The 243,793-nt window shown below is 54.6% G+C and overlaps 9 protein-coding genes and 3 long non-coding RNA genes across 24 annotated transcripts; 7 read left to right on the top strand and 5 right to left on the bottom strand.

Moving 5' to 3' along the window:
• Positions 1 to 692: 692 nt before the first annotated feature.
• On the bottom strand, positions 693 to 41,001 carry THAP4 (THAP domain containing 4). 5 transcript variants are annotated; one of them, XM_082689653.1, is made up of 6 exons: positions 40,513 to 41,001; positions 37,309 to 38,477; positions 17,575 to 17,734; positions 16,388 to 16,497; positions 15,458 to 15,561; positions 693 to 938 (listed from the first exon to the last, which is right to left on the bottom strand). In XM_082689653.1, exons 1-6 carry the CDS (start codon positions 40,887 to 40,889, stop codon positions 819 to 821), a joined length of 2,040 nt encoding a protein of 679 aa, XP_082545779.1. In that variant the 5' UTR covers positions 40,890 to 41,001; the 3' UTR covers positions 693 to 818. The 5 variants fall into 5 exon arrangements, with proteins under 5 accessions (XP_082545779.1, XP_082545780.1, XP_082545783.1 ...); XM_082689654.1 differs by lacking the exon at positions 40,513 to 41,001 and adding an exon at positions 40,029 to 40,169; XM_082689657.1 differs by lacking the exons at positions 37,309 to 38,477; positions 40,513 to 41,001 and adding exons at positions 24,827 to 25,042; positions 26,455 to 26,703.
• LOC309843819 lies at positions 32,715 to 34,306 on the bottom strand. The gene is made up of 3 exons (XR_014300356.1): positions 34,181 to 34,306; positions 32,969 to 33,039; positions 32,715 to 32,864 (listed from the first exon to the last, which is right to left on the bottom strand). It is a non-coding gene; the product is annotated as an uncharacterized lncRNA (long non-coding RNA).
• Positions 41,002 to 41,126: 125 nt separating the features above from the next.
• On the top strand, positions 41,127 to 63,093 carry ATG4B (autophagy related 4B cysteine peptidase). The gene is made up of 13 exons (XM_082689664.1): positions 41,127 to 41,255; positions 49,316 to 49,417; positions 49,550 to 49,621; positions 51,434 to 51,532; positions 51,901 to 52,002; positions 52,623 to 52,695; positions 56,128 to 56,207; positions 57,348 to 57,541; positions 58,077 to 58,155; positions 58,434 to 58,579; positions 59,820 to 59,876; positions 60,268 to 60,361; positions 61,391 to 63,093. The coding sequence occupies exons 1-13, from the start codon at positions 41,246 to 41,248 to the stop codon at positions 61,462 to 61,464; spliced, it is 1,182 nt and encodes a 393-aa protein (XP_082545790.1). The 5' UTR covers positions 41,127 to 41,245; the 3' UTR covers positions 61,465 to 63,093.
• A 2,050-nt stretch (positions 63,094 to 65,143) lies between these two features.
• On the bottom strand, positions 65,144 to 77,753 carry DTYMK (deoxythymidylate kinase). Its single transcript, XM_082689668.1, has 5 exons — positions 77,559 to 77,753; positions 77,010 to 77,118; positions 72,264 to 72,354; positions 70,163 to 70,360; positions 65,144 to 65,542 (listed from the first exon to the last, which is right to left on the bottom strand). Exons 1-5 carry the CDS (start codon positions 77,686 to 77,688, stop codon positions 65,432 to 65,434), a joined length of 639 nt encoding a protein of 212 aa, XP_082545794.1. The 5' UTR covers positions 77,689 to 77,753; the 3' UTR covers positions 65,144 to 65,431.
• A 6,722-nt stretch (positions 77,754 to 84,475) lies between these two features.
• On the top strand, positions 84,476 to 106,773 carry ING5 (inhibitor of growth family member 5). 3 transcript variants are annotated; one of them, XM_082689667.1, is made up of 8 exons: positions 84,476 to 84,672; positions 86,913 to 86,984; positions 89,630 to 89,796; positions 91,248 to 91,359; positions 91,528 to 91,621; positions 101,294 to 101,429; positions 101,591 to 101,652; positions 103,474 to 106,773. In XM_082689667.1, the coding sequence occupies exons 1-8, from the start codon at positions 84,636 to 84,638 to the stop codon at positions 103,514 to 103,516; spliced, it is 723 nt and encodes a 240-aa protein (XP_082545793.1). In that variant the 5' UTR covers positions 84,476 to 84,635; the 3' UTR covers positions 103,517 to 106,773. The 3 variants fall into 3 exon arrangements, with proteins under 3 accessions (XP_082545793.1, XP_082545791.1, XP_082545792.1); XM_082689665.1 differs by having other exon boundaries at positions 84,555 to 84,672; positions 91,531 to 91,621; XM_082689666.1 differs by lacking the exon at positions 84,476 to 84,672 and adding an exon at positions 85,150 to 86,686.
• Positions 106,774 to 109,083: 2,310 nt separating this feature from the next.
• Positions 109,084 to 130,413, top strand: D2HGDH (D-2-hydroxyglutarate dehydrogenase). Of its 4 annotated transcripts, none has more exons than XM_082689659.1 (10): positions 109,084 to 109,143; positions 109,929 to 110,297; positions 115,656 to 115,713; positions 116,331 to 116,470; positions 117,258 to 117,451; positions 118,059 to 118,227; positions 120,248 to 120,391; positions 123,245 to 123,387; positions 124,800 to 124,965; positions 129,293 to 130,413. In XM_082689659.1, the coding sequence occupies exons 2-10, from the start codon at positions 109,940 to 109,942 to the stop codon at positions 129,550 to 129,552; spliced, it is 1,632 nt and encodes a 543-aa protein (XP_082545785.1). In that variant the 5' UTR covers positions 109,084 to 109,143; positions 109,929 to 109,939; the 3' UTR covers positions 129,553 to 130,413. The 4 variants fall into 4 exon arrangements, with proteins under 4 accessions (XP_082545785.1, XP_082545787.1, XP_082545784.1 ...); XM_082689661.1 differs by having other exon boundaries at positions 109,086 to 109,143; positions 110,104 to 110,297; XM_082689658.1 differs by lacking the exon at positions 109,084 to 109,143 and having other exon boundaries at positions 109,146 to 110,297.
• Positions 130,414 to 136,148: 5,735 nt separating this feature from the next.
• GAL3ST2 (galactose-3-O-sulfotransferase 2) lies at positions 136,149 to 155,328 on the top strand. 3 transcript variants are annotated; one of them, XM_082690103.1, is made up of 4 exons: positions 136,149 to 136,359; positions 149,859 to 149,942; positions 151,098 to 151,362; positions 151,947 to 155,328. In XM_082690103.1, the coding sequence occupies exons 1-4, from the start codon at positions 136,331 to 136,333 to the stop codon at positions 152,763 to 152,765; spliced, it is 1,197 nt and encodes a 398-aa protein (XP_082546229.1). In that variant the 5' UTR covers positions 136,149 to 136,330; the 3' UTR covers positions 152,766 to 155,328. The 3 variants fall into 3 exon arrangements, with proteins under 3 accessions (XP_082546229.1, XP_082546230.1, XP_082546228.1); XM_082690104.1 differs by lacking the exon at positions 136,149 to 136,359 and adding an exon at positions 136,984 to 137,064; XM_082690102.1 differs by lacking the exon at positions 136,149 to 136,359 and adding an exon at positions 144,466 to 144,547.
• A 2,249-nt stretch (positions 155,329 to 157,577) lies between these two features.
• Positions 157,578 to 166,766, top strand: NEU4 (neuraminidase 4). The gene is made up of 4 exons (XM_082690249.1): positions 157,578 to 157,649; positions 160,268 to 160,471; positions 160,579 to 160,834; positions 161,943 to 166,766. The coding sequence occupies exons 2-4, from the start codon at positions 160,271 to 160,273 to the stop codon at positions 162,923 to 162,925; spliced, it is 1,440 nt and encodes a 479-aa protein (XP_082546375.1). The 5' UTR covers positions 157,578 to 157,649; positions 160,268 to 160,270; the 3' UTR covers positions 162,926 to 166,766.
• A 935-nt stretch (positions 166,767 to 167,701) lies between these two features.
• Positions 167,702 to 178,957, bottom strand: PDCD1 (programmed cell death 1). Of its 2 annotated transcripts, none has more exons than XM_082689441.1 (5): positions 178,807 to 178,957; positions 170,724 to 171,083; positions 170,073 to 170,234; positions 169,036 to 169,070; positions 167,702 to 168,822 (listed from the first exon to the last, which is right to left on the bottom strand). In XM_082689441.1, exons 1-5 carry the CDS (start codon positions 178,880 to 178,882, stop codon positions 168,589 to 168,591), a joined length of 867 nt encoding a protein of 288 aa, XP_082545567.1. In that variant the 5' UTR covers positions 178,883 to 178,957; the 3' UTR covers positions 167,702 to 168,588. The 2 variants fall into 2 exon arrangements, with proteins under 2 accessions (XP_082545567.1, XP_082545566.1); XM_082689440.1 differs by having other exon boundaries at positions 167,702 to 168,819.
• A 7,673-nt stretch (positions 178,958 to 186,630) lies between these two features.
• Positions 186,631 to 190,427, top strand: RTP5 (receptor transporter protein 5 (putative)). The gene is made up of 2 exons (XM_082690948.1): positions 186,631 to 186,831; positions 188,649 to 190,427. Exons 1-2 carry the CDS (start codon positions 186,680 to 186,682, stop codon positions 190,114 to 190,116), a joined length of 1,620 nt encoding a protein of 539 aa, XP_082547074.1. The 5' UTR covers positions 186,631 to 186,679; the 3' UTR covers positions 190,117 to 190,427.
• A 7,795-nt stretch (positions 190,428 to 198,222) lies between these two features.
• Positions 198,223 to 203,213, bottom strand: LOC309843855. The gene is made up of 3 exons (XR_014300377.1): positions 203,077 to 203,213; positions 200,179 to 200,327; positions 198,223 to 198,487 (listed from the first exon to the last, which is right to left on the bottom strand). It is a non-coding gene; the product is annotated as an uncharacterized lncRNA (long non-coding RNA).
• Positions 203,214 to 218,672: 15,459 nt separating this feature from the next.
• On the top strand, positions 218,673 to 225,963 carry LOC309843856. The gene is made up of 3 exons (XR_014300378.1): positions 218,673 to 218,767; positions 221,133 to 221,483; positions 225,266 to 225,963. It is a non-coding gene; the product is annotated as an uncharacterized lncRNA (long non-coding RNA).
• Positions 225,964 to 243,793: the final 17,830 nt, after the last annotated feature.

Below are 243,793 nucleotides of genomic sequence, written 5' to 3'. Positions count from 1 at the left end.
GCCACTGATGCCTTGGGACCCCGAGCCCCGAAGGTGGGGGGTGAGGGCTGCAGCTGCTGTCACCGGTCCTGATGTCCCCAGGGCCAAGCACCACCTCCCCCAGCACAGCGCCCCAAGCTCCTGGCAGGGCTTTAGAGATGATGGTGTACGAGGAAGAAGAAAACGGCTTGGTTTTGTTTTCCCAGGCATACTGCAGCAGTCAGGGATAAATGCCCAGAATCTGTTTAAAAATATGCCCACCAAAAGAAGGGAGAAGAAAGGAAGCCGGTGGTGGGAAACAGTGGGGTGACGGACACATGGGGCTCAAGTGTGTTTGGGAGATGTCACAGTAAACACAGGAATGAAAGCAGCATCCTGCTCCACAGTTAAGATGTGTGCAAGGACACCGAGCTCACACCATCCTGGGGCCTCAGACACCCTTCATCTGTGTGGACGTGGCCCCGAGACCCTGTTAGCTTCAAAAACAGTGAAGTGACTGTGACCCTATTTGTCCTACGTTTGTCATCAGCTTATTATTGGCTCCTCCAGGAATACTTACAAATATTTTAGGTCTTGCCAAAACCGCCGGCAGAAGAAAGGGGAAAAAAAAAATCCTTAATTTTTTAGGGAAACAACTGGAAAACAAGTTACTCACCAGCTGATGAAAGAAATGCACAGTCTACACAAGTGATAATATTCAAAATGCTCAGTCATAAAAATAAAGGCCTTTTATTTGGTTTTTCTACGCTGTTACAGGAACCTGTGGCAGCACTCTGGGGCCCACGAGGCCTGCGGCCACACCCGCACGGGCTGTGAGCATCTACGGAGAAGCCCAAGGGTCACGGGGTCACCTTCTTGTAGGTGATGTGAAGATGCTGAGTCATGGGCTGGGTAGTGGTTGCCATGGAGACCGTCTGTTCAAGTTTGCCTTCAGAATTCAGCCTGAATTTTCGGGTTATCTGAGCAGAACAAATAGAAACACCTTAGTTTTACCTTCCAAAGGCGGTCCTGCTGTGGGCCAAGGGCTCTGTTCAGGCTGCAACATGCCTCCCAGCTGTCAGAAGCCCGTGGGCTGCATGGTGTCCCTGCTGGTGGGTGACAGACATGCAGCCCACAGCCCGGGGTCTTACAGGGTGTGCCAAGATCAAGGGGTCCTGACCTCTGGCCCTTTCCTCTGGCCCTCAGCTGTCCCCAGAAGACCAACAGGCATGCTTGGTCTTGTCTCAGCTCATTCAGAAGCCAGCCACTTTTTCCTTTTGGACAAAAGCTGACCTTCCACTACCTTCTGGCTTTACCCTCTTCCCTTTCATGCTAATAACGTGAACTGATGTCACCCGTGTTCTCGGAAAACTCAGTGTGAGTGCCTTTGGAACCATTAATTTATCAGAACTAAGTATGGTAGCCGATGAGAAAGTCCTGTCCTCCTGGAATGTTGAAGGGACTGCTGAGACACAACACACAGCCTCCATCCTCCCCGTGACCTGGAGCACGACAGGGCCAGAATGTATGAAACAGGCCACAGCCAACCACTTTGTAACTGACCATCTGGTACAGAAAAACCAGAAAAGCCACATTTCAGAAAGTCCATTTAAAGATACAAGGGAGCCAGCCCAGAAGGGAGGACAAAGGCCCTGGAGAGAAGAGAGTGTCGAGACCCCACTGGGAGTGACCATTCCCCTGAGGAATGCGCCTGCCTTGAGGGGACAGCGGTGGGAACAGGAGGCTGGGGAGCCAGGCCAGCGCTCTGATTCCTGGCACGCTTTGGAATGTGTGCCCACCGAGAAGGAGAGTCCATGGAAACGCCCCAGACTTTGGGCTGGGACCCAAAAGGCTGCACTCTAGGAGGGAGAGTTAATCAGAAGCGGACAGGCAAAGCTGGCTTCCAAAGAGCTCAGCCTCCAACAGTCCAAGTCTGCCCTCCGGGGATGGACAGCCAGCAGCATGAGGACAGCTCCGCGGTAGGAGATGGCATTACACAGAGCCTTGCGGTACCTACAGTTTTCACACGTGGTGCTTAGGATTCAAGAAGAGAAAAACACAGAAAAAGCTGACTTAGCAAGGGAGGTAAGAGCACAAGTGCCCGAGCAGATGCCCTGAGGCAGGCACGCCAACAACAGAGTGCTTAGGAGCAGGCATGGAGCTTTTCAGCAGAGGACTGGATCCGCCAGGAGGAGTAAAATGGGAAGTCTATAACTGCAAAGTGGAATCAGCGGAACAGACCCTGCCCAGAAAGTCCGTAGAAAGACCTGGCTGCAGCGGGAAGAGGATGGACGGGAGCCACGACGGGAGCGAAGAGACCCGGTGGAGCCCTGAAGTCCTGACATGCACACATGCATGCACTGGGGACCCCAGGGGATGGGAAGGAGCCAAATGTGAAGGGATTACAGCCAGCTCTCTGAGGCTGACAAAACATAGAGCAAGCCACAGACGCAAATTACAACCTAGCAAGACACCGGACAGATAGACACCTAGGGGCACAGGGGAGGGCAGCGTGTCCAGGGACCAATTGCCACATGGGCTTTGGGCTTTCCCAGAGAAGCACGGCAGCTGGAGACGACGGGATGGCCTCTCAAAGTCATTACCATCACCACCACCCAAACCATTCTCAGTGCACTGAAAATACTCTTCAAAAATGAAGGCAAAATAGGGGCACTGCGGGGGGGTGGGGGTTCAGTCCACTGAGCATCTGCCTTCAGCTCAGGTCATGATCCCAGGGTCCTGGGATCGAGCCCTGCATCAGGCTCCCTGCTCAGAGGGGAGTCTGCTTCCCCTTCTGCCTCTGGCCCTCCCCTCATCATGTGCACATGTGCCCCCCCCCCCACCCATAAATAAAATCTTGGAAAAAAAAAAAGAAGGCAAAATAAAGACATTTCTAGGCCAAAAAACTCCACAGCAGATCTACCAGCAGCAGGAGGCCCCAGCCCCTGGAAGAAAATACTGGAGGAACTTCTCAGGTTTTCAGAGGAGAGGCCATGCAGCAGCAGAGAGAAGCAGGGGCAGCCGAAGCCCGTGGCCAACCACGCAAGCCCAGTGTGCACCGTGGAAGCCTGCGAGTCGGGAACCTGAGGCAGCGGCATGTGTGTGAAGGGAACTGGCCTGTGTCAGGCACACGGATGGGCACAAGAAATGCCTGAAATCTTAGTGATGTTTCTGAAAATACGTCCCCTCACCGCACCTTCAAAATCAGAACGCTGGGGTAGCACACACCGTGTTTCTTACTTCAGAAATCCAAGTGTCTGTTTTTGACCGGAGAGTGTCTCCTGCGATGGGAGCCAGGTAAGCCCAGGTTCTGATGGAGCTCCTGGGCTCCTTTCCAGCCCGAGGTTCCCTTCTAAAGCACGGACACTTTTGTTCTCTAGAAAGAGTTTACCCATGTTTTCAAGTAGGAGAAAAGATTTCCAAGTGTTGGGGCGCCTGGGTGGCTCAGTGGGTTAAGCCTCTGCCTTCGGCTCAAGTCATGGTCTTAGGGTCCTGGGATCGAGCCCCGCATCGTGCTCTCTGCCAGCAGGGAGCCTGCTTCTCCTTTCTCTCTGCCTGCCTCTCTGCCTACTTGAGATCTCTCTCTCTGTGTCAAATAAATAAATAAAATCTTAAAAAAGAAAAAAGGGATTTCCAAGTGTTGTCTGTGACGAAATCTCTGACTTAATGCGAAAATGACATTAAACATTTGTGTTTACTTGTAAGAAGGAAAAAGTTTCATTTTGTTGTCATTAGGAAAAACAGTGTAGTGTAAGACAAAAAAGCAAAAAGAATACTGATAAACGAACCCCCCCCACAAAACCCCATGACTGGAGCAGACATGGCCAGGGGAATACACCTGGAGTCCTTGTCCTATGTCTTCGTGACTCCGTGTCCTGAGCACCACTAGCAGTGGCAGCCGCCGGGCGGTGCCAGACACACGGCCCCAGGCGCAGCACGTGGAACCAACACCCTAGCGCTGGTGTGGCCCAGGCACCAGGTGTGACTGTTGTGGGCTGAGAAGGGCCATCCCTAGGTCCCTGCACTGGAGCAGGGTCTGGAGCAGCCCGAGCACCAGGTTATGTCAGACACCCATTAACGCAGACCGCATTTGTCATTGGCAGGAATCACTGAAGGACAGCAGGGGAGGGACAACACCCGCGCCAGTAGGCAGGAAGACAAAAGGGTACAAGAGGGCAGGAAGGGGGATAGCAGGACACCCAGAACCAGAGAGACAGAAGGACACTTTGTCTGCCAGGGAAGCAATCTCACGCTGTTTTAGCATATTTATTTTTCAAAGATTTTATTTATTTATTTGAGAAAGAGAGCATGTAGGAGCAGGGAAGAGTGGCAGAGGGAGAAGCAGACTCCCCGCTGAGTAGAGAGCCCGATGTGGGGCTCGATCCCAGGACCCTGAGATCATGACCTGAGTTGAAGGCAGAGACTTAACCCAATGAGTCACTCAGGCCCCATATTAGTGTCTTTAATTCTACATTACTTTTTCTGGAATTTTGTTTAGAAATAAAGGGAATCCCTTCCAGAGGAAACGAGGTGGTGTAGAGATACGCCCCACCTATGCACACATACACAGTGTCTTTTCTAGGGCAGGGCTCGCCAACCCTCACAGCTCACGGGCTGCAAACGGCTGTGCCCTTGCCTCTGTCATGGGGACACGGTGCTCTTACAGCACCCTCACTTGAGTGCCCACAAAAGACCACGCACATGGAACACAGACGGGCCAAGAGGGACGCCTGTGCAGGGACATGCAGGGGAGGGGGCCGTGGGGGCCAAGGAGAAGAGTGAGGTCACTGCTTGTCTCCTCAAGCTTGATGGGTGCTGAGGCTGACAGTCCCCTCGTGAAAACACCGACACCTGAGCATGGCTGACCTGCTCCCAATGGCTCTGTGCCATCAGTGCGGTAGGGCTCCTGGTGACACCCACGGGCCCCACATACCGCACACACTGCACAACGATCCAGGCGGGGGTCCCCCAGCCCTTCCCTGGGAACCCTGTCCCGGCCACCTTGCTTCCGGATCAGCAGCAGGGCGACAAGCAGCAGCCGAGCATGAGAAGGGAGACAGGACTGGGGTGCGTGCCATGACCACCAGGTCCTAGGGGAGAGCAGAGCGAGGGGCCGCCCATGCCCACTGTCCTAGGAGCACACTCATGGGGCGCTGTTCAGGTTGGAGACATCCCAGTCATGGAGCATGGCCTCCAGAGTGCCACCACCCCCACCAGAGAGATGACAGCCTGCCGTCACGGCAGTACAGTTGGCTCCACAGACAGCAAAGGCACGGCCACGCACAGGCCCCCGGGGAGTCAATGGGTGGGTTCTTTTGGGTTTGCAGTCCCGCAGAGGACGTTTTCTGCCCCATCTACCTCTTCCCGTGGAAGTCGCTAGGACTGAATATGGATACAGGCTGTACATGCCTGGTAAGCTCACTCCTAAGAATTCTGTGGACATTCTGAGTCAGCCGCCACAGCTAAGGTGTCATCCTGACCAAGGCCTGTCTGGTCCAAATGCATCCCAGCTTAAGGGGGAGGGAGCTGGGGGCAACCGCTCGCCTCCACAGCTTCGAAGTGGAGCTTGTTTAGGCTATTGGGAGATCATAGGCCACGCACCCACATTGCTCGAGTGCCTGGTTCCTGCTCATGAAGCCGGATCAAGGGGTCCCTTGGCCTTGGAAGGTTCAGAAAGAGTCCATGTCAGTAAATACAACTGCTTATTTAAGCCAAGTGTGCTCCCACTCCCTAGACTGCTCCAGCTCCACAGGAACAGAACCGTGGAGGGAAGTGTGACATGAGAATTTCTCTGTGTTTTAATGCTTTTCAAGGCATTTCCCCCCTCTTGTTTCCTTCAGTAGGGAAAAGGTGAAAAGGAACCTCCGGAGGAAGATGGCTATGACTGTCTTTAGAACCTAAAACAAAGACATCAGGAAGCCACAGCAGCTAATATGCCCCCTGTAGAGCAAGCTTGGATGTGGAGGCAGGAGGGGCCCCACCCAACGGGCTGGGAATCCCAGTGTGCTAACAGCACCCCACGTCTTTACAGAAGTGATGGCTCGCTGCCAGCAGACACAGCGAGGATCAGAGCAGGTACACGCTGCCCATAAGACACACAGATTCTTCCCCCACCCCTGCTTTCCTGAGATGTGACCGGCACACAACGAGATGCTTAGACACGCATGTGTACGGCATTGGCCGACACCCCCATCACCTCACTGCTACCCTTCACGTGTGAAGTGTGGGAGCTCTTAAGATCTACTCTCCGAGCAAATTTCACACGACATGGTATGAACGGCAGACAGCGTGCTGTCTGGTGGCTCCCTATGACTCACCCCTCTTACAGCCCGATGTCTGTGGCCTCTCACCTATAGCCTGCCATCCCTCTGCCTCCCGGCAACACCACTGAAATCTGTTGTTTTTTTAATAAGTCCACATATAAATGAAACCATGCAGTATTTCTCTTTTTCTACCCGACTTATTTTACTTAATGTAACCCACTCAGGGATTCATGTCGCAATTCTTTTAACGACTGAATGACGTTCCTTGTGTGCATGTATGCATATGCATACATATGCGTGGACACACATCTCCGTGTTCTTGAACAGGCAAAGGGAGCTCACCCACAGGGGGCCTGGGGCCAGAATTTTGTTTCATAGCTATGGACACACAGCATTGCCACGACTATAACCAAGGGCCCCTCCCTGGCGACAAGGAAAGGTTAGTGATGTGGGAAAAGGGGAGGCAATGGAGAGGAAACTGGAAGAGGGATCATTTTGAGAAAAACCATAAAGACAGAAGAAAAATTCACGTATTAGCTTAATAACAAACTGGAGACAGAAGAAACAATTGGTGAATTTGGAAACAGGTCAATAAAAACATCCAAATTGGGGGTCTCTGGGCAGCTCAGTCAGTGGAACATGTGACTCTTGATCTCGGGGTTGTGAGTTCAAGCCCCATGATGGGTGCAGAGATTAAAAATAAAATCTTTAAAGTATCTGAACTGACTAATATGGAAAACACAGACTGAAGAAGAATGAGCAGAGTCTCAGGGACATGTGGGACAGCATTAAATAGACTGAAATCTATTTAGTAGCAGTTCTGATGGGAAGATTAAGAATGGAGCAGAAAAATGTTGAGAAACAATGGGAGAAAATCCCCAAATATGACAAAAAACACCATCTTACAGATCGAAGAATTTCAGGAGACCTATAAAGGATAAATACAAGGAAAGCACACCCAGTAAAAGGGTGTAAAAGAAAGAAACCCACAGTGAAAGTAAAGTAAAAAAAAAAAAGTCTCAAAAATGACTAGAGAAAGGATGCCTGGGTGGCTCAGCTGGTTAAGTGTCTGCCTTTGACTCAGATCATGATCTCAGGGTCTTAGGATGGAGCCCCACACTGGGCTCTCTGCTCAGCAGGGAGCCTGCTTCTCCCTCTCCCTCTTCCCTCACTTGTGCTCTGTCTCTCAAAATAGATAAATGAAATCTTCAAAAAAAAAAAAATTAAATAAAGGACTAGAGAAAAAAGATAAACCATGTACAGGGCATGAAGAATTTAGGCTGACTTTCAACCAACACAATTAAGGTCAGAAGACAATGGAATGAAATGATTCCTTTTAAAAAGTACACCTGTTGGGGCACCTGGGTGGCTCAGTGGGTTAAAGCCTCTGCCTTCAGCTCAGGTCATGGTCTCAGGGTCCTGGGATCAAGCCCCACATTGGGCTCTCTGCTCAGCGGGGAGCCTGCTTCCTCCTCTCTCTCTGCCTGCCTCTCTGCTTACTTGTGATCTCTCTCTGTCAGAATAAATAAATAAAATTAAAAAAAAAAAAAAAAGAAAAAAAAATAAGCCTGTTGACCCAGAAGTTTATTTATGGTAAAAAATATCCTGCAAAACTGGGAGTGAAAGAGGATTCCGTGAAGAACTCCAGTCCCTGGAGCTGGTCTCCACACTGGATGCAACTGTGCTGGCCTGTGCTGCGGCAGGAGACAGCTCTGTGGTGTTGCAAGAGTAGCCTGTGGGGCCAGGGTTGGCAGCAAGTGCCTGACCTCGAACACAGAGGACCTCTCAGCCACGGGCACATCACCAGGGACCCAAAATAGGAAAAAAGAAATTCCCGAAGAACAAAGCTGAAGGACACATACCCCACCTGATTTCACAACTGTCTGGCCCTAGCATAAGAATGTCCTTATAAATCGATGGGACAGAAAAGAGAACCCAGAAATAAATAAACTCTCACAAATGCGGTGAAATGATTTTCAACAAAGCTGTCAAGAAGACTCAATGGGGAGAGGACAGTCTCTTCAACAAACAGTGCTGGGAAACTGGACATCTACCTGCAGAACCACCGAGTTGAATGCTCACCTATCACCACACACAAAAACTAATTCAAACACATTGTAATTCATGAACATTAAACACTTCCACGCATCAAAAGATATTAAAAGCAGAGTGAAAACGCAGCTTGCAAAACGAGAGAAAGGATCTGGGAATCACATATCTGATAAGGGATTCCAAGAGAATGGAGATGCCGGCTTCTGGGCACAAGCAGAGGACAGGCCACATTGGTGAGGCTGTGGGGGGACTGGGGTCCATACACCACTGGCAGGAATGCACAATACGTCAGCTGCTATAGGAAATGGTATGCTGGTGCCTCAAAAAATTAGTATGGAGTCACCTATGATCCAGCAAGTCCACTTCTGGGTACACACTCAGAAGGGCTGAGAGCAGTGTCTTGAAGAGATATCTGTAACCCACGTTAATGGCAGCATTATTCACAGCAGATAAAACATGGTGGCAACTCTGGCATCTAGTGACGGATGAATGAATGAGCAAAATGTTAATACACATGTGATAGACTACCATCCAGCATTATGAAGTAGGGAAATTCCATCATATTCTACAACATGGATGAGCGCTGAGGATATTAAGCTGAGTGAAAGAAGCCAATCACAAAAAGACTAGTGTGTGGTTCCACCAAGATGAGGTTCTTAGAGTAGTCAGTTCATAGACACAGAAAGCAAATGGCGGGGGTGTCTTAACCCACTGAGCCACCCAGGCACCCCATGGCGGGGGTGTCTTAAAACCAACCGTACTGGTAATATTTTTATTAAATGTAAGAGGACTAAACATTCCAATGAAAATATGGAGCTTTTTGACTAGACAAGAAAAGCAATACCATGGGAGATACACTCTGAATACACAGAGATAAATAAGTTGAACGTAAAAAGGTAGGAAAACAGATGTGCTGTATGAGCAAGCACTGGACAGCATGTGTGGTTCTGCTGTCATCAGACTTCAAGGTGCTTACAACAAGCTACCAAGAGGAACATTTCATAAATGTCATACAGACTGCCATATACACACCTGAGGACAGAGCTTCAGAGTCACAAAGCAAAAACAGACCCAAAGAAAGGAACAGAGATAGCCTCGATCACTGTTGGGAGATTTGAGCACAGCTCAGTTACCAGACAGAACCAGACCTCCCTCACCAAACCAGCAGTATAAAGGAAATCTGAATGACCTTATCCATCAACTTGACCTAAGTCCACTACACCGAACAGCTGTCAAATGCTTATGTATCTGGAGTGTGTGTGAGGCATTCACCAAGTTGTACTGCACCTGTGGCACAGAGTAACTCCGAGGGCATGTTCTCTCAGCTTTTACAGAATTGAATTAGAAACTATTAGCAATCGAATGTGCAGAAAAGCCTCAAATATTTGGAAAGTAAGTAACACACTTCTAAATGACCCAGTTTAAATAAGAAAGTCACCAAGGAAAGTATTTTGAGCTCGGAGGTACTAAGAGCACACCCCTCATTTCCGGGGGATGCAGCTGAAGCAGGGCTCAGTGGGAAATTCACAGTTTCAAGTGGTGCATCACAAACTAAAAATGGGCTAAATATCAGTGACTTAACTTTCCCATTTAAGAAACCAAAAAAGAGGAGATTAAGTGCAAGATAATTAGAATAAAAGAAATAATATGATGCAAAAATTCTTCAACTTGTGTATTTTAATAAAACATAAAACCAGCAATAACTAAATAACTAAAAATGACAAATTGTTTATCCATCATTAAGATTTATCTGAAGAATGTGGGGTCAGGTCAACCTCTGAAACCCGTTCCTATAACTCACCGCATGAACAGAATAGAGCATCTCAATGGTTACAGCAGAAGCACCTGTCGGAACTCAACACCCATTTGTAACTAAAAATATAAGAAAACGGAAGGTAGTAAAGGGCATCAGTGGAAACCCGACAGCGACCATCACAGCCAGTGGTGAAAGACAGCGGCTTCCCGTGAACAGAGAATGGGGCCTGGCGTCTACTCCCACCGCCTGTACCGAACATTATGCAGGCTGCCCTTCCCATGTCCTAGCGCAGAAGAAAGAAATCGCATCGAGACTGGAAAGTGACCCTGTAACAGCAGATGACAGGATGTATAGAAAACCCCAAAAAAACTATTTAAAAAATGAGTAAAATAAAGAAGTGAATTTAAGAAAGTTACATGATACAAAATCGATGTGTAACAGTCAAATATATTTCTATATACTAACAACAAGTAATTGGGAAAAAGAAGAAATCACTTATAATAGCATTCCCAAACGCCAGAGTACCCAGGCATAAATTTTGCAAAATCCATATGAGATTGTACACTAAAAACTCTAACACAAGTTGGGGTGGGGGAGTCTACATAAACGGAGAGGTTTACATGGTACTGGATCAGGAGAGTCACTACACTGAAGATGGTACTTCCCAAATTCATCTAGAAATTCATGAAATCCTAAAAAATTCTTCTACAAGTTGACAAGAGGATTCTAAACCTCATACAAAAAATGTGAAGGGTCTTTGGGTAGCCAAAATAATTTTGTAAAGAAGAAAAAAAAGTTAGACAACCAAAATGATCTGATTTCAAACATTACTATAAAGAGATAGTACTCCAGATTGCGGGGCCTCAGTGTACACGGAAACTCAGAGATCACCTGGGTGGAAGAGAGTCCAAAACGGACCCACGTGAGTGCACCTCACTGCGGGATGAAGGAATGAGTCTTTTCAACAAATGGTATTGGAACAATGGAATATCTATCCAGGGGAAAAAAAAAAAGGAAGAATCTTGACCCCTAATTCATACCACAGAAAAACATAAATCCCAAAATTTTAGACTTTAAAGCAAAAGGGAAAACTGACAATTCTTGGAGAAAATGCGGGTTAAAAATCTCTGTGGCCTGGGTTAGGCAAAAGAATTTAAGACAGGGCACAAAACGCACAGAGTATAAAAGAAAAAGCTAGTAACAGAACATGAAAAGTCAGGGATGCCTCGGTGGTTCAGCTGGTTAAGGGTTTGCCTTCGGCTCAGCTCGTGATCTCAGGGTCCTAGGATCGAGCCCCGTGTCAGACTCCCTGCTTGGCGGGGAACCTGCTTCTACCTCTCCCTCTGCCCTTCCCCCAAGCTTGCTCTTGTGCTCTGTCTCATTCTCTCTCAAATAAATAAAATCTTTAAAAAACAACAACAAAAAAAGAGAACATGAAAAGTCAAACATTTTGTCAAAAGCTGGGTGCACATGCCCCTGATGAAGGACTTCTTTTCAGAACACCTAACTCTCAGAACTCAGCAGGAAGACCAACAACCCACTGGAAAGAGGAGGATCTGAATGCTTGCTTCAGAAAATAAGAAATATATGGCAAATAAGCACCACAGAAAGAGGGCCAACATCATCAGTCATCTGGGAGACATGTTTAACTGCGTGAAACGCCCCTGTGCAGCCACCAGGACAGCAGATACTCAAGGACCAACGCGGCAGAGGGGGCAGAGGGGGACGGGGTGGCAGGGACACCTGACCAGGCCTGGCGCGCCCCACGTGACTGCATGCAGTCCCAGTCCTAGGTCCTCAGCCGAGAGACACAAGAACACACGTCTACACCAAGATGTCCACACACACGCTCAAAGCAGCTTGATTCCCAACAGCCCAGACCTGGAAACAAGCCAGTCAGTGTCCATCAACAGAGGGAGACAGATGCAACTGGGACCCTGTCCCCAACTTGTGTCTGTAGTAGGGAACACTACAGACCGCTAATGACCGCTGACTGCAAGAGCAACAAGTCTCACCAACGCTACCCTGAATTAAGGGAGTAAATAGTACATGGCTCTGTTTGCAGTGAGTCCTGGAGATGCAAATCTAGTCGGTAGTGACGGAGTCTACCCTGGCTTGGGGAGGTGGCCAGGGGCTGCTAGGAGCCCCGTTGGGGGGCTCTCTCTGGGAGACGGGCATTCTCATCTTGACGGGGGCACGTTCCAAGGTTGTCCACCCGAGCTGCATGCATTAACTCTATATAAGTCATACCCTCAGAGAGATGATTTTTTTTAAGTAAAAAAAAAAAAAAAAAAAAAAAATTCTAGTAATCCACAGTAATTAATGAGAACCGGCCCGGGTCAAGGGGACAAGCAGGGCACCTAGGACGGGGGTGGGGGAAGGGCAGGCTCTGCCAGCAGGGGCCGGGCAGCTGGCCACTCCACCACACAACTCAGTTCTGGGTGAATTAATGACCCGAAGGGGAGGCTTTAGGTCAAGCTGTTATGTTTCTAGGAAAAAATATATATCTGTTTGCAGGGAAACCTGCTTAAATAAGAAACACTAAAACAAATCCAGAAAGGAGAGCCTAGGAAATGGAACCACAAAATTAGGAACTTCTGTTTCGCAGAAGCAGCAAAGGAGTGAAAAGATACAAACTGGAAGGGTTATTGGCCACACAAGTAACTGTGAAGCTTACATCCAACTCCACGAAGAACGAGTGTCAGGAAGGACAGACACTGGACGCTGGTCAGAGGACCTGGACGGGGCCTCCCTAGAGGGGGGCAAGCAGGATACGATGGGATGCTGGCTGTGAGAGCAGCTTCAGCCGCAGGTCTCGGCCCCTCGGGATGTGGTGGGCACTAATGGGCATTGTTCCTGGAAGGCAGAAGCCTCTCTGATCCTCGGTATCAAAGAGTGGCATGGAACCGCTGTGTCTCGGGGCTGCCATAGGGCACCGCCGTGTGGACTGTGTAGGGTCCTCAGTGACCAAGCACCGAGAGCAGGGGAACAGAGATGGGGTAATGTCAGGCTTCAACAACAGATAGGCAGGGACACGGGGTTCTGTAGAAGCCAGGTCTTCTGACCACCAGCTGCTGGGAGGACAGACAGATGCTTCCAGCCCCTGCCTCCCTCCTTTCCAGGTTCTGTCCATGTTGATCCAGCAGGAAGGCCAACCCAGGTGCACCCGGCCAGCCGTTTGTCAGCTAGGTCACTGACTCCATGGGGTTTGGTTCCTCCCCTCACTGTGCCCTCATGGGCTTCACCTCACCCCCTCCCTCCTTTTACAGAGAGAGACTCTTGCGTTTAATTAACAAAGCCCAAAGTTAGTTCTCTAGCAAAAATAAACAAAATCTACCCCCCAATCCCTGATAAAGTAAGTAACTTCTGATAAGTATGAGCCAGAAAATGAGAAAACAGACATATAAAAGATCAGGAATATAAAGAGGACACAGAATGGCAGATACAGAGAAAGCAGTAAGTGTTACTTCTTCCTCAAACTCTGAGTTTCTTGGTGAAAGAGTGCTGCTCCTGGGAACTTCGACCCTGCAAGTGCCGGGAGGTCAGAGGGTGGTGAAGCAGGGAGGAGAGCACGGGCAGCCCACTGCATATTGGGCCCAGATACTTCCCTGCGGACATTTAGGAGGACCAGGCGATGTGGATGGGGCTCCCTCCTTGTCAGGGAACAGAAATAGCTGAAAAGCTCCCAGCTCACTCTATGAATAACCTGATACCAAAATCAGGACAAGGAGGAGTTATCTTCCAAAAGCAAACATGCCTCAACACTTAGAAGTTATTAATACAATTTACTGCATCAATAGCTTCAAGTGGAAAAAACACAGAATCCTCCCCAAAGAGGCTGCAAAAGCCTTTGATGAAACTCAAAACCCATTTCTGAATAGAATTCTTACCACAGTAGAAACAGGACATGCTTACCCGACAAGGGCTGCCTGCCAGCAGGCAGCCTCAGGCCAGTGCCTTGAGGGGTGAGTGCTCCACCCAGGCTGTGCCCGAGAACCAGGTACCAGATGTGACACTCAGCAGAGGTGCACGGAAGCCAGAGCACCCCCTCTCTGTTGACACAATCAGAAGATGGAAGGGAAGCCACGTGCCACTGATGCGGCCACGAAGACTAGAAAGCACTACAATGTTACCCCCAGCACGAAATGTCCGAGACTTGCATAATTAAATTATAAAGAAATAAACCTGATACCTACTGAAGGACCCCAAAGTAGGCCACCACCTGCCATCCACTGACTGGGACTCCCCCATCCTCAAAGTGATTCATGTGTTTATGTGATCCTGGTGTAAATGGTATGGACCCAACAAACTTGCAGGACAGGCTGTCTAGAAGAGGGATTGCTGAAGAATTAACCAAGAAAATGGAGTAAAGAATATCAGAAAGTTTCCCCAGATAGAAAGATAGGACCTAGAGCTACGGTAACCTAAGTTATTACATGACTTTAAATTACTGTTGGTGAAGAAGTAGATGAAAGAACAGACCCTCCTCCCCTATTAACGGGGATGGGCTTAAGACAGGTATGACTTTTCAGATCTGGGGGCTGCTGGTCACCCATCTGTACGTGGCATCATGTAAAAACCCATCCGGGAAGGACTAGGGTCTAAGAGTAAAAGGGAAAGATACAAGAGTGCAGGAAAACAGAAGACCAATTTTATCATGTGAGCAGAAATACCTTCTAGGGCCAGAACCCAAATCCAGACCGCATAAAGGAAAAAGACCACCAGAGAGAACAACAGAAAAGCTTGCAATTTGTGAGGGGAACACATCATAAACCAAACTCACATAAGCCACCCAATGGGGAAACATTTGCCCTGTAAACAGCCACAGTTTGAAGAAAGCTCCCATAAACCAGTAAGAAGACGACAGCCCATAAAAACACAGGCAATGATTTCGAACATCAATTGCATGGAGTCAGAAACAGATGGCCCCCAAGCATAGGAAATGCTCCTTTGTACCCATAAGTTCGGTTTCCAACACAAATGAACTACCATCTTTTATGGGTCACATTTAAAAGATCAGTGAGTCTGGAAATGCAGGTTGGAATGCTCCCGCAGCGCTGGTGGGAACAGTTGTCAAGAAAAGCAATTCAAAATGTACCTGTCCTCCGATCCAGCAATTCAACTGGGAGAAATTTCCCCAACAGATAAGGACTCAACTGGCAAAATGCACAGCCCAAACGTAAAAGGATGTCTGTGACAGAAAAACCACAGCCAACCTGAGAACCCCTAAGGGTCCACCTGCCAGGGACCCAAGGATCCTACCACGGCACGTCCCGACCTCGGCATGTGGGGAGTGACACGTGACAGTGCAGACAGGCCCCCGAGATCCAGTGGAAAGGTGGACTCCAGGCCAAGGGGTGATCTGAGACCCTGCTGAGGACGAGAAGTGTGTGGCAGAAGGAGGGAAGGGCTGCAGAGGCAGACTCACCTGCTCCACGTGGGGCTCCTTGGCGAAGGAGATCCTGGCAATGGAGTGGGACGTGATGCACAGCTCCTGCCCATTCACCTCGCCCTCTTCCACCTCCACGATGCCTGCAGGGGCCATCAGAGCTCAGAAGCCATCACGCTTGCTATGCCCACTGTTCCTACCACCCGCTCCTGAAACCAGGGCTTCAGCAGTTCTGAATGTGGAAGCCGGAGCCTTCCAGGCGTCAAGGGGGAAAAACTTGCAAATACTCTTATAGCCAGAGAAGAGGATCTACAGAGGGTCACCCTGTCGGGGGGATGGGGAGGTGCCCTGATGCCAGCCCTGCCCCATCACAGAGCCCAGGGAGCCTCCTCCATCTCCAGCTGCTGGCTGCCCCCTGACTTCTAGCTCGCCAATGCCCTGGGCAGGCCTACTCCAGGGTGGGCTGGGCTGGACTGTTCAGCCTCTAGGAAGTGAGACACACTAGAGCCAGGGAGCAAGGTAAAGGTCAAGTCGCTATGTTTTTACATACTTTCTAATTAATGAACCTGGGGAACTATCTCTTAGGGTGGGCTCCCACTGGGGACAGAATGGATTTGCAGACACAGAACTTCTGGCTGCACGGTGAGCCTCCTGGTTCTTGTTCACACCTGCGTGCGGAGGCTGAAAGAAGCTGTCGTGAGCCAGTGCCAGAGCAGCTCAGGAGCAAAGGGAAGCAGCCCCTCTCACCAGCACCTCCTGACAGCACTGTGGAGCCTATCCAAAGGCTGACACTTCCCACCCTGACAGGCACTTGAATGGCCTCCACAGGCGTGTCCACGAGCACGGACACCCCCAAAGGCCACTCTGAGAGCCAGAGGCAGATGCCGCCTCCCCCACCGGCTTCCCCTCTGCAGGCAGGCGCAGGGCATAGGCAGGGGAGGCCGGGGACGGCCACCGAGGGAGGGGTACCTGTGTTCTGGGCGCTGACGAAGGCCACCTTGTTGGTATCGGGCTTGAGGCGGATGAAGCCACACTCCCTGTGCATTGGTTTGCGCGTGTCCGGGTGGAAGGCGTTGAACCTGTGGGCAGCAGGTGAGGTGAAGCCCCGGGTATCAGATGTCCCCAGAAAGAGAGCCAGACTTTGTGGACACAGTTCTCGCACTTTATAAAGCCCCCCCACCCACCAAATATAAAATAATGCAGTTTGCTGGGGTGCCTGGGTGGCTCAGTAGGTTAAGTGATCGACTCTCGATCTCCACTCAGGTCTTGATCTCAGGGTTGGGAGTTTAAGCCCCACGATGGATGGAGAGAGGACTTAAATAAATAAGACTAAAAAAAAAAAAAAAGGAGTTTCTTGTTCATGTGGAAAACACAGAGATGCATAAAAGACACAGCCCAAGAGAGATGAGTGGGGCCCAGCCGCCAGGTGCCCCAGGACCTTTCACCAGACGAGGAGCAGCTCTCCCACATGCGCCTCCCTCTCTTGTTCATGTCTGCTGTCCCTCCGTGCTGTCCCAGTCACCACCATGACTGACCCTGACCCTGGGATGGGACCTTGGGACCTATAAGGTAAGTGGCCCGTACCCACAGGGCCCCCTCAAGGTTCTCGGTCCCAAGCACCCCACATGCCCAGTAAAATCCCAGCCTTATACTGGGCTTTGCCTCTTGTGAGCAATTCACAGGTAAGTAGCAGAACAGGAGCTGAGTCAGGATGCGGCTGGAGGGCCGCCGAGGAATTTCACTTTGCTGTGTAGTAAGGCTCTGAAAACAACCACTCTAATGGCCTCTCTGGGACCTCCAATTGCTTGGGACGATGTGGGGGGCAGGGGGGGCGGTTTAAAAGAAAGCCATGCCCTTTTATTTTCAGTAACATGGGGGTGACTGGTTTCCACTGGGGTTAAGTAAGCATGGAATGAGAAATTTAACTGAGCACAGGCACCTACTTTCGTGTTTGCATGAACAAGCCTGAGATTTTGTGGTCATCTTCAAAAACACGAGACACCCAGAAAGTACCATTTTCACCCCCCATGTGATCAGATTCAGGGCAGGAACAGGGGGGCCTTTCTGAAATACAACAAGGTTCCTTTGGCACCATCCCGCCTAACACCTCTTATCAGCCCGGAGCTGCTCTTGCGGGCGATCGGGCCTGCACTTACGAGAAGTTCAGCACAGGCTGGCCCACGTGGGAGATGTACACCTCCTCCAGGTACTGGAAAGGCTGCAGCGTTGGGAAGGTCCCGGCTCCCGGCGGGTCTGACAGCCAGGTACCCAGCATCCAGGACAGCGGCTCCACCACAGGGTTCATCGTGGGAGGCTCTGAGGACAGAAGGAAGAGGCAGTCAGTGGGCTGTAAGAGTGCCCTACTGAGCTCTGTGTGCAAGCGTGCCCTTGCAACCACGGCAAATCCTGCGTGACCATGAATATGCCGCCAGCCACCTGTTAGGAGGGGGAGAAAAAAGGCAAACAATTCGCAAAGGTCATCTTGCCACCTCCGACTCTTCGCAGGAAAGACAAGTGGGTCTGGGGGTAGAGCAGTGTCAAATCAAGCCAAAGGACGATGGGACCTGAGGCTGGCAACACGGCTACTGGTGAGAAAGGAGGTTTGCACCTCCAGCTTCTGAGCCCCAGGGGGCAACATGGGCCGCCAGGACAGGGAGGGTGGCCAAAAACCCGCTCCCTTCCCATCTAGCTAGCACCTCTGATCGCCTGTGAACAGCTGGGAAGTGAGGACAGCAACAGCTGAGATCTGTGCCATCAAACTCTTGTAATTAGACAAGACAAAGTTAAGTTGGTTACAATCTCTGGTGGAGATAAGCACTAAAAGCTTCAGAAGCAAAGGTCTGGGCTGTAGGACTCCACAGAGCCGCAGAGAGGTGCGGCCCCCTCCAGCCCCCCAGGGCACCTGTGTCCTGCTGAGCAAAGAGAGCAGTGCATCAGGAAATAAGGATGCTGAAATGGAACGTGCCTGAGGTGACAAGCAGAAAGGGACAAGCGGCTGTTGGGCATTTTGAGTCCTAAACTGGGAGGGCCGAGGACAGCTCCCTGAGATGTGTGTGGAGGTCACAGCAGGAGGGGTCCCATGAACTTAGGGGTCCCTGGAGAGTTCAGAGCGGGAGGTGCAGGGAGCAGGAGGGTAGCCTGGGCTCCACGTCACCGCTGGAAGCCGTGGAAAGTGCCAGATTTGGGGTCTGGTCTGCAGGCAGAGCGTGGGCTAACAGGTAGGATGTGGGGCAGGACAGCAAATGGTTCACTGCCAAGACAACAGAGAAGGCTAGAGGAGGTATGCTGGTGGTTTGGGCTGGAGGTCCTAATGGCCACACCCTCGGCTCTGACAGCTCACGTCCCATGGTTTGCAGAACAAACAGAAATAGTTGTTTTTCCACCAGCCGTGGCCTTTGAGTTGCTCTCTGATGGGTATACTTGTTGTGCTTGGGGTTGCACGGAGGAAAAGCCTGCCTGTGAGCTTGCCACTGGACTGGCCCGCCTGGCTGTCCTACCATCTGGGTACTCGTCAGTGGACGGTAGGCAGGGCGGTGTGCTTCCCTTCTGTGCTCTCCTTCCTGGGCAGGGCTGCTGAGTGGTACGCTTCCTCCGGGGCCAGCCTGCTGCCTGGAGAGCCTGTGATGGGGCTGCAGTGGCCTCCAGCTCTAGGAAAGAGCCCTCTGTGCCCCTTCTCCTGGGTCCGAGCTGCGGGACTCTGCACTCCTGTTCCTGCTCAGTGTCCACTCCCACCACCCTGCCCCATGGCTCCCATGGTGGCTTGTCAGGGGTGACCCCTTCAAAGGAAGGCAGTGGTGGGAAGGAGCCTAGCCCTGTCCTAGATGGTGCACCCTGTCCCCGGCCGGCCTCTTCCCACCACAGGTCCACAAGCAGCCCCTCCTCTGGGACATGGCCCCACTGGAAAGACCCTGAGGGCAGGAGCCCTGTCCTCCTTGAATCCGCTCTTCTGGACGACCCAGGGAGGGAGAGCTCCTCCACCATCGGGTGCGCGGGAGCACACACAGAGGATGAGACAGAGACAGAGACAGAGAAATCCCCAGACAGACAGACAGAGCTGGGTCTTGCTCTTACCTTCCCTCAAAGTCTCTCTGGGTCACTCTGTGGGAACACAACTGGGGAAGTGAGCATTATCATCTCTACCAGAAAATAGCAAAAAACTATTAACAGACCATTAAAAACCTCCCTCCTGAGCCTGAACTTTCCAGGAAGACAGGTCACAGCCCCCCGAATGTGTGTGAGGGCTGTGGTGGGTGGAGGTGGCCTGGGTAGGGGCCCTGGGACCCTGTCTGTGTGGACACGACAGGGAGTCATGTGTCGCTTGCTGAGGGGTGCTCAGTGGCTCTGTCACACTGTGCAGAGCATGGGATTTGGCCTGACAGAGGAACCGAGGCCTGGAACCCAGCACTGGGGGAGCGGTGAGCAAGCCAAGGGACACTGTGCCACCTGCCACTGCCAGGGCCCCAGGGAAGCCATGAGCATGTGTCTCAGCATGGAGTGAAGCAACCACCCCTGGGGAGAAAGGGCCCTGAGGAGAGAGGAACTAGGGAAGGCGGGCGCCCATGTGGGGCAGTTGGTAGAGCGTCCGACCCCTGATCTCCACTCGTCATCTCAGGGTTCCAGGGTTGGGGTGTGTTGGGCTCTGCGCTCGCAGATCATCTGCTTCTCTCCCTTTGCCTCTGTCCTTCCCCCAACTCATGTTTGTGCACCCTTTCTAAAATCAGTAAGTCTTAAAATAAATAGATGTAGCAATATTGATTTAAAAATGAAAGAACTACAGAAAGAAGCGGCCAGAAAGCACGAGCTGCAGAAGTCAGGAGAGAGCGCCCAGAGCTCCAGCACGTGGAGGCTGGAAGGGGCCTGCGAGACGGCGTGGGACTCCGGGCAGAACCACACCACAGAGAGGACAGGGGAAAAAATAAAGTGATGTGAGAAGGTCAAAAGGCCCTCGTGCCGGGGAGCATGCGCAATGTGCGGCCTGTGCTGGGACAGCAGCCACTCTCCCGAGTGTCTGAGCTCGGAGCCTGGACTGGCACTAGGCCTGCTGCAGGGCGTCCCGTTACCAGAGGACACACACCCACACAAGGACTGCTGCTCACAGCTGCAGGATGTGGATGATCGGCCATAAGAAGGAACGAGGCACTGATGCGAACTACCATGTAGAGGAGCTGAGGGAAAGGAGCCACACATTCAGGCCACACGCCATGGACTCCGGGCACCAGAGACATGAGAGCAGCACATCCACAGAGGCCGACGGCAGAGCATGGCTCCCCGCACAGTAGCGTCCTGCAGAAGCTTCCAGAGCCATACTCATAAGACACAGAGGGTTTTAGAGTCGCCACTACTTTGTCTGACAAACGCGCTATGACTTCACGGCCACACGCTGACATCGGATCTCACTGGTCCACCGAGACGTGGTTTAGGGGTAAGATACACGCTGGATTTCAAAAACTCAAGGCAAGAAAGAAGGACTTCAGACATCTTAATAACTTTTAGGAATTGATAATTACACGTTGAAAATATTTCAGACAATACTGGGTTAAATAAAATATACTAATATTTTTAAAGTTTTTATGTAGGGGCGCCTGGGTGGCTCAGTAGGTTAAGCCACCGCCTTCGGCTCAGGTCATGATCTCAGGGTCCTGGGATCCAGCCCCGCATCGGGCTCTCTGCTTAGCAGGGAGGCTGCTTCCTCCTCTCTCTCTGCCTGCCTCTCTGCCTGCTTGTGATCTCTCTCTGTCAAATAAATAAATAAAATCTTAAAAAAAAAAAATAAAGTTTTTATGTATTTATTTTTCAGTAACCCTACACCCAACCATGGGACTCGAACTCATGATCCCAAGATCAAGAGTCAGATGGTCCTCCAACTGAGCCAGGCAGATGCCCCAAGTTACACAGAATATATTATAAAAGTTATCTTCACCTGTTTTGCTTTACCTTTTTATTTTTAAAAGCAAGCTCTAGGTCCAACAGGAGGCTTAACCTCACGACTCTGAAATCAAGAGCTGCACGCTCCTCTGACTGAGCCAGCCAGGGTCGCCTCTACATTTTCAGTGTTGCTATTGCACAATTCTCAACTGGGTATGAGCTGGATGGCACCACAGTGGACAGTCTTAACACTAACACTCAGGGAACTCTGCTCCTGTGAATTCTGAGGACATTGCAGCTGGACAGCCTTATCCATGGGGAAGTGTCGGCAAAGTGATTCCCAGCAAGTTCTGAATGTGGTCCACAGGAGAACAAGTAGTGGTCACAGGTGGTGAACGGCCCGACCATGCAGGCACTGAAACTGCTGGAAGCAGGGAAGACAGGGAGGAGGCTGTAGGGCAGGCCCACGGTTTGCCACTGAGCAGCAATGTCATTGAGGCGGGCAAACCAAGGCACAGATCAAGTGGAAAGTTTTTATTCTAAAAGCAAAACACCACAGGCACAATATAAAACATAAGGCAGAACGAAGACCAAACACACCAGAAGTCACACATGAAAAGAAAAACCTTTTCAGACTGGATCACAAAGCAAGACCCTCAATTCTCACTGTGAGGCAGAAAGAAGAGTGATTCAGAAAGGCATTCCAGAGCCAGGCAAAGGTGGGCAGTAGGAGAGTAAACATCACAATCTCACTGGGAGGGATAATGAACTTCAGGCCAAAATGCATTAAACCGGACAACAGCTTTGTCAGGATGAATACCCCACCGTCAGTGAGCCCAGCGTGCCAGATGCCGCAGCAGCACTCACAGTCCAGGACCCACGGGACACACACAGATGCTCACAGAAAGCAGTGAAAGGGAGTCCAGCCTGCTCCGTGTCCAGGTGACCTCCACACCTCCAACAACGAGAAAGCTACATCTGGTCAGGGACACAGCACACAACACCTGAAAACTAGGGAGTACACCTTCTTTTCAAGTTCTTCTGGAATATTCATGAAAATGGGCCTTAGAAATGGTCAGAGAAAATCTGTAAGTTTCCAGAAACAGAAACAGAGTTCCTACTATGTTGTCTAATTAGAATGCAGTAAGGCTAGAAATTAAAACGCTATCTGATTTCCCTCAACAATGTTATGCCACAAAAGAGAAGCCAGACACAAACATGCATGTATTCTGATTCCATCTGCGTGAAATTCTAGAAAAGGATGAGGAGTGCCAGCAGCAATGGGAGGGGGATCGGGGTTCAGGGGGGCAGAAGAGAACCCTGGGGATTCTGGATGGGGGTGCGGTCCCACAGGTGTCTGCACCCATCTGAAGTCACGAGGGGAACACCTGAGGGCTGTTTCACTTACTTAAATTGTACCGCAATGAAAACACTCAGAGGCAAAACCAACATAAAACAAAATAAAATAAAACAAAACAAAGCCCGAAATGCTTGGACCTGTTTACTACGTTACTGCAACACAGGGCCAAGGGTGGTCAGGTGACAGCAGCCTAGCCTTCCAGGGCCTCTGGTCCATGCCAGCCAACTGCTGCCCACAGGTGGAGGGCCTTCTGTTGCAAATCTTCTGCTATTTTAAGAAAATCCAGAAATATTGATTTGGGGGGTTAAATATTCCAATGTCTAAAGGTGTAACAACAGGTTGCAGTGTGAGGTGTGAGGCATGGGTTAGCCGGTCAGCGGGGAGCGAGAGCACAGCAGTCCCACACCAGGGCCTGAATGTGCGGACACCCTCCCGACACCCCTCTAAGGGCCCAGGCCCTGAAGGCGATCCTTGGTGGACCCTGGGCCCTTCTGCCTTGGCCCTAATTCACTAGTAAGCGAGAGAGAAGACAGGAAAAGGTGTTCCAGGGAGGGTCCTGTGAAGGGACAGGGAACAGGGGACCACCACCTGGCTAACAAATGCAGACAAACAGAGCCTGGCCTGCAGCCTCTACCTCCTCAGCCTCTACCTCCGGGGCACTGGTACAGGGTCTCGGGACAGAAGAGCTGCCCACAGCGCTCCGCTAGCCTGGGTCAGGCCTGTTTGACTCTGCTGGGTGATGACATCCCCCGGTCACATCTGAGTGCAGATGCTGTGCTGTGGGGGGGGGTCAGGCAGGGGACACAAGGACAGCAGGGGAGGAACTGGGTGAGGTGGAATAGGGGGGCGGCCTGCCTGGGGTGGGAACAGAGGCTGGAAGCCCTGAGAACAGTTGCCAGAACCAGAACACAGGAAGAGGGGCTCAGGAGGTGATGTGGGTCAGGGAACGGGATGAGGAGAGAGTAGGGGGACAGGTGGGTTTCAGATGGAGTCAAGTCCAGCCATGGCTGGAGGAGGATAGGAGAGGGCAGAGGCCATCCCAGGACTGGTCAGAACCCCCGGAGGGGTGAGCTCCACATGGCCATGGCACCTGAACACGGAGTGGGAGGGTGTCCCCAGAAGAGCAGGAGGGAGAGATGGTTGAGGGCCTAACTTCTGCCTCTAACCAGGTCTGTCAAAACTAATCCCATCACCTCCACCATGGTAGGAAGGTGTGCATTGGTCATGTGGCACCTGCATAGGTGCGGCTGGCCAAGCCTCATGGGAGCACGACTCAGTGTCACACTGAGTCTGTCTGTCTGAGCCCACAGAGCCCCTGCGTGGTGGTCATACGACCAGAGGGATGCAGTAGTCACTAAGTGGCAGAATAAAAAATCCTCAAGTGACTCTCTGAAGTCAGAAGCACATTCTGAGCAGAAAAAGGAAGCACCTGCGTGGGGCTGCAGGTGCATGCTATTAAATCCACATCAGGACACACTCCCCTGGCAGCCTGGCTTTCCCCACCGGCACACACGCCCAGCATCCAACACCATTAAACCACGACGTGGCATCTGACTCTGCATTCAAGCTCTGATGGCTCCGAGGATCATGTCAAAGTGAACTCTCCTGGCTGTGTGTCATTTGCTCTAACTGTAAGGAAGGTCACCTGAATAAGGGGCGGCGGTAAACCCGCATGCCTTCCCCAGTGGCTCCCACACCGGCCAGCAATGGGCTGAGCCAGGTTGCTCTTCGGGGTTGGCTCCGCCCCCCTACCCCCCTGCAGGCCCTGCACCTGCACCACCGCCCACTGAGCTGTCTGCCACCATCTTTCCTCTGTTCAGTGAAGCCTTGCAGGGGAGAACCGACAAGTAATTCTGAGACCCACATGTCTGCTTCCAAGAGCCTACAGTGTATCTCAAAATTCATCCAACTAAATCCTTAGGACTTGTGTATTTTTCTCCACGTAAATCATACTTCACTAGAAAAATAAAAGTAAAACAAATAAAAAACATAAAAAATAAGGGATTTAAGCCTATTTGCCACTTTTAACCTCTTCAAGTAAACCGGACACTTTTATATGCATTTTTTTCTTACTGCTTTTTGCTTTTATTAACATCTCAACCAAAATGCAAAAACAAGAATTTAAATTTTCCAAGAAAATTAAATTTTCATTTTTTGGCCTAAGACAGCGAAAGCAGGCTTACCCATCAGTGATGGTGAGTTTTCTGAACTCCAGACACGGTCAAGGTTCTTCAAGGTTGTTTTCTGCCAATTGACGGAAAACGTCTGCACCTGGCTGTTAGCAGCTTGGCAGGAAGTGAATGCCAAAGTGAAGACGGCATTCTGGGAACTGTAGTTCTACCTTAGGACATGGCTCCTCAGAAACCCATGGGAGACCAGGGACCTGGAGGGGACTGACCCTGGGATGTGGGAGCAGATCTAGTCAGATCAGACCATGGTGGGACAGGCAGGGAGTGAGGAGCAGGTCTTCCGCTCTCTGCTGCTTCCCCTGGGGAACACAAAGGAAGCTGATCTGTGTCATGGGGAAGCAGGCAGAACCAGGCACGTAGCAAAAGCTGTTTCTGGAACAGTCCCTCTGGAAACTCCTGATGTGTCCCCTCTGTCTGTCTCCCAGGGGGCTGGTGGCCCACTTATCTTGGCTTTAAGAGCGAATGCTTGGAGACCTCTCTGTCTCCTGGCAAAGGTGCCAGCAGGCAGGTCCAGGATCCCAACGACAGGAAGGGAGCAAACACATTCACTGGGACAGACTGCTTCCCGGCACCTCCCACTGTCACATCGCTGTGTTAGTGACAACAGTTTCCGACATAACACAGAGAGCGCCCAGGCCAAGCAGACACTGTCCTTGCATGGGTGACCTGTTTATTTCCCACTTGCCTGGCACACCGGGGGAGGCTGTTCTGAAATGAGAGCAAGACCCTCACTTTATTTTCCATGAAATGGGAGGAGTGTGTGCACACAGAGAAAAAAAGAAATGACTGGAAGTAGACCATGTTTCTATAAAACACAAAAGACAGGAGACCCAATAATTTTAATTTGCAAAAATTATGGCTGATTACCTACTTAACTCAAAGGTCTCCACTGAAAAACTATTAGAAAGTGATTTTGATAGAATGATTAGTTATTAAAATTGGCAGCTTTCCTACACATTAATAATAACCAGATTTATAACAGGGGCAGGGGCTTCAAGGTTTAACTCTGAACTGTAAAGAGCTTAGAAGCCATAACTCCTGTCCTTACAAAAGGAAAAACAAAGAACAAACTGAAAATCAGTGACTTTGCTTGGACCCATTAGAGAAATGAGTCCCAGGTCTCCCAGAACTTGGAGGACGTGCTCCCCGGGAGCGGATGCAAGCTGATAGAGACCACAGATGGCAACCGGGCAGGAGGCTGGAGCTGAGCACAGGTGGACAAGCATGACAGATACTTTCCTGGAGGCCCCCCGCTTCCAGGGGTCTGACTTCCAGGAACCTAACCAGTTCTCACCATGAGAAGGCAAGAAAAAGGGGCACTGGGTGGCTCAGTCGTTAACCATTTGCCTTTGGCTCGGGTCATGATCCCAGGGTCCTGGGATTGAGCCCTGCATTGGTCTCTCTGCTCAGTGGGAACCCTCCTTCTCCCTCTGCCCACTCCCCCTGCCTATATTCCCTCTCTCGCTGTGTCTCTGTAAATAAATAAATAAAATCTTAAAAAAAGAAAAAAAACCAAGAAGAAAATCCCTTGTCTCTGCAGTGGGAGGGGAAGGAACAGTTCTGAACTAAAGTCAGAGCATTCTCCAAGAGGAAAGGAGGTTCCACATGGAAGATGATCTTACCTGACCTTTATTTACTTCAACTGGGGGCAGGACTTTCCCCACTAGCCCCTCCAGCCTTCCCTTCTCACTCCCCAAAGACTTGTGAAGGTCACAGCCCAGAAACACAGGCCACACAAGGATGAACCTCAACACTGATACTGCAGAGCGTCCCCTTCCCCCACACCACTCCTCAGGGCTCCCGCAGATAAAAGAAGATCAGAGCAGAAAAAGCTCCAGGTGCGCTTGCTGGGAAGGAGTCCTGAGACAAGCAGTAAAGGCTTAAGAGAAATCTGAAGCCACCTAGATTGCATTAGAGGTTAGACACGACCCAACTGCCAGGCAGGCCAACCTGATACCGCAAGCGAAAGGCCTGTTTAGCTCAGCTTCTATTACCTGTTACACCACGTCCACCTTTCAAAAAAACTACAAGCCATGCTAAAAGGCAAGGAAAAAAACGCAACCCGAACAGACAACATCAGAACCTTGACACAGATGAGGCAGTGGTTCTAAAATCCTCAGACCTGGAACTTAAACTGATTCATCTAAGGGTTCTAATGGAAAAAGCACACAACACACATGAACAGAGGGGCTCGGTAGGAGGAGAGGAGGCCAAGGAAGAAGCCAAAGGAAAGGCTGCACACCCAGAGCTGCAGCAACAGAAGTGAAGCTTGGGGTGCATGAGGTCAAAGACAGAGCCGGTGAACCTGAGGATATTCAGCAGAAACTCCCCCACTGAGATGCCAGGAGCAGCACACACAGAATACGGGAGGACTGGGGGACAATTACAAAAGGGATATGTATAGGGAATGGACACAACAGAAATAAAGTAGATGTGTGAAGTAACAGCAAGAAGTTTTCAGAATTAATGTCAGACAGCCAACCACAGATTCAGGAAGCCCAGACAACACCAAGCACAGTAAATACCAAAAAACCTACACCTACCAAAAAAAAAAAAGCTAAATAGGCCTTTCCCTTGAGGTATCAGGTTGGCCTGTTTGGCAGTTGGGTCATGTCTAACCTTTCATATTCAAACTGTCCAAAACCAAAGATGGAGAGTCTTGAAAGAAGCCAGAGGAAACAATTCTCACCCATAGAACAAAATGGGTAAGAATCACAGTGGGTGGGTCATGTAAGCAAACAGGAGTAGAATTCTATATCCAGTGAGACAGCCCTTCAAACACATAAGCTAACTGAGTGGAATTAAAAAGGAACTTTAAATTAGAAACAAGGGGCGCCTGGGTGGCTCAGTGGGTTAAGCCTCTGCCTTCGGCTCAGGTCATGGTCCCAGGGTCCTGGGATCGAGCCCCGCTTCGGGCTCTCTGCTCAGGAGGGAATCCGCTTCTCTCTCTCTCTGCCTGCCTCTCTGTCAAATAAATAAATAATTTAACAAATTTTTTTAAAAGATTTTAAGAACAAAAATTAAAAAGAGAGAAGAAAATAAACTGCCCTTCAAAAGTAAAGAACTGAAGACTTTTTAAAACAAAAACAGAGGGAATTACATGCCCTGTAAGAATTATTAGAGGTTCTTCAGGGAGGAGGACGTAGGACAGAAACCTGAATCTGCAGACAGGAGAGAGTGCTGGAGAAGGAATATGTGAAAGTGAAATAAAATTCTTCCTCTTTCTTCTTCTTTTTAAAAAGGATTTATTTATTTATTTGGGAGGGGAGAGCAGGGGCGGGAACAGGGGAACAGAGTCTGAAGCAGACTTTGCCCCAAGTGGAACCCAAGGCAGGCCTCGATCCCAGGACCCTGAAACCACGACCTGAGCTGAAACTGAGTCGCAACACCCAACCAGCTGCACCTGGCAGGTGCCCCCCTCTTACTCTTAACTGACCCAGCAGATAAATGTTTGTTCAGATTAATGATAGTGTGATTACAGCACATGGACAAAGCAAATTAATGACATCAATTTGAGGAGGGATGAGAGAGAGAAACTGGCGTGGACCTGGAGAAGCTGCAAATGACTCCACGGTACCCATGAACAAAGTTCCCGCAAGAAGTAAAGCCTACCTGCTAAGGAAGGGGGACCTCACGCGCAACGCTCAGTCAAAACCAGAGAAGGAGGGCAGAGACACAGAAGAAGCCAACAGGAAGTTGTTATGGACAGGATAGGTACTAGTCCAAGCTGAAGCAGGAACCACTTTAATGTGAGTGGTCCAAGTACACCAGTGAAAAGATGGAGACTGTCAGAGTAGACTGAAGAAAAAGACCAACTATATATCATCTAGAAGAAACACACTTCAAATATAAAGACATAGATCAAAAGCACAGAGACAGAGAAATATCTGTCCTACTAGCACAAATCAAGAGAGAGCTAGACGAGCTGTATTAACTTCAGACAAAGCAAACATTGAGACAAGAAAGATTATCAGTAGTAACAAGGATCGTAATGTAATTAATAACCAAGGTGTTAATGCTCCAAGAAGACGAGGGTCCGTGATGCCTGCATACGAGAGACAAAGACTGACAGAACTGTAACAAGAACAGACAAATCCACTGTAGGGCTGGAAACTTCAATGCTCCTCTGTCAGGAACTGGCAGATCCAGCAGCAGAAAATCAGGAAGGACTTGAACTCAACCGTATCATCCATCACTGGTCTATGAGCTGTTGTGATAGGTAACTTCTGTGTCCGTTTGAAGGGGCTAAGAGAGGCACTCAGAGCTGGTAAAACATTACTCCTGGGTGCATCTGTGAGGGAGTTTCCAGAAGCATGTGAATTGGTGAATGGATTAGAGAAAAGGCCCTCCCCTATGCGGGTGGGCACCGAAGGGAAGGCTGGAATAGAACAAAAGGGCAGAGGAAGGGTGAATTTGCTCTCTGGTTGAGCCGGGGTTCTTCTCAGTCCTAGGACATCAGCGCTCCCATCTTCAGACTCAGTCAGACTCAGATGGAGACTTATACCCCATCCACTCCCCCCGACAATGCTCAGGCCTTTCAAGAGGGACTAAATTATGCCCCCAGCTTTTCTGGCAGTCCCCATCCTGCCATTCATAATCATGGGGGCCAGTTCCTATAGTAAATCTCCTATCCTCTATGTGTGTGTATATAGAGAGACACAGATACCTACATAAACATATCTATCTAGCTACATCTACATCCTCCATCCTACTGGTTCTGTTTGTCTGGAGAATCCTAACAACTACTTCATCCAACAGTAGACACATGTTCTTCTCAAGCTCACATGGAACATTCACCACAACCATAAAACATATCTTCACAAATTTAACAGATTAGAAACCAAGCAAAGTCTATCTGGGACCACAAAAGAATTAAATTGGAAGAAAGTAACAGCAAGGTAGTAAAAAAATCACCAAACATTTGTAGATTAAATGAGATACTTCTAAATAATAGGTGGGTTGAGAAATAAAAAATTATTTGAACTAAACAGAATTAAAAATATACCTTATCAAATTTTGTAGGGTGTAGTAAAAGCAATGTTTAGAGGAAAATTTACAGCACTGAATGAGTATACTAGAAAAAATATCTAAAATCAACAATCTAAGTTTCCACCTTAGGAAAGTGGGAAGAGAAGAGCAATTAAGTTGAAAGCAAGCAGAAAAAAAAAAAAAAAAAAATTAGAATAGGAACCAATAAAACTGAAAACAAAGACAAACAGTAAAGTGAACATCAAAGATTTTTTTAAAAGATCAGTAACATTGATAAACGTCAAGTCCTGTTAACTAAGAATAGAGAAACAGGACAGAAAATACCAATACTATAAATAAAAAAGGGCCATCACTACAAATCTTGTGGACATTAGAGGGTCAGTCAGAGGGGAATACGAACAACTCTATGCCCACATATTTGATAACTTAGGTGAAATGGACCAATTCCTTGAAAGATATATACTACCAAAACTCACATAGAACTAATAATCTGAATTGGCCTATATCCCTCAAAGAAATTAAATAAATAATCTTCCAAAACAAAAAGCACCAGGTCTAGATGGGTTTATCAATGAACTATACCAAAGAATTAAGGAAGAAGTTCTACAATTCTCTACAATCTCTTATAGAAGGTAGAAGCAGAGGGAATATTTCCTAACTCATTCTATGAGATGCACAGTATTGTAACACCAAAACCAGACAAAGACATTATAGGAAAGGAAGCTACAAATATCTCTTATGAACACAGATGTAAAAATCCTTAACAAGCATTCAGCAAATTGAGTCCAAAAATGTAAGAAAGTGAATTATACACCATGACTGCGGGGTTTATTCCAGGTGTGCGAAGCTGGTTCAGCACTCTATAATCCATTAATGTAACTCTTCACACCAAAAGGCTAGAAGGTAAACCACATAATGACATCAGTAGATGCAGACAGACTGTTCGACAAAATCCAGTACCCATTCTTGATAAAAACTCTTGATAAACTAGGAATAAAAGGGAACTTCCTAATAAAGAGTATCATCAATAAAGCCTTACAGCTAACATCATACTCAATGGTGAGAAACTCAAAAGCTCTCCTGCTAAGATCAGCACCACTCATAGTCCACAATGTGCTGAAAAAATCCTACTTGATATAATAAAAAAGGAAATAAAAGGTTACAGGTTGGAACAGAAAAAATAAAACCATCTTTGTATCCAGATGACATGACTATCAACGTAGAAGAAAAAGCTCCTGGAATTAATGAGCAATGGCAGCAAGGCTGCAGAATACAAGGTTAACATATAGTTGTTCTCTCACACACCTGCAAGAAACAACTGGAATATGAAACTCTGATGAAAATAAAAGATCAAAATAAATGGACGTGTAGTCCACGTTGATGCACCAAAGGCTCAACACTGTTAAGATGTCAGTTCTTCCCTCGTTGGTTTATAGAGTCAACACAATCCCAACTTCAAAATCCCAGCAGGCCATTTCCTGGAAATCAACCAGCTGATTCCCAAGTTTATATGGAGAGCCAGAAGACCCAGGACAGCCAACACAACACTCATGAAAAAGAATAAAGTTGGAAAACTCACAATCCCGTATATTTCAAGACTTACCAAAAGCTACAAGCTACACTAACCAAGACAGCATGATCCTGACGAAACAGGAGCTACAGAGATCAGCACAATGGAGAGCCAGAAGGAGAGCCACACTAATTCATGCACCTCATTTTTGACCAGGGAGCAAAGGCAACTTGATGGAGAAAAAGTTAGTCTTCTCAACAAATAGTGCTGGAACTAGACACCAACATTAATATAAGTAAGTGGAAACACATTCTAGGTTTATAGAAACTTGACATTGTTCAAGGGTTGCTACTAAGCAAAGCAATGTATGGATTCGATGCAATCTCTATCAAAATCCCAATAACGTTGTTTGTAGAAATAGAAAAATCCATTGTAAGATTCACAAGGAACCTAAAGGGCCCCAGAACAGCTAAAACGTTCCCGAAGAACAAAACTAGAACACTCCTACTTCCGGATTTCACAGCTCACTACAAAAGCTACGGTAGTAAAAAGTGTGGTGTCAGCATAAAGACAGACATACGAAACAATGGAACAGAATACAGAGAACTGGAAATAAACCCTTGAATATGTATGGTCAACTGATTTTTGACAACGGAGCCATGACCATTTAACAGAGAAAGAATAACGTTTTCAACACATGGTGCTGGGATAACTGGGGATCCTATGTAACACCATGTATAAACATTTACTCAAAACAGATCAAGAACTTCACTAAGACCTAGAACAATAAAGCTCTTACAAGAAAACAGCACAAAAACTTCACAGCCACAGACTTGGCAATGATTCCTCAGGCACCACACTAAGGGCACAGGGAATACAAGAAAAAAACAGACAAACTCGACTTCATGAAAATTTTAAAAATTTGTACATCAAAAGGTACTACCCACAGAATAAAACGGTACCCCAGAGAACGGGAGAGATATTTACAAATTCTATTTCTGATCAGAGATTGATGTTTGCCGCAGAGAGAGAAGTCCTAAAACTCAGCAACGGGTACAGGAAGAACCCAACTCATAAATGGACAATTGAGACTTTTCTCCAACGACACACAAATAGCCAACAATGCATGAGAAGATGTTCACCATCACCAATAATTAGGGACACGCTCACCAGAACTGCAGTGAGACAGTGTGTCACACCCACAAGAATGGCTGGGATCAAGCGGACAGAAAACAGCTATTGTCAGTGAGGACGCAGATGGAGCCTGTGCTCTGCTGGGGGAACGTTAAGACGGTGCAGTCGGCATGGAAAATAGCATGGGGTTCTCAAAGGAATTAAACAGAATCACCACAGGATCCGGCAAGTCCACTTCTGGGTACTTACTCAGAACCACAGACAGTAAGGTCTGGAAGAGGTCTGCTCACAGCAGCACCGCTCATGATGGCAAAGATGCGGAGGCAGCCCACATCTGGCGCGAGATGAGTGAATGAGCATGATGTGGTCTGTTCACTTGAAGGAATACGCAGATTGAGCCTTAAAAAGGAAGCAGATTCTATAACACGCCACAATGTAAGGACATTATGCTAAGCGCAATAAGCCAGTGACAAAAGGACAAATACAAGGATGGTTCCTCTTACACGAGCCACTCAGAGTCGCCACTCAGAGTCGTCAGGATCAAGCAAAGAAAGCAGAATGGTAATGCCGAGGGCTGCAGGGAAGGGAGAGGACAGTCACCGCTTTACAGGTATCAAGTTTCAGACTGACCGCAGTTACAGGATGGACAGTGGCGACAGCTGCACAACCATCTATATGTACTTAATACCTCGGAGCTTGACACTAAAAAATGGCAATTTACGATGGTAAATTCTTTATGTTCTGTATATTCTAACTCAAAGTAAAAAAAAAAAAAAGGATAAAACAAAGAGCCATCGAGGCACAAAAAGACAGGAAACTTAAATATACACACATTGCTCAAGTGGAAGCAGACAATCTGAAAAAGCTGTCTGTCCACCCCACAGGGTCCATACAGGCCACGTATTCCACCTATAGGACATTCTGGAAAAGGCAAAACAACAGAAACACTAGAAAGACCAGTGGTGCCAGGGCTTAGAAGGGAGCACAGGGATTTTTAGGGTGACGGTAGATCCGTGAGGGTACTGAAGTTCCCCTTGTATCACAGTCCAAGCACAAGACAGTGCACTTTGACCTGCACGAAGGACTTCAGTCACAGCCACGTATCAGGGTTGGGTCCCAACGTGCAGGAAGTGAACCTCTGGGCTACCAGGTGGGCCAGCACAGGTGGTCAGGCAGCTTGGACAGAAACCGAGGCAGGAGGGGTGGACACCTCCCTGCAACACCCTGTGAGAAGAAGGCCAGTCAGCACCAGCTTTCTGGAGGGCAAACCTCTCTACCTAGAACCTGCAGGCCCCAGCCAAGCTGCCCTGTTGCACAGAATCTGTCCAAAGACAAAGGATCAGCTACAAATAAAGGGCTGAATAAACACGTGGACGGCTCCTTTGACAAAAAATCCCAAAAAGTTTCCTTCACTGACCACAAATTCATGATAGCACTGGGCACCACTAAGACAGAAGACACTTTGGGTCAGGAGTCCAGACAGCCCCCAGAGGCCATGCTCAGGAAGCAGCTCACCCTCCTCACCCCTCACACTGCCATTCCCCAACACCTCTTGCATCTTGTACCCCCACCCCCAGCGACCAGCCCCACCCTCCAAGGAGCATTGGGGCAGAGGTGCAGGTACACCCAGTCCACCAACCTCCTCCCCAGGCAACTTTGGGGGCCCCAGCACACTCCTTTTGGCTCTCAGGACTCCACCTCTCCATCCTACCCACCAAGCACAGCTGCTTGCTCATCTCCACCTCGCAGATAAAACTTGCCCCTGGAGGCATGTTCCTCTTGTTCCCCTTCGGTTACTGTACAGGGTCCAATCCTTCCTGGCTAAACCTCTTCACCAAAGTGCCTCACCCCTGCCCCGCCTTCACCAGCCCTGGACCGGGCAGGATTCCCACTGCTCCAACTAGAAAGTGATCACCAGTGACCCCATGTGGTTGAGGCCAGCCCTCTTTTCTCCTTCTGATCAGGGCTGGATCCAACCCCGCTGAGCAGCCCTCATCTCCTCTCCAGGCTGCCATGACCCCACATTCCCTCTTTCACTCTCTCCTCCTAAGCCCTCTCCCGCCACCCCTCCACAAATATGTCCTGCTCCTAAGCTGGGCTCTGGCCCCGTCTCCAGCTATAGCTTCTCCAGAAAACCTCATTCTGTCCATGGCTTTAAATGCCCAACCTCATCCTGACACCGCAAACACAACGAAACTTTAAAAGGACAGGTGTGGGCCTGGGGCATCAGCAACTAAGGAGCATCTCAAACTCAATCCTCTCAAAGTTTTACTGTGCTAGGAGTTCCAAAAATACCATTAGATACTCCCCGAGAAGAAGAAACATTTGGATACAATAAATGGTGATGAGCTAAGTAACAATCAGATGGGTCCTTACATCTCATTCCAGCTGATATGGGGAAGCTGGAACTGGGGAACCAAGATCACACACAGTCCCAGCCAGCAGAGTGCAGGGGAGGGGGTGGGGGGAGGGAGCACAGCAGCTGGTCAGGGTCAGCTCCAATGGTTACAGAGATGAGCCTCAGTGATCCTTAGTAAAACCTGACAAGACACCCACTAGAAGAGCAGAAAAGGAGACGAGAAAAACCTAACAAATTAAAAAAGTAAAACCATAGGCACAGATTCCAAATAATCAATAATCCCAGGTAAATGGATTCAAAGGCTCTATAAAAAACACAGACCCGCAGACCAAGTTAAAATACAGCTAACAAATAAAGGGCCATAAAGGAGTTCGGAAAATAAGGACATAAAGAAGTAACACTTCAATGGGGACAAAAAAGGGGTGCTCCATGCTAATAATGGTCAGGAACACCTGGGCATATATTGCAGGGCAGGGAGCTGGCCAGCAGACTCCATGCTCTCTGGCAGGGACCAAGGGACTCAGGAAGTCACGGCACAGATCTGTGGACGTGCAAGCTGGACCCAGGCTCAGAGGCACAGAAAACAACATGACCAACTACTGGGGCTGATACATTTCTACTCAAACCACAATGAACAGTCACAAAAACAATCTGAGTCTCAACCAGCACAAAATCCCAAGAGTGAGCCCCCAAAGCAGCTACCTTTATGTGACCAAATCACTGGGCCTTAAAGCAATAAAGTTTACAAGTAATCACAAAAAAGGGAGGGGGCCACAGGTGAAACAGGTGAGGGGATTAGAACACACTTATCTTGATGAGCTCGGAGTCTAGTCTCCGGTTGTTGAATCACTCTATTGTACACCTGAAACTAATACAACACTGCATGCTAATTATGCTGAAACTTAAAAAAGAATACGATTTTAAATAGAATATTTGAATCTGTCGGGAAAAAAAAACCCTACAAAAATTAGCTCCCCTTCCACAACCCATCCATCCACTTGAAAAACTTCCAAGCCCTTCTAAATCACTCAGTTAAAAAAGGGAGTAAGGACTGAACCGAATATTCAGAAACAAAAAGCAATGAGAGCAGCATGAGACAAATCCTCGTGGGGACCAGTGGGATGGAAGCAGCGAAACACCTTGGATGGCAGGTATCAGGAAACACAAGCTGCACACACAGAAGCTAAACGCATCCCTCCAGGGGCCAGAACAAGAGAGTTAAACCAGAAAGTAAAAGAAGCGAGGATTAATGAAGTGGAAACAGCAATGCGGCCTTGCTCGATGGAGCGAAGGGTTAGCTGTTTGGAAAGTCCTGTGACCGCGTCAGACCTGGGGAAGTCTGACCAAGAACAGAGGAAGGTACCAAAGTAGTATCCGCTATGAGAAACTATAAAAACAGCTTTAAAATGCTAGCAGACTAGTACCTCAGGGGTCCTCCACTGCAGGGGTCCTTCCCCCAGCGTGCATTACAGAAAAGCACAGGATGGGTCTCTTTTTTCGTTTTTTTTTGGTTGTGTTAAGAGTGGTTGCCCAGGGGTCCAGGAGGTCCTGAACATCCTGTCACACTGACAGCCTCCCACCCCCACCCCCGGAGTGTTCATTCTGTCGGGGAAAACAAATAGTGATCCAGATGAAGCGAACATAAGCTGGAAAACATCCTTCACGGACACACAGCAGGTAAAAGATACTATACTCAGAATGCAAAGAATATCTTAAAACCAATTTTTACAAGCACTAAGTAGTAAGAAGAAGAGCTGAAACAGAGCCAATAAACACACAATGGGTTGGTTAGATATGTACCCAACCCATCAGTATCAGTACAATGACATGTATGAAAAAGCACAGAAAATAAGTTACATAGGAAACTTTAAAAAAGACCAAAAGGTGGGAGGTGAGAAATGGCGACTCTCACCACTTCTTCGCCCATATACCCCTGTAGTACTTTAAGTTCTAGAACGAATATATTCTACTATAAGAGACACTTAAAATTTTAAGGAAATTATTAATGTTCAAAATGACGTAACTTCATGTATATTCACTAAAATACAAACAGAAAGAAACTCCCCGTGATTTTCAGACCCTCCTACCACTCTTCTGACAGCTGGCTCTGTCTACATTCTGCAATGGGACACTGACGGGGCTAGCGCTGGGGTGAGCGTGAGGCATGGAGTGGAAGTGGCCTTGCCGGTCCCCATGGGACACGGCGCAGCGAGGGGCTCTCACGGCGCAGCAAGGGGCTCTCCTGGTGGCCACGGAATGCCTCCCCTCTCACGGGCTGAACCCTCACGGCTCCAGATGCCCCTCAAGTGCCCCGGAGCAAAGGAAGCTTGCAACGGGGGCTCCCCCTCTACCAAATACAGTGACCAGCGGAGCCTCCTCCCGAGGCAGCCGGGCGCTTGCAACACACAGGAGTGCTCGGGAACCATGGGCCATGCAGCCCGCAACCCATCCCCATGTGTGGGCGCGCGAGGCTCTGGTACTAACCCCGGCTGAAGGGCAGCAGGCTGCTCAGGTAGGGGAAGCTCACTCTCCGCAGCTCGTCCAGCTTCTCCTGCAGCTTGCGCACCTGGCTGTCGGAGCGGCTAACCCTCTGGCGCAAGCTCTTCAGCTCGCCGTTCTTCTTCTCCACCTGCTCCCGCAGGCAGCACACCTGGCTCTTGTTCTGTCGGGAGGAGAAGCAGTAGGAGTGCAGCGAGTCGATGAGCTTGCAGGCGCCTGATGCTGACAGGATGACCTCGTTGATGGACATGGGGCTGGCGTCGCTGTGCTCGCTCTGGACAGCCTCCGCTGCTGGCTTCGGAGTGACGTCTGTCGGGGGGGCAGAGGGGCCCTGGGAGGGCTTCTGAGGCGTCGCGGTGAGTGATGAGCTCGGGGGGCTCTGGGCCAAGCCCTTGTCGGGCCCCAAGCTGCTCCCGCTGCAGCCAGGCTCCACGTCTCTCTTCAGCCTCTTTCGGTCAACAGGCTCTCGGGGCACAGACGCCCTCTCTCGAGTGTGCTTGGAGGAGAAACTGTAAGAATGCAGTGAGCCAATAAACTTGCAGGCCCCAGAACCTGGCGGGGTAAAGTCATCCACGGAAATGCCGCTCTTATCCACCAGACCACCATCAGGGGCGGTGGCGGTGCTCTCACCACTGGCCTCCACCGCAGACGTGTCTGCCTCTCCCTGACTGCCCGCCGCCGCCGCCACGCTGGCCAGACCATCGCCTGGAGCTCCTTCCGGGGCCTGCCGCGTGCGCTCCTGACTGGCGGCATCCTGGGAGGCCCTGGGGGCAGTCTCACCCTGCAGTGCAACTTGCTTTGCCTTTCGGGACCCTGGCTTGGCCATTGGGTTTTCCCCTAAGGACGATGATGAACCTGTAGCTCCTTTCCCGTCTGCCCCGCTCGCGTGTCCCCTCAGGCCCCCTGAGGACTTTCTGGTGACCTTTCTCCTCGTGCGGCCATGACCTCCGGTGCTCCTCTTCTTCTCGGGCAGGTGGAAAATGGAGGGCACCGCCGTGGGCTTGAGCAGGCGATGCTGATCCTCCAGCCTTTTGGAGAAGCTGTCTTTGGTGAAGTGTTCACTACAGAGGAAAGAATACTTAGTGGGGGTCCAGTTATCCCTCTGAACAGCTTTTAACCACTGGATCAAACGTTTTGAGTCCTTTAGGGGGAACCTGTAGGCAAAATGACAACAGAATTAGAAAAAAATATTTGCACGTCTCCTCCCAAATTTATCAACTATAAAGGCAAAACAAGTGTTTCTGTAAATACCCGATCCTGTATTGACTTCAGTCATTTAAAATGTTAGTAAAAATTTAAGGAACACCTACTTGGAAGTAAGCATGAGACAGAAAGATGACAGGCTCACTGCCCACCCTTAAGGCACTTAAAACTGGTAGGGCAGATAGAGGATGAAGGTAACCCCTCCCAGGCTTTGGTCAATGCCCGGTACGAGAGGTCACAAAGGATAGCACCCAACAACAGGAAAGCCTTCAGGAAGCCCTGGAAATAGCTGCTAGAAACACACAGCTGAACAACCTTCCTGGTGTGTCTCTGATGCAGGCTGGGTGCTAAGGCAGGGGTGGTTGGTTCCCCTGCTTAGAAGCCAGGCCTGGCCCTGGGCCGCAGAGGGGGAGCAAGGAAGCCAGAGCCTCTGTGCTTGAGCCCAGCCTGAGCCATGACTCAAGAAGCTGAGCTAAGAGGAGGTCAGACTCAAATGCTGTAGTCCCCCGTTCTTGCTACAGTCCCAGTGCCAGGAGGAAAACTGCTTTTTGAAAAAGCAACCAGCTCTTGGAAAGTACTGAATAGGATACTTAGTAATCACTTCTTCTCAATAAAGCAAGATCTCTTTAAAAAACGGGAAGGAAACTCTATGCAGGGGTGGGGTGGTTAGTCAGGAGGGCTATCTACTCACCTGAGGTCCTCTAACCCACCTGTGGCCACTGTGGACCAGAACCAGGACCCAGACAGATACTAACTCCCCAGAAAGCTCTGTGCAACATGACCTTCCACACTTCCTCAATGTTCTGGGAGCCCACTTCTCCAAGACCCCAATTCGCACATCCTTTGCCCCATGCCAGCAAAGACCATTGTGAACGCCAAGGACAGCCTTCTGTGCGGCGGTCTGCCTGGCTTTTGAAAGCAGTATCAAAACTTTACCGGACAAAGGCTCTGAAGGAAACTCAAGAAAGCACAGTGGCTGGCCTCCAAAACAATGTATTACCAGTTCCTTCGATAGATTGTAACAGTGTGAGAGAACAAACCACTGAGAATTTCCAATGAAGCTACAGGTAACATGCCAGTCCAGTCTCCAAAAGCTAACTCCCTGTAACCCACAACAGAAATGCCCTTGAGGAAGCTTTCCAGGCTTAACTCCTGAAGCCCTCAGGAAGGGAACCGGGACAGAGAAAGCAGAGCCCTCTCCCTGTCTTGGCGACCGAGCAAGAAGTGGCCAAGAGGGCCCCAGCAAGCGTCCGGCGGGCGGCGGAGGAGCCGGCCTCGCCCTGCCCCAGGCAGGATGTCCCCGGACGCCCCGCAGCGCGGCAGGGCCACTTCTCCCTGCGATGGCGAGGACCCTGCCGGTGGCAGAGCTCGTGGGAGCGCCTGTCCGTCCCGAGGTACAACCTGCGTTTGCTCAGCCACACTCCCGATGGCACAAATCAAGGCAGGCTCGCTCGCGATCAAAAGAGCACAAAAGTCACAGCAAATGCAAGAGGACAACTGACCCAAGAGCGTCTCCAGAACACACTGGAGACTGGTGGTACCAGCACGAATCAATGGAGCGCAGGGTGGCCGCGAGGTTGGGGGGAGAGGGCGGTGGTGGTGGCTGTACGGTGGGCGCCGGGGGGCCGAGGGATGGCCTCCGGGTGGTCTCCTAGTCGGCGTGGGGTGGGCGCCGGGGGTCGGAAGGATGAGGGGCTGGGGAGCGGGGGGCCGCCGGGAGCCGCGGAGTGGGGGCGCCGGCCGTCGTGGCCCGAGACGCCCGGCCCAGAGACGGCGGCCCGGGCCAAGGTCACACAGCGCCCGGCGCTGACTCACTCGCGGGACCAGCCCCCAGGCCCGGCGCACCGAGGCCCTCCCGCCTCGGGCCGGGCTGCGCGGCCTCAGTTTCCCCGCGGTGCCGGGCCGAGCCGGGCCGGGCCGGGCGGGGGCGTGGCCGGCGGGCCGCGCGGGCGGCGGGCCGGGCGGCGGCGGGCGGAGCCCGGTTACCTGTGGAAGGAGACGGCGCGCTTCTCCCCCTTGCCCTGCCGGTTGGAACAGTTCGCGGCCGCACAGCAGATCACCATCTCGGGCCTCAGGCCGCCGCGCCGCCGCCAGGCTCCGGCCCTCGCCTCGCCGCGCCGCGCCGCGAGCGGGACCGCCCCGAGGGGAGGGCGCGCGGCGACACGGCTGCGGGACGTGGGAGCCGGCCGCCGCGGCTCCCGTACGGCAAGATGGCGGCGCACGCCCTGCCACCCGGCCGTCCGGCCGCCCGGCCGGGACTCGGTGTGCCGGGGCTCCCCAGTACCCGGCTGGGCGCAGCCCGCAGCTCGCGGCGTCGGAGGTGGGCGGGGGCGGCTCGGGCCGGCGGCCCGGTACAGCGGCATGGCGCACTGGGCCGTCCGTACGGCAAGATGGCCGCGCCGGCGTCCGGGGCGCACGAAGGGTTAGCGTGCCCTCCCCGTGGCCCCACCGCCCGCCCGCGTCTGCCTTCGCAATCCCCACGGGTCGCTGTCGGGGTGCCCGGAGCTAACGGGCAGGCCGCCAGGGAGCCGGGCGCGCGGGCCCAGCCCTGGGCTTTGGGCCTCGCCGTACGCCAAGATGGCGGACGTGCACTTCCTCCCACACTTCCGGCCCCGCCCGCGCCCGCTAGGCCCGGATTGGCCCCGGCAGCGGCCCGTCGCGTCGCGCTGCGGAACCGTCGGAGCGACGCCGCTGTTCAGTCGGCGGCCGGAGAGGGAAGATGGACGCAGGTGAGGGCCCGAGCGGGCGCAGGGCTACCGGCGGGCGACGCCCTCCTGGCCCCTCTGCTGCCGGGGCCTTGCCCAGCGCGGCGTGGGTGCGGGCTGGGGCGCGGGGCGGAGCCGGCCCCGGCGCGGAGCGGGGCGGGGACGGCGTCCGTGGGAAGGCCGGCGCGGGTCTGACAGTGGGCTGTCTGCGTGTCTCGGCGCTTTTTCAGGGCCGCCCGCAGCGCCCGGGCGCCCGGCGACAAGCCCAAGGCTGGGGCGGACGAGCAGGGGCAGCGCGCTGTCCGAGACGGGCGGGGGGGTGCCGGGCGGAGCTAGCTCCAGAACCGGCGGCGGGAGAAGGCTGTGCCTGCCGCCAGCCCACGCCCCAAACGTTAAGGAATGGAAGCTCTTTAACTCTTTGGAAGTTACATCGGGAGCCTGATGGCGAGAAACGTGCTCCCAACACTCACAGAACACGCAGCTTTTTTGGAAATTTTTTACTTCAGTGACCAGTACATCATGCAAGCTTCTTTTTCGTGGTTGAAGAGAGAAACTGGATTCATGTCGTCATATCTTAACTTCTTGGGGTCCTGATGCGAAGTATGTGGCGGGTGGGAGGGCGTATGTGTGCGTGTGTGCCCGTGTACACGTGGGGATATGTGCATGTGTGGCTCTCTGGTCTGTCTCATTGTGCTTTTGTTCCAGCGGGGACATCCCTTACGTGTTGCCGGCAAACTGTTCTGGATCTTTGTTCAGTAGCCCTGAAAGTGTTGTGACACCGGCTCTCTCGTCCCCCACCAAGAGTGGGGACAGTTTTAGTCCTTTCATTCCTTGTAGGGAGTGATTTGCCTTCAAGCACCTTCCCGTCCCCCACCGCCACCTGATGTAATTCCACCTGTCATCCTGGATAGCTTTGTTTGCTTTGTCTTTCTTCTCAGGGCAGCGGCTACTTAAATTTGCCAAAATCTCAGTGTGGAAACTGGAATGCAGACGTGTATGGCCAGTATTTCAGTGACTTGTGGCATCTGGCTGGAGCAAACAGTAATCTTGACTCCCAGAGAAGCATGTTAACCAGATTGTGTTTTGTGAAGTTCATTTAAAAAAAAAGAAACCACAGAGTGTTTTGCTGTTTCCTGGGGAAATGGGATGGAGAAAGGAATAGAAATATTTATCTGTTTTCTTTGAAGTTATCACTGCTGGGATACTTCAGACTTCGTAGGAGAGACTTGGGTAAGATGGAAAACACAATTCTGTGTTGGTTATATTAGCTTAAAAAATGGAAATCATCATGTTGAAGTTGAAGTGTATTTCAGAGTAGGAAAAAAGTGTTTGCATTTGAAGGCCACTGTTGCTGCTGATGAAACATATGATCCTTGGAGGCTGTGATGGAGAAGTTTTCCTGACAGGATGCTCTACATCTTTTTAGGGTTCATTAATGGTGCAGCCTCCTCTGATCCTGGACTCCTTACAGACTCTGCCTTCTTTGACCAAGTCTTGGGCAGCTCCTAGTTGTTTTTATAGTGATCCATTCAATAAACTACATTTGTTATTGAATGAGAGGTTTGTCTTGGGCATTGTTCTAGACCCTGGGGCTAGAGAAGGGAACAAAATAGACAAAAACCCTGTGGTTCATGTGGGAGAGTGATGTGGGCCAAGCAAGAGGGAGTTTCAGTTATACCCGGAATAACCAGGAAAAAATCTCACTGCAGGCAGAAGTAAGTTTTGACCAAGACCCAAAAGCAGTGCAGGAGGAAGGGCAAGTTGGCCCTTGTGGCCAGGATGCAGCAGTTCGGGGTGAGAGAAGTAGGAGCTGAAGGCAAAGAGACAGATTTGGCCCAGTCATAGGGCCTGGTTGGGTCATAGTGAGGACTGGGGTGTTAATTTATTCTCAATGAGTTGGTGAGTCTTTGGACGGTTTTGAGTATAGCAGTAATGTGACTGGACCTATGTTTCACAGACTGGCTCTGGCTGCTCTGTCCAGAACATACTGCATGTCCTGCAGAGGGGCAAGGGCAGAAACAAGGAGCCCAGTTAGGAGGCTGTTGCAGTGAGGCAAGTGAGAGGCCATGGAAGCTTAGCTCAGGGTGGAGAGAGGAGGTTGACTTCTGGATGTATTTGAGGGTTGAGACGTCAGGATTGTGTATAGGCTGGAAGTGATGGGTTGAGGGGAGGCACGGAGAGGGAGGAGTTGAAGATGGTGCTGAGGTTTATGGCCTGAAGTGAGAACCTCTGGTGGGGAAGACTTTGGGGGTCTTACTTAGTGGGGGAGCTGTTGGTTTTGTATGAGCGGACTGTTGCTAGACATCTTTGTTGTGATGTCCAGGGAATCTTAGGGCCCACAGGCTGGAGCTGAGGGCGTCGGCCTGGACTTGAAGTGGAAGTGTGTGGAAAGCTGCTTTGGATGAGTCCCTGAGGGTCTGAGAGGAGGAGAAAAGAGAAGGGGCCCAGGAGGGGCACCCAGGGCTGCTGGCTGGCATAGACAGGTCCAGAAGGTGCAGATGGACGGCAGGCTGGTTGTGTTCTTCACCAAGCCCCCAGCACTGTGTGTGAGAACACACTCTGGGCTCAAGAGGCTGGTGGGTGCCCTTAGTTGAAACATGACTGTGCTGTCCATCCCTGAGGACAGAGCCATATCTCAAGCTTGCATCTCCAGGGTTTCAGCTGTGTCTGGCATATGGTTGGTAATCGAGGAAGCAGAACTTGAATTAATGTCACCTACGTGTTCCTGCACTACAAGTACTTCAGTTTAGAAAGGCTGTTAGTGTATAAGGTGGCAGTGGTGTGAAGGGGCTGCTGAGCCCTGCAGGGCAACAGTGTGCTCAGTGTGGTGTTCTGTGCAGTATGCAAGTGCAGTGTTTTCTAGGTCTCTGGTGTAGCTGACCTTCCGGGCGCTTTTCCTTTCTCTTCCTTACTTTTCATTCAGAACTGAACTGCCAACATCTTCATGAAAATTGTTTGGGATTTTAAAAAGTAACTACTTGAAAACCTGTTATTCTAAATTTAAACATTTTCCTTTTTTTTTTTTTTTTTAAAGATTTTATTTATTGGGACGCCTGGGTGGCTCTGTTGGTTGGACGACTGCCTTCGGCTCAGGTCATGATCCCAGAGTCCCGGGATCAAGTCCCGCATCCGGCTCCATGGGAGTCTGCTTCTCCCTCTGACCTCCTCGCTTGCTCTCTTTCACGGTCTCTCTCTCAAATAAATAAATAAAATCTTCAAAAAATTAAAAAAAAAAAAAAGATCTTATTTATTTAGTTGGTGGAGGAAGAAAGAGAGAGAGCAAGCAGGGGGAGCAGCAGGGAGAGGGAGACGCAGACTCCCTGCTGAACAGGGAGCCCAGTGCGGGCTGTATCCCAAGACCCAGGATCATGACCTGAGCGGAAGGCAGATGCTTAACCGACTGAGCCCCCCAGCGTCCCTATACATAAACATTTTCTAAAGGAAAGGCGAACCCTTCTTTTGATTTTATTTACGAAGCATTATCTCTCAGAAGCTATAGGTGGTTGAGGGAATATCTTTGAAAAGTGATGCTTTTTTCTGCCAGATTAATAATATTAAAATATTTGTTTCTAATGGAATTGCCATACTATTAAAGGGCTTTCTGCTTCTCTTGTGGGTGTGGTCAGAGACCTCTTGGAGGAAAATGTGGAAAATCAGGTGTCTGGGACCCAGGTGACCAAATGAGGGAGAGTGCCTCTGAAACAGCATCAGTTCTTACGTTGGCCAAAATCTGTCAGTCTTGCTTGTCCTCTGTGTCCTCTTAGTGGAAGTTAAAACCATTTCCTGGAGTCTGGAGACTGGCGTTATTTTTGAGATTTGATCTCATTTCACTCAGGAGTATGTAAACTGCACATATGATTTGATACCATGTGTGGTGATGATGAAGTTATTCTGAGTCCTAATTAATTTGGGGTGACCCTGTCTGGGAAGGATGCAGAATTTGCTGGCCTCCAGCCCCTGTGAAGCTTGTCAGTCTGAGCAGAGAGTTGGAGGTGAGTCTGAGACTCCTCTGTATTGGGCAATCTGTGCAGATGTAACTGATTGTGAAATTTAGTTTTAAAATAGGAAAGTACTAGTTTTTCTATTCAGCTGTTTTCTGACCTGGTGTTCTGTAATGTTTTTTGTTCTACACAAGTATTAATATGTGTTTTGACTAAATTAACACCGACAATAAGAGGGGCATTGTGTAGAGGGCAAGGGAGAGTTAGTTTCATTTTATAGATAACGAGGCTTGGAATACTAGGAAAAGGAGGATGAGGAAGTGCTGGAAACCATTGCTGGGTGCTGCACATGTGGCTGGAACCTGGCCCCGGCCTTGTGTTCCCGTCCCATGGGCAGAGCAGCAGCTGTGTCCCACCTTGTGGCAGGGGGACCAGGTCCGTGCACCCTACAGCTAGGAAGTGGGCTCTTCTGTCTCCAAAACCAAATCTTCATAGAACTGAAAACTGAGTGTCAGGAGTGAATGGTATTTTTGAGAGCACCATTGGGGAGTGCGGCCCAGAAGGTCCGGGAGCTCGGTGGTCTGGTCTAATGCAGGGGGCCTGCGCTGAGTGAGCAGCCTCTGTCCGCAGGAGCCCTGAGGGCATTGGGGCGGTGGCATTCATTCCAGGTGTCCTGTCCCCTGCTGCAGGCTGGGCTGGGCAGAGCCACTGAAGGCCAGTCAAGACTTTCTCCTGGTTGTACGGGGATGAGAAGTCCTTCACTTGCTTTCTTGGTTGGAACTGCTGCGGGTCCGTGGGACTCTGTGTGCTCATTTACCAGGGCAGAAACCTCAGGACATTGAGCTAGCTGGTGAGGTGTCGCTGATGGCTGGCTTCTGCTCCCGAAAGCCCAGGCTTGGGAGACAGGCTTGTTGGCTACATTCTGCTTTAGTGAGTTAGACCATGTATTTGGGTGAGTTTCCTGTGTGTGTCACACTGGGTGCCACACCTGTTACAGAACGCGGAGACTGGTCTTCCTTGCATATTGTGGCACCACGAACTTACCTATTCCAGTGACTCCCAGGGAACCCCACCCCAAAACATGCTTACTGTTGCCCAGCGTGGGGCAAAGCTTTTCACGTTTCATCACACTGTCTCTGAGGGAAACACAGCTATTCTCATCTTACCAGTGAGAAAACTGAGGCACAGTAAGGTCTCCACTAAGTGAGGGTCAGACTTCGGGCTGCCCACAGTGGGGACTGTGTTCAGTGGGTGTGATGGACATACACTCCACGCACAGCATCCCCGAGAACCAACAGGAACACAGTCCCTGTCTGAGGAAGTTGCCGGGCCATGGGGTAGCTGTGTCTGCAGCTAGTTCCAGAGACACACGGGACCTGCACCCAACAGAAGCAGGATTCAGGGGGAGCGGCTCTCACGAGCAGTCAGCTGGAGGGGCAGAGGTAGAAGGAGCAGTGATGTGAGGTGCTTGGGGGACATAGGGGCATGGGAGTCACCCACAGGTGACATATGTGTACCGTCACTTCGAGGTCCCTGCTACTCTAGTAAGAGCTGGGGTCACTTCCTGGTAGTTTGTTCCTTTGCTTGGAATGACAGTGTGTGTGTCTCCTTGCATGGTTTTGGCTGATGCGGTAAAGAATCTGAGGCCACACAACCCATAATTTGGTTAGCTGTTGTATAAAATTTGGTGATAAAGTGTTAACTTAATAGAACACCTCTTATTTTTTCCCTCTGAAGTTGGCTTGGTTGCCTATAAAGTTTGCTAGTAAACCTAAGAAGTACGCCTGCTTTGCATTTTGTTACCTCTCTACTTCAAAGGCGTCCCAGCTTTGATATGGGGCTGTGGTCCTTTGACAAGTGCTGTGCCCCTATGGCACAGAGCACACACGAGATACTCACCCACAGCACTTGGTAGCCTTCCAGGATTGGTAGCAATCTCTGCATCGTTCGTTTACAGTGGTGGCCTTCGAAGGGTCCTGGGCATCAGTAGGGCAGGAGAGTCAAGGTCGTTTGCATCCTTTTTCCTTGAGAGTAAATGTTTTGGTTTGAATCTACATATCAGTTAAAGCCCAGGGGTCCTATAAATAGAGAAGTAACAGAAACACCATTATGTGTGCAGGTACTTGAGATCATGGAACTTGAATTCACTCAAACGTAGCATTGATAATCATGGGCAGAAACAAGTAATCTTAGGTAGAAGGAGGGGGAGAGAAACCTGGACTCTGTTCCCAAGCATAGAGCAGTGTGCTTGGTGTTGAGGAAGCACAGGCAAGTTGGACACACTGAGCAGAGCCCCTGAGTGAAACTGGGTGGGTGACAGCTCCCAGCACCCACTGTCGTGCTCGGGCACCCTGGGCAGCACAGCTGGTTCTAGAAGCAACAGGACTGCCCTGACGCTGTCAGGTTTCAGGTGAAAAGAAGAAAAGGCGTAGCTGGATCTGGGCTCCTGACAACCAGAGAATTGTTGAAGTAGCAAATGCAGGATCTTTGATTTCTTTGGATGTCTTTGTTCATGGAGCATTGCTCACCCAACCCTGGGCCTGAGAATTAGCTGTGCGCCCAGTCTAGTCTTTCGGGTGCAGTAAAATTGTATGGCTTTGAACCTGCAGTTCTGTGTCCTCAGCATTAATGACCCAGGCTGACCTTGGCGCCCTTCTGTCTGCCAGCTTGGGTGTGCGCACCTCATGGGAAGGGTTTCATGGATACTCTGCAGCTGCACTAGGAGGGCATCCTGTTATTTTTTTCCCCCCATTTTATGAATAAGGACGTTTCTACACTGAGGGGTCAAGGGGCCCAAAGAACCTAGAAGCTGGCATTGCTTGAGCCAGGGTTGGACCTCACTGCAGGCATTAGGACCAGCACTGTGCCCCAGCACCCCCAAGGGTTATGCACAGCACAGAAGGACACACAGGGATGCTCACGCAGGGTATGTCAGGAGCACCCCGACAGGGTGTGGGAGTTACCGATGGCCTGGACATCTGTGCCGTGGGGTGCTGTGGGACCATCAGATGTTTGCTGGAGCTCTGTGTCTATGTGGACTGACCGTCATCGTTGAGAGAATAGAGACAAGGAAATCACAGGTATGGTATGGTTTCCTTCACCAATCTATGCAGAGACTTCTGGAAGGAGATTCCTTGCTAGGTATGAAGCTGCAGATGATTTTTTAAATAATTTTATTTTAGTCTTTGGGTTTTTGAAAATTAATACATCATTGTTACCAAAAGGTGGGGCTGTTGTCAAAAAAATAAATTCAGATGTGGGAGAAACTACTATAATTGATGTTCCAAAGTTCTCTGGGCAGTTTGCAGGTGAGGGCACTAGTGACTAGGTACCATTGAGGCTTGAGCGACAGCAGGTGAGAACTGTGTGTTTAGGGTTCTGTGAGGAGCAGTTGAAGAGTTGGGGGACCCAGGATACCCGGTGCCCCTTGCCTTGCAGGTGCTGGTCTGTGCTCTGCTGAGTCTGGAAACCGTGTAGAGAGGTTTTCCTCAGTCGGCTTCCAAGGACAGAGAGGGACACTGGGCCTCTCTGGCTTCTTAAATGAAACAGCACAGGATGAAATGGTGCACAGGTCCTGTGAGCACCTTCTTAGGAGGTGAGAGCTGGTGGCCATGCTCTTCTAGGAGCATCTTGAAGCAAAAACAGCTACAGGGAGTCTCAGGGACTTTGCAGAAGGGTGTGTTTGTTTCTGAGGGGTTGTGTCCCACCCAGGAATAGTACCTGTCCCTCCATGGCTGCTTGTCACCATCCCCAAGTTTGTGTTTCTTGCCCCGAAGTCCCTGCCTTCCCCTTGGTCTCTGGACACCTGCTCCAAGGGGACGCTGACTCCACCTTCTGTTCAGCTTGCACGCTGAGATGCAGTGATTACTTTTGTTCTGTAAGTTTAAGTTTAAAACTAGTACTGAAGTCAGGGGCTTCCTGCCCTGGGCCTGGCACCGTTGGCCTCGTCCTCGTGTCGGCTGGAAGGCGAGGCTCGGGGGCTGCTGCCCTGTTGCTTACAGTTGCTTTGTCTTTGGTGATTGTCACTGCCCTGCCGAGACACAGAGTTACATGGAGTCCTTTATGTGGAAATGCTGGAAATGATCTTTCATGTTGTTTTATGAAATGACAAAAATGGGATCAATGTGTGTTTGGTTTCAATAGCTACTCTGACCTACGACACTCTTCGATTTGCTGAGTTTGAAGATTTCCCGGAGACCTCAGAGCCTGTGTGGATACTGGGTAGAAAATACAGCATTTTCACAGGTATTAGCCATGTTGGAGCCCGTTGTGCTCTCATGTTGGGGGAATAAAATAATAGTTATCTGTTAACTTCCTGTATCATATGATCTACAAAGTTAAGGCTGTGTATCTTTTCTGCTTTTAAACAATCCCTAGAAAAGGATGAGATCTTGTCCGATGTGGCATCCAGACTTTGGTTTACATACAGGAAGAACTTCCCAGCCATTGGTAAGTATGCCATCGGCTACCACGCGTGCTCATAGATACAGGGTTTAAAAGTAGGACGGGTCGGACGCATAATGTTGCAGGATGCCCGGTCCTTGCCACTTAATCTCTGATGTCACGGCGACCCTAGTGACTTAAGCCAGCTGAGGTCTTGCCCCTTATGTGGCAGAGTTAGGATTTAAACCCAGGAATCCTGATTCTCCCGAGGGCAGGGATTTTTCTGACTATTGGTCCTAGTTTCTTACTGGGACCTCAGAGTCAGGATAATGAGTCACAAGTAGCATTTCAAAGTGAGAGCAGAATGGAGTGTGGAGTCGTGGGTTTCCACAGTGAGGCAGCGTGTGGCTTCAGGAGGCTTCGGTGTGTACGTTGGAACAGGGTCCTGGGTCATAGTTGTCACAGTGCGCTTCAGACTTTAGGCCCAGGGTATCTGGAGGCCACTGCTCCACGTCATCACCTTTTCTGCGGTGTCCCGCACTTAGTTGCATGGAGACCTGAAGGGCCGCTTGGATGTGCCTTGTCTTCACATTGCACTGATGTAAGTCCCATTCAGAGTCCTGGCCCTGGAGATGGACGGGGAGGGGCCCTAGCTCTCAGCCTAGCTTTGTCAGTTGGAGAACCTGAGACCAGAGGGTCGGCACCAGGAGGCTGCAGCTTCCAGGTGGCCTGTCTCCATCAGGCTCTGCCCAGAGATGCGAGCCTGGGTTCTCTGGAAGGGAGGGGCATGTGGTACGGCTGCAGGGTCGTGGTGGGGAGTGCTGTGGGGTAGGGAGACTAGACCAGTGCCACCACAGGCCACCTAACAATGGCATTTGTCTGCTTTGCTCCGGGATGCCATTCATGCCACAGGTGCTGTGCTCAGCCCTGGAGACAGGGAAGCACCTGGTCATGGAGGTGTGCTGGGCACTGGTGCGGGGACATCGCTGTCCTGCAGGTCACTGTCTGGATGCACAGAGCGGGGCCGGGCTTAGAGGAGCCTTGTAGTGTTTGGGAACGTCCTTGAGGAGCAAGGTGCCTGCCACTAAGGGCCCACATAGTCTCTCCTTCCCAGCCATGGGGAGATGGCTGGCAGGTATTGCTGGTGGGAACAGGAGTTGTTGCATGCCCCCAACTCTGCCCCTCGGGGCGTTTGTAGGAGGGGCTACCTCTGGTGGCACTGCAGGGAAGTATGGGGTCTGCTGGGGCTGCCGCTCCGAGGTCTGGCCCTGGCCTCTCTGCTCCCGCGCCGCCTCGCACCTCTCACCTCACTGGGCCTTTGGACATTGGGATGTCTCCTGTCGCACTGGGGCCAGTCTCAGAGTACCCGCAGAACTCTAGTGCCCAGGATGGGTATCCTCTGGGCCCTGGCAGGGGGCATGATGTGGCTGGGCTCCAGGGCGCGTGTGCTTGAAGTGCTGAGGGCTATTACTGGCCTGCCCAGGCTTGTGTTGCCGCCCTCTTGCACACAGGCCAAGCTCCCAGCAGATGCAGCTTGGCTCTTCCGGTGCGTGGAGAAAGGTTGTCCTTATTGAACTTGGACTTTCCTCGATTACTTGTGAGACTTAGTGTGTTCCATATGTTTTCCAGACAATCTAATTCTCTGTGACAGACTAACTGTTCATGTATTTTGCCACTTTCAAGGGGTTGGCAGGACGTGTCATTGCCCAATAAATGTGCACTTGGCATGATCAGGTTCTAAATGTCCTGTCCTCTGAGACGGAGCTGATGCGGCATAGGGCTGATCCCAGCATACTAGGACCAAGGCCTCTTGCCAGTGGACTCCTGAGCTTTTGGGCCATCTGACGGTGAGGGCTCTGTCTTTATTCACCATGACAGGGGGCACTGGCCCCACCTCGGACACAGGCTGGGGCTGCATGCTGCGCTGCGGACAGATGATCTTTGCCCAGGCCCTGGTGTGCCGCCATTTAGGCCGAGGTGAGTCACAGCCTGTTGGAAGCCAACAGGATTGGGGGCCTAGGTTACCCACTGCATGCAGACTAGCGTTCAGGGTTTTCTTGAGCGGCAACCCACAGGTTTTCATTGATTTTTAAAAAGTGACATTAAAGAATATCGATGAACATTCATGTTTTAGAAATGATCTTCATATCACTGAAACTGTTTTCTGTGCTGTATGGGTTTATCTTGATGGGTTAGCATGTATGCGTTTGGAAATCCTAGAGAATTTAGCTTTTAACTTTAGAAAGGTTCAGAAAAGGGTATCATCTGTGGCTTGAGTGTTTTAGAAATGTAAAGGCTTCTTTCTCCTCTTTTGGTAAAATTGAATTTCTGCATCTCTCCACTAGATTGGAGGTGGACCCAGCGGAAGAGGCAGTCTGATAGCTACTTCAATGTCCTCAACGCGTTCATCGACAGGAAGGATAGTTACTACTCCATTCACCAGATAGGTGGGAGATTGCTAAGTGCGTCAGGCCCTGCTACTTAGAGCAGGCCAAGTCATTGGTTTTCCCCGAGCGCTTCTCTGGTTTCGGGTGTGTGAGGCGTGAAGCTGTAGGTCCCTCTGGCTGTGGCCACCAGGGGCTGTGGCATGGGCCAGGCCAGCTCAGACCCGGGGCCTTGCCGTGGCATGGTTGGGGGGGTGCATGGCCACAGTGGGGTGCAGGCTGCTCATTGCAGCAGCAGTGCGGGTGGGACAGCATCTCCAGGGGTCATCCCTCTCTGAGCCCATCACTAAGTGTAAATGCTCCTTTGTTTTGAGCATCATGTCCTCACTTACAGAAGGAAGTAAAGATATAACTTTGATTCATTGAATTTCCTCTATCCTACTCCTTATTGAAGGGCTGGTATCTTGGCTTATAGTGAGGGATGACCCTTGAGGTGGCCTCTCTCCCTCTCGGAGAAAGTGTCCTGGAGTCTGTCAGGAGCACCTGCTGGAGGCGGGGAGGAGGCGTGCCAGTCCAGGCTTCCTGTGGAGTGTTCCTGCTGCTATGTGCTGCTGCCAAGATGGGCCTCTTTTAGGGGAGGGACGGGGGAGGCACATGTCACTAATCTCATCTGTTTCCTACAGCACAAATGGGAGTTGGCGAGGGCAAGTCCATCGGCCAGTGGTACGGGCCCAACACTGTTGCCCAGGTGCTCAAGTATGTGCCAAGTCCTATCCCTCCCATTTCCTTGGGGTGGCGTGAGCATGACCTGTGGATTCAAACTCTCCTGAGTCTGAGGGGTCTTTTATACTTCCCCTCATGGCCCTCCTGAGAGTCCTTGGAGGTGGTCATGTCCCGTGATGTTTCCTCATAGAGGAGTGTCATCATCCGGATAGTGCCTGCTGGATGGGGCCTCTGTGTCTGTTACATGGCTGGAGGTTGAAACTGGTCTGGAGTGACAGCAGTGCGGTGTGGGTGCTGTGGGCCTCGGCCTCTGTGCCGACCTTCTCCCCGCAGTGGACCCTGTGGCTTTCCTTCCACATCCAGACTCAAACCTCTGTCCCCTGCTCCTTGTAACCCAGGCTCCCTGCTCCTGGTGTCTGAACCTACCCCTTCTCCCTTTCCCCACAACCCACAGTTGCAGTGAAGGGCTGCCCTGTCCACGTGGCCTCTCTTGGCAGGTTGCTGGGGACCTGCCAGAGTGCTACTTTCTTTTACAAATCCACCTTCCTCAAGTCTGCCCATGGTCTCTCTGTCCCCTCACCCTGCCCCCCCCCATTTACTCAGCCCTTACCACATGCCCCTAAGAGCCCTGGGTCCAGCCCTGCACACCTTGGAAGCAGAGTCTTTCTGCACGGTCAGTCTCCCTGTGTGGTCAGTGTGTGGTCTGCATGTGTGGTCCATATGTGTAGCCTGTGTGTGCCTGCATGAGTTGTCTGCATGGTCTGCGTGGACTGCGCACGTGGTCTGTGCATGTGGTGTGGCTGCATGGCCTGTGTGTGTGGTCTGTGTGCATGCCTGCACGTGGGATCTGCCAGTATGGTCTCTGGGCTTTTGCTGTCCCCAGTTCTGCTCTGAAGCAGCTCCTTCGAGGTTGCTGTCCATCTAGTCCCTTCCCAATGCCAAGATTTGGTCCTCTGTTTACTCAGTTGTTCGGCAGGTGGCTCTTGGTGCAGATGTTCTCTCTAGGAAACCCTGGGTGGTACAGTCATGCTCTTTGGTCCCTGTTGATGGAGATGGCTCCATTGTCGTCTCCCCTCCAAGAGCATTGCGGGGCTGAGTTGGCCTTAGGCCGCTTCTCTTTTCTGCCAGCAGCAGCATGAGCTGTGGTCTACAGGGTGCAGTTCTGAGAGCCACCCCCCCCCCCACCCAGTACTGATTTGTGCCCAGACTCGGGTCCAGATACTTACTCAGCAGCACCCCTGAGATGTCCGAGGGGCATGTCAGCCTAACAGCCAGAACCAGAAGCTGACCCTTCTCCCCGTCCCCGGCCTGTTTGTTCTACAGGGAATGTCAGTGCTGTCCTTCCAGGAACTCAGAAAAAAAAACTGGGGTCATGCTGGGTTTTTTTTTTTTTCAACACACCTCATTCATTTGGGTCTGGACTCTAACCAGTGCTTGTTACCTCCCTGTCCTCACCACGGTCCAAAACCCATTTCTGCCTCCTTGTTGGTCTTCCTTTTCTCTTCGATGTCCTCGAGGCTCTTTTAAAATACAAATAGGTGTTAGGGCACCTGGTTGGTTCCATCAGCTAAGCATCTCTCCCTTTTTTTTAAAATAAAGAGGATTTATTTATTTATTTATTTATTTATTTATTTATTTATTTGAGAGAGAGAGAGAGAGAGAAAGCAAGAGAACGAAAGAGAACATGAGCAAGGAGGAGGGGAGAGGCAGTGGGAGAGGGAGAAGCAGGCTCCCTGCTGAGCAAGAAGTCTGATGTGGGGCTTGATCCCAGGGCCCTGGGATTGTGACCTGAAGCCAAAGGCAGCGGCTTAACCCACTGAGGCTCCCAGGTGCCCCAAGCATCCGGGTCTTGATTTTGGTGGGATCGAGCCCCTTGCTGCCAACATTGGGCCCTGTGGTTGGTGGGGAGTCTGCTTGAGATTCCCTGCCCCCCCAATGCTGTACTTGTGCACATACTCTGTCTCTAATCAGTGAGGGTTTTTTGAAGATTATTAGAGAGACTGAGTGTATACATGTGGGTAGGGAGCAGAGGGAGAGAGTTAAGCAGACTTCGTACTGAGTACAGAGCTCACTATGGCGCTTGATCGAGGAACTGAGATCACGACCTGAGCCAGAATCAGGCTCTTAACCCACTGAGCCACCCAGGTGCCCCTAAACCAATAAACCTTAAAAAAGTAAGATAAAAATAAAATACCAATAGGTGTTGGGATGCTTGTGTGGCTCAGTCAGTTGTTAAGCATCTGCCTTTGGCTCAGGTCATGGTCCCGGGTCCTAGGATCGAGTTCCACATCAGGCTCCTTGCTGACCGGGGAGCCTGCTTCTCTGTCTGCCACTCCCCCACTTATACGTGCACTCCTGCTCTCTCCCTCTTTCTCTCTCACAAATACATATAATCTTTAAAAAAAAAAATACCAATAGGTGTCATCTTCATAAAATACATGGTGGCTGTCTGCCCCTTTTCTACTAGAACTGTCCTGGGGCTTCCCAGATGACTCCAGGGAAGGCTGCAGGTAGACGTGGATCTGCCTCCCAATCCGGCTCTGTCTCCACTGCTTGCCCCTGTGCTCAGTCCCAGGCATACTGTACCTGTGCTCCTTGCACACGCCTTGCCCAGGGCCTCTGTACCTGCTGCAGCCTTCCCCCAGCATTAAGGCCTTCTTGCACCTGCACTGGTAGTGCCCCAACTACTGCTCTGTTGTTGTCTGCTGTGCTCACCACCCACTGCCTGCCTCTTGTTTGGACTGTCCGTGTCTTGGGGGGCTGCTTTGTGTCTTGTGTGTCAGTGGGTTTCACTGCTGTACCTGGCCCTCAGCAGGCGTGAGAGTGAGTCAACTGGCAGAGTGTTGCACGTGTTCCCCTGGGCACCACTTTGACCTTCCCATGGGGAGGGGCTCTATGTGGCCCTGACGCCCTGTGCCCCTCACGGGTGTCCCCAGATGAACTAGGTTCTCCCATTAGACTTGTGGTTGTCGCTCACTTGTCTTGCAGAGGCTCAAGCTTTTGGATGCTCTCTGCTGCCAGTTACTGTTGTGAACCGCAGATCTCTCTGTGGGGCTTGAGCTGCTTGTCAGCCTGTCACTTTTGGGGTGAGGTGGAGCAGAGTGTGAAGGTGCAAGGGGCATGAGGATGCTGGGCCTGCTTGGGCTGGCAGAAGCCATGGTATAGCTGAGACAGGGTTTGTGCTCCCTTCCCCAGGAAAGAACGCCCTGCAGCCAGGGCTCCTGTGCAGGGACCCTGTCCCCATGCGGCAGCTGGACGTAATGGAAGCAGCACTGGGCCCAGGTGGGAAGAAGCAGGCCGCAGCCTTGGCTTTCTTCTCATCTGTAGCCCTGAAGGTCTCAGCTGTGATCTTTCTCATCTGCAAACCTGCGGGAGCATTTGCTGCCCTCTCCTTTACTTGGCCCCTGGAAGTGAGAGGTCTTTGAGTTGTGAAGGCTTACTGGTGTGTCCTCTCTTTTCTGTTAGGAAACTGGCTGTTTTCGACACCTGGAGCGCCTTGGCAGTCCACATAGCCATGGACAACACGGTGGTGATGGAGGACATCAGTAAGTGAACAAGAGCTCAGGGGCTGTAGCCAGTGGGACTCAGGGAGCGGCTCCCCAGCCCACGGAGGGGCCTTGAGTGGCATGCAGGTCGGTGCCCTGTTACATGGCCAGGGGATCCCTCATTCTCATCCATTGTACAATAGGCTTAGGGGATGGGCCCGGACTCTCTGCAGAGCTGGGTTACATTGTACCCCAACTTGCCATATCCGTGTTGCCAGAACTTGTTCAGGTGTGCTGGGTCAGTCTTTCCCTGGCACCATGCACCGCAAGGAAAGGCAGGAACAGCTTTCAGCTGTACTGTCTCTAGCCAAGGTGTAACAGGAAGCATAGAGGAGCATAGCTCTCTTCCTCTTCCTGGAAGGATCCGTGGGAAACTTGAAAGATTCAGGCATGCTGAAGTTTTAGTCACCGATGCTGTGCCAAGAAGGAGTGAGGGACAGGCTGCTTTCCAGAGCCTGCATTCCTGCGGGATCCAGGGTGAGGTGCGGGTTAGGGCCTGGAGGAGACTCAGCCATGTCCCCAGATGATGGCCCCTGGCTCTTGGCATCTTAGGTCATCTGTAACCATGCTATTGGAAATCAGTGCAGACCTGGTCTTGTCTGAGGAGGACTGGGTCTGTTCTGAGGAGGGCCCGGGCCTACAGATGTAACAGTCTCATGGTTGGGGTGTGTGTGTGGCTGCACGGCCATGGTCAGGGCCCTGGAGTCCTCCCCTCCTGAGTCAGAAGCGACGAAGGCTCCTCAGGGGGATGACTTAGGAAGAACAGCGTTAGTATACAACCAGCAAGGACGCTGGGACAGAAACAGTGCCTGAGGGCCTGTGCATAGGTTAGTGAGGTTAGTGAGGTGACTAGTAGGTGGAGGGGATTCTGAATAGCTGTGCTAATTGCTTTTGGCTTTAGAAGCCTCAGGGGGCTGGGGAGGGGATACTTAAGGCCTCAGCCAAGGCAGGTGAGCAGCCACTTTTCTAGTCTGTGGGTGTTAGGATTCATCTTAGACTTGTTTTCCAGATTCAGGTTGTGTGAAGCACTTGACTTCGTTACACTTGTTTCCCTTGACTGAGTAATGACACGCTTATTCCTTTTGGGTGAGCTTCTGTCGGCTTCTGTTCAGCGCTTGAAAGCACATCTCTGTTTTCCAGGAAGGTTGTGCAGGGGCAGCCTTCCTTGTGCGGGGGCCACCGCACTTCCCACGGATTCCAGCCGGCACTGTAACGGCTTCCCGGCGGGAGCGGAGGTTACCAACAGGCCGGCACCATGGAGACCCTTGGTGCTTCTCATCCCTCTGCGCTTGGGGCTCACCGACATCAACGAGGCCTATGTGGAGACGCTGAAGGTGGGCCTTCTCGCTGACCAGCAGAGGGACCGAAATACTGCTTCTTGTTAAAACCCTGCTGTTGTCGCCATATTGGCCCATTCTACCCTCTGACCTCTCCGCCCCCCCAACCTGCCGCCCTGTGGACTCCTGGCCTCCACCTGAGTGGTCTTGACCACCTCTCCTGCTGGCCCCCACACTCACTCTGCAGTTTCTGCTCCCCTGCCCCCAGGCCCCAGCAGCACTGGTCTCAGTGTGGTGCCCCCCCGCCCCGCACACCTCTCTGCCCTGTGCATGGGCCCTTTTCGCCCCTGTCTGTACCTCCTCCCATAGCCCCTCACTTGTGCCTTCCACAGCCCCACTGCCTGCGTGGGGCTTTCCTGGACACAGCTGCACGGTACCTGCTGATGAAGCTCTTGGGGACCACGTCTTCTCACTCTCCATCCCCTGCCACCCCGTCAGGCCCTGGCCGGGGAGGAGGCTGAATTTGTGTGGCACATGGGCTTGTGGTCACCAGACAGTGTGCTCAGCTTCCCGCCTCCCCTCTGCCCTGCAGCGCTGCTTCATGATGCCTCAGTCCCTGGGAGTGATCGGAGGGAAGCCCAACAGCGCTCACTACTTCATAGGCTATGTGGGTGAGTGCTGGTCCTGCTGGCAACTGAAACATCGTGAGGGTATTGGCTCGACCCTGGGTGTCCGGTGTAGAAGCAGCATGCTTCTGTGAGAGGTCTACATCCCTGCCCAGCTGGTGCTGGCCTCCTGAGGACGCTCCTTCCCTGCAGTGGTCTGGCTCCCACCCCATCTCATGCCTGCTGTCTCCCAACGTGGCATGTGAGCAGGTGGATTTCCACGTGGCCCGTAGGAGTGGGACCCCAGTCTGTTCCCTTCCCGTTGACTTGCTCATCTTTCCCAGGTGAGGAGCTCATCTACTTGGACCCGCACACGACGCAGCCTGCAGTGGAGCTGACTGACAGCTGCTTCATCCCAGACGAGAGCTTCCACTGCCGCCACCCGCCCAGCAGGATGGGCATCAGCGAGCTCGACCCATCCATTGCCGTGGTGCGTCTCCCGCTGTGTGCTGCCTGCTCCCCTGGCCATGGGAGCTCGTGGGCAGGTGGGAAGGAAGGGTCTCCGATTTTATGATTTTGTTTTCAGCGCACTGGAGGAAGTATCATATTGATTTGGTTTCACATGCACAGGGCACAGAAGGTTTTAATAATGTCTGTTAGCTTCCTGTGCGCGCCTGGGGCCTTCAGCCTTTGTGGTCCCCCATGGCTCCCTGGCCCTCACAGCTAGTGGCCCCCCCAACACAGGGGCAGTCTGCTCCATTCCCTATTCCGCATCACCTTTTTGGGGTTTGGAGTTTGACTTTGGAGTTTTTGACTTAATGTATCTGGAAGATGATTTCTAAGAATGAGCTTCTTTGCTCTGATTACAAAGGTAGAATTTTGGGCTGTGATTTGTGTAAACCTATGTATTCTTCAAATGCATTTGATGGGGATCGCGGTCAGAAACACCTGGAAGGAATGGTGTCCCTCAGGGAGTGATTAACTAATAAGTCCCCGACAAGGTAGATCCTGGTCCCGATGGAGCTCTCTGGACCTTTGGTCTGTGCGTCTTGTGTCTCATCCTGAGGTGGGTGGTGGGTGGAGCCGTGCCTTGGAGGGTTGAATTCCTGGGGCTGTAAGCGCTGCTCCGTAGTGGACTGAGGCTGGTGCTCACAGAGACAGTGCAGGCTAGAGTGGCAGTGCTTTGGGCTGTAGGCATATGGACACCAGGCAGGAGGGGTTACCCTGTCCTTGCCTGACAGGAGGAGGGCTGCATGTGGGCTCCTCAGGAGATCCTGGCTTCTCGTCTCCCAGCAGCATGTCATGCATGTGCTGTCACCCGAGCCAGGGCTGCATGGATGGTCTCTGGAGGGAGAGGGCACCCATTTCCGGGATCGCACCTAGAGTTCTGGTGGCGCCTGGAGTGTTTGGTAACATGTCCCTGGCATAGGTGCTGCGTGTGTGATGGTTCTAGCCGCGCGCCATCGCCACTGACTCTGTGTGGGACCCAGGGCTCCCCTCGTCTAGGTGCCGCTGGTGGGAGGCCCTGTGCTGTGCCCTGTGGATTCTGGTGGCATGTGAATGGCCAGGCCATGAAACTGCACATGGCCTCCGTGGCCTTGTTGATCAGGGCGGAGTGTCGAGCTGCGGACCAAGCCCTCAGAGGAGGGCAGAGACCTAGATCTCCTGCACTCAAGTGTGGCCAGCTCGTGTGCCTCACCACGTGCTGCTCATGGCTGCTTCTGTTCCAGGGCTTCTTCTGTAAGACTGAGGACGACTTTGATGACTGGTGCCAACGAGTCAGACAGGTGGGTGGCAGGTCCCCTCATGTGGGTGGTGGTTACAGGAGGCTGTCTTAGCGTCTCTGGTTTGGGGTCCCGCCTCCCTTGGCACCTGGCCCTCAGCTCACAGTGTGGCTTGTGGCTTCGGCCTCGTGTGCAGAGAACATGGCCACGGAGCTTGCTGTGAGCCTTTGCAGGGCGTTTCAGATTTGCCCGTGTTGTGGCTGCGAGCGGAGGTGGCATGTGGAGTTTGGCGCCCTCTGTGTGAGCGATTGGAGACCTGATGATGCGCAGACCAGCAGAGGCCACCTCCCCGTCCTTGCTCACGGCTCCCTCTGCCAGCAGTGTGATCTCTCTGGATGGGGGGCGCTTCGCCACACCCCCCATGGCTGTGTCTAACGGCCTTGTCTGCTGACAGCTGTCATTGCTTGGAGGTGCCCTGCCCATGTTCGAGCTGGTGGAGCAGCAGCCTTCTCACCTGGCCTGCCCTGACGTCCTGAACCTGTCCTTAGGTGAGTGTGAAGGCCACAGGGCCACATCTCAGGTGGGGACACAGCTGTTCTGGGAGTGGTATGGTCTGTGCAGTGTTCTGTCCTCTTTGCTTCGCCCAGGTCCTGTTCCAGTTGCTTTTGACTTTTAAGATTTGTATGAGTCCAGGATGTAAGCCTGTGGTGGTGTATATGTGGGACAGGGTGCTGCTGGATAGCCTGGGCCCCAAGTGGCAGCAGGGCACTCTGCTGCCCTGTCCTTCATCACATGTGCGATAAGCCGGCCCCCGGGGCGTGGAGCCGGGTGTGCTCCTCATGTGGCCCCTTGGGTCCCTGTGAGCCGGAACATGCCAGGCTCTCCGCGACGGTCCAGTGTCTCTATGAGGTCCAGGATGGGTGCCAGCCCTGGAATGGCAGGCCACAGGTGGGCTCCGTGTCCTGCTGCTCAGTAGCTCTAAGCCCAGGGCCTCCTCCCTCACTCAGGCCCTCAGTTTCCCTAAAGTGAAGCGACTTGTGGCACACACAGAACCGGGACTCAGCAGGCAAGCCATGCACACATCCCGTTCAGGCAGCCATCTGTCTCTGTGATGGTGACGGGGCCTCCTCCTCTGAGGAGATCATGGAGGGTGGTGACTGAGCCCGCTGTCTGGCAGGAACCTACAGGGAGTCAGGGGTCTCATTGGATACTCAGGACAGATGTCCCATCAGTCCCCAGATGGTACACGGGGTACTACTCCTCTTGGGACAGGAAGCCCTGCTCTCCCAGCCACTGCCCCTTCCCTCTGTGCTCTGCCGAGAAGCGTGTTCTGTTTCAGAAGTGCCTGTGGGATTCTCTTTCCTGCCCTCCCCTCGCCAGCTGAAGCTCCTGGCCTGCGGAGCCCCACGACCCAGGAGGGCCAGTGCCTCAGCAGGGTGGTCCTGATGTCCCCTTTTCTCCTGTTGCATCAAGGGCGAGCAGGCCACATGCAGGGTGTGGGTAGTGTGTCTCCTCGTCCGCGCCAACCAGAGACCCCATGCCAGGCGTTTAATGAGGTATTGTCTTGTTTCTTCTAGATTCTTCTGACGTAGAGCGACTGGAAAGATTCTTTGATTCAGAAGATGAAGACTTTGAAATCTTGTCTCTTTGAAAATCCTGGAGTTGGGGGACAGTCTCCACTGGCCCTTCCTGGGGGCCCCTTCCAGAGCCCGGCCCTGCCTCGGGGCGCTTGGCGCCGCCGTGTTTCATCCATCCAGCCTGCCCGTCCGCTGAATGCCCGCGCCCCATGCTGCCTCCGCCCGCGGATGGAGGACTGCCCTGTCCCGGGGGCCTTCCCGCGAGCCTGGGGACTGTGCAGGCCCGGAGGGCTCGCCGGGCTCCCTGGCACAGATGAGGCGCCGCCCGTGGGAAGGCCCGTGCAGCCGGGCAGGTGCTCCAGAGAGCTGAGCCGTTTGCACCTGAGAGCTCTCCCTGCGACACGGCCCACCCTGTGTTCGCCTGCTGCCTCTGCCCTGCTTCCTCCTGGGCACTCGGTTCTGGGTTTGCTTTGGAATTAAAGTCCTGTTTGAAGTTCCAAGGACATGAATTTCTGTGGGGCACGTCCCAAGTCAGGCTCTGGAGAGCTGCAGGGCGGGCGTGCACGAATGGTGCCTGCGGACTTGGTCCGGCCCTGCCCTCCAAGGCCCCTGCCCTCCGCACCGCCTGCCTGGCGTGCTTCTCAAGGGCTACCTCAGTGGGAGATCGGGCTGAAGTAGTGCAGCAGGGTTTCTCCTTCCTCTGGGGAGCAAACTAGTAAAGTGGTGGCACATGGTGGAAACCCAAAGATGTCCCCATGCTTGGGACTCACTAGGACGGGGATGTGCCTGCTTTCCCGGAGCTGCAGGTAAAGTCCAAGTAGGCTGCATCTTTCTCATGCCGCCTTTGCGGGTCCGGGCATCCCAGACGCCCCGCGTGCTGCTGCTTGCTTGTCGCGCCAGCTTCCTCTGGGTCGGGGTTGGGTGTGGGGAGGAGCTGCTCTGGGGCCCTGGCGGGGGCGGGGTGTGCAGCCTGCTGCCATCCAGGGCCTTCCTCCTACTCACCAAGGCTTTGGGTGGTTTAGGGCCAGAAGGTAAAGCTCATAGCTTTACGATGTGAGCCTGGCGCCCCATCCCTCTTGTGTACCAGTCAGAGACAGTTCCAGATCCTTCTCAGCACTAACCTCAGCACCTGCAGCCTTTAGTCCAAGTCCTCTGGGCCCAGGCTGTACCACTTCCATTCGGGTTTGCCGTCCATCTTGGAAGCCTGGCTTCTGTCCCACCAGAAGTGTAAATGGGCTGTGGGGGGCTCGGCAGAGGCGATGGGCTGTCCCAGAGCGCCTCCACACACAGCCTCCTCCAAGCCCTGCCTTGGGAGGGCAGGGCCTGAACTCATGGCTGCCCTGAGCCTGCTCGTCCTGCCGGCCCTCGTGCTGCCCACATAAGCGACTTTCTCTGTTTTGTTTTTCCTGTTTCTTGCGCCCCGCCAGTGAGGTAGAGTTGGGGGAGCAGGGAAGGTTGGCTGGTTTCAACTCCTCCAGCACTGCATTTCTCTGACGAACACGTGCTGCTGCGGGCTGGGTACCAGGGGATGCCGCGGCCGCCGCTGCTGCTGGTACGAACCAGGGACGCAGGCGATGGCCTGACCCACGGAGAGCTTTGTTTCGTGTTTTGAAAAAGGCTTACTGAAGAGAATGTTGTTCATTCTTAGTAGTGTAGTTTGCAGTTCTTAATGGCAAATAATAAATAACAGTTTCAGTAGAAAACACTTCGTTGTCTGTGTCTTGATTTTTTTCTCAAGTTCTATGTGGATGTGGTTAAAGCAGGAAAGTGGCCTAGGCTCCTGATGCCACCGGAGGGCTCCAGGGAGGGATCTGGTGGGGCTATGGCCTGCTCATGGCCCCAGACCCATCCCACCTCCCACCCAGCCTGTGAGCGGTGATGCTGTAACTCGGCCTCGCGGTCCCCAAAATGAACACAAGGGAACTTGCTTTTAGAACACACAGGATCTCCTTTAACAAGAGGCTTTGTAGAAAGTGTCCCCAGTGCAGCTAGCTTTATTTTGGTTTGTAAAAGCAGCATCCCTCCAGGTGGGCTGAGTGCTGGCTGTGAGTCACAAAGGACATGGGCAAGGCCCATGGTGGGACGATCTAGAGGGGGCTGTGAGGGGCCTAAGGCAGACACTGGTGGGAAGCACTGGTTGCTTCCCAGGTGAAGAGGTCCACCTGCGTCGTGGCCTCTGGGAAACACCCATAGGAGCTTCTCGTGCTGGACCATCCTCCCTATGCAGCTGCTTTGAGCTACAGCTTTCCTGTCAGGATCCCAGAGGTCAGTGGTCTTAAGATCTCTGCAGGGCTGATTTATGCTGGAGGCTCTAGGGCAAAAAGTTTGCCCTCCTTTCCCCCCTCCTGGAAGCTGCCCAGGTTCCACCTTAAGCGTCCCAAAGGTGTGCCCTCTGACCTGTCCTGTGGCCACCAATGTCCCCTGACTGGGACTCCTGCCTCCCTGCAGGAGACCCCTGTGACTGTCTCTTGGGCCTTCCCAGACAAGGTAGGAGGGTCTCTCCACCTCCCTGTGCGGCTGCTGTTCCCAGGCTCCAGTAGGACCACATGTCCATCTTTGGGGGCCATTACTTGACCCACTCCAGTGCAAAAGCCATCGGAGCTGGGGGCTCTGGACCATGTCACATACCATATGCCTGCCCCACCCACTCCTTGCCCCTGTTGGCCAGATATTTCAAGACACATGCTGCATTCCCTGAAGAAAGCTTGTCTGTTGGACTGTTTTTGCCTCCAGCCTGGTTGTACCACCCACCACCTACGGGACCCCCTCTGCTCTGGCTGCTCCTCCTGAGTTCCCTCCACCTCTGACCCCACCTGTATCCTGCATCCACAGCTCCATCTGAGCAGACTGCTCTGCCTGTGTCCTGGTCTGTGCTGGGCACCCTGGCTTACTCAGCGCCCAACGCCCCCCCCCCCACCCATGGCCCTGATGAGGGTGCAAGAGGCAGAAGTTCGGGGTCTTAGAAAGATTGGGCTGACATGCATTTTCCTCACAGAGCCTTGGTTGTGGGAAGCAGCACAAAGCCGGCTACAGACAGTGCTGCCAGACCAGCCCTGTGGGTGATACAGGGCCCGAGTTGGACCCCATGTGCGGTCCTTATGGTGTCTGTCTCTGCGGTGGGTCCTCCGGCTCTGACCTCACATGTGCTGCCCACTCTGGGCAGACACCTGCGGCCAACACCTGGCCATCAGCCATCAGCAGGGCCCCACCAAACTACAGCAGTCCCCTCTGTGAGCACAGGACATGGAACTCTGACTCCACGACTATCCCCTGATGGCCTCACTCAAGGCTGCACAGCCATCAGGCATGCTCACCTATTATGTTCTTTGCCCCGTTCTGAGGTGCCACCTAAGGACCAGGACTGAGGGCCAGCTGCCCAGTGACCAGACCAGGAACCCCAACAAGCACAGATGCTGGCCACATGCAGGCTCTGCCCAGGCCCCACACAGAGAGCACATCCGAGCCACAGGAGAAAGCTACTGCCCTCCAGGTGGGGGATCCCTGCCTGCCCTCCATTCAGCAGTCTGCACTGCTCTGTGCTCTGGTCCTCCAAAAGGCCAGACCAGTCAGGGTAGCTTCAGTGGGAGAGAGTGGAAACACCACCACCACACCTGTGTCTGTAGCACTGAGGTGGGACAGGCCACCATGCCCCTGGGATGCAGCCTGGCTGGGCCCAACTCGGGATTGTGCCTGCTAGGAAGGGCTCTCCGGCAAGCCCTTGGCTGCTAAGGAAGGCGGGAGCTTTTTCCACGGTGCTTTTTCAGATGAGTTTTTATTGGTGCCTCTAAGAAATTCAGAATTTCAGGTGATGACCATCTCACTGGAACTGCCTACATGTAGTCATGAGACTCCCGTAAGAAAGCAGTCATTTACTGGTGCTTGAGAGGATAGGAGGACAGAGGAAGCTTGCAGCACCGCCTACGGCACCTCCAGTGTGCCTGCTGACTTGTCTCTGCTCTGTGCACCATGAGCACGTCGTCTGGGAGTCCACCATCCCCCCCAGCTCGGCCTCACAGGACCAAAAGACGGAGTGCTGCATGGCTACTTCCATAGCTCGCCTAGTGGCCTCTCTGTGACGGCCTGGATGATGTCCACAGAGAGGGCGTGGATTTCCTTGTGGACATCTTCAATGCTTTTGGAGGCGTCGACCATCTGTCCTCCATGGGGGAGGCAGGAGAAAAAGAGAATGGTTAATGCTCTTCACTACTTTCAGTGTGTAGGGATTTCAGACAGGGCTGGGTTCTAGAGGGGCACAGTATACCTCTGGGGTTCTGCATCCTACACCTTTGTCTGACCTTTGCCCTTCTCAGGGGAGGGGGAACTTGGCCTATGTCCTTGGGATGAAGCTGACCCACACTCCTGCTGCGGCTTAGATACAGGAGAAACACCCCATCTTGCCACTGATCAGACCCTCTCCCTCCCCCAGCTCATGCCAGCAGGCATGTCAGTGGGGCACCCGCACATCAGCACCCACCCCATCTTGTTTGGTAGGGCTTTGGTTTCTGCAAAGGAGGCTGGGAGAGTCTGCCCCTCTGAGGCCATGCCCGGATGCTACTCAGAGCTCAAGAAAGTTCTGCACTTTAGAAGCTAACCCTGGGTTTGACTCCTCTCCTTTTGGGGAAGAGGATTCCATCCTGACCCAGCTGGCTGCTCTCCCCCTTGATGAAAGCATGAGGACCTCTGGTCACTTCATGACCCAGCCACCTGAGAAACCACTCTCTGCCTGAAGCAAGGATGACCAAGCTGGACAGAATCTTCTGTGTGCTCAGGGTGGGGTGCCCCGTCTCACTGTTGGTCCAGGCTCGGTCCTGATGGGGCTTCTGGGGCAGGCAATTCTGCGGAAGCTGCGGTGGTTATAGACTCACTCAGAGGCATGTATGACCATCTGGGAGGTCTGACTGCACAGCTCGCAATAATCTGCCCAGCCTGAGACCCCACACGGTGACAGCCGCCTGAGGGCTCTTGGGACTGCTTACTGCAAACCATGAACTAGGCTGAACCTCACACATGGGTGTAATACATGTGCGTGCACACACACTCTGCATATGACCTCATACACAGGCATACTACGTGCACACACACACTGCACACGGGCGTACTATGCACACATTACAGATAAACTCGCACACACACAGGTACTACACACGCGCACATTACATATAAACTCTAACTCAGGCAATCACATCTAAACCACATTTCTAGTCCTCTGAGGGCCCAGGGGCAGAAACAACACCGTGCCAACAAGCCCCTGGACCCAGATTTAGGATAGCTTTCCCCTCAAAATGGGAGCATGGAAACCCGGGGAAGCAGCCAAACCCAGAGCGGGGCTGGAAGCGGACAGGATGAACCCCGAAAGTATTAATGTGCTGGGGGGCAGTCAGTGTACCAATGTGCAGGGGACCCACGAGAGGGTAACAGAGCTGCTGGGTGAGGCACAGCATAGACGGCGGGGAGTCAAAACAGAAACAAAACACGAATCTGTACAGATATGAATGTACAGGTAAACTGAAAATCCGATGAGCTGTGAGATTTTTACATGGTTTTTAAGAATCTCATCACAAACTGCTTCTTATTTATAGAGGGAGATAGAGTCCATGTCCCTGTGGAGAAGCCTTGCAAGTACCACTTGCAAGGTGGTGAAAGGCGATGTCACTCGGCCATACAAAAGGATGAGCCCTGCCATCGGCAACAACATGGGTGGCCCTAGATGGTATCATCCTCTGTGAAATGAATCACACGAAGGACAGATACTGTAGGATTTCGCTTATATGTGGAGTCTCATGTAAGTGAATAATCGCACACAGAAGCTAAGCCATAAGCGCAGAGGACGCACAGCTGCCCCCTCGGGGGAGGGGGTGGGGACAGACAGATGAGAGGCACCGCACAGGGACTATGGTCAGGGATCCTGTGATGGCGTTGTGTACTGATAGGTGCAGCCACCTGTGTGATGAGCCCCGAGTAACGTACAAGCCTGTCTAGTCACTTGGCTGCACACCGACGTTCGTCTAAGTGTGTGTCAGCGACATGCGAATAAAAATAAATACCCCAGAAAGTGAACATCATCAAAAGTGGAACAAAAAGGAATCCTACACACATGGCAGGATGCAGTGAGAATCCAGTGCCCCACCCAGGCCACCAGCAAAGACACACAGCCTGGATCCCACCACAGGGAAAAAGCAGAGTCCACTGGACACTCAGAAATCACCCCCGTGAACTTCAAAAGTGTCAATGTCATGAAAGTCACACAAGCTGGAGAATAGAGAGGGAACTGTACACTGAGTCATTTGTTAAAAAGGACACTAGTGGGGGGGCGCCTGGGTGGCTCAGTGGGTTAGGCCTCTGCCTTCAGCTCGGGTCATGATCCCAGGGTCCTGGGATGGAGTCCCACATCGGGCTCTCTGCTTGGCAGGGAGCCTGCTTCCTGCCCCCCCGCCAGCCTGCTTCCTGCCCCCCCGCCCAGCTTGTGATCTCTCTCTGTCAAATAAATAAATAAAATCTTAAAAAAAAAAAAAAAAAAAAAAAGGACACTAGTGGGACCAGTGGGGAAGCCTGAATGGGGCCTGGGGACCTGCAGGTAGCAAGGGATGCACAGTAATGTCCCGGTTTTGATAGTACACGGCAGGGAAGGGGCATCAGAGCCTAATTTGTTCTCAAATGGTCCCAGGAAGAATTTTTTGTATTGTACTTGGAAGTTTTAAGGTGTTTTTTTTTTGTTGTTGTTGTTATTGTTTAATTCAAAGAATGTTAAAAAAGTTAATTTTCAGACAAACAAAAGCTGAGAGTTCTATCCTAGGAGATCCAGCATACAGGAAATGTTTAAAGATGTTCTTAAGTTGAAGAAGTGACATGAGATGAAAACCTGGGAGGTTCAGGGTGGAGAGAGCCAGCACTGGTTGGAAAGAGATGGTCTCCTGTTTCTTTCCCCACTCCCACTCCAGATTTCATACCTTCTCGTCTTGTTCCTTACAGGGTTTGAAATGTGTTATAAATTAAGAATTGCCTAAACCACATAGAACTGATTGGCAAAGGAAAAACAGAAAGGGAAGAGAACTTTGTAATTTCTTATATGATAAAATTATACAGTACAAAAATGGGATTGAAGCTTTCATGTGCAAAAAGAAATGCCCTTTTCGACCATTAGACAAGTGCACGGGCTCACCACTGATGTGAGCTCATGAGAGATGGAGAGCCTGTGGATACACAGGCATCCTCTGCTTTGTGAAAGTTCGCAGTACACCACTTTGCTTTCGTGAAGGATTTAGGTTAGTACCTATTTTTGCTAACAGAAAAAGATCAGAAAGTGTTTTTGCTTTTACAAAAAAAGGTGAAAAGCAAAAAGTTCATTCAGCGTCAGCACTGCAGGGAGCCGTCCCAGGCACCCAGAGCAGCAGAAGGCACCTGTGTGCTCCTTCTTGGGAATCTCTCTTGGTAGCTCGATGTCTGGCCGCAAGAGCGTAGCTCGATGTCTGGCCGCAAGAGCTCGGCTCTGTGTCTGGGAGTCTGTGAGCTTCATCTCCATTGACTCTGTGTGTCTGTTAGCAAGTTGTGTCCTAAGTACCAGAAAAGCCCAAGAGAGGTGATTTTCTAACTCTGGGAACGCTCAGAAAGGTTTCCGTGTTAATCAGTGGTGATTGCTTCTTTGCTTTATGGCATTTTCACTCATGAGCGGTTTCATGGGAACACTGTACTTCTAGCTAGTGGTGAAAGCCATACTTTAAAAATATGTGTGCAACCTGTGTCACAAAGAAGCCCCCTGAGAGGACCCCCCACCCTGGCAATGAGCAAGCAGAAGTCAATGAGGACAAATGGGGAGGGCCGCAGACAGGCAGGTCGCGGGAGAAGCACCAACCAGACAAGATGGCCAAAGTAGGAGCCGAGGCCAACGGAGCAGCAAGAAGGCTGCCTGTCTCACCAGTAAGACCTGTCAACCACCCTCGGTATCAGCTTTCTGGTTGCCAGGCCACCTCTGACCACACAGGGACAAAGCTGTGTCCAGGCCACCAGGGTGCGCTCACATGAACTGGGTCTGGGGATGGGCGTGTGCAGGGAGGGCATGGGGAAGGGGCCCAATCTGGAACCCCTGGTGTCCCTCCTCAGGGAGGACCTGATGGTCCTTCATGGATGGAGACTGGGGCTAGGCCCTGGGTGAGGTGCGGAGGTGGAGGGAACAGGGCTGCAGGGCACTGAGCACAAGGAGACAGCACAGTGTGGTTGCGGGGTGGGCATGATCCTGAGGGTGAGGCCCAGGCCTGGGAGTAAGCGTGTAGACAAGTGCTCATCCCCACAAAAGGAAACAAGGAATGGCCCTGGGGCCAAAATGGCAGGATAGGGTTGAGAGGGAGACAGCAAATGACTCCCAGGCAGTGGGGGATGAGCCCCAAACCAGCCAGTCCCAACTTTCAGGGTTTATGGGGCCTGTAGACACAACAAGCCAGAATGCGACTCACAAGTGAAAGAGAGAAGGCAGTGTGAAGAGTGCCTTATAGGTCGGTGTTCTAGGTGACAAGCATGGCAAAACCTGGCAGAGGACAGCTGCCTGTGCAGGACTGCTGTTTGGGAGGGGTTATCTGGCCCATTCTCCCCAAATCACCCAGCAGGTACCCATCTCCCTTGTTTCACACAATCACAAAGGAGCAGAAACTGAGAGGGTGCCGAGGCCCCACCAGCGGAGCAGCCCTTGGCCAATGGCTCCGCTCAGGCGCAGGACCTGAGCCACTTGTTGGCGGCTTCCAGCCAGCCGGTTCTGGGGGCAACACCAGAAGACACCCTCACCTTCCAGTTCAGAGTCTTGTCCGCCATCAGCTGGTGGAAGCAACGCAGTGCCCGCTCCTGGAAGTTCCCGTTCTCGTAGCGTTCACGGCCGAACTCTCCCCGCGCTGCAGCCTCCGCCAGCCCTAACTGAAGGAACACCACCAGGTCCGGCTTGGGGAGGCCCACGTCCGGCTGCTTGCACCAATCCAGGGAGAAATTCTGGCAGCATGGAACCCAAGAGTTAGAGAAAGAAGGTTTAATTGAGTCTAATTCTTTTTTTTTTTTTAAAGATTTTATTTATTTATTTGACAGAGAGAGATCATAAATAGGCAGAGAGGCAGGCAGAGAGAGAGAGAGAGAGAGAGAGAGAGGAGGAAGCAGGCTCCCTGCTGAGCAGAGAGCCCGATGCAGGACTCGATCCCAGGACCCTGAGATCACGACCTGAGCCAAAGGCAGCCGCTTAACCCACTGAGCCACTCAGGCGCCCTGGAGTCTAATTCTTGATTTCAAAATTCATAAAAGGGGAGAAATGAGCTAATGTCCAGCTGATATACCAAAAATGGAGCCTTCTTACATGGGAATGGTTTTTATTCCTGAGATCTCAAATGGTTTTGCCTTCTCCCACAAATCCTTCGTTTGCATTGACTTTGTGAATATACATTCAAAGACAGGATTCCCCATAGCCCCGTGGAATCAGCACCTACAGCCTGGGTCCAAGGGTGGGCATGCCAACACAGTCCCATGCCTTCTGGCCAGGTGGAATGCTCAGTCCATGTGGCAGACCCCGGAGGCCCACCGCACACAGGAGGCCTGGGGTAGGCAGCAGATGGGCCCATGGGGGGAACGACCCCTAGTTTGGGTCCTGTACTTATACCTCTGCTGGGTAAGGGCGTGAGCCCCCTTGAGAGAATGCTGGAGCCCTGCTGCAAGCATGTGCCACAGGCCTCTCCTCCACCCTCCTGCTCCTATTCAACCCATCAACTTCTAAAAATATGTCCCCATTTTTGGAGGAAAAGGTCATGTCCAGGAAGGCCCTGTCTCAAAGCCACAGAGCTCTGAAGACTTAGGTTTAGAACCCAGCTCTGCGCTGGGAGCTATAGGCTCAAGTAAGGTACTCAGCTGAGGAGTGAGCCCGTCAGCCCCCACAGACCCCCAGTAGCACATCAGGAAGACACGAGGGAGACAGTCCAGGACATGACGGTCACTTGCCCCATCCTCCTCTTCCAGACGGAATCTCACTGACCAATACTTCCATAGGGCAAGTGTCCTTTTAGAAAAATTCCAGCCAGCACACGAGGAATGATGGGCAGAATTGAGGTCACCATTTTGCAACCCCTCGTGAAGGTACCATCACAAACCCAGTTACCACAAACGAGATAGCCAGATGCCCCGTGTCTCTCGATATGAGAGCCCAGAACTCCTTCAAGTAATCTCTCCAAAATAAAATCTTAAAAGATTTTAATGCAAGTTAAAAAGGAAATGTGGGAGCCTGTATCATCACAGAGATCTAAGACACATGTCAAGTACGGCCCTGACATGGATTCCGATCCAGTTCGACTGCAGAAACCCAGGATGAGTCCATTTCTAAGTGAATGGCCACTGCACACACGGACCGAATGATGGCAGCATGAAACACCTGCATTTGTAAGAAGTCATTTTGGGACATGAGCTGAAGTGTTCACGAAGGAGCTGGTGATGTGTCTGGTGGGTCAGGGCAGAGAGCAGCAGGGGACAGTGCTGGGTGGGATATCATTTTCTCAGCTGGTATGTAGCTGAAAAGTTCTACTAAGCCGCAGACCACAGTGGCAGAGTAGCCCCTGTACTCCAAATGACAGCTCCATGGCTGGCTCGCGGAGGCCAGGAAAACCCACAGAAGGTACCCGACATGCACCATCCACTCTGCAAACATGACACTGAACAGAGAAGCACCGCTGAGCGACCATCGTGGGGAAGGGACATGGTGACACCCACCGTTGACATTACCAATGAGCTACGGTTCCATCAACATCTGCTCCTCCACTGATACACAGCAAGTGGACCAGGCAAAGGGAAGGGCCCTAACGAACCACAAGCTCCTGAGTCCGCACCTGGCATCATCCCACTGGGGCCATGCAGCACTCACCTCCTTTGCACTGGTGAAGGCGACACCAGAGAATGCATATCTGTCAACGACGAGGGTGATGCCCTGGCCCAACTTCTTCTTGATCAGAGGCCTAAAAACAGAGAGCGTTTCTGAGCCATGGTCCTGGCTTCCCAGGCCGACAGTGTAATTCACCAATACATAAACCAGCGCAGTGAAGGGAGGACAGGGCAGCAATTTGCGGCCTCGTGTGTATTCAGAAAAGCTCCGGGTCTTCTGTTCAGAAGATGCCACTGGGGTACTCCCAGCAAAGCCCAATGTGGAGAAGATAAGTCCACGAAAACAGAACAATCACAACCGGTGAAGACGAATGAACAGAGGCATGCTTGAGGGCTGTCTGGGCGAGGATGGGGAGGGGCGAGTGTGGGGGGATGCGGAGGGGCTGGGTGATCCTGCTGGGAATGAGAGCAAAGGCGCAGATGCAGTGAGGATGGGATCATGCTTGCTGCCTAGAGTCTGAAGGGCCAGGATGAGGAGGGACAGGCTGGCCAAGGATGTCCTCAACCAGGTGACGGCAGCTCAACCCCCATCCCCCTCCCCCAAGACCTTAGGAGGACACGCAAACAAGGAGCTTGACGTTAGTAGGAAGTGTCACTTGCACTTTGTGGAAGAGAAAGATGAGATGTCCTTGAGGAGCTCACAGAACGGTAGGGAGGGAGAAGGTACACCTCCAGCAATAAAATGCAGTTTCCATCACAGCATTAGCTATAATCGCAAACTATTAAAAACAATTACTTGATCTCACAAACAGAAAATTGGTAGAAAATATAACTACAGCACATGCCCAAGAGGACAATTCTCCTGTATGAGGAGCAAGGGCTAAGTCCATCAGCTGACACCACCACTTCCTGATGTCATTGGGAAAGCAGAGGACCACACGTGACAGGCTACGTTTTGAGGAACGGGGCAAACTGGAGAATGAAGACATCACATATATCTCTGCCTGTAAAATAATTCCATAGGGGAACACTAGAATGGAATAGGGGGCAGCTGTGTGGCTCAGTGGGTCAAGCCTCTGCCTTCAGCTCAGGTCATGATCTCAGGGTCCTGGGATTGAGCCCCACTTCGGGCTCTCTGCTTGGCAGGGAGTCTGCTTCCCCTTCTCTCTCTGTCTACATGTGATCTTCTGCCGATTAAATAAATAACATCCTTATTTAAAAAAAAAAATGAATGGAATAGGCTACCCACAGAGGATGGGCAGAAGTGGGTGCGTAAGGCAGTGACCTTTTTCTTTGACTCTGACTTTTAGAACCATTTAATGTTTCATGTATTCAAAAATTAAATCAAATGGGGGAAAAAAACGCCTAAAATCACATACAAAGTCAAATGAACTGTACCCAGATGAACACACAGTGAAGAGCAGAAAATCCTGCCCAAAGAGACCTCTGAACATAGCACTCAGGGTGCCCCTGTTAAAAGGACAGAGGTGAAAACCAGCAGTGACCTCTATGTAGGCTTTTACAGAGGGGTGTAGACTGACGATGCCATGAGCCAGGAAGAGAATGGCACCAGGCTGGACCACCAGGTATCAGTGACCACAGAGAGAGAGAGAAACAGACACAGACGAAGATAAACTTACACGCAGGTCCGACCACAACTGGAGTCTAGAGTCAGGGATGCTCACTAGTAGCAAGCACCCAGCGCCCAGATGTTGCACTCTGCAACTACACAGAAAGGAGCAGCTGGCTCCTGGGCTGGAGCAGGAGAAAACACAAGAGAAACCTGAACATCTTGTTCTCCCAGAAAGTTCTCAAAAAATGGACACAGGAGCCAACGTGAAGAGATTTCCAGAGGCCAAATTTGCAATAATCTGAACAACAAAACAGCTGATAGTGTGACCCACCAAGTAAAAAAGAGCATGTGAGCCCATGTCGATGATGGGACGCATGGATGAGCAGGGGAGGCTCTTCCTTACATAGGAAGCCGACTAATACATGCAGAAGTGACGGATTAGAAAAGTGACCATCTGAAATCACAATGGACTCAAGCAGGTTTATTAATGAACAATAAAGTACAAAATCAAAGTTTGATAAGGAAGGGGATATTTATGTAGTTTTATAGTATCCCCGCCCCTTTCTTATACTGATTTTTTAAAAAAGTTTTATTTATTTGCCAGTGATAACACACAAGCAGGGGGAGCATCAGGCAGAGGGAGAAGCAGGCTCCCCACAGAACAGGGAGCCTGATGTGGGACTTGATCCCAGGACCCTGGGATGATGACCTGAGCTGAAGGTAGATGCTCAAATGACTGACCCACCCACATGTCCCTCCCCTTTTGACTACTTGTAACAGGAAGGAGTCATTTGGTGGAACAGCCTGGCCAGCACACCTTTCACAAGCAATCCAGTGATGGCCAAACCGCACTGGATCCCTCCTGGCTCATTGTCCTAGACAACTGACCCAACGTCACTTCCATGGTATTCCTGACAAAAATACAAATCCAGCTCTACTTGTGAGGAAACATCAGACCAACTATGAATTTCATAAAATAAATGACCTGTAAATTTTTAGAAAGTGAGGAAATGATAACACAAGTGTGACAAAGTATGAATAACAGGTGAAGTCTGGATTCTTGGCACTGTTCTTACAACTCTTCCAGCTGACTAGAATTATTCCAAAAAACTGCTAGACTGGGGCACCTGGCTGGCTCAGTGGGTTAAAGCCTCTGCCTTTGGCTCAGGTCATGGTCTCAGGGTCCTGGGATCTAGCCCCACATCAGCCTCTCTGCTCAGCAGGGAGCCTGCTTCCCCCTCTCTCTCTTCCTGCCTCTCTGCCTACTTGTGATCTCTGTCTATCAAATAAATAAATAAAATCTTTAAAAAATCAACTGCTAGATTGAGGAGGTAAAAGAAACCGCTCATTTCTATGAGTGAATTCTTGCAGGCAGTGCTATTTACGACTCTCCTGGAGGAGCACTGGGTTTTGGTAAACAGAGGATAGGGAGGGAAATGGAGGGTGCCACCCCATTCTGCGAGGGGAGTGCCACACGCTCTGTGCTCCTGAACTTTAAAGATGCCAGAGGACAAGCATTTTTGGGAACCAGGAACTGACTCAGTTAAGACGAAGCATAGCAGAAAGGTGGACAATTAAAGGGCTGGAGGAAAACACCAGTTTCTCTAAAAGTTCTTCCAAACAGCCCAGGTTGACTGAGCCCTCATCCCCAGGCCTGCCTGGCCAGCTTTCCTTGACCCTGGCTGGGGGCACCGCCATGGGACACCACCACGACTGCCACTCTGATGAGGAAACTGCGATGCAGAGCAGCTGTGCAGGGCCACGGTCACACAGCTGGTGGGCAGTGGTGCCACATGTGACTCTGGCATCTGACCTGTCAACCAAGGACTTTCAAATCTAACCAATCAAATGGCGGTGGCTGGAATGACCCGAAGGTGTAGCTGTGGGAGCGGAGACAGAAGAGATAGAGCATAGGCACGCAGACCTGTGTAGGGGGGCAGGATCACTAGGAAGCCAGGTTAGCATTTTCACTTTTTAATGGAACTGCCTTATTTTTCTATAAAGCCTTTAAAAGTAAAATCGGAACAATTATACCCATAAATTCCAGATGTATTAAGGACTATAAAAATGATCTCATTTTGCTCTTTTCCTTGGGAGTGAGAAGTACTTTCCAAAGCAGACACTACTAAACCAGAAGAGAGCAGTGCAGGTTTGACTGTAAGAGTGAATGGTGCAAAACCACGAACAAGCATCTGGTTGAATCTACTGCCCACAGCCTTTCTGGAGAGCACCCCAGACTGACTGGAAAGTCATAGCTTAGCCAGGCAGCATCAGAAAGCCAGTTATGAGATGGTTTGTATGGGAGGACCTCTTTATTTATGTCAAAAAATAAATGGAAATGTGGGGCGCCGGAGTGGCTCAGTGGGTTAAGCCTCTGCCCTTCGGCTTGGGTCATGATCTCAGGGTCCTGGGATCAAGCCCCGCACTGGGCTCTTTGCTCAGTGGGGAGCCTGCTTCCCCTCCCTCTCTGCCTGCCTCTCTGCCTACTTGTGATCTGTCAAAATAAATAAAATCTTAAAAAAAAAAAAAAGGAAACAAAAGCATCTAAAAGCACAGAGCACAGGCACTTGCTCACAATTAAATGCTGAGTGAAGAGGTGAAAAATGTAAAGTAAAAGGGGGATGGGGTAAACTGTGAACTTCTGTTAATAATGTTGTCAACATGCGGCACTGGGGGGCTGTTTCTGACTCCAGCCAGCTCCTAATCTCAGGGGCCTGGGAATTGGGCTCATGTTCAGCACAGAGCATGCCTGTCTGTCTCCCTCTGCGCCCCACCCCCACCCTCCTCTCACCCTCTCTCATTCTCAAAGAAATAAAATCTTTACAGAAAAGCGTCCGTATCAGTTCATCCACTGTAGCAAATGTAACACACTAATCTAAGACAAATAATATGACAAACCAGAGGCAGAAGGGGGAGGGGACAGAGGTGGAAGAAGTGTACTTATCAGTAGCTTTTCCATAACCCTAAAATTACCCTACAAAACAACATCTGTCTGTTCGTTACAAAGAGGTGGCAGGGCAGGAGGAAGAAGTGCGAGTTTGTGCTCTTTGGCAAACATAGCGTTGGAGTCAGGGTAACGGATGCGCGCTCGCCCAGGTATGGCCTCGGGCTTACTGCCCACGCCCCCCCAGTGGAGAGCCGCGTTCACCCGCCGCGGTCTAGCAGGAGGTAAAGCGCTGGGGGCGGGCTGCGCGTCAGAAGCGTTTAAGCGTTTACACTTGCTCCCAGCGGTTCGCGGAGAACAGCAGATGCACCGAATGGTCCTCCAGCTCCCTTTTCTCCTCCAAGTAAGAGCTCAGCAGCCGGCCGATATCAGTTGATCTTTCTAAACAGAGAGAGAGAGAGAGAGACCCACGAAGTGAGCGCAGGCCTCCCCACCTGAGTGAGGACACGGCTGGGGCCGGGCCGCGGGCTGCGGTTTCCTTTGCGGCGCCCCCCGGATTCGGAGTGTCCCCGAGAGCCGGCCGCGGGGTGCAGGTGCCCGCACGGAAGAGCTCAAGGGAGGGAAGGCCGGAGGCCCACGACCCCGCCGCGCGCCGCTGCCGATCCGCCCGCCTGAGGCGTCGCGGGGAGACCGCCGCACCGGTGTCTCCGTGCGCACGTCCAAGGCCGGTGAAGCCATCCCTCCAGTCGCTCCGACGGGAACAGCCACGCCAGAAGCCGCGGCCCGGATTCCCGCCAGCGCCGGGACCGCCTGCCCGTCCACGACTGCAGCCACCGCCCCGCGGCCCCGACACCGAGCGGCCCCGCCGGCGCCACACCCACCCGGGAAGCGGAGCAGCTCGGCGCGGTGGCCCGCGGCGCACAGTGCTGCCACCAGCTTGCGGCTCTGCGTGCTCTTGCCGGCGCGGTCCACGCCCTCCAGCACGATGAGAGCCCCGCGCCGGGCCGCCATGCTCGCGCCTTCCCGCCGCCTGCAGTCACCGCGTCCCCGGCGTCGCTCGGCGCTCCCATTGGCGGGCGTCGGCGGCGCGCACTGCGATTGGCTGAAACGGACCACCGTCCGCGGCGCGCGCTGGGACGGGCTGAAATACGCCCGCGTCCGTGGCGCGCTCTGGAATTGACTTGGGAGGATCGCACGTTGGGATTGGCTGCCATTTTCCGGCCTTGCTCAGACTGGCTGGTATCGGCCTAGGGGCGGGGCGAAGGCGGCCCCCGTCGCCCCGCCCCTTCCTGCGGACGCCCCGCCTTCCGGGGCGGTCGAGCCGGCGGTGGTGTGAGCTGGCTGCTGGCGGGGAGGCCGGGGCGGACCTTTCCTGTCCCCGCGACAGTCCCGGGGAGATGGTGGTATCGTCTACTCTGCTTCTCGGGACTGCAGGGCCGGGGGAGCCGCGAGTCAGAGATGCCGGAGGCCGCCTCGCAGGGGAGGGAAAGGGCAGTCTTGTCGGCCCTTGTGCCCGACTCCTGAGGTGGGGGTCCCCGTCCCGTCCGGAGGCTCCCGGGCGCTGTTGCCCCTTCAGGGGCGTCCAGGTCGCCTGCGCATGCTCCGGGCGAGACCGTGCGCTCGGGGGGGGGGGGTTGCCGTGCTGACTCCCGAGGGTCGGTCCGCGGGTGCCAGCCCACCGGGGGCAGCACTGGAAGCTGCGGGGCTGGCGACGAAGCGGCCTCGCAGGCCACGACGAGCCAGGAGCCGCGTCCCGCAGTATCCCCCCGCAGCCGGCTTCGCGTCTGGACTTGTGCTGGACTCGGCCCTCAAGGCTGCTTGCTCGTGAGATCTCGGGGGCATCTGCCGCACTGCTGCCCGCAGGAGCTTGCTGAGGTTGCCAGGGTGGGCGGCGGCGGCTTCGCGGGGTTCTGGAGCTCACCCTCCGCGACTTCCCCGACTTCTCTTCCCCAACCCCCTTAGAACGTGACTTCCCGAGGCAGCTAGCGGCTTCTTGTGCCCGGTTTACCTGATGCAGTCTGAGTTCGGGAAGGGTGGGTAGATGATCGTATTCTTCCAAATCATTTGCCCCCTTCCTTGATGTTGATATTGGCTGTGCGGCTTCCAAGTCCTGTTGGACTCACAGCTGACTCGCGTCCTTTGAAGGGGAAGCTGTGGAAACTTGTTTGGCTTGGCAGTTCCCTCCTCGCCACCCCCCAACGTGAGAAGAGCATATGCACAATTAGGGCTGTGTTTTCACCCTGGATCTCCAGTGAAGGAAATAAAGCTAGGGCCAGGCTACGGCCACAGACAGGTAGCACGGCAAGAAGTAAATCATCGGCATTCCGAGTCCCTCCTGGAGACTGGGGACTCCCATTACCGCAGCACAGCCTAGGGAGGGTTCACTGATACAAAGGCTAGAGTGTAATGTTACAGGGATGGAAGCAATAGCCTTTAGTTTTATGTCTCCTGTTCTCAAAAGTCCATCTCCTGGGCCTTCAAAGGATGAAAGCATTACAGTAGAGAAGGGAACCTTTCCAGGCTAGGGCAGGTGCCAGCCAGCCTTGAACCACATCTGCAGGATGAGCTCACTGAGCTACAGGGAGAACATGTAATGCAGCGTGTCAGCTTGTGAATGCCTGGCCTTGCTGGATGTCTGTGAAAATGCAGGAACCTGGCGGTTGGGGCCTTGTGTGCAGGGTGGTGGTGCCATGCCCTTTTGACTACAGCAGTTGCTAAACTAGCACAAGTAGGGTGAAGTTTGTTATTAAGGTACAACAAGCAGTTTTGCTTCGAGTCTTCAACACGTCCTGCCTCTTCTATCAGAATGACACTAAGTGCAAGTACCAGCATACCTGTGGCTTACATCTTGGGGATATTTCGTTATCACACATAACTCAAAAGTCCAGAGTTAGGCATCCGATAACTGCTTCTACTGCCTGGTGATGTCAAAGGTCAGGCTCCCATGTTAGCAGTTCTAGCTTCTTCCTGGTCACAGGGTGACTTTGGCATCTCCATGCATCCAGTGCTGGTCTTGTGGCCCCACTGTGGGCAGGGGCGTGGCCTCGCAGCTGGACATTGTCTCCTTTCTGCTCTGCTGCATGGACAGGTTGGTCTCAGGCCTGATGGTCAGCACAGTCGGCCCTAGAACCGTGCAAGTAGGATCTCTTCACAGCACCATGGAGGCCTTATAGGTGGGCACAAGGATGTCCACTTGGTGGAGGAAGTTACAGGGTTCTGGGCCTAAGTGTGCTTGGAGACAGGGGACATACAATGGGTTGTAAGGGGGACGCCTAGGTGGCTCAGTTGGTTAAGCAGCTGTCTTCGGCTCAGGTCATGATCCCAGCGTGCTGGGATCGAGTCCCACATCAGGCTCCTTGCTCAGCGGGGAGCCTGCTTCTCCCTCTGCCTCTGCCTGTCATTCTGTCTGCCTGTGCTCGCTCTCTCCCCCCCTCTCTCTCTGATAAATAAATAAAATCTTAAAAAAAAAACAATGGGTTGTAAGGTGCCAATGGCTGATGAGCACACAGGGCTCATTAGGGCCTACTCTTACATGTTTGGGATTGTCCCTTAAAAAAAAACCCAAAAGGCACTAAAGCCCTTTTACTCTTCTCTCTTCCTCAAGGATTGTGGCAGCAAAGGCTTTCTAGTTGTTAGCCAGGCTAACCTGTCCAGACAGCACAGACCGTGGGGCTCCAGTGGAGCCAGTCTTCCCACCATGTGGGTGTGGAGAGAGGTCGCCAGGGTCTCTTCTTCCTCTCAATTCCCTTGGCATAGTCACATCGGTAGGTAGCATTCCTATGAATCTGGGGGGCTACTCAGTCTACAGCACTCCTGTACTTCCAGAAGAGTCTGCTAGCACATGAGTGCCCCGCTAGACTGACTTAGTTTCCCAGCCCTGCTTGCAGGTGGATGTGGCCACACAGTTAAGTGCCGATGAACCGTCGGATGAACTGTGATCAGACGCAGTTTGTGCTCCTTCACCCAGCGGCCGGTGCTTTCCTTTGGCCCACTGCTTCCCCTCCCTGCAACCTGGCCTTGACCCTATTGATGATGACAAAACTCCCCGGGGGTACACACTGTGCTGGAAGGGGCCCACGAGTGATCCTATGGAGCCTGGCTGCTGCCCATTGGGCTATTCACACTGGGACTGCTGCACAAGAAATAAAATTCTGGGGGCGCCTGGGTGGCTCAGTCATTGAGCGTCTGCCTCAGGACTACTGAGGAGTTTTCACAAGTAGTGCAGTTTCTACTGAGGCTCACTGGAACTCTCTGGAAGCCCTCCTTGCATGGCGAGAACAGTACCAGTACCTGGGACTGCTGTGCTGGTGAGGTCTCATGTAGGCATGCTGGTCCATGACGCCAATCATCTGCTACCTTCCAGCTACCCCAGTGACCTAAAGTATTACACAGAACGAAAGAATCATTCGGCTGAGCCTGGCTGAAATGCATGACTCAAAAATTCTGAGTGTTGGGGTGCCTGGGTGGCTCAGTGGGTTAAAGCCTCTGTCTTTGGCTTGGGTTATGATCCCGGGGTCCTGGGATCGGGCCCATGTTGGGCTTTCTGCTCAGCAGGGAGCCTGCTTCCCTTCCTCTCTCCCTGCCTGTCTCTCTGCCTACTTGTGATCTCTGTCAAATAAAATCTATTTAAAAAATCCTGAGTGGTAATAAAATGGGTTTTTGAAAAAAGATTTATTGATTTATTTGACACAGAGTGAGAGACAGAGAGGGAACACAAGCAGGGGGAGTGGGAGAGGGAGAAGCTCCCATCAAGCAGGGAGTTGGACACAAGCCTGGATCCCATGACCCTGGGATCATAACCTGAGCCAAAGGCAGGCGCTTAAGGACTGAACCACCCAAGTGCTCCTAAAATGGTTCTTTTTTTTTTTTTTTAAGATTTTATTTATTTATTTGACAGAAATCACAAGTAGATGGAGAGGCAGGTAGAGAGAGAGGAAGGGAAGCAGGCTCCCTGCCGAGCAGAGAGCCCGATGCGGGACTCGATCCCAGGACCCTGAGATCATGACCTGAGCTGAAGGCAGCGGCTCAACCCACTGAGCCACCCAGGCGCCCTAAAATGGTTCTTTTAAGCAATTGTTTTCAGGTAGCTTATTATGCAGCAATAGCTGGAGCACACGGATATGTACAGCCATATGAACACATGTTCATCAGGGCATTACTGATGCTAATGAAAACTGGGTACAATCAAAACATTGAAATCTATTGTTAAAAGTATGGCACACCAATGCAATGAAATAATCTAGTAAACAAAATGAAGTAGAATGAGTAAAACATGGCCAGGTGTTTGTGAAGAGTATGAAGTTAAAAATGTAAATAGTAGAAAAGTAGATAGTATGATTCACCGGTAAGAAAACCAACAGCCCATGTTAAAAAGTGGACAAAAGTTAGGAAGTCCCTGGGTGGCTTAGCTGGTTCAGCATCTGGCACTTGGTTTCAGCTTGGGTTGTGATCTCAGGATCTTGCCCTTCACTAGGCTCCACACTCAGTGGGGAGTCTGCTCCCCCTCTGCCCAACCCCCACCACTTTCTAAATAAAATTTTTTAAAGTTTTCTTTTTAAGATTTTATTAATTTATTTGTCGGAGAAAGTGAGAGAGAGTACAAGCAGGGGGAGTGGCAGGCAGAGAGAGAAGCCCAGGACCCTGGGGATCATGGCCCCAGCTAAAGGCAGATGCTCAACCAACTGAGCCACCCAGGCATGCCATAAAAATTTTTTTTCTCAAAGATTTTATTCATTTATTTGATAAAGAGACAGCGAAAGCAGGAACACAAGCAGGAGAGGTGGGAGAGGAAAAGCAGACTTCTAGCCAAGCAGAGAGCCTGATGCGGGGTTCAGTCCCAGAACCCTGGGATCACAACTTGAGCTGAAGGCAGATGCCTAATGACCGAGCCACCCAGGCGCCCCTCTAAATAAAATCTTTTTTTTTTTTTTTAAAGATTTTATTTATTTAACAGACAGAGATCACAAGTAGGTGGAGAGGCAGACAGAGAGAGAGAGGAGGAAAAAGGTTCCCTGCTGAGCAGAGAGCCCGATGTGGGGCTTGATCCCAGGACCCTGGGATCATGACCTGAGTGGAAGGGAGAGGCTTTAACCCACTGAGTCACCCAGGAGCCCTAAATAAAATCTTTTTTAAAAAGTTAAAAAAGAAATGGGCAAAAGTTATGAACAGACACCTCACCCAAAGAGATGTACAGATAGCAAATACACATGTAAGAAGAATTCATTAGGGAATTATGTCATTAGGGAATTGCAAACAGAACAACCCACCTGTCAGAATGGTTAAAATCCAGAACACCAAGTGGTAGTGAGGATGTGGAGCAACAAGAACTCTCATTCTTTGCTGGTGGAAATGCAAAGTGATACAGCCACTTTGGAAGCCAGTTTGGTGGTCTCCTACAAACCTAGACAATCTTACTCTTCTTTGTATTTAACCAAAGGAATTAAAAACATGTCCACACAAACACCTGTACATTAATGATTATAGTAGCTTTATTCATAATTGGCAAAATTTGGAAACAACCAAGATGTCTTTCAATAGGTGAATGGGTTAACTGGTACATCCAGCCCATGAAATGTTTCTCAGCATTAAGAAGAAATGAGTTACCAAGCCACAGAAAAGCACGGAGGAAACATAAATGCATATTACTAAGTCAAAGAAAATAATCTGAAAAGTCTGCGAAATGTGTGATGCCAACTCTAAAACATTTTGGAAAAGGGAAAACTGCAGTAAAAAGATCAGTGTTTGCCAAGGGTGCGGGGAGTGGGGAAAGGGCTGACAAGGTAGAACACAGCATTTTGGAGGCAGAGAAAGGATTCTGTATATTGTAATGTTGGATACAGGTCATTACACATTTGTTAAAAACCTACAGAATATACAACACAGAGTGAACCCTAAAGTAAACTACGGACTTCAATAATAATGTATCAAGTGCCTCCTGGGTGGCTCAGGCAGTTAAGCGTCTGCCTTCGGCTCGGGATTCTGGGATCCAGTCCCCTATAGGGCAGCTTGCTCAGCGGGGAGCCTGCTCCTCCCTCTCCTGCTCTCTCTCTGACAAATAAAATCTTTAAAAAAAAATATACTGTGTCCATATGATTTCACCAGTTTTAATAAATGTAGCACACTAGTGCCAAGTGCTAGTAGTGGGGCTGTGTTTGCGCGTGCGCACATGTTTAGGGGTCTATAAGAACTCTATTTTCTTCTCGATTTTCCCGTAAGCTTAAAATTACTCCAAAAAATGTAGTTTATTTAGTTAGAAACAACAACGCAGGCACCGAGGTCGGAGGTGCGCGGTCGCGTACCTGCGCCTGTGCACTCCCCGAACACCGAAAGGACGTGCGCGGGCCGCGAACACTCGGACTCAAAGCTGAACCAGAGGCAGGTCCGCAGCCCGAGAACGTAGGGGAACCTGTCAACCATTCACGCGAACGTGAAACTGGAAGACTGTGCTTCGTTGGCTGGTATCGGGCAGGTTTCGGGGAAGCTCACGAGGGCACCCTCCGTTGAAACACGCATCTCTAGCGCCGAAGCCGCTACCGCAGCGGCTCGGGCGAGCGGTGCCCTGAGCCTCGGGGGCCCGGCCCCTCCCCCGCACCCGCACTCCACCCGCACGTGCGCCGCCGGCCGCTGCAGGCCCCGCGCCGCACACCCCGCCCGTCCTCCCGGGGAGGGGGCGGGAACCTGGGGCCGCGGCCACATGTGCAGGGACGTGCACCCAGGACGTAGCAGAGTCCCCAGACCCCGCTGCCCCCCGCGTCTGACCCAGGGCCCCGACCCGCTCCCGCGCGACGCTGTGCGCAGCCTGCCGGCCGGAAGCTGGGGGGCGGATCCAGACGGCGCCCCGCCCCGCCTGGCGGGCCAATCAGCGCCCGAGGTTCATTAATACTGAAGGCACCGGCCCCGCCTCCGCCCCTCGCGGCACCGCCCGCCCGCGCAGACCCAGAGCGCGGCCGCGGACGAAGATGGCGACCGCCATGTACTTGGAGCACTACCTGGACAGTAAGCACCCTTCGCGGCCCTCTGGCCCGGCGCCCGCGCAAGGCCTCCCCACGCGGGCCCACCCCGCGGGCACCAGGTGCCGCGCGCGGACCTCGAGGGCTCGTTAGGGCGGCAGGGGCGGTCCGGCAGCGGCGGGGGCGGCGGGGGCGCGCGCCGGGCGGGGCGGGGCCGCAGGGAGGTGCGCGCGGGGGGCGCGGCGCGGGGTCCTACCGTCACGGCCGCGCCAATTCCAGGTGCGTCACGGGGAGGCGGGGGCCGGTGCGCTCTGGGCGGAGCTTGCGTTCCATGGCCCCGCCCTCCACGGCTAGGCCCCGCCCTTGGCCCTGGTCTCTGCGGCCGCTCCGCCCTCCCCGCCGTCAGCCCCTCCCGGACAAGTCCCGGCTCACGGCCCCGCTCCGCCCTTCCCAGCCCCCTCCGCTCTCCTGGCCCCACTCCCACCCTAGGGCCCCGCCCCGCCCCCACCGCGCAGTCGGGCTAGGGTAGTAGGGCGCGGGTGTTCGGGCGCAAGTCGTCGACCTCAGCAGCCTCGGACGCTGGGCTGTGCTTGGGGGGGGGCTCTGGGTCTGCGATGTGGGGGAGGTCTCCAGCCTGGGTTCTGTGCCGGCTAGTGCGGTGACCTGGGAGTTGGAGAAGATAACTGGCGTGGGCGGTCCCCTAGGGTGCCCGTCCTTCCGCGTGGCCTTGGTGGGAGGGGACTGGCGGGGCTGGTTCAGGTGGTGAGCCCAGAGATGGTCACCACGGAAAGCGGTCTGGGAGGTGCTTCCTGCAGGCGTCCTTTTGTCTACATGCAGCTCAGCTTGGGTCCTACCGAGAACTCCTGAGCAGATGGGGAAATGCAGGCCGCAAAGGCCAAGTAGCTTATCAAGGTCATGCATTCGACAGCGGAAAGCCCGCGTTTGAACGCTGCTGATCTGGATCTGGCTCTGGCTGCGGTCGGCCTTGGCGGGGGGCTGGGCTGGGCGCTCTGGAGCTCTGTGTTGCAGTAGGAATATGCACGGTTATTGGTACCTGCCTCTCCTGCCGGTTGGGAGTGAGCCACTGCCCTGCGGGACACGGTGGGGTTCAGCTCTCCCCAGGGTGGTTGCCAGTCCAAGCCTGAGCCATGGGGGAGTCCTGGTGGGAGAGCACTAAAAAGGGGAGGCCTTTCCCTGCCATTGTCACTACTGTGTTGTCATGTCTGTTGGGGAGCTCTGTGGCTTCCCTTCTCTGTCCCAGTACCTACCCAGTGAGCCCTATGAGAACACTTGGAGGTTTGTGGATTCCATCATGCATGGGGCACCTGTGTGAAGGCTCAGGATGGAGGTGACTGCTTGATTTTTGAACACTTGCTGTGTGCTAAACCTTGGTCCTCATTTTCCTGGAACTTATTTCCAAATGGGGCAAATGGATTTTTAAAACTAAGCAAATTAAGGGGCATGAAGGAGCCCAGCAGGTTGTGAGAGACCCGGGGTGGCACTGTCCCGCAGAGCCCAGGATAGAACCAAACAGGGAGGTCCTTGGGGAGACTGTGGTGAGCCTTGAGGCTGGGGAGGGCCTGTGTGCCATTCTCTGGGTGAGCTGGGCAGCTGTCAGCTGTGCAGACAGGCTGGAAGGCTGGCCTGGAGCAGGGGGATGGCAGCGCAGTGTGGAAGGCAGTGTGGCCTGGGGTACTGTACCTATGCTGGCCAGCGTGGTCTGTTTAATTTGAAATTAATGAAACTTGAGCAAATGCAAAGTTTAGTCCCTCAGTCATAGTAGCCCCATTTCAGGTGCCCAGCAGCCCCACGGCCAATGCCTTCTGTGTTGTGTAGCTCAAATATCCTGTCTCCTTGCATGAAATACACTACACAGCACTGGCCTGCTCCACCCTGTGCACTGGGTGTTTGAATAAGGCTGGGGTGGGGGAGATCAAACAGACCCCAGGGGCTTTGGTCTTACCTGCTGTGGGGGAGTATTGAGAGGGGAGGACTCGCTGGAGGTGTAGGATGGAAGGGTCACACGGGCCATCTTCCTAGCCTCTGCTTGCAGCTCAAGGGTAAGTCCTCCTCTAACTTTTCCAGCTTCCAACACCCTCTGAAGCCTGTCAGTCTTATCAGAGTTTCATACCCATCCCCCCCCCAAAAGATACGTTAATCCTTCTGTTCCCCAAATCCTCACAGAAACAGAAAATGAAGTGAGCTTATTATTTGTAGACTTTAGGTATAAAGTCTGGAAGGCAGGTTTTGTCCTGCTGCTGAGAAGTACACTTCTCTGTGTTTCAGGCATCGAGAACCTTCCATGTGAGCTTCAGAGGAACTTCCAGCTCATGCGAGAGCTGGACCAGAGGACAGAAGGTAGGTCCAGGCTCTTTAGTCCAGCCTGTGGTGGGCCCTGGCAGCTGGGAGAGGTGACCCTGCTCCCCCAGGACCCCAGGGCAGTGGGGCTGCAGCCCAGCCTTCAGCTTTGGGCCTTGGCTTATGTCTTATGGATGGTGTTGACGCTTTAAAATTCGACTTAGTGTTTTGGGTTCTGACACATCTTCCTGTGGCATCTTCACAGCTGTCGTGGATTCCTCATTACCTTTCCTTTCTTTTAAAAGGTTTTCTGGTTTCAAACTATGTACACATAGTTAAAAAAAATTTTTTTTAAGATTTTATTTATTTGAGGGCACCTGGGTGGCTTAGTGGGTTAAGCTGCTGCCTTTGGCTCAGGTCATGATCTCAGGGTCCTGGGATCAAGTCCTGAATCGGGCTCTCTGCTCAGCAGGGAGCCTGCTTCCCTCTCTCTCTCTCTGCCTGCCTCTCCGACTACTTGTGATTTCTCTTTGTCAAATAAATAAATAATTAAAATCTTAAAAAAAAAAAAAGATTTTATTTATTTGAGAGAGAGAGAGAGAGAGAGCAAGAGAGGGGAGAAGGTCAGAGGGAGAAGTAGACTCCCTATGGAGCCAGGAGCACAATGTGGGACTCGATCCTGAGATTCTGGGATCACGACTTGAAGGCAGTTGCTTAACCAACTGAGCCACCCAGGCGCTCCTCAAATTATGTACACATGGTTTAAACAGATAGCACTTTGCAGTCTTCTGGTATTTAGCTCCTTGTTTCTAAACATCCTGGTTTTGCTGCTGTTTCTTACTTTATATCCCTTTTGCTTTGGTCTTTATTCTGTTACTGTGGAATATGAAGGTTAGATCCCCCCACCCCCACCGTTTCCTGGCGCCGTGGTGTAGACTCTGAGTCTGCTGTAGACCAGGGATGGCGTTTCCTTCAGGACCCCGTGGCAGTGGCTTGCACCTGGGCCACATTTCGTGCTCTGCTTGTGTGACCTTTTTCTGAATAACTGTTTTTCTTAGCGCTCAGAATTGCTTTGTTTTCTGTATTCCATATGCATTCCCCATGTTCACTGTGTCTGCCACACGAGGTGTTCTGCCAGTCCCGAGTTTGCCCTCCTCACCAGACCTTTCTGCTGGAGCCTCCCATCCTGTGGCTTTTGTCTGGGCCAATGGCTGGGGCACTGTCTCTGCTCATCTTTGGGGCAGTACTCTGATTCCTGTGTTGTAAACATCCTTTCTTGACAACTTGCATTACTGGAGTCTTACCTGCATTAGCTCCCTGAAACACGGTACATGGGAAGGTAGATTTCTTAGAACGCTCTATGTCTGAAAACGTGCTTACATCACGATTGATGAACACTTTGGCTGGATATAGAATTCCAGCTTGAAAATCATTTTACCTTAGCATGTGGAAGGTGCTGTTGCGTTGTCTCCCAGCTTCCCTGTTGCCCTGAGAGATCTGCTCCTGTTCGCATTCCTCACCCTTGATACATGTGCTCTTCTTTCCTTTCCTGTTTAGCAGCTCTTGGGCTGCTGTCTTTGAACCTGAGGTTTCATGTTTTGTGGCCATGTGCTTGGGCATGGGTGATTTTTCATTCATTGTGCCTTCCACATGTTTTGTAAGATCAGAATAGCTGTGTTTTTTCACTGAGCTACAATCACCTGACAGATACAGAGAATTCTGTTATTGTGAAATAAAGCATTTGTGTTCAGGAATAAGCATAAGTGTTTGTCCATTGCTTAACAAGCTGAACCTTGCAGACCTCTCCCGGGATGGAGCAATGGGGCTTCTGGTACCTGGGGCCCTGTGTAACCCTAGTGTGCCATCCCTCCGCCAAGGGGCTCCCACCCTCAGTTTCCTCTGCAACATGTTTTCTTACCTTCCTAAACCAAAGAGTTCTCAGTTGTATGTGTCCATCCTTAATATGGATGGTGTCTCCCTGCGTGTCATCCTTCATGTCTTGCTTTTGTGGCTCACTGCTGCCTTCTGTGGGAAGAATCCCCGTGGCTGTGTGCTGTTGGTTTGCTGTGTGAATGGACCACAGCATCTCAGTCTGTTTTACTGTGGATTGCACATTGAGCTTGTTTCCTGTTGTCTCCACTGATGAATATTTTCCTGTATGTGTCCTAAATCTGGGGGGTGTGTATTGAAGAGTAGAACACCAGGTTGTAGCCAAGGTGAGCCCATGATTTGCTATTCCAACAGGGGATGTTGGGAATCTGAGAGGTCAGAATGCATCCTTTCTGGGAGGGCAGTTGCACATCGTCCCGTCCTGGGTGTGCTGCCCGGGCTGTGGCGTCCACATGTCCCCTAGTGTTGGGCTGTCTGCTGAAGGCGTGCCTGCCGTGCTCCCACTAGCGTTCAGCCAGCCTCTGCTTTGCTGCAGCTTGGCTTTTTATTTTATTTTATTTTTTTAAGATTTTATTATTTGACAAAGAGGGAGAGAGAGAGAGAGTGCACACAAGCAGGGGGAGTGGCAGAGCGAGAGGGAGAACAGGCTTCCTGATGCGGTACTCGATCCCAGGACTCTGAGATTGTGATCTGAGCTGAAGGCAGACGCTCCACCCACTGAGCCACCCAGCACCCTGCAGCTCGGCCTTGTTCAGCTTTACTTGCTAGTGTAGAATCTCTTGTAGAGACTAGCTTTTCCCCCATTTCTGTGTCAGATAAGAAAGCCGAGATTGACATCCTGGCCGCAGAGTACATATCCACGGTGAAGACCCTTTCTCCAGACCAGCGTGTGGAGCACCTGCAGAAGATCCAGAGCGCCTACAGCAAGTGCAAGGAGTACAGTGATGATAAGGTGCAGCTGGCCATGCAGACCTACGAGATGGTGAGAAGGCAGGGCAGGAGTCGGGTGGGGGGCTCGGGCTCTGCCCTGTCACTCGGGAAGGGGCCTGGGGCTCAGAGGCTGTGTGTGCCAGGTGGGCTCAGGCTTTGATGGGGAGATGCTTCTTGAGGAAGCAAGTACTGGAGTGTCCTTTGCAGGGACTGTCATCCTGCAGTTTGGTTTCCATGCCCTCTGTGTTTGTGTGTTTGGACGCTTTAGTGACTCTAAGTTTTTGTGTGTTTTTAATGCTTCTTTTTGTCAGCTCTAGGTCAAATACTAGAATTTGTCGTGTCCAGTTTTCTCTCAAGTAGCTTTGTGTGGGGCTCCCATGGGGCACAAGCAGTTGTCCTGTGATGCACATCAAGTTGTGTAGTGAAGGAAGGCCTGCATGCTGTCCCCTGACTCCATTCCCTATTCCCTGAGAAAAAACAGGAATTTTTTAAAAAACCCGAATTAAGTTGTAGCTAAGAAGGAATACTAAAAAAGGAGAACGTAATGCTTATATTTGGGGTTTTGATGCCCCAAAGCGCTGAATCTTTTTTTTTTCCTTTTTTAAGATTAATATATTTATTTGAGAGAGAGCACGTGTGCACGGATAAGGGGATGAGGGTGGTGGGGAGAGGCAGAGGCAGAGGGAGGACCTACAGCAGATTCCTTCCTGAGCCTGACAGCACGGGGCTTGATCCTAAGACCCTGAGATGATGACCTGAGGCGAAATCAAGGATCAGATGCTTAACCAACTGAGCCCCCAGGTGCCCCTGACAAGCGCTGGATCTCTACAATAAGCAGCCTGCTTTTTAAGAGTTAGGTTTCAGCAGTTGTCAGACACATTCAGGTTTTCTCTGAGTCATAATAGGGTTTGAGATTGGAGCTTGTTTCCTGACAAGGATTGGTAGAGACGGTGACGCTTGGTGTGGCTTAATGGGTTCATTGCTGTGAGCCCACTGAGTGAAGGGACGCCTTGTGTTGCATCCTTGTGAAGTCCTGGCAGTCTCCCTGGAGGCCGCCTTTGTTGGGCGGTGTGGTCACTGTCATATTCCCGTGCTTCGGCCATTGCCTTTTCTTTCTTCTTTCTTCTATCTTGTCCTAAATACAGTGTTAGAGGCCTTTTCTGTGAGAACCTGTATGTTCTTCAGATTTTTGAACTCGGGTTAAGTTAGGGTTCAGTATTATATGTCCTCATCCCCATTCCATTGCATTTCCCAGCTCCTTTTCTCATTATTGTCTCCCTTCATGGTTTTCCTGAGTAGGATTTCTTCTGTGGAGCTGTCAAAACGTGGGGACAAAGACTCTTCATAAACTGAGATAGTGGACCTTGTTTTAGGAGCTTTCTTTGTTGAAAACCCAAGTAAAGGGTAGGAAAGTACTTCCTGGTTGGTTTCCAGTGTATTTGGGATTCCTGAGGTGTTCTGCTTTCATTTTTAAGTAAGACTTGTGAGCATCCTTCTCGGTAGGTGGATAAACACATCCGAAGGCTTGATGCAGACCTGGCACGCTTCGAAGCGGATCTGAAGGACAAGATGGAGGGCAGTGACTTTGAAGGCTCCGGAGGACGAGGGTTAAAAAGCAAGTCTGTTAAGTTTTTTTTTTTTATTTTGTTACTGTTATCTATGGAGTTTTGAAGAGTTTTGGTGATAAACATGTCAGGAACATTATGGGAAGTATATTTGAGTAACTCCTGTGTCCTGCTTTCGTGAATTTCTTGAGGGTAATTGGGGTTTTATTGTCTTTCAGAAGGTCGGGGTCAGAAAGAAAAAAGAGGCTCCCGGGGTCGTGGCAGGAGGACCTCAGAGGAAGATACTCCAAAGAAAAAGAAGCATAAAGGAGGGTGAGAGGCTCTTTTCCTTGTCTCTTTCTCTCCAAAGATTACTTAGCATTAGTATTTCCTTAGCATCTAGAAACACCAATGGCAGCTAACAGCGAGGACGTGCTTCCTGCATGCCCACGGTGGGTGTAGTTCTGCATGCTTTCCACGGGCTGGCTCCGGCTCCGGCTTCGGCTCCGGCTCTGGCTCCGGCTCCAGCTGTGCTCGGCAGCCCAACGGGGTTCCCAGGGAGCACGACCAGCCCTAGGGTTCTCAGCTCCTGCGCAGGGGAGCTGGGTTTGCACTGGGCGGTCCGACTCCACAACCCACGCTCTTAGCCACTGTGTGTCCTGCCTCTCGAGAGACACTATATTTATTGACAGTTCAGGCTAAGCCATGCTTTAACAGCTAAATATATAGCTGTCCATTGTTTTATGTATAAATATATATTTTGGATATATTTGTTATTAAGTTGCATGACTGCATTTATTAAATATATGTATTATTTACCTTGAACTTCAGAATATTTCATTTAAAGCTTTCTCCTACCTGCTCCCCGCCAACCCCCAAGCTACTGTGTTGCTTCACAGAAGTGATTTTTAGAGTACAGAGAAAACAGTAAAGCATCTGGTGACTTCCGTGGAGGTGGTTTTCACAGTTAGGGGGAGACCTCAGAGAGTCTTTCTTGACCAAAAAAAGGGAGAAGTTTTGGTTCTTAAATGTGGTGTTTAAACTTTTAAGAAGATACCATCTTGCAGTATACAAACGCAGAACAAACATGTAGTTTAATGAACTCCTCCGAGGCACATCCTTGTCTGTCACTGACTACTGCCAGAATCACTTTTATGTACCCTGTTGAAATAATAACCTCCTTCCTCTATCCCAAGTGAACATGACCCAGACTTATGCCATTTTTATGCCCATTCTTTGTAGTTTTGTTCCCAGCCTGTACATTCCTGGACACTATAGTTTAATCTTGCTCTTTTTTTTAACCTTTTAGTTAATTTTATTAAGGAATAATTTATATACAATAAAATATTCTTATTTTAAGTTTACAGTTTAGTGCTGTATTCAGTTTTTTTAAAGTTATGGAACTATTGAGCCTTTCCATTTCTTCTTGAGTCAGTTTTGGTAATCTCTATCTTTCAAGGAATTGGTTGTTTCATGAGTCATCAGATTTAATCACATCAGATTATTAATAATGTCACACAATCGTTTTTCTGTTGTAGGATCTGTAGTGATGATTCCTCTTTCAGACCTGATGTTGATAATTTATGTCTTCTCTCATTTTGTCTTGATCTTCACACAGAATTAGACTTTGGCTTCATTGGTTTTTATGTTTTCTCTATTGTTTGTTTTCTATTTCATTGATTTCTGCTCATATATATATATATATTTTTTAAGATTTAATTTATTTGAGAGATCACAGGCAGAGAGGCAGGCAGAGAGAGAGGAAGGGAAGGAAGCAGGCTCCCTGCTGAGCAGAGAGCCCGTCTGCTCATATATTTTTTTGGGGGGTGGGGCAGAGGGAGAGAGAGAGAATCTTGGGCTCCATGCCCAGCATAGAGCCTGATGCAGAGCTCAGCCTTATGACCCTGAGGTCATGACCTGAGCCCAAATAAAGAGTCAGATACTTAACCTACTGAGCCACCCATGTGCCCCTATTTCTGCTCATATTTTTATTTTTAATTCCCACTACTTGGATTTACTTGGCTTTTTTTTTTTTTCCAGCTTTTTAAGGTGGAAGTTGCTTAGATCAGTGATTTTCGTACTTTCGTCTTTTCTAATATAAGTATTTAAAGCTATAAATTTTCTTCTAGTTACTATTTTAGCATATCCCCAAAATTTGGATATGCTGTATTTTTATTTTTATTCCATTCAAAATATTTTAAAAATTCCTTTGTGATTTTTCTTTGACTCATAACTTATGTAGAAGTATGTTCTCAGCTTCCCAATAATTTGGGATTTTCCAGGTAGCTCTCTGATCTCATTTTTTAAATTAATTCTGCTATGATCAGAGAATATCATAAGTAGAAATAATCTGAAATTGATTAAGAGTTGTGTTATGGTTTATGGTCTAGTCTTCCTATATATTCCTTATACCCTAGAAAAGAATGTCATGTTTTACTGTTGTGGGTGGAGAGTAGCTGTCAATCAGAAAGCTTGGTTGGTAGTGTTGTTGGTCTTCTGTATCCTTACTGATACTTGTTTATTCGATTGATAAATTGCTAAGGGAAGAATGTTGAAGTCTCCCAACTCTAACTATGGACTTGTCTGTTTCTCCTGTCAGTTTTGCTTCACATTTTAAAGCTATGTTACTAGTTGTTACCTTCGCATTTAGGTTTTTCTAAAAATAGCTGACTACTTCATTGTTATGAAGTGTCTTCCTTTTTTATTTCTTGTATTATTCTTTGTTTCGAAGTCTACTTGGTCTGATATTATGATGATCACTCCAGTTGTCTTATGATGAGTTTTGGCATGGTGGAGCTTTTTCCTTTTTCTTCCTTTTTTTTTTTTTTTTTAAAGATTTTATTTATTTGTCAGAGAGAGAGAGAGAGAGCGTGCACGCACAAGCAGGCAGAGGCAGAGAGAGCAGCAGGCTCCCTGCTGAGCCAGGAGCCTGATTCGGGACTCAATCTCATAACCCTGCGATCATGACCTGAGCCGAAGAAAGCGGCTTAACTGAGTGAGCCACCCAGGTATCCCTTTACTTTCAACATATTTTTGTTTTTGTATTTAGAGTGGGTTTCTTGAAATCAGCAAAGTTGGGTCTTGCTTTTTTTTATCTAGTCTGAGAATTGCTGCCTCTTTTTTACTGCAGAATTTACAGTCTCAGATTTATTTATTTTTAAACAAAATTTTTTTGTCATTTCCTAAAACCTGATCAGTTTTTGAACTTTTTTTTTTTTTTTTTTTAAAGATTTTACTTATTTATTTGACAGAGAGAGATGACAAGCAGGCAGAGAGGCAGGCAGAGAGAGAGGAGGAAGCAGGCTCCCTGCTGAGAGAGCCCGATGCGGGGCCCTGAGATCATGACCTGAGCCTAAGGCAGTGGCTTAACCCACTGAGCCACCCAGGCGCCCCTACAGTCTCAGATTTAATACAATTCCTGATACGACTGGATTTAAATTTACCCTCTTGCTGTTAGTTGTCTCTGCTTTTTCTTATTTTAGTGTCATTTAGATTAATTAGGTTTTTTTTTTTTTTAAGATTTTATTTACTTATTTGACAGACAGAGACCAAAAGTAGGCTGAGAGGCAGAGAGAGAGGAGGAAGCAGGCTCCCCCCTGAGCAGAGAGCCTGATCCCATGACCTGAGCCAAAGGCAGAGGCTTTAACCCACTGAGCCACCCAGGCGCCCGTAATCAAATATTTTTTAGTGTTTTTTCCCCATGGACTGTTCTAGCATGTACACCCTGTTCATTAAGTGAACTTCCAATGATATTACGCTATTTCATGTTTAGTGTAAGGTCCAACCCAAGTATTTTTACCTCCTGTCCTTTGTGCTTTTGTCAAAAGTTTTACTTATACGCATGACATAAGCCTCAAAACATGTTCTTATTTTAGGTCTAAACCATTATTATATTAAACAGATTTTCAAACGTTTATTGTCACTCTACGAACATACCATTTCCACTGCTTTTGTTTCATTATGTAGATGCAGATTTTCCTCTGGTGTCATCTCTTTCCTGCCTAAAGAACTTACTTTAACATTGTTTTATAGTGCAGGGCTGTTGGTGATGATGAATGTCCTCAAATATTTTCTCTGAAAATGTCTATTTTATCTCCTTTTTTGAAGGATGTTATTGATGGATATAGAATTTTAGATTGACTTTTTTCTTCTAGTGCTTAAGATGTCCCATTGTCTTTCATCTTGAATTGATTCTGATGAGAAATTAGTGATAATTTTTATATTTGATTTTTTTATATGTAAGTGGCTTTATTTATTTTTGCTGCTTCTAAGATTTCCAATAAGTAATTTGATTTTTAATAACTTAATTATGATTTGTTCTGGCGTGGGTTTTTTTTTTAATGTGTATTCTGCTTGGAGCTCATTGAGTTTCTTGGAACTGCTGGTTTATATTTTGTATCAAATTTGGAAAATTTTCAGACATTCATTCTTAAAATAGTTTTTTCTGCTCTCTTTTTGTCTTTTTATTGGACTCACATTACATGTACATTAGCTTGATATTTTCTCACAGTTCACTGAGGCTCTGCTTATTTTTTTGGCCACTGTTTTTCTTTCTATGTGTCTGGTTAGTTTGTGTTTGGATAGTTTCTATTACTTTATCTTCAAGTCTTTTCTTCTTTGATGGATATAATCTTATATCCATCTAATTTAATCTTAATTTAATCTTAGTTTCCTTTAGTGAATCTTCCACTTAAGAGATTCTTTTAAAGAAGTTCTTTTTATTTCTATTTCATACTTTCTGTTTTTATTACATTTGTATTTTTCTTTATGTTTTTGAACACAAGTATTTATAATAGCTTTTTGAAAGATCTTTTCTGAATCTATTTGTTACTTCCAAATATATTTTCTTCTTTTTAAATACCAGTTTTTTAAGGTATGATTGACATACGGAAAGCTTTACATATTTAACTTACACAATTTGAATAGTTTCGGCAGGTCTGTTTATTAACTGGTTTTTCTCGTGGTTGAAGCATTTTTCTGCTTCTTCACATGTCTAGTGATTTTTCATGGGATGTTAGTGTGAATATTACGTTGTTGAGTGTCTGCATTTTGTTGTCTTTGGTTCGTGGGTATTGAATTTTTTTTTTTTTCTAATTTTTGTTCAGTGGTTTAATCACCTGTGGATCAACTTGATCCTTCATGACTCGTTTTTTTTTTTTTAAGATTTTTTATCTATTTGAGAGAGAGAGAGAGAGCGGGCATGCAAGCCGGGGTGAAGAGCAGAGGGAGAGGGAGAAGTAGGCTCCCTGCTGAGCAGGGGGCCTGAAGTGGGGCTTGATCCTGGGACGCTGGGATCACGACCTGAGCTGAAGGCAGATGATTTACCAATCGAGCCACCCAGGTGCCCTCGCAGGCTCGTTTTTAACCTTTGTAAAAGAACCCTATTTTCTTAAAGGGCCAGATAGTAAATATTCTAGGCTTGCAGGGCATATTGTCTTTGTTGTGACCACTCACTTCTGCTGTTTTATATCAAAACCATCCACAAAAAGTGGCTGTGTTTCCATCAGACCTTATTTACAGAGATAGCCAGCCAGCTGCAGGCAGCACTTTGCCAACCTCCAGGTGAGGGTAGCCTGGTTGCTGGAGTTGCTGATGTCATCCTGCTGAGGTGTGGCCCTTCTGGGTTGTCTTTTGAACGCCTGTTGACTGTAGTGTGGCCTCTCCCGGCAGGCTGGCTGGAGCTGTAGCACCACCAAGCCTCTGTTGCTCAGCTCACAGCGCGCCCATGTTCTCTGCCTGGGCTCATGGATTCTCACCCTGGGCACGGCTTAGTTTTTTGTGAAAAACTCAAAGTGATCCCTTTGCAGATTTCTAGAGCACATTCTCTTTACCCTCGTCCTTTACAGCACCTCACCAGCAGATTCCAGCAGCCTTAACCTCCTGGAAATTTGGGGTCTTCCTCCGTTTGACACACTGTGCTGTATTTGGTTCTCCTGTTGGTGGGCTGGGCGTGGGAAGTGCTGCCAGCAGGGCTCACCTTGTTTGTTTACCTTCGCCTGGGGTTGCAGTCCTCAGCTGCCTTTTGTCAGTGTCTGGAAACAGCTGTGTGACATGCTCTGTCCTGTTTTCTAGCTGTTCACAGTAGGATACAAGTTCAGTGCCTGTTGCTAGGTCTTGGTTGGAAGTGGAAGCTTTGTTCTTTTCTTGTGTCGTTAAGTCCTGTTAGTCTCTTTCGTTTGGGCATTTGTCTCCTTCCCTTTCTTTCTTCATAATTTTCCTTTCAAAGAACCTGGACTGTTTGACTCCTGGCATTTCCCAGGGTTTTGATGTTGCTGACAAGACACGAAACCCCAAGAGCATATCTTCACTAAACATTAAGACAATGCTTCTCCTCATTTGCTCCGGGGATTTGTTTGAATTTAGACTGGGGTCACCTGGTTCCTTGAGCTGGCGCTCTGTGGGTCTGGCGGAGTTGAGCCTCTCCTGAGCTTCTCCTGGGGTTGCAGCCACATTTTCCTGCTCTTTTCCGCATCCCATGGTTCTTCGTATCTGTCTGACTTCAGGGTGCCAGGAGTATGTGGGGTGAGATTTCTCCCCAGGAATTTCTTTTGCTTTTGGTGCAGGCAAACTGAGCTGCGTGGGGGCTAGAGGCCCTTTGCCTGGGCCTAGTCCCCTCTGATGTCGAAACCTCATGAGGGGAGACCCTCCCCCATTCTTGATGGGAACCCATGGTTTATTTCTCCTTCTTGAAAGGCTCCCTGTGTGGCTGGGCAGCGCTCTGGCAACGCGTAGCTTTCCCGTCCTGTGTCCTGCCTGCCGTGTTGCTGTGGTTGGCAGAGGTCAGGAGGAGGCAGGCCCTTTCCCCAAGAGCACCACACAGATCTTTGCTCAGCCTTCCTGCCACTCTGCCGCAGCTGCAGGGCCTCCGGGTTCAATAAACAGGCTATGGGGTTCCTCCTGCCATGAGTGTAAGGGTTGCAAGTGTCTGCGGCCATGTTGGCTCGGTGCATCCCCCGGAGCACAGCCAGTCCTTGGCTGAGCCCAGGAGTGGGGCAGCTTGCCAGCTCGGCCACCGCCCCTCCCTTGGCCTGGGTGCTTCTGGACCATGTCACTCCACAGCTTTGCCAGTGTCTTTAAAACGTGGTCTTAGCAGCTTACCGGGCCTGTTTTCTTGACTTGTAGCTGCAGGGTTCTGAGTCTTCCTGCTCCTTGCTGATCAGAACCCAAAGCACAGTAGCCTCTTATGGAGACAGCAGGTGCCATCATTGGCCTCCTTCTCACCAGGGGTCCCCTTGTGGGGAACAAGGCCCCAGCCTCCCTGGCGGGGCGTGCACCTGACTGTGCTCAGACCTCATGGTGACCCATGTGTCTTGCTGCTGCCTATGTGGACACACTTGAGATGAACGAGCATGCAGCTTCTCCCTGGACAGAGCTGTGACAGTGCACATTGCTGACCACTGTCTGATGGCGTTGAGGAGGTGGACCGTGTGGCTGCTGCTGCCCCAGCTTTTCTTCTGGGCTGGCTGCAGCTGAGAAGGGGAACTTCGAGGGGGGAGGTATGCAGAGCTCCTTGGCAGGCAGGTTGGGCTGGACTTGGCCCTACTGCGTGAAGTCCTTCTCCACGCCCCCCAGAGCAGCTGTGCTGCTCCTGTCCTACTGTATGGATGTCGGGACAGCCCAGAGGAGCTCACTGGGGTGACAGGTGTGTGAGGGCTGCATGAGCAGCTCTGGGCCTGCTCGAAGTCTTGCTCCGAAATTGCTCCTCACAGCGGAGGTTCAGACACTGGAGGGGGGGTCCCTGGGCTGCCTGGGGAGGGGTATCCACTGTGTCTAGGGAAGTGAGCTCAGAAGACACCGCTCGTGCCCAGCACGGCTGACATGGGATTTGTAGCCTGCCTGGTGGGCTTGGCCTCCCTGGGACCTCCTGGCATTCCCTTCCACCCTCCTGCCCCAGAACCCCCTCAGCTGAGACTGGAGGGAGGCGGCCCTTGCACCTGGGGAATGGGGGATCAGGGCTGGTGTCAGCTCGCCGTGTGGTAGTTGAGTCAGGCTTTGCCAGCAGAGCACACAGAGCCGCCGAAGCGCAGTTGGCACATGGAAGGCGCGTGCCCTGAGTGCGCCTGTGGGGGACCCCACGGGTTGGCACTGAGCATCCAGGTGAGTGCCCGGGGGTGGAAGCCCACTGATGGGAGGGATACATCCAGCAGTGGGTGAGGGTGTCAGGCCAAGCCGAGAAATCTGCTTGGCAGAACAACTGGAGACCATGTTGCTGCCTGGAGGGTGGCTGAATGCCTGGGGTGTGTGGAGAGCTTGTAAGCATGTGTGAGAGTGTGTGGAGAGCATGTGAGCATGTGTGGAAAGTGTATGCATGTGTGTGGAGAGTATGCGTGTGTGTGGGGAGTGTGTACGCACATGTGAGCGTGTGGGGAGTGCGTGTGAGTGCATGTGGAGCAGGGTACCTTTCTTGATGCATCCAGATTTCAGATAAAAAGAGAAAGCCCTGTCTGTTCCCAGAGACAGACAGCAGCTCAGCTGTGGAGGGCAGAGGCTGTGACAGGCTCTGGAGCCTTAAGGGACATCACTTGCTCCACCCGAGGGGTGGTGCTCTCTGTGGGGGACAGCCACTGGGACAGAAGATGGCGCTCTTGGGGGTGGTCCTGGGACAGGATGGTGCTTTTGTGGGGGTACTAGGACAGAGGATGGTGGGGGCTGTGCTGGGATGGAGGATGGCAGTCTCGGTGGGGGTTGCTGGGACAGAGGACAGTGCTCTTGCGGGGAGGTGCTGGGACAGAGGATGGCAGTTGGTGGGGGGGTGACCCCAGGACAGAGGACGGCAGTCGGGGGGTTGCTGGGACAGAGGATGGTGGTCTCGGGGGCGGGGGGGGCACTGGGACGGAGGATGGTGGTCTCTGGAGGGGGTACTGTGATGGAGGATGGTGGTCTCAGGGTGGGGGGTGCTGGGATGGAGGACAGTGGTCTTGGGGTGGTGCTGGGATGGAGGACGGTAGTCTCTGGGGGTAAGGGGGCACTGGGATGGAGGACAGCAGTGTGGCATGGAGGCACAGGGCTAAGCCTGGGATCTGACTGTAGAGGCACAGAGTGTTTACTGATAGAGAGTTTGGGAGAACAGGGTGGCAGTAGCTTCTGGGACATACCATCGGTGTGCTTCCATGTGACCTGCTGCTGTTTCTTAGCTCCCTCTCAAGCTCCTGGTGTGAACTGGCTGTGTCTCCGCGGCAGTTGCGTGTTCTTGATTCTGGAGGGGGAGGGAGGGTGGTCTTTCTTTGCCAGTCAGAGCAGAGTGTCTACATTGTTCGGTAGTGGCGGGGTTCTTTGAAGCTGCCAAATCACGGAAAGAGTGAGCACCCCAGCCCTTCACGCTCTCTCGCAGGCGAATGTTCCCTTCAGCTCTCCCCACTGCTCAGCTGCAGGGCTTTGGGCAGCCCACAGGGAGGGAGGCTTGGGCAGGCTGGATTCTGGCTGGGCCACTGGTTCATGATCTAGAGGGGCAGTGGAAGTGGGGAGCAATAGGCCTGCTTCATGGGGGGGGGTGGCGGCGCCATGTCAGAAATGGCCCGCTGGCAGGTGGGCAGCTGGGGGTGGGAGGGGGTTCCCAAGACTAACAGCTCCAGGAATGGGGAGGGCATCTGGAGGTTTCTGCGTTTTGGGGTGAAGGTGCCGTGGGCATGTGTGGGGTGGAGATGTGGTCCTGGGTGTGTGAGTGAAGGCGGCAGGGTCAGTCTTGGTTGAGGTCCAGGGTTCTCCAATGTCATCACCTGGGCGGCTGGTGAGTTGGGGGTGTGTGCCTCCACCGAAGGAGAGGATCCCCAAGAGGCTGGGGAGGGTGGATCTGGGGCAGGGGGGTAAGGGAGCCCAGGAAATAGGTCCTGTCCAGATGGAGGGACAAGACAGAGATGGATTCGTGCCCCCAGAGTGGGGTCAAACCCCAGTGCTGGGTGGTGAGTGCTTCCCCTCACATCCTCTGGGGTGCCTTTGTGCCCCCCTTGTGCCAGAGGCATGCTCCATCCCTGCCCGCCTGTGCTCACGGCCGGGGTTTCCCTGCAGGTCTGAGTTCACCGACACCATCCTGTCCGTGCACCCCTCTGATGTGCTGGACATGCCTGTGGACCCAAATGAGCCCACGTACTGCCTGTGCCACCAGGTGTCCTATGGGGAGATGATAGGCTGCGACAACCCAGACGTGAGTGTGGGCGCTGGCATGGGCTGCGGGCGGGGCCGGCATCCCTGGTAGTGGGGTGGGGGTTGCGGTGCTGGGCACGGGCTGCGGCCTGGGCCGTGCACCCTGGTGTCCGGCCCATGGAGTACAGGAGTCCTGACTGTGGCCTACCCTCTACCTTGCAGTGTCCTATTGAGTGGTTTCACTTCGCCTGCGTGGATCTGACCACGAAACCCAAAGGAAAATGGTCAGTATGGGGCGCTGCTCGGTCCTTCCCCGTCTGTGGGGCATCCTACACGCCGCTTCCCTCTGAACTGGGCCCCCCAATGCAGTGCTCCTGGTTCTTGGGGCTGAGCTGCTGGGGGAACAGCTGCTGCCCTCCTCACCTGGGGCCAGGTCTCTAATGACATTTGTGAGATTCTTGGAGAGAACAGCTGTTTTGATTCTTTTTTTTTTTTTTTTTTAAGATTTTATTTATTTGACAGAGAGAGAGACCACAAGTAGGCAGAGAGGCAGGCAGAGAGAGAGAGAGGAAGGAAAGCAAGCTCCCCGCTGAACAGAGAGCCTGATGTGGGGCTCGATCCCAGGACCCTGAGATCATGACCTGAGCTGAAACAAGAGGCTTAAGCCACTGAGCCACCCAGGTGCCCCTGTTTTGCCTCTATTTATTGAGGTAGAGATACTCTGAAATACAGGTGTGAAATGGAGAGCTCTTGTCCCTGGAGAAGTTTTGGGAAAAGGCAAAGAGCACAAACATTAGGATGGATGCAAACTTGGGCACAGGCTGGGCACCTGCTGAGGGGCCTCTGTTGCATTGGGAAGGTGCTTGGAGAGTGTGAGTCCTTTCTTTTCCTGATCCTTGGGTTCAATGGCAGCAGCAGCTTTTGTGTTGTTCTGAGATTTCTGAGGTTTCAATAAAACCCAGGTTTTATTTATCTGTGCTTAGAAGGGATGTACACCCTAAAATGAAATCCTGGAAATCTTGTTCTCCAGAGGAGAGGAGAAAGTCCCAAAGGACAGACTGTGTCATCCCAGGTTTCAGTGGGTGCCAGCAGACCCGGCACCGGGTCACCTCAGGGAGTCTGAGCAGCCGTGGGACTCGCCCCTGACAGAGCCCTGCTGCCCGGGCGGGCACCTGAGTGGGAGGTGTGGGGTTGCTGGCCCACCTGTGTGGCAGGTGTGGCTCATGGTGGGGCACGAGGCAGGGAGATTTGGTTTGAGTTGTTTGTGGAAATCTTGGGTGGAAGAGTCCGCAGGTGATGGAAAATCATTTTGCTTCTGGGAGGGCCGTGCAGATGGGGATCCCCCCACCATGTGCTAGAAGCAGGGTAGGACGAGCAGCGTCGGGAAGGCCAGGTGGGCCCCGCCACTGCTGTGTAACTCTGTGTTTCTCTGGGGTCTTTCCAGAAACACAGGGTTCAGGCAGCTTCCCTTTTAAGTAAGCTTGCAGCTCTGACACGTGTTCATGCTGTACAAGTGTTATATAGGCCTGTTTGCTGCGAGGGGACTTCGCTTCCTCTGGGGCTGCTGCAGTGGCGTGCTCGGTGGTCACTTCCAGGCACGGACCCAACCCTTGCAAACAGGCCTGGGGCTGGGATGGGCCCATTAGCCGCCTCCTGAGTCAGGAGCCAGGAGAGCCGAGGTGAGAGCAGCGTCCTGCTTGCCCAGGATCACCAGGGAGACCTGGCTAGTCATGCAGGTCCTAGGGCTCATCAGCACGCCTTGCTGAGTGTGCCATGCACCGTGCTCCACTGTTCTTGGTCCCCAGTGTGACTGTGGGTGTGACCTCCAGTGTGATCAGTGGCGACCACAGGCGTGCCCAGGGATGACCAGTTAACTTGACTTTGAGGAGCATTCGTGGGCAGAAACAGTCTTCCTCACTGATTTGTATCTGTCGACTCCAGAACATGCTGGCCAGGGTGACTCAGTGGGGTTCCCCTTGCCGGGGGTTTCCCAATGCGACAGCTGTGTGCTCTGAGCACTGTCCCCTGGCACTGTCTTGGCGGTCCCGGGGGGCAGGCTGGGGCCTCAGCACCCACAGGGTTGATCCCTGTGTCTTTCTTCTCAGGTTCTGTCCACGGTGTGTTCAGGAAAGGAGGAAGAAGAAGTAAGGTGGATGCCCGGACCAGAAGAGCAAGTTAATATATTCCTTCTTCACGTTGCAATATTTTCTCTTCATTTTAAAACTACCTTGTTTCCAATGATATTTAAGAACTCAGTGGCCAGTTGTAATTCTGGAGACTTCCTAAAACAAACAAGAATCCTCCCGAGCCCTGTTTGCACGAGGAGTGGTCTTACGGGGACTCGTCATGATGACTTTGTTCTGGAGACGTGGTACCGGCTCTGTGCCGGAGAGCTGAGCCTTCCATGGGCGCCGTAGTGGGGACCGTCCAGCCCATGCGCTGCCGTCCCTCTGCAGCTGAGGCGCAAGCCCGCGTGCTCCGTCCTGCTTTCCTGGGGCTGCCCCAGCTCGTGGGGCAGCGCATCTGTCCCCTGCGAGGCCTTGCCGGAGTCGTCTGCCGTGTTTGGGCTCTGCACCAGGGCCTATGGCCTGCCTGGGCCAGGTGGGCTCTCCCTAGGGGCGGAGCTCTCTGTTTCACTGTGCACTGCCTGTTTCCGTCTGAGCTCCCCGTTCCCTCTGTGAGGGTTTCATCTTCTGGAGTAGATGGCTCTCTGTCAGCACACAGCGGTCGTTCCCGTGACTGGCCCACGGGAGCCGTGTGACAGACAGTGGGTGCGCTGTTTCTCTGGGAATTCCTGACGTTTTTACTGTGAAGATCAAATTATCATAACAGCATGGAGATCGTGGGTCTGTGTGTCTGTGAAGTGAGTCCAGTCCAGTGAGACCTGATTTTAAACCTGTTCTGTTGCACATGGGTCGGTCAGCAGCTCCTGTCCAAGGGGACAATGATCATGTGATACGATTTGTGAATTTCTTGTGCCACACAGTCCTGGAATGAAGCTGGCAAACTAGAATGTGTCTTCTGTTTAATCTGCATTCACCAAACCAGTCCTGAACCATGTTTTTGGGAATAGTTGGGGGAAATTACATATGCTTGGTGTGTTGCAATCCATTTGTGATGGTGCGTAGTGTGACTTCTGGGAACATGCGTGGACTTGGAGACCCTCCGGCACACGTCTAAAGGAGTCCGAGGAGTCCTGAAGAAAGGGAACCTGTTTCTGTCCTCCAGGCAGGAAAAGAAATCCAGGAGGCGGTGTCAAGATGTGACATTCCTAACTGATGAAGAATCTTGCTTTCTTTATCAGGAGACCTTCTGGAATGGTGCACCTGCTTCCTGCAGTGACCGTGTCTACCATATGTTCCCGCCTTTTCTTTAATATTTCACCAAGGGCAGGAGATGACGTGGAGAGAAACTTGGGGGACTGTGTCCTGCGTGGCCACTCCTCACCAAGGCTGTTTCCAGTCGGTAAATGAGAGGTGAATGTTAGCTTTGACATCAGAGGGCCGTGAGCCTACATCTGTGGTTCTCGGTGGTTCAGCCCGTGCCCCACGTGCTGTCCCACTGTCCCTTCGGGGCTTCCAGGGCACTGCAGGTGGGGTCAGTTGGAGAGTGCCACCCTTTCGGTCCTGTGCTGCATGGTTAGGGTAGGGGGTCAGCAGCTGGCCTGACGAGCTATCCCAGAGCCAATGCCTTCCTGCTGCCCAGAAAGGAGGGGTGGGGGGCTCAGGAGGAGCACCGGCCAGCTTGCGTTCCTCGGTCTCAGTTGTGGCCAAAAACGAGGCTCGTTTGTATTTAGTCACTTAGATTTTTGTTAACACAGGTGTTTAAAGATTGTGGGGAATAAATTGTGGAAAACTGTTTCCTTCACTCTTTTACCAGTCTCTGTGGAGAGGGCAGGTGAGCGCACGAGTTTGTGATGGCCCTTTGGAAGCTGCTTTACTATTTGCACTGCATCTTAGAACACTTCCCGGCTGCTGTCATCACGGGAAACTGGTGCCTAGGGGGTGGCTTGGTTGCTGGCCGGGGTGCCTGGTCCGGGGCCTCGCTTGCAGCGCAGGAGGGCCGGCCAACTTCCCTGTGGGGTTTTGCATGTCACCAGGTTACAGCCCAGCCACCAGCCTTCTTTTTGTAGGTCTCTGTGCCTGCTGTCTCTTGCGTTCACCTCTGTCGGTTACATAAATATCCCTGGAACAACATGGGTAGGTAGAGCTTTGGAGAAGACAAGACGTGAGCAGAATAGGAAGATTCCCTCCCCAGAACACTGTGTCAACACGGATCCGCTGCCCCTTCCTGACTGCGAGTGCTGCCCATAGTCGCAGCAACACCCAGCAACGACTGTTTGCTGAGGAGACCAGGTCCTCCCTGTTGGCCTGGCTCCAGTCCTGCAGGGGTGGCTGGTGCCTCTGATGATCACCCCATGAGGCCTGACCGCCGGCAGTGGGGTGATTCCCACCAGATCCTGTGCGCCTGCCGGGCACCGGACCTGACCCGGATGTGGCTGCAGAGCCCTGTTCCTTGGGTTGAGTGGGGGTCTGGGCTGGGCTCAGAGGTCCCTGTCTCAGCTGCACTTGAGCCAAGGGCCGCGGGACTTCCTTGCAGAGAAGGGGCACCTTGTTCAGAGGACACTCAGTGCTGTGTTAGCAGTCAGTAGGTTGACAAATAGCCTCTCGTTTTCCTGTAGAAGAACACATGTTGCACTTCCAAAAATAATGTGTGAAACTGAGCCCCCCGTGGCCGTTGCCTATAGAGCTGCTGGCTGGGGCTGTGGATAGAGCTGGGCCTGCATGTCTGGCCCCGGGGTGGCCAGCTGTGAGATGTGACCAGCCACGGCCACAGGAGCCTGGTGGCTTCTGGTCTGCGCAGGGATGATGGAGATTTGCTGGGACATGTGGGGACGATGGTCCTGTCCCGGGCAGCCACGAGGCACTCCCGACTTGTAGCTGGCTGCCCAGGGCAGGGTTGGCTTTGAGCAGTAACACTGTCCTGAGAGCAGCTCCCCTGTGTGGCTGTGGCTGGAATTCGGACACTTGTCATGGGCCTTGGAGATGGAAGGTTTTCCCTAGTTGTTAGTGAGCCGGGACTGGTCCTCATTCTCTGTGCCGAGAGAAGTTTTAAAACAAAGTCTAAGAAAAATGTTCTCATTCAGAAGAGAGTTCTATGAAGTTTCTTTCTACAAATGTATTTTGTGGTCTTCACTTTTACCACATTTCATCCAAAAAGATGATGCAGCTTTAACACGAATGTTACATTTTATTTTCAAGGAATTATCTATGTTCCCTTTGTAAAGGAAAGATAATATTGTAAATCTTTTTATTAAATAATGTAGAGATGTATATCTGTATTTTTGGATCATGTTCTAGATTATGGATATATTGTTTAATAAATGAAGTATTTTTTGGAACAAAGGTTTGAGAAGGAGTCATTCTAGGAAATGATAAACGCTCAGTGCTATGGCCAGAGATGGTAAGTGGACCCTCTAGTGAGCTGTGAGGGTCATGGCTTGGCTGCCACTGTGTCCGGAACCGGTCCCCAAGCCCCGGAGAAATGTCCTTGTGGACTACTTGGAGTTGCTCTTTTATAAAGGCATAAAGTGCTTTCTCTGGAACAGAGGTCTGCGCTCCCAGATCTGCACAGGCGTGAAGACCCCTTGGGGAACTAATTAGTACTTAGGACATTTTTCCTTGAAGAGTGTTAATGGTCAGGGTCCTGAAACCCAGCTTGGTCACCACAGTGGACAGGCCCAGCCTCTCACCTGTTTTCCAGATGAAAACCAACTCACAGACCCAGAGTCCTAACTGGAGGTCGGGTGAGGTTCTGATGGAAGGTCCTGGAATGCCTCCACAAGCACGCATTCCCTCTGGGCACTTCAAGGGTCCCTGCAGCCATTTGTTGGGGTGACTGCCTAGAAAAAGGGAACACCAGTGGGGTGGGTGTGATAATCTTCCCTGGCTCTGAGTGGTTAGTAAGTCCCGGAGGTCCACAACGCCCCTGGTCGACTAATCCAGGAGGGCCTACCATTATCAAGTGACAGGTGACATTTGTCTGAGTGTGTCCACAGACTCTGCTTGTCTTCCCACAGTTGGAATGTGCCATTGAAAGAGACCTAAAACCGGCAGAATCCCACATGGATTCACATTGACCTGTGGAGCAAGGGCCATTACCATAGGGAAGCCAGGTGGATGTCTTTGGAATGTCCTTTTCTTGCCAGGACAGTCATCCAAAGGCAAAATGCATCCCTAGTGGGAAGACTTAGTGGTGACGTATGACATACTTAACACAGGTAGACAGGAGGTGGGTGGGTTATAAGGTATGTAGTTTTCTGGAGACACAGGTGATGCGTCCAGCTGCAGCTGCTGTCCCCTTCTGGCATCACTGCCAGAGTTGGCACATGGCATGCTGTCACGGATCTGGCCTGTGCTCGTTCTTTCGGCCAATTTGCAACACCATGAGGAGCCATTTGTCCTGTGTGACGAAGCCAACAGGGCACCTCCACAGGCTGGCCTCCGTCCTGTGGACCAGATGTCTTTGTTATTTTAACATCCCCAAAGCATTCTGTCAGCTCCACTGTCGGCATCTGTATCCAGGTAACTGGATGAGTCCAGCTAGTGCAAGAGAAGCCCCGCGAGGACGGCAGGGAGCCAGAGGGTGGGAGATGAGCCCCACTCCTGAACCAGGTTCACTGTGGCAGCAGTTCAATGTGGGGTGTTGGGAGAAAAGGCAGAAGGGGAGCACCGAGGTGATGGGGATTGCAGGAGCAGGCTGGTGGGGGGTGTTCTGGAGTTGATGGAGGGAGCAGCCTGTAGCAGGAGCACGGATTAGGACTTGGAGCCCTGGAGGGCTGGCTGCCCTGCTGTGGGTAAGGTAGGGGGGCAGGTGTTGCAGAGCTCAGGGAGGAGGTGCCCCGGGGAGCTGGGACCCAGCGGCAGCTTGCACCCTTGAAGGGAATGTGATGAGGCCAGTAGGTGGCACAGTGCTGCAGGGCTGATGTCACTGGGACATCCATCAGTCACCCCTGCCTTTGTCTTCTTCAGGTGCCCAGGCCTCATGGCCCCAAAGGCCAGAGGTCAGAGGGCCTGCCAGAGCCCAGGGTGGGGCTGTAAGAGGCAGCATTCCTGCCAGGCTGCCTTTGCTTCCCACGTGGGGGCGGTGTCCGGGCCACCCAGCTCTGGCACGGCCCCTCTGACCTCTCCTCACTTGAGCCTTTGTTCAGGAAAAGGCTCAGGCAGGTTGTGTGGCACAAGCAGCTTTCTGAGCCTTGTGGCTTCTGCCTGTGATGCACACCCGACCTGCTGGGGGTAGCCAGAGACCCCCGGGGGGAGCAGAGTTCCCTGGGTCGGGGAGCCAGAGACCCCTTATGGGGCAGAGTGCCCTTGAGGGGGCAGAGATCCCTGAGGGAGTTAGAGAGTTTTGGGGGCGGGACAGAGTTCCCTGGGGGGAGCCCCGCAGCAGGGCAAGGAGCGGGGTGGTTATGTGGACCACGGTAGAGCCGGCCCTGGGGAAGGGCTGGGAGAGTGTGCGGGGACCCCTGCTGGGCAGTGCCGGACACCGGTCCAGGCCGGCTGTCCCGCGGTGTGTGGCAGGCAGGTGTGTGGCAGGCCGAAGTACGCGCCCGCCCCAGTGCACCTGCAGCCCGCACGGTTGGGGGCGGGGCCCGGAGGGCGCCAGAGTCCCGGGGGGCGGGGCCTAGGGCGGGGCCGGAGGGCCCCAGCGCGCAGGCGCAGTCGGTCCCGGCTCGGGCCGTACGGCGCTTGCGGCGGCGGGTCGGGGGTGCGGACGTGAGTGTGCGCGCGCGGCCGCCGGGGCCCTCGGGTCAAGGGGTCGGGGACGCGGTTTGAGGCGGTGGGGGGACCGCAGGTCGGGGCGTCGGGGGCGTCCTTGAGTGCGAGTCTGCGGGGTTGCGTCCTCTCCCCCGAGTGAGTGGCCCCGCGTCCGGCCCTCGGCCCGTGGACTGCCCCGATGGCCGCGTCCCCGGACGCACAGGATGTGTGCGAACTCCGGACCCGACTCGGCAGCCCGGGGAGCCCGCGGAGGGGCGCGCCCCTGTGCCCTGCCCTCTGTACTCTCAGCGGGGCTGGGGGCAGCGCCGCTGGCTGGTGTCTGAAGCGGGGTGTGCAGCCCGGAAGGCTCCCTTCCCGTGTTTGTCGTTAACAACTGCACTGTCCAGATTTGTGCCGGCGTGTGCCCCAAACACAGCATTTACCGTTTTAGCCATTCTGCATTGCATAATTCAGGGCATCCGTCCGTTTAGTGCCTAGACTCTGGTTTCGTCCTGAAGCTGGAGGGTTAAGAGGGAGCTCTGTTACTGCAAGTGTTCGACTCTGACTCGACCAGCTCCCAGCCACTGTCCTGTGCCCAGAAGGGCCTTACAGGGAAGCCGAGCCGGGTCAGGCTCAAAGGCAGCCTGCCTAGCGCCTCCGCCCCCATGCCCTCTGCCTGGTCTCTCCAGGAGGCTGGAACCTCATGGTCTCACCCTGGAAGACTGCCTCAGTTCCTGGACTGCAGCTGGGCTTGGGTTGTGGTTTCTGGATCTGCAGGTCCTACCGCTTCCTTTTTAGGGCAGGAGCAGGAGCGATGGGGCCCCATGTGGTGCCCAGGCAGCTGGTGTGGCTCTGCCGGTGGCAGGCGGTGTGCGCTTGGGGAGCTTCTGTGCAGCACAGGACATGGGCAGGGGTGTCCAGGATCCCCAGCCTGCTCAGCTCTGGGGGGGCCCTTAGCGCCAGCCCCCTGGTCCGCAGGAGCAGCTCCTCCACACCCCCTGGTGCACCGGAGGTGGTACTGACCCAGCAGCGCTACCCTGTGACACGACTGCCCTTCTCGGTGGTTTCTGCGGAAGACCTGGCAGCCTTTGAACGCATCCTCCCAGGCGGGGTCGTCACAGACCCAGAGGTGCTGGAGGCTTCCAACGTGGACTGGCTGAGGACTGTCCGAGGTGAGTGAGGGTCTGGCCACAGCACATGCTCCAGGGAGGGGCTGTGACCATGCTGGGTTGGAGGGGCGTGCCTGGCACACACACCCTCTCATGTTGAGGAAAGGCTGTGTTGTAGTTTCAAACTGTTGTGAAAACAACATTACTGGAGGTTTATTGGTGCTGCGTGATGTCTGCAGAATAAAAGACAAGGTGGCCGGCTGCTCTGAGAGATGCACGTGAACTCCCAGGGCCTCTGTGACAGCTAGCACAAGCTAGGTGATGGAGGCTCGCCTGCTCCCAGCTCTGGAGGCTGGACCTGCTCCCACTAGAGGCTCTGGGGGCTCCTTCCTGGGGGCTGCAGGTGTCTGTGTCCCTTTAAGACACCTGGCATCACCTAAATCTAGGACCTTCTCTCAGGACCCTTAACTTGATCACGTATGTCATGACCTTTTATGTAAATCAGTGCACGTGCACAGGTTCTGAGGGATGCGACGGGGACACACTTTGGGAGGCCCGGTCTTCTGCGGCCGCTCCTTCAGACAAGAAGCAGGGGCTGGTTGGGCCGCCTGAGCCCTGCTCCTCCCAGCACATGTGTCTGCAGCAGCACACGCCTGTGCCAGCTTGGGAGTTCTCAGCCTTCCAGACCCAGTGCACACCTTCCCACAGGAAAGATCCCGTCACTCTGTGTTCTGTTCTGCAACATTTTCAGATATAATGTAAGCTGCCTTTTCAGTTACAAAACACAAAGCACCAATACGATGTTCTTATAGAATATTAAAGAGACCCAGAAGACAACTTGCTTACAACAGAGTCACGAATTACACATGTAATGCCAGGACACGCCAGCAGCCAGGTAGGGCTGGATCCGGTGCCCGCGGGACTTGACAGAGTATTTTGTGTGTGTGTGTGGGGGGGTGTCCAGTGGGGCCGCGACTCAACCATGGCAAGGGCTGTGCGTGGGCTTGAAGAACTCCCGAGAGCAGGTCTGAACCAGCTTGTGAACTGACCTGTGGTGCAGAGTCTGTAGCACGTGGAGGTGGTTGTGGGACACGCTGTACTTACAGGGAGAGATTCGGGTCAGGTACTTTGGAAGTCCTCAGACTTCTAATTTTTTAAAGACTCTTATTCATTTATTTGAGAGAAGCAGAGATAGTGGCAGACAGCAGGGGAGAGCACAAGCAGGGAGGAGAGGAAGACATAGGGTCCCCGCTGAGCAGGGAGTCTGACACAGGGCTCTATCCCAGGCAGACGTTTAGCCAGCGGAACCACCCAGGCACCCTCCTTGGACTGTTCCTTGTGGGCCAAGTGCCCAGAGTGGAAGGGCTTCCAACCCCACCCTGCCTGCTAAGTCAGGACCCCCCGGGGCTGAGGGGTGGTGCCTGCTGGGAGCCCAATGCCCACACCGGGCCTGCAGGTTCACATGCGTGCTCCCAGAGGCAGGAGAGGGTGCTGTCCAACCTGGGCTCAACCAGGCCAGGCCCCGGTCCTGGCCGGCCCTGCAGCCACAAACTGGGGATGGGGCTCCCACCTCAGAGGTAAGAGCCCAGGGTGCTGGGTACTCAAGACTCGGGACATCTTCCTCCTGGGACTTTCAGAGTGCACACTGTAACTGGGATGGGGCTTGTCTGCCCCACCTTCCTGGACAGGGCTTAGCTGTGTGCTGGGGGCTCTTCTTGGAAGCTTCATGTGGCTCGGTCTGTGTCTGTGTGCTCCAGTGGACGACCCCCGCCCCCTGGCTGCTGACATATGGCTGCTCACATGTGTGCACTATGTTGTACACACATGGTGTACAACACCTGCCCAGCGGGTGTCTGTTGAAGTTGTTTGTTCAATTTTTGTCGAAATAACCCCTTTATGTAGCTGTTTTTGGGGGAGAAAGCATGTCTAAACTTATGATCATTTTATGTTTTAGTCTTAGAGTTCTATAGAAAATGCAGCTAGTAAAAGCTGATTAAGATTTTATAATTCTCGGGGCGCCTGGGTGGCTCAGTGGGTTAAGCCGCTGCCTTCGGCTCAGGTCATGATCTCAGGTTCCTGGGATCGAGTCCTGCATCGGGCTCTCTGCTCAGCAGGGAGCCTGCTTCCTCCTCTCTCTCTGCCTGCCTCTGCCTACTTGTGATCTCTCTCTGTCAAATAAATAAATAAAATCTTTAAAAAAAAAAAAGATTTTATAATTCTCTTAAAAATGGATTTTATTTGAAATGGAAACTGTCCAAAAATTAGATCGCTTTGCTCATGGGTGGACCCCATAAACTTCAGTGAGCATCTCACTGTGTGTCTGCACACAGTGCAGGGCTGGGGACAGGATGGACAGGAGGCTCACCAGAGGGGTGGTGGCATGAACAGTGGGCTGCCTGCCAAGTGGGCATGCCTGCCCAGGAGAGTCCCCCAGCACACGCTGTTTCCTTGGAACCTGGGGAAGCCATCTGGAAGGGTGTTCTGAGATAGGAATAGCCAGTGCAAAGCCTCTGAGCAAGTCTGTGCTTGGCATGTTTGGGGAGCTGTAGACCCAAGTGTGGCTGGAGTGGACGGACAATGGGGAGGTCAGAGAGCGAGGAGGCTGGGTCATCGATACGTCGAGGGCCAGGTGAGTCCCAGTAACTGATGGGGAGCTACTAGGAGGCCAGGAGGAGAGAGGCCCACAGCCTGGTATGGCTGCCGTGTCGAGGAGAGGCTTTCACTCCCTGGGCATGGAAGCTCGGAGGAGAGCTGAGACTTCGATGGGTGGTCAGGTGAAATGGTGTCAGCTCTGTGTGTGTGCACAGAAGAGTCTGGGATGTGCTGATGGGTGTGTAGGGTGTAAGAGAAGCCAGGATGCAGGGACCCATGGCCTGAGCAGCTGCAGAGGTAGCCTTCCGCTTGCTGAGGAAAATGGCAGGAGCACCAGGTCTGTGGGGAAACTGGAAATCTGGGTCTGGACAAGTCCAGTTGGACACGCGAAGGGGCCCGTTGGACTGTGAAGCCAGCTAGCCCAGGGCTGGGTCCATGCAGCTCCAATGTCCAAGGAGGCCAGTGGCCGCTGTGGTCCATGGGGGCGAGCAGGCACCAGCCAACCAAGGGGACTGAGCAGCTTGGGCTGGGGCTGAGGAGGACCTGGTACATGTGTGAAGAAAGGGGAGCCAGGGGTTGCCTGGTCAGGAACAGCTGCTGTACCAGGGCCCATGGTTGTCTGTAGCGTGGAAGGGACATGCCTCCGGCTGGAGCTGTTCGTAGGGGCTTGGGAGGCCCCATCTGGAGGCTTAGGGGGACAGAGGGGCCGGGGCAGGGGTTGGGATGGGTTCAAGAGAAGATGTTTTTGCCTTTTCGGGGCCGGTTTCAGACAAGACTGCTGTCGCAGCAGATTAATAGGTGGATGGGAATGATCTGGTTGAGAGGAAAGAACTGGTAGCTTGGTGAGAAACAGGATTGCCGTGAAGTTGTCCAGGAGCTGGGCGTGGAGGGACCCAGGCCCTCCTGGGGCTGCAGTCTTAGGAGGAGCGGCAGTGGGGGCCCATGTAGAAGCAGGTGGGGGCACTGCTAACATGAGGACGGGGGAGGCAGTGAGAGCTATGGTCTGTGGGGGGGTGTGGTGTGGTGCAAGAGAGACTGCTGCCTGTCCCCTAGTGTGTGGGACAGGGAAGGCCCAGGGACTGCTGCGTTGGGATGAGAGGAAATAAGCCAGGAAGTTGTTCCTGGAGCCTGGGGAGCAAGACCCTCAGCCCAAGTTCCCAGGGGTGGAGTGTTGGGCCCCAGGGCTGAGCCGCTGGGAGAGAAGAGTTGGAGGCGAATGTTTCAGCCGTCAGGGTCAGCAGTGTCCTGCAGAGGTCGAGTCGGTGTCTGCCACAGTCTGTCATCTGAAAGCAGCCACACCAAACAAATGGGCATTGGGCTGTTCCCGCAGGGCTCCATGTGCAGGCGTAGCCCAGGCTGGGCTTGGCCTGAGTGTGGGGTTTGCCATCCTTGACGTGGCAGTGTGCTCTGGTCCCTGGGAGGAAGTCAGGGAGCCCGCCAGCCGGGAGTAGGCATGCTGTGACAGGTGACAGGCCATGTCCCAGGAGGGTCCTTCTGTACCCCACGCCCTGGCTGTCCCAAGTGAGCGAAGGCCTTGGAGGGCTGCCTGGAATCCAGGAGGGCGGAGAAGCAGGTGGTGGGCAGCATGGGGACTGTGCTGCTGAGACCAGGAACTGGCACTCAGTTGGCCTTTCTCAAGTGGAGGGATGAGAGTCGTGGGCCAGAGAGGCTTGCAGCCTTAGCTCCTCCCTGCCTGTCCCCTCCAGAGCTGGCTCTGCTCCTTCTGCACTGAAGCCTTTCCTGCTTCTGTTTTCCCTTCCGTTCCTTTGAGTCCGTCCCTCGACTGAAGAGACTCTGAGCACATGAGAGAGAAGACCAGAGCATAGATGAATGTTAGTGAACCCTGGGGCAGCCCATCTACAAAGTCCTTTCCTACTTCCCCCAACATGTTCCAGAAGCCAGTGCCGTCATCAGCCAGCAGCATGCTGACAGCTGCCTCCCTTTGGCCAGTGTCCTAAGGTGGACAGTAGACTGCTAAGGCCTCCTGGAGGCTCAGGGGCAGGGACGTGCAGGGAGAGCCAGTTACTTAAAAATTGTTAGATTTTTGTATCAAGCCAGTTGTGAAGCACAGCTGTTATTAAAAATTAACATGTAAATGTATGATTAAATTATATTTAATACAAGCATTGTAAATATTAGTAACTTAGACTTTGCTAAAAAGCATGTAAGCTAAGAACTGCAGCCAGATCTCAAAGCTGCGTGAGAGGTCACTGACACGGTGGTGGTGGTGGGGTGGGTGGTGCCTGTGCTTCCCGCCTCCCGGGAGCCTCCTCACCTGCTTGTCCACTTGGAATGAAGTCAGAGGACCAGAGAGAGCCTGCTTGTCTCAGGGAGCCCATGGTCAGGAACCCCGAAGTGTGGGTGTTCAGGGGTTCCTGCTGGCCACCTCCTGGCATCCCGTCAGTCATCACAGCTTAGAGCCTCCACCTGATGCGTAGAAGGAGCCATGAGTGTGCCCCGAGTAGATGAGACACATATGGGAGGGGGATGGGTAGCCCCGCCCCACAGTGGGAAGTCAGGTACTAACACAGGTGGAGGGGTGGATCTGGACAGGTCGCTGGCCCGATGTCAAGTGTCTCCCCATAAGGTGTGCAGTTAGGTGGGGGAAACACGGCCCCTCCCAGTGAGCAGCCAGGCAGGCGCTCCAGCCGTGGCCTCCCCACCCAGAGAGGTGGGGCCCGTGTCTGGCACCTCACCCTCGTCCCTGAGGTTCCTGGGCTTGGTGCTGACCCTGGTTGTGCCGGTGGCCTGCAGAGGAAGGAGGACCTTCTTCCGGAGGGTAGACGGAGCGCTGCCTTCTGTGTGAGTAATGTGTCCTTCGTGTTGCAGGTTGTAGCAAGGTGCTGCTCAGGCCCCGGACCTCCCAGGAGGTGGCTCGCATCCTCAGGTAAGGAGCGCGCAGGGGCGCCCGGGTGGTGGTGGGCGACTGGGAGGGCACACGACCGAGGAGGGCATGCGAAAGCAAGCCCTCTTCCCTCCAGATGTAGACCCTGGTGAGGTTTTGTTCCTCTCGCTTCTTCCCTGCCTGGTGGGGTTAGGTACTTCACGTTGTGTCTTCCCCATTTGGCCATATCTGTGCCCGTCCCTCTGTGCTCCTTAGGCTTCCAGGCCAGTTTCTGGTGGAGGTGGAAGGGACACGTTGGGTGGAGGGGCTGCAATGCTTTTGGTGAACAGCAGGGGGTGCCGCTGGCCCCTGCATTGTGCAGTGCATTGTACAGGGAGAGCCGTGGCCTCTCAGGATGTTCGGGCACGAATGCCAACCTGTCTGTGATCCGGACTGTGCAGACTTGTGGCTCGCTGCCGTTTTGGGTGGCCCTGGGCCTCCTCAGACCCGCCGGCCGTGCGCAGGGACCAAGGGTGCTGCCCATGGAGGTCACAGCAGGAGGAGGGGGGACTCCAGGTTGGGTGGGCTTGCAGCCAGGGTTGGCCTGGATCACGTTGCACAGGGATGGTGGTGCAGGGGGAGGGCAGGGAGCCCTGATGCCCATCCTGTGCTTGCCCCAGGTACTGTCATGAGAGGAACCTGGCCGTCAACCCGCAGGGGGGAAACACGGGCATGGTGGGGGGCAGTGTGCCCGTCTTTGATGAGATCATCTTGTCCACCACCCTGATGAACCGGGTCATCAGTTTCAACAGCGTGTCCGGTAAGCCTGCACTGTGGCCTGGTGGTGAGGTGTACTGTACTTTACTAACAGGTGGAGAGGTGGATCTGGACAGGTCGCTGGCCCGATGCCAAGTGTCTCCCCACAAGATGTGCAGTTAGGTTGGGGAAACATGGCCCCTCCCAGCGAGCAGCCAGGCAGGCGCACGTTTGGCAGGGCTGGGGAGGAGAGGCCCAGCTTTTTCTGCCCTGGGGGTGCTGTCCAGGGGTCACTTAGGTGGTTTGTGCTGTGGGTCTGTCCTGAAGGGCATGGGCTGTTGCTGCAGCTCCTCCAACTCTGACATTTTCTAACCAGGATGGCTCTTTTTGCCCTTGTAAACAGGGCACAAAGGACAGGGTACGAGGAGGTCTCGAGATGCTTTCTGCTCAGCGGCCCCAGCAGTCCCTCCAGCAGAGCATTTTGGGCGGGTCATCCTCTGTGCTGGGGGCACCTGGGCACCATAGCTCTGTGCCAACAGTGCTCCAAGGTCCGTGTCCCCTGGTGGTGGGACTCCCCACCACGGGTAGGGGCCACTGCCGTATAGCGACGCTCATCCCTTCCCTTCCACGAGTGTGTGCGTGAGGATTTCCTTCTTTATTTTTCCCATCAGTTTTTCTTTTTCTTCTTGGTAAAAGATAACGGTAACTTCTGGGGGACAGGTTGGGGGACATGCTCCTTGTCCTCGAGGGAGAACCCTGTCCCATGTGGCTAACCCCTGCAGAGCCCCTGTGGTGCATCTTCTGGCTCCTCCTGGACTGAGAACACCCATGGCAGCACGTTCTCTTGGCAGGGACCCTGGTATGCCAGGCGGGCTGCGTCCTGGAAGAGCTCAGCCGGTACGTGGAGGAGAGGGGCTTCGTCATGCCCCTGGACCTGGGGGCGAAGGGCAGCTGCCACATTGGGGGAAATGTGGCAACCAACGCAGGCGGCCTGCGGTTTCTGCGCTATGGCTCACTTCATGGGACTGTCCTGGGCCTGGAGGTGGTGAGCTGGGGCGCCGGCCACTTTCCTCTGTCTCTGTGTCCCCCTGTTCGTGTCCGAGTGGCCGGACCCTCAGCCTTTTCCCAGTGCTGAGAGTACTTAACGTGTGAGGTGTCTGTGGGCCCCTGCCCAACCTGCCTTGACTCCATGGGTCTGTGCCCCCTTAGGCACTCTCTCTGGGGTGGTGTGGGGCAAGGCCGGGGCGGGGCTGGGGTGGGGTCAGTGTGGTGGGGCAAGGTTGGAGCAGCAAGCGGCAAGGGGGGGGTGGAAGGGGGGGCGGTGGCAGGGCAGGGGCCTGGCGGCACTGGGAGAGGTCCCAGGCCTGGTGGATGAGGTGTCTGCAGGGCGTGGACCCTGCGCTATGTGATTCTCTGCCACTGCCTCCCAACTTTGGGCCCTGAGCTCCATGGGTGTGGGGGGCATGAAAGTCCTCTCTTAGCCCCATTGGTGCGCATTCTGGCCTGGGGTCACCCTGGGGCCTCCATCTGGGGTGGGGTGAGGGCTCGTGCTTGGCTCTGCTTTCTGTGGGACCCCTGGGCATGGGGTTGAGAGGAGAGGGACGCCTGCGAGGGCCCACGTATAGGCCCTTGCTTCTCCCCATCTTGGCTAGGTGCTGGCCGACGGCACTGTCCTGGACTGCCTGACCTCTCTGCGGAAGGACAACACGGGCTATGACCTGAAGCAGCTCTTCATCGGGTCAGAGGGCACGCTGGGGGTCATCACGGCTGTGTCTATCCAGTGTCCACCCAAGCCCAGGGCAGTGAACGTGGCTTTTCTCGGTAGGCTGGCTGTCGGGTACACCGCTGGGTGCCCTGTCCCTCCCCCTGCCCTGCTGCCTGGCCCTTGGCATGAGGGGGGCCGTTCCTGTGTCTCCTGGCTTCTGTGTCTGGAGGGTTGGTGCTCCTGATGGGGGGTCTGCAGGAGGCCTCTCGCATCTCAGGGCAGAACACCCTGTTCTTTAGCACAACTGGGGCTCTGCTCAGCTCTGCCGCTCCATCTCCTTCCTTGATTCTGAGTGAAGCAGTGTCATTTCTGGTGTGTTCATTCCTGAATCAGTCACAGCCGTAGGAACACCGTCCTCTCCATCCCCCTGCTGTCCCTCACTGTCCCTGCCCTGTCCCCCATACTGTCCGTGTGCTATCCCCCTGCTGTCCCTACTATCCCTGCCCTGTTCCCTACTGTCCCCAATGCTGTCCCCCACTGTCCCTCACAGACCTCTGCCCTATCCCCCACTGTGTCCTTCACTGTCCCCTGCCCTGTCCCCTACCCTGTCCCTGATCTGTTCTCTACCCTGTCTTCCACCCTGTTCCCACTGTCCTCCTGCTGTCCCCACCATGACCCCTTGCTGTCCCTCTACTTTCCCCACTGTCATGCTGTCCCTCCTGCTGTCCCTTCTGTCCCCTGCCCTGTCCCCAGTTGCCCATCGGGTCCTCTGCTTCCAGCAGACTGCGAGCGTGGGCTTGGGTCTCCTCCTCTGAAACCATATTCTGCCTCGCCTCCACTCAGAGCCTGTCAAACTCTGGTAGTTAAGAGGCTGTGGAGACATCCGGTCTTCTGGAGGTCACCGTGGGCAACTTAACTCCCTAGTCCGCTGTTGGCTGTGCTCTGTGGTGTCTGTACCCATGGCAGAGTGCCGGGTCTCACGGCCTCCCTTGTCTCTGTGGCTGGAATTGCTGTTTTCTTGCAAACGTGCCATTTCCTCTTCCTGATGTGCCGTTCTGCACTGGGCTCGTGCTCCCCGCGAGCATGGCCTGGGTCTCACGGCTGGCCCATTGGCCGCGCCTCCCCAGCTCTTGCCCATGGAGACATTGTCGCTGGTTCTCAAACGAGGCTGCTCAGAGTCATCCCGCATCCTGTGCTTGTGTCCTCTATGGCTGCTGCTCCCAGTGCTGACGCTTTGTTCTTCGGTCACTTCGAAGATTTTCTCTGTGTCTTTGCTCATCTGTGGTTTGGGGTTTCTTGCCTCTGAGGACACATTCTCACCTCGGATCTTCCAAGCCTCCTCACCCTGTGTCTTGGTGTCTTGTCAGTTGGAGGCGTCTGACCATCTTCCTCCCCCTTTAGGGCTATGATCGGATGCACACATGACAAAGCTCTGTGGTCGGTCTTCTTCATTCCTCCCACAGTTTCCACCCTTTTACACTCCTGCTGTGTTGTTTCCCATCTTTTCCGCTTACGGGTGTTGCCGCGTGCTGTTGTCCCGGGTGGCTGAGCCCCCGCATCCAGCCCCGCTATCCAGCTGCGGAACTCCACGAGCTCCCGGGTATGCCCAGGAGACGTCTGCCTCTGGCCTTGCACTCTATGAACACACTCCCATCAGCTTTTCCACCCCGTCCCCAGCATAGAGTCGGTATCCTGGGCCCTTCCCACCTGCTCCCGGCCGCTGACGGCGCGCTCCCCAGGCCCGGGCACCTCAGAGATTTCTCCTTGTTCTATAAGTTGAGTGATTCGCCCTGGGCTCCTGGAGACACAAGTGCTCACTGTGGTGAGAGAAAAGCAGTGAAGCCCTTGCCCAGTACGACCTTATCTCTGGCCCCCTGTGCGCCCAGGCCCCTCTGGTTCCTGTGACCTTCCTGCACACCATGGGTCCTCTGACGGGCCTTTCCTCCTGGACTGTCACTACCTGGGACACGCATGCCACTGGCTCGTGTGCGTCCCTGTGATGGTGCTCTGCTGCTCCACTGGGCTACCCTGCTCGCCAGCACCCAGGGCCACTCAGCGCAGCTGTTTCACAGGGGGACTTAGGGGTGTCTGGCTGGGGCTCTGGTGCCTGCGCCTGAGGTCTTGTTGCCTTCGCAGGTTGTCCGGGCTTTGCTGAAGTCCTGCAGACCTTCAGCAGTAGCAAGGAGCTGCTGGGTGAGATCCTGTCAGCGTACGAGTTCATGGACGCTGAGTGCATGTGGCTGGTCACGCACCACCTGCACCTTGCCAGCCCCGTGCAAGGTACCGACCCCTGCGGCTGGTCAGCTTCCGCTGTGGCCCTCATGCCATAGGTCTCAGGGGATGCTCTCTTTGGTCACTGACAGGCCATCAGTCTGTCCACAGAATGGGAGGCAGCGACAAGGTTGCCGGAATCTGCGCGGCTCCAGTGTCACCGTACCTGGACGAGTGAGACTCTGACCCGCATGGGAACTGGGCCCCCAGTGTGGGTGCAGTTGCTGCCGCCAGTTGTGCCAGAGCCCCAGGGTCTCTGAGGGTCCTCGAAGTGCTGGTCAAAAGTGTTTCTTTTCCACCAGAGGATCCACTGGTCCGTGGAACTTTCCCAGTTAGCCAACCGAGCCCTGGCCCTGCATTCCAAGGGCCACCTGCTATCGTGCTACTAGCTCTCTACTGTGGGTCTCAGTGTCTTCACCTCCAAGAGCCTCCTGAAATGTGGTGGCTTTGGTGCGGGCAGTGCTGGTGGAAAGCCACAGGCTTAGGGCGTCCACATAGGATGGCTGCTTCTTGTGGCTCTGGAGGCTGGAGTTTAGGATTGTGGGGCGGCTCGGCCTGTGTCAGGTGCAGCCAACAGTACCCTTCTCACTGTGTGCTCAGGTGGCCTTATGTGTATAGGAGATCCGTGGTGCTTCATCCTCATAGGAGAGTGGCGGTCCTGTCGGATCCAGGCCCGCCCTTATGGCCTAATATAACATTGAGTCCCTCTCTGTAGTCAGACGGGCTGGGTTAGGACTTTAGTGTGTGGTCAGGCAGAAAGATCTTTATGCTCTAAATTTTTAATGAGGTGTTGCATTTGGTACAATAGAACAGGAAACAACTGGAACATCCAGTAGTAAAGAAATAAGATATGATACAATCACTGGAAAGGTGGGGGACCCATGGGCAGATGGAGGGTCCCTGGGTGGACAGAGGGTCTCTGGGTGGATAGAGTATCCCTGGGCAGATGGAGAGTCTCTGGCAGACAGAGGGTCCCTGAGCGGATGGAAGCTCCCTGGTTAGACAGTGTCGCTGGGCAGACAGAAGGTGTCTGGGTGGATGGAGGGTCTCTGGGTGGGTGGAAGTCCCTGGAAGGATGGAGTGTCCCTGGGTGTGCGGAAGGTCCCTGGGTAGACAGTATCCCCGGATGGGAGGAGCGTCTCTGGATAGATAGCATTCCTGGATGGATGGAGGGTTTCTGGGCAGACAGAGGGTCCCTGGGTGGATGGAGGGTCTTTGGGCAGACAGAGGGTCCCTGGGCAGATGGAAGGTCCCTAGGTAGACAGCGTTCCTGGACGGACGGAGGGTCTCTGGGCGGGCAGAGGGTCCCTGGGTGGACAGAGGGTCTCTGGGAAGACAGAGCATCTCTGGGTGGATGGAAGGTCCCTGGGAGGATGGAGGGTGTCTGGGCAGATGGAGGGTGTCTGGGTGGAGAGAGTGCCCCTGGGTAGACAGCATCCCTGGGCGGACGGAGAGTCCCTGGGCAGATGGAACATCCCTGGGTGCACGGAGGGTCCCTGGATGACGGTTTGTCTCTGGGTGGACGGAAGGTCCCTGGGAGGATGGAGAGTCTCTGAGTAGATGGAGCACTGTGTGGCCCTTGGATGCGTGTGTGAGAAAGCTGCTCCTAAGGTCATGTTTAGGAGAAAGGAAAGGCCAGCCCACTGTCCTGGGCAGGTTTCAGTGTGCAGATCTCTCTAACTGGAAGACAGGAAGGAGTGCTATTGACCATGCTGGTTGCTATATATGGCAAGCTGGGGAATTTTTTTTTTTTTTCATTTACTTGTCTTTGTTTTCCAAACTCCCTTTTATAAGCATGTTTTTACTTTTATAATTGGAAAAGGAGCCCATAAAAATTAAAACACTCCCAGTGTTTTCTAGGACATGTGATAAATTAAAGAGCAGAATTTGCATTTCATCATGGAGAAATGCCAGTATCTAGAAAGCACTTGTTCTCCTTATAGTAGGATGGGCTTGTAGTATTTTTCTGGAAGGCACTTTTAACGTAGTACTAAAGGGAAGAGCTGTGCATTTGGTGTTTTCATTTGTTGGTTTCAGTAAGTTAAAAATAAATTCACAGTAGCCTTAAAAAAAAGACAAGCTTAAAATTCTCTTATAGTTCCTAATGCATTTTTTTAAAAAACTGTAAAAAAGAGACAGCTTGGGCAAAATCATGCCTTTTTTGCATGTTGTGCTAAGCCGAGCGCTGTGGGCATCACAGCACCACGTGGGCACAGTGGTCTCTCCTGTAGCCTGTGGCCTGCCCAGCACCGCAGGAAGGTAAGAGGGGCTCCCTGCCCACAGCCCTGTGCAGGTGCCCGTGACATCGCTCATGGCTGTTCATGTGTTCTGGGGAGTGTGGTTTCTTTCCCAGTGAAAGACCTATTTTTATTTGTTTTTTTTTTTTAAGTTTATTTTTTTGGTAATCTCTATAGCCAGTGTGGGGGTTGAGGTCACAACCCTGAGGTCAGAAGTCACATATTTTTCTGACTGAGCCAACCAGGCACCCCAGGAAGGACCTATTTATATTAATTATTTTAATTTATTTGAGAGAGAGAGAGTGAATGTACCTGAGAGCTGGGCGGGGGCGGGGGCTTGACCAAGAGGAGAGGAACAAGAAGACTCCCCACAGAGCACGGAGCCTGACACGGCGCTTGGTCCCACAACCCTGAGATCAAGACCTGAGCTGAAACCAGGAGTCGGACGTACTCCCCAGGCACCCATGAAACACTGGTCTTTAAGCCACGGGAGACTAAGTCTGAGCAGAGGCTTCCTGTTCTATAGGCCGCACAGGGGCTGCCAGAGATGCTCAGACAGGCCAACCCAGGCCTGTCCTCACTCTGTCTGACCACCTCTGTTCATCCTGCTTTCTGTGCCTTCCAGAAAGTCCGTTCTATGTCCTAGTGGAGACCTCAGGCTCCAGAGCAGGGCATGACTCCGAGAAGCTGAGTGACTTTCTGGAGCAGGCGCTGAGCTCCGGCCTGGTGACGGATGGGACTGTGGCCACGGACCAGACCAGACTCAAGGTGTGTGTGTGCTGCCCGTGCCTCCTCGCATCCCCCGTGCTCAGCTGGTCCAGGACATCTGTGCTAGGCCTCGTGTCTGGCTCAGAGCACGGGTTGTCTGAACGTGAGCAGGTATCCTGCCTTTTGGGAAACATGTTTTTGGGTCTTTATTGTGATCAGTGATATTTTATTTTAAATTATTTTTTAAAAAATTACTTATTTGAGAAAGCGAGTGAACGTGAGTGGGGGGAGGGGCAGAGGGAGAGAAAGTATCAAACAGATGTCCCACCAAGCATGAAGTGTGACACAGGCTTGATTTCACAACTTGAGATCATGACCTGAGCTGAAACCAAGAGTCAGACACTGAACTGACTGAGTCACCCAGTGGGAGCCACCATCACCATTGTGGGGGTCTGTGGTGGTCAGATCTGCTGTCACCATCCTGGGAGGGCCCAGGCAGTGGGAGCCCGTGGGTGGGGCAGGTATGGACGGTCAGACAGGGAAGCCTATGGGTAGCAGCATGGCCCTGTAGTACTCCAGCTTGGGGTCCAGCAGTGCGGGGGACTGTGCAGGGTTGTTGCTGGTCTAGGTGTGTGAGAAAGGTGGCGGGCAGGAGCTGCTGCACGTTGGGAGTGGGAGTCGAGGAGAGGGCACAGAGGGACCGAGTGGTGACCCTGAAAGCCAGTGAGTGAATGGGGGAAGCCAGACGCTGGCTGGTGTCTGTGGAGGTAAGGGGCTGTTGCTACTCTTCTGGGGCAGACCTGGCATTGTGTCATGTGGAAAAGCAGGAGGAACCAGTCCTTACCACGCAGAAATTTTGCTGAGACATTTCCTGAATAGGGGGACATGTGGTGGGTGGGACGGGGCCAGCCCCGTAGCCGAGCAATGGCACATTCAGCACCATTTCCTCCACTCCGTAACCAGGACTTCAGGTGTCCTCTGTGACCAGTCAGCCAGCCAAGCCAGTAAGCCATGGCTGGCTTTGTGCGGAAGGGCAGTGATGCGAAGAGCCCCCAACTCCCCAGGCCCCCTCAGCCCCACCCCGCGCTGCACTCACTTTCCCGCTTAAGCTCGAGCACCCATGTGTGTCTCGGGCAGCCCAGGGCCCAGCAGCCCCGTCCCCTCTGTCTGCAGTGTCTTCCCTCGCCGGCCAGCGGCCCCGACCAGCCTCTCCCACCATGCCACCCAGAGTGTCCTCCATCCTCCTGGAGAGGGGCTGTCTGTGTGCCCTGGGGTGAACCATGGCCGCATTCTGGAGTCTCGTCCTATATGGATTCTTGGGTCAGAGCTCCATGCTTGTCACAACACAGAATATTTTTGTCACCTGGGAAGTTCCGTCATGACCTTCCTGGTCATCTGAGGCAGGCAGCATTCTAGTTGCTGTTAGACACCCTTCACGGTGCCCCTCTGACTTTGTTTTCTGTCCGTCCCAGGCGCTGTGGGCCCTGAGGGAGAGGATCTCGGAGGCGCTGAGCCGGGATGGCTACGTGTACAAGTACGACCTTTCTCTGCCCACTGAGAGGCTTTACGACCTTGTGTCTGATCTGCGCGCCCGCCTTGGCTCACAGGCCAAGCATGTGGTGGGCTATGGCCACTTGGGTGAGCTGTTCTGGGATCACGTGGTGATGGGGATACTAGTTGTTGAGAGAATTCTAATCATCTTCATGGTTCTCGGGCATTTTGGAAAGGACCTCCGTTTGCTGGCCACCACGGTGGCCTGCCCTCACACCCAGCCTGCTGTATCCCTGACGAGTCCCTCTCACTCCCCTTGCCAGGTGCAAGCGTTTGAAAACTAGTTTCAGATAATTCTATTTTGCAGAAAAATCAAGCTTTATTAATTTACTTCATTTAAAGTGATTAATTCCTCAGAAAGGAATGTCTCTTCCCTCTCGATTATGGCAGCCCTTGGAAAGGGGTCTGAAAGCCGTGCGTATGGGATGCCCAGGGCCCCATGCCTGCAGCCTCCATGGCCTGTCTGTAATGGGGGTTCAGGTCCCCCTCCTGCAGTTAAGGGAGGATTTGGAGAAATGGGGTGAGGAGCTTGGCACACGGCATCTCTGATGCTTGTTTTGGGAACTTGTCATCACAACGGTTTTCTTTTTCTTTTCTTTTTTTTTAAAGATTTTATTTATTCATTTGACAGAGAGAGATCACAAGTCGGCAGAGAGGCAGGCAGAGAAAGGAGGGGGAAGCAGGCTCCCTGCCAAGCAGAGAGCCTGATGCGGGACTCGATCCCAGGACACTGAGATCATGACCTGAGCTGAAGGCAGAGGCTTAACCCACTGAGCCACCCAGGCGCCCATCACAACGGTTTTCACAGGTGGTGCCTTACTTTTCCTGTGAGCAGGCTCCGCAAGTCAGGTGTCTGGGATGCTCAGTGTGTGACAGATGGTGACCCCAGAGTTGGGGTGGGAGAGAAGGTTCCTGGCATCAAGGACAGTGAGGACATTCAGTGGCTCAGGGCACCTGCTGTCTGTGGGACAGGAAAGGTCCCTCCCTCCTGGCATACAGTGCTGCTGTGTAGAGTAGACTCCCACCCGTGAAGGACGATGTGTGAAATTTTAAGAAGGGGATGGGAGAGTGCATGTGTGACCTTGAGGTGGGGAGATCTCGTCAGGACCACACGGGAGGCATAAACCATAGGGGGAGATTGCTGCTAACTTGGACTACATGAAAGTAAAAACCACTGGGAAATCTCAAGCAGAACGGGGCAGGTGGAGATGTGGGGCTGGCAAACCCAGTGTCAGGGAGGAAGCCTGGCACGGCCTCTGGGAGGGGGACACCCGAGCAGGGGTGGAGGACAGGTGCCTCGGCCAGGGCCCGGGCGAGGTGCTGAGGCTGCTGGGTATGGATGTGGGGCTGGGGATTGCTGGCCCACCTTCCACCTCGAGGGGCACTGAGTGCAGCCTTTGCTGCCGGTGGGGCGAGACTCACGGCCTGTTGAGGGATTCTCTGGTGTCCAGGGGGGCAACCGGCCTGGTTTCCTTGCGGTCCGTGAGGCTGTTCTGCCGGGCCCCTTCTGCAGGTGGGGCTGTAGTCTGGGGGTTGCCTAGCTTGGCCACGGTCCTCTGTGTCTTGTTTGGTCCGTGTGCCTCTGTTATGTGCCGGGTTTCCCTGGTATGTCCTGGGCTGTAAGTCCCTTCCCCGTGTCTGCGATGGACGCCAGTGTCATCCCACAGTGGCATGGCTGTGGTCTCTCCCTCGGGCCCCGAGGGGTCCGAATGGTTGGCCTCGATGCCTCATTGGCCATGTGGCAGGAGCTCCGGTGAGGATTTGGGGCAGAGGGTTTTGTGTGCTGGGCGGTGAGGAGCTGACCGCAAACCAGTTTCTTCCCCAGCTGCAGGGCAGGCTGAGCTTCCTGGGTCGGTTTCAGTCATTTTGTTTTCTGGAAGTGTGTCCGTTTCTTCTGAAGCCTTGGACATGTTGACACACAGGTGTCTGTCACGCTCTCATTCCTGTGTCACATCAGCATTAGTAGGGTGGCCCCTGTTTTAGTCCCGGTAGGGTTTGTTCCTCGTGTCTTTCCTCATCTGCGTCTGTCGCATGCTCATGGGGTCTGTGGTCCCGCCCGGTCGGCCGCTTTCTCTGTTCTGTCTCATGTTTCTTGTCATTACTGTTGTCCTCAGTGTCCTCAGTCTTCTCCCCTGTCAGGTGCGTCTTGCGGTGCCTCTAAGCACGGGAATTCTCAGGGCCTCCAGCCTCTCCACTTGGTCGCAGGGGTTAGACTCCCCCTGAGGACCAGGCTCGCCGATCCCACTATGGCTCTTGTTAAATAATGTCTGTGTGTCGCCTTGTCGGGCTCTGGGTGAGGTTGGAGGGGCCCCTGTGGGGCCAGCGTGGCCGCCTGGTCCGAGCCCCATGCATCCCCCTGGTCTGAGCTGTGCGTGCCCCCAGTCCGAACCACATGTGCACCCACGGCCCCCCCACCCCCCGCATCAGTGAGAGGGCGGAAGTTGGCACAGTAGCAGCAGGCTGCTCCCCTCTCCCGAGGCTACATCCTCTTGGAGGATAGGGGTTGCACCTGTCCTCGCATTCCAGGGTGAACGGGCACTCTCATCACAGACCCTTCTGAATGCTGGACCTGCGCTGGCCTCTGACCAGTCACACGGGCTCCTCCCATTTAGTGTTTCCCTGACATGTGTTTGTTCCCATTACCTTCACTGTCTTCCATCCTATGATGTAGATGCGTCTTTCACAGACACCGTGGAGGTGGGGTCTCCCTGTCATGCAGTTTGTCATTTGTTGTCTTTATTATTTATTTATTTTTGAAAGATTTTTATTTATTTGAGAGAAGGAGCATGAAAGCAGAGGGAGTGGCAGAGGGAGAAGCAGACTCCCTGCTGAGCAGGGAGCCTGACACAGGGCTTGATCCCGGGACCCCAGGACCACGACCTGATCTGAAGGCAGATGCTTCACCACCTGAGCCCCCCTGGGTGCCCCTCCTGGAGTGTAGTTTGGTTCTGTTTCCTGCCCTGTGTGGCGGTGCCGATGTTATGCAGCCGGCGATGGCCCAGGCTCAGCCACGCCTGTGTCCCTCTTCATTCTGGTGTCGTGGCCTCTGCCTGATGCCTTCTCTGGCTCCAGGGACAGGAGGTGACGAGCATCATGGATTCTGCTAACCTATTGCTCAGGGCTTCTTCAAACTCGAACATCCGCACAGTGACTGTTCCTCCCACGTGGGGCAAGGCGGCCTGCTGTGCATGGACCTGCGGTGCTGCTGTCCAGAGGGATCCCAGTTTTCTTGTCTTCCCTTGTCTGGGGGGCTCTTCCGGGTCACTCGTTTGGGTGAGCGTTTGCCTTTGCGTCTGGGTGCCATGGGGCTGTGGTGAGAGGGATGGCTCTGCCCTTCTATCCCCAGATATCTCTGCCCATCCTCCCCTGCCTTCCTGGCTGCGTTCCCGGGGCTACAGCCCTGTGGCTCTCCACCTGCCTTCTCCGCAGCCCTGCCCTGACTTCGTACCATGTTCAGGTCACATGTTTGATTTCCCTTCCGTGCTGTTCATCTCCTGTGGGGGGTAACACGCATCGAAACCTGTCTGTGTACTCCGGCCTCTTGGTGATTGGTAGTTTCTTTTCTGGAAGTTGGTTGACTTGAGATGCTTGCTCAGTCTGTGTCTTATGCGCTTTATCTCTTACTTCTATAAACGTAGGAGACATTTGGGTTCTGTTTCTGGAAGTTACAGGATCTGAAGCCTTTGTGGTCAGGTTCTTGCTCATTGTGGCTGCTCTTGTGTGCATGGAAATTTGGGAGTGGGCTCGTCTCTCTCGGGGCTTCGTCTATGGGGATTACATGAGGCCTGGATTGGAGGTGATTTGCTTGTGCAGGGGTGCAAGTAGAGGGGGCAGGGTCTCCTAGCTGGAGCCTGTCTCGTCCTCATGCTCTTAGCTCAGGGTCCGTGGGACCAGTGAGGTAGTGGGAATTACAGCTGGAAACCTGCAGGCTGGCTGGTGGTTGTGCAGGCCCCTCCGTGGGGGATTTGGAGCCTCTGCCTGCAGGGTAGCAGCGGGACCACTCTGGTGGGAGGGGGGTCCCTTGTGTGCTCCCTACATTTGAGAAGCCCAGAGGGAGGTTACCATGAGAGGCTCTCTGTCACTGGATCAGAGTTCCTAGGCCTGCGCCCCGTGCTGCCCTGGGCTTTGCTCTAGCCTCTGGGAGCTCCTCCTGCTGGCTCATGAGGCTCTCTGCCCCTCAGGGCATGTGGGACTGCCTGCAGAGGCTGGCTGGGCGGGTGGTCTGTCGCTGGGAGCTGGAAGCCTCAGGGGGCCCTGTGGGTAGAGGGGAGGCTGTGGCATGGTCACTGCAGGCCCCTTCTGTCACTGCAGGCCTGTGGCCAGTGGTGCAGGCACGAGGGCAGGGCAGGACTAGGGGCTGTCAGGAAGGGGTCTCAGCCTGCCCAGCCTGACCCCAGCATTCCTGTGCCTGTAGGGGATGGTAACCTGCACCTCAATGTGACGTCAGAGGCCTTCAGCCCCTCGCTGCTGGCTGACCTGGAACCGTACGTGTACGAATGGACAGCCAGGCAGCGGGGCAGCGTCAGCGCTGAGCATGGCCTGGGCTTCAAGAAGAGGGGCGTTTTCAGCTACAGCAAGCCGCCTGAGGCCCTGAGGCTCATGCAGCAGCTCAAGGCACTCCTGGACCCCAAGGGCATCCTGAACCCCTACAAGACACTGCCTGCTCAGGCCTGACAGGACCTGCAGGGTCCGCAGGAGACGCAAGAGGGGCCTTGACCCAACCCTGGTTTTGCCTGTGGCTGTGGGCCTGTGGGGTTGGCATGAGCTGAGTGGGGCAGCAGCAGGTGAGGGCACCCAGCCACAGGCTGGAGGGGCCAGAGCTGGCCCCCAGGCAGGGTTCTTCCTGGCTCTTTCCAGCCCTGCTGGGGAAAGCCACCCAAGCCACCTGGTCTGCTCTCTCAGCCCCTATGTGGGCACTGCCCGACCCTCTCTGCAGGCTAGGCAAGAGCCTCCTGTGGCCCGTCCTGTGTGGTCTGGGTGGGAGAGCTCTTCTGCCCATTTGGGAGACCAGGCCACATTCCACTGTACTGGGGGCTGCCACTGTGGGAGGGGCATGGATGGTCCTGTGCCTGGGTCCCTCAGGCAGGATGTGTCCCTGGCAGAGGTGACGAGCTCTGTGGGACTGTGTGGGCTCCGTCCTGAAGCTTTGAGCAATAGCCTCGGTCGCCAGTGCCTTGTGGATGACCAGAGCATGGATGAGCCAGAGTAATAGGATGGTCTCCGCCCTGGAAGGCATCGTTCCCCCATTTTCTAGAAGGCCCATCCATTGGCAAGACAACCCTGGTGGTTCGCAGTGATGTGCCTGGAGCTGTGACTTCTGCTTCTGCTTCCATGTCCGTGAGGCTAGCGTGAGAAGCCCCGATGTGCACGAGTGCATGTGCCCAGCGGGGCAGGCTTGGCGCGCACACTGCACCCTCACCCGCCCCACTGTTGCCCTGGGCCCGGGCCTGCTCCTGGGGCAGTGAAGAAGGTCTGGACACGTTTTCTCTTTCTGGCTGTCATGAACTTCCAGTAAAAAATGAGAATTGATCACAACGCTGTCCTTGTATCTGTTTCTGGAACAATCTGGTGAAGCCTGTGGCGAGATGCCTGTTCCCTCAGCAGTAGGACACTGGGCGCCAACACCGTGCCCCAAGCCCAACCCCTTCCTCTGTCCCATCCCTCCCCCCCACCCCTGACTTAAAACCTCATGGGCTTGGGAGGCGGTTGATGTTGGTTGCGTGGAGGTAGCATAGTCATCATCAGTGAGAGTTGTGACTCAGCAAATTTACTGTCGAGAATGGAAACAACGTGAGGTATTAAAAGGCTTAAGATCTTAGGTGTTTTCTGTTAGAGTCGAGGTGGGGCTTTGAGAAGGCAGCACAGTGACTGGGGGTCACAGGCAGCAGGTGGCAGGAAGAGCCTCCATCTCCCCAGCGGATGAGCTGGTCCTCCAAACGTCAGAGTGTGAAGTAGGGCCACTTGGCCTCGCCCTGTGGAATGCACCTGCATGGACACACACACATACACACGGGCCATGTGCAGACGTGGTGCACACATACAGTACACATGTGCACATGAGGTACACACAGGCTGGTACAGATGTGGTGCGTGTGTGTACATGCAATAGACGCACACGTACGGGACTCACTGGCGTGTACTATGCTGTCTTGTCTGGACGGCGCCTCAGACCCATGAAGTGCTGGCCGCCTGCCTTCATGCCTGCGGAGAACAGGCTCTCCAGTGGCTATGGACCGTTGTGAGTCCTAGTGGGGCATCTGTCCAACTGCATTGAGTTCTGCATCATCCTGCAGCTCATGGCTGCGTGGCCACACCAGACATTATGTGAAGAGGTAGGAAGCCAGGCTGCAGGCTGTCAGGAATGTCGACTACCCAAAGCTGGTCTTCAGACCCAAACCTGGCCCCTCCTGGACCAGTTCCGGGCAGGTGGGGCTTCTGCGAGGATTATCTCCCAGTGCTCTGGGAGGAGTTGAGGGCTGTTATTGTGTCTGGATTAGGAAAAGCTTATGAGTTTCACCTTCAAACCTCTAAGCTGCTGCAACACGAGAAGTGGTTACAAAACAGAGGGGCCAGTGGCCCTCACTGCTCCTGGCCCATGCCTGCCAGGCCCTGGGTTGGAAGGGCGCAGGGTGTGGTAAGGAGGAAGCCCCAGCCACGGACCTGAGCTGCTGCCTGAGGGATGGCGGGAATAGGCCCAGTGGTCTCAGCCCAGGGAACGCAGGGGAGCCAGGACACTGCCCACGCCTCACCCTGGGATGTGGCTGGGGCTGGGCCGCCCTCCTTGGGCCTGAGGGGAGCAGAGTCTTCGGGAGAGCTGACTTCCTGTTAGGTCAGTACTGTGGTGTCTGATGATAGAGGACCCTGAGGGCTCAGATGAAGAGTTTGGGGGTCATGTGGCTCTGCAGGGCCCTGCAGGGTGCTGCCCTGGGGAAGGGAAGAGGTGACAAGCTGCCGGACACAGTGCCCACTGACCAGTGACTGTGCTTATGCTGGCCATAGTCCCAGGCCTGACCCTCATGGGGACCGGGGTCTACTCAGTGGGCTCCCTCACCCTACTCTTCCCTAGTATACCACCTGCCACCCTAGGCTTGAGGCCCGTTGGACCTCAGGGGTTGGGGAAAGCAGGTTGGGTCTTGTCCTACCAAACGATCAGGCTCCAAAGGCCAGGTGGGTGGTGGAGACATGACCTGTCCGCTGGAGTGCTGAGGAGGAGTGTGCAGGCTGGACCCTGCCCCCAGCAGTCTTGGATTCATAGTGGCCCCTGGGCAAGCCTCCCATAGGTGTTGGCATATCCTGCCCCCTGTCCTGTGGGGACACCCAGAGTCACTGTGAGGTTTCTTGGAAAGCTCCTATGCAGGGGTATGTGAGGAGAGAGCTTTCTGGGTAGGTCTGGATCCTGGCTCCCCTCCCTGCTGGCTCTGGTCCATGGGTACGAAGCTAGGTGCTCCATGGGACGGTGGACCAGTCAGATGCCATCCTTTCATCTCTGGGCAGAATATGCAGGGCCCAGACACTTTTGGGCCCAGTGGCCATGGGCCCCTGGACAGCAAGGGAGATGAGTGGCAGGTGGGTCCGAGGGGGTGTGGAGGCACGGGGCTGGGACCTGTCTGATCTGGCTGCCCGAGTTTTCATTTGCCTTTGGCCCCAGAAGGAGAGACATGGCAGGGGCAGTGACTCTTCCCCAGAGCATGGTCACACTCCTGTTTACGGATGTGGTTCAAAGCCAGGGCCCTGGAGGCCTGCTCTGTGGACACTGGCAGGCAGTTGGTTTGCTGGCAGAGGTCCTGGTCCTCTCTCCCCTGAGCCCTGGGCCAGCAAGAAGGGTGTGCCTCCATGTCTGTCCATCCCTGGCAGGACTGGACTCCATGTCCAACATGGAGACAAGTGTCCGAGCAGGCCCATGCTGCTGGAGGCCCCCTGCCCATGCCAGATGGCCCCTCCTGTGAGGCAGGCCAGGGCAGCATGGACAGGGATCCTGCAGTTGGGCAGCATGGAAGTGCCCGTTGGGCCCTCCAGCTGTGGCTCTGCCAGCAGGGGCACTGCACCTGCTCCCGGTGTCCCCTGGAATCCTCCTGCTGGGTGTAAGCTAGACCCCAGCGGACACTGCTCTCCCGTGGGCTCGGCCCACGGCCTGGGCACCACGATGGTTCCTTTCCTCCGTCCCTGGGGCTGGACTGCCAAGGCTCCATGTCACATTGCTTTGTCCTGTTCTGCTCCCCCAGCCCCAATCCGAACTGGGGGTACAGTGGATAGCCCACTCTTCCCGTCTGGGGCCAGGGGAGAGGGATCCCAACTGCTGAAACATGCTCCTGAGCCCCAGTGTCTGTAAATGCAGGGATCAGAGAGGTGACTCCCAGCTGATGACAGTCAAGGTTTGGGCAGCGGGTGGAAAGGCACTGTCCCCCTTAAATGTGGAGCAGGGAGGGAGGATGCAGAGGCTCATGGTGTGTCCAGGTGGAGTCGGCTGCCACCTGCCATTGGGATCATGACTTTAGGCTGCAGGCATGGGTGAGTGGGGAGGGGAGGCCGTGGGTGTCTCAGGGCACCCACATCCACGCTGCCCCCTGGGCCTCCCCTGTTGTGGGGTGACGTGGGGCTCTCCATCCCAGGCCCTTGTCAGAGTGGACACTGGGGCTCATGGGTGCATCGCAGGTGAGGAGCAGCAGGACCCCTTCTGAGACTGACCAGCCCCACCCTGCCCTGCCTATGTGGCCTGGCCACAGGGCACAGGGAAACATCCATCCCACATGGGGGGCCTGTGTGGGGGATAGACAAGAAGCACACTGTCCTCTCACTGAGCCCACTGCCTTGACAGGGGCATTCCAGGGTGCCACCAGGGCCCCTTGTCTGTCCCATCTGCTAGGCCTTGAAAGGTAGAAGAAAAGGTCATCTAGCCAGGTCTCCCAAGTTCAGAGCCTCATGATGACACTGTGGGGTGGGCTCATGTCCCAGCACCCCGCAGCGTGCCCTGCCCATCCCATGTCCCCAGGGTAGCTCCCATGGACGTCTCCTCTTCTGGAGCCCTCGCCTTCCCCACCCCATGGTCCATCCTTGCCCTGTTTTCCCTGAACTCAGCTGCACCACCCTTCATTCTCTCCCCTCACTTTGGCCTCCTAGCCCCTGGCCAAGACCTGGTCCCACAGGGCCCCCCCTGGGGCTCATGGCTCTGGACACCTGGTGCCTCCAGCTGCATCACTCTGGACCCTGAGCTCCACCCATCACTGTCCGGGGATACCACAGAGACAGGCTTTCCGGCAGCTCTGTGGTTTTTCGGGTCGCTCAGGATGGAGCCGGATGCTTGTCACCCATCAGAGATTCTGGCTCTGTGAGGGGCAGCCAGTGTCCACCCAGGGCGCTGGTGGACAGTCAGGGTTACAGGGACAGTATGTCAGGGGGAAGGGAATCGTTTGTAGCAACAACAAAATTGGAGGCCCAGGCAGGTAGGGAGGTGGGGTGTCTGTGCTGGAGAGTCCTGGCCCTGTACCCACCTGGGGACTCCTTTCCATCTCAAAGTGGACAGACAGATGACTGCCCTGTCAGCCAGAAGCGTGCTTTCTTGGATGGGGGCGGGAACCTGCTGAGGTAGATGAAGGACCTTTTGAAGCTAGAGTGATGGGTGCCTTGGTCTATTGGCCCCACCACAACCCTTCCCGGGGCAGCCAGATAGGCATCTGCATTCTGGCCCAAAGAGGGCCGACCCCAGGGAAACAGAGGAGACCCTGTGCTGTAGGAAGGACTGAACTTCTCTGGACTGGGCTCCCCGGTGGGGGGATAGACAGGGGACACTGTGGCCAAGACTGCACAGGGAACTCCGGAACAGAGGGGAGGAGGGCCCGAAGTCTGACTAGGGCCTGGGCCAGGCCCCTCTCTCTGCCATCACCCTCCCTAGGGCCACAGGAAGCTCACCGGGTACCTGGTCTACATCCAATGACATCTCTCACCTGGGTTGGGGTTGGAGGTGTTGCACAGGATGTCCCATGGATCACTGCCACCTCCGGGAAGGACCCCCTATGGGGAGGGGCTCCCCATTTCCCGGCGTGGCTCCACACCCTTCCCCTTGACCTTGGGCTTGGTCATGTGGCTTTTCATATTGTGAGGTGTAGGGAATGGGCTGTAGTGGGGGCGTGAGGTGTGCTCTTGGCTTCCCTGTGACCCTCCTGGAAAGAGAGCTGTCTGGGCAGCTGCTCAGACCCAGAACAAAGGTCCAACCTGTGGCGGCTTGGAGGGCAGAGCCCTAGTTCCTTCAGACCCATGAGCAGGGGGACGGGCATTTGCCCTGGCTCCACAGAGATCCCTCTTGGAGCCCCATGGAGGGTGGCAGCAGACCTCATCCTCCCCGCCCCCACCCCACCATTCAGTGGAGGGTTGTCCTGAGGGTGCAGACTCCCTGCCCTCTAAGCTGGACCCAGGAGTCCTGTGTGACACTGTGTGCATGGTGGCAAGATGCTCCTGCCCGCTGACCTGGGGGTGGGAGGCCCAGCAGCAGAGGACACGGGAGCAGCCTAACCTGGCCTCCATCCATGGCACCCCTCTCCTCCTCGAAGCCCCTGGCCCACCCGCCTTTTCAACGTAATCAGAGTGCCAGGTGCCAGCCAGCAGGGAGGATGGTGTGGGGACTCAGCTGGCCCAGTGGGGGGTGGGTGGGCGGTGGGAAGGTGGCCCACGGGCTGGGCCGGGCGGTGATGTCCTGCTGCCCGCTGGCTGGCTGGGCGCATGAAGCCGCAGGTGCCTGGTGGCCAGTGTGGCGAGGGGTGTCCACCGAGCCCGCCTCCTTGGCTCTTCTGGGGTTTCTGTCCTCTGATGGATGTAGCACTCGTGGGAGAGCTGGAGACACTTCCCCCTGTCCCTGTCTGTCCTTCATCTTCAGACTGTGTTTACTTCTTTCCTGAACTGAACTCTCATGCAGTAACTCTCTACTCGTATTTCTATCTCGCGTTGCAGTGTCCTTGTTCTAAAGTTCTTTTCCATCCTAAGACGTACAAAATAGTTGGACTTCCCCTAGCATAAAGCGAGCTGTGAAGCAGGAGAGGAGAACAGGTCTGAATTTGATCTCCTATTTCCCTTATTCATCCTCTGAGAGATCGGCTGAACCTCCGCCTTCACCTCCCACCTCGCCCTGAGCTCTGGGTCCAGAGGCCCTGGAAGCTGCCCATGCCCCCAACCCCCCTTTGGTGGATGGAGACTGGGGAGCAGGGTGCAGCCTGGGGGGCGAGCCTAGAGAGGAAACTCTCCACCCCCGCCACACCCCAGGAAAGTCTGGATCTTCCTGAGAGTGGAGGCTGAAGCTGTCCGCAGGGTGGAGGGTGTGGCCTCGCTTGCACCTGAGCAACGGGCCAGCTCCCCGGGGAGGGAAGTTCATGGTTTGCCCGGTGCCTGTGCCCAGGGGCCGAGAGCCGGCTCCATCTGCCAGCCCGCCAGCTGCCCCCTGCTGTCACCGCAGGCCCCAGACAGCATGCCGCCCCTGCCAAGGGACACACACAGGTAAGCTGGGGGTGTTGGCAGCACAGACACAGAACATGTCTTGAATTCCTGGGTGGTCTGAGGACCTGGCAGAAGTTATTCTCTGTCTTTAAAAGGAAGTTGTTAGATTTGGAGCTTTTTTTCTCTTATGATGCCCCAGACTCACCAGCGGGGGCTTTATTTCGGACTGTGAGTGACCCCTCCTGGGTCCTGGGGCTCTGAGGGGATACGTGGCTCAAGCTCAGCCGACGACAGTTCTGTGTCTGTGCTTGAGGCCTGGGCAGGTGGTGGCTAGGAATCTGGGACCTCCAGGCCTTTGGTCCCTGGGCCACGGTCAGGCCCCTATGTTTGCAGCATGGGTCTTCCTGGCTTCGGGGGTGTCCCTGCCTGAGCCCCTGACCCTTCTAGCTAGTTCCCCGCATGTGTGTTAGGGCCCTCGGTGGGGGCTCCAGGGACTTAGAGCGAGTCTCCTCTAGGGTGTGGGTGCCTGGCCCTGCCGGCTCTGAGTCATAAGCGCTGTTTTCTCTTGTAGACATAGAAGAAGTTGGGTTTTTCAACGCAGTTTAGGTGTGGAGGGGAGGTGGGTGTGCCTGGAAATGCTTTGCATTTTCCTTCTCTATCTCATCCCACATGCTCTGGGGAGAAGCCAGTGCCTCTGGGTGCCTCCCTGTGGGCCCTGGGCTTGAGCACAACCAGCATATCTGAAGACATGACTTCCACCCACCGGTGAGGATAAGGGGTCCACCAGGAGCTGTCCGAGGGGGGAGGATCCAGGTGTCCCTCTTCCGTGGAGGTGAATGGGGTCACCAAGCTTGTAAGGGGGAGATGTGAAAGTTTGGGAAGGATCGCTTGGCTAGCTAGAGGCCAAGCCCGGGCCCCACTGGTGCCCAGGCCTCTGGTTTCCTCCCTCTGGAAGGGGAGGGAACCCCAGGGGGAGACCCAGGAAGCAGGCTGCCTGGTGGGGCAGCAGGATGGTGTGTCTTAGTCCTACCGAAGGTCACTGTGCTGACACAGGGTTGGGGCCGCAGCTGCTCCGTGTGTCCCAGGCTCCCCGGTTTGGCTTGAAGACCCAGGAAGAAGGGGCGCCCTGGGTCACTGTGGCCACATTCCCTTACTATTCCCACACCCTGAGAGGCACAGACTGTCCAGAACGTCTTGTTTATTTTCCTTGAATTATGCAAATGTTTGGAGGCTCTTCCCATGCAGGCCGGTGTGCTTGGCTGGTTGACAGGTGGGCTGAGTCATGGCCCTGAGGACAGGGGGACCGTCCCAGACGGACCTGGCCAGGTGGGTACTCAGACTCCGGGCATAGGGAGCAGATGGCCCTGGGAGACGTGGCCATGCAAGTATCCAGTGGCCCTGGGTGGTCCGAGGAGCTGCCTGAAGCAGAGACGAGACCTCCCCTCTCAGCGAGTTCCGGGATCATGATGTATGAAGGCACATACTGTCCTCAGCTGCCCCAAGGTTTGGGACAAGCCCAGATGTGGGTGGCACCCCCAGCAGAATCCTGTTGGTGCCGGAGACCCCAGCCCTAAGTGGTGGATCTCTGGATGGCAGAACGGAAACCCCAAAGTTCTGAGTCCTGGCCCTGAATGTGTCAAGTGGGGGCCCCCTGAATACTTGTGCGTCTGGGGACAAGGGAGCCTCTGGAGTGCTGAGCCCTGAGGAGTCCTGCCCATGGGGCCAGTGTGTCCCTGTGTGCGACGCCATGTGAGACCCTTGTGTGTCCCCATGTGTGACCCCTTGGGAGGCATGTGTCCCATGGGGCCAGTTCTAAGAGTAGTGGGGGGACACGCAGGGAGCCCTGGGTAAAGTCTGCTGGTGCCTGGCTGTGGGGGCTGCAAATGGGCTGGACAGGGCATGCGTGGAGGCCAGAGGGAGCCAGGCCTGGGGCTGATGGCAGGCCCCAGGGTGCTGCCCCAGTCGTGATCTGGTGAGGTCACCATGCTCCTAGGAAAAGCCTGGCTTTTGCCTGAAAGCTGTCTTGTACCCCCACCACAGCAAGAGTGCTGGCCCATCCGTGGGCATCCCTGACTGATCCGTGGACAGGTGTCTGCTGAGCCGGCTGCTGGGACCCTGGGAAGGCTGGGCCATCGGTGCGGGTCTCCTGGAAGCTCCGGCTGGGGGGCAGGGTGTGCTGTGTGGGTCTGGGTACGGTGGACAGAGGAAAGAACCATCTGGAAGACGCCCTAGGGTGGAGCTCCTGCCATGCTCAGGAGCAGTCAAGACCACGCCTTCTGGAAGGCACTGTGTTTGGCATCTGACCACAGCTTGGAGATGTGGCCATCCTGATCTCAGTGGCTGGTACCCTGTGAGGCTCCTCTCTCCTGGGCAGGAGCAGGGAGGGAGGATCATGGAGGGCTGAAGACCGTGAGGTAGTGTCGTCCCCACTCCTGGCCCCAGAAGAGGCTTGGCTCATAGCCTGCTGGCCTCTCAGAGCTATGGACACCTCTGTGAAGGACAGATGGGAAGTGCTTTGCAAGTTGTGTCCTATGTTCCCAGCATTATGGCCCACTGGTACCTGCTGGAGTGGTCCGCCCGGGTAAGGGGAGGCTACCACCGCTGGCCCTCCAGATTCAAGCCTGGTGGCTGCTGCAGTGGTCCTGAGGGTGGGGTGTGCTAGTGCGCTAGTGGACACGGGGTGAGGTGTCCAGCCGCAGAGGCCAAGGCCACAGTCCATGGGGTCTGCCAGAGTGACCTGATGCCACCTCTCCCCTGCAGGCACCCTGGGTGCTCGGGGCAGGTGTGGGGGGTGTGGGGGGTCGGGGGGTGGGGTGGGACCAGGAGACCCTGCCTGCCCCTCCCCTACCTGCTCCTGTCAGGTGGAGACCGGCTTGCTCCTGCTGGTGGGGGGTGGGCACTGCCAAGGGTCCCTCAAGGCAGTGGGTCTCCTGGGTATGCGGGGCCAGAGGAGGGGCCGGCTACGTGGACCCCGCACCCACAGTGGCAGCAAGCATGCAGGCTTCAGCAGACTTATTGAGGGGGCTGCTGTCGATGATGAGGGGAGGTGCAGGCCAGGTCGGGGGGCTCTGACAGGAGGGCCTGGCTCCGGTGGGGTGGGGGGGCGTCCTCCTGGCTGGCCTGGTGGGCTGTGGGCTCATGGAACTGCTCAGCTTGGTGTGGGAGGCTCAGGCTGACAAGGGCCTCAGAGACCAGGCTGTTAGCCCAAGTTGCTGGCCTGGGGCCTTGTGGTGTGGCGTCCTTCACCACAGGACTGGGCATGGAATCGCCTGGGAGTCATGCCCTCACACGGGGGCTCAGCTGACAGCCCGATCGCTGACCCCCGCCCCTGCTGCCCCCAGCAGGATGCACGTTTTCCCAGGCTGTAAGACTGGCAAGAATCTACTCAGCTCTTTAGAACTGTACACGTATCTCAAGGGTACAGACGGGGAATTCACAATTACAAGTTTTCAAAGTCCACACTCGGACAAAAGGAAAGGGGTCCCTTTCCTTTCTGCCCCAAGGCGGATTACAACTGGTTTTCAAACGTTAGTGTTTGTCCTTGCACAATTGAGAGCTGGCTGGGACAAGCTAGGAGGTGGGAGGGTGGGGGGTGGGGGGGTGCGGCTCTGCGTGGTGGCTGCTCATCTCCCCTCCCCAGGCAGGGTGGGGGAAGCCAGGGCAGCCAAGCAGGGCCAGGGCCAGGCCAGGGCCAGGCCAGGCTCACCCACCCAGGAACCACCACCCCAGCTCTGGCCAGAGTGGAGGGAAGGAGGGTCTGAGCCCGCCCCTCAGAGCAGATAGTGTCTCCCACCACCTGGGGTGGGCGCAGGGAAGAGGCTGTATCAGGACTTGTGGGGCTCCCAAGAAAAGTGGGGATGGGCCAGAGAGGCTGGGAGAGACCACAGCCGGCACATTCCCCACACAGACTGGGACTCCTGGGCCTGGGGCAGCCCTCCCAGTGGATGGGGGCTCCCCAGACGAAGCACGATGGGGGCAGAGGCAGGATGCACCTGCCGTGGGATAGCGGAGCGCCAGTGTTCTCACAGTGACAGTGAACTGTGTTCTCACAGTTCTCACAGTGGGAGGACCGCTGCCCAGGACACAATTCAGTCTATGTGTCAACGTGAAGACAAGTGTCACAGCACAGCCCTCAACCTTTCCACAGCTGATTGTTCTCGGGCATTTTCTGGTCTGGTCTGTCTACTCCATGTTTATTTTAATCTGTTCTGTTTATTCTTTTCTACTCTGTCATATATTTTATTCTGTATCTATTCTAACCCATCTTATCCATTCCATTCTATCCTATTCTTTTTTGTTTAAAGTAGGCTTCATGCCCGGTGTGAAGCCTAATGTGGGGCTTAAACTCATGACCCTGAAATCAAGACCTGAACTGGAATCAAGAGTCAGACAGATGCTTAGCCAACTGAGCTACCCAGGCGCCTCCTACCCTATCCCATTCTGCCCACCCCATCCCTTTCCACTGTATTCTATGTCTATTCGACTCTATTCTCTAGCAGTGCTAGCTCCATGCCCCTGCCCCGAGGGGGTGAACCACTGAACTGACTGCCCAGAAAATGGGTGCTGCTCACAGCTAGGCCAGCAACAACCTGAGCTGTTGAGCACGATGCAGGGGTGTTTGGGAGAAGTCCGGAGAGATGCAAGACCCAGCTACTGGAAGTGATGCCATGCTCTTTCTCGGGGTCCTGCCTGCCATATCCCTAGGGGCTGTGTTCAGCTGGTGGTTGTGGGGTTGGAAGGCCCTGGATGGTCTCGCTCACTGGCTGGGCCACCTCAAAGCTCCAGGTGGCCTTTCTCTTCTGGAAGTACTGCAGCCCCCTTGGGGGCCCGTCTCTGGGGGTGTTTTCGGGGAGCAGAAGCTGCAAGATTTTTATGGGTCTCCCAGGAACCTCCCAGCATCACATTGGTATGTTCTGTTGGTCAAAGCACGGCCATCACTCCTGGCTCAGGTGTGGGGCCATGGGCTTCAACAGTCCGGGAGGGAGGGAGGCTGCGGGAGGCGGGTGGAGGGACAGGCATCTGTGGCTGTGTCTCTGCTCTTCACTTCCAGCAGACAGTAATGATGTGGCCTTCTTTTCTTTCTCTAGAAGGAGCCCCTGGGTGGAGGGTGGCCCATATTCCCCTCTGTTCTTTGCGAGATGTTGCATTTGGTTGTCTGACACCCCATCCCTGTCCCTTTCTGATGTGGCTTTCGTATGGATGGCTCCATGCTCCTGACTCCCTGGCCTGTGGCCTCCATCCACCTGGCACTGACAGAGTCTTCAGCCCTGGGAGTTGTCCCCAGTCCGGGGGAGACCTTGGGCACCTTGGCGATGGCCTCACACTAATCCATTGGGGGGGCACTGGAGGCCAGCTCCTCACTGATGGTTCTCAGGCTGCTGAGCTGGGGAGGGGGCCTGTGGGGCCTGGTCTCCTGATGGGACAGCATTTTAGGCCAAGTGTTTGGTCATGGGGAGGGAGCCCTGAGGAACGGTCAGTCCTGTCCTCGGTCCCCACTAATTCCAGACTCTCACTGCACCTGCTCCCCTTGGCCTGTCCTTGTGCTCTGCAGTGCGTTGGGGCTCGACGAGGACCATATGAAGAATGAACGGTGGGGGGGGGGTTATCTGACAACTCTGGATCCCACATACGAGCTCTGGGTTAGGGCCCTGGTGCGCTGAGGGAGAATGTGTTCTAAGAAAGCCCATGCTTGTGTCTGGAGGGCCAGCGGAAAGAGGGCTTTGTAACAACCATTGTGTGTGGGGGTGCAGAAGGGACAGTCCACTCTGCTTTCCTCAGGCTGTGGGGCCACCAAGAGGGAAGGGAGACAGGGTGGCTAGGCAGGTGGTTGTGGATTTTGTGGGGCTGACTTGTCAGCTCTGAGATAAGGCTCCGTATTGTTTTCCTAGATTTTGGCTAAAACTGGTTGGCCACTGAATGACCGGCAGATATTGGGTTCTGTGTCCGTCTACAGTCCCCCTGAGGCGGATGTCTCTCTGTCTTTCAGGAGCTGGTCAGATAGATTGACGTGTGTGAGAGAGAGATCCTGGGTATAAAAATCCCATTTCCATAAAACCCTTGTGAGTCTCCCACATAGTAAACAAGCTCAGTGAAACCAGAAGTTCCTGGAGCTGGAGTGGGGATGTCTTAACCCTGTTTGTGACCCGTGACTTTAGCTTTTTGACTAGTTCTTACCCAGACACGGGAGAACTCTCCCGAGTGACCTGAGGGCAGACCCACCTGGAGTGCTCACCTGGGGCTCAGGGGCTTCCTGACCCCGGCCATCAGCTACTCATCTGGGGCTCAGGGGCCTGGGGGCCTTGAGCTCTCCCTGCGCCCCACCGGAACCAGACCAGGGCCGCATCTGGTGGGCAGCCTTGGCTCTCAGGCCTCTGCGGCAGGGGTTCTGTTTTCATGGGCTAGGACGCCGTGGCCTCTCCGTCAGGCAAGGCCTGACGGAGAGCCTGCTGGCCCCCTGACCACTGCTGGGAAGCAGCCTCGTAAACATTCCTGAGGTGGGCGGCAGGCGCACGGCCTGGACGTGGGGCCTGGAACCCTCTCCCCGGTGATTGCAGATGCAGGAGGTCTGAGACCCTTTGGAAGGTGTTCACTGAGCATGCAGGCCGACTGCCAAAGGAAAGGCAGCTTGGCAGACATTGGAAGCAATGTCGCGTGGTAATCATTTCCAGCTGTATTTATTTATTCCCACAATTGTTAGCTTTCAGTTTTTTTTGGCAGCTGAGCTCTTTAAGAATATTTTTAAATTTATTTTTTATCGTGTTAGACAGTTTTATTGACGCAATTCACATACCAGACAATGTCCCCATTTAAAACTGCCCGTGCAGTGGGGTCTCATGCTGACCGCGCGTCTGTGGGACACTCTGTGTGCAGGGCACATACAGGCCACGGAGGGGCTCGGTCCCTGTCGAGCTGCTTGGCAGAACATACTGACCACCTGCGGGCCCGGCTGCGGCCTGGATGCCTGGCCACCTGGTCCCCGGTGGCTCCAAAACCGAGGACCCTGCGGACCCCGTGGGTGTTGGACCAGAGGGCCTTTTGGCAAAAGAGAAGCCTCTCTTTAGAAACCAATGGATTTCTCTGAGGACCGTTTGTTCTCATCGTACAGCTGGAAGAACAGAGACAAATTCCTGTTGCCTCAAGACCAGAGGGGCGGTTGTGAATGTCAGTGCAAAAACTTGTAACAGATGGGCAGCGTGTGCCAGAGTTTTCCTAGTCCGTGCTCAGGGGCCAGGAGACACGTGGTGTTGGCAGAGGGAGTTGTCCGAGGCGGGACAGTACGGTGTCCGAGGGAGCTGGCGGGGCTGCATACCAGCTGGCGCTGGAATGGTCCTGTCCGGGCTGGGCACCTCTGTGGCCTCCTTGGCACTTAGGTTCATAGGGCAGGGAGAGGGGAAGGGCTCGGCAGAAACAGCTGGACTAGTGCAAGAGCCCGTGACCGTGTGACCCCGTGACCAGGGTGTGGCCTTCTGAAGGACAGCCCTGTGGGGTTCGGGAAAGCTTGTTCCTTCTCACTGGCTGTAGGTGCCCGGGCCCCCTGAGAATCACACACGTCCAACTGGGGTCCCGCTCCCGTCTGGCGGTGGGCTCTCCTTCTGCCTTTGTGGACAAGGGACGGAAGATGCCTGGACGCGGCCTTGCTTTGGTTTCATGTGAGCACTGTGGGTGGAGAGATGAGTAAGGATGGGAGACCTCAGTTCTGCCATCTCCTGTGACTTGGAGACCACACTGCTGTGCGGGAAAGGGGACGAGACGCTGTAAGAAGTTTCCTTCAAAGAGCTGTGGGCTTGGGGTTTAGCTGAAATTGGAGCTGGACACGCCCGTGTGAGCTCATGAGGGATTCTGTCTCCATCGCCCGACAGGGCCTTGAAACTACCACCTTCTCTGAGCCGCCCCCAGAGGATGGTCCCTGAAGACCATTCCTGCCAGTAGGACACCAGGCTCCTTAGAGATGCAGCTGGCTCCAGGCCTGGGCCGGGAGGAGCCCAAGACAAGCCCAGATGGCAGGGATGCCAAGTCAGGGCCACCAGAACTCTGGGACAAGGCCGTGATGCATGGTAAATAGGTGGCATGACCGGAAGTGATGCCATACTGTGAAACAGGTGGTTTTCTCCTCTAGTGGCAAGTGCCCAGAAATGGAAGCTGGAGAAATCTCTCTTTTCCAGCGGCTACAAGAGCCAGCAAGCCAGGATATGTGCTTCCGGAGCCTATGGAGACGTGGAGACAGCCAGGCCGGGTGCAGAGCTCCCAGGTCAGCCATCGACTGAGGAGGGCACAGTGCTTCCTGTGAGATGGCAACATTGTAGCAAAGTCCCCGTCTCCTCGTCACCAGCACCCCCTCATCTCCCTTCCTGGGCTTCTGGGGTGCCCTGATTTCCACCCTCTCCACCAAGGCTCTGCTCTGACCCGACCTGCCCCTCTCCCTGGGGCGTGTCATGGCTGTGGACCATGGCCATGTCCTCCACCTGGAGTCCTGGCGCTGTTCCACGTGGAAGGATGCTGGTGCGTGTCTCCTTCCGTCTCCAGCTGGGCCGCAGTGAAAGCTGCCCAGGCGGGGACAGTGGGAGCCGTGGGGGGACACAACTCTGGGCCACAGGCCTCCTTGCTGCTACCTGGTGGGGGCCTCAGGCCAGGCACGTGGCCTGTGTGGCATGGATTCTGATTGATGGGATGAGGTGGAAATCTAACATAATCCTTTTCTGGAGTTGGCCAGCTGAGCTCATGCCATCTGCCGTGCCTCCCTCTGCTCCGTGCCCAGAAAGCCACCTCACTCCCCACACCCCCATGGCTCCTTCCATCCTGCACAAGAGCTCCAGAGATTGATTTTCTGGGCCTTGTGGTATAGACTGGGCACTCCTGCTCATTATTGCTTAGAATTTCCCTAGCTGTTACTATATGATTTCCTTCCATTTGAACTTTAAAACTGACTTTCTAGTTAAGGAGTCTCCTTTGGGAATTATGTTAACCTCCCAGAGTGTTTTGTATTTTATTTTATTTTATTTTTTAAAGTAGGATTCACACCCAATGTGGGGCTTGAACTCACAACCTCAAGAGTAAGAGTCACATGCTCTACCAACTGAGCCAGCCAGACACTCCACTTTTTTATTATTAAACTTAAAGAGCCCCCCCCTTTTTTTCTAAAAGATTGTGTTTATTTGAGAGAGCACAGAGGAGGGCCAGAGGGAGAAGCAGACTCCCAACCAAGCAGGGAGCCCAATGTGGGGGCTCTATCCCAGGACCAGCGACCATGACCTGAGCCGAAATCAGATGCTTAACTGACTGGGCCACGCAGGTGCCCCTAAACTTTGAGAGTTTTCTGCAGAAATCGGTCATCTCCTTTCCCCCAGGATGGAGGGGTGCTGGCCACAGCTGTGTAGGGGTGAGCACTCCTTGCTTCAGACTCAGGGCCCAAGGGCGGTGACCGGGCCAGCCATCCCCTCCTCTCCACTTCCCTGGTTGGCACGTGGACACACCTTTCACCACTGAGCAGTCAGCCCATACCAGTCCACCTTCATGTCATGGGAAGGCTGAGGGGTGTCCTACTAGGCCCAAGTCTGGTCTCCCTGCTGTTCCACTGTTGCCCTGATGGAGGTGCCCAGCTCTTAACCGGTTCTTCTAGGCCAGCTTCTCAGTCCTACTCCCCCTTGGTTGGAATGCTTTCCCCATCTGGTTGTCACACTCCTATGCACCCTGTAAAGCTCTCTGTAAAAACCCATATCCAAGCAGGAAACTCCTCCCTGTGTCCTGTCCAGATGCTAAGCTCTGGAGTCCAGGTGTGGGATCCAATCCTTTCATGACCTGCAACTTGACCTCCTAAGGGCCAAGTGTCCCATGGCAGAGCCCTCTCAGCCCCACTTCCTCTGCTCAGAGGCCTTAGTACCAGTTGGTCCTCTGTGTGGCTGGAGCCCATGAGACAGTCTGCCCTTGCCAGGCACAGCCTATTGGGGAGACTCAGGCCCCAAACTAGGCTCCTGGAGAGGCCCCTCTGTCCTTTTCCCTCTTCAAACACAGGGAAGCCTGGAACTCACCCTCTGACCGCAGATCCCATCCAAGGAGAGGCTAGGAGTCTACTCCGTGGTATGTGTGTCCTTGGGAAGCAGGTGGGAGGAGACAGTGTTCTGGAGAAGGCTGTGAAAACTTGGAACCAACTGGGAAGGACAGCTGTGGAACCTTCCTGGGTGTATCTGCAGACAGGTACCTGGCAGCCACCTGTCCGGGAGGCAGCGGTCGGGCTGGGTGGCTTCAACCGGGTCATCCCTCTCAGAGCTCAGAATCCAAGCCCTGTGTCATCACCGGTGAAGTCGGGTCTTTGTAGGTGCTTCATCTCTCCAAGAATTCAGGATGCAGAAGGAATCTAGTCAACAGTCCACTAAACCATATAGGTCACTTGTCACACGGCCAGGCCACATGCAGGGCGTGGCAGGGGTCATGGGCTCTGAAGAGGCTGCAGTCCCTCCAGGTGGCATTCTGACCCCGGCAGAAGAGACCCCTGCCTCTCCCCAGCTGAGCTCACGTCTGCACGAGGGCAAGGCTCTGGTGAGCTGGGTGGGGCAATGCTGTCTGCTGTGGAGTGAGGAGGTCCACGTGGTTCTCTCGAGCAACCTTGCTGCAGGTCGGCTTGCTGGAAATCACGGCTGAAGACACCTCGATGCAAATGGACGTTTTCAGCGCTGAAGGGCTGGAATCAGTTACAGGCAGCAACATAATGGACACTTATCTATCACATGCTGGGAAAATAATGGGAGACGCGGACCACCTGCAGAGACGTGGACTGCCCAAGGCCCTGAAGATGGGGTTTTCCCATTGGGCTGCTGTGTGCCTGCGGTGGGCTGCAGCCATGCCCAGTGCCGTCGGGCTCATGAATCCTGTCTGAAGAGCCTGGTATCTGGAAGGTGCCAGCCATCCCAGTGTCGGGACAAACAGAGGCCTGACTCCTGGGAAGCCCTGGGCTGCGAGGGGCCCCAGCTGCTGGCCTGGCCACGTGGGTTGCAGGCCACCAGCCAGGCCACATCTGGGACAGCCACTTGTATTTCTTTCATAGACATGTTTGCCTCTGTGAGCAGGCCCAGCTTGGGCACTGGCTGCTCCCCCCAGAATTCCCATAGATTTATAGAAATGGAGCTATATAGACACCACCTTCTCCCTGGCCCCCCGCCACACAGTTGTAAACACTTGACAAATGCTTTCTGAGCTCCCCCTTGCAGCTGGAGGTGACCATGTGAACGAATTTTGGCCAACAAGGTGGAAGTGGAGGCTCTCTAGGAGCTTCTAGATGGCTCTTTGGCTCTTTATCATGGCTGGCCCTGTCCCTTCTTCCATTTCCCTTCTTGTTGAGGTGATGTCTGGAGCTTGGCAGCCATCTTGTGACCATGAGGCAACAAACCTGGAAAAAGAGATATGTCAACATCCTCAGTGTGGTGGGGCTGAGTCTGCCAGAACCAGCAGCCTCCCCTCTCCAGAATTCTAGATTGATGAGGAAAATCCACCAGTGTTTTCTGATTCTTGGGACCAAGGAGCTAAGTGATGTGGCACTTTTATGCCGACATGAAAATGTGTGCCACAGCAATTCCTTGAGGTCTGACTCCTTTTCCAGCCACTGACTGGTAGCTCCACTTATGGGTCTCAGGACATTTTGTTCTAAAAGATTTGCTCCCACACCTTCCAAACTTGTCCCAAATTGCTAAGTCTGCAGCAGGAGGAGAGAATGTATGCTTGGCTTCATTTATTCACTCAGCAATTGTGACTTATATATGCAATTTCTCTTCCAGGGACCAAGGGGGCTTACTCATTCATGGGCACTACAGACTATACTCAGACAGAGCATACATGACCCCTCCAGGCAGCAGTGAGGCTGGGGGGAGAAACAGCGAGGGTGGTGACAGCTCCTGCAGGAGGGTTGGGGAGGTCACTGGGGAAGGTGAGGATGGAGCAGAGACCAGTGGAGCTGGGGGTGAGGCATGCAGCAGCTAAATCCTCAGTATGCACAAAGGCCCCGAGGCCAGATGTGTGAGGACTAGAGGAAGGGGGTGGCTGGAGAGAGTAGCAACCTGGAGAGTTGGCCTAGAGAGTTATTTTTATTTATTTGATTTATTTCAAGATTTTTAAAGATTATTTAATTTTTATTATTATTTTAAAGATTTTATTTATTTGATAGACAGAGAGAGATAGTAAGAGCAGGAACACAAGCAGGGGGAGTGGGAGAGGGAAAACATGCTTCCTGCCGAGCAGGGAGCCTGATGTGGGGCTCAATCCCAGGACCCTAGGATCACGACCTGAGCCAAAGGCAGATGCTTAATGACTGAGCCACCCAGGCATCCCTGAGAGTCAGCTTTTTAAACTAAGGGTGTGGGTTTGAGCACACTGGGCTTTTGGATGCAAGGGTTGTTTGGGCTGCTAAAGGAGAGTGGACTGCCCATGGGAGGGTAGGGACACATGGACTTGGGACAGCCGGCTGCCATGGGCTCGGGAGCCGTGCAGGAGGTGAGCGGCTGTGGCTCAAGGCTGAAGGTGGGACAGACAGGCACTTCATGGGGCCACAAAGCCAGCGCAGGTGGAGGGAACTGCTGACCACCAAGGGGAAGGGGTGTGGCAGGCATATCAGGAGCTGCAGTCTGGACCCTGGTGACTCTGATGCCTTTGGACACCCCAGTGGGGAGCTGGGACTCGCTCAGGCTGGGGGTGTGAATTTGGGGTGGCCTATACACCAGTAATATTCATAGAGGAGAACAGCTGCTGCTTCCTATCCCTCCCAGGCCCCGCCCCCTGTGTACCCAGGTGGCCTTGGGGTGGGGAGGAGCAGGGGGATCCCTTATGGCAGCTCGCTTGAAGTCCAGTGCTACCTCGGTGCCCTGCCCTAGCCGGAACACTTAGCAGGGGTGGGGTGGGTGGGGTGGGTGGGGTGGGTGGGGCGGGATGGGGTGGGGTGGGAGGGTGCTGCTGCAGCTCCTTTGTCCCAGGGGTGGCAGGACAAGGGGGTGTCCCACCTGACTCTATGGGTCTCCCCTTGCCCCAGTCCTGTCTCTTCCCTGATCTGGTTGCAGCATCTCCCCTGGGTGACGGGGACTGGGAGGGACCCATGCCTCCAGCCCACCTACTGAGTGCCTGGTATGCAGGCAGACCCTCCAAAGGGCCTCTCTTTCTCTCATGGGGCCCCTCCCTTCCCCCAGGGGTAGAATTATAGGATGTCTCACCTCTCAGGCCCTCCCCTGATGTGTCCTGGGGGGTGCGGAGTTCATGAGTCTCTGTCAGGCCAGTCTCCCTGGGGACCCTGCTCAGGGCCCATCAGCTGGCCCCTCCCCATCCTCTCCCCCCAGCTTCTCCTGGCTTTGGAGCCACTGTGGAGCTGCTGCCGATAAAACTGGGGGCCTGGGAGGGTGTAGAGTCTGATGATTCAGGCCCTTCCTGGGTCTCAGGTCCCCCACCCCAGGGCCCCCCGGGGATGGGTGCGGGTACATTCTCCATAGGAATGGATACACAGTGATGGTGTGGATGGTGGGGCAGAGATTGTGCCGGCCCCTCCCTGCTCCTGAAGGGAGGTCTGAAGGGCTTTCTTTGCCCCACAGGTGTTTCCAGGCTGTCCTCCTCCTGGCCCTGACCATGCTCCTGCTGGCTGGCATCCTGCACATGGACGTGGGGCTATTCATACCGTGAGTTCTGCACAGGTGCCCGCCCCTGGGGCAGGGCCTGTGACCCCAGCCTGCCCACCTCCGCGTCACACTCTGCATTGGCTAGTGATCATGCAGTTCATGCCTCCCCAGGGGACTCAGCTTTCTCCTGTCTATGAGAGGAGGGATGGGCCCTTCCCTTTAGGGATCCATAGCCTTCTGGAGCCCTCCAGGGTCTCCTGAGGGCAGCAAGCTGCCCAGGCCTCTGGGCAAGGCACCTCTGGGCAAGGCTCAGGGAGGGCGGGAGTGAGCCAGGGCTGGGCCTATCTTGGGTGGAGCTGCTGTGTGCAGAGAGTGACAAGGTACTAGGAGGCAGGGCTAGGGTCCAGGGTGGGCCTGGGAAGGTCAGATCCCCTGCTCTCCTGCCTGCTTGGGGTTCATCCTGTGAGGCCCAGGGTCTGCAGGGATATTCACACAGGCCCTCTGTTTCGGCCTGGCCGCTGAGAGGTGTGGCTCCAGGCCTCCTCTCCCCACCTCCCCACCTCTCTGGTTGGATCTCCCCAGGGGGCACCAAAGCTCCTTCGGTCTCTCCCGTGGTCCTCCCATTGTCCCCAGGGCTGGCACATGCCTGTGTATCCTGTCCCCCACTATCAAGGGTTATTCTTACTGGGGCAGGAGGGGTGCCTGTCGCTGCAGGCTGGAGGCACAGCGGGATGGGTGCCATCACGGGACAATGAGAGTGGGCACCGATATCCCCTTCAGCCCTGCAATCAGCCTGGCCGGTCCCTGTGTGACATGTCAGCCAAGAAACTCTGGGTGTGGGGTCCAGGCCACGGGGCCAGCACCATGCTGGATGCCCTGGGGGCCAGATAGGAACTTGGGGGCCAGAGAGGGGGCGCCAGGGCCCCAGGGGCCCAACCTATGGTATGTGGGGGGACAGAGGATGTGGTCACTTAGGGAGCAGTCAGGTCTGTGCTGGTGGGTCCTCCAGGGTTGCAGGGTTGGGGGTCTCTTGTTGAGTGGAAGGAAGCACAGTTGGAGGTGCAGGGTCTGGGTATCATTGGCAGGGCAAGTGTGGGGCGGGGGATCTTGGACTGGGGAGGGGTTGGTGACAGAAGATGGTTTGGGGGTTGCACTGGGTGGGGGGGGGGGTCCACGGACCCTCCCTGGTTGACAGTGGCCATGCTCTCCTCCCAGCCTGCTCCGGAGCCAGGCCGAGGGGCCGCCCATTGTCAATGTCATGTTCCTCAAGACGCACAAGACGGCCAGCAGCACTGTGCTCAACATCCTCTTCCGCTTCGCTGAGACGCACAACTTGTCCGTGGCCCTGCCCGCAGGCTCCAGATTCCACCTGGGCTACCCCTGGCTCTTCCTGGCACGCTACGTGGAGGGCTCAGAGCCCCAAGGCCCGCAGCAGCGTTTCAACATCATGGGCAACCACCTGAGGTTCAACCTGCCTGAGGTGTGGGGCATGGGCAGGAGGGGTGGAAGTGGAAGGACCGGTCCCAGGCTCCCCATAGGGTTGTGCCTTCAACACAACGCCACGGGGGTGGTTGTGCCCGAGACACCAAAGGGACGAAGGCTGTGGATGTGTGTACCTGCAGACCTTGCCAGAGCCTCACCTGGGGGCAGGGGTGGCTGGCTCGCACCCTGCTCCTCTCTCCCGCAGACAGTTGGCTGTCATTGTTCTTGGAATCAGATGCCCTCACGGCCTGCCGTCCTCTCCACCTACCTCTCTGGACTCCTGCTTTTGCTTCCCAAACCCCTCTACTTCTTCCTACTCAGGACCTTTGCCCAGGGTCCATTTTTGAGGGGACACTCTTCACATCTCCTCCTCTGGGTTATTTGTATCTCAGTGTAGAGGTCACTTCCTTGATGGGGGTTCCCCCTGACTGGCCTTCCAAAGGTGCAGGGGTGCTGGGGAAGGGCGGGGCCCACTTCAGATGCTTCAGGATCCTTCCTGTGCTGTGGGAGGGGACGTCTGCATGCTGGGTTGCTGCAGGGAGCCTGAGAGTCACCAGCCCTTCCTGCCGGGTCTCCACACAGGTGCAGAAAGTCATGCCCAACGACACTTTCTACTTTTCCATCATCAGAAACCCCGTCTTCCAGCTGGAGTCCGCCTTCACGTACTACAAAGACTACGTTCCTGCGTTCAAGGATGCGGAGAGCCTGGATGCCTTCCTGGCCTCCCCGTGGACCTACTACAACCAGAGTGTGGGCCTGCCCAACGCCTTTGCCAGGAACAACATGTGGTTCGACCTGGGCTTCGACAACAATGCGCGTGCCGACGACGAGGGCTACGTGCGCGCGCGCCTGGCTGACGTGGAACGGCAATTCCAGCTGGTGCTCATCGCCGAGCACTTCGACGAGTCTATGGTGCTGCTGCGGCGCGCGCTGCGCTGGCGGCTGGACGACGTGGTGACCTTCCCGCTCAACTCGCGGAGCGCGCGCAGCGTGGCCCCCCTGACGGCCGTAGGCAGGGAGCGCGCGCAGCGCTGGTGCGCCCTGGACTGGCAGCTCTACCAGCACTTCAACCGCAGCTTCTGGGTTCGCGCGCACGCCGAGCTGGGCCCGCGGCTGCTGCGCGCCGAAGTGGCGCGGCTGCGGGCGCGGCGGCGGGAGCTCAGGGAGCGGTGTCTGCAGGACGGCACCGCCAAGAACCAGTCGCAGATCGCCGACCGCCAGCTGCGCCCCTTCCAGTCGGGCCATGCCGACATCCTGGGCTACAACCTCAGGCAGGGCCTGGATGAACAGACACAGCGGATGTGTGAGAGGATGGTCACTCCCGAGCTTCAGTATATGGCCCGCTTGTACGCCCTGCAGTTCCCGGAAAAGCAACCCAAACGCCTCGCCTTCCTGGAGTAGGGGGCAGCGCCAGGGACAGGGCATGAGTCCCAGCCCTTCTGTCATCCCTGGGAGACCAGGGTATCGACTGGTGAGGAGGGGGTCTCTTGGGGCAGCTGTGCGTCGTGTGAAGACCGCACTAAAGGCACCCACTCGGGATCCATCCTCTTGGAGGCGCCACTGCAGTGAGGGTCCCACTTTAGGATTTGAGGGTTTGAACCTGGTTAACAAGTAGAAAAACCTTACAAGATAGAAAAGTGAGTGACACTAAATTACAAGTTGACAAACTGCCCCTCGAAAGGACACATGTGGGCACATCGACCATCACAGGAACTCGAGCACAGGGGGTCAGGAAAAGCTTGGGCAGCGGGTCTGGGAGTCTCTGAAGGAGCCCTGGCGGCTCCCCAAATCTGCTGGTGGTGGGACATGGGGCTGGTCACAGAGAGGGTTGTGTGATGCCCATGGGGAGCTCTGGGAAGCTGGCACAAGGCAGCAAGGATCTGAAATGTCCAGCTTCCCATCTGTGGATGGATGAGGCATCTTTGCAAGTAAAGAATGGCTTTAGGTTGAGAAAAGTTGAAACTGCTTATGAGACAAATGGTTTAGCCAGAGCTCAAGGTGAGGATTAGGGCCCCAGCCCCCTGTCCGGATGGCCCCCTTGGAATGTGGGTTATCTGACCTGCTGGAGGAGCTCCTGCGGCTTATAGCACACTCTGTTGTCCTGGAGGGCACCCTGGATGCAGTCCCAGAGGAGGGTGGTCACATGGCTGACGGCATTTGGAGAGCCTCCTCGGAGGGCAGTATCCAGGCACCCGTTTCTCAATTGTTGGGAGGGACGGAGGGCCCCCTGTCTCGAAGGATGTAATCCGGGTGCCTGGGGGCCCGGAGGTTAGAGTGGGGTGCACACCAGTGCTGTAGACTCCACGTCCTGAGGAAAGTGGGGGGTCTGGGGCACTCACGGAACAGAGCTGCTCTTACATGTGAAGCCTAAATGCTCAGCTGGCCCATCTGCCTGGCACCGGGTCCATCCTCCTTCCTCATAAGGTTCTTGGGCCTGACGACCCCAGGAGCTTGGCTGGGGCACCTGAGGAGGGGCTCCATGTATGGGCATGGCCACCCTTCTCGGGGATCTACCTGTCAAGGAACCTGCCAGCAATCAGAAGAGACAGCTCCCTGGGACACCAGTTTCATGGAGGGAAATTTTAAGAAGAATGAATCTTCAGTGAGATTAGAAGACATATTGTCGAGATTTTGAAAGGAAAAGAGGATATTGGAAACTGAAAACGTGACTTTCAAAGCACTACACCGAGATAGAAAAGAACAGCATGGGCAGGGCGGAATCAGGGGTGGCGGGGACACCACCCCGAGGATCGTCGTCCTCCACCCAGAGGAGATCGTGGAGGCCTGTCCTGAGGGACAGCGAAGAAAGCAATCAGATGCAGAAGAGCCATTAGGCGGATAATGGAGAGCCTGAAGGAGGGTCAGAGTTATCAGTAAGAAGCTACAGCCAAAGAAAGAAATGAAAATATGGCCCTGGTTGGAAGGAAGTATCCAGGCAAATGTGGTGCCCTGAGCATCAGGCGGGCCCCCCCTGAGCCACAGAGCCCCCTGCATGGGTCAGCCCGGCCAGCCTGCCAGCGTGGGGTAAGGGAGACAGGTGGCCGCTTCTGTCCCTGCCGCCCCAGAAGGGGGTCTGTTCTCAGCGGCACGCGGATCAGGACCACGAAGTTCCAGCAGAAATCCAAGGGTGTTTGCTTTTGCCTTCATGGCTGGAGGAAACATAAATCAGTTCTGTCTCTTTGGAAGGAATTTCAGGGTTATTTATTCAAAGTGAAGTATATGCAGATTGGAAGAGACAGCTTGGAAAACAGCCAGCAAGGGAACTCCCTTCAGAAGGGAAGTTTCAAATCAAGTTGTTTGCAGCTGCTAAAATGATAGCGTTGGGAGCACAGGGTCTGCAGAAACTCCCCTAAGGTGGGGGGATTTTGGAGCCTTGGTGATGCTGGAGTGGGGAGGGGTGGGGGCAGGCAGCCCAGGAGGGTGTGTGATGGCCCCAGAGGACCGAGGATGCCCAGGAGCCAGACCTTCCTTCTGATTTTTCAAGAGAAGCTAGAAATACAGATTTTTAAGTGAAATCTCTATATTTAAAAAGGTTGGTGTCTCATTAGAACATTAAGAGGGTGGGGAGGATGGGGGAGTAGGGTTAGAGATACAAACTTTCAGTTTAGGAAGGCAGAAATAAGGACGGTGGACAGGGGAGAGGATGCAGTCTGTCACTGTGCAGTGGTCTGGTGTGCGGACGATGGTGACCACTGGCCGAGGTGAGGCTTTTTGTCACACACCTACTTGTCAGATCGCTGTGTTCTGACCTGAAACTCACAGAATGTTGTGTGTCAGCTATACTCCCAACAGAAAACAAACCCCACGGATCTCTTATCCTGTTTATAGAGGAAAGGTGATTGTAATTTATGAAACACAGCTAGCTCTGACATCAGTAGACAGGGAAGATGACTAATAGCTTACTTAAATTTTTTTTCACCATATTGTTGAAAGCCTCTATGAATAAAAGCTTTTCAAATGATAAGTTATTTATTAAGCATTCTTTGGTGTTGTTAAAATGAAAAAACAAGCAAACACACCCAAACCTCAAATCCCCAAGTAGAGGGAACGAAGCCTGTGTTTGGGCTGCCTCCTTCCAGGGCCCCAGTGGGCACCCTGCTTCGACAGCCCAGCTGGACACGGGGGCTTCACATAGGTGGTGTGGGGTCATGGGGGCTCAGCAGGGGACCCAGCACCAGGCCCAGACGTGGGGGACAGGGGAAGGGAGGTGGATTCAGAGAGGCCCTGAGAGATGGGGAGATGGTACTTGATGTGGAAGCATTGGGGTCTGGAGTGAACAGCTAAGAAAGAATCCTTGAGATGTCTTTGGTGCCAAAAGGTGGTTTTATTAAAGCACGGGGACGGAATCCATGCTTGGGAAGAGTTGCTCTGGGGTTCTGAGGAGGGGCCCATTATATACTGTAAAGTTGGTAGGGGATTAGGGAGAGTGTAATAAGCCTCCCAGGTATTTTGGCAACGAGGTTTCCAGGATCCCGAGGGATAACTATTGCTGGGAAAGGTCATTTATTACTGCTTAGTAAAAACTCAGTCATAAGACCCTCCAGATGTAATAGGTGGGTCGTATGCCTGGGGGTGATGGCCAACATGTATCTTGGGGGGTAGTGATAAAGGAAGTTTCCAAAGGAATTTCTATAGTTAAAGTAGACTCACAGGGTCCTGGGGTCAGGCTAAGATTGCCTGTGCCCTTAGGAAGGTGTCCACAGGGAGGCAGCCGAGCTCCCCGGGGAAGGTCACTCTGCCCGTTTCAAGGACTTGTCAGTGGGCTGTAGGTATGAGGAAATTTAATTTGTCTTTTACCCTTGTTTCCCACATCAGTGCTGACCCCTTCCCCCAGTCTCCCCTTTTCCTTCTGTGGCAGAGAGCCCTGGGCTTCCCTCTGTCCCCTCCCCAGCTCCCCCGGGGACCTGAAGACATGGCAAGTTTGTCATCTCCCCATGGACAGCATAGGATGTCTTCATTTTCCCAGAGCCCTGTTTTCCCTTTGAAGTCCTCTTGTAATTGAGTGGACCTGAGTTCTCTCCTCAGTGAGTCACACGTGGAAACTGCACCAGGTAAGCTGTCGCACAAAGGCAACTTTATTTGCTCCAAATAAGGAGATCCCAGGGAATACGTTCCAGAGCCGTGACTCCCTGAGCAAGGGAGGATGGAGTCCTTGTGTTTAGGGTTAGGATGAATCTTCAGAAAGAGGAGCCTTGTCACTATATGCAGAGGTGGGCACAAGGTCATGCCTGCCCCTTGAGGAAGGACTAGTGCTCCTCCTTGGGCAGAGGTCTTAGTGTCATAATGAGGTCAGGGTATCAGTCGGCCACTCTGCAGTCCATGTGCGCAGGCGTGAGTCCGTGAGTCAGGGGCTGAGCTCCCACTGGCCCGGGTGGTCCAGGCAATTGTTATTGCCCAAGGTTGGGGGGGCAGCAGGTGGGGGGCAGTTTCAGCATCCTTTACAGGATGCTTTACCTGTCGGGTTTTGGCCTGAGTTAGAGATCAGCTGGAAAGAAGAGCTTCAAGAAAAACGTGGGATGAAGGTCAGTGGGTACAAGCAGGTGGACAGTAAAGGTCAGGTCTTGGGGTCTAATTGTACAGGGTCCTGCTGTGCAGGTGGGGCCCAGGGAACCCCTGAGGGGGAAAGTCCTCTTCACTGATCGGGCTGGGATGCTGAGGGCTCCCCGGAGGCGCTGGTCTGGACAGTGGTCACCAGGCTGTGGTCATCGGTGAAAGCCGGCAGGAGCACTGACAAGGCGGCTGGTGCTAGGAAGCGGGTGTGGTGCTGCTCCACCCCCAGGCTGCGCTGGCTGCCTAGCATGGACATAGGCCAGAGCCGAGGGAGAGCCAAAGGGGCTGGCATCCAGGCTGTGGTGGGAAGTTCGCAGAACCTCACCGAGAGTCTGATGGCTCACAGGGGTTTTTGTGGGAGGCTGTCTCTGGAGGAGGCTTGGGGACAGGGAGATCTGTATGCCCCTTGCTGCAGGCTGCCCCCGCACAGCCTTGTGGGATGGTGAGCTCCCAGATCCAAGCACTGCAGGGTGGACAGAGGAGCCCTGTGTGGCCCTGGTCGGGCCTTCCCCAGTGTGGCCCGGCACCACCCCTCTCCTCACTGCACTAAAGCCACACAGCTGGTGGGGGTGGGGGGTCCGAGCCTGGGTCCTGACGCAGCCCTGGGACCCTGCCAGCTCCGACTTTGGCCCACACAGCCGGCCAGCCCTTGTCTCCACCCTGCTCCCTGGGTTGGAGAAGCAGGCACTCCTGCCGTTGCCCCACAGCCGTTCTGCAGCCTCCCCGTGGTGCCTGGTGAGTTCCCTCCCCGCTCACCTGAACCCCAGCCCCTGAGGGCCAGAAATAGGCTCCTCCGTCCTCCTGGCCGCCCTTCCTTGGGCCGAGGGCAGGGTCCGTGCATGGTAGGCTGACTGGTCAGATGCTCTTCACGGATGCCCCGCCTGGGATCACTGCCTGGTCCAAGCAGCAGGGGTGCCCAAGGGCCTAGGGATTGATTAAGAGGCTGGGAGAGGTACACTGGGCTGGGGCTCAGAGCTGGGGGCCTGACCCGGCCTGTGGAAGCTGACGGGTGTGTGGGCCCTGCTCCACGAGGCCCGAGCTTTGCAACTGAGTTCTGGCCTCTCACCTGGCACAGGTCACTCAGGTCAGACTTGAGACCCTTCCCAAAGTGACAGACGTGGGGACCCCTCTGCCCAACTTGTATGCAAAGCCCTTTGCTCTTCATACGCGTGCTTTTAAGTGCCCTGCGGCAGGCTGGGATCCTGCCGGAGGACAGGGGCTGTGCTCCTCTGGGGGTGTGGGTGGGGACCTGGGCTGTCCAGAAGCCCCGACAAGATGTTGGGACACAGCTGTCCTATCCTGGTCAAGCCAAATCCTTGGACCCTAACGATTTGGCCAAACTGGTCTAGTTGCCCATGAGGCTCTGCTTTGCCTCTTAGATTGAGAGGTTCTCTCCAGGACTTTGGGGCTCTGCAGAGACCTGGGGCCTAGGCAAGGACAGCGTGGGATGCCCTCATCCTGCTTGGGCAGGCAGCAGAGTGAGCAGCGGTTCTGGGCAACCTCACAGTCCAGGTGGTCTCTGGCCCAGTGGAGGAAGCCAAGTGCAAAGAATGTGCCCTTGTGTCCATTCAGCCTGGAGGGACACGTGCCACTGACACCTGCTTCCTGCTGGGGCACAATTGCCCTTTGAAGGCAGAGTGGGCGTGGGGCCCAGGGGCTTCCCGACACAGGAAGTTGCTCTCACAGCCCCCAGGCCTGAGATTGGCAGGGGGCCTGCTGGGCTCAACGGGCGATGGAGCAGGCCACGGCGCTGCCCATGAGAGCCTTTCAGGAGGAGGTGGCCTTGGGCAGAGGTGGGCTGAGGTGAGGTGTCTGTGTTTTGGGGCCGCCGGCTGAGCCAGCCAGTGTGACCTCCCATGCGTCTGAGCGAGGCCACTCTTGTTTAGGGTGTTCTTCCTGTCACGGGTCAACCCCTTTCCATCCCTTCTCCTCAGGTGTGTCCAGGCCATGCCCTGTGTGCAGCGGCTTGACCCTCTGAGAGCGGTGCTACCAAGTGGGATATGGGGCTTCGTGCTCTCCCCCCTCCTCCCACTCTCTCCTCCCCTTGGTGCAAAGCGCTGACCAGCATCTGGCTGTGGGCTCTGGCTGCTCCAAGTCTGGCTCTGCCTGCCGGCCCCAGATCCCGACCGTGTTCCCTCCCTCACTTGCATCCCTGTGGGGGGCCGGGTCAGCCCATGGTTGCCTTTGTGCAAATCAGAGAAAGAAACCCCCCTCTGGGAGATCGCAGACCCCTGGTGCACACCAGATATACCCCTTCATGGCCTCACTTGGGAGCACACTCCCGGGAGGAAGGCTACTTGCAGAAAGGCTGCCCTTGGTCATTCCCCCGCACCCCTACAGGAGCCCCAACTTGTGGTAAGGGGGCCAGGTGACCGGCCAAGGTCAGGGAGCCGGGCGGTGCAGCGCCGGACGCAGGGACAGAAGTCGGGAACAGGACTGCAGCGAGGACAGCCCTCTTTGTCCTTGCTGAGTCCCTCCCTGGGTCCTTCCAGCCAGGGTCGGCCTGGTGCCTGGAATGTGGCCTCCTCTTTGCCCTTCTCCCCTCCCCTCTTAGCCTTTGCTCCAGGAGGCCCCCAGGCTCGGCACACCCTCCCCAGCCTGGCTTCCCACCTCTGTGAGCAGCCGCTTGTCGGGCCTCAGACATGGCGGGTGCAGATCTTCCTCCTGTCATTGTGGGGAGCAGCTTCTTCCCAAGGGTACCCCCAGTGCAGGCTGGAGCTGGCTGGGCCCCCTTTCTGCCAGGAGGGGGTGGGGTAGGACAGCAGGGCGGTGACCTCTTTGGCCTCCTCAGGGTCCTGCTCACTGCCCCTCCAGCCTGCACAGCCTCTACCTCCCTTGAGGCACATGTGGGAGCCATTTGGGGCACCCTGCGGGTGGGGTGGCTCTGCTGGACCTCCCATAACTCCCAGCTTGGCTCAGGAGCCCAAGGAGCAGGGTGGCTGGTTCCCTGCACCTGCAGACATCCTGCTCAGACTTGGACTTCAGGCCCCTTCTCAGCAGGACACCCACTGGCGCCCCCCACAGCCTTCAGCAGGCCACTCCCCCCACCCCGCCCCCATCCATCCTGGCCACTCCCGAGAATCCCAGAGCCCCCCAGGTCTGAGAAGGGTGGGGGCAGCAGCTGGGGCGCCTTCTCCAAGAAGCCTGTGTCTGAGTGTGTGGAATGCAAGCGTCTTTCTGTCTCCCAGGGCCGTGGTGAATGCGCGTGCGTCTGTGTGTGCCTCTCTGTTCAGTGCTTAAGTCTCTCCTTGTTTCATTTTCTGTGTATCTGGTGTGTCTGTTTGTGTCTCCCTGCTGCCTGTGGTCGTGGGACCCTTATTTGGGGAAACTGAACCCCGGCTTGTGCCCCCCAGAACATGGGGGCCCCACATGTCCCCGAGCGGACTGTGCTCTTCCAGCGCGAGAGGAGTGGCCTGACGTACCGTGTGCCCGCACTGCTGTCTGTGCCTCCTGTGCCCACCCTACTGGCCTTTGCAGAGCAGCGGCTCAGCCCTGATGATGCCCATGCCCACCGCCTGGTGCAAAGGAGCGGCACGCTGGCCGGGAGCTCCGTGAGGGTGAGTGTAGGGCACCTATGGCGGGCAGGACTCGGGCAGGGCACCGCCCGGCGCACAGGTAAACTGAGGCTGCCTGCCCTCCCTTCCTCCCTCCCTCCGCCGGGCAGTGGGGTGCCGTGCGCGTGCTGGCGACGGCAGCCTTGGAGGAGCACCGGTCCATGAACCCCTGCCCCGTGCATGATGCCCACACGGCTACCATCTTCCTCTTCTTCATCGCGGTGCGGGGCCGCACGCCCGAGGCCACGCAGATCGCCACTGGCAGGAATGCCGCTCGCCTCTGCTGCGTGACCAGCCGGGACGCGGGGCGCAGCTGGGGCCCGGCCAGGGACCTCACGGAGGAGGCGGTGGGCGGCGCAGAGCAGGGTAGGTGGGGTGTGGGTAGGGGGCTGTGATGTTCATAGGGTGGTGGGGAGCAGGGTGGGATGCACCTGGGCTTGTCTGCACTGGGCTAGGGGGCCCACAGAGTGGCGGGTGGGGTCTCATGGGGAGGTGTCTACACAGTGGTCTGGGGGGTCCACACTGGGTTGGAGGTCCAAACGATGGGGGGCGGGGGAAGGGTCCAGCTGCAGGTCAGGGGGCTACCTACAATGGCTCCCAGCCTAAGGACCACTCCCACTGTTTCCTGGGGCTGCCACCCCCTCCCCTGAACCCCTCCGTCCTAGAGATGGGTGCTGGTTACCTCCCTAGGCCTGGAGAGCAGGCTCATCTAACTGAGACTGTCTCTGTCTGAGCGCTGAGTTCCTTCCCTCCTCCCAACTCCACTGCTGCCTCACCTCCTTTACCACTTGCCGTCTGCCTTCTAACCCGGGGATGTCCAGCTTAGGGATCAGGTCTGTGCATGTTGCCTGACCCTAAAGCTTTTCCTCCACTCCTTCTGCCCCTTCCTTAAAGGCCTGACCACCAACTGCCCTCTGAGGCCACCCCAACCCTGCCATGGGGACACTGACCTAGGGGTCACCCTGACCCTTGTAGATAGGATCTAAGCTGAGAGGTGTGGCAGGTTCTGAGGCTTGGACAGGACACACAGAGCTGGTCTAGAGAGCGATCTGCTCCCGTGGAACCCATTCCATGGGATTCAGGCCCAGGGCTCGACCCCACCCTGAAGGTCTGCATAGCCCCTGCCCTTGGCTGCCCCGCTGTCTGGACAGCACTGTTGTTGACTGTCCATCCACACTCCGGGACTGGCTACCTGCTCACAAGCTGAGAACTTAGCCAAGTAGCCTGCCTGGGCTCCTGGCTCCTGGCTCCTGCTGATGCTGGAGAGAGGCTTGTCTGGCCCCTGACGATCTAGAGCGGCCAGCAGGAGTGGAGGGCAGGGACACACGGTCGGTGGGGGCTTCCTCATGAGCCGTCCCTTAATCTGAGGCACTGGCTGTGGATCCTCCCCAACTCCCTGGGGTGGGTGGTGGTGCCAGGCTGCGGCCACGGCCGTCTCCTGGCTGGGATGGCCGGCAGCCCCTCTTCTCCACAGACTGGGCCACATTTGCCGTCGGCCCTGGCCACGGCATCCAGCTGCGTTCCGGCCGCCTCCTGGTGCCGGCCTACACCTACCGCGTGGACCGGAGGGAATGCTTCGGCAGGATCTGCAGGACCAGCCCCCATGCCTTCACCTTCTACAGCGATGACCACGGTCGCACCTGGCATCGTGGAGGCCTTGTGCCCAACCTTCGCTCGGGCGAGTGCCAGCTGGCTGCGCTGGACGGTGGGCAGGCGGGTGGCCTCCTCTACTGCAACGCCCGGAGTCCCCTGGGCAGCCGCGTGCAGGCATTCAGTACAGATGAGGGTGCTTCCTTCCTGCCCGGGGAGCTCGTGCCGGCACTGGCTGAGACCTCCTGGGGCTGCCAAGGCAGCATCCTGGGCTTCCCTGGCCCGCTCCACTCTCTAAGGGTTGAGAGATGGTCGGCAGATGCCAGGAACCACCCCCAGTCCCCATGCCTCTGTCCCAGAGTTCGGCAACCCTCAGAGGAGGGTATTACAGACACCCAAGGGGACCAAGGGCTCAGCGGGATGGAGGGATGTAGGTCCAGCCCTCAGGAGCCTGGCCTGGGGCCTGGGCTCAGTGGGACCAGGGGCCCCTGGGCCCCAAGACTCCCTTGGCTCCCTGCTACCCTGTCTCAGAGCCCCACCTGGCTCCTGTATTCCCACCCGGTGGGACGCAGGGCTCGGCTGCACATGGGAATCCATTTGAGCCGGTCCCCCCTGGACCCCCACAGCTGGACAGAGCCCTGGGTGATCTACGAGGGCCCCAGTGGCTACTCTGACCTGGCCTCCATTGGTCCCACCCTCAAGGGAGCCCCGACCTTTGCTTGTCTGTATGAGAGTGGGGCCAGGGTCTCCTACGAGGAGATCTCCTTCTGCATGTTCTCCCTCGCTGAGGTCCTGCAGAATGTGCCGGCGGGCCCCAAACCTCGCAGCCTCAGGGGTAAGCCTCAGGAGCGCTGCCGGCCTTCCTGATGGGCCCTCTCGCCAGACCCATTTGTATGTCTCTAACACTGTGCTTTGAAATATGACGCAAAAGCAGACAGACCTAGAGGAGAAAATAGAGCCATAGTTGTAGTGGAAAATTTTAGACTGATAGAGCAAACAGACAAAGTCAGTGAGGATACAAAAGATATGGTCAGGCTGATGGGCAGACCTTACTAAATGGACACACAGAGAACCCAGCAGGAGATAACCGCGTTCAAATACACCTGTTTACACCTGTTCAAATACACCCAGGTGTAAAAACTGACATCATGCTGGATCATGAATTCAAGTCTCTACAAGACTTTGAAGGATTGACAATTACAGTGAAACTGAGCTAGAAATAAATGCGAATGGAAAGGAAATCTTCCTTGTGAAGATTTCTGAAAATTGAGAAACATGATTCTGAATTGCTCCTGGCCCAAAGAAGCAGGTCTGGTGAAAGTGAGGAAAGAGTCTGAAATTAATTACGTGAACACTGCACGCACTGTGCGAGAGGGGCTGAAGCGAGGGCCGCCGCCGCCCCACCGTAGCGGGGGCAGGAAACTGAATCCAAGGGGGAGGACAAGGAAGAGAACAATCATGAGCAAACCTAGAGGGATAGGAAAAATCATATGGTAGAGGGAATAAAGAGAGCCAAAGCCAGGTTTTTAGAAAACTGATTAAGCTGATAATCTTGTTGAGACTGGTGATAGAAAAAGAGAACTGTGAATAAGCCGCATCAGGAATGGGAGAGGGTGTGCGGGGCTCCTCCAGATGTTCAAAGATTTCAAGAAGATATTAGGAACCTTTTTATGCCAATACACTTAAAAATTCAGACAAGATGCACAATTCCTGGAAAAATACAACTTATTAAAGAAGAAATAGAAAATCGGAAAAACCCTATTAAAGACCCCAAATCCCTCACTGAAAGTCTGCATACTAGGAGAGGAGAGTTTTGGGTGGCCCAGCTTCCCCGTGAATTCTGCCGGGAGTCTCAGGACCATCCGTGCTGGTTTACTGGGTAGATTCCCGTGTGGGAAGCTGTCTCTCCAGTCTTCCAAAGTGGTGGTACCATCTGTAGATTTTTTTTGGTGAGTGTCTGTTTAGAGCTTTGCCTCTTTTTCAGTTGGGCTGTTTGTCTTCTCACTGTTGAGTTTAAGAGTTGTTTGTGTATTTTGGCAACTGAGAGTATGGAAAAATGCTCCATATCCTGTGTCAGGGGAAGGTCCTGCGGCTCACTTAGCAGAATGGGCAGGATCTGGAGCGCTGCCAGCACCACCTGCTGGCGAGGGTGGGGACGTCCCGGCAGGACTGTCCCTCCCGCGGGCAGAGGGCGGGACAGGGTAGCCACCAGGAACAGTTTGGTGGTTTCTTATCAACAACCACCTCTTATCATAGGATGTGGCAGTTGTGGTCATTGGTGCTTATCCAGATGAACTGGAAACTCATGTCCACACAGAAACCTGCACATGGGTGTGCATAGTGACTTCATTCGTCATTGCCGGACCTTGCAAGAAATCCGGATGTCCTTTGGAAGATGAGCGGACAAGCTGTGGTCCGTCCAGACAGAGAAGACATGGAGAACCCTGAACTGTGTACCACTGAGTGGAAGTGTGCCCTGTGACCCCATATGACAAGAGACGGGTGGTTGCCAGAGTTTGTGGGGAGGAGGGATAAACAGGTGGGGTGTAGAGGACTCCTAGGGCCGTGGGATGACGCTATGTGATGCTCTCATGGTGGGGACGTGTCACTGTGCATTTGTCCAAACCTCAGGGTGTGTGACACCGAGATGAAGCCCTGAGTGAGCCAGGACTTCGGTTGATAATTCTGTATCGCTGTTGAAATCATCAGTTACATTGTACCCCATTAACAGGGGATGTGACCCCAGGGGAAATTGTGTGTCCAGCTTGACCTTGGATTCCTCACTGAAGGTGGCCAGCTCTTGGCTCCAGCTCTGTAGACCAGGAAAGGGTAGCCCAGGTCGTGGGAGGGCTCGTCCTCCTGGGCAGAGGGGCTCCAAGTGCAGGGCTCAGGTGGGCCCTGGCTGTGAGGGCGGCCACATGCCATATGCTCTGGGTTCCCTGCCTCGGGCCTCATTTGAAAAGCCCAGGCTCACCCCCCCTCCCTGTTCCTGCCACCACCGCCAGTGAGATGCATGGGGCTGGCAGGGAGGGACCTGCTGGGCGGGCGTGGGTGGGGGTGGGCGAGATGCCCCAGCCTGGGTCGTTGACACATGGGGCTGGGGCAGAGCAGGGGATGGAAAAAGTGAGTGGAGGCGGGCTGCAGAGGCCGTGTTCCGGGAAGGTGAGCAGCAAAGTGCTGACTGTGCCTGGCTCGCTGGCTTCTCATCGGAGCCTCGCTGCTGCCAGTGGGTGGCCCGGCCGGTGGCTTGGCGAGGCCACTGCTTCCTGCCCTCTCTGCTGTGTGTTTTGTCTTTTTTTTTTTTAAGATAATGATCTCATTTGTTTAAAAACATATTCAAAATGTGTTAATTTGATTTTTACTTTTAATTTTGGTATTTTTTTATGCTCAAAGTGCTCCCTGGTTTTTTGATGGGACGCCAACTCGGTTCCTTGCAGGGGCAGTGAGTTGCCCATACCCCACACTGACTAGCATGGGCCAAGGTCCCAGGGACTCTCTTCACTCAGAGCCTGTGTCGGGCCCTCCTGCTCCGGCCACCTGCCCTGGGACCTCCCGGGCACCTGGCTCACCCCCGGGCGTTATTTCACAGGTGGGATTTGTGGGTCAAACTGCAAATGCTTGGCTAACGCCTGGCTAGTGTAAGTTCTCCAGTGTGGCCATCCCGCCCGCCACACTCCGGTGCTCTAGGGGCCTTCGTCCCTGAATCCTCGCCAGTGATGTGGAGGATGGTTCAGTGTTGCCTGCGGACAGGCTCCCTATAGTCTGCATTTTCCTTATGAGTGAATGGAACAGCTTTTGTTGCTGAAGGGATGTGTACATCCATACATGGAGTGCACATATGTATAGTGTTTTTGGTTTGTGTGGTACGTGTGCATCTGAGTACACACGTTTGTGTACATGTGTGTATATGCACACGTGCGTGCCCATGAGTATGGTTGTGTCATACAAGTGTGCACATGTACGTGTGCTCATTCATGTGTATGTGTATGTGTGCATGTACATACATTTGTGCATGCATGTACACGTGCATGTGTGTATACATGTGCATGTGTACATGCACGTGTGCATAGCTAGGAAGTGCCTCATCATAGCTTCTCTCCACTTTCCCACTGTTCCTTTGACCTCGCCCTTTCCGTGTTTTAGATGATCTTTATCTAATTGGAGTATTAACCTTTTGTGTAATATTATCAATACTTTCCCTTAGTTTGCTTTGACACTTCTCTTTGCCACATTAAAGCATTTCCTCCAATTTGTAGAATGGAATGACTCCATCTACTCTTTCATGACACTGTGAATTCTAGCCAGCATCAGGAAGGTCTTCTGCTCTAGGGTGAGGAACTCACCCCTGCCTTCCAGCCTCAGGGTTTCTGTTTTACACTTACATTTGGGATGCGTGCAAGTGCAAGGCAGGAGGAGGGAGTTTGCCTGATACTTTTTATTCGTGCTATAAACACCACTTACCACTGCCTCTGTCTTTGTCCCCTAACGGTCGTCCTCTGGTGTGTGTGCCACCGTCCGTCGATAGTTGCAGGTCTGATAAAGCTGCTGTCTTTCACTTTCTTTTCTCGGTTTCCTTGGCTCTTGCCTGCTTGTTTCTCCGTGTGAACTTCTCAGTTGCAGAGATGTGGGCTTCTATTGGGACGGTGTTACCGCTACGGTTAACGTGGCCTCTGAACGGCGCCAAGTGTTCCTGCCACGGGGGTGTTCCGCCCTTGCACCCAAGCTGTCCTGTGGGGTCACACATTTCTCATAAAACCGATGCCTCGGGCATTTGATCTCTGTTGCTGTTGTCAATAGAAGATCTTGGCCACTTTTTCTTCTGACTGCTTATTGTTTGAAAATATGAAAGCCAAGTGTTTCTGGGGGTTAGTTTTAGATGTGTGACATTTTCTCACTACTGTCCTTGTCTTTCCATGGAAGCTACTGGTTTCTTCAGACTCTCAAGCCTGCACAGCCCGCAGACTCCCCAGCAGTGTCCCTCCATGTGTGACTCCGCCTGGCACCCTCAGAGCAAGGCGGCCTCCTTGCCTTGTCCTGGGCGAGGTGCATCTACGTCCTGCACAGCACTGGCCAGGACCCTGGCACAGTAGGATAGGACCCCTGTGCGGCAAGCCAGGGTGTGCGTGCAGAGGACCTGGGGGGAACTTTGTGCACGGACGGCCCCTGAGGGTTTGGACAGGGTGCCCTGGGAAGGGGCAAGTTTGGGACGAGAACTCAGGTCTCCTCACAGCGGGGCTGTATCTTCTTCCGGAAGATGGACAGATGCTCCTTTGTGAGTGGGAAGGGCTCTTTCTCTACCGATGCTGCACCCTCTCTCCACCTGTGCAGTCCACCTGCATGCCCACTGCCCAGGGCCCTGGTGCTGCCTGGGAGGGACTCTCAGGTCAGGGGGAGCCGTGCCAGGCTGAGGAAGTCTGGAGACAGGCTTCCTGGAGGGTAATGCCCCATGGCACCCTGAACTGTAGGGATCTCACCCTATGGAGGCTGTGGGACATGCACGTGGGGGGAGCAGAGATGAGAGGCCTTGGGGAGTCTCTGGGGCAGTGAGGATGAGGGCCTGGGGAGGGCTGGCTGGGTCCTCCATCTTTGGGCAGAAACTCACCCCCCTCCCCTCCCACCACAAAAGCAGGAGAGAACTTGGTCTTTTCTTAGAACTTTTGTCATTATTTAATTATAATATAATAGAATAGGGTGAGGGGCTCTGAAGTGTTTGTGGAACGCAAGACAGGACATGTGCTCCCAAGTCCCTGACACCCAGGCAGCTGCGGACCGGGCTGCGCTGCAGCAGACCTGCCTGCTGGGCGAGGCCCCTTTAAATAGCACCGTGTGTGGTTGCCAACCAGAGGGAGATTCCCGGGGAGGGTCCCCAGGTCTGGCCTCTGAGGGGGTGACTCTAACTCTGCCTGTTCTTTTCCTTGCTACCCCGCCACCTTGGGGCTGCTTGGTGGGTGGGGCCGTGCCTGGGGGTGGCCCGTGGGCCCCCACTCTGCCTTGCCAGGAGCTCCCTCCCAAGCCTGGAGGAGCACAAGGTCCCCACCCCCTGCGCGAAGCCCTCTGGGTGCACAAGGGGGCACGTCAGTGGGCCACTCCAAAGCAGAGTCTCCAACCAGGGTCCTTGTGCTCCCTTGTCCTGGCAGCAGGCTCCCCTGGGAGGCGGTGGGGGGCCATGGAGATTCGGGCAGCCTGACCCTCTGGAGGCCACAGCACTAGACCAGCCCTCCCCCCTGGGGAGACACTGGTGGAAGGCCCAGTGCAGCACAACCAGAAAGTGACTGGCTCAGGCAGCTGGGCCTTCAGTCCTGGGTGGTCTCCTTTCCTGACCACAGCAGGCGACAGGGACACCTCCCACCCCCAGGTTGTACAAGAGGAGTTGAGCAGGGCTGGCGCAGGCAAGGCTGGTCACCATCACCGGGCTCAGTCCTGGGGCGACTCCCCACCTCCTCCCCACTGCACACTCCTTCAGGGAAGGCTCCCACCTGGGCTCCCAGTGGAGGGTCTGAGGGATGCAGGCCGCCCGAGGAAGCCGCTGGTCAGAGGGGCCAGGGGCAGGGTCCGTGTTCGGGGCTCAGAGGCTGGGGTCCCTGAGGGCTATTGGCTGAGGCCCTGCGGCCCGGGGATCCCGGCATGCTGGGGAAGACAATTGTGGCATACTCCGTCTGTTCAGGGATGCAGGGAGCGGGGGGCTCCGGCGTCTTCTCTCGCCACTGGAAGTCCAGCTCCCCATAGTCTACGGTGAACACAGGCGCTGCACAGGGGCCCTCCTTCTTTGGGGAGAGAAAGAGGGAGGTGTTAGTGGTCTGTGGTGGCGGACAGGCAGGTGCACGCGTGCCCACCAGGGGCCAGGGCAGGGCTTGGGCTCTCGGACCCTTGCTAGGTCTGATGTCCCTGTGCTCAGATCCCGTGACAAGGCTGGAGACAGGCGTGCTCCTGAGCCTGTGGACCCCCATCCCCCGGGGCCACAAAGGGAAGGAACTCACCAGGGGCTCGTCCTCGCTCCCACAGGCACAGGTACCTACAGAGAAGCACATATGGAGTGAGGAGGCCCGGGACACCCCACGCTCCTGCAGGTGGTGGGGCTGGAGGCTTTGTAGCAGGGCCCTTCCTCCCCAGGGGCTCCCACGAGGGTGACCGAATGTCCTCTCCCCTGCCCGATGGTCTGGCTAACCCTACCCCCCACGCAAGGACCCCGTGTCCCTGATCATCAAGTGGAGAGCCACAGGTCCCATGTGGACCGGGAGTTGTGCTGGGTGGTGGCAATACAGGCCCTCTGGCTTCCAGTCCCCATACTCCTGCCACAGGAACCTGCCATCTCTGGCCACAAACCCCCCACGGGGAAACATGCAGGCACCAGCCCCCCATGCACAGTGGACGCTTGATCAGCAACGCAGCAGCCAGTGTCTCTCCGTCAGAGACCACACAGCTTCAGGGGGCCTTGTCTGGGACCCCATGGGGCCTCCCATTCAGCCACATGATCCCTGGGGTGCCCCCTGGCCCAGGATACCAGGACCGGGCCTTCGAAGGAGCTGATCCCCAGGCTGGGTCCCCTCTGGGTGCCTCCTTCCAGCCCCAGACGTGGTCATCAGAGTGACTGAGTCCAAGCTGTCTAGGACAACCAGGAGGTCAGGATGTGTGCAGGCGGTGACTGGGGGGCTCACAGCAACCACCCTGGTGTCTGTGGTTGTCAAGAAATCCTTTCAGTGTCCTGTGGGCTGTGGTGTGGCCTGAGGTTTGGGAGGGCCCTGTGTTCCCAGCATAGATGGCTCAGCCTGGGAGGGGGCTGTTGCTTGCCTTTCTGTGTGACCTTGGCCACAACCCGCTCCACCCCACTCCCCTCAGACCCCTCCTTAGAGTAAGTGTATGGGAGAGGGGGGACCCCAGAACCTGGGAGGCCCACTTCAGCCCCAGCCCCTCCATGAGAAGTGCTCACTGTGGGCGGGGAGGGGTGGTTGTGGCTGGGGGGAGGGGCTTCAGGAGACTGGGGTAGTGACAACAGTGGGGCTTGGCGGGGCCTTACCTCGAGTGGCCCTGGGGAAGGCAGTGGCCAGGACCCAGGTCAGCAGCAGCAGGAGTAGGACCCCCACCAGCACACCTGTGATGCCAATGACCAACCCCTGTAACTGGCCAGGGAGTCTGGGTGGGGGACTGGGGCTCTCTGTGGGGGGCTCCAGGATTCTCTCTGGAAAGGCAAAATGAGAGAGATTCACAGAGGGGACTTAGTAATGGGGATTCAAGGAGGGGACTCAGGGAGGGGGACACAGGGAGGGGAGCTGAGAGAGAGGCACATAGGGAAGTCCCTTAGAGAAGGGACTCAGGGAGGGGGTCGCAGGAGGGAAGCCAGGGCGGGGACTCAGGGCCCTCCCCTCCGCTCTCCATGTCCAAGGGTCCGGCCCCTGCTCTTGCACTAGCCAGTCTTGCCCCCAACCCCGCCCTGCCCACACCTCTGCTGAACCTGAGCTTTGCTGCATCCTGAGAGGTGCCAGCCACCTGCTGCCCTCCCTCAGGCTGTGCCCTCCCGCCAAGGGCAGAGGGTCTGGGGGGGTGTCCCATCCCAGAGGTTGATGGTTGATGCCATTTGTCCCTGCGGGCCTGGGTGTGGACAGAGCTGCTTGTGGAGCCGGGGAGGCCCTGCCCACTGCACACCCCCATCTTGGGCTTGAGGCCGCACCCTTCACGGTGAGCTCCGCACGGGGGCTCTCGTTGATCTGTGTGTTGGGGGGCAGGTAGATGGCCCCGCACAGGTAGGTGCCGCTGTCATTAGGCCTGGCAGCTGCGATGCTCAGGTGGAAATCCCGGCCGCTGGGCAGCCGCGTGATGTGGAAGCGTCTGTCCGGGCCGGGCTGGACGTGGTCCTCCTGGAAGGCGACCAGCTTGTCTGTCTGGTTGCGGGGGCTCATACGGTACCAGTTGAGCACAAAGCTCTTGGGGACGCTGGAGAGGCTGCAGGTGAAGGTGGCGTTGTCCCCCTCGTGCACAGTGAGCTGTGCCGGGGAGAAGGTGAGGGGGCTCCAGGGCCTGTCGGGGGAATCTGTGGGGGAGGACCAGAAGCCAGTGAGGGAGGGGTGTGGGGACGGTGGCCCAGATCCTTCCCCCCAACTCCCCCAGCTACAGGGCCTCTGCCTCCAAGCCTTGCAACTTCTTGCACGCCCCCAGGGATGTGGTGCTCACGTCTCACCAGGCAACTCCATGGTGGGGTGGGGTTTGACGGTACTGGGACCCGAGGCCCGGGCTGTGTTCTGGCTCTGACCCCTAAATCTCCTATTTCTCCCCCAAACGGTGGGGTTTCAGGTCCTCCCTGCAGGCCTAACTGTCATGATCCTAGCTCCACCATCCTGGGTCCCTGGCTCATCGTGCTAGCCTGGTCCTGTGTGCCCTGAGGGGGGCAGGGCGGGGCCAGGATGCTGGGCTGGCTGGTGGGGGCCTCCCTTGGAAAGCTCAGCATCCGGCAGGCTCAGGGTCCAGCCTTCGGCCCATTGTGGGACAAGCTTAGAGCTGGGATGGGGTCTGCCTTCTGCCTTCTGACATGATTCAGGGGACTGGAGTTCAGAGCAGCTGGGCCATTATCCCTGATATGGATAGAAACGGAGGCCCCCGATGGTCCTGGTCTCTGGCCCACACTCCTCTTGCAAGAACAGCTGATTGCCAGGCCCTGGCCCCAGGGATACTCCCACATCCTTGGAGGGCCTCACACCTCCTTCCACCGGTGCCTGCCTCACCACCACATGCACACGTGTCTGCATGAGTGTGTGTGACCATCCCCCCCCACACTTGGCAGAAGCCCCTCCTATCTGGCCCTGGCCACAGGACAGCAGCACCCCCCAGGGAGTCAAGGTGACACAGGAACAGGTCAGAGTCTCCCAGGGTCCCAGGGTAGGAGCCATGGCCAAGCCCATACGTGCTAAGCCTTCCATTCTCCATAGCTGGCTCACCAGGGAGGCTGTGCTGTGATTCCTGATAGGCACACGGGGACCAAGGTGCAGATGGAGGATGCGCCAGGTCTCAAGCTGCTCTGTAGGGACCCAGCTCCGGGTCTGCCTCTGGCTGCCCTGACCCCGGCCAGGGGACCTTGCCTGGAAGCCCGGGGCTCCTCCGGGCCACTGCCACACTGCTCTAGACCTTGGCTTCCTCACCCGGGAGGGAATACCCAGACCCAAGACGTGGTCCAGTGAGGTCATTTCCTGGCCCCCCCTACACGTCCCATACTGCTCAGCTCCCAAACACTGCAAAGACGGGAGGCCCACTGCCCTGGGGGCTGGGCATCTGCCCATGGCCCCCAGCCCGGCTTTCCCAGAGGAGACCCCCCACCCACAGAGGACCATGCTAAACCCCTTTCCTATTTGTCATTGCGTGTCCCACCCACTCACAGCCGACCCACCACAGTGGGACCTCCCTGGCGGTCCTGACGCATGTCTTCGTTATCCGTGTATTTGAGAAGCTCACGCGTTTACAAAGAGAGCATCATGGGAGTAACCAGGCAATCGGGGTGTGGGGGTGCTGAAGTCGGCCAGAGCATTGCTGCCTTGGCCTGGGCTGCTGGGTCCGTGGGCCTTCCCCCACTCACTCTGCATGTCTCCTGCCCAGCCCCACGTGCCCCTGGTCCCACTGGAGATGTGCCTGCACCTGCCTCCTGACAAATGCCCACCAGGAACCCCCTCCCACTGAGGCCTCCAGACAGAATCTGGGCCTCTGAGGAGTGGCCCTTGGGGTTCCGCAAGGTGCATAGCATCCCCTCCCCTCCTGTAGAGCACCCGCCCCCGCCCTGGCAGGCCTCCCCCTGGGCTCCTGAGTGGACTCTGGATCAGACTCTCAACTACCCCACCCCTCACCCAAATTGGTGACCACTTGGGTCACTTGTCTGTTGGTTGGCTCTTTGCAGCACCTCTCGGGGAACCCGAACTTGGCAAGGAGGGCAGACTGGGTGGCCCTTAGCCCAGCCTCTGCCTCGGTCTCTATGTGGCAGCCTCCTGGTCCTGCTCAGGCTCTGCTGACTCCCAGGTCCCTCCTGGTGGCCCTTGAGACCCCATTCTCTTTGGTGGCACCATGGCTTCCTTGCTTTTCCTTGGACCCCTCTCCAGGGCACCCCCATCTCTGTGCCTGTTGTACCCCCACCCCCAGGGGTCTCACAGCATGGTCAGCGCCAGAGCCTGGATGCAGCAGCAGCCATGGGTCCGGCCTGAGACATGTCAGGGTGGTCTTCCCTGTGGGGAGTGTGGAAAGGGGCAGCCCTTCACCCTGTAGCTGCCCCAGAGCCCATTCTGACCAGGGAGTACCCACCTCCCCAAAGTCACAAGGTGCATGGCTGTTGAGGGCTCTGATGGTTTGGCTGGGGTGCAGGCCCATGGGGGGATCCCGGCTGGGTGCTCAGCAGCCTGTCCACATGGAGAAAGATGAGCTTCCTGGAATGGGGGCTCAGGGACACCTGAAGAAGCGGGCCGGTGGGAAAACCTCACTGGGGTGAGAGGGGGGCTCAGTGGGCACTGGGCTCGCTGCTTTCTGGGAGCAGGTGTGACGGCCAGATGGGACAGGGACCCTGTGTACACACACTTCTAAGTCAACCCAAACTTCCCCAGAGGAGCGCTGGTAGTAGAGCCCGACTAAGTACGGCCGTCCCTACAGTAGGGACACCTGTGAATCTTGTGTTGTTTGGCTTTAAACATTGAAGTGTCATCTACTTATTTCATATTTGATAATAAAATGTCGGTAAGGGGCCCCAGGGCCTTTCTTTGGGGAATGGGTCAAGGAGGGAGCCGTGTGCACAGGCGGGGAGATCTCAGAGTCGGGCCCAGCGTGGTGGGACGGGCTGCGTGGCAGGGGGCACAGCCACTGCTGTCCTGGAGGTCACAACTTTCTCATCTAGCACCCAGCAGCAGTTGATTTATGCAAGACCTGCCTATGGTACTGGAAGAGTCACCCGGGGGACGTTCAGCTCCTACAACGCCCTTGAGTCTCTCACTCGGCAGGAGGGGGACAGGGTGCCTTCACTTCCTTGCCGTGGGGTCCCTGAACTTGCCGCATGGAGGATCAACACGTCCCTGAGGTCCCACACGTGTCCGATGCACCCAGATGACACGCACCTACCCACCCTGCTGGGACCCGTCAGGGGCACGTTGGGGGTTCACGGCAGGGAAAACAAGCAAGTTTTTATTGGGGACTACACTAAACTCAAACCCTTCACACAGCAATGGAAACCATCAACATGATGGAAAGGCAACCTACAGGACGGGAGGAAATACTTGTAAATCATTTATCTGATGAAGGGTTAATATCCAAAACACGTAAAGAACTCACAGAACTCAATAGCAAAAATCCCCAAATAATCAGATTAAAGAATGCACAGAGGACCTAAATAGACAGTTGTCCAAAGGCGTCCAGAGGGCTGACAGACACCAGGAAAGATGCTCACCATCCCTCATCGTCAGGGAAATGCAAATGGAAACCACAATGAGATATCACTTCACACCTGTCAGGATGGCTAGACTCAACAAGACACGAAACAACGAGAAAAAGGCACCCTCGTGCGCTGTTGGTGGAGATGGGAGCTGGCACAGCTACCGCAGAGAACAGCGTGGAGGGTCCTTAGAAACTTAATAGAGCTGCCCTAGGATCCAGCTACTGTACTACTGAGTATTTACCCAAAGAGAACAAAAACACAAATTAGAAAAAAGCCACATGCACTGCCATATGTCCTACGGCATTATCTACAAGACCCACGGTACAAAAGCAGCCCGCGTGTCTGTCCACAGATGAGTGGTTAAAAAGGTGTGGTGTGCGCACACAATGGGACATCACGTAGCCGTAAGAATGAGATCTTGTCATTTGTGACAACATGGGTGGACAAGGAGGGCATTACGTTAAGTGAAATAAGTCAGTCATGGGCACCTGGGTGGCTCAGTGGGTTGGAGCCTCTGCCATTGGCTCAGATTGTGATCTCGGGCTCCTGGGATCAAGTCCTGGTGATCTCGGGGTCCTGGGATCAAGTCCCAAATAGCATTGGGGCTCTCTGCTCAGCAGGGAGCCTGCTTCCCCACCCCCACCCGCCTGCCTCTCTGCCTACTTGTTATCTCTGTCAAATAAATAAATAAAATCTTAAAAAAGAAAAAAAAATAAGTCAGTCAGAGAAAGATGAATACTGTGTGATCTCATTTATACGTGGAGACTAAAGAAAAAAAAAAAAGAAAGAAAAAGAGAAAGAAAAAATTAAACAAAAACTTAGCTCCTGGATATAGGGAACAGATTAGCAGTCGTCTGAGGTGGGAGTGGGGTGTCAGTGGAAGGAATGAAGGGGTCAAGAGACACGAACTTGCAGTTATAAAATGAGTAAGTCCCGGGGATGGGATGTAAGTCATGGGGACGGTAGCTAATAATCCTTGCTCGCACGTTTCAAAGTACCTAGAAGAGTGAATACTGAAAGTTCTCCTTACAGATTTTGTGACTCTGTGATGACAAGTGTTAACTGGTTAAATTTTGTAATATGTACAAATAGCGAATCATTTCACTGTGCGCCTACAACTAATATAAATGTTCCTAATTCAGGCGCCTGGGTGGCTCAATTGCTTAAGCGTCTGCCTTCGGCTAAGGTCATGATCCTGGAGTCCTGGGATCGAGCCCCATATCAGGCTCCCTGCCCAGCAGGGAGTCTGCTTCTCCCTTTCCCTCTGCTGTTCCCCCTGCTTGTGCTCACTCTCTCTCTCTCTCTCTCAAATAAATATTTTTTTGTTAAAGATTTTATTTATTTATTTGAGAGAGAGAGAGGGAGAGCACACAAAGGAAGAGGGAGAGGGAGAAGCAGACTCTCTGCTGAGCAGGGAACCTGATGTGGGGCTCGATCCCAGGACCTGAGATCATGACCTGAGCCAAAGGCAGATGTTCAACTGATTGAGCCACCCAACCGCCCCAATAAATAAAATCTTTAAAAAATATATTCCTAATTCTAAGTTTTCCATATCTAAAATAAAATTGAGATCTGAGTTAAAAAAAAGAAAAAAGAAAAAAACCAACCAGAATGCCAGTGGTGGTGGCAGAGAGAACTGGCGTTTGACCAGAGTCAGAAGAAACCAAGGACAGTGACATCCAGGGAGGTAGGCGGCCCTTGACTGGGCTCCCATCAGGGCAAGATAATCCAGCGAGAGGGAGCATCAGAACGAAGGGCCCGGGGGGAGAGCCCCTGGAGTGTTAGTAGAGAGGTCTGACCTCTGTGAGATGAGTGGAGCCGTGCCCCCCAGTGCACCTGCTGGCACGGCCCTGAGCCTCAGCATGCACATTGTGACCTTATTTGGAAATAGGGTAGGGGCACTGGCTTGTGGGTAGAGCTTGTGACTCTCCACCTCAGGGTCGTGAGTTCAAGACCCATGTTGGGTACGGAGACTACTAAAAAAAAAAGGGTTATTGCAGACATAATTTCTTTTTTTAATGGCTTTTTAAGAATTTTTTTAAAAAAGATTTTTATTTATTTATTTGACGGAGAGAGATCACAAGTAGGCAGAGAGGCAAGCAGAGAGAGAGAGGAGGAAGCGGGCTCCCTGCTGAGCAGAGAGCCTGATGCGGGGCTCAATCCCAGGACCCTGGGATCATGACGGGAGCCGAAGGCAGAGGCTTTAACCCATTGAGCCACCCAGGTGCCCCGCAGACATAATTTCTTAAGATAAGCTAAAACCCATGGGTTCCTAATGCAACATGGCTGGTGTCCTTACAAGAAGGGGAAAATTTGGACACCAGCGTATGAGGGGAGCGCCACATGACGCTGGAGCCAGATGGGCTATTGCATCCACAGGCTGAGGCCCCCAGGATTGCTGGCAAACACCAGGCGCTGGGGGAGCCCGGAAGGGAGCCTCCCTCACGGTCCCGGCGGGAATTGGCCCCATGCACACCTGGTCTCGGACTTCCCGCCTCCAGAAATGCCAGACTACAACCTCCAGGTGCTGAAGCCTCCAGGGGCTGGCTTTTTTCCCCCCGAAGCCCCAGCAAATCCATTCACAAAGGTGCCAATACAGCCAATCAGAAACTTGGAGTAACGGGTGTTCACTACTGCGTTCTTGTGACTTTTCTGTATGTTTCAGACATTTTTCAACATTTTAAGTTGGAAAAATAACTAAAACAAATCTGCCTTCAAAAAAGAGATCATGGGCTATGCAGGCAGTTTTCAGAATTGACCTTTTTGAATTCTCAGCGCAAGGCAGACACTAGCGTCCCCAGCCGCAGGTAAGAATGCCGCTGCCCAGTGAGACGAGGTGACTTGCCAAAGGTCTCATCAGCCATGCCTTCCTTTGAACTCAAGCCTGTCCTGTTCCAAAGCTGTACTCTTCCTTACTCTCATTCACTAGGATCTGGGCCAGCCAGCTACTGAGTTTGGGATATTCCATTAAATGGAAGAAAAACACGTACGTAAGGAGGTATGGGGGGGTGGGGAGACATCCATGAGAATGATCCAAATAATAAAGGCCATACATTAGGAAAGCAAAGAGATAGCACTCAAATGTCCCCGCAGCCAGGAGCGCCCGAGTCTGGTGGAAGGGGAAGAGGGTGACCCGACATACGATGTTGGCAACGTGGTGTGCTCAGGGTTGAGATGGGGAAAATGAGCCCCAAGCTGGTGCCTTTGACTCTGGACAGCGGCTGCAGTATCTCATTCTCACCTTACCCTGCTTGGGGAAGGGGTCCCGGGGGGTTGTGGGCCTCCAGGGCTGAGTCAAGGCCCACATTTATGCCTCCGTTCCCCCTCCTGGGGTGATACTCACACCTCTGCCTCTGTGCCTGGGCTCCTCCGCAAGGCCCCCCAACGGGGCACCTTTGGCCACATGCCCTTGGGCCTCTGACCTCAGCTCTGAGTTTCCTCCGCTAATCTTGAGAGTGGCCTACATGCCTTCCTGGAGAGCCAGGCTGGGCTGGGGAGGAAACATAGGGTGGCTGGCACCCCACCATTGCCCAGCAGGCCCGGGAGGTGCACCAAGACTCCAGGAAGGGCAGTCCCAGTGGGACCTCGTCGTGGTCCTTCTGGGGGCCATGCCACCTCCCAGCCCAATGAGGTCCAGAGGAAAGACCCTGGACCCACCCAAAGGATCCACCTTCCTCAATGTTCCCATCTGTGCAGTAGCCGAGGACAAGGGCAGCTGGGCCCCTCTCCCCGACCAATGGACTTCGACCGGGGTCCCCAGTGGTAGATAATCTGTGCAAGGGGGGTAAGGGCCAGGCCCCCTTGCCGGAACCTGCTGTGGATGCTCGCAGCCATACCCAGACCCTATACACACAAGAGTCTCGTCCAGAGACCTAGGCCCACAGCAGGTGGGCTGCAGAAGTGGACAGTCTCCACTTGAATGGCTACTCTTCTGATATAATTAGAGAAATGTCTCTTGGCCATCTGTCTGGGACCTCACAGAGACAGTCAGTCCCCTGGGGCGCTGGTCCCAATCCCTGGAAAATATGGGGCATCTGGGCTGAGGTTTGGCGCTCTGGTCAGCCCTTATCCTACAGAGGGGCAAGCCTGTCCCACAGGACCCTGAGGAACAGCTGGGATGTTTCTGCCTGCTCATAGGTGAGGGCTGGACTCACCGCCAAGTGAGGTGGGCAGGCAAGAAGCTGGAGCCCAGAGATGCACTTCACCCACCCAAAGTCACACAGCACCCTGCCAGGGGCAGTGCTGGGCCTTTGAGGCCAGATCCCAGCACAGCCCCCTCCCTGTCTGTCTGCCAGGGACCAAGAGCCAGAGGTCTTTCCCTGAGACCTGATCCCGTGCCACCCAGCCCTGACCCACATACCTAGGAGCCGTCCTGGCCACCAGCCCAGCTGCAGCACGGCCCAGACGAGCGGCCAGGGCGCCCGTGGGGTCCCCATGCCCAGAGCGCAGCCAGCCTCGTTTGCCAGTCTCCTCCTCCACGGCTCTGGCAGAGGTGTGAGCGGAAAGGAAACTGTCCCGGGTCAGGACGGAGCGACACGCCCCAGCCCCACCCCCTCTTCCTCCTCCTCTTCCTCCACGTGGGTGGAAATAGGAGGGGAGCCCGAGAGAGACTGGGGGACTGAGGGAGAGAAAGATGGGGGAGACAGAGTAGGGGACTGAGAAGGGGGATGGGCGAGAGAAAGAAGTACAGAGGGTGGGGGGAGGGGTGGGGAAGAGTGAAGCACAGGCGGATGGGGGGGACACCCAGCTGCCCCTCTTCCCCTGTGGGGGTCTCTCCACCTGAGCAATTTGTCATTTGTTGTGGCTTCTTTCCCCTTCTGCTGAGGCTTGTGAGGGATACTGGACTCTCTGTTCTCCCCTCCCCCACCCATTCTGCCCTTTGCAGGTGGACTGTGCATTCAGGCCCCTGGGGCTGCGTTGAGGGCTGGGCTCAAGCCCATGCCCACTTTGTCTTCCATGCCCACCTTGTCTTCTCTTGAAGGCTTGAACCAACCACACTCTGCAAGTGCTGGAGATGGTGGGGGCAGGGCCACTGCCAAGGGTGTGCCCCTCCCCTGAGGGCTGCAAGGCCATGCTGGGGCAGCTGAGGGTCTGCCTAAGCCCCAGACTGGGTCCGGGAAGCAGCTGAGGGGCTGCCTGAGCCCCAGGCTGGGTCCGGGAAGGGCATTTCTGGTAGGCCTACCTGAGACCCCCTCCCCTCCTGTCCTGTCCCAGGCCTTGGAGTGCCCTGGCCCTGGGTCGGGGGAAGGGGCTCCTGCAGGAAGCTGGCACCCCCAGCCCCCAAGCTTCAGGGTGCCACCTGCCGGTGTCCTGAGGACGTCCAGTGTTGGGGGCTTAACCTTCAGCGTTTGGGCTGCTCAGCGCAGCCTGGGGACAGGGGCGGTTGGGGGCGGTCGTGGGCCGGGGTCTCCAGGCTCATCCGGGCGGGGAGGGGGCGGCACGGGCTAGGTCGTGGGCCTGGGGTCCCTAGGGCGCCGGCCGCGTGCAGCCACACGTCTGGCCATGGCGGGTTTGCTGAAAGCGGTTGGTGATGAATGGAAAGCGCGAGAGGAAACTGCTGACAGCGGCAGCCCCAGGCTGGGTGCGTGGGTCTCACAGCCAGGGCAGCAGCCCGACAGCTGGCGCCTCCCCGGCCCCGTTCACCTCGGGCTCGGCTGCCAAGGGAAAACATTAAAGACAACTGAAACGATGGAAAAAGAGCATCAAAGATGGTGTCTGCAAGCGAAGGCGAGCAGAGGAAGCTTCGGTGGTGAGCGCAGGGCCACTCCCCGAGCCCCGCGTGGGCGGCGGGGGGCGGGGCACTAGGCCGGGAGGCCTCGGATTGCTGGGGGGTGGGTGGGCCCTCCGCTCCGGACAGGTGTCTCCAGGTCCGCCAGCCCTCGGGGCTTCCCCTTGGGCCCCGGACTGGGGATGTGCGGTCAGGTGGGATTCGGGGCTGCCAGGCGCCGGGCAAGTCTCGGGCCCCGTGGGCACAGGGGGGACCTGTATTTTCGAGCCCCAGGCTCTGTGCTGGGAGACATGCCTCCCTGCATGAGGGGTGTGTGCTGGGATTCCAGGCGACTACAGAGCCACCCCTCACCCTCCACCCCCCAGCCACCCCAGCTGTGATTCCATCTGCAAGAGCTTGAATGCATGTCTGCCTGTCCTGAGTCGGGATGCACTGTGCCCCTCCCCCAACACCCCAACACCGCTGTGTCCTCCTTTCTCCTCCATCCCGCTGAGCTCCCTTGGGGTGAGGGGCTGTGGGAACGGCCCACTCAAAAGGTTGGAAGGGGCATTTGCGACCTGGAGGGTTGGGTCAACAGGAGGATTTGGAGTCACAGGAGGGCACAGAGACCCTGCAGGCAGGAAGGGGATGGGTACACAGCCTGGAGGAACCTCACACTCCACACTAGGGTGGGCAGGCGCAGCAGGTGTTGGGATCAGAGCCTGGGAAGGAAGCTGGGACAGGTGGGGGAGGGGCAGGGGTCCCAGGGACTGCTGGGGTGCTGTACTCCCAAAGGGAGCTTTCTACCACTTGTCAGCACACTTTCCCCCAAAGACATATTCTTCCTGTTACACAGTGTCCCTGTCATACTCACTGTCCCTGTCACACACACCGTCCCCCCAAGAAATACTGTCCCCACTGCATACTGTTCAAACCACACGTTGTCCCCATCATACTGTCCTCATCACACACAGTGTCCCTGTCACACAGTGTCCCCATCATACTGTCCCCATCACACACACTATCTCTCCAAGACATACTGTCCCCACTGCATACTGTTCAAAGCACACACGTCCCTGTCATACTCACGGTCCCCATCACATACAGTGCCCCGGTCACACAGTGTCCCCATTACACTGTCCCTGTCACACACTGTCTCCTTCCCTCATCATCTTAGGGATAGGACAGGCTCCCTGGCTGGAGAGAAGGGCAAGATCAGGGTCTTTTGTGTCCCTCCTTGTGTCCCCCACAGGCTGGCATTCTCCTCCCTGCCCTGTGTCATGGTTTCACCCCTTTGGGTTTGGGGGGTCCCAGCTGAGGTTACAGCTGGGGTTGCCCGTCCCTGTCTCCATTTACAAGTAGGCACCAGGGACAACCCAGGAGCCCCATTCAAATGATAGTTGATGAAGAAAGGTGTGTGTGGTCAGTGAGGTAACTAGGTTCCCTCGCAGTCTCGGAAACAGCCGAGAGCCGGCCCCTCACACGTGGCTCAGGCTCTCTCGGTAACACATTGCACAACCGGCAGTGGTGTGACAACCAGGATGCTGACACGGGGACCATGCCCTGAGCACAGTCAGTTCCCGTGCGTGGTTCTTGTGTGCATGTCTTGTGGCCCTGGGACCACCCTGCACCCCCACACACAGGAGTCACCACACCCTCGTGCCTGTTCCTCCTTCCAGTCATCACCGGCTTTCACATCTGCTCCATGTCAGCCTGGGGGTGATCCAGCATGTGGCCTGTGGGGTGGGGTGGGGCACGATCTGTCCACGTCCCTGTGTGGCTGGTGGGCTCCTTCTTGTATCTGCCCAGAGCTCTGCAGTGGGCCGAGTGCAGGCGGGCTGGTCCCGGCTGAGGCCTGTGCTGGGGCTGATCGGTGCAGGGAGTCTGGGATCTACAGCCTCCGCCGTCCCCCGAGGGCCTCCTGTCCCACGTGCTCCTTGCCACATGCCTGTTGTCCTGTGGTCCTGCCTAGGCCGTGTGTGCTCCCTGGGGAAGCTCCCCTGTCCCCGCCCCCCCCGCTCCGCCCTCCCGCCCCCCCATGTGCTTTTCGCCGGACTAACACATGGCCCTGGGGGTGGGGGTTGTTGGCAAGGTGGGTGCTGCCATCTCCCCTGAAGCAGGAGGGTCTGGTTGTGGGGGGCGGGAGAAGCTTCCTGCCTGGGGCCCTCCCACCCTCCCCGTCAGAGAAGAGGAGTCTAGTTTCCAAGGTGCCAGCCCAGCTGTGACGCCAGGCAGGGTGTGCGGGCGGGCAGGCAGGCGGGCGGGTGGAACCTGAGCCAGAACGATGGAAAGTGGGGGAGACGGGGATCTCCCCGCGCTTTCCCGAGGCAGCAGCCCGGTCACAGGGAAGTTTCCATTTATGGTAAAGCACAGGAAACAGAAGGATCATCCTGAAAATGCTTCTGAGCGGCTGGGCGGTGATGTCACCCCGGCCTGGACGGAGCTGTGGCCCCGGGAGGCAGCGGCGGGTTCGCAGTATTTCTGAGGTCGGAACAGGAAATGGTTAATAGTGTTTGCAAATAAAAACTTTTTGTTCTATCCTGTTTTTGAAGCATTTCCCAGAAGTTAAAAAAGAGCACCCAAGTTATTTGCCCAATTAAAAAACCCAATTTTAAAAAATGTGAACAAAACATGACACCATTTATTATAGACAAGAACCTAGATGGTCGGGGTATCTGTTTGCTAAGATGACAAGTTACAGATTTCCTGCTCCCCTTTCTTTGTCAACTTTCGAGAACACTGCTTTTTAACGTGAACTTACTTGCAGCTTAAATTTCCACGTGTGTTTGTGTGTGTATGTGGCTGCATTTTGTGTGGGGTGCGTGTGCATGGGTACGTGTGTGTGTGTCCGTGTGTCTGCGCTCGCACGTGTGTGTTGTGAGACGCGTGCTGCGTGTGTCCTCTGCGTGTCCGCCACTTGGACTCCTAGCTTGCTGGTCCCCCCAGCTGGCACAGGGGCAGCCCCCTGCAGGCCATGATGCCAGGCACTTGCCAGCTACCTGCCCTCTGGGACCTCTGCTCTGCTCCAGTGGATGTGGGTGAGGAGGGACCCTGCCCTGCCCCACACTTACCTGCTGATTTCAGTGGAGCCGTGAAATCTGGCTGTGCACCTGTGTGGAAAACTGAACTGTCAGACCAAGCTATTCTTGCCGGTTATGTTTTATTCTCAGTCTCTGTGGCTCTCATGGATCCCCACCGGGGCTTGGTATACGTGACTGGCCCCCGGCAGGGCAGCAGTGGGTGGACACCAGGGCAAGGAACTTTGCGGGGTGGGGGGTGGGTGAGAAGGGCTTGTGGGAGCAGAACACTGGATGTTGGACATGGGGCTTCAAGGGACAGATGCTGCCATCCTAGCCATGGACTCCATGGCCCCCGCCCGTAGCCCAGAGACACGCACCTTGCCTGCTTGCTGGGGACTGGGCCTGGGGTCTGCCCAAGTGGCCTGTGTCCCTGGAACCGAGGTTTGGGGGAAGGCAGGGGTGAGCCCAGCACGATTATTTCCACCTGATTTTCTCTTCTTGCCTGTCTGTCTCTCTCAACTTCTCTCCTTCCAGACACACAAGGTGGGGTCCAATCAGCTAGGTGGCCTAGAGCTGGACCCTGCAATACCCTCCTCTCCCAGCCTGGCTTCCAGCTCTGACTCATTGGCTATGCTGTCCTGTCCCAAAGCTGGCATTTATCTGGTCCAGCATGGCATGGAGAGGTTTTGGGGGGACGTGCCCAGGCCACGCCCAGGCCAAGAGGGAGACAGAGGCTCTGAGCATCGTCACCTGCAGGAGACTGTCCTCATGGCTCATCAGGGCTGCCAGAAGATCTGCTTTCAAATGCTCCACCTAGAGGTCCCCCAGTGGTGAGGGCTGAGCCCTGCCTTCTAACCATCTTCTCTAAAAACTGAACTCAAGAAGCTAAGTGCCAGGCAGGGGAGTGTGAGCCAAAAGGAGTGTCCATGGAGGGTGGGCAGGCAGACAAGAAAGTGCTGTCTCCATCAGGTGGGGCGGCAGCAAGGGCAGTTGCCCTTGGCACTGCTCTCCATCCCCAGCCCGGCCCATTCTGGAGTCATCGATGCATCGGGAGACTGGTTGCAGAGTGGTGGGCAGACGGCGGAGGGCAGACGGCGGAGGGGCTGCTAGCCAGCCTCATTCCTAGAGTCCATGCAGGTGGACCCCACACAGCAGGCCAGCTTCGGGGTCACGCAGAGCCCTCAGGTGTTGGCCGAACACTGTGCCGTATTCTGCCTTGTCCATCACCGTCTGGTGAAGAAGCCAACCGACTTGTTAGTTGGTGTGTGAGTAGCTTTTGCAGAGAGCTTGGTTTGTGGGTTTGGGGGGGACAGATAAATGGGCATATGGGAAGAGGCACATGGAGGCTGGCTTCCCTGGGGTCTGTCCCCTATGCCTTTCGAGCGATCTTCTGGGAAAGGTATAAGGAAGTTCCTGTATCAAAGCTTATTTTTGGATGGTGGTCAGTCCTGATACCAAGACTTCCCTAAACTCAGAGGCAGGTTGTGGTTTCTGGAGCAGAGAAGGCTGTGGGGTGGGCCGTGCAGATGGGCCTGGAGCATGGGGTGGAACATGGGGTGGAGCACAGGCTCCCACACCCAGCAGGTTGTGCAGGGCCCAGAGAGGCCAGGTGGAGAGGAAAAGCCCTGTGGGGACCTCTGCAGACCATGCTCCAGCTGTCTCCTGGGACCACTGCTACCCATGTGACCAGGTCCACATGCTTGCTCGCCTATACACAATGGCCCTAGACCAGCCAGAAAACCCAGAGCACAAGGTCTTACTTACCATGAGAGCAGGATCTGGGTATTTACCTCTCTCTTGAACAACAAATCTGGAAGTAGGTGATCCTGAAGTAGTATAGGGATTCCAGCTGTCATCAAGGTTGCAAAGTCTTGACTTTCTGCTTCTTCCGCATGTAGCTTCTAACTGCAAGTTCACCTCATGGTCCAAGGGGGCTGCAGGAGTGCCAGACATCATGTCTGCATCAACGAACAGACGTGGGGGAGAGTGCAGGGGCGGGGGGTTTTCCCAGCCAGCTGGTCCTGCAGGATGGAACCTTCCCAGGAGCACATCCCAATCATTTCCTCTCCTACCCCGTGATCTCACTTTGCTGCAAGGCAGACAGATGGCGCATAGCTGAGACAGCCAAGAAGTTTCGGAAATGCAAAATGTGAAAGGGCCATCCACTCACTTGCCAGGATCAGCTGCGGACGGGACAAAGATGAGCAGAGAATTCGTCAGCCGTTGAGAGAGGAGAAGAATCGCTCTGCACACAGGTCAGAGAGGCTGTCATGGAGGCACAAAGGGTGAGCGAGAGGTTTAGGGAGCCACAGGGGTGAGGCGTTTGCTCTACCCTTGGGAGGAGTGGGCTCACGTCCCACTCTGGAGCTTCTGGGGCCACCAAAAAAGCAGCAGGACTGGGTGCAGCATTCGCAGCCCTAGAGGGGTGGGAATGGAAAGATGAAACTGTGACCCCAGCAGGAGGCATGGGAACAGGACAGGGCCCGGGGGGTGGGCAGGAGGAAAGACCCAGGGAGCCCAGGTCCTGGGAGGGGTGGAAGCCTGAGGCCTGAGGACGGTTTTCCAGCGGGTGCCACAAGCCTCATGTGGGGCACACGGCAGCGTGGCTGCGTGTACAAGAGGGGGGTGGTCGCTGTGATGCTTCTGTGAGCCAGGGGAGGGCGGGGACCCAGACCCACACACACAAAATATGTCCTGCACGATTCCATTTACATAAAGCCCAAGGTGGTGAAGGGGAACGTCTCCAGTCGTGGATCTGGAAGGGGTCCTGGCCAGGCTGGAGGGGCCTCTGCAGGGGAGGAGCCTACGGAGTAGGTGGGGGGCTGCCCTTCAGGTGCACAACTAGTCTTTACAAAACCGTGATGCTCTGCATTATGTTTTAGCCGTTGTTTATGCAAATGTTCTATGTTTCTGGCCAATATAAAGTTTGAAAAAAAAAACCCATAGGAGAATTTGCAAGGATACACACTCAGTGCATGTCCTCCTGGCCTTGTTTCCGATGGCGAAGGAGCACCGAGCAGTCGGGGACCGAGGCGGCTGGATGGACGGAGACATTTGCACGCAGATGAGTGGGCAGCACTGTCCATGACAGGTCGTGGGCCGAAGAGGCCAGGGCGCACCAGCACACGTTCAGGGTGATTTCTTGCTTGAGGAGAAGACATACCGGTGTACGTGTGTGAATGTGCCTGGGCCATGTACGGACATCAGCCCACCGTGACGATTTTGTGAGGATTTATTTTCTATCGCATATTTTCCTTTGGATATATCTGTTTGTTTTTCATTTTTCCTAAAATGAAAATATATTGCTTGCGTAATAAAAAATATTCAAGGGGATAAGAAGGAAAGGCCTGTTTCTCATGTCTTGGAGACGAACCCTGTTGCCATGGAGACTGGATGGTTGTCAAGGCCGCGATTGGCTGGTGAGGGTGCGGGATGCAGGATCCTGGGCTTCCTGGGAGCTGGGGCTGGCGCAGCTGTCAGTCCGCACTGCGGAGCCCGGTGCCAGCATGGACGGGGTGGACGTGTGGGCCAGCACCCTGGCCCAGCTGATGGCCAAGAGGAAACCCCAGGACACCTGGGAGCTGGTTCCCGAGGAGAACCTGGCATCCGGGCACGTGGAGGGCGGTGGTTTCCAGTACCGGCTGAGGGGGCTTTCCAGGTGCGCGGCGGTGGGCAGGGGCCTTGATGGGTCACTGGGAGGGGAGGGGCTGATGCTGCTTAACCCCCAGCTCGGTCAGCCTTGAGTCTGGAGGCTGGGATGCCGCCGACCAGCCCTCATGGTCCAGGAGGGGTCATACACCCAGCCAGCTCTTGGCCCCCAGCAGGTAGGTGGGCTGGGGAAGTGGGGGGCTGGGAGCCACCTCTGTTCAGTCCCTCAGTGCTGGCCACCCCAGTGGGGGCCCTGGGGAAGCGGGGGCGGGGCAGATGCTGGGGTGTGACTTGGCCACCCTGGCGTGAGAGCCTTGTTTGCTTGAGGCAGCATCTTCTGGTTTCCATGGCAGCAGAGCCAGCCAGAGCCGGGTAGGGGCAGGTGCCTATGCTCAAGCCCAGCCTGCAGAGGGGCCCGAGGAGGGGGTGCTGAGTCGTGGTCAAAGGGGCACAGGCCCAGAGAGGGGGAGCTGTGTCTGGACTAGGTTGCGGGCCAGGCAGGGGCCTGGCTGAGAGCCCCAGTGTTGTGGGGGTCCTTGGGTGAGACCTGTTGCTCACTGTCATGGTGACAACAGTGGGGACGGGCCAGGCCTACAGGGACCCCACCCAGCCAGGCATCCCTGGCCCTCCAGAGGCCGGCAGGGAGGGGGGCCAGTGGGGTGATGGAGCCTCATGGACAGGTCACTGTGGGGACTCTGGACAGCCACATTTTGACACAGATGCCACAACTCCTGGTGTCTGAAACCCCTGGGGTGAGGTGTTCAGTGGGAGGCTGGGTTCCCCGGGTATTAGGAGAATCAGCAGCCCCCCCCCCCCCGCACCGTGTCTGAGAAGCACCTTTTCCCACAGCCAAGCCGGAGCTGCCTTCGGTGGTAGAGGAGGGTCACAAACACCGTTCCCTCGCCTTTCAGCTTTCCTACAGAAAGACCAGGGAGCGGGTTGGGTGGGGCACAAGGGACCGCGCCACGTTCTGCAACACGGCAGCCGCTGGGCACAGGTGGAAAGTTCAGCTCCCCAGGGCGCTCGCCGAGCCCAGCCCCACCTGTGGCTGTGGGCTGTAGGCTGGGCGCGCGCAGATGGAGCCTGCCCTCTCCGTCACAGAAAGTTCCATGGGATGGCACTGCCTGCGAGATGCTGGGCGGGCTTCCGGTGTGCATGTGGTTGCTCATCCGTGACCTAAGGGTCTTGGAGAAGAGGCCCACCTCCTGGCCCTGGGGCATATGACCACAGAGACCCCAGACTGGTGCCTTCTTCAGCCCCAGGGTTCATGGCAGTCTTGCTCATAGGTTTGGAGCCAGAGCAGACCTGTCCAAGGGGCTCGCTTGCCATCGTCCTGGGAGCCCCCAGCCCTCCTGGCTCTCCCCGAACTTCAATGTCCCGAGATTCCCCTGCCTATGCTAGCTCACCTTTTCTCCGTGGGGGTGGGGCTCTTCCTCCAGGGCCTCCCCTCATTTCTCTGCTCAGCATAGAGACACCTTCTGCCCCCCTCACAGGACCCACAGGACTGTTTTTGGCTCTTGGTGACATGTCCGCAGGGCAGTGAAGCCCGAGCCACAACACAAAAGGGCAGCACGAGGCAGCAGCAGGGGAGTGACCTCCCACAGGGGTCAGGCCAGTCTTTGCCATCCAGCGGGCTTTTGGTACGAAACTCATAGAAAGGGATTTACTTTTCAGCTTTCCTGATGACATGCTGCAGGCGAGGGTCGTGCACCTGTGGGAGGGGTCTCGGGTGAAGGAGCTCCTGCTGGGCCAGCCCCCAAGCTGGCCAGGGGAAAGGGCCGTCCCTGCCAGTCTGCTCATGGCTGCCTCTGTCCTCCCCACCCCCAGGCTCCAGTGTGGCCGCTGCCAGTGGGGCTGGTCCTCAGCCCACGTGCACATCCTCTTCCAGGCGTGCTTGGACGAGGACAGCCGCCTGGGGCTGGTGAAGATGCGCATCTGGGGCCAGCAGTGCCGGCTCTGCCCGCCGGGCACTGGGGGTGATTGCCAGGTGAGCCTTCTGAACGTGCGGCTCTTTCTCAACAAGCTGGTCCCGGTCATCCTGCAGAAGTGCTATGGGGAGAGCCTCAGCTCCGACCAGTGCCCCGAGATCTGCTTCGGGGAGCGCTGCGAGGCCTGCGATCTGGGCGTCTGCTTCTTCCAGAAGCCTCCAGATCCAGCCTGGGGGCCTGAGGTCGGGAGCACCCCCACCATCAAGGGCAGGTACACCTTGTACGGAGAGGATGATGTGGCCACCCCCGCTGCCGGCAAGCAGCTGCTCACCCTTGGCAGCGGGCCCGTGGTCGACCGTGCCAGGGGCTACACCCCCAACTCCATCACCATCCCGCTGTCGGTGTCCGACTTCATCAGGAACCCGATTTCTGAGAGCAGCGACTTCTTCAGCCAAGATGATGACATCGTCACCGTCCCCTTCTCCCTTGTGCATGTGCATAGGGACCAGGGGAACGTCGGCCTCAGCTCGGGCTACCCCCCAGCGGCCGACCCCCATGCACCACTTATCATCGCCAAGGGCTCCATCTACTTGCCCACCAGGTCCATGGCCATGCCCAAGCGCAGAGGCCTCCTGGTGAATATCAAATGCCCCATCTTCCATGGCAGAGGCCTCCTTATCAGCAGCATCAAGCCTTTCCAGCTGAAAGGCTTCATCTTCAAAGGCCGGGGCTCCATCTCCAGCCCCATCGACCCTGAGAAGGGCCTGGGCTCCGTCCCCAGTGCTGCTGGAAATGACCCCCCACCGGTGTCCTATATCATTGGCCTCACGGATGATGGAGAGGGCTCTGTCACCTTCCCCTCGTCTCTGGCAGACCTCATCAGAGACAACTCCATCCCTGGCATTGACGGCTGCGTCACCTTCCCCTTCATCTTTACGGATGAAGACAAAGGCAAGAATGCTCCTGCTGATACTCCCCAAGGCAAGGAGGAGGGTGGTGGTGACGGCCCTGTCCCTGCCGGCCAGGATCCTCTCCCAGGCACCCATGCCCGTAGACCTGTCACCATCAGCGAGGGCTCCATCAGCATCCCCTTCTCCGTCTTCAACCTCATAAGACACAAGGGCCCTGGCTCCATCGCCAGTGGCCGCCGGAGCAGTGGCCTGGCCATGCATGGCTATGACAAGAAGATGATGCAGCCGAGGGCCAGGCTCAGCGGGTCCGGCTCCGATCCCGGCTGGGAAGAGGACTTCTGCTGGGATGACGAGTGCTGCGCGCCGCGTTTCGACCCCTATGAAGAAGTGTGGATCTGGGTGTCCATGACTGTCTGTGTCCTCTGGATCATGTACCTGTACAAGTTCAGCCCCTGATGGCCACCGCAAACCTGACGCTGCCTGCTGGGGTCTCCCCGTGCCCCTCAGCTGCAGAGCAGCGGGATCCTCTGCCCCTGCCCGCAACCCCAGGGCCCCCAACCCATCCCTATCCGCCCTCCCCGAGCGGAGCCTGGGCCCACAGCCTTTTCCTGCACCCCTGCTTTTGTGTGTCTAGTCTCCTGATGGGAGTCGTGGCTTCATGGACGTCCACACTGTGATTATCTGCCAAGCTGCCCACCTGGGGTCTAAGCGTGTGTCTGTGTGAGTGTTATGGTCCAATAAAATAAAAGTTAAAAGGAGAAAAACAACAGTGTGCCTGTGCTGCGAGGAAGCTGGCCGCCAGGAGAAGGTTCTTAGGTGGGAGGGCGTGCTGGGCACATCACTGTCCCCTGTCGGCCCCTGAGGGGAGTGGGTCACATGCACTTCTTCCCCTGACAGCTTCTGGATTCCTGGCCAGGGGTGGCGGGACAGGACATCCAGGCCAGCCTCCCCTTCAGCAGTGTTCCTGTGGGCATCCATGGGATTTTCCTGGGTGCACCCTGGGGAATGATTAAAGCCCCCCGTGAGCCTGGGCTGGTGACCACCCAGCATGCATCTTTCCCGAAGCTGTTCCCTGAACCGTGGCCAAGAAGACATATCCCACCCAGAGGGCAGGGGACGAGACACAGCCCTGCCAGCCCCAGGGACCCTGGACCCCTCCAGCACTGGTGCGGTTTGAGAAGAGCTGTCCATGCCAGAAGTCAGAGCCCTCCTGTCCATCAGTCACTCTGGATTTCCACCTTCAAAGGCCAGAGAGCCCACTTCCACAGGGTGGGGGTTGGGCTGCATGGCTTCCAGCAAGGTGGGTCAGTGGGCACAACAATGTCAGGTCGCCACACCCTCTTCCCCTAGGCCTGACCTGGCCCCCAGCACCCCAGGTAGGTGGGGCTGGGTCTGGAGGGACCCCAGGGTCAGACAAGAGGGTCTGGGGAAGCCTTGCCTTGTGGGGAGGGGTGAGTGTATGGAGACCTCTGTCCAAGGCTCTCTGTCCAGCTGCCCTGAGCCTGACCTGGATCCTGCAGGACCCTGCTGGGGGAGGCAGGGAAGACCTAAATCCAGACTCTCCATGTCCCTGTCTACACCAGGTGGGACTCTCACTGTAAGGCCAGGACCCACCACCTACCTTCAGGGTCCTGTCTACACCAGGTGAGAACCCTCTGTCCTCGAGCAGGTAGCATCTTCCCACCATGGGTGTCCTGTCCACACTTGGGGTGAAGACTGAATTGGGTGGCTGCGTAGAGGTGTGTCTGATTAGGAAGGTCCCACATGGCCTGGCTTTGTCTGGTCCCCACACAGCGGTCCCTGCCCAGATCACTGGCTTTCCCTGGAAATGGCTGTTTGGGGGGGAACTGTGGCCACCGTGGGCACTGCAGCTGGACTTTCTCCTGAGACAATCTGTCCGCAGTCGCAGGGGTCCCAGGACAGGACAGACCTCACCCATCCTGAGGAGCACCCCTTTGGGCCTGCGGGTGGACACCTTCCTGACCCTCACCCAGAACCTGAGAGGGGCTCCTCAGAGGCCCTGCCCCTCCCCACAGAGGGCCCCCTCTGGCTCACTTTCTGCAGATCAGGGACCCTGCCCACCAAGGCCGCCCTGGGGAGGGGGCTATTATCAGTCTCCCGCCTGGTGTCTTTTGTTTGAGGGACCCATGCCAGTCAGCTCCGGTAGGAGTAAGGACATGTGGGTCTGCCTGGTCTCTCCGCCCCGCTTCTCCAGCTCCTGGACCCTTCCTCCAGCCCCCGCCCCTCCCCCCTCCTTCAGCCCCCTCTCCCCTCCAGCCCCGTCTCCCTCCTCCAGCCCTTGGTCCCCGCTGCCCCAACCCCTCCTCCAGCCACAGCCCCCATCCTCTCCTCCAGCCCCGTCCCCTCCTCCAGATCCCGTCCCTCCCCTCGACCCTCCCCTCGACCCTCCCCTCCTTCCTCCAGCCCCAGCCCCCTCTGCCAGACCCCGGGCTCCTGCTCCTGCCCTGGCCGCCCGTGCTGTCCTGCGGCGCCCCCGTGTGGTCGCTGGCTGGCAGCGCAGCCCAGAGATGCGGGATCTATTGCAGCTGTTTTAACTGTTTCAGTTTCCTCAGTTTTGTTAAAATCCAGCAAATTCCAGGGGCGCCTGGGTGGCTCAGTGGGTTAAAGCCTCTGCCTTCAGCTCAAGTCATGATCCCAGAGTCCTGGGATTGAGCCCCGCATCGGGCTTTCTGCTCAGCGGGGAGCCTGCTTCCTCCTCCTCTCTCTCTGCCTGCCTCTCTGCCTGTCAAATAAATAAATAAAATCTTAAAGAAAAAAATCCAGCAAACTCCATTCGCCATCAGCATCGTTAACATTAGTCTTTATGAGTAGTTAAATTTCATTAAGTCATTAAGAATTAATTCATGAAGAATTAAGTTTCATCAGGGCGCCTGGGTGATTGGGTTGATTAAGCAGATTTGATCGTGGGATTGAGGCCGGTGTTGGCTCGCTGCTCAGTGGGGCGTCTGCTTGGGATTCTCCCTCTTCCTCTGCCCCTCCCTGCACTCATGCGCCTGCACATGCTCTCTATGAAGTATATAAAATCTTTTAAATAAAGAATTAAGGGCGCCTGGGTGGCTCAGTGGGTTAAGCCGCTGCCTTCGGCTCAGGTCATGATCTCAGGGTCCTGGGATGGAGTCCCGCATCGGGCTCTCTGCTCAGCAGGGAGCCTGCTTCCCTCTCTCTCTCTCTGCCTGCCTCTCTCTCCGTCTACTTGTGATCTCTCTCTGTCAAATAAATAAATAAAATCTAAAATAAATAAATAAATAAATAAAGAATTAAGTTTCATTAATAAAACCAAGAGCGAATGCAGTAGACGCACTTACTGGGTGGCAGACTGATATGTAAACAGATCAGGTATTTTGAGTGCCACGTCTACCTTCATAACCACGGGAGACCTCAGGCTTACAGACATCAGTTAAAATGCCAAGGGCAAGCCTGGGACTCAAATCTAGGACAGCCTACATCTGAGTCCACACCTGAACCCACACCTGAGCCCACACCTGAGTCCACACCTGAGCCCACACTTGAGTCTACACCTGAACCCACTCTGGAGCCCTCACCTGAGTCCACACCTGAGTCCACACCTTAACCCACACCTGAGTCCACACCTGAGTCCACACCTTGAGCCCACACTGGAGCCCTCACCTGAACCTATACTTGAGTCTGCACCTGATTCCACACCTGTTTCTAGTACAGCCTGAATGATCAGGTTGGGCCTAATTCAGTATGATGTAGCAGTAACTATTTTTGGAACTCAGTTGGTAATGGAGACACAGAATGTATACAATATTTTAAAGAGAACCAAAGGCAATCACATTTTAAATCAATTATTGTTAGTTCAGCCAAAGTTGGGGCCTCAAAGTGTGAACAGTTTCCTGATTTTTGCTAAATGTTCTAGTGAAGGAATGAATCACACTTCCTACACCCTGGGCAGTGGGCACAGTGATATGAACTTCTCAAGCTGGGAGGAAGAAGCAAGGGCCTGTGTGTTGAGGGAGGACTTCAAGGAGATCACCTGCAGGGCAGGGGGGAGGGGAGGGGGCTCCACCAAACAGACTCTGATTAGCCGGGGACCTAGAACAGTCATGTCCCACGCCTGGACACAGTGCTCAGAGCACGTCCCATCACGTGGCTGGATCCTGCAAGTCCCACATGCCCTCGCCTAAGCCGGCAGCAGGCAGCTGGGACCTCACTCTGTACATGGCAACAGCTGGGTTCCTGATTTTGAGTTGCCCCACCTGAAATGCTCTTCTTTTATGTTTTCTCTGAGTTGAAAGGTCAGAGGACAATTTGTTGACTTAGATTAGAAAACACATCTACCGTATGGTCCAGCTGTTCTCATCAGCAAGTGTAGGCTGATGTTGCTTCCCAGCAAATTCTAGAATTCTACCATTGTAATCCCAAAAGGGCTGGGTGAGTTTGTGGGCAGGCAGATCTTTAAGCCCTTTTCTGGCCAGGGTGGGGCAAGACCCCAAGCACCCAAGACAGGGTGGGCTTGCCTCCAGGCAGAGCTCCTGGGGCACTCAAAGGAAACACACACTTAGTATAGCTCCTGGTCTGAACCGTTCCCCCTATTTTTATTAGAAGAGTCACACGAAGAGTTCAAACCCTCCTGGAAGTGGAGGGTTCGCTGCTTCTGGATGTCACTGGGGTGTCTGTTGTGTATCTGCCTAGAGTTTCTACTCTACACCTTCCTGTAGCACTATTACCCTCAGATCATGACGAAATGGGACTTTGTGTGTCCTTTCACTGTCAGAATAATTCTTCACTGAACGTAAGTCTGGAACAGCTGAGTCCCCTCCTGCGCCTGCTCAGCCACCCCGCCACCTGAGCCTGCCTGGATTTTTGACTTTCCCCGGTGATGACCCAGGGCCTGCAGGACTGGGCTTGGCTTCAGGGCAAGGATAGAAAGATGGCGTCGTCCTTCTTTTAAATACAAGAAGAACATCATGAAAGTGACACACACTTATTATTGAAAAAGAGGAAAGCAGAGACAAAGCCCCCTCCGCGGTGCACCAAGCTCTCTTATCCTCCCGATCCTGATCTTCCCAGTGGCTCGGGGTGCGGGGAAGTGTGGGGTGGAGCACCAGCCCCTTGATGCCCTGATACTCTCCTGAGGAGCCTGCCAGGAGCCCACTCAGAATGCTGAGACTGTTAGCCCAGGCCAGAGGCCCTGGGGTGGCAGCAGTAGGGGAGGCCGTGAGTGATGCAGCCGACAAGTGGGGCTTCATTCCTTCCTGATGTGTGAGGGAGTGGGTGCTGCCCTGTGCCAGGCTTCCCAAAGTTGGCCTTCCCCCTGCAAGGAGTGGCTGGCTGGAGCTTGGCCATAAGATCCCGGCCAGACAGCAGGGCCCATTATGGAGCCCAGGCAGGCTGCTGTCCCCAATCGGGGTCAACCCAGCCTGAGGCCACAGTCAGGTCTTCCTGAGAGGCTGAGGGCAGGACAGGCTGCAGGACCGGTGGCTGGAGCCAGGAGCCACCAGGACCAGCACAGGTGTGAGGGGCCGCGGCTGGGCCACATTTTCTCTGGGCCGTGGCTATGTGGCCTGTTTGTGGACAAGGTCCCAGCTGGTCTGTGGGTATCAGAGGTGGGGATGGGTGACCACAGGTGTGCTGACTGCAGGCCCTGAATCCGTGACTCAGCCCTAGGGCAGCAGGATGGTGTGTCCCTCACAGGGGCCGTGAACTGCTCTGTGAGGATCCTTGCTGAGCCCCTGATCTGTCAGGAGGGTGAAGCTGTGCCTCCTGGTGCCCTGTCTGGATGGAGGGGGAATGTTCGCCGCGCACCAGTGGCCACAGTCATAGGACAGGCCCTGGCTCTGTCTTTTCCCTTTAGTTCTGCTCATTTTTCTTTATATATTTTGAGACTCTGTTATCAGGTTTATAAGTAGTTAGGATTTTTTATGTTTTCCTGAAAGACTGTCTCTTTGCCCTCTGTTCCTCTGGTGAGACCACTTAGCCTGACAGCATTCCACGGAAGCTTCCTTATGCTAGGTTCTGCAGGGCATATCTGGCTCTCCTTCGAACATTTAACCTGTGTCCTTATGTTTCTTTTGTAACTTTCTTCTTTTTTTAAAAAAATTCATTTGTTTTAGAGAGAGACAGCTCAGTGGGGAGGGGCCTATGGGGAAGAGGGGAAGAATCTGAGGCAGACCCCATACCAGAGGCAGAGCTGGATGCCAGGCTCGACCCCACAACCCTGCTATCACCACCTGAGCCGAAATTAAGAGTTTGAGGGTCACTCATCAACTGACCGAGCCATCCAGGTGCCCATCTATGTCTTCTTGTTTTATATTTCGTCAGGTTTGCTGTTCGTCTGACAGTCTCCGTCTTATATTTGTTTTCTCCCTTTGCATTGTATACAGTTACTGATATGGTTGTCCATGAACCCTAGGACCAAACTGTTCCCAGGGAAGGGGCCCTCAGCCTCATGCAGGGGTGCTGCCCATGAAGGAGAGGGGGACAATGGGGGGGTTGTCAGCCCCTGGTGAGGGGATGGGGTGATTGGGCGTCAGCCCCCAGTGAGATGGTCCATCAGTTGGGATCGGGGGAGCCCAGGGGATACTTCGTGCTGGGGTATGGAGGGCTGTGGACCGAGGCCCTGTTGCTGGTCCTTGGTGGGAGGGGACAGTCCCAGTTTTATTTTGAATCCCTGGAGCCTCTAGAGTGAATGGCTGTGTTTCTAGGTTTAAAGGATGAGAGAGGCTCGAGGACAAACCAGTAGCCGGTGAGGAAGGAAGGGATCATCTGGCTTCTGGTCCGTCAGAGGCGCGTGGGGACATGCAGACTGTGGCTATGCTCCCTGAGTCCGTCCCACACGCAGGGCTGCTTGGTTCCATTGCCTATAGTGAGTCTGGCACAATCGGGTGCAGGGTATGGGATGCCTTCCGAGGCTGTGGCCGGTGTGAGCAGCCCAGGGGGCCGGGCTCTTCAGAACGAGCTGCAGACCTGGGTGGGACGGCTTCAGAGAGCAGGAAAGAGGGTGCCCGTCAGTGCCCTGCGGGGTCAAGGCACCTCTCCCCTGTGCACTTGGCACCCAATGGTTGTGTGTAGGAGCACTGGGTGGGAGCCCTCGGAGTGGCCGGCACACGGTGGCCCAGGTGTGGAGCTGGGTGAGCTCGGGGCCCAGTCCCTGGGTCCAGGCAGCGCCATGGGACCCACAGCCCCCCACCCCCTGCCCGTTCCTAACCTCTTCCTCACCTGATGTCTCCTGCCTGGGAGCCTGGCTTGGCTTTGTCTGGGGGTCACTTAGTGGTGGAGAGACCACAGATGTGCCTGGTCCATGCCCTGGCATCGGAAGGCAGTGGGTAACTGGAGAGACATGGGCTCCAACCACCGACAGAAAGCAAGGAGGGCATGACTGTTCTAGAAAATTCCTCAGAGCCTGGCGGCATGGGCAGCTTTGTGAACACACTCGTCTGCCTGCCCCAGTCTAACTGGACAGCTCTGCTGGTTAGTGTTCTGTGCCACAGTGTTCTGAGTATACCACTAAACAGAGTTACCTTCCGGCAGCCTGCGGTGTTGCAGATGCCAGGGAGTGACCTCTGCCTAGGAACTACTTGGGGCTATTAATGGCCACATCCCCCAGTGTGTTCATCAGTGGAATCTGAGTCACGAGTGATGTCAGACAGCCTAGGGGCCACAGGAGGAACATGTATTCATGGGCTGGTGTCGCAAGGGACATTCACAGGGTTCTCTCCACGTGTTGAATTGGAGAACCAGACATCCACGCTTTGTGCAGGGTTGGACCTATCTTTCTGCCCTCTGGAAATGCCCTTCGAGGCGTCTGAATGCACCTTAGCTATTGGTTGATGTGTTTTCTCTGGGCAGTGTCTCATGACTGGCAAAGCTGTGCTTATTCCCCCTCTGCTTGCCGGCTTGGTTGGGGAATCACAACAAAACCCAAACCCAATAGGTAGTTACATCTGGAGACATGACACTGGCTGGATCCCATCCCCCACCCTGGGTCCTAAGTCACTGAGGATGGGACGCAGTGGTGACAGCAGGTGCACGCAGTTGGAATGCGGCTGTCGGGATTGTGTTGGCTGCAGTCCGGGTCCCCATCAGTTGATGTGGCTCAGGTCCTCAGGCAGCCTGGCCTCTGCTGTGTGCTTGGCCCTCCTGCCCCTCCAGGATGGTCACAGCCACCGTGGGGGCCCCAGAGGGATAGGACTGAGAGCAGTAAAGCCCTAGATCCTGGTAGTAAGGGCCTTCGTGGACCTTGGAATTACATATATTCCAACTGAGAAAATAAGGATCTGTAAGTTCCTGAGATGTTCTGGGTCAGGAATGATGTGTTTAAGGGGATTCGGAAAAGCAAGAAGCTTTACACCATGTCGCATCGGACGGTATCCCAGGGTGGGGATTAACGTGCATATTTTGATCAGAGGGAGGACAGACGTGTTTAAGTCGCAGGCCGGAGAAGATGGGGGCACCGACTTGTCCCCCTCAGGCTCCAACTTCCTCCGGGGTTTGTCCCAGGTCAGCAACATCATGGAAATCTTCTAATGTGGGGAAGACTTAACGATAGGAATGAAATTTTGCAGGAAACATGTAATGCAGTATCTTAGGTTTTATTGGGCATGTGCCCAATGAGCTTCTCAGCGGCTCTGGTCCTGGTGGTTGTTCTGCCCCGAACCTCTGCACTGAGCCTCGGGTGCCTTTGGACCCCGGGCAGGGCAAGTCTGCAGGCCTCAGGTGGCAGCGGTGTCCTGCGTAGGAAAGGGCTCAGTGCCCAGCAGGGAAGGCTGGGTGGCTACCTCCGGGGGGGCCCTGCAGCGCCTTGTTCCTCCCCTCCAGCATCCGAGCCCACTCGCCGCGGAGCCTGGGACAGTGATAATTTCAGCCTGTGAGTCACTGTTTTAGGGCCGGGTGGCAGCCAGGCCTCTGTCGGCACCTGAGCACATGTTCTAACACAGCCCAGCAGCCCCCAGGCTGCCAGCGGCTGTGACCTTGTGGGGTCCCAGAGAGCCCTGCAGCCAGTCTCCCAGGGCTTGGCCAGTCCCGTCCAGGGGGCCACATGGAGGACATCACTCGGGTCTCTAGCCTGAAGAGGGGAAGTGCTTTGCTCAGGAAGCAGCTTCTGGAAACTTCTGAGGCCCGGAGAACTGAACTCCTTCACTGGCACCCCTGTTGGAGTGCTCTCCTTTCCCTGTGCTGCCCGCCTGCCTGGCACCCCTGCCTGGGAAAGTGACCACAACAGGATGCACAGGGGTGACCCGGGTGGGAATGGCCTGGCTATCCCCACATGGGAAGGCCCCTTGCCCCCTTCACCGAGCCCCTGGCTTCTGGGGGCCTGTGGGTGCTGTGAGGAGTTGCCACTGTCTGGGGGACGGGGCACAGTCCTTTTGGCTGTGGTCTGTGCCCTCAATAGCAGCCATATGTCCCTGCAGAATGTCACCCTCCACAGTCCTTGAGCGGCCCAGACCCTTGGTGACTAACTCGGCCATCGCTGACCACACTCTCGCCGTCTGCCCCAGAGCCCATCCCTGGGGCCTGTACCGTGGGCAGAAGACCCAGAAATTTCCAGGGCCCGATGGCATGTGTAGGACAAGGATGAGGATGTGGGGACTACAGCGGGGAGCAGGGGGCCGTAGTGGAGGTCCCCTCTTTCTACGTTTGGGCTCTGTGCTGGGACCCCCACCCTGAGAGGTTAGGGGGATGGCACCATGGCTTCCCTTACTGCGCCTAACAGGGGAGATGTCCTGGATGACAGGGTGGGTGGCCCGCCCAGCAACCAGGACTCTGGTAAGGTCAGCACCAAGTCCGGTCCCATCGCGGCTGCCAGGTACCCTCTTTCCAACTGGGCTCCCGGATAGCAGCTGCTGGTGCTATTTGGGGATGAAAGCTGTGACCACTTTGGAATATCTGTCCATTTGAGCCCTTGTCTAGGTGCGAATTATGTGCTAATCTGCCCTCTTAGCTGTCCCTGAGACCAGGCACTCCTCAGTCTGCTCACAGTCACCCTGGAGACCCTCTTCAGCACCCACAGGCCCCTGGCCTCCATCCCAGGGATGAAAGGGGGCTTTGGATCTGCTAATGTGTGGGAAGGAGTATGATGAACTTATCCTGCCCTCAGGGAGTGCCTGTCAGAAAACCAGCCTAACCAGACACAGGTTCTCTGACAACTTCCCACAAGACCTTCAGGAGTGGGGGGGTAGGGAAATGTGGAATGGGGTGAGCGATGGGGGTGGGGTGTGGGATAGGAGAATGGGGCTGGGATGGAGGGATAGGGTGAGGGATGGAGGGGTGGTGGATGGAGGGAGGTGGTGCTGGGTGGGGGTGGATTGGTGGGGTGCTGTCTCTCACACCTGCAGACCTGGTGGTAGTTGCAGGCCCTATTGTTGTGGGTGTGGTTTTGCAGTTCCAGTTCTTCCTGCAGTCACACCAGTGACCCCTCCTGCTGTGACAGCTGGCCTGGGGGCAGGTGGCTATGGCCCCAGTTGTGGGGGGGGGGTGGCCCCCTGTGGGGGCTCCCGTTCGTGGAGCCCAAGCCTTGCTGCTCGGTGAGCTTACCTGTCCAGGGCACTCCTGCGGGTCCTCATGGCCTCGCTCTGAAGTTGTCTTGTGTGCAGCTTGATTTTTTCCTCCCAAAACATCTTTATCACACCGGCATCGAACGCCACCCTTCCTGGGTGCTTCAGAGCGTGGCTGTCACTCATTCTCTGGAAAAGGGAGAGTTGACAGGACTTAGCATTTGTGCCGCGTGGTTGGACATCGCAGGGAACCAGCGTGTTAACAACTGGGCGCTGGCTCAGCCCTACACACCAGATGCCCCCCTGTGTTTCTGGGAGCACCCTGGGGCCGGGGTGTCAGGAAGGCAGGCTCAGGAGCACACGGCTGTGGGCAGCAGACGCTCTGCCCCGCTGCCTTCTGAATGGTTTCCGCACGAATGCAAGCAGCAGCTGATAGCAAACGCCGTTTGGGATCTTTGGGCTTCTCCAAACTTAAGAAAGGGTCTAGTTTTGTTTGTGGTTTTGGGAGAGTGGCCTCAGGGCTCCAGCCAGGGTGGGTATCGTCTGGAATGCCGGGGGACTGAGCTGGGCGCTGAGGCCATGCAGAGGAAGGCTCTGAAACAGCCACGGCAGAATCCAGCTGGTGCACATCTGTTTCCCAGACAGGGTCCTGTCCACCTGTTTTTTGGCACGATCTGGGGACAGTGGTGGTTGTCTGCTGTGTGCCAGGGAAGGGGGGGACGCGGGAGCAGTGTGGATAAGTGGGGCGAGTGGAGGCCTCCAGGGTCTTGGCGGCAGAGCCCCAGAATTGTGCTGTAGCCCCGTTGGTGACTGACAGAGGTCTGAGCTCCCCTCCTGGGACTCGAGGCCCCAAGAGAAGCCCCACAAGCCATTGCTGGTCATGCAGAGAAATAGCACTGAATAGTGTAGGTTAGAAGTAAGTACAGAGATCTTCCTTTTGGCAAAAACTAAGGAGTCCAGAAGGAGAGGGTGGCATGTAGTCTGGCCTGCAGCAAATTGGTAGTTAAACTTCTAGCTGCAGGCCATGTGACACGCTGCCGAACTCGGACGCCCGCTGCCCCCACATGGCATTCTCACACCCCAAGGGTCTTCTGGAGGGTTCTGTCTTGGGACTTACTATGATCCCAGAGCCAGGGCATGGCCCCATAGGCTCACTGGGCTCTCAGGGATTCTCAGAAACCCCTATGGGGACCCCCCGCAATGAATCTGTCAGGGGGATAACTTGCGGGCATGCCTGCCAGCAGCATTCAGGGCCCGCCTGCCTCTGGGGCTGGCCTGGCCCCAGGGTCCCAGCACAGCCGATGCCGCCCCAGACGTCTGACTGCGAGAACAGTGGCGTCTGCCACACCACGGGGCTCTCGGTTTCATCCTGTTTCACGCATGTAAGACTCAACAGAGATGCCCGAGGGAGGGTCAGACCCAGCCAGGAATGTAGAGCTTTTCATGCCAAATTACTTCCCGTCAGACGGCGCTGGACAAACACATGGACGGAGTCAGACAAAGGAGAAGAGGAAGCCCATCTTGATGGGGATGCGAGGCGATGCTCACTCCTGTAAGGAAGGCGTGCTGGGAGAAGGAGGGCAGGGGAGGTGGGAGGAGGGGTGGGGGGCTCTGCGAGCAGATGCAAGCTTTGAAGGGAGGGCAGGGTCCCAGGAGAAGTGCAGGGGTCCCCAGGAGACCAGCTTCTGGGTCTGTGTCTCCTGCGTCTTGCTCAGCCCTCAAAGTACTCCAGTCTCTGAGAAAAGTGGCTATGGAGCCGTGGCCGTGGAGCCGTGGCCGTGGAACCGTGGCCCATCTGTGCTGAGCTGACTGGTGGCCGACAAGCCCACCAGCACTGGTCGCCTGGCAGACTTAGTTCTGGGCTGTGGAGCATATGGACTGATTTTGGGCCAACCCTGTCACCAACACTGCCCCTGGGGTCACCCAGGAGACCAGCTTCTGGGTCTGTGTCTCCTGCGTCTTGCTCAGCCCTCAAAGTACTCCAGTCTCTGAGAAAAGTGGCTATGGAGCCGTGGCCGTGGAGCCGTGGCCGTGGAACCGTGGCCCATCTGTGCTGAGCTGACTGGTGGCCGACAAGCCCACCAGCACTGGTCGCCTGGCAGACTTAGTTCTGGGCTGTGGAGCATATGGACTGATTTTGGGCCAACCCTGTCACCAACACTGCCCCTGGGGTCACCTTCACTCAGCTTCCCGATGGTCACTTACCCTTAATCTGAAATACTGCTGGCTGGGGAGTCGAATGGGCCAGAACACGCTAAAAAGTTCAGTTCCACTATTGGAGAGGGAAGGGTCTGGGCAGGTTGCCTAATATGTCCCTTACGACGGATCCTCTCGGGCTCCGGCTCCCAGGTCCCCTGTGAGGGCACGTGGAGCCAATGTGGCAGTTTCCTGCAAGGGGCTGCCATCAGCCATGTCCACCAGCACAAAGTCAGTGTGCCAGTGGGTGAAGGAGTGCGCGTGTTGGCTGGTTGAGAGCTGGACACACGGCCTGAGACCGCACGCACCCCCCGTGGCCCACAGGGAACTTTGGTTTTCCTTAGGGGTCTGGGTGGAAGTCCTCAGAGAAACCAGGGGCTGGCATCGACTTCCTGTGTGGCAAGTCAAGGCTTTGAGGCTGAGACCTGACTGCTCTCCTCGGTGGGTTCCCCGGAGGCTCGACCTACAAACCCTTCTGCGGCGGAGACGACCAGCCCACAGACAAAGGGAAAACCAGAAAGTGGGCAGAGGGAGCACTCCAGCAGGGCCCAGAGCCAGATGCGAGAGCACCGTACACCCAGCCGCGTCTGCACCTGGGGTGTCGCCCCAGAAATATGCCTGGAAAGTCTCCAGTTCTTGTGTGAGCCCCAGCTCCCCTCTGTTTTTCTCATTGATGGGGCCCCCAACCCTCAGCCCATCTCCCACAAGGTTAGTGTCCTCTGGCAAACAGGACAGAGCTTACGTTTCAGGGGTTCCCCAGCCAAATCTCTGGGTGTCCTGAGGGTGTCTCCCCCGGGGTGGGCGTCCTCTGAGCGTCTCTCCGGAGCTCGCTCACTCTTATATGGCCTTCGTGATGTGGCACCTGGCGCCAGTCCAGTTGCCAGGAAGGACAAGCGGCCTCCCATCTGGCTGCAGGCCCTGGAGACATAATTTGGCTCCTGGAACACAGTTACTGGCAGACGCGCAAGCCTCGGCCCTCAGTCCAGGACTGTGGAGTCCGCTGAGCTCGCTGCCTGCTGGCTGGTGTTATGGTGACCAACAGATTTCTTCTGCTGAGATGCTGCTCCCAGGGAGCCCAGTAGGTGGACAGGGAGCTGGAGGCTGAGCAGAGGGTGGCCCCCGGGCTTGACTGCTACTGAGCATGTGGCCTGGCTGAGCATCACGCTGGGTCCCAGGCCTGTGCCTTGGGAAGAGAGATCTTTGCAGCCAGTACACGGCAGGTCACTTTAGAGCAACAACCGGACGTACCCAACATGGCACCAGGGGTGTTTCGGGTTGCTCTGCCTGGCGCTGGCTGGTGGATGAGGGGCGGCCAGCCTGCCCACCAGCAACACCAAAGTGCCCATCTCCAACTCAAGCAAGTGCCCATCTCCAACTCAAGCAAAGTCAAGAAAGAGACCCCTTTCTTTTACACATACAAGGCAGGACCTCTGAGGTCTCCACAGTGTGTGTGGGTCCTGCTTCCATCACTGTGACAGGGTCACCAGGGGTGCGTTCCTTTCCTCAGCAGGTCATGAGGTGTTTGAGTTGAGCAGGAATTATTTGTCTAACAGGAAAACCAGAGCCATGGGAGGCATTTGAGACACAGTCTGCCATAGGCAGGGGCTTTAACTTTCTGGGTTTCTCCTCTGATCTTCCCAAGCCCAGGGCACGACTCAGGGGGACCTGGAGGTTGGATCTGTGACACTCTGAATAGACTTTTCCTGCAAAACCCCCGAATCAGACAAGGTGGTCAAGTTAAAACAACATGAGGGTTTTCAGTTGTAGGGAGTCAGTGAGCAGAGATGGTTGGCCAGGGATGTGTTTTGAAAAACCTCACAACACGATGTCAGGGAAACAAGTGTCCACAACACACAGAGAGCTTTTACAGAAAAGGAAGGTTGAATCCACTTGCAGATGGAGAAGGGAAGAGGCAGGAGGTCACAGGACAGCAAGGTGACAGCGGCATTGTGGTGAGAGCCGGGTGCCAGATGCGTGAGCAGAACCCCCTGTAGCCGCGAGGGGCTGGCCAGTGCGGACTGTTGTCCTGGTTAAGCTGGGAGATACTTGAGACCTGTCAGCCAGCCACGCAAAGAAGTGCTTTGTTGGGAGAAAGGTCCTCTCCCCAAATGTTCTCATGTGTCTGTGGGTCTGTGGTTGGTGGGTGCAGTGATGCAGCAGCCCGTGGAGCCGTGGGCTCTATGGTTGCTGTGTGTCCCCTGGGCAAGGATGCGATGTCTCCTCCCGTGTCCAGAATTCCACCTCTGCCAACAGATGGTGGTAGAAGACCAGGAAACAGTACCTGTGGCTCGCCAGAGCCCTCCCCTAAAACCAGGGAACCCAGCCCTGGTGTCTGTTACGGCTGCGTAGACGCCCCCGTGTGGAGAGAGGGTCCTGGGACCCTCACCAGCCTCTCAGCCTCAGGGAGGCCTGCACAGACCCAACAGTTGTGGCCCAGACTCCCCTTCTTCGCCAGGGCTCAGCAGCCATGCTCCATGCTCCGTGGACGCCCGGGCAGAGTCCTCAGGGTTCGGCAGCTTGCCTGTGACTCTGGTCTTTGGGGGCGCATGACCCAGAGGCTGTAGCTTCTCAGCTCCCAGCACTCAGCCTGCCAGCCTGGTGCCTGCCAGCCCTTCCTTGGCCAATCTGCAAATGCAGGAAAGTACATAAAACACAAGACTCTCGAGGAAAAGCTAGCGTTCGTGGGACACCCATCTGGGAAGAAGTAGGGTGTGGTCAGGGCAGACTGCCAAGTGTGGGCCCCAGTGTGGGGTGTGGTGCCTGGCCATCCCTGGGGGGCTGTCCCCTTCTGGGTGCCATTTTTGGATGAAGCCTGTGGTTTCTCAAAGGACCGACGTCCGGCATTTATGCTCAGGATGTCCTGACTCTGGGCAGGCATGTGGTCCTTTGTGGCCTTGCTATTTGAAACAGCCACCTGTCCCCCAGGATCTACCCTGCTTTCCTACTGGAGGGCTGCTCTCGGGGGCAGGGGTTTGCTGCCATGTCCACCAGAGCGGTGTCCAGACTGCAGCTGTCACTGGTCATTGAGTGCATGAGGGCACAGAGGTACACATCCTCCCACAGAAGTGAACCCCAATGCTGTGGGATCCCAGGGTGTGGAGAGACATCCCAGAAGGCCCCACAGAGGACGCGGCATCTGCAGTGGGTGAAAGACAAGGGGGATCTCAGCGGCAGAACGATGGGGAAGGGATACATGAGGCAGGGGGAGGGGCTGCGTGCAACCTTCCTTTGTGACAGCTCAGTGTTGGGAGTGGTGAAGTCTGTGGCAAACAGAGACACAGTCAAGCAGGAAGGGCAGCTGGCCGTCAGCCCAGGCTCACTGATGCTATGAAGACGCTTTCTCAATGGAAGCCCCACGTCTGGATTGTTCAGGGGCCATATCCAGATTTTAAGTGTTGGCTAGTAATTAACTTCAAGTCACCGAGGCAGCCGGCTGCAGGAGGGCCAGGCACAACAGGCACGGGGAGCTCTGGGAGCCCGTAGGGACTGTGGGGGACTTGGGTTCCAGAAGGAGACAAAACCCCTGCCTGGAGATGGTCAGGAGCTCTGAGCCAGTCCCCTCTTGCTGTGCTGGGCCAGGATGGCCAGGAGAGGACAGATGGATGCACAGACGCCAGGCAGCTCACAAACCATGGGTGTTGGGGGTGGGGGTGGGGAGGTCAGTTTTTGTTATCAGTTTCCTGACCAGAACCACCTGTCAAGTCCATTTTTCCTGGATGCTTTATTTTTTTCCAGGCCAGCAGGAACATGGCCTGGCTCAGGTGCCAGGTTTTGGAGCCCGTGAGGCTCACCCGGCCGCCTCTTCTCTTCCCGATTCACTGACTGTGGTGCTGAAGTACGAGCCCCTCCTTCTGGGGTTTCTGAGTTCTCGCTGAGCTGCACACCAGTCGTGCACACCAGGCCTGCAGCGACCCTTCATCCCTGCTCAGGGAGCCCTCCCCAGCTGCGGTCCGTAGGGGTGACTGGTGGTTCTGAGTGCCGACCCTGGCCAGGAGAAACAAGGGGGTGTGCACACGCACATTTGTGTGTTTGGCTATGACTCAAAGTGGGGCTGGAGCCTCTCTCTCAAATGTCCACGTGGCTGGCACTGAGAGGCGCCCCCCTGATGCGGGTCTGCCCCTTCCCCCGTGGGGCCAGTCCTGCGGACTCGCCCGCTGCTGACCCGGATCGCCAGGTGCCTTGTTCCACAAGCTGGGGCTTCCTAACATCTTTGCTGAGACGCCCTGGTTTGCTTGATGTTATTTTTCTCTAAATCTGGTCATTTCCCCCCAAATGTATTTCAAAAACTATATTCCTCCTCCCAAGTCTCCCTGGCAGGAGTACCAGGGATGAAGCCCACCAGAGTCCGCACCTTGCCGGCAGGGGTGGGTTTACAGAGGCTGCCTGGCTCGGCTCCTGGGGTGCCCTGTGCTCAGACTGCTGTTCCCCCATTCAGTGGCCTCTCTGCCACCACAGGGCGGGGGCTGCACCCTGAAATCTGGGGGCGCTCTGGCTCTCTGCATGCTCTGAACATCCTGCATCCAACAGAAGTGGCCACCTTTTCCCCAGAGGTGTACTGGGAGGAGGCTTTGGGGACAAGGGGAGTAAGGACTGTGGGTTTACATGAGAGGCAAGTGGAGATGTTGTGTCCACCTTTTTATTTATTTATTTATTTGACAGAGAGAGTGCGTGAGATCACAAGTAGGCAGAGAGAGGGGGAAGCAGACTCCCTGCTGTGCAGAGATTCCTGATGTGGTACTCGATCCCAGGACCCTGAGATCATGACCTGAGCTGAAGGCAGAGGCTTAAACCACTGAACCACCCAGGTGCCCTCGTGTCCACGTTTTGGAAAGGACAAGAACCAGCAGCCGGGGAGCCTGGGACACATTCTCGTCCTCAGAGGGGCTCTGCCCTGCTTGCGCCTGAGCTCGGGATTCTGTGGTCTTACCTAAGACGATAAACTTCTGGTGTATGAAGCCACCGTTTGTGGTCACAGCTGTCATGGCCACTGCAGGAAGCAAGCACAGCCCCGGAGGATGCCCCTGACTATTCCTGGGTCTGGAGGGCGTGAGCCAACTCCCAGCTGGTGGGCAGGAGGATCCCGCCCGGTGATGACCCCCAGTTCACACTGGGGGCATCCTCCTGCAAGGGAAGACACCTCTGCTGTGTTTCCCATGACTCTGAGGCTGGGGGCCATCTGAGGGCTTGCACCCAGATACTGTGGGGCCCACTGCACAGGCATGGAGGCAGAGGAGGGGCTAGGGTGGGAGAGAGGGGCTCAGCTCTTGGGGCCTGGTGAAGGCCAGTGGCCCCTACAGAGGAAGGGCCCAGAGTGACTCCCCAGGCACAGCAGCTCACCTCAAAGCTTGGGCTCCAAGAGGAGGGGACAGATCTGGGAGCTGAGGTGGCGTGGGGCTTGGCCCAGAGTTGGGGCCAGCTGGAACCAGCAGCTGCTGAGCACAAGCGTGGACCAGCCCAGGGCTGACAGGGCTTGTGGGTACTCCAGGCAGGGTCCCCGGGTCCCTGGAAGGCCTGCTGTCTGCTCTGTCCCTGGAGGGCTCCACACACATGCAGATGCCTCGCTGGGTGCTGAGTTTCTCCCCATGGCAGGTGCATGGGCTCGATGTTTCCATGTGGCTGGGGGACACTGTGCAGGAGGTATCGCGCAGCCACCTCTCATCACACAGGGAACTTGCTGGCAAAGCCCCGGCTAATTCCCGCCGGGAGGGCTGGGCCTCCCATTTCTCCTCCATGAGCGCTGGGCTGGCTGTCTGTGCCCTGGGGTGGAGGGTGCCAGTCACCAGCATTGCTGACTTGGGCGTGTCCCTCCTGTGTCCTCTCCATCTGTGGCTCCAACCACACAGGCTGCACCCTATGCCGCTCCGTGCAGCCCCCCTTCTCCTGGGCCAGCTGGATTCTTGTGCCTTGTGCTTCTGTCACCCGAGATCCGCTCTGTGCCTGTAGGACTCCATGTTTCTGGGTTCTGAAATTCTAATAGATCACTGACTGTCGTTTTCATTGTGGTTGAAATTTCGTTTCTTTTCATGCAAAATGAGCAAATTCTAACCGCCCTTCAGAACCTGAGTCTGCTGTCTTGGACATCTGGCCCATGGGGCGGGCTGGGCTCACTGCTTCTGCGAGGATGACTGGTCCCAACTCCCCATTCCTGTGTGTGTGACTGTGGATTATGTCCTGGACTTTTGGACGGTGTGTTTTTGTTGAATCAGGTTACTTAGGTAAATTCCCAGCTCTGAGTCCCTGGGTCCCTGACCAGTCCCTGAGGGCTGCTGGGAGTCCCACACATGTGTTTGGGATCAGCAGCCGACCTGGGGCTCCCTCTCTTGCTCCCCTCTCTGGGACCCACCACCCCAGCAGCGACCCAGCCATGCTCTGGCTCTTTGCACCAGCTGGATGTGGGGGTTCTTTTTCTTTCTTTCTTTCTTTCTTTCTTTCTTTCTTTCTTTCTTTCTTTCTTTCTTTCTTTCTTTCTTTCTTTCAGATTTTATTTATTTATTTGACAGACAGATCACAAGTAGGCAGAGAAGCAGGTAGAGAGAGAAGGGGAAGCAGGATTCCTGCTGAGCAGAGAGCCCGATGCAGGGCTTGGTCCCAGGACTCCGAGATCATGACCTGAGCCGAAGGCAGAGGCTTAACCCACTGAGCCTCCCAGGCACCCCAGGATGTGGGTTTTCTAAAGACAGTTTTGTCTCCCTTTGTGGGGCCAGCTGCACTCTGGCAAAATGTCCTGAAAGAGAGAAATGTGTCCAGTGCATGCCTTCCTCCAACAACCAGGGACTTGCCAGTTCCTTTCTGCTTTTGGTGGTTTTCTAGCGCTTTCTGGTAGTTGCGTTAAGTCTGCCCAGGGGTTGTAGGAGGCCGCTGGTGTGATGGGAGCAGGCTCAGCTGGGACAGGCTGTGGATCCCTGGATCCCGCTCTCACTGGGTGACTGTGAGCATGGCCGGTCCAAGGGGGTTGCGTCCCCACACTCTGGGTCCTTGTCGGGATATATAACTGACCAGTGCTGGCTGGTGCTGACCAGGGACTAGAGTCCCTGGATTCTGGTAGCCAGGCTAAGGGTTCCTGGCCTCACATACCCCACCACAGAGCACACAGAAGAGGGTTTTGCATGCAGGGATGCTGGGTTTTATAGATTCAGTTACGATCCTTGGCTGGCAGTGTTCTGGGGTTGGGTGGCCCCTGTCTTTCTAACCAACCCTACATTTCTTGGCTGTATTTGATAATAGGACCCACATCTATTTTGTGGACAGTCTATCAACATCCTAGGGCACACGCTTTGACACTTTGGTGATTAATCTGAATATTAACATCATTCTAGATAATCTGAATTTCATCCCCGGACCGAACGGGACGACTATCTACTCGAAACTGCTGACTTTGTCTGCCTTTGTTTTCCTTGGACCCTGATTTTTTCAGCTATTAATGTATTAATCTATTAATTTCTCATTCTGATTCAGTTTCACTAAGCCCTCCCAAATGCAATTAGCTACTGTCAGTGTGTAAATGAACTACTTCCTAAGGGGAGACATAGAAATACTCCTTATCCGGACTTGGGGATGTAGGGACAGCCCCAGGCTCCACATAGCAGGCTGATACCAGTTCCCAAGGTGGGCTTGTCCTCCGATTGCCTGTCTCCACGCGGCCACGCATGTCCTCAGTCCGCCACACACACAGTCAGGGAAGAAGCGTTTCTTTAAGGACAAAGCACAGGACTCAGGAACCCTGGTTCCAGCTGAGTGGGTGCAGAGCCCGGAGCCAGAACTCAGGCTGGAAAACCACCCAAAGACAAAGAACCTGAAGGGCCCTTGTGGGATGGGAGAGGACACTGAAGATACGTATGAAGTCTGGCTGCAACGGCCCCTGCGCAGAACATGGGAAGGACTGGCACAAATCCAGCAGAAGCAGCAGGTGACAGACTTGAAGAACTGGTGCCAGATCTTCCAAACGTGTCACAAACAGGAAAAACAAAGGGCGCAGGCGGGAGCGCTGGCCCCACGAGGAGTGCGGCCACAGTTAGCCCCACAGCGTCTGTGCTGGCCTGTGGTCAGCAGGGAGCGGCTGGCGCGTCCTGGGCTGCTAGGGACCACAGGTGCTGGTACCGTGCTCGGAACACAGCCTGACGTGCGACATACTAGAGTCACACATGTGCACGCCCGCCCAGCAAGTCCCGTCTTCGGCACACGCACGACCCCCCAGGGCCCAGACGACCCCGGGGTAGGCCAGTCAACGGCGTGTTGTGTTTGGACAATGGTTGTTACCAGTGATGACAATTAGCAGTGCCATGGACAGAACGGGGCATCTGGACCTGACGAATGAGGGCAGAGAGAAGTCCAGCTGGTGGCACAGGTGGGCAGGGCTCCTGGGACGTTGTCCAGGGGTGGGGGGGTCCGAGCCTGCAGGCCCTATGTTGATCAGCACGGGGAGCGCACACCCCTTTCCGTGTGCATGTCCCAGCCGGCTCTCTTGTTGAGGAGTGGAATAGGTTCCGACCGCTGACTTCAGACACTTTCTAGCTGCCAACCTGACCATGTCAACCCGGAAAAGGTGAAACAATTCTGCTATTCACAAGTTCCCAGGCCACATAACCACAAAAGCTATACACAGATGTTTAATTTGGAAGGAAAATGTGTTAGTGAGGATCCGCTGAGTTGGCAGGATGTGTTGTAAAAGCCAACCACGCTATGTGGTCTTGCGGGCATCAGAAGCCACATTGATTCAAGTGAACCCAGCGTTTCATCTAACATGGGTATTCCCCTCCGACAGGCGTCACCGTCAGCCTGTTCCAAACGGCACAGGCCGCTCCCGGGAGTGGTTCTCCTCCGCTGGGTTTTTGGAAGCCTGCTGCTCTGTTGGAGTGAGCAGTGGATCCGGCGCCGGGGGACAGATGCTATCCCAAAGCTGGAAGGCATGGTTTCCTGGACAAACACACACACGTGCATTTCTATTAAAGATTTGAGTTATTTATTTGGTGGAGTGAAGGAGTGAGAGGGAAAGAGAGAGAGCGGGAGAGAGCAAGAGAGTGAGCGAGTGAGAGAGAGAGATCAAGAAAGAGCGAGTGTGCAAGCAGGGACAGAGGGAGCCACAGACCCCCGCTGAGTGCGGCGCTGGATTCAGGGCTTTGCTCGATGCCCATACCCCAGGATCCTGGGAACATGACCTGACTCTTAACCAACTGCGCACCCAGAAGCCCCCACCTGGGTGCATTTTTTTAAAGCTGAAGTGAGAGTAGTTTGATTGTGCATGTTATCCAGAAACAGTGTGAATTCCTGATTGCTCATTTTAGACACTGTGTGTCCCTGTGGGTGGCTTGGATGACCACAAGTTGGTGGCTGGGCCATAGGGGCTGCCTCACCTTGTCCTATCACACAGATGGATGGGTGGGCCAGAGTCCAGACTCCTTCTCTCACCTGCCTCAACCCCAGGGGCCTGAGAGCCAGGCTGGGCCCACAAGCATCCCGTGGCTCCAGCCCTCTTCCCCAGTGCATCTCTTGCACGACTAAGTGTGTAACACAGCTGGAGGAGAGCAGAGGGGAAAGAGAGTCTCTGTAACTATGGGCCAGGGGAAAGTTCCTCAGCAGTGACCCCAAACAGCACAATCATATAGAAACAACGAAGGCCCTAGATGTCACTTAAATCCAATCTGCTTTTTGAGAGACACTGTGGAGAGCATGAAAAGTCACCCCACAGAGGAGCAGAACACATTTGCAAACCATGAATCTGAGGAAGGACTTGTGTCCTGAACACAGGAAAACGTCCCACAACTGAGTGAAAAGGCAGGCACCAGGCCTGACGACCACTTCACCAAAGGAGGGACATGGGTTCAGCAGCACATGCAGAGATGCTCCCCTGCTTGTGCTTAGGGGCATGCACTGTGAATCCACGACATGTGTCTCCCAGTGGCTAATGTGGAAGGCGTGGGTCCCGTCCAGCACCGCCAGGACGTGGGGGAAGGAAGGCAAGACCGAACAACTCTAGAGGACAGCTTGGCAGTCCGTTACAAGGGTGAGTGCACACCTGCCTGGGGGCGGGCATTTCCCTCCTGGGGACTTGATGGGCCCACTCATGCAAAGACCAGAGGGTGAATGACGTGGCAGGTCCACTTGTAATGACCCCAAAGAGAAGCCTGAAACCCGCTGGGGAACCCCACAGCCGTCCTCCTCTTCCCTTGCTGGGAGTCCGCATGGCCAGTGGCCCCAAGACACCTGGCAGGGGAGCACGCTACGCCAGTTGCTTTGGAAAGCTGCAGATTTCCAGAAAGACGCACAAAAAACTGCTCAAAATCCTGTGGAACGAACGGAGGTGGGGTGCTGGGACTGGTCTGGCGGGCGAAGTAGGGTGCGCCCTGGACGGAAGGAACCTCTGCTGGGGTGCGGGGATACTGGGAGCACTGGGTACCGTGTGGTCAGGCAGTGGGCTAGGGCGTGGTGGGCGGGCTGGGGTCCCAGGGAGCCGCGCAGGGGCAGTGGGCACCTCCTGGCAGGAGATATAGCAGCTGAAGGGGCTGCTTGTGGGAACAGGTCAGCCGTGTGCCCTCCCCCAGTATGGGTCTGAGAGCAGAGATCACAGAGCCACAGTGGGAGGGGTGACAGCGCTGAGCTCCCGGTAGGCAGGACAGTTGGGGGCAGGGATTGAAGGTGTGGGCATGGTTCCTGGGGATGGTGGGCTGTCAAGTGGACGCACACCCCCGTGGCCTTCTTCTTTGTGGGGAGCAGCTGCAGGTGAGGGTCCATTTCCTCCTCTGTTTCTTGGATGTTTCTGGTTGGATGAACAATGTTCTAATGTCTATGTCCACCTGGAAGCTCAAAATGTGGCCTTATTTGGATAAAGGGTCTTTGTAGGTGTCATTTATAATCCAAGGGTGGACCCCAGATCCAGCAATGGGTGTCCTTCCAAGAAGAGGAGACACGAGATGTAGGGGAGCAGCCAGGAGTAGATGGCGTCTCCCTTGCTGGTAATGCCCCACATGAGAGAGACGGACTGTCCCAGAACCCCCGGGAGCATGACCTTGTGGATGACACTGGCCCTTGCCCCCGTGAGAAAACCGGTCTCTGGTTTTAATAACCGAGTCTGTGGTCACTGCTTATAGCTGTGCCACCCGCTAATCAGCGTTCACTCTTGGGCCTTCTGGACTCAACTGTCCCTTGATGGCTCTCACAGGTTCTGCCCCTGGGGCCATATGTCCCCTGGATTGGGCTGGGGGCAGGGTGGGGGAGGCCAGGGCTGTTGTGAGGCTGGCTGGCTGAACTGGGTGGTGGCAGCAGGACCTTCTTCTGGGTGGAGGTCCTGTGCTTCCTGGTCAAAACCTGGAGAGACACTGTTGGAGGTAGGGGGATGGGCTGGAGGGGTGGGGGTGGAGGTGGAGGGGGTGGGAGTGGGGCTAGTGGGTGGGTCAGGGATGGGGTGGGTTGGAGGGGGTGGGAAGAGGTGGGTTGGGGATGAAAGTGGGGAGTGGGGGTGGGAGGGTGTAGGAGTGGGGGTGAGGTGGGAGGGGAGGTAGGGAGTAGAGGTAGAGGGGGTAGGAAGGGGTGGGGTGGGAGGGCATTGGAGCTGACAGAGGTACAGGTGGGAGGGGGTGGGGGCAGGGACTACCACGGAGCGCTGTAACCTGGAAGATTCTGGTTAAATCCAATCAGTGGGTGGCGGCTGGTGGGTGGGCCCCGGGGGCAGATTATTTAGAGGGGGCGATTACAGAGACAGAGGCTTCCTTCCCTCCCCCGAGGGTCATCTGTGACCTAGAAGCCAGGAACGCCTTCACCACTGGTTTGCTTTTTACCCCTTGCATTTTGAAGGGTGTCAGTGAGCTTATGAGGTGGTTAAATGTGGTGGCTTCCTGAGGACGAAGGTGTCACCCCGTGACCGTGTTTATGGCTGGTCATGATGGGAACAGCACTAGCTGCGGAGGTTATCTTTCTCTCTGATTTGTCTTTGGGGGCCCAGAAGTGGGGATTCATGGGGAGAAAGACAGGCTTATAATCAGAAGACGCCTGTCCCTGGAGTTTCAGGACCAGCAGACTCTCCAAAGCTGGGTGTGCGGCACTGGGCTCCAAGGGTATGAGGTCCTGCGTTCCGGATGCTGCTTTCCTGAGGTCACAGCTGGAGGCCAAGGGGCCCTAACCAACTCCACCAGGCGTGGGCTCTCATCGTGAATTGTGGGACACATCCTTGGGAAATGGTGCTGTTAGTGCGGTGCAGGGAGCGGGGTGTGGGCCACAGCCCCCTTGTCCTATGGGGCTACAGTTAGTGCCTTCCCTTCCCTGCTAGAAATACATGGACGAGCTGGTGGGTGGGGGCTGGCCACCCTCCGGCCCCCTGCCCCAGACTTTCTCTGAGATGGGGGAAGACTGCTCTACATTTCGGGCTCAGGGTCCTTCCTGCAAAACTATCAGGAAACCCACATGTTATGGTCTGAATATTTATGATCCCTCCCCCTAGTTTGTATGCTGAAATCTTGACCCCAGTGTGATGGCAAGTGCAGTAGGGCCCCGAGGATGGCGTTAGAGCCCTTGTAGGGGCCTCACAGATCTCCCTCACCCCTTCTCCTGGAGGGCATAGCAAAAAGCTGATAGCCCAGAACCAGGATGTGGCCGCCCCAGGAGGCAACCTTGACCGCACCTTGATCTTGGGTGTCCGGCCTCCAGAACGGTGAGCAGTAAATGTGTGTTGTTTAAAGCCCAGTCCACATGGTTTGTTGTAGAAGCGGGCACAGTCTGTGGGAAGGGAAAAGTATCAATAAGTTATTCATGTTGCTAAGTTGTCTGCAAACACGGAGGTGTAGAAACATCTATTTCTTTCACCTCTTTTCCGCTACACAGTAACAACAGGTACTATGTACTGTACTGACCAAACAGAGCTTTATTTTATATTTTTTTAAAGATTTTATTTATTTGACAGAGAAAGACACAGTGAGAGAGGGAACATAAGCAGGAGAAATGGGAGAGGGAGAAGCAGGCTTCCCGCTGAGTGGGGAGCCCGATGTGGGACTCGATTCTAGGACCCTGGGATCATGACTTCAGCTGAAGGCAGAGGCTTAACCCACTGAGCCACTCGGGCATCCCCACATGGAGCTATAGATTCCCCACAGAATCTGTCCGAGTAATAGCCCTGATTTAGGTGTGGTGACATTCTTCTGAAACGAAACTCCAATGCTGAATTTAACCCCAGGTGTGTTTGGCTTCTTTATGCTTTCTTGGTGTCCTACCTGGATATGAGAATTTCTGCCCAGACGACTTGTCACCTGGCTCTTCATCACGGCTGTGGTAATTTTTCATCTGCAATAGCTTTACTGACCGGCAGGTCATATTGATGGGATAATCAACGGGATGGTGCACGTCCGAAGTCGTGCTGAGAAATGAAGATGACTTTTCCGAGGAGGCTTTGCCGTCTCATGTTTCCTGCCCTGCTCAGTGCTGGGTGGCGTGTGGTCTGTGAGCTCGGGGCATACCTCTGAGGGCCCCTCTGTGCCGAGTGAGGCCAGACGGGTCTGCTTCCTTGTAGTCACACTGCAGGCATACCTGGCTCTTACAGTGCCCTGTGAGGGCCCCCCATGCTCACCAGCGAGGATGTGACCATCCGCCCGCATGTGGACTCGGCTATGAAACCAGGTGTCTGCCTTCCACACTGAGCGTCACTGGTATGAGCTGGAGTGTTGCTATTTGTCGTTTCAGATCATCACTAAGAACAACACACAGCATTTACAAAAATTGCACGGACTCCCTGACCCCAGAAAATATATCATCAGATGTCCCCCCTCAGTGTGGGAAGTGTGGGTGTAGGTCCTGAAGCCCCATGACTCTGAGAGATTTGCTTCCCATGGCTCACTGTATCTCCACCACTACATTGCTGGAATCAAAGAAACACAGAGTCTCTTTGGAACACTGTATCTCCACCATCACGTTGCTGGAATCAAAGAAACACAGAGTCTCTTTGAAATGGAATAGAAGTCAGGATCTTTGTCCATAAGGGACAGAAAACTGACTCAAAAATGCCAAGTGAGAAAGAATTCATTGGGTCATAAAGCTAAAAACTCTAGCATGGGCTACCTTCAGGTATGGTTGGATCCAGGGGTTCAATGCCATCTGGAGCAGCTTGCTTCTTTCTGGTCTTTTGGTTCTGCCCCTTTCTCTGACCATTCTCAGGTGTTCTTGCCTCTCAGCTCACCCCTTGTCCAAAGCCAGTGGAGAAGAGGGCTGTGTGTCCCAGCAGACCTAGGGAGGTCTTCTTGACTCAGTGTCTCACCAGGAGCACATGCCTGGTGGGGAGCAGAGTGCGACCACAGCTGATAGCAAAGCAGGAGGGGTGTGGACACTGGGAGGTAAACCACAGGGGTGGATTCTGAAAACCCAGGACCACTCCCCAGGTCCCTCCAACTCTCCACCTGCTGGTCATTGGCTGGGGTGCCTGAGAGCAGGGGCCCTTGTGTCCCCAGCATTCACCCCCTGCCTGGCACACGATGGCCCTTGCTGGGCAGTGGCTGTTGGGTGCTTGGATTGACTGAAGAGATCTTAGCTCTGAACGGTGCATCGCCTGCTTACCGGAAAGGCCACGTGGCATTACAAGGGAAATGAGTCATGTGTCAGGCCCCCAGAGCGAAGATGTGTCTCTCAGGGGATTCGCTGAGGAGCACTTGCTCTGCAGAAACCCTGAAGCTGCTGCTTTGCTGATTTCACATTTCGGCAGTTCTTAGCAGGACACGTTTATGGGAAGTGCTGTCCCCTTTCCTTCCAGCTGCCTCCTCCAGGCTGAGAGGCTGTAAACGCAGAGAGCATAAATCCACAAACGTTCTCCCTGTCTGGCTTGACCACAGACGTTCATCCCCTGAAGGGAGATGGGCTGTGATTGGGTTTAAACCGCACCCCACCCCCCCACCCCGCGGGGAAAGAGAACAGCCCACAGAAGCTGGGGCATTGGCTGACAGAGAGCTCCTTTTCAGATTTTGCGAAAGCACTGCAAACATCAGAACAAACCCTTAGAACCCTGGGGTTTATGAGCAGCACTAAGATCATGCCATCACGTCAGGTAAATGGAATGGAGCTGAGACACAATTTTAAGTGCCTGTTCATCCATGGGAGGGGCTGCTCTGGGGCTTTCAGTGGCAAGGAGTCACAGGTCCTCCCGCCAGGCTTCTGGAGTGGGGCTGCCATTCTGTGAGGACCCGGTGCAGAGGAGAGAGGGGCAGCCCCCGTCAGTACATCCCCCCAGCCTTGCTGGGCAAATAGAACAGTGAGTGAGGGGTGCCCCTGCTCCTCCCGGACCCACAGGCTGGCCGTGTGCTCAGCCTGGGGTCCACGGCACCCACTGGGTTTCTTCTCTGTTTATCGCATCACTGACCCCTTCTCTTGCAGCTTTGGTTTTCTATTTTAATCGTTTGTGTCCTGTTAAAATCTCCCTAAGGGTCTTCTTGGAAATGGGGAGCACACAAGCACCACCATAAAATAACGGTGTTTCCACTGCTTGGAGGGAACAGCCCCGTTGCCACGTGGCCGAGAGCTTTGGGGTGGTAAGGGCGCTGAAGGGAGTCCCAGGGGGTCCCCACTGGCACCGGAGCTGCCCTCCAGGACATGGGACTTTACCGAGACTGATTTAACAGCCGTCACCCCATGGGACTACTCTGAGAGACACAAAGGACAGGGCGGCTGGTGGAGGCGGAGATTTTCCTGGTGAGATTCTTTTCATGTCAAACTGTGTGAAAGGGAGAGGACTTAGGTCCAAGCCACTGAGTGTCGCAAGACCGGGGGTCCTCCCCACACCGGCTTCAGCCCACTTGGCAGGCTGCACAGAGGTTGGAGGTTATCTTAGGAAAGCCTGCGGATTTCAGCCGCTTCAGAGAGGTTTTGAAGGATTCTGGACACTGACAGGTGCTAAACCACATTGATTGTGAGTCTTCTGTGTGATTTACATGACTGGCTTCTCAGAGTGCAGCTGTGGGTGCGTGACGCCCCTTCAGTGTTCTCTGTGTTCTCCCAGAACAGAGGGGCCTGTGTTTGGGCGAAGAGCCTTGGGCTGGTGGTACATGGCTGATGTCCCGAAGCCAGAGGCACGAGGGTTGTTATGGGGCTGGAAGCCCAGCCTGGGTCCCTAGGGATGGATCTACAAAGGACAAGGATGTGTTTGTCAGACAGCCACCTGTGACCCGGTGGCAGTGGGAGAGGAGAAGTTAACACTCACTGCACACACGTCTGTTAGCTACTGCCGTGTAACAAACCAGCCACGGACCTGGGTTCATTTCCCATAAACCGGCAGAAGCGGGGAGGGTGTGGCAGCTGAGCCAGACTGAGCCAGACTGAGAGGGCAGGGCTGGACCATGCTTCTGAGCTCAGCCACAGGGGAAGTGAGGGCAGGCTAGTCTGGCTATCCTGTGTCCGTGTGCTCAGCAGGCCAGCCGGGGACAGAGTCATGACAAGTCCTGCACACCCTCATGGTGGGAACAGGAGAGGAGGTCAGAGTGGGCAGGCCTCCTGGGGTCTGCTGCGGGGGCTGGGAGGTGAACTCTACTGCAAAGGAGGGGTGGGGCCTGGGGACCCTGGGTTCGTGCCCCAGGCTGCCTAGCAGGCTAGGCCCCTGCTGCTTGGTTTAGTGCCCTCTCTCTCCATGGGCTGACTTCTTGGTTCTCCAGCTGGTGAAGGGGAGGCGGCAAGGACTTGGGCAGTAACGGGGCAGCTGAGCCTGACCCCACCTGGATCCCCGAGGTTACCGTGGGTCACTGCGGGTCCTGGTGGTAGGATTCTTTCATTTTCCTCCTTCTCAGCAGCCACTCGGGGTCCTTTCCTTTAATCAGAGTTGTGTTGGTGACCAGATTTAGTCAGCGTCTGGGAAGGGTTTGCTGAGTGATTTCAAATGCTGTGCTGAGCTCTGTGGGCCGGCTGCGGCTGCCGAAGCAGATTGAAGAGCTTAATTTTACCAGATTTGTGGTGTCAGGATTGGTGTGCCACATAGGCTGTTTAAAAGTTTGTCACATATATTTTTATGGAATTCCGATTTTGTCGGCAAAGAGATTCAGACTCAATGGCAATTGCAGGTCACTTGGGTGGGACCCAGGTCTGCATGTGTGGGTCTGTGTGTCCCCTGGGTCCCACCAGTGCAAGATGTTCATCTCTCCTGTATTCCTCAGAATACAGCTGAGGGGGAGGGGAGGTGGGGAGGGGAAGGAGGAACAGAAGGGGACAGAGTGAGGGTAGAAGGGTGGAGGAGGGGTGGAGGAGGAGGGTGGGGGAGGGTGGGGGAGGGCACACGCATCGTCTCACAGCTTACTTTCCCTGGGCCACAGGAGTCTTCTGTGTGTGGTTTCAAACTCTTGGTAAATGCATGAACTGCTCAGTGTTTGATGTGGGGGAGGTTTAGAATTCACTAGACATTGCTGGATATTTAGGTGGGTTTTGGTGTTTTGCTATTTATATCCCTGCGGTGAATTTGTACTTAGAACTCTCCTGCATGCCGGCTGTTTCAGTGCCTCACTTCTTGGTGGACAGCCCGGGGGCTTAGTGCTGGGCCTTGATCCTGGGAGAGTGGGATAGGGCCCTGGCCACTGGGAGCAAGATCACAGGACTTGGGAGTAAATCCCTGTGGTATCGACTGTCTTCCCATGCACTTTAAGATTAAAAAACAGTTAAAGAAAATATGGCTTGGGGCGCCTGGGTGGCTCAGTGGTTTGGGCTGCTGCCTTTGGCTCGGGTCATGATCTCAGGGTCCTGGGATCGAGCCCCGCATCGGGCTCCCTGCTCCGCAGGAAGCCTGCTTCCCTCTCTCTCTCTCTCTGCCTGCCTCTCTGCCTACTTGTGATCTCCGTCTTTCAAATAAATAAATAAAATCTTAAAAAAAAAAAAATATATGGCTTGCCTGAATTAAAGGTGCAGGGTAGCCTGGGGGCAGCTGGCGCTGGGTCTTGGTTCTGGGCCTGTGTGCTCCCCACGGGGCTCCCTGTGAGTCCCTGGGCCTGGGGAGGAGCTCTGTGTCTGACCTGCACCCAAGGCACCCGCAGGGTCCCTCGGGGTGCTTGGTGGTGCTGCTATTGGGCAGTGGGACCGGCTGTCCCCTGCCAGCTCACCTCTGTTGGCATGGGACAGCTGCTTCTGGTCATGGGTGCTCACTGGGCCGATGGGTAAATATGCGTTCAGGGTCACTGCTGTTTTAAGTGGGGAGGAGAATGGAGGTGGTCGGGGCTCACTGATGGGGCCACAGAATCAAAGCAGCCGGCGTGGCTCACAGAACATGGCTTCCCTGTAGATGAGGGGCCAGCCTCGTTGTTCAGATAGAGACCATTTTTTTATTGTTCCAACTCTCTGCTCTTCCTGGTGTCCTGGGTGGGAACAGGGGCTCACAGGGGTTAGCCCCTCGTGGGCCCTGCCATCTGGGCTGTGACCTTCCCAGCGTGGGGCTGCCCCTTCCCCAGCATTGGGGTTGCAGCTGTGACAGTGGGAGGAGACCCTTGCGTTCATGACTCACGGATGTCAGGACTGCATGGCCCGTTTTCCTCTCTTGTTCACAACAAGATAGCAGGCCCGGAAAAGCCCCTTTTCACCATCCAGACTTCACCTAATTACAGTTTCGGCTCCCCCAGAGATAGAATCTTAACCCACTTGGGTCATCTGCCTGCTGGGTCCTGGCTGTCCCCTAAAGGGAGTAGAGACCTTGTCCAGACCTCTGTCACTTACTAGTCTAGCTTCCTCGTCCTGTTCCTTCTGCCTTGTATTTCCTACAGCTCCCTGAGCCCTAGCCGTCTGCTGGGTGGGTTGCCGTTTGGTCAGCCCTGGATGGATACATGTGGATTTTGTTTTTCTCACACTGTTTCTTCCCTTTTTGCTCAGACAGTCGCTAGGACAGAGAGCTGGGGTCCCGCAGGACGGAGCAGGGTTATAAGTGACCGTTGTCTCTGGAAACAGACTGCACACCACAAACCCCCTTTCAGCCAAGCGCTGGGAGTCCGGATCTGGAGAACTCAGGGAAGCATGCTGCATCTGCCTCCATAGTCCAGCTTGCAGCGGGACCAGCAGTGCACATCAGGAGATGTGCTCATCTGAGGTCCCATGTGGCTCCCCACGTGCACAGGCTTGGTCTTGGGGACGGAATGAGAGTGGGGCCAAGCTGCTTCCAGGGACAAAGGCATCTGGTCCCCGAGATGGCATCACTGTCACGTTCCAGAGCCGAGACAGTGGCAGGTAACCATGGTAACTGACCAGACCCCATGTTTCCTGAGTTTCAGCCTTCCGTACTTGTTCTCTCCATGGGTAGGGCCCCTCTCCCTTGACCTTGGCGCCATTGACCTTTCCCTGCACAAATGCACTTTGTAGCCACAGGGAAGGCATCTCTGCAGGACACAGGACTTGGGCTCCAGGGTTTCAGGCTGCGTGCTTTGCCTGCTACAGCGACCAGGTTTCCACGGAGAGCTGCAGCCTCACAGGTGTATCTGGTGCCTGGAGGAGGAATGCTTAAGGCACATTGTTGCTTCTAGGATTTTCTTTTTTTTTCAAAAATGAGAAGAAACACATTTTCTGAAGAAGATGCTGGAAGCCTGTAAGGCTGTCAGCTCCCCTGGGGGAGCGTCCACCATGCGGTTAGAGGCTGGCTTTCCCGAAGTGGAGGTTGCGGGGGAGCTCGTAGGAGCCAGGTGGAGAGAAACAGCCAGAAGAGCAACCTCTGTGTCCCGAGGAGCAGGGTTAGGTGACTGTCTGAAGGTGAATGTCTGCAGTCTGGGGCCTTGGTGTCAGGACGGTGGGGTCCCTCCAGCACCCCAGAACCAGGCAGGCCCTTAAAGGAGTAGCATGGGGGGCAATAGGGATCACGGTGCCGGACACATGTGCTTTTCCCTGGGAGGTACACCCAAGCACAGACTGTGGTTTCCTGCTAGGCGGGTCCTGGTTGCTGAGATGGGACGCACAACCACAGGGATACCTGGGGTGGGAGAAGGGTCCTCACACACAGCTGAGGAGGTTTAGAAAGACCCACATTCCTGGGTTTGAGGAGGGAGCATCAGACACCAGCACTCTGGAACCCTGAGGCGGGGGCCTGGAGAGGGTGTGCAGCTTGGCATGTGCACCTGGAGGGCTGCCCTCCTGATGTCCCCTGGGTGCAGAGTTGGCCCTTGAGCTGAACCTCTTACGCTGACCCCAGGATATACGGAGCAGAGGCTGGGGACGTGGTGGCTAGCCAGGCACTCTACAAATCTAGCTGAGTCTGTAGGGCAGGGACGCCACGGTCTTCACCCACCGGCTTGAGTCAGGGATGGAGGGTGGGCGGGAGAATGCTGTTTGGTGGGAGCAGTGGGAGGGCTGTGGATTGAGGAGCAGGCGTCTGTGGCGGGGATGGGAGCAGATGCATGATGCTGTCCTCGGTCTCCACATGGAGTGTGCTGGGAACTGAGGACCTGTCCAGGTACCTCCCCCAGACCCCGATGCCAGGAAGGTCCCAGCTGTCTCTGGAGTGGAGAGTTCCAGAAACCCCAAGCTTGACGCTATTGAGCCACACTGGCAGCAAGACCAGAGTGTCCCCTGCGGGACATCACGCCTCTTCCTGGGATGAATAACCATGTCAAATGCACAGTCCACCGGCCAAGTCAGCCTCTCGTTTTCCAGACCCCACCAGACAGGCCGTGCCCTGGCTGGGGCCAGCCAGCCTGCTCTGGGAATGTCAGGGTCACGTGCGAGGCCACTGTGGCTCAGTACAGGCTATGCTGGCCCATGACAGGTGACAGGAACACCCAGGGAGGCAGGTCTGAGGAGCGGCTGATGCTGGGGCTGGGGTTGAGGGGGACACGGCCCCGGTCTGCAACCGGTGGACAGACCTGACCACCGCGAGACCTTTTGGCTTCCATCCCACAGCGTGGGTGGTCAACCCCATGTCTGCAGCCAAGAGCCAGGGCTGCAGTGTCCCACTGGATGCTGAGTCTGGGCCGATGTTTAATCAGCTGGCTTGGTCTAAACTCTAGAGCCTGATTCATGACTGAAAGAGAGCGTTTGGTTGAAGCTTTTTCAGAGGGAGAGAGAGAGACAGACCTGTTTTCAAGCAATTGTGCAAATGCCCCACAAGCCAAGGGAACATTCTTGAGAGAAAACAACTCTTGTAAACATTCCCAAAGCAAGGGTTGAACCCACAGGCATGTGTCTTAAAGTGTAGATGCATTTTGCTTTCAGTGTTTATGCAGTAAACCTCATCGCAGGAAGGATGAGACCGTGGGAATCGGCAGTTCGTTTGAGGGATTTAAATCCCTTTTCTGCAGCAGGAGCATAGTGAAGGGGACACATGACAGAAGCCTGAGCCGTGTTTCCTTGTCTGTTTAGATGAGACCCAGATACCTGGTTCCCCTCCGAGAAACAGGCTGGAGTGTCTTCAGGTTCCCTGGGCTCCATGTGTACTGGGTCTGGGTTTCCAAATGTTGGTGCTCAGTGTGTATCTGAACAGGGGCTCTTTGTCTCTGAATCAGAACGACTGCTGTCCATGGGCCCCAGGAGGCAGGGCGTGCGGAACCCCGGCTTCTGCGAGCCTCTCCCGTGAGGGTCAGGAAGACATTGAATCAAACCCAGAGCCCGGGGTTGAGGGCAGCTTCTTCCAGGGCTCCCGTTCTTGGTCTTTGGTCTCCACAGTGAGAAAGGCTTCCCTGGCCTGAAAAGCATCTCAAGTTCCTGCTTCCAATGGTCCCGTCAGGGTGGGTGGGGGAGGGCAGTCAGAGCACAAGCCCCTCATCCAGGAGGTGCCTGGGGGAGCCAGGGTTGGGAGGAGTTAGGACAGCCTATTCCCATTCACTGGTGATATTTGCCAAATATGGGTACATGTGTACTCTTGGCCGACCTGGGGAAGTGAAGACAAGGGGCACAGGTGAGCGCCCCAGGGGGCTCTGTGAGTCGCCTCACATGGGACACAGTGCCACCAGCTGCTGAAAGGACCCACAGACTTGGTGCTTCCATGCAAGGGAACACGACTCGGCAATGAGGAAGGGTGTCCCTGGGAACAGCCTGCACCAGGAACGAGCCATGGAACAGCTCCATCATCCCCAAGTATGGGCCTCTGGAAGGCAGTCCTGCCTGGAGCAACAGAGCGCGTCAGGTCTTGTCTGCTAGGTGGGGTTTCTGTCCCCCCTCTCCCAGTCCTGCTGGGCAGGGTCAGCTCCACTATTTAGTTCCTCTTCATGGGGACATGAGTTGGCATCTGACAGTGGTGTCTCTGGCTTCCTCACAGACCCTGAGCCCTTTGGGAGAGCAGCATCTTGCTGGGTGACCCCTTACGGCCACCTTGGCAGAGCCAGTGCCCCAACTGTGAATTACCAGGCAGGGATTTTTTTTTTTTAAAGATTTTATTTATTTATTTGACAGAGAGAGATCACGAGTAGGCAGAGAGGCAGGCAGAGAGAGAGAGAGGAGGAAGCAGGCTCCTGCTGAGCAGAGAGCCCGATGCGGGACTCGATCCCAGGACCCTGAGATCATGACCTGAGCTGAAGGCAGCGGCTTAACCCACTGAGTCACCCAGGCGCCCACCAGGCAGGGATTTTTAAAGGCTCCCCACATGGTCCATGCGTGGCCACAAACACTGACTGAGCCAGACTCTGCGGAGGGACAGCAGATGCCATGGGACCACAGTGAGCCTTGGACCTCCCAGCTTGGCACGGAAACCCAGAGCCTTGGGTTGGGAAGACCATGTGTCCTGATGACGGGGACAAAAGGGGCCTGCCATCCAGGCAGCTGAGGCCTGGGCCCTCAGGGCCAGTGAAGGTGGGGGTGGGCTCAAAGTCCAGGGCCTCTGGGACACACTGGCTGGCTAAGGACCCAGGTACACTGGAATTATGGTTGCAGGGTCACTGGCTGGTCACTGGCGTATCGGTCACAGAACAGTCCTTGTTCTGTGCTGGGGTCTTGAGTTTTTTTCTTCTCACTTTGTCCTCATGAAATTTGGAGATTAAGCTTCTTGAAATTTTTTAAAAGATGTATTTATTTATTTATTTATTTAATAGAGAGAGCGAGAGAGTGCTGGAGGAGCGGCAGCAGGAGAGGGAGAGAGAGAATCTCAAGCTGACTCCAGGATCAGTGCAGAGCCTGATGTGGGGCTAGATCCCACAACCCCAAGACCATGACCTGAGCCAAAGCCTGTGCCAGCCAGGTGCCCGTGGAGTTTGGGTGTCTACTGTCATTTTGCTGCATGCCCTGGGGGACTGCCAACTCCTCCAGGGAGAGACCTGGACAGTGTCCCCGGTGTGGGGTTGACCTCGGGCCCAGTGGAATCTACTGCCATTAGCAGGTGTTTTGTCATGTCTGGGACCCACCTGGGCTGCTCAGAACACCCCAGATGTGATGCTGGGCCAGCTGCTGCCCGATTCCCAGCAAGCGGGACATTCCCGCAGAATGTCTTAACCATCCGGGAAACATTTTCTCCGTGAAATCTTCCCAGAAAAGGAAAGAAGAGGTGGCGGAGGAAAACGTCTCTGAGGTGGCTCTTCTGGAGCTGTAGCATACCACAGAGCCTCCCGTACCCACCTCTCACATCTGGATTTTCCAGCCTAAGGGCTGGGCACACACTGGGCTTGCCTCTCTGGGGGCAAAGGGTGCATCCTAAGCCCTTGCTGGGTTTTCTCTGAAAGCTCTGATCTCTCTCCATTGCTTTGTAGTTCTTTTTTTTGGGGGGGGGGGGGTTAAAAACTTTAAAAAAGCACTGAATATATGAAGTTGGTAAAAAGTGAGAACAAAATATTTTAAGAAGAGTTAAACCAAGAGAAAATAAATAAAATATTCAACAGTTTCTTCACTGAATACTTCCTATTATCAAACGAATCATAATTACAAATGTAAAAAAATAAAACTTACTTTTTAGCAACCGAGGGGTCAATCCAGAAATAGAGGTACAGGGCGTGCCTTCCCCAGGCCCAGGACTACCTTGTGTAACTGGTATGGTTGGGGTGTGTTTGATCACTCAGATGTGGGGTCACAGGCACAGCTGACCTATCCTAGGCACAGGGCACGAAGCGTTCCTTCTGACCACACCTCACACCATAAATCTGGCCCTGCCCTTCAATGCTTCTGGGGGTCCCAGGGGCTGCGGCTCCATCTGTGCCTCTGCTAGTTCGGGACTTCCAAGGAAGCTGAGTTCTGACAGCCCTTGCACTCGGGGGACCTGCCTCTGGGGACCCAGGATGGACGCTGAGGACACAGTGCCAACAGGGGACAAGGCTCCCCCTGCACGGGAGGAGGCTGCAGGCAGGGACCCCCAAGTCAGACCGGTTGCTGCATGTCAGGGGCTGGGGAGTTTCTTATCGACTGTGTTTGCAGCACAGGCCGCGGCAGACAGGTACCTGCTTCCTCTAGAACCCAGGCACCTGCGTGAGGGACCCTCCCCCCACCTTCAAAAATACCAACAGAGCAAACCCACGACAACACCGAGAGATACTTTCTGCTTCAGTTGGCAGCTCATCGGTGAGCCCAGGTGGATGTGGGATCCATCATGGAGTTTGGCAGTGACCACCAGGGGCCACATGGGGCCTATGCTCTCCTATGGCCTGGGGCCTTGGGTTTCCTGAAATAGTCAGAGAACAGCAAGCCTCAAACGCAGCTTCCTTGTCTCACCTGAGGGCACCTGCCCTCCTGAGGACACCCGCGTACCCGAGGGCACCCACACACCCGAGGGCACCCGCTCATTAAGCAAACTGCTCCCCTGGAGTTTGTAGTCCCAAAAGGCCATCTCTAGATATGAAGACTTGAGCAATTGGATTGCTACAAAGTGTCCCTCTTCCCTCTGTTCCTGCTGGGAAGGGCTGCAGGTGACCCACGTGGCTGCCTCTGGGCAGCTGCTGATGGGTGTCTTTGCCGGGAAGGGAGCCGATTGGTTTTTGGCTACAGGTATGGTTGGGGTCTTTAGAAGCCCGTGGACTGCCTCACAGCCTCACACTGACCCGGGTGAGGACCTAGAGGACTGTCACACTGTCTGCAGGAGAGGCGCCTGTGGCCGCGCCTGCATGCCTGTCTGCACAGGCGGCCGGCTGACGGCCAGGCTGCTTCCGGTGGGTGCATGGTGGGCGCCTGCCCTTGGGACGAGAGCTCCTGCCTGTTACTGGCCTGGGCTCTGCTCTGGCTCGTTATTCCTCCCCAGGCATCATCAGAGCTGACAGTGACTTTGTGAATGGCTCTTGGGCAACTTTCTTTTCTGCAGGTTTCATACCCTCCTGGGAGACGAGCAAGTGAGCACTGCTTCCCCGGACTGGGGTGGGTGTTTGTCTTCTGAAGTCTGTAACTGAAGAGTAGGCAGTCTGCCTGGAGGGCTAGTTCTCTGGGGTGGTCCCTGCTGGTTTCGCACCAGGCATTTGTGCTTGGGGGGGTCTTTGATGGAGGCGTGGGTGCATGGACCGTGGCTTGTTGTCCTTCCCTCTGGGGAGCTCAGATCCTCCTTCTCCAAAACCTAGTCCTGCCTCTGTAGTCACACAAGGTGCGTGAAGGTGGCTCGCACACCTTTCCCCAACCTTCCTTTCTTTGTCCCCAACACACCCAGGCTTTCCAGGCACATCCACCTAGGCCTAAAATCCCGCCAGTTCTTCCCAGCCCAGAGGAGGGGCCACCAGGGACCCTGCATCTCTCTTTTTGCACCTCCTGGGACCCTGTAGGGTCGCTGTTGAGTTTTTGGTCATGTGCCACCTGTAGCAGGGCGCCCTGTGGCTCTTCCCTGGCCAGCGGCTTGGGGGTCTCTGGCACACTGTACTGGGTATCATTGCTTGTGTGATCAGATGATTCCGGGGTCATCTTAGTCAATTCCTGTAGGAGGTGCTGCCTTTGGGCATCTGCAGGGGACAGAGAAGCAGGGGTAGGGAGGAGAAGCAGGGGTGAGGACGGAGAAGCAGGTGCGGGGAAGCTGTGTCACAGGCTGTACCTGCTCCTGTGGGTGCTGCCCTGTTCCCTGTCCCTGCAAGTCCCAGGCACCTCAGCGGGAAGGCACCCCCTCTTCTCATTTCTCATGACCCCAGGACCTTCCTTGATAGTTTTCATGGCACCGTCTGGATTCTCCACCTTGACACCGGTGGAGAATCCATGAGAAATGAGAAGAGGGAGTGCCTTCCCTCTGAGGGAAAACAGGTCATCATCTTCGATTTGTCTCATCAAATCTCCACCAGTGCTTCCAACTCAGACACCAGGTCAGAGTCTCACTGCTCTCCTTCCCCAGGCGCTGCTCACAGGTGGCGGCGGGGCCCACTGTGTGCTGCTGTCCCTCTCCCACCCGGTCACTTGTGTGTGGTCAGACTCTGCACATGCTCTGCCAAGCCACTGCTCCTTTTCCTGGGACGGTTTGTTTCCAACCTTTTCTGATGACGAGAGAGCGGTGCCACATGTCCCTCACGCACCTCCCGCCTGCCCCCAGCAGGTAACACCTCATGGTCACCCCACTGCTGGGACGCCCTGGCCAGCGTCCATGCTGGAGCCCTCAGTGCACTGTGTCATTTGAGCAGGGGACAGTCCATGCTGTTGTTTTTACCCTGAAGGCCTCATAAACAGGACGCCCTGATGGCCAGTGCGAGCCTCTTTGAGCGTGGCCCTGGTTTCCATGGGACGTGAGTCGAATCTAGTCCTGTGCTTCTCTGTCTTCTGGGATTGGCGGCTACCAGGTTGTGTCCTTCGCTCAGCAGAAGGAAAAGCGTGAGAGGACAGGCCTAGCCCCTCCAACAGCATCCTTTCTGCTAACATCCTTGGCCAAGGTGAGCCCCATTGCCAAGCCATACATGGAAGGTGCCGGGTTGTGTGTACCATACATTTGCAGGGAGGAATGGGCCATGCTTGCAGGGAGCGGTGAGGAGCTGGGAAAAACAAGGTAGCATATTGGGCGGGGGGGGTCTCCTTTACAAAACAAACCATGGCACCACCGTCTCCCCAGAAAACAAAGGGTCACTGGTGGTAAAATTTCAGCCCCCATTTCAGTATCAAAGGACTGAAATTTCCAACGGTCTCATAAACGTCAGTACCCTCAGGTTTTTTCTTAAATCGGGAGCCAGTTGAAGCCCCTGCCATGGGGCTCACATCCCTGTCCACCTGCTGGCGCCTTCCCCCCTCTGTCCTCACCACATACACGGCGGGGGCAGGCGGTGGGTGGAGGAATTCTCACGGGTGGACTTGACATTTTGTGTGTGTGATGTGGCTGACTGCACTTCTCTCTGTCAGTTTTCCTGAAAATCAGTATTTGGACGTGGAGCTGTGATTGGACTGCAGTTTATTGATTGTTTATTCTGGCAGGAGCACGTGCCGGTGGTGGCAGTGTGCGTGTCTTTAGAGCTCGACTCCTGGGTAGTGGCCCTCTGGGGACCGTCAGCCGCCGTGGACAGTTGTGGCCTGGCCATGGAAGAGCTCTGTTCTGGCCCTGGATTTACCAACTTCTCAAAATACTGGTGGGTTACTCCGGCTCCATGAGCGAGGAATCCCACCGGTGGCCCGTGGCTTGGCTCCCGAGGGCCTCTGTGTCCTGTTCGTGAGCTGCCTACTTCTGGTGTGACATGACCTTTTCAGGACCCTCCTATTGGATCCCGGTCTCAGACTTTAGACCCTGTGACCTCTGCAAGGACGGATTCTCCTGAGCAGGATGCGGCACTTGGAGACCACAGTCTGGACGTGGAGGAGCTCATGCTCCCCAGTGGCCGTTGTTCCGACCTTGCCTGTGGGCAGAGCTGGCCCGTCCCCTTCCTTTCCCTTTTAGCAGAACCCAGAGTGACTCATGGTGAAGTTTCCAGCTCAGATGGAGGTCTACAGGCTGTAGTCCACATCCTTGCCCTCCCTCTGTGTGTCCGTCCTGCTCTGCTGAGAGTCCCCCTTCCTGACACAGTCACTGACCTGCTTTCCATTACAACGCACACACGTGAGCTCAGCCGAGGGGGCGAGGCCCCAGCGTTACAGAAAAGACTTGAAGACACTACGTTCTCCCGTCTAGGTGTGTCCTTGCAGACAGAAGGCATTTGCGGGTCTCTAACAGGAGTTGGTGCTGGAGGCTCACGCTGATGCGCCACACACGGTTGGTTCCTGGGACCCATGACATCTTCTGACTGATAGTCACCTAAACACCAGCCTTGTGGTTGCACAGTAACGACACTCTAGACTTTCAGTTCAGGGAAGAGCCAGTCTGTGAAGCGTGAAGATATGCTGTGTGTTTTCCCTGAGCTTATCTGCCTGTGTGGACGCATGAGGAGCTCGGAAGGTGCTAGGGCTGGGGCTCCGGTCTCAGCGGCCCTGCCTGTGTCCCTCCCTCCCCTCCTCCTCCTCCACAGCCCCTCCCTCCCCACCCGTGTTTCCAGTACCTGACCCTGCTGTTTGCAGCATTACCTTCAGCCCGTAGCCCCGGCTGTGATTAGGAGGAGGCTGGGAACTCCTACTACCGGCCTGAGGATGGACAGGAAACGCAGAGGGGAACTGGACAGAGTGATGCTGTCGCTCAGTGGGCGTTGACTAGTGACGGTGCAGGAGGCCCAGGAAGGGCGTCTGGGTGTCTTTCCCTCCTGCCTTGCCTGAGGGCCTCGTCTGTGCCCCAGCTGACCCTCCAGCAGCCCAGGCTCCCAGAGGGGCTCCTGCCCAGCACCCGATGAGACTTGTGGGCCTCAGGCATGGGGTCTTCCTTTTCTGTTTCAATGTCCAGTTTGCTGCAGTGTAGACTGGACCATCAGGGGACTGGGCAGCCTTCTGCCTGCACTCCACCCCGCACAATGCCAGGCACTCAGCATCTTCTCTGAAGCCCCTTGCTGTGGGGTCTCCATGACACCAGATCTCCCTCCGCAGGTGAGAGCGCAGCTGTTCTTGCTCCTACAAGTGTATCCAGGAGCCTCAGGGCCTAGAAACCCAAGGAGAGAACCCTGGAGCCCATGCTGTTGCTGCCATGAAAATGTCCTGGGGTGAGACAGGAACAGTGTTTGCACAGCACGGGGATTGACTGATCTGTCCACTGCAAGATGGCTCACCTCTCTTGTGTAAATTGCACCTCAACTGAAAAAAAGGAAAAAAAAATGTACAAAACTTTCTTTCCTGGGAGGGAGACAAGTTATCACCTACACCACAAAACTGGGGAGAAATGTAGAGACAGAGTAGTCAGGGCAACAGCCAAAGGCCATCAAGAGGGCACGTACACCCAGAGTGGCTGGGCTGCCTCAGTGTCCCCAGTTTAACTCATCAGTATGGACTCTGCAATCAGGAGCTCACCATGCCACATTCCTATGAGTGAGGGCTCCGATGGGGGTGACAGCAGACATGGAAGGTCATCCCGTGTCAAGGGTCACACTGGGGGCCAGCTGGGTTCTCTCCCCATCCCATGGGCTCACAGCTTCTGCAGCCCTGGACTCTCCACGAGGCCTTTCTAGCACTGGCTGCTCTGGCCTTCCGTCTCTGGGGCTGGTCTCCACCTCCCAGGCGCACACCTTGTGGATAGAGTCTCCAACTTCTACAGGTGTTTCTCCATGACCCAGCCAGCCTGTCTGTCCACGTGATACCTGAGACCCCAGGGGTCACTCCCTCAAAACTGCCAACCAAGTCCACTTAGTCTTCTGCCCCCTGTTAGGAATTAGAACTTTCCTCAAAGCCTGGAGCTTTCTGCCTTACTTGTTGTATTCATGTTTCTCTGGTTTCTTTTACCAGGTGTGAAGGAACAGTTTAATAGAGGTAGAGCTCAAGGGCATGCAAGCCTATTAAGGATCCGTTCTTCTCCAGCCGTGGGGGTGGGTGAGTGCTTCTGGGATGGGTTTGGGGTGAAGAGTAATACCGTCCAGCCTGTCAGGATGCAGAGGACAGAGGGGACTTAGACACAGGTCAATACAGCTGCTTAAAGAGCCATCTGCTCCATGCAAGGACTCACAAAGCAAGTCCTTTCATGAATATGATTACCCACTCACTCTTCTACCTAGCCATGTATCTACTCCTCTGTCCATTCACCGGCCCATGCTTTCACCCAACTACCCCTCTATTTATCCATTCACCCATTTCTGCTCATCCATCCACCCATCCATCCTTCTTCCATCCATCCATCCGTCCTTCCATCCATCCATACATCCATCCAACCATCTATCATCTGTCCATCCACCCATCCATCCTTCTTCCATCCATCCATCCGTCCTTCCATCCATCCATACATCCATCCAACCATCTATCATCTGTCCATCCATCCATCCATCCACCCTTCCATCCATCCATCCATCCATCCATCCAACCATCTATCATCTGTCCATCCATCCATCCACCCATCCATCCACCCATCCATCCACCACTCATCCATCCATCCATCCATCCAACCATCTATCATCTGTCCTTCCAACCATCCATCCACCCATCTATCCACGCATCCATATATGCTTCCACCCTCCATCCATCCACCCATCATCTATTACCCATCCATCCCTCCATATGCACATTTGTCATCCAACTATCCACCCAAATATCCATCCACTGATCCATCTCTCTCTATCCAACAAAATTCATGTAAATGCCCTTTAGGTTTTGAGTAACCGATTTTCTTGGTTGAGTGCTGGTTAATCAAGTGTGGGTTATTGATTGGACATGCTTACTATGAATAATTTCCCCAAAAAAGGAAGATCTTGGAAGATTCTTAGAAACAAACTCACTTTAGCAGTTTGGCCAAAGTTACCAGAAAAATGTGCTAACGACAACAAAAAACTAATGTTTGAGGAAATTGTGATCACGGATGCTGAATAGTAATGCAAGCACAGAATCAGTGTGCTGACCATGTGGAAAACACAATTGGGGTGGAAGACATTTACTCCTTCCTCTCAGAGGCTACAGCTTCCATGCCCTCACCACCGGGCTTCTGATCACAGTGGAAGTTCTGACCTACGGACCCCGTTCAGAGCTGAGCTTCTTGTGCCCCATCTCCGTCTGACCCTGGTTCAAAGCCCAGCTCTGAGGAGTGGTGTCTCTTGTTGGCCCCACAAAAGGAGACAAAACTGTCTTTAGAAAACCCACATCCTGGGGCGCCTGGGTGGCCCAGTGGGTTAAGCCTTTGCCTTCGGCTTGGGTCATGATCTCAGGGTCCTGGGATCGAGTCCCACATCAGGCTCTCTGCTCAGCGAGGAGCCTGCTTCCCCCCACCCTCTGCCTGCCTCTCTGCCTACTGTGATCTCTCTCTCTGTCAAATAGATAAATAAAATCTTTAAAAAAAATCGTTCACTGTTTCTGACAAATAGCAGCTGAAAGGCACCTTATGCACGATTCCCCATTTTGAGAATAAGCTCTTGCTTTCTCATCCTGTTAATCACAAATAGAAACATGCTCGAATCTAGAATAAACAAAGTGAAACAAATCAAAATAAGAAGTAAAGGCATAAAGAAAAGCAACATAAGGGGAAGTCTTGAACATCCACATTTATATGTTTTTTCATTTTTTTATTACTTGCTACAGAAAACCGTCAAGCACATAGAACCCTATAGAAGTTGGAGAGATGTCTCATTACCAGCCCTGCAGTCTGCCCCCCATCCCTTTTAAGTTGCCATAAACTGACAAATAAATAAGCTGGATTTCACTGTGATACACACTTAGCAGGAGAACCGAGCATGGAGCAAACCAAAAATCCCAGAGAGTTCTCCAGGGAGGTGTAGGCAGGTCTTCAGGGGCTGGGCCCTGGGAATCAGGATCTCCTTCCTGGTCACACTGGTGTGAGAAGCTCCAGATGAAATTGGGGCAGGGAGAACTGTGTTTCTGGTCATGCAGAGGCCGGGGAAGGAGACCCCAGAATCAATGAAGCATCAGGTGCTCAGGGGGTCTGTCTGGCCTGACGCTGAGAAGATGTGTCTGCCTCTGGCTCTGCCCATTCCCAGGGGTCCTGCAGGGAGCCCTGTCCTCCCAGACAGCCTGCTGCACCCTCTGTAGGCCTGCATTGCCCACACCCCTGCACCGCTGGCCCTTACGCCATGCCCCCGGGTCCTCTGGGTCACTGTGCTGGTCACATGTGCATGTGTGTGTGGAGTGCATGGAGCAGGGAGCCGGCGGGGGAGGCAGACCCTTGTCCCCGCTGTGCTGGCCCTTGGTCATGGAAATGTGGTGTGGCGGGGGTTGGAGGCGGCAAGGCCCCAGGTCTCTCAGTGTGGTGTCGGTGGTGTCTACCGTTAAGACGGTTGGATGGCAAGTCACCTGCCCCTGTGATCTTTGCTGTCCAACTGTCCCAGCGGTGGCTTTGCCCGTGACCCTGCTGATGGCGAGCTGTGCGGTGTTTGTGCTGCCCGGGGCTTCCCGGTCTTCTCCAGGAGTTTGCACAGGTCTCACGGCGAGTGATGCCGTCCTCCTTCTGAGAGTAAAAATGCTTTTCCTGAGTTTCCTTTGAGGATGTTCACACTTTCAATCTGACATGTAAGCCTTGGTGCTTTTGGATTTTGTTTTTTTTTTTACTGTAAGGTATGAGGGATGGATAAATCCACTTTATTTATGTCAGAGAGCGAGCACGAGCAGGGGGAGCAGCAGAGGGAGTGGGAGAACAGACTCCCCGCTGAGCAGGGAGCCTGGTGTGGGGCTGGATGCATCCCAGGATTCCAGGGTCATGACCTGAGCCGAAGGCAGAGGCTTCACTGACTAAGCCACCCAGGCATCCCCTAATTTATTATCCCAAGTGACTAGCTAGGTTTCTGGTAGCTCAGATAAGATGTGGTTTTCCCTGCACAGCGTTCAGATGCTCTTCGTGAAATCAGTGAGTAGGTGAGGTGAGCAGCGTTCCCTGAACGCTCTTACCGTTGAATGACAGGTGAATGACCATGTGTGTGGTCATTCTGAGGTCAGGCAGTTTTTAGCTGGGTGTGTGGCCCCAGGGAACTTCTGGAAGAGTCTGAAGATAAGGCTGTCATGACGAGGGAGGGGGGCTTCTGGCGCCCCTGGTCAGAGACGGGCGCTGGGGACACCTGCTCATAGAGGTCAGCCCCAACCACCGTCCGGGTTGAATCTTGGGAACATCATTTCCGTGCATGTGAAAATCTTGCTCTGAGAGTTCTTCTGTGCCAGACATCTGCAGCAGCAAAGACAGATGACCTAGGTTGGATAGCTGAACGGCACTCTGGTTCAGGGAATTTTCTAGTACACTAATATGTCTGTCTTTGCTGCTGCATGTGCTTCTCTGCTTTATGGAGACATTCCTGGGGACGAGGAGGAGACACCTGGAAGACCCTCACCTTGTCTCCAAGTCTCCGGAGAAGGGGTGGGCAGGGGCTGAGTGCTGGGCCTGAGCCAGGCTCAGTTGGAAATGTGTTTTCTTTCTGAGGCCACATGACCCAGGATGACCTCCCCTCTGTGTCCCCTCATGATCTCCCTCTCCATGTCCCCTCCATGTCCCAGTGGTGACACCCCCCTCCGTGTCCCATCATGACCTTCCCTCCATGTCCAGTTGTGACCTCTCCCTCCATATCCCATGGTAACCTCCTGCTCCATGTCCTAGCTGTGACTTCCCCTCCGTGGTCCATCATGACTTCATCCTCCATGTCCCATCATGACCTCCCACTCCGTGTCCCAGTGGTGACCTCCCTTTTCATGTCCCAGCAATGACCTCTCCATCCGTGTCCCAGAGGTGACCTCTCTGTGTCCCATCATGACCTCCCCCTCTGTGTCCCATGATGACTTCCTGTTCCATGTCCTAGTGGTGACCTTCCCCCTGTGGTCCATCATGACCTCCCCCTCCATGTTGCAGTGGTGACCTCCCCTTTCCTGTCCCAGCGGTGACCTCTTCTCCCTCTGTGTCCCATCATAACCTCCCCCTCCGTGTCCCATGATGACCTCCTGCTCCGTGTCCCAGCTGTGACCTCTTCCTCTGTGTCCCAACATGGCCTCCCCCCTGTGTCCCAGAGGTGACCTGGTCCTGGCTTGGTGCTGGCTCTGTTTTCCACTTGGAAAGCCACAGACGTCTTTTCATTACCTGGATGTTCTGTAACGTCCCTGAACAATGTGTTTGGATTCTCTGAATACAAGTCTGGGGTTACAAATGCCCTGCACCTTTTGTGTTTTCAAACACTCCAGCTTCCAGTTATCTGTTGCCAGTATATAGAAATATAATGTTGTTCCGTACATTGCTCTTGAGTCCCGTGACCTTGGTATACTTACTCTTCGTTTGTTTTTAGCTTTTAAAGACACGTTCAGGATTTTCTAATAGAGAATAGTGTCATTTTCAAATAAAATTTTACCTTTTTCTTTCCAATGTGTGTGTCTTTATTTATTTTTTAAAAAAGATTTTTATTTATTTATTTGACAGACAGAGATCACAAGTGGGCAGAGAGGCAGGCAGAGAGAGAGGAGGAAGCAGGCTTCCCGCTGAGCAGAGAGCCCGATGCGGGACTCAATCCCAGGACTCTGGGATCATGATCCAAGCTGAAGGCAGAGGCTTTAACCCACTGAGCCACCCAGGTCCTTCTTTTATTATTATTATTTTTTCTTGATTTATTGCAGTGTGTTTGGCGTGGGTTCCTGCCTGGGGTCTCCAGTGAAATGTTGAGTAGCGGGGATAGGAATGGTATCCTTGCCTGATTCTTGATATTAGGGAAAAAATTATGTTTCACCATGAAATATGATGTTAGCCATAGGTTTTAAGTAGATATCTTTTTAAAAAAGATTTTATTTATTTATTTGACACACAGAGAGAGAGGGAACGAGAGAGGGAACACAAGCAAGGGGAGTGGGGAAGGGAGAAGCAGGCTCCCCACAGAGCAGGGGGCTCAATCCCAGGACTCCAAGGCAGACGCTTAACTACTGAGCCAACCAGGCACCCCGTAAGCAGTTACCTTTAATCAGGTTGATGAAGTTTCTTTATTTTTCTCATATTCAGATTTAAAAAATATAAATTAGTGCTGAATTTTGTCTGTAGTTTTTCTGTATTTATTGAGAAGATCACATGGTTTTCTCCTAGATTTACTTTTTTTCCATCTCTGTTCTTCAGGTTTATATTTTAAACCTGACAACACATTGTTACTGTTTTTCCTTTGAAGAGTATAAACATTAAAACATGGGAACAATGTATTTTATGTCTAATCACTGATTTATTATTTCTGGACTCCTCATGATTTTATGTCGACCCAAATTTCCATCCAGTATACTTTTCCTTTTGCCAGAAAATCTATCTCAAACTTCTTCTTTTTTTTCCCTTTTTGGTAACAAGAATCTGTTGCAACTTATTTATCTTTTTTTTTTTTTTTTTTTGGTCTGAAAGTTATTTTATTTTATTTTTTTATAAACATATATTTTTATCCCCAGGGGTACAGGTCTGTGAATTGCCAGGTTTACACACTTCACAGCTCTCACCAAAGCACATACCCTCCCCAATGTCCATAACCCCATCATTTTATTTTTTTGATGGACTTTTTGATGGTTATAGAGTTTAAGGTCAGCAGTATTTCTTTTCTTTCTTTCTATCTTTCTTTCTTTTTTAAAGATTTTTTTTATTTATTGACAGAGAGACAGAGAGGGAGAGAGGACACAAACAGGAGGAGCAGCAGGCAGAGGGAGAAGCAGGCTCCCCACTGGGCAGGGAGCCTGATGCAGGACTCCATCCCATAACACTGGGATCATCTGAGCTGAAGGCAGACGCTTAACCGACTGAGCCACCCAGGCCTCTCTGGTTGGTAGTATTACTTTTTTTGAAATTTTAAGATGTAGTTTTTTTTTCCCCCCAGAATCATGCTCGTGAATCTCCCTAAACCTGCCCCAAGGCTCTTACATAGCCCCCTAGGTCTCCATACTTGCCCCAAGGCATCTCCTTTTTACCCCAATCTGCTGCAGGACATGTCCCTGCCCCCCCCCCCCCAGGCTCCTGCACTAGCTCCAGGGAACCTCACCATCCCCCTAGGTCCCTGCACGGGCCCTAGGGTACCTCCCCTGCCCCTCAGGTCTCTGGGCGCTGCCAGTCATCCTGACATTGCTTCCTTGGTTGAGGCTACAAGCCTGTGAGACTCACTTCATGGTCTCCTGCAAGGAGTCGCACATCTATGCTATTGTTGGTCAGGCTTGGGAAGCACATTTTCCATATACTTTGTTTGGTTTTATCATTGTTTATGGTGAGAGATTAAGTCATCCCCCTTAGTTAAAAATTGAAGTTCCATTTACTTTTTCAATGCTTTTTAAAATTTATAATGAGAAAAAATAAGTCGGCAATTTATAGAGTGTGGACTCTGAAATTAAACAATAGTTTCACCTTCTAAATATGGGAATTAATCTAATGGTGTTATTAAAGTGCTTATTGCCTTGGAACATACCTTACTCACAGAGCATTACAATGTATTTGTTCTTATGTAAGTCCCTGAATGGATTAGTTGTGCAAATACTCAAACTTTGCAAGATGGGAATTATGCATTTCCTCATCAATTTAAGCATCCTAAGAATGTGCTATTGGCAGATAAAATTTTCCTTCCATAGCAACAGAAACACATGCAAAATGTTAGCTTGAAATGGAATAAATCCCTCTTGTCTCAAAACCCATAAAGACCACTGGAGTATGAAGATAATTGACACAGAGAATAAATAAAGGCTTCCACTGCCTGCATTTGGGAGCACGGAGGGAGCCACCACTTGGTTGCTGAGGGCGTGAAGAGCTTACCCTCCTCCCCACGAGGCTGCTACATATTCTTCAGGGAGAGATGGGAATTTCATAACTGAGTCCTGGGTGACATAAGGCTGAAGGTCAATGGCAAATTAAAACCTGCAGGATTTCTTGCCATCTGCAAGCAATATATTTGTTTGAATCCTAATCCAAATGCACTGAACTGGTGGCCTTTGCGGGTGGATCCGCTCTTCCTGGAACCGTGGAGCTTCCTGGAACTTCCTGGAACTCCTGGGGTGAGGGTCCTCCCAGAACCGAGGGTCCTCCCGGGCTGTGCATCCCTACTGTTTGCTCCGTCTCCCACTTGCCCTGCTCACAGTGCCCTTAGCCAGGCAGGCCTGCCTTTTCTGTTGCTCATCAAGTGTCTTTCGAGTGACTTGAACTGTGCTGGGTTTGCTTAGCTAATTAGTAAAGTGTGCTCAAAACCCAGATGACCTGCTCGGTCCCGGCCCTTCCCCATCGTTGTTCGTGGGAATGTTTTATTCCACGGGGTTTTGTGTCTTAAGCAACCTTCCTTTTTGATGGATGCTAACTTTTTACTTTTTTTAATTTATATATTTTTTGAGGCTAACTTTTAAAAGAGCAGGTTGTTTGAAGAACCTGAGAGACCTTCATGTTTATTTGCACTATTTGAAGAGCCTTCTTCCCGAGTGTGTTGACTTCATGGGCCGGGAGAAACTGTATTTGTTCTGACATCTTGAAGTAAAGACACACACTGTTCTTTTTTTTTTTTTTTAAAGATTTTATTTATTTATTTGACAGAGAGAGAACACAAGTAGGCAGAGAGGCAGGCAGAGAGAGAGGAGGAAGCAGGCTCTCTGCTGAGCAGAGAGCCCGATGCGGGACTCGATCCTAGGACCCTGAGATCATGACCTGAGCCGAAGGCAGCGGCTTAACCCACTGAGCCACCCAGGCACCCAAGACACACACTGTTCTTGACCGTGACTAACTTCGGTTTGGGTTATGACACAGAACATTCTGTTGAGTTGGAAGAAGGTCTTAACAGATGATACTCCTCTGTGGCATGTTGTGAGTCTGGCATTAACAGTTTCCCTGGGATGATACAGATATTTTTAAAATAGAGAAACTGATAAAATCCCCCCCCCCCCCCATGTTCACTGAAGATGTTATTTATCTTCCGTCTGGAGAGTTAACTACGTTACAGACTGAGATGAAGACCTTATCGTTTTGTTATCCACAATGAGTGAGAAATCTGAAGTAAAGACGGAAAAGAAATTTTTAATCGTCTCAGAAGAAGATTGAAATGAGCCGTGTCTAACATTCCCTTAGCCCTTACTGGTGTTAAGGAACTCATGCTGCTGGCTACGGATTGGGAGAATGGAGGAATCCCACTGTCACTGGAGGTGGGACAGAGACAGTAATGGCCTGACCCCCTGCTTCCATTCGTGGGGTCTCTATGTGAAGGCTCGCGCCCGCTGGAAGGGCGCTGGCTTCGAGCCGGTGTTTGTGGAGGGAGCAGAGTGATGGTCCAGCCAGGGGTGCTTTCCCTCTGGGAAATGGTCAAGGAGCCTCTGTTTCTCCCCAGAGAGTGCCAGAGCAGCCCTAAGCCAGGCATTTCACAATCTGGATAACAAGTACTTAAAATCAGTAGGCGCTGCATATGGTCTCTGTCACACACTTTTTTTGTTTGTTTGTTTTTGTTTTTTGTTTTTTCTTTTTTTAGCCCTTTAAAATGCAAAAACATTTTAGCTAAAGGGTGGCCCTAAAACTAGGCTGTGGGCCAGATGTGCCCCGAGGGCCACAGTTTGCTGACCTCTGCTCTAAACACTCTAGGGCGGCCTGGTGGGGTGCAGGGTGCTGCCTTTCCTCCCTGCCCACTCAGGGCCAGCCCAGCCACCCTGTTCCTATCCCGTCCCCCCATGGTCCCCCTCCTTACGTAGACACACACCTGATTTTTGCGCATTGGCCTTGTATCATGAAAATTGCTCTGAACTCACTTATTAATTCTGGGGAATTCTCGTAGATTTCTTACATTTTTCCTTTCTGGCACGTTTGCCTTTTCCCCTTAGTCATATTGCACTTTGGTGTGGCTGGGAGATGCTGAGGGAAACGTCGGTGAAGCCTGGGATCCACCCAGTGTGTCTCCTGTGGGACCCCTGGAGTGGGCCAGTCGGGCTAGCTGGGAGCTGAGCCCAGAGCGGAGCCCAGAGCTGAGCCGGGTGCCGTGTGCATGCTGCTTGCCTTCTTGGCAGCCCAGCCTCCGTGGCTCCGGTGGCTCCGGTGCAGCTCTCTGTTCAGCCCTCCTGTGCACCTGCCCCTCGGGGTGGTCCCTGCTTTCTCCTCCCTACAGTGGGCTGTGGGTTTCCTGTGGTTTGTAAGCTGGGGTGGGCATAGTGGGGCTAGCCTCAGTTGAGGAAGACCCTGTGTCTCCAGGCCTGGAGGATGAGGGTTCTCCGTGACCCTCTTGTCCCCCAGCAGCCTCTGCCTTGGAGGGTGGTGGGTCTTGTGTGGGGAAAGGCAGGGTCTTAAATGGTCCAGCATGACCTTCTGCCTCTCCCCAGGGCCAGGGCTTTCCTATGTCCCTTCCCCTGGGGAGCCTGTCCCGTGCTCTGGGGACCCTGAGGCTTGCCAAGGTCCCGTGTCTCAGGATAGCTCACATGTGGCCGTCTCAGTCCCTGTCCTGCTTCCTTCTGTGCTCTGTTCTGCTGACCCATGGCTGACGTTGGACTAAGTCCTGACTGGCCAGCACGTGGGAGGCTGGCTTTCCCCGGAGATGTGCACTGAGAGGTCTCAGGTACAAAAGGAATGACAGAATCCCGGTGCAGCCTTCGTGCCCAGTGTTGTGGCTGCGAAAGTCTTTAGAAGTGAGCAGACGTCGGGAGTTTTTGAGACAAGCGTGTGGCTACCATGAGTCTGCCCAGCAGCACACGTGTGTTTCTGTATGAGCGCGACCCTGCTGAGGGCCCGACGGGAGGCTGGCTGGGGGCCCATGCCGCTTGAGTCCCATGCTGTGCCTCTTTCTCCCTTCTGCGGTGTTACCCTCTCTTTCTAAGTCCTCAAGAAACTGCTTTGTAATCTTTAGAACGTGCATTCCCTAGGTCGGGTATAAGAAATAGAGGGGAAAGAAGCCAGAGTGGTGGCAGGTGCTGTCCCGCCGCCCATGCCTGGCTGAGCCCTGAGTGCTGGTGACGCACTTCGGCCCCCGTGGTCTTTGCGAGGTGCCCACACCTCAGGCATGGGCGCAAGGCTGGGGTGGAGGAGGTTGGCTGCAGCAACATGGAGCCCAGCTGGAGGTGGACGTGGGCCTCACTCTGGACCCCTCGTTTGTGATTCTGCTGCTCACGATGGCCTGGCGTTAGGTTCAGCCGGCCCCATGTTTCCTGAGTTAGCCCACTGCACTCATAAAGCCACGTCTCCTCTCTCCAAACGTACATATATCAAGCGATTCCATCCAGTCTTTACAAAGGACAGCAGATCAATCAATAAAACACACACAGCTCTGTAGCAAAGTTGTTCAAATATCTGCACAGACACTTTACAAAAGAAAATATCCAAATACTGGTGGATGTTAAAGAGGGCTCACGTCATTGCTCATTGGGGAATAAGGACTAAATGGGACACTGCTGCCTGCCCACAGCACAGCTGCAACGAGAGGGACAGAACACCTGCTGAGTGGGCTGGCCTGAGCCCGGGCATTCTTGCTGCTGGGGGCTTGGAGTCGCCGACTTCGGGAACCGGCTGCAGCTGCCTGGGGTAGGTGAGCGCATGTTTCCCTGCTCAGCATCTATGCGGCCAGACATGGGCACGTGATCTGGGGATGCTGCTGACGTATCCCCAGAAGCACTGTTCACAGGAGCCCAGGGCCCAGCACACGGCCACACTCAAGGGACAGGGTATCGAGAGAAGCCACTGCTGAGCACGGAGAGGAGACGGCTGTCCCGGGTTTTCTACTAAAGATGAGCCAAATGTCAGTTTGTAAAGCAGCAGCCCCTGAGATGAGATTCCTAAACACGGATTGGAATGTGTCTTCTTCATTTGCAAAGCTGGAGTAGAACCAGAAAGTTTTTCAGGCATGATTTAAAACCAGCGTCACCGACATCCTAGTGATGCGATGGAATGTGCAAGCATAGGGCTGATTTCCAGGTGCTTTGGTGTTTACGCTGCTATTTATCAGGACGTCCTCCAAAAGGTGATGTTCCCATAAGATCGGCTTCCTTATGTGTGTTGATTTGTTAACCTGGAGACTTTTTAGCATGAGACCGCTGACCAGATCCGTATGATGAAATCCACCGCAAATTTAAGGGACCCGATTTAATTCTTTTGATTTAATATTTCTCTATCTCCAGGGTGCCTTAGAAAGAGCTTTAACCCAAATGCCCATGGGGTGACTACTGTGTTTTGCCTGTAAGATTCCAAACTCTATTCAGTTTCAATCAGTGTAAAAAACCAGATTTTAGGGCGCCTGGGGGGCTCAGGGGGGTAAGCCTCCACCTTCAGCTCAGGTCATGATCCCAGCGTCCTGGGATCGAGCCCCGCATTGGGCTCTCTTCTCAGCAGGGAGCCTGCTTCCTCCTCTCTGCTTACTTGTGATCTCTGGCTGTCAAATAAATAAAATTTAAAAAATAATAATAACTTTAAAAAAAAACAACAACAAAAAATCAGATTTTATTACAGCTTGTGGGGGGTTATTTTCACGAAATGAAACAGCCTATGCTAGTGGAAAGTTGTAACTAGTATGCACATTTAGATTACTTAAAAATAATGTGTTTAATCTCATTGAAACGATTGATGAAATATTAATGGAGAGCATTAAATTTTGTTTTTTATAAGGAACTGTGTTTCAGCAATCAATATACACTGTTCTTGCAATATTGGAGTCTGGAATTTATGACCACGATGAGCTCTGTTTTCTTGAAATAATAGAGACAAATTGTAGGGGAGCAACCACGGGAAACGAGAAGTTGGATGCTTGGTGCTGTAAAACTTTTCACCTGGGAGCTGTGTCCTC

Source organism: Mustela nivalis (genome assembly GCF_964662115.1).
Source record: "Mustela nivalis genome assembly, chromosome: 11".
Taxonomy (NCBI): Eukaryota; Metazoa; Chordata; class Mammalia; order Carnivora; family Mustelidae; genus Mustela; species Mustela nivalis.
Note: the sequence above shows the minus strand (reverse complement) of the source record. Positions and strands in the feature narration are given on the sequence as shown.

What these genes read in the sequence shown, in the direction of transcription:
- THAP4 (XM_082689653.1), bottom strand. Translation starts at nt 40,889, where the DNA reads ATGCCGCTGTACCGGGCCGCCGGCCCGAGCCGCCCCCGCCCACCTCCG. An exon ending in CGTCAGCGCCCAGAACACAG is followed by an intron (nt 15,562 to 16,387) that starts GTACCCCTCCCT and finishes TGGCCCCTGCAG; the next exon opens with GCATCGTGGAGGTGGAAGAG. An exon ending in AGGAGCCCCACGTGGAGCAG is followed by an intron (nt 939 to 15,457) that starts GTGAGTCTGCCT and finishes TGTTCTGCTCAG; the next exon opens with ATAACCCGAAAATTCAGGCT.
- ATG4B (XM_082689664.1), top strand. An exon ending in GGTGGTGATGGAGGACATCA is followed by an intron (nt 56,208 to 57,347) that starts GTAAGTGAACAA and finishes TCTGTTTTCCAG; the next exon opens with GAAGGTTGTGCAGGGGCAGC. An exon ending in CCTATGTGGAGACGCTGAAG is followed by an intron (nt 57,542 to 58,076) that starts GTGGGCCTTCTC and finishes TCTGCCCTGCAG; the next exon opens with CGCTGCTTCATGATGCCTCA.
- DTYMK (XM_082689668.1), bottom strand. Translation starts at nt 77,688, where the DNA reads ATGGCGGCCCGGCGCGGGGCTCTCATCGTGCTGGAGGGCGTGGACCGC. An exon ending in CCTTCACCAGTGCAAAGGAG is followed by an intron (nt 70,361 to 72,263) that starts GTGAGTGCTGCA and finishes CCATGCTGCCAG; the next exon opens with AATTTCTCCCTGGATTGGTG. An exon ending in ACAAGACTCTGAACTGGAAG is followed by an intron (nt 65,543 to 70,162) that starts GTGAGGGTGTCT and finishes CATGGAGGACAG; the next exon opens with ATGGTCGACGCCTCCAAAAG.
- ING5 (XM_082689667.1), top strand. Translation starts at nt 84,636, where the DNA reads ATGGCGACCGCCATGTACTTGGAGCACTACCTGGACA. An exon ending in GCTGGACCAGAGGACAGAAG is followed by an intron (nt 86,985 to 89,629) that starts GTAGGTCCAGGC and finishes TTTCTGTGTCAG; the next exon opens with ATAAGAAAGCCGAGATTGAC. An exon ending in TAGGCTGCGACAACCCAGAC is followed by an intron (nt 101,430 to 101,590) that starts GTGAGTGTGGGC and finishes TCTACCTTGCAG; the next exon opens with TGTCCTATTGAGTGGTTTCA.
- D2HGDH (XM_082689658.1), top strand. Translation starts at nt 109,829, where the DNA reads ATGGTCTCACCCTGGAAGACTGCCTCAGTTCCTGGACTGCAGCTGGGC. An exon ending in CCTTGCCAGCCCCGTGCAAG is followed by an intron (nt 120,392 to 123,244) that starts GTACCGACCCCT and finishes TGTGCCTTCCAG; the next exon opens with AAAGTCCGTTCTATGTCCTA. An exon ending in GGTGGGCTATGGCCACTTGG is followed by an intron (nt 124,966 to 129,292) that starts GTGAGCTGTTCT and finishes CTGTGCCTGTAG; the next exon opens with GGGATGGTAACCTGCACCTC.
- GAL3ST2 (XM_082690102.1), top strand. Translation starts at nt 144,489, where the DNA reads ATGTGCTTCCGGAGCCTATGGAGACGTGGAGACAGCCAGGCCGGGTGC. An exon ending in GCCGGGTGCAGAGCTCCCAG is followed by an intron (nt 144,548 to 149,858) that starts GTCAGCCATCGA and finishes TTTGCCCCACAG; the next exon opens with GTGTTTCCAGGCTGTCCTCC. An exon ending in GACGTGGGGCTATTCATACC is followed by an intron (nt 149,943 to 151,097) that starts GTGAGTTCTGCA and finishes CTCTCCTCCCAG; the next exon opens with CCTGCTCCGGAGCCAGGCCG.
- NEU4 (XM_082690249.1), top strand. Translation starts at nt 160,271, where the DNA reads ATGGGGGCCCCACATGTCCCCGAGCGGACTGTGCTCTTCCAGCGCGAG. An exon ending in TGGCCGGGAGCTCCGTGAGG is followed by an intron (nt 160,472 to 160,578) that starts GTGAGTGTAGGG and finishes TCCGCCGGGCAG; the next exon opens with TGGGGTGCCGTGCGCGTGCT. An exon ending in GGTGGGCGGCGCAGAGCAGG is followed by an intron (nt 160,835 to 161,942) that starts GTAGGTGGGGTG and finishes TCTTCTCCACAG; the next exon opens with ACTGGGCCACATTTGCCGTC.
- PDCD1 (XM_082689441.1), bottom strand. Translation starts at nt 178,882, where the DNA reads ATGGGGACCCCACGGGCGCCCTGGCCGCTCGTCTGGGCCGTGCTGCAG. An exon ending in TGCGGAGCTCACCGTGAAGG is followed by an intron (nt 170,235 to 170,723) that starts GTGCGGCCTCAA and finishes TTGCCTTTCCAG; the next exon opens with AGAGAATCCTGGAGCCCCCC. An exon ending in CTTCCCCAGGGCCACTCGAG is followed by an intron (nt 169,071 to 170,072) that starts GTAAGGCCCCGC and finishes GCTTCTCTGTAG; the next exon opens with GTACCTGTGCCTGTGGGAGC.
- RTP5 (XM_082690948.1), top strand. Translation starts at nt 186,680, where the DNA reads ATGGACGGGGTGGACGTGTGGGCCAGCACCCTGGCCCAGCTGATGGCC. An exon ending in CGGCTGAGGGGGCTTTCCAG is followed by an intron (nt 186,832 to 188,648) that starts GTGCGCGGCGGT and finishes CCCCACCCCCAG; the next exon opens with GCTCCAGTGTGGCCGCTGCC.